Source organism: Dendrobates tinctorius, unplaced genomic scaffold (assembly GCF_039654945.1).
Source record: "Dendrobates tinctorius isolate UK_male_01 unplaced genomic scaffold, ASM3965494v1 ptg000039l, whole genome shotgun sequence".
Classification (NCBI taxonomy): domain Eukaryota; kingdom Metazoa; phylum Chordata; class Amphibia; order Anura; family Dendrobatidae; genus Dendrobates; species Dendrobates tinctorius.
Window position 1 is genome coordinate 11,266,116 of NW_027361707.1, and position 288,358 is coordinate 11,554,473.

Below are 288,358 nucleotides of genomic sequence, written 5' to 3' on the forward strand. Positions count from 1 at the left end.
ACATCTGCCAAGTTTTGCGTGCCTTCGATGACTCCACGCGGATGGCCAGTGCAGATGATGCACTAATCAGCATGACTGTCCCCCTCATCTGTCTGCTTCAAAAAACCTTACAAGCACTAAGTGAGGAGGTTTTTGAAGAGGTCGAGGATGAGCAGTCAGAAATGACATCTGCTTCTGGCAAATCTGCGCAATGTGCTTCCACACAAAGGCCCAGGCAGGGGACACTTAGTGAGGAGGATGACGAGGAGTCAATGGATGAGGAGGAACACATCTCTCCAGAGGAGGGAGGTACACAAGGCTCTAGTAGTCAGTGTGTACAGCGAGGGTGGGGTGATGCTGAGCAGGCAGAGATGCTGCCTCAAGCTGGGGACAGCGTTTCCGGTCCAGTTGGCAGTCTGCAGCACATGGTTGATTTCATGCTGCAGTGCTTGTTAAATGACCGCCGCATCGCCAACATTCTCCACACGGCTGATTATTGGGTGTACACCCTCCTAGATCCTCGCTACCGGGACAACTTACAAAGCCTCATACCACAGTTGAACCGGGAGCGAAAAATGCGGGAGTACCAAGAAACACTTGTGCAGGCCATCATGTTCTCCATTCCCCCCGCAAGTGTTGCTGGTAGTGCTTTTCAAAGCAGCCATGTGGGTAGAGGCAGTGGAGGAAGCTCTGCACAAAGAGGTAGCAGAGGCAGTGCCGCAGGACAAGGCAAGGCCAGTATGGCCCAAATGTGGAAAAGTTTTGTGGGACCGCCACAAACGGCTACACCATCACAGACGGCTCCAGTCAGCAGGAGGCAACGTTTCCGTCAGATGGTGACAGACTACTTGTCGTGCCCTGTTAGTGTTCTCCCAGACGGCTCTTCCCTGTTCAAGTATTGGGTCTCTAAGCTGGATACATGGCCAGAGCTTAGCCAGTATGCATTGGAGGTGCTGGCTTGCCCTGCTGCCAGTGTATTATCGGAACGTGTCTTTAGTGCTGCAGGTGGTGTGGTAACAGACCGTCGCACGCGACTATCCGCCGATAATGTTGACCGGCTTACTTTTCTGAAAATGAACAAGGCCTGGATCTCACCTGAATTTGCCAGTCCTCTTCCAGAATAAATAATTGGCTGGCAACAGGATCCAGGTATCCTGTTGTGTTCATGTTTCTATGACCTGAACTTTATTTCCTGGGCTACAGCAACGCCCGTTGTTGCTCAGAAGTGCTGTCCGCACAGACAAAACACTCGCTCATGTGTAAGTGGGGTTCGGTAACGTCAGCTGATCCCCTGCTGTGTGTACGGCAAACTGCTGCTGCCTCCAAATTCAAACAACGTCTTATCTTAAACTGCCTCCAAGTAGGCCTCAGCCTACAAAATGACTATCCCTGGGCTCCAACATCGTCAGTTGTTGCTCGGAAGTGCTGTCCACACAGAAAAACACACTCATTCATGTGAAAGTGGGGGTCGGTAACGTCGGCTGATCCCCTGCTGTGTGGAGGGCAAAGTGTCCTGCTCCCTCCAAAGTCAAAATACCTCAGCTTTACATCTGGCTCCTAGTAGGCCTCGGCCTGCACCCTGATTGTCCCTGGGTTCCAACAACGCTAGTTGGTGCTCGGAAGTGTTGTCCACACAGAAAAACACACTCGTTCATGTGAAAGTGGGGTTTGGTAACGTCAGCTGATCCCCTGCTGTGTGGAGGTCAAACTGCTGCTGCCTCCAAATTCAAAATACCACAGCTTTACACCTGGCTCCTAGTAGGCCTCGGCCTGCACCCTGATTGTCCCTGGGCTCCAACAACGCTAGTTGGTGCTCGGAAGTGCTGTCCACACAGAAAAACACACTTGTTCATGTGAAAGTGGGGGTCAGTAACGTCAGCTGATCCCCTGCTGTGTGGAGGGCAAAGTGGCCTGCTCCCTCCAAATTCAAACAACGTCTGATCTTAAACTGCCTCCAAGTAGGCCTCAGCCTACAAAATGACTATCCCTGGGCTCCAACATCGTCAGTTGTTGCTCGGAAGTGCTGTCCACACAGAAAAAAACACTTGTTCATGTGAAAGTGGGGGTCGGTAACGTCGGCTGATCCCCTGCTGTGTGTATGGCAAAGTGTCCTGCTCCCTCCAAAGTCAAAATACCTCAGCTTTACACCTGGCTCCTAGTAGGCCTCGGCCTGCACCATGATTGTCCCTGGGCTCCAACAACGTCAGTTGGTGCTCGGAAGTGCTGTCCACACAGAAAAACACACTCGTTCATGTGAAAGTGGGGTTCGGTAACGTCAGCTGATCCCCTGCTGTGTGGAGGGCAAACTGCTGCTGCCTCCAAATTGTAACTACTTCAGATTTAAACATTCTCTGATTTGGCCTCTGTCTCCACTCTGTCTCTAGTATTTCCCCTGACCTCCAACACCGCCAGTTCCTGCTCACAGTTGCCATCCACGCATTCCACACTTGTTCCTGTGTTCCTGGTGTTCTGTAACGTGAGCTGATCCCCCAATGTGTGTCCGGCACTGTCTCCTGCGCTGTCCACCTTCCCACTGCAAGTGGTGGGAATGTGGACAGAGCAGGAGACATTGGCAGACAAACATCAGGGGATCTGCTGACATTACAGAACACCAGTAACACAGGAACACGTGTGGATTGGGCAGACGGCTACTGTACGCATAAACTGGCGGTGTTGGTGGTCACGTGAAAACTCTGGAAACAGAGTGGAGACAGATGCCTAATTGGAGCACGTTGACAGTCTGTTGTAGCCTACAAACAATCTAAAACTACCACAAATTAGGCCTCGGCCTACACCATGATTGTCCCTGGGCTCCAACAACGCCAGTTGGTGCTCGGCAGTGTCTTTGGCATGGGTACTCCCTGTTGCCCAGCCTGGTTCCAGCACGCCTGCTGTTTCCGGGTAGTGTCAAGGTCACTATGCCACCAATCCGTTGTCCTGTCGTCTTGCGGCCGGGTTAGCCGACTCTATGGTGCCTGCAATTTAGGTGACTCCTATGTGGGCTGCGGGAACTGGCACTGAAGGCTGGATCCGTAGTGCCAATGGGACATGGACCCCCTGTAGGACTGTGGGTTTCGGTAACTGCGGCCGGCTTGTGGCCTGGCTATTTTGCTTTGAATGGGTACCTTCTGCTACCCACCCGGGTTCCAGCACTGTCTGCTGGTTCTCGCCAGAGCCTTTGGCCTAGGTGCCTCCATCTCGGTATCCGAGGTCCAGCACCGTCAGCTGTTCCTTGGTAGTGCTTTTTAGCACAGGTACCTTCTGCTTAGTAACCGTGGTCCAGCACCGTCAGTTGGTCCTCGGTAGTGCCATTGGCTCTTGTTCCTTCTGCTACCCATCCGGGCAAAGTGTCCTGCTCCCTCCAAAGTCAAAATACCTCAGCTTTACACCTGGCTCCTAGTAGGCCTCAGCCTGCACCATGATTGTCCCTGGGTTCAAACAACGCTAGTTGGTGCTCGAAAGTGCTGTCCACACAGAAAAACACACTCGTTCATGTGAAAGTGGGGGTCAGTAACTTCAGCTGATCCACTGCTGTGTGGAGGGCAAAGTGGCCTGCTCCCTCCAAATTCAAACAACGTCTGATCTTAAACTGCCTCCAAGTAGGCCTCAGCCTACAAAATGACTATCCCTGGGCTCCAACATCGTCAGTTGTTGCTCGGAAGTGCTGTCCACACAGAAAAAAACACTTGTTCATGTGAAAGTGGGGGTCGGTAACGTCGGCTGATCCCCTGCTGTGTGTATGGCAAAGTGTCCTGCTCCCTCCAAAGTCAAAATACCTCAGCTTTACACCTGGCTCCTAGTAGGCCTCGGCCTGCACCATGATTGTCCCTGGGCTCCAACAACGTCAGTTGGTGCTCGGAAGTGCTGTCCACACAGAAAAACACACTCGTTCATGTGAAAGTGGGGTTCGGTAACGTCAGCTGGTCCCCTGCTGTGTGGAGGCAAACTGCTGCTGCCTCCAAATTGTAACTACTTCAGATTTAAACATTCTCTGATTTGGCCTCTGTCTCCACTCTGTCTCTAGTATTTCCCCTGACCTCCAACACCGCCAGTTCCTGCTCACAGTTGCCGTCCACGCATTCCACACTTGTTCCTGTGTTCCTGGTGTTCTGTAATGTGAGCTGATCCCCCAATGTGTGTCCGGCACTGTCTCCTGCGCTGTCCACCTTCCCACTGCAAGTGGTGGGAATGTGGACAGAGCAGGAGACATTGGCAGACAAACATCAGGGGATCTGCTGACATTACAGAACACCAGTAACACAGGAACACGTGTGGATTGGGCAGACGGCTACTGTACGCATAAACTGGCGGTGTTGGTGGTCACGTGAAATCCTGGAAACAGAGTGGAGACAGATGCCTAATTGGAGCACGTTGACAGTCTGTTGTAGCCTACAAACAATCTAAAACTACCACCAAGTAGGCCTCGGCCTACACCATGATTGTCCCTGGGCTCCAACAACGCCAGTTGGTGCTCGGCAGTGTCTTTGGCATGGGGACTCCCTGTTGCCCAGCCTGGTTCCAGCACGCCTGCTGTTTCCGGGTAGTGTCAAGGTCACTATGCCACCAATCCGTTGTCCTGTCGTCTTGCGGCCGGGTTAGCCGACTCTATGGTGCCTGGAGTTTAGGTGACTCCTATGTGGGCTGCGGGAACTGGCACTGAAGGCTGGATCCGTAGTGCCAATGGGACATGGACCCCCTGTAGGACTGTGGGTTTCGGTAACTGCGGCCGGCTTGTGGCCTGGCTATTTTGCTTTGAATGGGTACCTTCTGCTACCCACCCGGGTTCCAGCACTGTCTGCTGGTTCTCGCCAGAGCCTTTGGCATAGGTGCCTCCATCTCGGTATCCGAAGTCCAGCACCGTCAGCTGGTCCTTGGTAGTGCTTTCTAGCACAGGTACCTCCTGCCTAGTAACCGTGGTCCAGCACCGTCAGCTGTTCCTCGGTAGTGCCATTGGCTCTTGTAGCTTTTGCTACCTATCTGGGTTCCAGCATCGTCAGCTGGTTCTCAGCAGTGTCTTTGGCATGGGTATTCCCTGTTGCCCAGCCTGTTTTCAGCACGCCTGCTGTTTCTGGGTAGTGTCAAGGTCACTATGCCACCAATCCGTTGTTCTGTCATCTTGCGGCCGGGTTAGCCGACTCTACGGTGCCTGCAGTTTAGGTGACTCCTATGTGGGCTACGGGAACTGGCACTGAAGGCTGGATCCATAGTGCCAATGGGACATGGACCCCCTGTAGGACTGTGGGTTTCGGTAACTGCGGCCGGCTTGCAGCCTGGCTACTTTGCTTTGAATGGGTACCTTCTGCTACCCACCCGGGTTCCAGCACTGTCTGCTGGTTCTCGCCAGAGCCTTTGGCCTAGGTGCCTCCATCTCGGTATCCGAAGTCCAGCACCGTCAGCTGGTCCTTGGTAGTGCTTTTTAGCACAGGTACCTTCTGCTTAGTAACCGTGGTCCAGCACCGTCAGTTGGTCCTCGGTAGTGCCATTGGCTCTTGTTCCTTGTGCTACCCATCCGGGTGCCAGCACTGTCTGCTGGTTCTCGCCACAGCCTTTGGCCTAGGTGCCTCCATCTCGGTATCCGAGGTCCAGCACCATCAGCTGGTCCTTGGTAGTGCTTTTTAGCACAGGTACCTTCTGCTTAGTAACCGTGGTCCAGCACCGTCAGTTGGTCCTCGGTAGTGCCATTGGCTCTTGTTCCTTGTGCTACCCATCCGGGTGCCAGCACTGTCTGCTGGTTCTCGCCACAGCCTTTGGCCTAGGTGCCTCCATCTCGGTATCCGAGGTCCAGGACCGTCAGCTGGTCCTTGGTAGTGCTTTTTAGCACAGGTACCTTCTGCTTAGTAACCGTGGTCCAGCACCGTCAGTTGGTCCTCGGTAGTGCCATTGGCTCTTGTTCCTTCTGCTACCCATCCGGGTGCCAGCACCGTCTGCTGGTTCTCGCCACAGCCTTTGGCCTAGGTGCCTCCATCTCGGTATCCGAGGTCCAGCACCGTCAGCTGGTCCTTGGTAGTGCTTTTTAGCACAGGTACCTTCTGCTTAGTAACCGTGGTCCAGCACCGTCAGTTGGTCCTCGGTAGTGGCATTGGCTCTTGTTCCTTGTGCTACCCATCCGGGTGCCAGCACTGTCTGCTGGTTCTCGCCACAGCCTTTGGCCTAGGTGCCTCCATCTCGGTATCCGAGGTCCAGCACCGTCAGCTGGTCCTTGGTAGTGCTTTTTAGCACAGGTACCTTCTGCTTAGTAACCGTGGTCCAGCACCGTCAGTTGGTCCTCGGTAGTGCCATTGGCTCTTGTTCCTTCTGCTACCCATCCGGGCAAAGTGTCCTGCTCCCTCAAAAGTCAAAATACCTCAGCTTTACACCTGGCTCTTAGTAGGCCTCAGCATGCACCTTGATTGTCCCTGGGTTTAAACAACGCTAGTTTGTGCTCGGAAGTGCTGTCCACACAGAAAAACACACTCGTTCATGTGAAAGTGGGGGTCAGTAACGTCAGCTGATCCACTGATGTGTGGAGGGCAAAGTGGCCTGCTCCCTCCAAATTCAAACAACGTCTGATCTTAAACTGCCTCCAAGTAGGCCTCAGCCTACAAAATGACTATCCCTGGGCTCCAACATCGTCAGTTGTTGCTCGGAAGTGCTGTCCACACAGAAAAAAACACTTGTTCATGTGAAAGTGGGGGTCGGTAACGTCGGCTGATCCCCTGCTGTGTGTATGGCAAAGTGTCCTGCTCCCTCCAAAGTCAAAATACCTCAGCTTTACACCTGGCTCCTAGTAGGCCTCGGCCTGCACCATGATTGTCCCTGGGCTCCAACAACGTCAGTTGGTGCTCGGAAGTGCTGTCCACACAGAAAAACACACTCGTTCATGTGAAAGTTGGGTTCGGTAATGTCAGCTGATCCCCTGCTGTGTGGAGGGCAAACTGCTGCTGCCTCCAAATTGTAACTACTTCAGATTTAAACATTCTCTGATTTGGCCTCTGTCTCCACTCTGTCTCTAGTATTTCCCCTGACCTCCAACACCGCCAGTTCCTGCTCACAGTTGCCGTCCACGCATTCCACACTTGTTCCTGTGTTCCTGGTGTTCTGTAACGTGAGCTGATCCCCCAATGTGTGTCCGGCACTGTCTCCTGCGCTGTCCACCTTCCCACTGCAAGTGGTGGGAATGTGGACAGAGCAGGAGACATTGGCAGACAAACATCAGGGGATCTGCTGACATTACAGAACACCAGTAACACAGGAACATGTGTGGATTGGGCAGACGGCTACTGTACGCATAAACTGGCGGTGTTGGTGGTCACGTGAAATCCTGGAAACAGAGTGGAGACAGATGCCTAATTGGAGCACGTTGACAGTCTGTTGTAGCCTACAAACAATCTAAAACTACCACCAAGTAGGCCTCGGCCTACACCATGATTGTCCCTGGGCTCCAACAACGCCAGTTAGTGCTCGGCAGTGTCTTTGGCATGGGGACTCCCTGTTGCCCAGCCTGGTTCCAGCACGCCTGCTGTTTCCGGGTAGTGTCAAGGTCACTATGCCACCAATCCGTTGTCCTGTCGTCTTGCGGCCGGGTTAGCCGACTCTATGGTGCCTGCAGTTTAGGTGACTCCTATGTGGGCTGCGGGAACTGGCACTGAAGGCTGGATCCGTAGTGCCAATGGGACATGGACCCCCTGTAGGACTGTGGGTTTCGGTAACTGCGGCCGGCTTGCGGCCTGGCTATTTTGCTTTGAATGGGTACCTTCTGCTACCCACCCGGGTTCCAGCACTGTCTGCTGGTTCTCGCCAGAGCCTTTGGCCTAGGTGCCTCCATCTCGGTATCCGAAGTCCAGCACCGTCAGCTGGTCCTTGGTAGTGCTTTCTAGCACAGGTACCTCCTGCCTAGTAACCGTGGTCCAGCACCGTCAGCTGTTCCTCGGTAGTGCCATTGGCTCTTGTAGCTTTTGCTACCTATCTGGGTTCCAGCATCGTCAGCTGGTTCTCAGCAGTGTCTTTGGCATGGGTATTCCCTGTTGCCCAGCCTGTTTTCAGCACGCCTGCTGTTTCTGGGTAGTGTCAAGGTCACTATGCCACCAATCCGTTGTCCTGTCATCTTGCGGCCGGGTTAGCCGACTCTACGGTGCCTGCAGTTTAGGTGACTCCTATGTGGGCTGCGGGAACTGGCACTGAAGGCTGGATCCGTAGTGCCAATGGGACATGGACCCCCTGTAGGACTGTGGGTTTCGGTAACTGCGGCCGGCTTGCAGCCTGGCTACTTTGCTTTGAATGGGTACCTTCTGCTACCCACCCGGGTTCCAGCACTGTCTGCTGGTTCTCGCCAGAGCCTTTGGCCTAGGTGCCTCCATCTCGGTATCCGAAGTCCAGCACCGTCAGCTGGTCCTTGGTAGTGCTTTTTAGCACAGGTACCTTCTGCTTAGTAACCGTGGTCCAGCACCGTCAGTTGGTCCTCGGTAGTGCCATTGGCTCTTGTTCCTTGTGCTACCCATCCGGGTGCCAGCACTGTCTGCTGGTTCTCGCCACAGCCTTTGGCCTAGGTGCCTCCATCTCGGTATCCGAGGTCCAGCACCGTCAGCTGGTCCTTGGTAGTGCTTTTTAGCACAGGTACCTTCTGCTTAGTAACCGTGGTCCAGCACCGTCAGTTGGTCCTCGGTAGTGCCATTGGCTCTTGTTCCTTGTGCTACCCATCCGGGTGCCAGCACTGTCTGCTGGTTCTCACCACAGCCTTTGGCCTAGGTGCCTCCATCTCGGTATCCGAGGTCCAGCACCGTCAGCTGGTCCTTGGTAGTGCTTTTTAGCACAGGTACCTTCTGCTTAGTAACCGTGGTCCAGCACCGTCAGTTGGTCCTCGGTAGTGCCATTGGCTCTTGTTCCTTCTGCTACCCATCCGGGTGCCAGCACCGTCTGCTGGTTCTCGCCACAGCCTTTGGCCTAGGTGCCTCCATCTCGGTATCCGAGGTCCAGCACCGTCAGCTGGTCCTTGGTAGTGCTTTTTAGCACAGGTACCTTCTGCTTAGTAACCGTGGTCCAGCACCGTCAGTTGGTCCTCGGTAGTGCCATTGGCTCTTGTTCCTTGTGCTACCCATCCGGGTGCCAGCACTGTCTGCTGGTTCTCACCACAGCCTTTGGCCTAGGTGCCTCCATCTCGGTATCCGAGGTCCAGCACCGTCAGCTGGTCCTTGGTAGTGCTTTTTAGCACAGGTACCTTCTGCTTAGTAACCGTGGTCCAGCACCGTCAGTTGGTCCTCGGTAGTGCCATTGGCTCTTGTTCCTTCTGCTACCCATCCGGGTGCCAGCACCGTCTGCTGGTTCTCGCCACAGCCTTTGGCCTAGGTGCCTCCATCTCGGTATCCGAGGTCCAGCACCGTCAGCTGGTCCTTGGTAGTGCTTTTTAGCACAGGTACCTTCTGCTTAGTAACCGTGGTCCAGCACCGTCAGTTGGTCCTCGGTAGTGGCATTGGCTCTTGTTCCTTCTGCTACCCATCCGGGTGCCAGCACTGTCTGCTGGTTCTCGCCACAGCCTTTGGCCTAGGTGCCTCCATCTCGTTATCCGAGGTCCAGCACCGTCAGCTGTTCCTTGTTAGTAATTTTTAGCACAGGTACCTTCTGCTTAGTAACCGTGGTCCAGCACCGTCAGTTGGTCCTCGGTAGTGCCATTGGCTCTTGTTCCTTCTGCTACCCATCCAGGTGCCAGCACTGTCTGCTGGTTCTCGCCAGTTTCTCAGCCTTCTTGTACCTTCTGCTACATTTCCAAGATCAAGCTTTTTGAAATTGTCTTTGGTAATCCTTATTGATCTCCATGACGACGACCCTGATGATGACGACCCTGAAGACCACACCAAAGAAGACCAGAAATATGACCTTAAATAATAAGACCAAGAGGACAAAGAACATGAAGACAACCACCAAGATACAGAACAAAAGACAGAAGAACAAGAAGCAGAAGAAGCAAAAGCAGAAGAACAGAAAGCAGAAGAACATTAAGCATAAGACTAAAAAGCAGCATAGAAGAAATCAAAATTATAAGCAGAAGAAGACTAAGCAGTAAATGGGGGTGAGTCCGTTCCTCCTCGTGGTGCCCCTGGAAAATGCCTGCTGCTGCAGGCCAAACTGAACGCGGACAAATCCTGTTGTAAATCTTTTGTGACAGGCAGAACGTAAGGTGTAATCTTATAACTTTTATAGATAAGTACTACAGGAATGCCTGTCACCATAAGAAAATGAAGACAAAGAAGAATAGGAAGAAGATGAAGAAATAGCATATTAAAATTAATAATAGCTGAATAAGAAGAATATGAAGAATGGAAAAAAAAATTAATGGGGAGAAGATGAAGAAGAAGAAGATGAATAAGGTGAAGAAAAAGTTGATGAAAAAAATGATACTGCTGCGGATCATGAAGGCGAAAGTGTGGGAGAAGTACAAAAGAAGGTGAAGAGCATGGCTTTCTGCCCTGGAAAAGGACCCGCGAGTGCTGGATTATCGAAACCCGCTTTTACACAACCTTAAGAGAGGTTTTCCCCAAGACAGCAGTTAGGCACACAGTGTGTATCGCAGTCCTAGACTTCCAACCTCCGACATGTCAATTCATCAACACAAAAACATTAGCAGCAGCAGTAGTGTAAGTGGAAGAAGCAATTTCTGTGAGTCCTTTGACACATTTTTTTAGACCAGCTCGTGCACCAGCACAACAGTGTCTAAGTCTGACACGTGGTGAACGGATAGAGAGGATGAATGAACTGAATATCAATACCATCAGGGAGGGTTTGGATCCTTTCACATTTTGGTCTTCAAAAATGGATAAGTGGCCTCAGCTCACCTCTCACGCCTTGGAGGATTTTATCATGCCCGGCAGCCAGCGTTCTCTCAGAATGTGTCTTCCACGCAGCTGGTGGTGTCCTGATAGATATGTGCAGCTGTCTGTCCCCTGAAAGTGTAGACTGCCTAACTTTCCTCAAGATGAACAAGTCATGGATCTCCAAGGTCTTTTGCACCCCAATCACAGATTGTACAGACTAGGCGATGTTGAAGTTTTTAGTGTGCTCCATTGATCTCAAGTAATTGCAACCTGAGGTATCTTTAGTGTGGCTTTTGTGCCTGCTGTTGCTGCTGCTGCAGATGCTAAAAAAAATTTGTGGAAATGTGAACAGTCATGGTTGGTCTACATCTGCTGGGTTGGCTGTAGTGGAAGACGTATCGGTCCCTATTATACTAATTCTACTCTTGTGAAATTAATGGCACTTCGGTGATATCAGGCCCTCATTTATTGAAAATTGAAGACTCCAGATTCTGTGTCCATCTGCTGGCTTGGCTATAGTGGAAGATGTGTCCGTCCCTATTATACTTTTTCTACTGTGGTGAAATTTATGCCACTTTGGTGGTGTCTGCCACTAATTTTTGGAAATAAGAAAACTCCTGGTTGGGCATCCATCTGCTAGACTGATTATAATGGAAGACCTGTCGGTCCCTATTATACTATTTTTACTGTGGTGAAATTGATGCCACTTTGGTGTTGCCTGCCCCTAATTTTTTGAAATGTGAACACTTCTGGTTGGGTGTCCATTTGCTAGGTTGGTTGTCATGGAAAAGATGTGCTTCCCATTATACTATTTCTACTGTGATGAAATTGGTACCACTTCGTACGTGTCTACCACTATATTTTGGAAACCCGTACACTTCAGGTTGTGTGTCCATCTGCTGGGTTGGCTGTAGTAGAAGATGTATCGGTCCCTATTATGCTATTTTTACTGTGGTAAAAATGATGCCATTTTGGTGGTGTCTGCCACTAGTTTTTGGAAATGTGAACACTCTTGGTTGTGTGTCCATCTGCTGGATTGGCTGTAGTGGAAGATGAGTTGGTCCCTATTATACTATTTCAACTGTGGTGAAATTGATGCCACTTTGTTGGTGTCTATCACTAAGTGTTTGAAATGTGAACAATCGTGACTGGTTCTCTTCATCTGCTGGTTTGGGTGTAGTAGAAGAGGTGTCAGTCTCAGTTATACTGCTTCTAGTGTGATGAAATTGATGCATTTTGGAGTTGTCTGCCACTATTTTTTGGATATGTGAACACCTCTGGTGTGGGTATCCATCTGCTGGGTTGGCTGTAGTGGAAGAGGTGTCAGTCCCTATTTTACTATTTCTATTATAGGGAAATTGATGCCACTTTGGGGGTTCTGCCACCAATTGTTTGAAATATGAACACTCTTGAGTGGATCTCTCCATCTGTTGGATTGGCTGTAGTGCAAGAGGTGTTGGTTCCTATTAAACTATTTCTACTGTGGTGAAATTGATGCCACTTTGTTGGTGTCTGCCCCTAATTTTTGGAAATGTGAACACTTCTGGTTGGGTGTCCATTTGCTAGGTTGGTTGTCATGGAAAAGATGTGCTTCCCATTATACTATTTCTACTGTGATGAAATTGGTACCACTTCGTACGTGTCTACCACTATATTTTGGAAACCCGTACACTCCAGGTTGGGTGTCCATCTGCTGGGTTGGCTGTAGTAGAAGATGTATCGGTCCCTATTATGCTATTTTTACTGTGGTAAAAATGATGCCATTTTGGTGGTGTCTGCCACTAGTTTTTGGAAATGTGAACACTCTTGGTTGTGTGTCCATCTGCTGGATTGGCTGTAGTGGAAGATGAGTTGGTCCCTATTATACTATTTCAACTGTGGTGAAATTGATGCCACTTTGTTGGTGTCTATCACTAAGTGTTTGAAATGTGAACACTCGTGACTGGCTCTCTTCATCTGCTGGTTTGGGTGTAGTAGAAGAGGTGTCAGTCTCAGTTATACTGCTTCTAGTGTGATGAAATTGATGCATTTTGGAGTTGTCTGCCACTATTTTTTGGATATGTGAACACCTCTGGTGTGGGTATCCATCTGCTGGGTTGGCTGTAGTGGAAGAGGTGTCAGTCCCTATTTTACTATTTCTATTATAGGGAAATTGATGCCACTTTGGGGGTTCTGCCACCAATTGTTTGAAATATGAACACTCTTGAGTGGATCTCTCCATCTGTTGGATTGGCTGTAGTGCAAGAGGTGTTGGTTCCTATTAAACTATTTCTACTGTGGTGAAATTGATGCCACTTTGTTGGTGTCTGCCACTAATTTTTGTAAATGTGTAGACTCCTGTATGGGTCTCCTTCATGTGTGTTGCTTATAGCAGTAGGCCTCAGAGACTGTCAGACCTCAACTCCCTTTGAGTCAACTACCCTTGCTACTATCCTTAGATTTTTCTTACAATAGTAGTCTACGAAACTATTATTTTTACCACCTGAGTGTGGCTGAGCATGAAAGCAAGTTGAGTTGTTGCATGTGGTATCAGAGCTCTTAGCACTGCGAGCCTACACTGATCCCTCACCCACCTCATCATAGTTTGAACTTTAATTCAAAGCTGTAAATGCTGGCCCAGACCCTGATACCTCATGCATGGCTGATTGCTGCCATGCCATTCTAAAATATGTGATGTCTGTGATTTGAGGCCACTTTCCTGGTGTCTGCCACTAATTTGATGCATTTTGGCAACTTTTGGGCCCATTTTAAGTTGTTGTGTATGCATTTGTTTTTGGCTTCTATTCACTTTAATGGTGTTCGGCCATGCTCGGCAAATATTCGACAAATAAATCGTCGAATATTGCAAATTCGGAGACCATAATCTGAACCGAACATTGTAATATTCGTTCATCTCTATTTACAAGTATTAATCCCAAGTCCCGACAGTACTATCTGTGTATCCACTTTTATCCTTACCTACTGTCTCTTTCTTTCATACATTATAAGCCTTCGTGGCGAGGGTCCTCTCTCCTTCCGTACAAGTCGGTCATTCAGCAAGCTTGAGTTTAATGTGCTTGCTTGTTTTTTTCCATTGTTCGTGTAAGACTCCACTGTTTTTCATATGTACAGCACCTGGCAACTCAATGCAAAACATTAAAAAACATAATAGTCTAAAAAGTTTGAGAAGGTGTAAAAATAACCCTGTCATTAGTGGTTAAGCAGTCGTCATGTTTCATGAAGACAACTCCTATACTTCAGACCCGTTTTGCATTATTTTTCCAGTTCAGTGATTCATATGGAATCTTTTAACCACCTAGTCACAACATTGTTTGCCCTTATTTATGACAGTCCACCCCATGTGCCTTACATCTCTGTTAGCAATTAGTAATCACTATTGGATTAGTAGTGAATTTGAAGGATAATAACTAGGTTAATGGACGTTGTGCTTCAAACCACAATAATGATTGTAGGTTAATAAAACACTATTAGTAGCAATTTACAGATGGAATCATTTTATGTCTTTCATAGCTTTCCTATACAAATATATATGTTTCTGGAGTAGTTGAAATATGTCGAAATTATTGTAAGCTTGTCATTAACAACATTTCTGACATTTCAAAAGCAAGAACATGATGTTAAATTAATTCCAAGAGACAAATGCTTATGTTATAATAATATTTCTTGAACAGATGATACTGAGTTTATTCCATATCGATAAACTAAAATATCGTGACTGAGATCATGGACTAGAATTTGGAAAGAAAAACTGTTTCTTGGGTATGGTAAGTTTTACAATTTAGTAAAAAAAAGGGGAAATGTAAGACTGGAATTTTTGAGTCTTCTATGGGTTTAGAATGAAGTTAAAAAGGACTTGACAATAAAAGATTACAGTTATCCAATTGGAAATGATCTATTGGTAACCTTATTCTCCTCTCTGACTTATTTCATGTTGAGTGACGTGAGATGATCTGCTTTAAAAAACAAAACATGATTTCTAGATACTTTGGCCACACTGTGGTTGTGACGTGAGTTTTAGCCTGTTGAGAGTTTAGTTAGGATATTCTTTTGAACTTGTATTGTGAAAAATGTCAGCCTTAATGAATTTCATGGAGAAATGGATAGACACATTTATGTCAATCTATCTATCTATCTATCTATCTATCTATCTATCGTGGGGCAAAAAAGTATTTAGTCAGTCAGCAATAGTGCAAGTTCCACCAATTAAAAAGATGAGAGGCGTCTGTAATTTACATCATAGGTAGACCTCAACTATGGGAGACAAACTGAGAAAAAAAAATCCAGAAAATCACATTGTCTGTTTTTTTTTTCATTTTATTTGCATATTATGGTGGAAAATAAGTATTTGGTCAGAAACAAGCAATCAAGATTTCTGGCTTTCACAGACCTGTAACTTCTTCTTTAAGAGTCTCCTCTTTCCTCCACTCATTACCTGTAGTAATGGCACCTGTTTAAACTTGTTATCAGTATAAAAAGACACCTGTGCACACCCTCAAACAGTCTGACTCCAAACTCCACTATGGTGAAGACCAAAGAGCTGTCAAAGGACACCAGAAACAAAATTGTAGCCCTGCACCAGGCTGGGAAGACTGAATCTGCAATAGCCAACCAGCTTGGAGTGAAGAAATCAACTGTGGGAGCAATAATTAGAAAATGGAAGACATACAAGACCACTGATAATCTCCCTCGATCTGGTGCTCCACGCAAAATCCCACCCCGTGGGGTCAGAATGATCACAAGAACGGTGAGCAAAAATCCCAGAACCACACGGGGGGACCTAGTGAATGAACTGCAGAGAGCTGGGACCAATGTAACAAGGCCTACCATAAGTAACACACTACGCCACCATGGACTCAGATCCTGCAGTGCCAGACGTGTCCCACTGCTTAAGCCTGTACATGTCCGGGCCCGTCTGAAGTTTGCTAGAGAGCATTTGGATGATCCAGAGGAGTTTTGGGAGAATGTCCTATGGTCTGATGAAACCAAACTGGAACTGTTTGGTAGAAACACAACTTGTCGTGTTTGGAGGAAAAAGAATACTGAGTTGCATCCATCAAACACCATAGCTACTGTAAAACATGGTGGTGGAAACATCATGCTTTGGGGCTGTTTCTCTGCAAAGGGGCCAGGACGACTGATCCGGGTACATGAAAGAATGAATGGGGCCATGTATCGTGAGATTTTGAGTGCAAACCTCCTTCCATCAGCAAGGGCATTGAAGATGAAACGTGGCTGGGTCTTTCAACATGACAATGATCCAAAGCACACCGCCAGGGCAACGAAGGAGTGGCTTCGTAAGAAGCATTTCAAGGTCCTGGAGTGGCCTAGCCAGTCTCCAGATCTCAACCCTATAGAAAACCTTTGGAGGGAGTTGAAAGTCCGTGTTGCCAAGCGAAAAGCCAAAAACATCACTGCTCTAGAGGAGATCTGCATGGAGGAATGGGCCAACATACCAACAACAGTGTGTGGCAACCTTGTGAAGACTTACAGAAAACGTTTGACCTCTGTCATTGCCAACAAAGGATATATCACAAAGTATTGAGATGAAATTTTGTTTCTGACCAAATACTTATTTTCCACCATAATATGCAAATAAAATGAAAAAAAAACAGACAATGTGATTTTCTGGATTTTTTTTTCTCAGTTTGTCTCCCATAGTTGAGGTCTACCTATGATGTAAATTACAGACGCCTCTCATCTTTTTAAGTGGTGGAACTTGCACTATTGCTGACTGACTAAATACTTTTTTGCCCCACTGTATCTATTTATCATCTGTCTATCGATTATCTATCTTTCTATTATCTATCTATCTATTATCTATCCCTCTAAAGACCAGATTAATTTGACATCTTTAGACTTTTTAAGACTATAATTGCTTTATTAGGGTTTTGCCTTAACTTTTTGGGTGATGTACATATGAAATATGAGGGTTGGAAGTTGGAGGGGTGTCTTACATGATTCGTTGGTATACATTCCTCAAAAAACTTTTTTAAAAATGGATCAGTATTATATTGCTCATCCATAGACATTTACATATTCTTGGGTAGATTTCAGTGGTATATAAGCCTCAAAAAACCTGTTTGAAAATTGATCAGTATTATATTGCTCATCCATAGGGTATTACATCTTTATGGGTGCATTTTGATGGTATCTAACAAATTGTTCAAAATGCTTTCAGTATTATATTGCTCATCCATATAGTAATACATATTCTTGGATATATTTTGTTGGTTAAAAAAAACTCCAAAAACTGGGTTAAAAATGATTCTGTATTATATTGCTCATCCACACAGTATAACTTATTATTGGGTATATTTTGTTGCTATATAGGTCTCCAAAAACTTGTCAAAAATGTGTTGGTATTATATTACTCATCCACAGAGTATAAAGTCTTCTTGGTTACATTTTGTTGCTATATTAGCCTCCAAAAACTTGTTAAAAAATTTATTGGTAATATATTGCTCATCCATAGGGTATTACATCTTCTTGGTTACAGCTCAATGCAATTTAAGCCTACAATAACATACTCAAAATTTTAGGCTGTGCGCACACATTGCAGATTTGGTGCGTTTTTGGTGCGTTTTTTTCCTGCGTGGATTTGTGACAAAATGAGGCAAAACCTGATGCCAGTAAAGTGAATGAGAAATCTAACTTGTCATGCACACATTGAGCATTTTTGACCTGCAGAAAATAATCTGCTGCATATCAATTTCCAGTGCGTTTTTGCCCTGCATTTTTCACCATTGACGTCACTCAAATCAATAAAAAATGCAGGCAAAAACGCAAGCAAAATGAGCGTTTTTCCCTTCAAAAGAGGCAGAAATTTTACTCAATGTGTGTGTGGGGAGGTTGAACTGACGAACAGGTCTGCCTGTGGAGAAAGGCAGAGGGATAGCGCAGTATAGGCTGAGATACAGAGAAAGGGGTGTCATGTGGTAGTTTGACCATTAGAGGGCAGTGGGGAGTGTAGGAGAGAGTAACTGTGTAACTGCCATGGGTCGAGGTAGCTGTCATTGGTCAAAGGTAACTGTCAGGTGATAGTGGGTGGAGCTACCAGGACTGGGATTATAAATGCTGAGGAAAGGTTCTGGAAGGTCCAGTCAGCCAGGGAAGCTCACTAGAGAGGAAGATCTGCTGTAGAGAGAAAGATGGTAAAAGCCTTCAGAGAGTAACTGACAGTGGAGACGGTCACGTCACGGGGGGTGACCCAAAAGGACAGTAGCCGCAGACAGAGACGGTCTGGGGGTACCAAGTGGATGGTGTACTTTGAAGGGTGAAACGCTGTGGTGGAAGTGCCTAGGGCAGCCTCGGTGGGAAGAGCCACAAAGGACGCCACGACGGTGAAACTAAGAAGTGAATGTACCCGGGACTGTGAGCAAGAGAACAGTGAAATTCCTGTGATGAAGTGCGGTGGTCGTCAGAGAGGCAGCCAATAAAAACGGACCTGTTGAATATAACTCCTGTCTCTGTCTCGTGTCTGTCGGCGGCAAGAAGTGGGTCACCCCCCATTCCTGTTGGATCAGCACCTCCCCTCGCCTATCTTACATGTGCACATACCTTTATCAGTAGTATATTGCTCACTCATGGAATATTTCATGGTCTGGAATACATTTTGTTGATATATAACCCTCAAAAAACTTGTTAAAAATGTATTGCTACTATGTTACTCACCCATAGACTTTATGAGACCCTCCCTTATGTCTAATACAGGGCGCATGTTAGTCCCTAATTTTTGGCAGGTCTTGTTTCCTTCATAAATTAAACTGAAACTTCCTATTTTTTAGTGAAAAAAATAATTTTGGTTTACTTAAATTATACATTTTTAAAAATTATCTTTAAAATTTGCTTTACATACAAGTCATTATGCAGGAAAAAAAGTCTTAACATTTTTTCCCGTAAAATGCAGTTTCTCATCGGTTTGGAATGTTTTATTGTCACGTCTTAAAGTGGAGTAAAAGTGTGACACCATTGTTCTCAGCAGCAAACTGAGAGTCTAAGATGATTCCTGGAGTCTTTCACATGCTGTTCTCCTTTGTCCTTCCATCCAACACTTTTCCCTTCCATTTGTTCCATTTGAACATTTTCACTGCTCCCCAGACCTCTTTGTTGGGTCAGCAGGAAAAAAAAACTTGGCTTTCCTATTGACTCACAATATACTCTTTACTCCAAACGAGCATTTGAGTATTAGGAATTGCTCAGTTCGAGCATTGAGCCCCCAAGCATTTTAGTGCTCACTCATCTCTACCAACTATCCCAGCAAGTGACATTCTGATTTTGGTAGGCACCCACAGAGAGGAGGTAGCAGCAAGCTTACAAAGCTGACAGTCCATCGAGGTATGTAGCTAGGTGACCTGATTCTCCCAACCTGGCTTCTCCAAACGTTTGCATGGGTTCAGTGACTGTCAACGGAGCAGGTCTTTAATGCTCCAGCTAAAGCTGTGGTCCCTTAAGTTGGCATCCTGTAGAGCAGTGTTTCACAAACTCCAGTCGTCACGGACCCCACGGTCATGTTATCAGGATTTCCATAGAATTGCTCAGATGGTGGAAGTATCATCAAGGCATCAGGAATTCTCTCTCCTGTGCAAGCACTATGGAAATCCTGAAAACATGACCTGTTGGGTCCGTGTGGACTGGAGTTTCAGAAACACTGCTGTAGAGTATCTTAAATCTGTATTCCTCCAGTTGGAGCCATGCTGCTTTGGCTACTGTCATGTAGAGTCTCAAATCTGTATTCCTCCGATTGCAGACATGGTTCACTGGCTGCTGTTCTGTAAAGTCTTCCTGCAGAATGATAGAGAACCTTTCCATACCCAAAGCTGTCCCCCAGGCCATTATCCACAGTTCAGGGGGAAGGTGGGATGATGTCAACTTTTATTGTTCAAATATTCAATTGATCTGCATAGTTTGTCCTTCACTGTTTGCAGGTCAACAAGCTGTATGAACTAACACAATGTGTAAACAATAATGATGAGTGAGCAGGCTCTGTAAAGCTTGTTACTCGCCCGAGTATCGCTATACTCGCGGTACACAGTGAGCGCCAAGCATTTCCGGTATTATTCAGCGGGAGCTCGGGTCCCAACCCTGCATGTTTGGTGCTCTTTAGAGAGCCAATCAACATGCAGGGATTACTGCCACACACTGTGATGCCGCAGCCATCTTTATTGTGGTATTACAGCAGTGATTCTTGGCCGTATCAGGTCTATAAGAGACCTGCTGCCTCCCTGCTCATCACAGTCACCTTCGGAATCAGACAGTCTAGGGAGAGCTGTTGCTGAGATAGGGTTAGATTTGGGGGTTTATAAGTTAGTGTGGGTATACCATCATAGAATCCACAAATCCAGCTAAACCAACAGTCCTTCTAAGGACTAATTACAGGGTATATAGATTGCAGTGCTAGGGAGACAGGGAGGTGTATGTGGCTATATACATATCAGTGTAAGAAATGCAGGCACTGTATGTAGGTATATAGATATAATTGCTTACATCAAGAGGGTCCATTCCATTACTGTCTGCTACTGCTGCCTATTACATATATTGACGGTATATACATAGCCCCAGGTATCAGTGGCTAGGAATAATTTTTTTGCATCTTAATCCTGGTTATTTTATTCCAAAGCAATCCAGAACCCATTTTTTCTCCATTTGCTTGTTGACACTACAGACTACAGCCAGATCCTTTTCATAGTACAGCATGAAAATCCAGCAATTTTAAATAGGTTTGCCCGTCCCAGCCATCACATCTGAGTGCGCAGAGAAATCTGCCATTTTTTGTGGTACTGTAGAATTTTTTTGGAGTGTCTTATACAATTTTTTTACACCATTTTGCTGCCAAAAAAATATTTAGCTGCCAAAAAAATATTTAGCTTCAGGGCAAATATTTTACACTGGGTTTTGTCTGTCACACGGACCACATATCATTGCACTCAAAATTGTGCCATTTCAGGCCTCCATAGAACTTTTTTTGTTGTGTCATAGCCTACTTATTGACACAATTTTGCTGGTCAAAAAAAAAATACAGGGCAGATATTTGAAAGTTGGCTATCTCTGTCAGACGCCTCATCTATATGTGGGCTAAAAATTGTGGCACTTAAGGGCTTCATTCACCTTTTTTTGCTGTGACTTACCCTAGTTCTATAGACTATTTTGTGGTAGAAGCAAAAAAAAATACAGGTCACATATTTAACAATGTGGTATCTCCGTCAGAGGCCTCTTCTATCTATGGGCTAAAAATTGTGGCATTTGAGGGCTCCATTCAACTGTTTTTGTTGTGTCTTACCCTATTTCTGTACACTATTTTGCTGTAAAAAAACAAACATATAGGCCACCTATTGAACAGTGTGTTATCTCTGTCAGATGCCTCATCTATCTGTTGGCTACAAAATGTGGCATTTCAGGCCTACATTCACCTTTTTTTTCTGGGTCTTACCCTAGTTCTATACACTATTTTGCGGTAAAAACAAAAAAAATACAGGCCAAATATTTAACAGTGTGGTATCTCTGTCATATGCCTCATCTATCTGTGGGCTACAAATTGTGGTATTTCAGGCCTACATTCACTTTTTTTTGCTGTGTCTTACCCTTGTTCTACACAATGTTTTGCGGTAAAAACAAAAAAAATACAGGCCAGATATTTAGCATTGTGGTATCTCCGTCAGACGCTTCTTCTATCTGTGGGCTAAAATTTGTGGCATTTGAGGGCTCCATTCAACTGTTTTTGCTGTGTCTTATCTTAGTTATTGACACCAGTTTGCTGAAAAAAAAAGCTTGTTACCTACGGGCCAGATATTTTAAACTTTCGTTTTCCAGCACACGGATCACATACTGTATAAGCTTGCTCCAAATTCAGCCATTTGTTGTGAAAGTGGAAAATATTGTAGAACATTTAAAATGGGCAAGGCGCATGACAAGGGATGGGGAAGTGGGCGTGATGGTGATGGTGCATGCAGAGGCCAAGGCTGAGGCCATGGGCAAGCTGATATTGGGCCACAACAAACACCCACATCTGCTCGCTCGACCTTCCTGTCCCAATTACTAGGGGACCGCAGCACCACACCACTATTGTAGACAGAGCAGTGTCAAAAGGTTCCAGTCACTTTTCCACCACCACCAGCACCCTGTCTTCCACATTGTCAAGTTTGAGTAGCCATGAGTCTGGCCCGCATATTACTCACCCTGATCCTCCTTCTTCCCACCATGCCGAGTGTCCAGAGACAACTGATCCCACACTTGGACACTCCGAAGAGCTGTTCACTTTTCCATTTATAGATTCGGGCCTCTCACCTGGTCTACTTGAAGCGGGACAAAATGAAATTGCATGTAGCAATGCCCGAACATTTGAGCAGTCAAAGTCACATGAAGTTGACAGTGGGAACATGTCACAAGAGGTGGACGATGATGAGACACAATTGCCAGAAAGTCAGGAGGAGGACCAGGGTGCGGAATTGGAACACGAGGTGGTGGATGATATAGTAACTTACCTAACCTGGCAGGAGGACATGCAGAGCAAGGAGAGCAGCACACAGGGGGTTGGAGGCATAGCACCCCAACAGGCAAAAAGAAGCAGTTTGGTGGCCACAGACAGAAGGCAGGCAACTGTTCCCCGTAACACCAACATGAGGGAAGTTGCCAGTCCAACTGTTAGGTCTTCCCAAGTCTGGTTGTTTTTTAAAGTCTCTGCCAATAACCCCAAACAGGCCATTTGCACCACCTTCAATGCCTACATCAACAGTGGTTGCAAAACTACCAGCTTGACCACCACCTGCATGATCAGGCACATTGCAGCAAAGCACCCAAATTTGTGGGTCGAACCCCAGGCTCCAGGAACAGTGTCTGCGGGTGACACCACTGCTTCCTCCTCTGTTGTGCATGCAAGGCAATCCCCTGTCCACGCATGCGAAGATGCCTCCTGCCCTGCACCTGTCGTTGTCCACACTCATCTAGCACCATCATCAAGCACGTCCACGTCCTTGTCCCAGTGCAGCCTTCAGTTGTCCATATCCCAGTCATTGGAACGCAAGCGGAAATATGCAGCCAACGCCCCACAGGCCGCAGTACTAAATTCACACATATCTCATCTGCTTGCGCTTGAATTGTTGCCTTTTAGGCTCGTGGAGACGGAAGCTTCCGCAACCTAATGGTGGCGGCCGTCGAAAGGTACTCGGTCCCCAGCTGCCACTATTTCGCCCATTGTGCCATCCAGGCATTACACAAACACGTGTCCCACAACATTACCCGTGCCCTCAACAATGCTGTTATTGGGATTGTCCACCTAACTACGGACACGTAGACAAGTGCTTTTGAGCAGGGATGGTACATCTCACTGACGGCACACTGGGTTAACATAGTGGAAGCCAGGACTCAGTCGGACCTTGGGATGGAATATGTCCTCCCGACGCCGAGGATTGCTGGCCCTACATCAATCAGGGTTACTCCCACAGTCTACAGCTCCTGCACCTCCTCCTCCTCTTCAGCCTCCATCTCTGAAATGAGCACATTAGTCACAAGCTGGAAGCATTGCAGCACTGCCTCAGCAAAGCAGCAATAGGCTGTGCTGAAGCTAATATGCTTAGGTGACACACTGCACAATGCTGAAGATTTGTGGACAGCTCTGAAAGAGCAGTCAGATCTGTGTATGACACCGCTGAACCTACAGTCAGGCATGGTCATGTGTGACAATGAGGCAAGGCAATCTCACATACATACCATGCCTGGCTCATGTGCTTAACCTCGTTGTTCAATGGTTTCTCAAAAGCTCCCCGGAGCTGCCAGATTTGCTTGTGAAAGTACGCCACCTGTGTGCCCATTTTAGAATGTCAGCTACAGCTTCAGCTGTCCTAGCTGTGCTTCAGCAATGTCTGCAGCTTCCGGCTCACCGATTGGTGTATGATGTCCCCACGCATTGGAATTCTACACTGCAGATGTTGGAAAGGATTTGTGAGCAGAAGAGGGCAGTTGTTGAGTACCAGCATCAACAAGGCCGTCAGTATTCAGTTCAGACTCCACACATAAGTCCTCAGGAGTGGACGTTGATGTCAGACATATGTACCATCCTACAAAACTTTGACGAATCCACCAAGATGGTGAGTGGCAATGACGACATAATTAGCATCACCATCCCACTTCTCTGCATTCTGAAAAGCTCTCTGTTCACAATGAAAGAGGATGCATTGCAGGCAGAGCATGATGAGATGGAGCAAGGAACCATACAGGAGGATTACGCACATCCCAGCTTCATGTCATCCCAACGTGGATTGGTTGACAATGAGAAAGAGGAGGAAGAACATGAGCTACTTTCATGCGCGATCGACGGTACTACAAGCACAACTGTCATACCGTCTGTTCAGCGTGGATGGCCTTAGGACAGGGGGGAAGAGGACAGCATGTTCAGTTGTCCTCTTGGTGAGGACACGAAAGTCTTGTCTGTTAGCAGTCTGGCACACATGGCTGACTTTATGTTGTGCTGCCTTTCTCATGACCCTCACATTATCAAAATTTTCGGTGACACTCATTACTGGTTGGTGACACTTCTAGACCCACGCTACAAGGAGAACTTTCAATCGATTCTTCCAGAGGCAGACATGTGTACTAAAATGGTGCAGTACCAGAGGGCCATTGTTGCGGAATTATTAAAAAATTTGAAAATTAACTAAAAAGTTCTGGGAGAGTTTTCTCAGACCCTCCCATCCCCCTGGCCCAGAGGCACGGGATACTGTCAAAAGGAATGCAAAGTTTGGGAAGATGCTGAGGGAGTACCTTGCTGACCGTACCAAAGTCCTCCGTGATTCCTCTGTGTCTTTTAATTGTTGGGAATCCAAGCTGGACACGTGGCATGAACTGGCTCTCTACGTCTTGGAGGTACTGACCTTTCCTGCCGCTAGCATTTTGTCAGAGCGTGTTTTTAGTGCCGCTGGTGGAATTATATCTGATAAGCGCATCTGCCTGTCAACTGAAAATGCTGAACAAAAATGCAAAAATGAACTAGGGTTGGATTGGCCAGACTACTCTACACCACCGAATGATAACAGCGAAACATAACCTCCAATACAGTGTCTTTTTTTTATCTTCACACCCACACATGGGTATATGCTTCCAGATATTATCTATTTGGTTGTTAGGCATCGGGTTCCTGTAACGGCTCAACAGGAATCCAGAGCCTCACATACTGCGGTCTCCCATTATCTATCGACCGCAGAGGAGATTGCTCAGCAGGGCCGGCCCGAGAGATTACGGCACCCTAGGCGAAACTATTTTGTTGCACCCCTACTATTCTTGGCAGTAGATGAAAACTTGGGATATAAATTTAGGAGCAAAATAAACCACAACAGCAATGATTAATTAACTCTCTCCTAACTCTTTAATCTTATGAGAAGTTGTATAGGACAAATATATACAAAGTAATCAATAACACAAAACAAAAACGACCATAGGTAATTAAAATTTTTGTTTCCTTGCCTTTTTTTTTTAAAAGGATGACACTAAGTCACCGAGATTAATTTGTTTAGCAACTTCAGATTCTATCGAAATTGTTGCCAACCCAACCAACCTCTCTTGCGTCATATTTGCCCTTAAATATGTTTTAATTAGCTTTAGTTTTGAGAAGCTTCTCTCTCCTGAGGCCACGGACACAGGCAGAGTCAAAAGAATTCTTAGAGCCACCACCAGGTTGGGGACACTTTCTTTCAAGTCAGATTTAAGCAAAAGTTCAAGAACGTCTTTTGGTGATGAATCTTCTGGAACACGTCTTGACATTGCCTGCAGTTCACCACATAGCTCTATGGCATCGATGTCTTTTACTTCGTTGTGTGTAAGAGACTTTTCCAGAGCTTTACACTTATCCAGAACAAATTTGCTTGGTTTTCCCTCAAGTGAACTGATGTGGTACAAAAATCCAAATTTCAATTCCATTTCTTTCAGCTGAGTGAACCGCTCATCAACTGAATTTATAGCAGTATCTAAGGCTGGTTTCACATTTGCGTTTTTTAGCGCTGGAAAAAAACGCACACCTGCGCATGCGTTTTTCCCCCTATATTTAACATGGGTGCGCATACCTGCGCGCTGGTAAGCGCATGTATGCGATTTTCATGCGCTGCGTTTTTTTGGGGTGTGCGTTGGGATTTTCCAGACGCAGCATGTTGCATTTTTTGGCCCTGCAAAAAAGCGCATGCGCACATATGCGCACGTTTTGCGCTAAAAATGGCCATTATAGCCTATGGATGCGCATATGTGCGCACTGGCATGCTCATGTATGCGTTTTTTTGCATATGCGTTTTTTTTTTTAAACCATGGAATTTAGGGGTTTGGGTTAGAGTTAGGGTTAGTTAAGGGGGTTTAGGGTTAGGGTTATGGTCAGGGTCAGGGTTAGGGTTGGGGTTTGGGTCAGGGTTAGGGTTAAGTATGGTTTTGTTAAGGATTAGGGTCATGGTTAGGGTCAGGATTAGGGTTAAGTATGTTTTGTTAAGGGTTAGGGTCAGGGTTAGGGTTAGGGTTAGGGTCAGGGTTAGGGTTAGGGTTAGGGTTAGGGTCAGGGTTAGGGTCAGGATTAGGGTTAAGTATGGTTTTGTTAAGGATTAGGGTCAGGGTTAGGGTCAGGATTAGGGTTAAGTATGGTTTTGTTAAGGGTTAGGGTCAGGGTTAGGGTTAGGGTTAGGGTTAGGGTCAGGGTTAGGGTTAGGGTTAGGGTTAGGGTTAGGGTCAGGGTTAGGGTTAAGTATGGTTTTGTTAAGGATTAGGGTCATGGTTAGGGTCAGGATTAGGGTTAAGTATGGTTTTGTTAAGGGTTAGGGTCAGGGTTAGGGTTAGGGTTAGGGTCAGGGTTAGGGTTAGGGTTAGGGTCAGGGTTAGGGTTAGTAAAGTCATGGTTTGGGTAGTGTGAGGGGCCACCTAAAAATGTTGGAAAAAAACGCAAACGCGGTAAAAACGCGCTAAAAACGCATACGAACGCATAAAAACGCTGCGTTTTTTTCATGCATGCTCATAAAAATGCTTGAAAGAAACGCAGCAGTTGTATGCTTATGTATGCGTTTTTTCAATGCGTTTTTTTGCGGGAAAAACGCGCTGCAAAAAAAAGCAAGTGTGAAACTAGCCTAAGATCGCAATGTAAAAGTTAATTTTGAAACTCTGTTTCTCATCTCTTATGGGCTCATCTTTCCCTTCATAAGAGAACTGTCTGGTTTTTTTCTTTAAACGTTTTGGCGCAGAACTTGACTCAAAATTAGCTGGTATGCCAAGCTCTTCTGCGATTTCCCTCGCATCAACTAACAGCTTCTCAAACTCTTCATCGCTTCTTAATGATTGCAGATATTTCTTTGTTTTGCCTTTTGAAAAGATTTTTTATAATTTTTTCTATTTTTTCTCTGGCGTCCCCTTTGGGTCGGCGCCCTAGGCGGACGCCTAGTTCGCCTATACGTTCTGGCAGGCCCTGTTGCTCACCAGTCCCAGCGTCCCAGATGCTCTGCCCAGTCCTGCTCTGTGGGTCTGGCAGTTGCTGCCACCTTTGGGTCAGCAATAGCAATGCAGGCTGCTCAGCAGCAAATCGCTCCAGAGGCTAAGTCCCTCCGTCGCTCTACTGGGCATGCTCACGAGATGATCTCCCATTGGAGATCGGGAGTCACATGCCCAGTGTCATGGTCACGTGTCTCTGGGCACACAGCAGTTACCGCAAGGTGAACCCATAACACACGTGACCCTGGATACACCGCCTCCAGTGGGGCGCATTTAAATAATAAAACGTGCAGGTGGATACGCCGCCTCCACCTGGCGAATTTAGGTATTACACGTTATACAATAATCAAATAATAAAGAGGGAACCTGGGTAACTTTAACAATGGTGGGCCCTGCGATAGGGAATGGGGACATGGAGACCTCCTAAGCTCCCCTGAGCCAGAGTCCCTGCACTCCTAACATTCCCTAAACAGGCTCCGCACCTGTCGCCACACGCGAACCTTAACCCCTTGCTCGCCCTGACCCTAAACCCTCACTAGGGAATGGGTCGGTGCGGAGACTAATCCCACCACTGCACTAATAACACACATGAGGAAAGAGACAATACAGGGGGAACACCACTTAGCTTTGCTCTGTTGCGTGCGCTCCTAGCAACAGAGCCCACCACCTGCGTGCATCTTCTCCTCCACCTGGATCCATCACCATAACAGGATCCTTCACCTTAGTGCAGCCTTGGAGCAGAGTCCACCACCAGTTGCTGCTGCTTAGTAACAGAGTCCCCAAGATGAGTCCAGCTTCTGCCACGAAGTTGAGCATGCTTGAGTCCAGCTCAGCAGCCAAGTCCCACATGGTGAGTGCCACTCTCCATAGTCGCCACTCCACCAGTCCATGCAGACACTTCCCCCCGACACCATCACTGCGACCCCACCACGCCATGCCAGCCCTTCGTCCAGACACCATAGCTGAAACACGTCCCCCCTGGCTAAGCTGCGCAGGACTCCTCTCCAGCTCCATCCTTCCACCAGGCTCTCAAACTCAGAGTGAACACAATCTCACAATATCACAGGCAGTGATTGCACACCCCTAGCACACCTTTATAGGGTGTCACACCTGATCCATCATTACGTGCACAAAAAACCTAAAGTGCGATACCACTAACCACCACCGGGGACAGTCAAGACACCTTGGAACTTTCCAAAGTAAAAAAAGTTCACCCAGTGCAATTTAAAACTGTCAGATCATGACAGTACCCCCTCCTTAATGAGGGGCCTCTGGACCCTCAAGACCACCCCTCATTAGGGAAACACCTGCAGCGGGGACGCCCAGACCCTGAGTTCACCCCACCCTTACCTGACACACCAGGTTTATGACAAACACACCGCTAGTATTGGCAATAAAGATCGTTTTGGAGGCACCACTCCTCTCCACAGCGCCGGCTTGGGGAACGAGTTTATGAATGTGTATGTTTGTTAAGAGCTGATCAGACTCCAAAACACATTTCCACAAGATGTTTTTTGGTGGCCACCCATACATGCTCGTTCACACACAGGTCCGGACCTGAACGTTTATTACACACATTCGTTTGTCATAAATTTGGTGAACTCATTCTGGACTCGACAACAGAGGTGTCCTCCTGTGTCACCACACTCACACCCCCGCTATTCACCAAGGGACACCACCCTCCAACCCTTTCACCATGAGGTCTGCGCCTCCAGGGTTGGTTAATGGCGAGGGTTGAGATTTGTCCCTACTCCCCCGCAGCACACCTGCTGCACACACCAGGAGGAGAAGGGGATGGGAAATGGAGGAAATATACACTCGCTGGTCGCCTCCACACAACCAGGAGGGCGGCTTCTTTGGTGGTATTGAAGATTTGGCGTAAACCCCGCGGACTATCACACCAGTCAGCTCACCACAGGGGCGTACCCCTTCACCTCGGGGAATACCAGGCAGCTCCATGGGGCACCATTCCTCCCACCTGCCTGGGTGCGCCCGCATGCATGAACCAGTCCCGCTCCCCAGCAGCGACTCTAGGGGGCTTTTAGCCAGACCGCAGCCGCCATTTTTTTTGATTTTCTGGTTAGCTGGGCAGAGGCCCCAGACCCTGATAACTGCTGCTGCAGCGGCTCTAACACACCATGCCGCTCCCCACTCACCTCAGTGAGGTCCGGCAGCAATTACTCACAGGTCTCCACATGGCCAAAGCTCGCGAGAAAAAAAAAAACTGTAGGGCCTGTGATAATGTCATGGTCACGTGTCTCTGGGCACACAGCGGTTACCGCAAGGTGAACCCATAACACACGTGACCCTGGATACACCGCCTCCAGTGGGGCGCATTTAAATAATAAAACGTGCAGGTGGCTATGCCGCCTCCACCTGGCGAATTTAGGTATTACACGTTATACAATAATCAAATAATAAAGGGGGAACCTGGGTAACTTTAACAATGGTGGGCCCTGCGATAGGGAATGGGGACATGGAGACCTCCTAAGCTCCCCTGAGCCAGAGTCCCTGCACTCCTAACATTCCCTATACAGGCTCCGCACCTGTCGCCGCAGGCGAACCTTAACCCCTTGCTCGCCCTGACCCTAAACCCTCACTAGGGAATGGGTCGGTGCGGAGACTAATCCCACCACTGCACTAATAACACACATGAGGAAAGAGACAATACAGGGGGAACACCACTTAGCTTTGCTCTGTTGCGTGCGCTCTTAGCAACAAAGCCCACCACCTGCGTGCATCTTCTCCTCCACCTGGATCCATCACCATAACAGGATCCTTCACCTTAGTGCAGCCTTAGAGCAGAGTCCACCACCAGTTGCTGCTGCTTAGTAACAGAGTCCCCAAGATGAGTCCAGCTTCTGCCACGAAGTTGAGCATGCTTGAGTCCAGCTCAGCAGCCAGGTCCCACATAGTGAGTGCCACTCTCCATAGTCGCCAGTCCACCAGTCCATGCAGACACTTCCCCCCGACACCATCACCGCGACCCCACCACGCCATGCCAGCCCTTCGTCCAGACACCATAGCTGAAACACGTCCCCCCTGGCTAAGCTGCGCAGGTCTCCTCTCCAGCTCCATCCTTCCACCAGGCTCTCAAACTCAGAGTGAACACAATCTCACAATATCACAGGCAGTGATTGCACACCCCTAGCACACCTTTATAGGGTGTTACACCTGATCCATAATTACGTGCACAAAAAACCTAAAGTGCGATACCACTAACCACCACCGGGGACAGTCAAGACACCTTGGAACTTTCCAAAGTAAAAAAAGTTCACCCAGTGCAATTTAAAACTGTCAGATCATGACACCCAGGTCCTTCTCGTGATCTGATTGGTCCATCTCAGGGATCTGGAAGCTTCCGGAATGTCCCGGCTATAAAAGGTTCGCATGGCCGCTCGGCCATGTGCTAGTACAGTCTCTAGTTGCTTACTGTGTGAATGATGATGGATGCATGAACCTGCGAATGACTCATTAAGATCCCCTCCCTCTGATATTATGAGTGTGTATAGGGACTTAGGTTTAGCGTAAGCACCAGCCAGTGGCAAGCTACTAGCCACATTAGCATCCTCCACAGTGCCAGCGTCCGACAGTGCGCCTGCTACTGGGCATTGTCGATTAGCATAAAATCCTCCTATAAAAATGTGCAATAAAAAGACTATGGTATTGTAGAATAAATTTTATTTTATTATATGAAGAATATTTTTTAAAAAATTATAAAAGCTGAATAAAGGGCACATTATTACAAAAACCCAGAAAAATAATATATATTCAGCACATATACATGTTCTGCAGATATTTCATATATTAAATATTATGTACACATAAAGGATATAATAGATAACCAGCATAAATGCAATCAGTGAAAACATCATCCAAAAAATACAAATAGTGTACAAAAAAAGTTACAAATTAAGATTAAATACTACCAATCATATATAATCATACATATATTGTGCAAATATACAAATAAAGTGCATATTCAAAAAAGTGCCAAGTGCTCAATACAAATGCTGCTTAATAGGATAAAATCCAAAACATATGAATGGTGACTGACAAACTAATCACAGCAAAGCGCTGCAGTGCTTATAAAGTGCTATTAGTGCTGAGATTACTAATGCTGCTGATTCAGGTCAAATCCAAAACATATGAATGGTGGCTGCCAGACTGAACGCAAAGCGCTGCAGTACTTATAAGGTGCTAATAGTGCTGAAGATACTAATAGTGCCACTACAGACCAACCTAGCGGTTTTACTACCCTAAAGTATATATATTGCGTGCTTTCAGTGGCAAGAAAAAACATGTATTGAAACAAACAAACAGGGTTTTTACATACCAGTGTGTGTGCCCAATTCCCTACGCACGTTTCGGCTAATTGTGTGTACGCCCCAGGAAGAAGGCAGTTTTAGGAGGAAATCCTCCACATCTCTTCTGACACTACCACTAGATGATCATCAGGGTAAACATGTTCCGTAATGCAACAGCCGCTATAGTTTTTTGCAAAGGTGTTTATGATGGTCGTAAAAGAAAATATTTACACAGTAGGCTTATGTGTACCCACTAGGAGGAAATGTTTGTCAGCCCATACACTTAGTGTAAGGGCATTACAAGTATAGGAGACCCACTCCTATAAATTTTTGAAAAAAATTTAGTAGGCCATCCTCCATGTCTCTTTCATGGGGCATTGGAGTGCCTCCAAATTTTTTGCACCCCTTGGGAGACCCACTTCCTAATAATGGGAACGTTGTTTTCAGGCGGCCCTTCTCTACGTGTCTTCAAAGGGGTTTTGTCGTGCGTGTAAATTTGGTGCATGGCAGGCCTTGCATTCAATGCATAGGCTAACAGTATGACAGTAGAAAATGAAAAAAAATGGGAATTTTGGTTTCATGTGGCTATTCAGGACGTCTGTTCCAAGTGTTATTGGGGTGCATGTAACTTTGGGGCAGGGCAGGCCAAGCATTAAATGCAAAAGGCAAGCACTATGGGAGATACACTTTCTTCTAATGGGAACAATTTTCTCATGAGGCCCTCAAGTACGTCTGTTGAAAGGGTTATTGGGGTGCGTGTTACTTTGGTGTAGGGCAGGCCTTGCATTTAATCCATAGGTAAACACTATGGGAGACCCATTTTGTTATAATGGGAACATTTTTTTATGAGGCCCTCCTATACGTCTCATCAAAGGGGTAATGGGGTGTGCCTAAATTTGGGGCAGGCCTTGCATTCAATGCATAGGCAATAACAGTATAGGAGACCCACTATTTAATAATGGGAAAAACAAAGCATAGCCAGCTGATGGCCCTTTAAGAATATTAATGCAGCCTGATGCCCTTATAAAAATAGGCTTTGTGACTTTCAGAGTCCCTCCTTCATAAATGAAACAAGATATGTCTGATGATGTGTCACACACACACCACATGGCCAGCTAAGGTTTTTAAATGTTAAAATGACATTTCCAAGTGAATGCATTTGTCTTGCTTGAAAGCAATGGTAAAGTTGAAAAACGCATCAAGAACGCTACATGCAAACATAGCCCATGTGGGGGAGGTACTTTTTTTGTGTTCTTTATTTTGCCTTACATACAAATCATTACCCTGGAAAGGATGTTCCTTAACAGATTTCCTAGGAAAATCCATTTTGGTTTTGTTTTTGTATGTTTTAGTGTGTGCCTGTAAAAGTGGCGTAGCACTCTGACAACATTGTTCAGAGCAGTGATCTAGGAGTCAGAAATGCTTCCAGAGGTCCTCCCCATGATGTTACTGTGTCATTTGAGCACTGTTCCCATCTATTTCTGATGTTTTTAGACACTAAAAGGACTCTAAAAGGACCCCCGGGGGATCGTGGCAAAAATGCTCGGTTTTCTCATAGACTTACATTGGGCTCATTGCTCGGGTTGAATACCCGAGAATTCCAGTTTGCTCGACCCAAGCAATGAGCACCTGAGCATTTTACTGCTCGCTCATCACTAGTAAACAACATTGTTCAATTACCCTGCGTCCTTGTCTTCCAAGGATATCAGCATAATAAGTTGCAACTAAATATCAATTCAAGTGTCAACGTTCAGGCTTATATAAACAATGGCTTTGGTCTTAACCTAGTGGAAAAAATGTCTGGCATAATTAAGAATAAATTCTGTGACTTCACACTAACCCAGTAGTAAAGAAAAAGAAACACACACACAAAAGTTATTCATTTGAAAATAATTCCCTTTCCCCCATTTATTAAAAAAAAATCCACACTGGTCCACTGTAATCAAAATGGAGGTCCCATGACGATCCCCTTTTTCTTTGTCCAGTGTATTGAGTCCCGTTCAGAGAGCGAAGCTCCATAGACTGGAGCAGCAGCCACTGCCGGGTCTCGCGCTGCACTCTGCGAGACCTGGCCGCTGTGACCTGAGGTGAAGCCATTAACATTTTTACCTATATTTATCTTTAAAATAAAACAAGTATTAAGTGCAAAAATGGTTTAATCATTTATATTTCTATGTGGTACATTTACTCCTGATATATACTCTTGCTTACAATTTATTAATTGTTTATATCTATGGTTTACTCTTTTTGGTAGCAAAGGAGTTGTCTCTTCTTAAATGTGTAAAATTACAAAGTGCTTGTAAAAAAAAGTGATATTGCAGTTTACATCTTATTAAAAATCATCTCAAGAACAAACAAATGTTTAATATTATAGTATAATGATTATCAGCTAAGTTTCCTGCCACTAAAGGAGCCAGTCAGAGAGGATCGTACTCATAATCAAGAAACTATCCACAAGGCACTGAAGCCAGCAGGATCCAATGATTAGCCCAGCATTAGTGCTCCTACACTCCTTCAATGCTGCAGAGAGAGCGCTACCTCATATAGCAGCAGCATAGAGTCTACATTTTGGGCCAAATGTGCAATCATGCCACTGGTCCAAACTGTTGGCTGCAAGAATACACCACCCCCCAGCAAGCAGGAAGCCGGCTGGCACAGGTGTAGGAAATGTTCAATTGAAAGGGAGGGAATCTGTCATGTTAAAAAATACTATTAATCTGCTGATTTGGGGCTAATCTGCAGATATGGTGTTAATCTGAAGGTTAACAGTGTTTTGAAACTGCTTGCACTGTGACCCCCGCTGCCAGGAATAATGAACCTTATTCCCTCTGGTAGCATTTATGTTTCAGTCATGGGAGTGGCGCCCACTTGAGTTCAGTTACTGCTCTGTGTCTAGAGAGCGACGGCTATAGCCAAGTCCCTGGCACTGACTGACAGCAGTTCATCATTAGGGTCTGCAGTTAGTCAGTGCAAGGAGTGTGATTACAGCTGCTCACTATACACAGAGCAGTGACTGAACCCGTTCTAGCGCCACTCCCATGACTGAAATTGGAATGCTACTGAGAGGAATAGTGTTAATTCCTTCCAGCAGCGGGGCTTTCAATGCAGGTAGGTTCAGAATGCTATTAATCTGCAGATTGAAATCAAACACACGGTCAAGTTTTTCTGGGCTCTTTTGTTATCATTCATATTATCCGTCTCTTTGATTTGTCATCAATTTTCCTCCTGCGGCCATGTCCAGGGAGGTTGGCTACAGTCCCATGGAGCTTACATTTCTGACTAATATGTGCAACTGTAGTTACAGGAATATCAAGCTGCTTGGAGATGGCCTTATAACTTTTACCTTTAACATGTCTGACTATAATTTTTTTTCTAATCTCCTGAGACAACTCTTTCCTTCGCTTCCTCTGGTCTATGTTGAGTGTGATACACACCATGTCACCAAACAGCACAGTGAGTATCTGTAGCCTCTATACAGGCCACTCAATGAGTCCAAAATTGACACCTGTGATGCTAATTAGTGGACACACCGTGATTTAACATGTCCCTTTTGCCACATTATTTTAAGGGGTACCATCATTTCTGTCCAGGCCTATTTCATGAGTTTTATTTTTAGAAAGAATTCTGTGGAAGCATGGCTGAAAAGCAATGTCTGACCTTCATTTGTTCATTTTCATAGATTTTTGATTTATTATTAGCTTTTGTCAGATCCAAGTTATTTCTGTCACCATTGTTGGTTTTTCTGTCATTAAACGAAGGGTACCAATAATTTTGACCACGTCTGTATCTCCTGGTGGCCAGTATTTTTTCACATTACAGCTTCCCTGTAAGTTACAGAAGGACTATTTTAATCTTGTGTTGATTTTCATTAAAGTTTTTTTTTATGGGAAGGTGAGGCGCCATTTCAACATACGCCTCCAGCAGCAAGAAAGCTCGAATTGGACCTGATAGCTCATATGCATCATGTTTATTACAACATGCCGAGAAGGGGTTATTATTACAGGTTACGTGAAAATTCTTCTAGATATTTAGCTCTAATATTTTTCCATAGCGGAATATCAATATTCAGCTTAGCTTGACAGTCCAACGTTTTAATGGGCTGACGATAGAAGAAAATAATGTTGGCCACACAAAGGTAAATATACTGTAGGTGCTCCGTGGTAGAGGAAATGTCACATAAATAGTAGGATACCACGGCACTCAAATTAGTTGTTGTGAAGTTTATTCCAAAAGGTGCAGCAATAAATCTGTACAAGAAGAGGGACCAAAGTTTTGGTTCACAGACCTTGATCATAAAATTATGTACAAACCAAGAAATTAGTATCACGTATTTATTGAAAATGATATAAACATAAGTACAGTATCTTAATTGCAAAGAAAATTACATAAAACATCACTAGCACACCATGATTGGTAAACATAAGAAACTTATTTGAAAAAAATAATATATACCGTATATATACATTATATAAAAAAGAACATTTAGAGTCTTTAAATGCTTCAAAAATCCCCCAAAAATGTATAATTGCACAATATTGAAAGATACATAAGAACACTTAAGACTCCATATATTCTCTTTTTCTATATATGGTCATAATTCTATGACTACTTTGTATCTAGTGGATTTTGTTTTATTAATTGTATATATACTTGTATGTATACGTGTAATGATGCATGCATAAAGCCACAAAGGGGGGGATGGTTGCATATAAGGTACCTTATGATAGTCACTTAATGCAAACAAATTGAAACAATAAAAAAGTGAAAAAATAAATGAAAAAAAAAAAAATGTTAACGATGAAAAAAAAGAGAAAAACAAAAAAGAGAACTAAGAGAAAAAAAGAAGAAAGGACATAAATAAAAATGAATATAAAAATAAAAAATAGCTTTAGGTATAGAAACAAATAAAAATAGAATCAGGCTGGCAGTGATCATTTTTAAAGGGTGGATTTATAAAAGTTCATATTTTTATACTAAAACCAAATTTGACGCAAAATCTGCATTTCTACCTGTAAAGGACAAAATCAACAGCAATTCAGAGGCAAATCGAAATCTTAATATACATAAAATTACCGCACATGTCAATTCAACCTAAAGCAGACATATACTTCAAGGGAACGTTCTTTGAAAAAAAAGCTTTAATCGATGCTCTACAGATGAACAAATCTTTTGAAATTTTAATTTACTGGGTTTGTTGAATTTTCTCAAAATAAATTTGCGCAAATCTCAGTACTTGAAAGCTTATAATATAAAAGGAACAAATGTTACTATAACAGGTAAGATTTCCTTATGTATCTGGCTTAAATAACTGTTCTAAAACATAATGTAAGGTGTAAAATCTACACAGTATAAAATAAAGTAACAAAAAATATGAAAACACGTAAAATATCACCGCTCAAAAAAAAAAGGTCCAATAGCCAGTCACTATTGTACTACTAACTGTAAAATAGCCTGAATTAGACAGGAAACCATCAATATTTAGGAGAGACATTAACACAAATGAATGCAAAGTATATAACACTACCATTAATTTTTATAACTAAATCTATGCATAAGTACATGTATTATAGTGTATATGTGTTAATATACTCACAAAAGTGAAGATAGGAGATGAAAGAGGTTTGATTGTGTGAGCGACGGCCTGATTGTGTGAGCAGAGGCCTGATAGTGTGAGCAAAAGCCAGATAGTATAAGCTCTGCATGAGTCATCATAAGACCTACAATACTATGTCACTGCAATGTCCAAGCTCCACCCCCTCTTCAACTCTTGATTCAACTGCTCCGCTCTTCCCTTCTTCCAGGAACTTTGCAGTGACTAGAATTTCAGGAAGGCTGAAGTTGCCGAAAAAGAAGATGGAATCAAGCATAGATGGAATTATAGACTTATTATGGAGTGTCAAGATGGAAAGCTCGAACATGAGACTACTACTCAACACAAAGAAGACAGAGAGATTGACAACTGCCACGTATGACCAGTAGACATGTGAGATGGACAGCGATGAACTAGACTTTGTAAAGGAATTTAACTTACTCTGATGAATGAACACTCAAGATGTCAACGACAACACCGGAAGTCAATTTGTAGAATAGCTATGTGCAAAATCAACAATGAAGTCACTGAAAAAGGTCTTCAAATCAAGGAATATTTCACTGGCAACAAAGACATGGCTTTTACATAGTTTGGTCTTTTTTGTGATAACTTACGGATGAGAAACCTGGACAATAAGTAAACAAAACAAAAGACGCATCAGTCCTTCTGAAATCAATACCATGGATAGCAAAAAGAACAAATAAATCAATTTTGAAACGAATCATGCCACACATGTCACTGGAAGCACCGATCACCAAGATTCGACTTGCCTACTTTGGACGCATCATACGAAAACAGCAATTATTGGAAAAGGACATCATGGTCTGAAGAAGAGAAGCATCAAGGTGAAGTGGAAGACCAGCAACTCAATGGCTTGATACTATCAATATAATGGTGGAGAAGACCCCGTTGGGTCTATCTAGAGTTGCACAAGATCGATCTTCCCACCGATCATTCATCAATATATTTGCCATGGCTCAAGATCTAGCCAAAGGTCATTGTAAAAGAAAATATTAGTCACTAAATTGAATTTATGTTTTTACCAGAAAAAAATAAGACTTGTTTAGATGGGAATTTTTTACAGTTCTATGTTCTAAAAGTATTCATGTGTTTTTTTATTTTTGGCCCCTCTTCCCAACTCGACATGGTGCAGAGCTAAACATGAATGTATTTTCTACAGTATGGTTTAATAATACGCAGACTCCTATCACAATCGTGGTTACTATGGGTGAAGGGGTTAAGTGGGCATAAAACTAAGAAAACAGTAGCACATGGAAAAAAAAATTATTTTCTTATCAGGCAAAATGAGTCTAAGGGCAAGGTCAGTGAATGCGGCAGTTTTTACTTCTGGTAGAATTTCTTTCCTAGCAAAACTCCAAAGTAAGCTGACTGTGTAAGCAGGTCTGAAATACACAACCCCCTTGTGACTGGAAGCAGTAAAGCATTCTCCACTTGTGGTTTCTTCAAATGAGCCTGCATGGAATATGTGTTTGAAAACACTGAAACTCTTTATTAATCAAGTACTTTACTTGTCATGCCAGCATAAAGTTTCATTTATGTCAGAAGTCCATTAGAAATGGTTTGGAACACTGTCACTTGCATACAGACCCTACCTAGAGGAATATTTTTGGAATTGTATATTCAATAGCTGCAGCCTATATTTGCTTAGTCTGTAAAATTGATGGATACTATGTCAGGCCTACAGGGTTGGGGGTCATATATGAAGTGCTTAAGCCCTTGCAATCCAAAAATTATGCAACTTTGCTTTTGCCATTCATTCTTAAAGCCCAACGACATACACATAAGCCATTACATCACTAGACAAAATGCCCAATGCATCATCAATGTATATGTTCCAGTTTATAGCATAAATTGGCATATTATATGTTGACTTTGGAGAATGATAATTTTTTTTTTTTTAGGAAGAAGCATGAAGTGGGTATTGAAACAGCAACGCAGCATAGTGTTTTGAGAAATAAGAGGTAATGAAATATATAACAAAATTTGCAAAGGCTGAGCAATAAACATGAGTAAAATTTAGGAAATTCACTGAAACAGGCATATTTGAACAATATGTGATTTTAGTTGTGTGAATCGCCAAAAAATGCCTGCTGCTGTTACACAAAGCAGATTGTTGCATCAGCCAGAGAAGGCTTAGATGATCTATATTGTGGGCACTCGGAATTCTCCCTGATGTCTTGCAGCAATCACATCACTTGGTATTAGAGTTGAGCGACTTTTGGTTTTTTAGGGTCGAGTTTCGTTTCGTGAAACCCGACTTTTCCAAAAGTCGGGTCGAGCAAGATCGGCCGATTATAGGGAAAAGTCGGGGTCGTCCCGAAACACGAAACCCAATGTAAGTCAATGGGGAATAAAAGTCGGCAGTGAGAGGAGGACAGGAAACACACCTACAGTGCCCATTTGAATGCCAAAAGCATCAATTCTTATTACTTAAGCTTGTCAACCTTAATTTACTTCATAATACTAGTTACGCACTGAAAAATGGGGGTTATTTGGCTAAAGTTGTGGGGGGGTAGGGCTGGCTCCAGATTTTCATGTGCCCTGGGCAAAAGAGCGCCCCTTTAACACATACCACAACTCATGATGCTCCGATACGGCAGAGAAATAGCGGTATAGTACAATGAAAAATACTTCACTTTTTACATCTCATGACGAGGCCCATCTATTTGTCCATACAGAATCATTGGTCCCATATAATGTTTGAAACAGTATATGATGAGCTCCACATAATGCTACAGTATATGTTGGTCCCCATGGATGAAGCTCCACTGTCTTATGTGCCCAAATAATGCTCCAAACATAATGGGCCCCATTTCTAATGCTCTAGTGTATAATGGGCCCTGTAAATGCTGCTCCAGTGTCTGATGTCCACCTTTGGAATGTTCCAGTGTATGGTGGGCCCCATCTATCATTCTCCAGAGTATAGTGCTCCCCAAAAATTGCTGTCCCAACATTGAAAACAATCAAATAAGTCTCCTCGCTAGGGAATCCCTGTACTAGTCTGGACTCCTCGTCGTCCCCATCTTCCATCTCACTGCACAGTATTTCAACCTTGCAAGTGCTGTGATCCTGAGCAAGCAGGGGGGGCCCACTCGTTGGCGATGGCACTGGCACAGGGCCCCTGATAGTACAGTGGTGTGTCTGATGGCGGGTGGGCCGAACCTGCACTTTCATCTGCAGCTTCCTCTTTGTCACCGTGTAAGAGGAACTGTATATGGGAAGGGTAACCTGAGTTTCATCAGGGTCAGATTCAGGCTGGGTAGCGTGCGAGGGGAATGTAGTGGTCTGGGTCAATGTACCAGCAGATTCATCGAGCAGTGGCTGGGCATCAGTGCACTTGTGTCGCCCCCAGGAGTACGGTCGCCACAGTGGCATTACCTTCCTCCTAGGGAGTGTGATATCATGCTTGGGAGCAACGAAGGATCTCTCTAGCAGGTTAACTGATTGGGCGGCGTTATTCCCACGAGTCATGACCCTCCAAACAGCGTTCATGAAGGCAAAGTGTTTGTTTTACGTGGGCAGTATGGTTGCAAAGCTGAACCTTAAAGGAATGTCCAGAAGGGCACCACCAGGAGTGGAGCCTACGGTTAAATTCGACTCCACCTGGGAAACCTCAACCATGCCAGCTACAGAAAAGATGCACACATTGCAAGCTTAATTCCGTTAACGAACGAGACTCCGTCATGCCCCGCGGTCCGAGTCCGGCTTACTAGAGGGACACGTGAGGCTCTGGCACATGAGATTGGCCAATAACTGGTGTGTCATGCCCTTACATGTCCGTGGCTGCATGTGCGCTACACTGAAAAGGCCAGCGTTTGTCGCTTACAGGTGCAGATAACCCGCTGAACAACGTTAGTGATGGGCATCTGTGATTACAATTATTACCCGCGAACGATGATTTCCCAGTAAGTGCAGGTCAACCGCAGTTCCAGAATTAGGCCTAAACGTCATTCCTGAAAAAATGAAAAACTTACGTGTGCAAACCACAGGTGCTGTAGCTTGCTTAACAGCTCGCCAGCCGTTCTCACGCCCAGTATGGATTACATGTGATTGCACAAAGGTGAGAAAGGGTACCGTATCCCCGGATAACATGTATGTATAGCATAGTGTACACATTCAAAATATATGTCTATACATCAGGAGGCAGGCTCAGACGGTGTTAGGCCCAGTATGGATTGCACGTGATTGCACAAAGGTTAGAAAGGGTACCGTATCCCCGGATAACATGTATGGATAGCGTACACATTCAAAATATATGTCTATACATCAGGAGGCAGGCTCAGACGGTGTTAGGCATAGTATGGATTGCACGTGATTGCACAAAGGTTAGAAAGGGTACCGTATCCCCGGATAACATGTATGGATAGCGTACACATTCAAAATATATGTCTATACATCAGGAGGCAGGCACAGACGGTGCTAGGCCCAGTATGGATTGCACGTGATTGCACAAAGGTTAGAAAGGGTACCGTATCCCCGGATAACATGTATGGATAGCGTACACATTCAAAATATATGTCTATACATCAGGAGGCAGGCACAGACGGTGCTAGGCCCAGTATGGACTGCACGTGATTGCACAAAGGTTAGAAAGGGTACCGTATCCCCGGATAACATGTATGGATAGCGTACACATTCAAAATATATGTCTATACATCAGGAGGCAGGCACAGACGGTGCTAGGCCCAGTATGGATTGCACGTGATTGCACAAAGGTTAGAAAGGGTACTGTATCCCCGGATAACATGTATGGATAGCGTACACATTCAAAATATATGTCTATACATCAGGAGGCAGGCTCAGACGGTGTTAGGCATAGTATGGATTGCACGTGATTGCACAAAGGTTAGAAAGGGTACCGTATCCCCGCATAACATGTATGGATAGCGTACACATTCAAAATATACGTCTATACATCAGGAGGCAGGCACAGACGGTGCTAGGCCCAGTATGGATTGCACGTGATTGCACAAAGGTTAGAAAGGGTACCGTATCCCCGGATAACATGTATGGATAGCGTACACATTCAAAATATATGTCTATACATCAGGAGGCAGGCACAGACGGTGCTAGGCCCAGTATGGATTGCACGTGATTGCACAAAGGTTAGAAAGGGTACCGTATCCCCGGATAACATGTATGGATAGCGTACACATTCAAAATATATGTCTATACATCAGGAGGCAGGCACAGACGGTGCTAGGCCCAGTATGGATTGCACGTGATTGCACAAAGGTTAGAAAGGGTACCGTGTCCCCGGATAACATGTATGGATAGCGTACACATTCAAAATATATGTCTATACATCAGGAGGCAGGCACAGACGGTGCTAGGCCCAGTATGGACTGCACGTGATTGCACAAAGGTTAGAAAGGGTACCGTATCCCCGGATAACATGTATGGATAGCGTACACATTCAAAATATATGTCTATACATCAGGAGGCAGGCACAGACGGTGCTAGGCCCAGTATGGATTGCACGTGATTGCACAAAGGTTAGAAAGGTTACCGTATCCCCGGATAACATGTATGGATAGCGTACACATTCAAAATATATGTCTATACATCAGGAGGCAGGCTCAGACGGTGTTAGGCATAGTATGGATTGCACGTGATTGCACAAAGGTTAGAAAGGGTACCGTATCCCCGCATAACATGTATGGATAGCGTACACATTCAAAATATACGTCTATACATCAGGAGGCAGGCACAGACGGTGCTAGGCCCAGTATGGATTGCACGTGATTGCACAAAGGTTAGAAAGGGTACCGTATCCCCGGATAACATGTATGGATAGCATACACATTCAAAATATATGTCTATACATCAGGAGGCAGGCACAGACGGTGCTAGGCCCAGTATGGATTGCACGTGATTGCACAAAGCTTAGAAAGGGTACCGTATCCCCGGATAACATGTATGGATAGCGTACACATTCAAAATATATGTCTATACATCAGGAGGCAGGCTCAGACGGTGTTAGGCATAGTATGGATTGCACGTGATTGCACAAAGGTTAGAAAGGGTACCGTATCCCGGGATAACATGTATGGATAGCGTACACATTCAAAATATATGTCTATACATCAGGAGGCAGGCACAGACGGTGCTAGGCCCAGTATGGATTGCACGTGATTGCACAAAGGTTAGAAAGGGTAACGTATCCCCGGATAACATGTATGGATAGCGTACACATTCAAAATATATGTCTATACATCAGGAGGCAGGCACAGACGGTGCTAGGCCCAGTATGGATTGCACGTGATTGCACAAAGCTTAGAAAGGGTACCGTATCCCCGGATAACATGTATGGATAGCGTACACATTCAAAATATATGTCTATACATCAGGAGGCAGGCTCAGACAGTGTCAGGCACAGTATGGATTTGACGGCCCAGACTACACAGCGGAGGAGCAGGGAGACGTAAAGATTGCAAATGCTGGGGCTCTGCCCAAGCAAGGGGGGCCCACTCGTGGGCGTCGGTACTGGCACTGGGCCCCTCATAGTACGGTGGTGTGTCTGACGCCGGGTGTGCACCACCACCGTCAGAGACACTTGATTGCACTATGAGGGACCCTGTGCCAGTGCCCACGCCCAAGAGTCGGCCTACCCACCTGTCCAGGGCAACGGCACTCGCACGGTGTCGTGCGCTAGGTGGTGACCCCGGCCATGGGGGGGGGAGGCAGCACAGTTAGGGAGTTTTAGAAAGTGGCATATGTTGATGTTGGACATTCAGCTGATGCAAAATGTGAAATAGGTCAAGTCCCAGGAAGAGGTGGACCAAAGCAAGCCATTTTTCTGTCACCCTATGTGTCATCAGGGGAAGGTGGGACAAAATCCTTGGAAACCCATGCGTGGTTCATTTTAATGAAGGTTAGATCATCCACATTTTGGGTTGACAGACGGGTCCTTTTTTCTGTCAGGATTGATCCTGCTGCACTGAAGACTCTTTCCGATAGCACACTTGCAGCTGGGCAAGCGAGCTCCTGTAAGGCATATTGGGCCAATTCAGGCCAGGTGTCCAGTTTAGCGGCCCAATAGTCAAAGGGGAATGACCTGTGTGGGAGAACATCGATATGGGAGGAAAAGTAGTTTGTAACCATAGTTGACAACTGCTGTCTCCTGTCACTTTCCATCGATGCAGTATTACCAGTTGTGTGAGCGGTACTTGAAAAATCAGTCCACAACATTGTCATGAAACCCCTGTCTCCAACGCCACTTCTGCTGTGTGCACCACGAACACCTCTGCCAAGCTGCCCCCGGCCCGTACGGCTCGTGTGAGAACCATCACTGCTGCTGTGTGCTGGGAATGCCTCAAGCAACCGATTTACCAGAGTTGCTTGTTTATTAGCCAATATTAGGTCAAGGTTCTCTTGTGGCATGATGTTTTGTAATTTGCCTTTATAGCGTGGATCCAGGATGCTGGCCAACCAGTAGTCGTCATCGTTCATCATTTTGGTAATGCGGGGGTCCCTTTTTAGGATCTGCAAGGCATAATCTGACATGTGGGCCAATGTTCCCGGTGTCAATGATGCACTGCGAGTGCTGGGTGGAGGAGCACTTTCTGGAAAATCCACATCCCTCCAGTCACGCACAAACCCTGTACCAGACCTTGGCACGCCAACATTTTCACTTGCCCCACGAGATGCATCCTCCTCCCCTAAGTAATCATCCCCATCAGCCTCCTCCTCCTCCTCCTCTTCTTCCTCCACCTCTTCCAGGAGAGGTCCCTGAGCAGACAATGGCTGAATGTCATCAAGGATTCCCTCCTCCGCTTCCTCCTCATCAACATTGGCTGCAGAAGCCTGCTCCTTAAGGTGCGTCAAAGTTTGCATGAGCAGACGCATAAGTGGGATGCTCATGCTTAGGATGGCGTCGTCTGCGCTTACCAGCCGTGTGCATTCCTCAAAACACTGAAGGACTTTACAGAGGTCTTTCAGCTTCGACCACTGCACACCTGTCAACTCCATGTCTGCTCTCAAAGTGCCTGGCCGTGTATCCTCCCACAAATGCATTATGGCCTGCCTCTGCTCGCACAGCCGCTCCACCATGTGCAGGCTGGAGTTCCACCTTGTTGCAATGTCGATAATGAGGCGGTGGTTGGGAAGGTGGAGCAATCGCTGCAGCTTCTGCATACGAACGGAGTGTACAGGCGACCCGTGGATGTGCGCGCACAGTCTTCGCACTTTCTGGAGCAGGGCTGTTAACTCCGGATAATTTTTGAGGAAGCACTGCACCACCAGGTTCAAGGTGTGAGCCAAGCAAGGTATGTGGCTGAGTTTTGAAAGGGCTATGGCTGCCACAAAATTACGCCCATTATCACTAACTACCTTGCCTGCCTCAAGATGTACACTGCCCAGCCATGACTCAGTTTGTCGCTGAAAGTACTCGGCCAGCACCTCGGCGGTGTGTCTGTCTCCCAAACACATCATCTGCAACACAGCCTGCTGATGCTTTCCACTAGCTGCTCGATAGGGGGACACCTCGTGTGCAACAGTGGCAGCTGCAGATGGAGTGCTAGTACAACTGCGCTCTGTGGACGAGCTTTCGCTTCTGGAGGAGGAGGAGGGTCGAACGCCTACAGCCAACTGTTTCCTATACCGTGGGCTAGGCAGCACTGTCCCACCACCGCTGTCCCCTGTGGACCCTGCATCCACCACATTAACCCAGTGCGCAGTGATGGACACGTAACGGCCCTTGCCATGCCGACTGGACCATGCATCAGTTGTGAGGTGCACCTTTCCGCTCACTGACTGCTTGAGTGCATGGACAATGCGGTCTTTCACATGATGGTGGAGGGCTGGGATGGCTTTGCAAGAGAAGAAGTGGTGACTGGGTAGGTCATAGCGTGGTACTGCATAGGCCATGAGTTTGCGGAAAGCTGCGCTTTCCACCAACTGAAAGGGCATCATCTCAAACGAGATTAGTTTGGCAATGTGGGCGTTCAAACCCAGTGTACGTGGATGAGAGACCGAGTACTTTCTTGACCTACTCATAGTGTCTGGGAGGGTGAGCTGGACTTGAGAGCTGCATATGGTGGAAGTAGCGGTGGACAGGGTGGACTGAGAGAGGGTTGATGATGGTGATGGAGTTGGTGTTCTTTCTGATGGCCTAGAATCAGTCTTTTTTTGATATAACAGTGGGATTCCCTGACTGCTGTGGCCTTGCAACAACACCTCAACATTTGCTGCTGTGCTAACCGGTGGGCTTACAGTGGGGGAAACAATGTAGCGTTGCTGACTACCTTCGTTGTGATCAGTTGCACATGAGGTTTGGTGTTGTGTCCACGCTTGCAAGTGCATGGTGGTTAAATGTCTAAGCATGCAACTGGTATGGTGGTATAGTGTGCGGGAAGGGGCACCTGAGTCTCATCAGGGTCAGAATCTGGCTCTGTACACTGCGAGGACAATGTAGTGCTCTGAGTGAATGTACCAGCAGAATCATCCATCAGCGGCTGTGCATCAGTGCACTCCATGTCAGATTCATCTTGGCCTGGGTAATTCACCATTTCACTTGATAATCCAGGCATGGTATGTGAAAACAGCTCCATGGAGTAATCAGTAGTAGGGCCTGCGTCATCCTTCAATCTTGGTTGGGGTGAAGGACACAAGGAAAGGTGTGGTTCATGAACATGAGCCTCCAATGACGACTCAGTGCTTTTACTTTTTACAACTGAAGAAGAGGAGGCGATAGAGCTGGAGGCTGAGTCAGCAATGTAAGACAAAACTTTTTCCTGATGCTCTGGCTTTAAAAGCGGTTTGCCAACTCCTAGAAAACTAAGCCTTCGAAGCCTTATGGAGCCAGACGATGACGCAGGCTCAACACCTCCTGCATTCGGTCCTATTTTGCTCTTGCCACTACCATCAGATCCACCACCAACACCATCATTAATAGCTGCCAACCCCCGCCCAATTCCACGGCCTCTTCCACCAGACTTCCTCATTTTTTGTAGAAATGTAGACAAAATCCAACAAACTATATAGTAATGTAAAACAAGGTACAAGGTGTCTATAGGACAGGGGAGATTTTGAATTTCTGCACACACTAGTGGACACTGGACACTTTTGGATTGTGTGAGGCCCACTGAATATCTGAGCGCTATGTCACAGGCTCGATGCACAGCTGTGATAAAAGTGACTAGAGGATAAGGGAGATTTTGAATTTCTGCACACACTAGTGGACACTGGACACTTTTGGATTGTGAGGCCCACTGAATATCTGAGCGCTATGTCACAGGCTCGATGGCACAGCTGTGACAAAAGTGACTAGAGGATAAGGGAGATTTTGAATTTCTGCAGACACTTGTGGACACTGGACACTTTTGGATTGTGTGAGGCCCACTGATATCTGAGCGCTATGTCACAGGCTCGATGGCACATCTGTGACAAAAGTGACTAGAGGATAAGGGAGATTTTGAATTTCTGCAGACACTTGTGGACACTGGACACTTTTGGATTGTGTGAGGCCCACTGATATCTGAGCGCTATGTCACAGGCTCGATGGCACAGCTGTGACAAAAGTGACGAGAGGATAAGGGAGATTTTGAATTTCTGCAGACACTTGTGGACACTGGTCACTTTTGGATTGTGTGAGGCCCACTGATATCTGAGCGCTATGTCACAGGCTCGATGGCACAGCTGTGACAAAAGTGACTAGAGGATAAGGGAGATTTTGAATTTCTGCAGACACTTGTGGACACTGGACACTTTTGGATTGTGTGAGGCCCACTGATATCTGAGCGCTATGTCACAGGCTCGATGGCACAGCTGTGACAAAAGTGACTAGAGGATAAGGGAGATTTTGAATTTCTGCAGACACTTGTGGACACTGGACACTTTTGGATTGTGTGAGGCCCACTGATATCTGAGCGCTATGTCACAGGCTCGATGGCACAGCTGAGACAAAAATGACTAGAGGATAAGGGAGATTTTGAATTTCTGCAGACACTTGTGGACACTGGACACTTTTGGATTGTGTGAGGCCCACTGATATCTGAGCGCTATGTCAAAGGCTCGATGGCACAGCTGTGACAAAAGTGACGAGAGGATAAGGGAGATTTTGAATTTCTGCAGACACTTGTGGACACTGGACACTTTTGGATTGTGTGAGGCCCACTGATATCTGAGCGCTATGTCACAGGCTCGATGGCACAGCTGTGACAAAAGTGACTAGAGGATAAGGGAGATTTTGAATTTCTGCACACACTAGTGGACACTGGACACTTTTGGATTGTGAGGCCCACTGAATATCTGAGCGCTATGTCACAGGCTCGATGGCACAGCTGTGACAAAAGTGACTAGAGGATAAGGGAGATTTTGAATTTCTGCAGACACTTGTGGACACTGGACACTTTTGGATTGTGTGAGGCCCACTGATATCTGAGCGCTATGTCACAGGCTCGATGACACAGCTGTGACAAAAGTGACGAGAGGATAAGGGAGATTTTGAATTTCTGCAGACACTTGTGGACACTGGACACTTTTGGATTGTGTGAGGCCCACTGATATCTGAGCGCTATGTCACAGGCTCGATGGCACAGCTGTGACAAAAGTGACGAGAGGATAAGGGAGATTTTGAATTTCTGCAGACACTTGTGGACACTGGTCACTTTTGGATTGTGTGAGGCCCACTGATATCTGAGCGCTATGTCACAGGCTCGATGGCACAGCTGTGACAAAAGTGACTAGAGTATAAGGGAGATTTTGAATTTTTGCAGACACTTGTGGACACTGGACACTTTTGGATTGTGTGAGGCCCACTGATATCTGAGCGCTATGTCACAGGCTCGATGGCACAGCTGTGACAAAAGTGACGAGAGGATAAGGGAGATTTTGAATTTCTGCAGACACTTGTGGACACTGGTCACTTTTGGATTGTGTGAGGCCCACTGATATCTGAGCGCTATGTCACAGGCTCGATGGCACAGCTGTGACAAAAGTGACTAGAGGATAAGGGAGATTTTGAATTTCTGCAGACACTTGTGGACACTGGACACTTTTGGATTGTGTGAGGCCCACTGATATCTGAGCGCTATGTCACAGGCTCGATGGCACAGCTGTGACAAAAGTGACTAGAGGATAAGGGAGATTTTGAATTTCTGCAGACACTTGTGGACACTGGACACTTTTGGATTGTGTGAGGCCCACTGATATCTGAGCGCTATGTCACAGGCTCGATGGCACAGCTGAGACAAAAATGACTAGAGGATAAGGGAGATTTTGAATTTCTGCAGACACTTGTGGACACTGGACACTTTTGGATTGTGTGAGGCCCACTGATATCTGAGCACTATGTCAAAGGCTCGATGGCACAGCTGTGACAAAAGTGACGAGAGGATAAGGGAGATTTTGAATTTCTGCAGACACTTGTGGACACTGGACACTTTTGGATTGTGTGAGGCCCACTGATATCTGAGCGCTATGTCACAGGCTCGATGGCACAGCTGTGACAAAAGTGACTAGAGGATAAGGGAGATTTTGAATTTCTGCACACACTATTGGACACTGGACACTTTTGGATTGTGAGGCCCACTGAATATCTGAGCGCTATGTCACAGGCTCGATGGCACAGCTGTGACAAAAGTAACTAGAGGATAAGGGAGATTTTGAATTTCTGCAGACACTTGTGGACACTGGACACTTTTGGATTGTGTGAGGCCCACTGATATCTGAGCGCTATGTCACAGGCTCGATGACACAGCTGTGACAAAAGTGACGAGAGGATAAGGGAGATTTTGAATTTCTGCAGACACTTGTGGACACTGGACACTTTTGGATTGTGTGAGGCCCACTGATATCTGAGCGCTATGTCACAGGCTCGATGGCACAGCTGTGACAAAGGTGACGAGAGGATAAGGGAGATTTTGAATTTCTGCAGACACTTGTGGACACTGGTCACTTTTGGATTGTGTGAGGCCCACTGATATCTGAGCGCTATGTCACAGGCTCGATGGCACAGCTGTGACAAAAGTGACTAGAGGATAAGGGAGATTTTGAATTTCTGCAGACACTTGTGGACACTGGACACTTTTGGATTGTGTGAGGCCCACTGATATCTGAGCGCTATGTCACAGGCTCGATGGCACAGCTGTGACAAAAGTGACTAGAGGATAAGGGAGATTTTGAATTTCTGCAGACACTTGTGGACACTGGACACTTTTGGATTGTGTGAGGCCCACTGATATCTGAGCGCTATGTCACAGGCTCGATGGCACAGCTGAGACAAAAATGACTAGAGGATAAGGGAGATTTTGGATTTCTGCAGACACTTGTGGACACTGGACACTTTTGGATTGTGTGAGGCCCACTGATATCTGAGCGCTATGTCAAAGGCTCGATGGCACAGCTGTGACAAAAGTGACGAGAGGATAAGGGAGATTTTGAATTTCTGCAGACACTTGTGGACACTGGACACTTTTGGATTGTGTGAGGCCCACTGATATCTGAGCGCTATGTCACAGGCTCGATGGCACAGCTGTGACAAAAGTGACTAGAGGATAAGGGAGATTTTGAATTTCTGCACACACTAGTGGACACTGGACACTTTTGGATTGTGAGGCCCACTGAATATCTGAGCGCTATGTCACAGGCTCGATGGCACAGCTGTGACAAAAGTGACTAGAGGATAAGGGAGATTTTGAATTTCTGCAGACACTTGTGGACACTGGACACTTTTGGATTGTGTGAGGCCCACTGATATCTGAGCGCTATGTCACAGGCTCGATGACACAGCTGTGACAAAAGTGACGAGAGGATAAGGGAGATTTTGAATTTCTGCAGACACTTGTGGACACTGGACACTTTTGGATTGTGTGAGGCCCACTGATATCTGAGCGCTATGTCACAGGCTCGATGGCACAGCTGTGACAAAAGTGACGAGAGGATAAGGGAGATTTTGAATTTCTGCAGACACTTGTGGACACTGGACACTTTTGTATTGTGTGAGGCCCACTGATATCTGAGCGCTATGTCACAGGCTCGATGGCACAGCTGTGACAAAAGTGACAAGAGGATAAGGGAGATTTTGAATTTCTGCAGACACTTGTGGACACTGGACACTTTTGGATTGTGTGAGGCCCACTGATATCTGAGCGCTATGTCACAGGCTCGATGACACAGCTGTGACAAAAGTGACTAGAGGATAAGGGAGATTTTGAATTTCTGCAGACACTTGTGGACACTGGACACTTTTGGATTGTGTGAGGCCCACTGATATCTGAGCGCTATGTCACAGGCTCGATGGCACAGCTGTGACAAAAGTGACGAGAGGATAAGGGAGATTTTGAATTTCTGCAGACACTTGTGGACACTGGACACTTTTGGATTGTGTGAGGCCCACTGATATCTGAGCGCTATGTCACAGGCTCGATGGCACAGCTGTGACAAAAGTGACGAGAGGATAAGGGAGATTTTGAATTTCTGCAGACACTTGTGGACACTGGACACTTTTGGATTGTGTGAGGCCCACTGATATCTGAGCGCTATGTCACAGGCTCAATGGCACAGCTGTGACAAAAGTGACGAGAGGTTAAGGGAGATTTTGAATTTCTGCAGACACTTGTGGACACTGGACACTTTTGGATTGTGTGAGGCCCACTGATATCTGAGCGCTATGTCACAGGCTCGATGGCACAGCTGTGACAAAAGTGACGAGAGGATAAGGGAGATTTTGAATTTCTGCAGACACTTGTGGACACTGGACACTTTTGGATTGTGTGAGGCCCACTGATATCTGAGCGCTATGTCACAGGCTCGATGGCACAGCTGTGACAAAAGTGACTAGAGGATAAGGGAGATTTTGAATTTCTGCAGACACTTGTGGACACTGGACACTTTTGGATTGTGTGAGGCCCACTGATATCTGAGCGCTATGTCACAGGCTCGATGGCACAGCTGTGACAAAAGTGACTAGAGGATAAGGGAGATTGGATTGCTTTTCAAAAAGCAGTTTGCAGAGCAGTGGGTAAACAGCAATGCAGTGGTCAGGAAGCCTTAGAAGGCAGCCCAACAACCAACACCACTGATACACCACAATATAGCCTCCCCTTGCACTGCACACACAGTGACTGGTGTGTTGTACAGGCAAAATCGCGAGCAGCAGAAGCAGTTTTTTTTTCTTCTTCCCTGCCTAATGCTCTCCCTACAGAATCAGCAGCAACCTCTCCCTATGCTAAGATCGGCAGAAGTAAGATGGCGGTCGGCGTGCACGCCCTTTTATACCCCCTGTGACGCCCACCAAAGCAAGCCAAACACTTGCATGCCCTTCTGAAAGATGGTGGTGACCCGTGCCTATGTCATCACGTTGCCCACAGTGTCCGTGGATCCTGATTGGCTGAAAAAGAGCGCAAAACAAACTTTTGAAACGCAACTTTGGCGCGTAAGTCGCCGACCTCGTGGCCGACCTCATCCTAGGGTCGGGTTTCGTTTCATGAAACCCGACTTTGCCAAAAGTCGGCGACTTTTGAACTTTTTCGACCCGTTTCGCTCAACTCTACTTGGTATATCTCTGCCAATAAGGAGAAATTAAACCCAAAATCGATCTTCCAGCATCAAAGTAGATTATGTAAAAACTGTGTGGCAGTCTCAGAAGTCACCATTTGCTACTCCAAATCGTTTGTGATAAAACTGTGTTTTAGTGGCAAATCAGAAGGCCAGATTTCCACTTAAAAATTGTTAGGTGCAACAGTTTTGTTCAGGCACACTATCTAAGAAAATAAATAGTGATTGTTCATATAGTGACAGTAAACTGACAGCTGTAGGTTGTGAAACAGCAGGTTACAAGAGGGGAAGGCTACTTACAATATGAGCTGGAAAAAGTGAGGTTGTGGTGGAAGGGGAAATAGGCTTGGTGTTCAACTTGCAACTGAACAAGCACCATCTGTCCTGTCCAAAAACCATTGACAACATCTGTTACTGCACAGGGCTACTCGACTCCCGTTCTATGGCAGCTGCACAGCGGTAAGCCTTTTAGATGATGCTCAGAAAGAGCATGTGTTCCAGTGGACAGCAAGCATTGCATCAAGTGACATTTCCTCCTCTCCCTCCACTTTAACATCAAACACAGTACAATACTCAGAGGTGGCACCCCAATCACCCTTGTCACCCCCACATCACAAATTTCCAAATGCCCAACTGACTGTGGGGAATCACAGATGCGCTATTTTGCAGAGATGTTGACACATTTAATTCCATGGGCATCAGAGGTCAGTTCCAAAGAATCACAGAATCCAGAGGAGGAAAGCATCTGTCATGATCCAGCGTGGATCTGACAGACTAAATGGACAAATTGAACTTTTTTCCTTTGGCTTGGTGCCAAAGTGGGTTGATTGCCCCCAGTGGCCATTAGAATTATTACACGTGGTGTTGTGCATTCTAAGTTGCCCCGGTGGTGGTTAGTGGTAGTGCACTTTAGTTTCTTTTGTTTAGTGCTGCCAAAGTGATGTGATTGCCCCCAGTGGCTATTAGAATTATTACATGTAGTGTTGTGCATTCTAAGTTGCCCCGGTGGTGGTGAGTGGTAGTGCACTTTAGTTTCTTTGGTTTAATGTGCACTTAATTACAAATCAGGTGTTAGGCTCTATAAAAGAGAGCCAGGTGTGTTCAATCACTGTTGGTGATATTGTGTGTTAGTCATTCACAAGAAAGCCTGGGTGAGGAAGGAGCTGAAAATGAGTCCTGCGCAGCCCAGCCAGAGGGGACGAGTGGCAGCTATGTGGTCTGCAAGAAGGGCTGGCATGGCATGGTAGAGTCACAGTTTATGGTGTTGGCAGGAAGTGTTTGCATGGTTTGGTGGAGTGACGACTATGGAGAGTGTTGCACTCAGCATGCGGGACTTGGTTGGTGAGAGCTGGACTCAGGCATGCTTGACTTTTTGGGCAGGAGCTGAACTCATCTTTGGGACTCTGTTACTGGACTTCTGCAATTGGTGGTGGACTCTGCTCCAAGGCTGCACTATGGTGAAGGATCCAGTCATGGTGATGGATCCGGGTGTAGGAGAAGATGCACACAGGTGGTGGGCTCTGTTGCTAGGAGCGTACGCAACAGAGCAAAGCTAAGTGGTGTTTCCCCTGTATTGTCATTTTCCCTCATGTGTGTTTTAGTGCAGTGGTGGGATTAGTTTCCGCACCAACCAATTCCCTAGTAAGGGTTTAGGTCAGGGCGAGCTAGGGTTTTTAGGTTCCTGTTGCGCGCCCAGTGCGGAACCGGCATAGGGAATGTTAGGAGTGCAGAGACACTGGCTCAAGGGAGCTCAGGAGGTCTCCACTTCCCTATTCTCTATCGCAGGGCCCACCATTGTTAATTTTACCCAGGTTCCCCCTTTGTTATTTAAATTCACCTTACTGGAGGCGGTGTTTCCAGACTACTGTATGTATAATGTGTAATACCTAAATTCGCCAGTTGGAGGCGGCGTATCCAGCTGCACGGTTTATTATTTAAATTCGCCTCACTGGAGGCGCTGTATCCAGGGTCATGGGTGTCTTATGGGTTCGCCTTGCGGTACTTGCTGCATCCAGACACACATGACCGTGACAGCATCTGCACCGATGGCCAAAATTTTTTCATGTTGGATCCAGGGCCGGACAAAAGTAGGGTCCGAGCAGAATTCAGACCATCATTATCAGTCGTTAAGCACCAAGGGTACAAGAGGTGCATGCTGAATTTCTGTGGTATCAGAGAAGGAAAATGAGGAGGGTGACTCTCAGGGTGAGGAGTGTGAGAACAGGGAGTATAACGATGAGGTTTTAGATCCCACTTGGTGTGAACCCAGAGGTACGTAGCTGAGTAGCTCAGCAGGGGAGATGGAGGAGGAGTAGGAAGACGAGGAGGTTATGTTGCTGCTTCTCACACAGACACGAAGTGATGCAACCATTGCAAGCACTGCTGTCATGATCCAGTACAGGGTTTGTTTTTAGCTGTCTTCTCTATGGACTGGTCATGTAGGGGTTAATCCCTTCTGCCTCGTTTTGGAGCTGGCTGGGCTATTCCAGTCCTCTGCAGCCTGCGGGCCAGTGTCAGCTATAGTTCATGCTTCCAGGCTAGAGCCGCTGACTCATATACCCTAGTGATCCTTCTGCCTTTGACCTCCCATATTTGTGTATGACTTGGCTTGATCTCTGGACTCCATCTCTTGTTTCCCATCTCTGATACCATGCTCCCCGACTGGCTTTGATTCTGGCTTGTACCCTGACTACATCTTACTTCTCACATTTCGGATACCTCATTCTCGGTAGGCTCTGGCTTTTTGGCTTATCTCGGTCTACATGCATTGCTGTGACCTCTGGTACTTCCTCTTTCTATTTGTTGCTGACTCTGGCTTGTCTGACCAGTCTTTCATTATCTGTGACACGTGTGTTGCTCCGTGTTACTACGTTGTGTGTGCAACCTCTCTTCCCTCACCAGCACCCCCTGATGGGAGTTATTCTGTACTGCACTGCAGCAGCATGCTACAACTGCATCCTCAGCCCCAACTATGGCTGTGGTCAGCACCGGTCACAAGTGTGCAGTTCACAGGGGCAGCAAGGGTTGCCTAGCCTGGGCCTTTTTTGAGACTGCAAAGGATGACCCAACACACGTTACCTGTCAAATTTGCAAAAAAAAACTCAGTAGAGGCAAACATTGCAATAATTTGACAATTACATGCATAAACTGGCATATGCACAAACAACATTCCTTAGTGTGGCAATCTCATTGCACTAAAATGTGTACTATTGAGCCTCACCAACCACTGGCCATCCCATAAACTCCATCAGCGGCTTCTTCCTCCTCCATCACCATGCCAAGTCTTCTCACACAGGTCTCTGGCCACAGAAACTCCACTTGTTTACCCTCTACAGTTGGAGTGAGTGAGAGCCCATCAGCTGTTACGGAAGTGGATATGAATGCTGCTTTTGTGTCAACTAGCACAACACATCTTTCTCAATCCCCCATAACATCTCTGTGGCCTACCAGTTTATTCTGTTGCCTGTACTCCACCCTCTCTCAGCACAGCAGCTAGCCCTTGGACCCGCAGTTGTGGTCACATAAAAGAATGTTTCCTCCTACACAAGCCAAAGCTAAGAGTTTGAGCTCCACCTTCCCCAATCTGTTGTCCATGGAAATGCTGCCTTTCCTTCTGGTGGATACAGACAGTTTCAGAAAGCTGATGGCCATTTCAGCCCCCTAGTACCAGTTGCCAAGTCGCCATTACTTCTCTAAGAAAGCTGTGCCTGCACTACCTCAGCTTGTTGCCGACAACATCACCCGTTCCCTGAAAAAATCTATGTCTGTCAAGGTGCATTTCAACACTGACACCTCGACGAGTAAAACTGCACAGGCGTGTTACATATCACTAACTGGGCATTGGGTGACTCTGGTGGCTGTGGGGGCAGGCAGTCAAGGGGCTGCTCCACAAGTCTTTGAATCCTCAAGACTTGCGGGACAAACCTCTGTATCTAACAGTTCCTCCACTGCTTTTGGCTCCTCCATCTCCTCTAGGGCCTCCACCTGTGTCCTCAACCTCTCCATTAATCCGACATGCATTCCAACTTTTTTCCTGATGAAGGACACAGTGTGAAAGATGCATCAGGGAGTGCATCGTACCTGAACCACCATCCACTCAGGTAACCCATTCAACCTTTCCCTACTTTATTATATCCCTTATCCCACAGGAAATCTATTCTGTCAGGCTCTATTTTTTGAGCCTTACTTGGCTGTCTCTTACACTTTGGGAACAAGTTGGTTGACACTCTAATATAAATGCTACTGCTATCCAAGGAACACATATATTATTACCCCCACAGTATATATTATATATATATATATATATACTGTATATGTATATATATATATCATTTGCCAATTGTTTCCTTGGTCTATTCAGCCTCTGCCTTTTATATTGCCATGGTGGGACACAGCATTTCCTGTTCAGGCTAGGGATACACTTGATGAATATACTTGATGGATATATCTATTGTCTGTGTTGCTCATTCAAATTGTTACATATAGCTTATCCATTACCTAGTGGTTTGGTTTTTATATAATCTTTTACTGTATAAAATTATGTTTTCTTTTTATCAATTTGTGCGGGCAACTCTTGTATATTTGGCACTACCTCTTACCTCTTTTGTTAAATAAAGGTATTTTATCTTTATATTAATTGTCCCAATTGTCCTTGTTGATCACATGTTCGGCTTTTCTTCTTTGGTCTTCACACATTCCAACAGTGCAGATAGAATCCCCCCGCCTCCATACTGCACAGCCATGGCTCACCGCAATCAGTCAGTGTTCAAATTAATATGCCTTGGAGATCACAGTCAAACAGCTCAAGAGTTGTGGGCAGCTATCCAGGCCGAGTTAGAGCAATGGCTGTCTCCACTGAACTTGGAGCCGGGGAAGGTTGTGTGCAATAACGGTGCAAACCTGGTGGCGGTCCTATGCCGAGGCAATATCACATGCATGCTTTGCATGGCTCACGTCCTCAACCTGGTGGTACAGCAATTTCTCTGCCACTATCCCAGCCTGGATACGCTGCTGCAGAAATCACTGTCGCTGAGTGTTCTCTTCCGCCGATCACAACCTACAGGTCATTGACTTGTATTGCTATAGAGATCTTTCAGCCTACCAGTTAGCCATTTGGTTTGCGATATTCTGACACAGTGGAATTCCAATATGCCCATTTTGCAGCAACTGTGGCAGCAGTGATGAGCCATAATGCAGTATGTCCTTTTGCCTGGGCCATTGCAGTATGGATGTGGTGCAAATCACGCTTGCGTAATGCGAACAGATGAAGGATCTCTGCACCCTTCTGCACAGTTTTGAAATGCCTGTTAAGATGGTTACCACTGATGATGCAGTCATCAGCATCACTATTCTGTTCATTTACATGCTGGAGCACACGTTAAATAGTCTGCATGAGGAGGTGGTGGTACCAGAGGAAGAAGTGGAAGCAGAGGAGCATGTGAAAGGGATAACAATATCTCAAATACCGGACTGTACTCACACAGGTGGGTGCCATGGGAGGGTGGCTTACAATGATCGAGGGGGAATCATGGTACCAGACAAACTGTTAGTGAAGGTGCAGGAGCTGACGAAAAAATGGAGGAGGATGAGGTGATGGACAGTCAGGAGATGAAGAGGATAATGATCCACTCTCTATTGTCTGTGGTTGGTGGGAGTGGATGGAGGAAGCAACCTTGATTGTCACCCCGCCACCAACACACCATGGACTTGGACCTCATGGAAGCGTCCGACACATGAGTGCCTTCTTGATGCCCGTATTCTTATGGTTATAAATAATGATGACTACTGGGTTGCCACTCTGTTAGGTCCATGTTACAAGAGTAAATTTAGCCAGATCCCCTGAAAAGGAATGCACACATGCTAGAGTATCAAAACACGCTTGTAAACAATCTTAAGAGTGTTTTTCCCCAAGACAGCAGTGAGATATACAGTGTGCATCGAAGTTCTAGACTTCCAACCCCAGAAACGTCAAGGTGTCATCGCCAAAACATTAGCAGCAGCAGTGTAAGTGGCATAAGCAATTTCTGTGAGTCATTTCACATTTTTTTTAGACTTGCCAGTGAACTAGCAGAACAGAGTACAAGTGTGACAAAATGTGATGACTGGAGAGGATGGTGCAGGAGTATCTGGAGCTCAATATCAGTGCCATCAGAGAGGGTTTTGACCCTTTTGCCTTTTGGACTTCAAAAATGGAAGAGTAGCCTGAGCTTGCCTGTCATGCCTTGGAGATTTTGTCGTTCCCTGCAGCCAACGTTCTCTAAGAACGTGTCTTCAGTGGACAAATGGACAAGCGCATCTGCCTGTCCTCAGGAAGTGTAGACCGCATAAATTTCATCAAAATCAACAAGTCATGGATCTTCAATGACTTTTGCACCCCAGTCATAGACTGGGCAGACTATGCGATGGTGTCGTTTTTAGTGTCATGCATTGATCTCATGTTATTGCAGTCTGTGCTATCTTAGTGGTATGTTCTCTGCCTGCTGTTGGTACTATTGCTGATGTTACAAACAATTTTTTGAAATGTGGAGACTCCAAGTTTAGTCTCCATCTGGTGGGTTGTCTGATGTGGAAGGTGTGTCAGAGGCCTATTATAATGTTTCTACTCTGTGGAAATTGATGCCACTTTAGTGGTATGTGACTTTTCTTTTCAAATGTGGAGACTCCAAGTTGGGTGTTCATCTGGTGGGTTGCCTATAGTGGAAGGTGTGTCGTAAAGACTATTACACTGTTTATATTCTGGATTAAAAACACATGTGACATGCACAATTTGAACAAGTCAGTAAGACAACGTTCACACCACCCACTAACTGAGACACAACACGAAAACAGATTTGCAAAAATACTCTACAGTAAAATATTTGACAGTAATCAGCAAGTGCTGGATAACAATACAGGGTATTTAGTCGACTAAATACCCTGTATTTGTTATCCAGTACTTACTGATTACTGTCATATATTCAGTTAGTGGGTGGTGTGAACGTTGTCTTACCGACTTGTTCACATTGTGCATGTCACATGTGTTTTTAATCCGTTTTTTCCTTGGCTAGCATGGTTTGAGAGACCCCACCCCTCTCTTGTGTGGCATGCACAAAAGAGCTGCCTTGCACCACAAGCCCATACTAAGAAGCGCCTGTCCGAATCCTGTTCATTTTAGACACTGTTCAGATGTTCAGGTTTTAAATACATTAGATAGGGACTGCTTCAATACGGGTTACCTTGACGCGGTGAAGCAGCTTGGTATACATTTTTTTGCAAAAAAAGTATCGACTAAATACCCTGTATTTGTTATCCAGCACTTGCTGATTACTGTCATATATTTTACTGCAGAGTATTTTTGCAAATCTGTTTTCATGTTGTGTCTCAGTTAGTGGGTGGTGTGAACGTTGTCTTACCGACTTGTTCACATTGTGCATGTCACATGTGTTTTTAATCCGTTTTTTCCTTGCCTAGCATCGTTTGAGAGACCCCACCCCTCTCTTGTGTGGCATGCACAAAAGAGCTGTCTTGCACCACAAGCCCATACTAAGAAGCGCCTGTCCGAATCCTGTTCATTTTAGACACTGTTCAGATGTTCAGGTTTTAAATACATTAGATACTTCAATATGGGTTAACTTGACACGGTGAAGCAGCTTGGCATACATTTTTTTTGCAAAAAAACGTATCGACTAAATACCCTGTATTTGTTATCCAGCACTTGTTGATTACTGTCATATATTTTACTGCAGAGTATTTTTGCAAATCTGTTTTTGTGTTGTGTCACTGTTTATATTATGTGGAACTTGATGTCACTTTAGTGGTTTGTTACAATTATTTTTTTAATGTGGAGACTCCAAGTTGAGTCTTCATCTGGTGGGTTGACTGTGTAAGTAGGGCTCCCAGACAGGCAGGCCTACTCTTACTTTCAGTCAACTACCTGTGTTACTTTCACTGGATTTTTCAAACAATATTATTGTATGAAACTGATGTTTGTGCCATCTGAGTGTGGCTGGAATAAAAGAAAAAAAAATTGGAGGTGTTGCATGAGGTATCAGGTCTCCCAGCTAAGAAGGCGTACACCGCTCCCTAAACCACCAGGTACTCATTGAAACTTCAATTCCAAGCTGTAAATGCAGGGACAGACCCTAATACCTCATGCATGGCCCATGCCTGACTGCTGCGCCATTATAAAATTTCTCCTGTGGGTCAAGTTATGCCACTTTTCATCTTGTCTTCCCCTAATTTGAGCCTTTTGGATAGCTTTTTGCCCCCCCAAAGGTGTTTATGCATTTGGTTTTGCCCCCCATTGAATCTAATGAGGTCCGCATATGTTCAACAAACCATTCAGCGAACCGTTTGGCCAACATAGGTCCGTTGGCGGAATCCGACCCGAACCGAACCTTGAAAGGTTTGCTCATCTCTAGTGATGACACAACTGTCATGGAGGAGGCTCAACAGTGCCTAAAAGATCTAGTGGTGATAATTTTGGTGGCAAGTTCTACATGTTGGCATCTTTGGTGTGGAAATAATTTTCGAAATTGCCAGAGGACCAATCTATTGCAGTGTGTAGGCTTTACGGTAGGAAAATCAATCATTAATTTCTCCAGCAACATATAAAATAGTATCACTTGCTCATGTGGTAAAAGCAAACTAACAAGCAAAAGGAGCAAGGCTCAAGCTTGGTCATTTTCTTCTACTGCTTTTTGTATTCTTCCATTTTTTCTGCTGCATTGTCAGTCAGTTAGCTATATGTGTGTCCAAAACACATGGTTCCAGTCTTTCATTTATGTGGAAACTCAACTGGCATATATGCAAGTTCATCACAATTGCTGTCTCATTCCATGGATTTTACTACCTTTGAAAAATCATAGTGTACACTGTTACTCAATTGAAAATACCACCTACCCATCAGTATTTCTTGAAGCAAGCCATCTCTGGGCAGCTCCTTGTAACTGACCTTATGCTGCAAGATGCACTCTACTGGGGACAGCGGCAATTATGGTCCAATGAGTCAGTGTTTTGAACTGTGGTAATGCCGTACTACAAGCAGGTCAGGTGTTTACTGGTGACTCCTCCACTCCAGGCAACAATTTTTGTACCTGTAGATTTCATGCTCACTCACTTTTTGAGAAGTGGGGACAATTGAGTTAAAAAAAGCAAAAATAAGTTTATAAAAATCCAGACATTTAACCGTGACTGTGCTTTTTTGGTCAACTGAATTAGTAATAAAAGTTAATCATAGTGTAATAAAAGATGAATGGTAAAAGAAAAAGTGGGCATTTAGCAATAAGAATGTAGGAGCCACAAGCAGAAGCAGCACCACCATTACCATTGCTGGCTTTTTAGATGTATGCCTGCCTAGGCACATTTCTTGCTCAGTCTTTATGCACCTTTGCACCTTTTCCACATAATCCTCAATGGATATCTCTCTAGCTGAAACAAGGCAGAATGTTGTATCAGATACATTGGATGACTCCTCGTCAACTACATCTGGGCACCTTGGCAAGCAGCAATGCAAGGAACATCATGGCTGCCATACAATTGGTTAAAGTAAGACATACCTGCTGACTGGTCACATCCTCAATTTGATATTGCTGCATTTTTTTAAACATATTGTGGCAGAGTCACTGAAGAAGTGATAGTGGGGAGATATGTGTCACTGCACGTAATTGTCATCTTCTTTCAGCACAATACGTGTTGCGAGGGTAAAATGAAAATTATATTTTGGGCTGGTTTTAGTGGAAATTCTTAGAGCGGGTGGGAGAATGTCCACTGTTCTCCACCTGCAGAGTCCTGACAGAATCAGTGTGATGTCGAGATCATGCGATCAGTCACATGCTGGAGAAGTCACATGGTCTGGGCTTAAATCTCTTACTTAAAAAGCTTTCAGTGTTCAATGTGTGCCTGGAGAGGAAGCACTCCAGGAAAGTGTGTGCTAAACCTAAACCGTGGACTTTGCTACCTGTGAGCGGGCTGATCTCTGCTAGGAAAAGGACTGTTTCTTTTTGTTTCGCTGTTTTGCCCAGAGGGCCTTGTTTATTTTCCCAAGCTTGGTTTATGCTGTCTTCAATAAACCAAGCATTTTCTTAAAGAGACAGTGTTCCAGTTATACCTCTGTGTCCAGCTGAGTGAGCTGCTCCATCACAAAATAAATAATTTGATCAAGGCAGTGCTCATTGATTTGAGAGTGTGGACATTTCAACTGTTCTTACATGGTGAAGAACGATCTTCAGGACTTTAAGCGACAACGAAGTATGGTAGAGCTCCGCCTGTGATGATGAACATGTCCGCTTACTAAGGCCATTCGAAGAGCCTACATTTGTATGTATGTTAGTACGGACAACTGTGACATTCGTCTCTTAATTCATTTTGAAAACTAATTGCTGCCAAAGAAGCAACAAGACACTGAAGAAATGTGCTAATTTACAAAATGATTCCATTTCCCTGGTCTATTGGGGCCCCATAGTGTTTCCCATTTTTTATGTAGGCCATGTTACTGTGTATAAACTTAACCCTGCTGCTTCACAGTATTTTATAAACTGTTTGCCTTTATACAAGTCACTAATGTGGCCACTGGCCACTCTTAAAATACTGTGTACAATTTTGGGATTCAGTGTAATAGAAGGACATAGTAGAACTAGAACTGGTGAAGAGAAAAGCAACCATGGTTATTAAGTGAATGCAGGAACAAGATAGGTTATCAAACTTGGGGTTATTCCATTTGGAAAAATGAAGGCTTAGGGCTGATCTTATTATAGTAGAAAAATATATGAACAGGTGGTACAGAGATTGTCCTAATGATTTGTAAAGGCAAAATCCTCGTCTGGAGGAAAGAAGGTTTAATCACAATCACAGACAGTGATTCTTTATTGTAAGAGGAGTATGGTTATGGAACTCTCTGCCACACTGCGTTGTAATGATTATTCACTACAAATGTTCAAGGATGGCCTGGATGCCTTTGCTGTAAAATTTTACAGATTATGGGCACTACATTCTGTGATGGAACGTTGATCGAAGGAACTAGTCTGTTGCCGTATGTGGAGGTTGGAAGGAATTTTCCCCTAATTTGGGGCATAGGCTTCTATCTCATTGAGGTTTTGCCTTCCTCTAGATCTGTTGTCCTCAACCTGTAGTTTGGGAGTCACGTGTGGCTCACATACCCATGATGCATGTCTCTTGGTTGTCTTTCAGCTTGGTATATTAGCATCAGGTCTAGCAAACTATTATGAATAGGTTTCCAGATGATGACTTTTGTGAGAAGCCCCACACAGAAGAGCAGATCTGGATGAGTATATACAAGCTTTGGTAAAGGATGTTACTGCAAGAGCCTGAAGTTGGATGTGATAATATGTTGGGAGTGCTTCATGGAAGAATACTGAAGGTAAGTAAGATGGGAACCCTTAAATTCAGATATACTGCCTCTCAGTGATTTCTGTGTGGAAGTTTTGGCTGTCATTATACCAGTAATGGGAGATCTGGGTGTCACTCCGCCTGGGGGGAGGAAGTGCAAGAGCTGGATGTCATTGCTCAGGTGGGTTCTGGATGTAGACTATGACCCTCTGTCATAGCTGAATGTGACTCTTGATATAAGAAAGGACGTGGACCACTGCTCTAGATCAACATGTTAGGTTATAAGTTGAACTCAATGGACTTATGTCTAACTTCAACCTTAAAAACTATTGTGATGGAAATATATATATATTTCATATAGATCTCACTTGCGTGTATTCTTTATATACTGATACACATATATATATATATATATATATATATATATATATATATTAGCTGAAGAGCCCGGCGCTGCCCGGGCATAGTAACTAACTGTGGTTAGTTATAGCAAATTATAATTATCCTCCATCCCATAGTCCCGTGCCCATATACCCATCTTACATATCCATGATCCCAGAGGCCCGTGCCCATATACCCGTCATACATATCCTCCATCCCATAGTCGAGTGCCCATATACCCATCACACATCCTACATCCCATAGTCCCATGCCCATATACCCATCATACATATTCTCTATCCCATAGTCCCATGCCCATATACCCATCATACATATTCGCCATCCCATAGTCGAGTGCCCATATACCCATCACACATCCTTCATCTCATAGTCCCATGCCCATATACCATCATACATATTCTCCATCCCTTAGTCACATGCCCATATACCCATCATACATATCCGCCATCCCATAGTCAAGTGCTGCCCGGGCACAGTAACTAACTGTGGTTAGTTATAACAAATTATAATTATCCACCATCCCATAGTCCCGTGCCCATATACCCATCATACATATCCACGATCCCATAGGCCCGTGCCCATATACCCATCATACATATCCTCCATCCCATAGTCCCATGCCCATATACCCATCATACATATCCGCCATCCCATAGTCCCGTGCCCATATACCCGTCATACATATCCGCCATCCCATAGTCCCGTGCCCATATACCCGTCATACATATCCTCCATCCCATAGTCCCGTGCCCATATACCCACCATCACACATCCTCCATCCCATAGTCAACCATTATGACATCATAATGAGCGGCTGGGCTTGCAACCTATGATGACATCAGCGTCGCCATGGCAACCATTATGACATCATAATGAGGGGCGGGGCTTGATACGCACACACTTTTTCCCCATTATGTAGATAGGGGCAAAATTATTTGGTGAATTGGAACGCGTGGGGTTAAAATTTTGCCTCACCACATAGCTTAGGACACTCTCGGGGTCCAGACGTGTGACTGTGCCAAATTTTGTGGCTGTAGCTGCGACGGTGCGGATGCCAGTCCCGGACATACACACATACATACACACACATATACATACATACACACACTTGAGCTTTAGATATTAGATATATATTCACAGCTATCTTGAACTTTATAAAAAATTGCTCAGAATGGCCCAGTGACCTCGTCAGCTATGCGGCTCAAACCAGCATTGTCTTGTGATATATGTGCTAGACATTGAAAAGAGGAAGTAACAGCAGATGTTGAAACTGATGTCTGGTCTTTGCTTGGTTGCAGGACAGTGGATACAGTAAATCATATATTGTTGAATCACCCTCTTGTCGGACGCTGCCATATATGTTCATGTACTCAAATAGCCAAAAGCATCAAAGTTCAGCCTTATGTTAATTGACTAACCACTCCTTTCTGTACGTAACGATAAAATCATGTATGTGCAATAAACCTCCAGAGTTTTGCTGGAATGTGATGCTGCTAACTGGTGTATAGCATCTTCATTTCCTTTGAGTGCTCAAAAGACTCTGTTCTAATTAGCACAGGCCGCAGCACACACAGGGATATATCTATCCATTCAAAATTTCCATATCACTATGAAACTATTACATTTTTTTGTAAAAATTTGCATCTTGTGGGCATTGACTGAAGTGGATTTCTCGAGTGTGACCCTGTATAGGTTTATGTTCCTGTGCTGGGCTGGTCAGATAAGGAAAAACATTTTTTTAAACAACAAATCATGGGCTTCAATGACTACAATATTTTTCAGCCATCATCATAATTTTAAGTAAATATGGCCGGTTTCACATTAGCGCTTTTTAAGCGCACGCACGGCCGGGGGTAGCTCCGCCCCCGAGCCGGCTCTCTGCCCGGCGTACCCGCCCCTTGCTTGTAGCGCCGCCTACTAGCGGACAGCGGCGCCTGCGATCGGCGCACCCTATCTTTAGCATAGGGTGCGCAGATCGTGCGCAGGCCGTGCGCTAGTTGCGCTTTGACCTGCGCTGCGCACTTTTGACGGTGCGCCGTGCGCGCCAAAATCCGAAAAGTTTGATTTTGGCGCGCACGGCGCACCGTCAAAAGTGCGCAGCGCAGGTCAAAGCGCAACTAGCGCACGGCCTGCGCACGATCTGTGCACCCTATGCTAAAGATAGGGTGCGCCGATCGCAGGCGCCACTGTCCGCTAGTAGGCGGTGCTACAAGCAAGGGGCGGGCACGCCGGGCAGAGAGCCGGCTCGGGGGCGGAGCTACCCCCGGCCGTGTGTGCGCTTAAAAAGCGCTAATGTGAAACCGGCCTATAATGAGTATTTGGGAATAAATTCAAGATTGTGTACTGTCCAGGATTGAGAGCAAAAAAGTTTGTTGTAGCATTACTTTTCATCATCATTATTTCACATAATTGCAGGGGATAATCAAACAAGGATTCAAACTCTCACTATATATTTCAGTATACCTGGATAGACACAAATTATTATTATCATTTATTTATATAGCACAATTAATTCCATGGTGCTGTATATGAGATGAGGTTACATCAAAATACAAATATCACTTACAGTAAACAATCTAACAATGACAGACAGGTACAGAGGGAAGAAGATCCTGCCCTTTCGGGCTTACATTTTACAGGACTATGGGGCAGGAGACAGTAGGTTGGGAGTTGCAGTAGCTCTGGTGGTGTTGAGGTGGCCGTGTGGTCATTACAGGTTGTAAGCTTTCTTGAAGAGATGGGTTTTCAGGTTCTGTTTGAAGGATCCATATGTGGTGGATAACGGACGTGTTGGGGCACAGAATTCCAGAGGATGGGGGATATTTGCGAGAAATCTTGGAGGCGATTGGGTGAGGAGCGAATAAGCGTGGAGGAGAGAAGGAGGTCTTGGGAGGACAGGAGATTGCATGAGGGAAGATATTGAGAGATTTTTTTGGAAATATACAGAGGAGAAAGGTTATGGATGGCTTTGTAGGTCAATGTTAGTAGTTTAAACTGGATACACTGGTAAATTGGGAGCCAGTGAAAGGGATCTGCAAAGAGGGGAAGCAGGAATGTAGTGAGGAGAGAGATTAATTAGTCAGGCAGCAGAGTTAAGGATGGACTGGAGGGGTGTGAGAGTGTTAGAAGGTAGGCCACAGAGGAAGATGTTGCAGTAGTCAAGGTGGGAGATAATGAGGGCATGCACAAGCATTGTGGTAAAGTGAGGGTTGAGGAAAGGACAGATTCTGGAAATATTCTTGAGCTGGAGGCGACAGGAGGTGGCGAGAGCTTGGATGTGCGGTTTGAAGGACAGGGCAGTATCAAGGGTTACTCCGAGGCAGCGGATTACTGGGACAGGGGAAAGTGTGATTTCATTTATTGTGATAGAAAGATCAGGTAGGGAAGGTATGCAAGATGGAGGAAAGATAATTTGTTCAGATTTGTCCACATTGAGTTTGAGGAAGCGAGAAGAGAAGAAGGAGATTATGGCTGATAGATACTCTGGGATTCTGGAGAGCAAAGTGGTGAGATCTGGGCCAGAGAGGTAGAGCTGCGTGTCATCAGCATATAGATGGTACTGGAAGCCATAGGATTTTATGAGTTGTCCCAGGTTAAGGGTATAGATTGAGAAGAGAGTGGGTCTTAGGACAGAGCCTTGAGGTACATCAACAGAAAGGTGGTGAGATGAAGAGGTAGTGTGGGAGTAGGAAACGCTAAATGTGCGGTTGGTAAGGTATGAGGAGATCCAGGATAGGGCAAGGTCTTTGACCCCAAAGGAAGAGAGGATCTGTAGTAGGAGGCAGTGGTCAACTTTGTCAAAAGCAGAGGACAGGTCTAGAAGGAGGAGTATAAAGGATTGTCTGTTAGCAACATATAAATAATGAACAATAATAATAATAATTTTATTTCTATTGCACCAACATATTCTGCAGAGGAGACTTGTACAGACAGTAAAAGACATTACAGCATAACAATAATCACATAAATCAACAAATGCCAAGAGGAATGAGGACCCTTCTCGCAAGCTTACAGTCTATGAGGAAATAGGGAAGACATGAAAGGTGGATGGCAACACTTGCTTTCATTGTTCTGACCAGCCATAATTAGTGTTGAGCATTCCGATACCGCAAGTATCGGGTATCGGCCCATATTAGCTGTATCGGAGTTCCGATACTGACTTCCGATACTTTTTTCATATCGGATACCGGAATCGGAAGTTCCCATAATACTATCAGCCCGCTCGCTTTGATTCAGCCAATGGGAATCCTCAGAAGTGTGGGCACATCCTGTTAGGCATGTAGGCATGTTAACTATTGGCATGGCTGTTGAAATGATGTCATGATGCACTATAAAAGCCACCGCCGCCGCCATTTCTGGTCACTCTGCTGTGAATTCAGTTAGGGACAGGCTGCTGTTGAAGACTGTGAGGGACAGTTAGAAATAGCGATTCTCAAAACAATATTGTGCTTTACCCAGGCTACATAAACCACCACTGTAGCTTCCTTTTCCCTAGCAGCAGTGTTCACAGCTGTCTGCAAGGGCTGTGTGAGTGCAGCTCACTCTGTGGAGTGGCTCCTTCAGCCACATTTGGTTGTAGGCCGCCCAGCGTGCCTCACTGCTGCCTCATACATATTTTTCTTTTTGAGCTGCTTATTTTTAAAAAATTCTATCTAGTGTGCTTCCATCCGTATCCAGATACGTTGGTTGCAAACACTAGTAGTAGACAGCGGAGCCTTTCGGCAGCCTTTCAGTGCTAGTGCCCACTTAGCTGCACTGTTCACGGCTGTCTGAGAGGTCTCTGACTGTGTGAGTGCAGCTCACGCTGAGTAGTGTATCCTGCAGCTACGTCTGGTTGTAGGCCGCTCAGCGTGTCACTGCCTCACACATTTTTCTTTTATTGCAGCTCATTTTTTCTCCTATTAGTGTGCATCCATCCGTATCCATATACGGTGGTTGCAAACACTCTAGGAGTACACAGCGGAGCCTCTCTGCAGCCTGTCAGTGCTAGTGCCCACTTAGCTGCACTGTTCACGGCTGTCTGAGAGGTCTCTGACTGTGTGTGAGTGCAGCTCACACTGAGTAGTGTGTCCTGCAGCTACATCTGGTTGTAGGCTGCTCAGCGTGCGTCACTGCCTCACACATATTTTTCTTTAATTGCAGCTCATTTTTTCTTCTCCTATTAGTGTGCGTCCATCCATATCCATCTACATTGGTTGGTTGCAAACACTATATAGGAGTAGATAGAGGAGACTTTTTTCTGGCTTGTGCCCTTCAGCTGCAGCCAGATTAGTATTACCCAATATTTTTGGAGCCTCATCTTTTGCATTGTAGGTTACCTGCCTGCATTGTAATAGCTCCAGAAAGTTGGTGATACTCTGACTTTCAAATCTTTGGTCACATCCTTTTAGTTTTTTTCCCCCCAAAAAAACAACAAAGTTCACCAAACACTACATTTGAAAGTTGTGTAGGCCACATTAGCTCCCATTAAAGTGTAGTCAACACACACACTTCATAAAATTTGTGTTTCTTATACCTGTAACCAGCTGTTCTTTTCTGCCTATCTTTCTCAGTCTAGCAAGATGAAGAAGGCAGGGAGTAAGGCACGTGGCCGTGGGCGTGGAGTTTCAGCAGGGAGAGGACGTGGGGATTCTGCAGGGAGAGGACGTGGGGATTCTGCAGGGAGAGGATGTGGGGATTCTGTGCCTGCTGTTGGCACCAGTGAGTAAGCATCCCCCAGTTTTAGCAGGCAACAGTCCTTTATGCGTAGCTTTGTAGGACCTCACCGTACCCCACTGCTGCGGGAGGAACAAATTGAAGCCGTTGTGGGATGGATGGCAGCTAACGCATCGACTTCAATTACTTCCACATCCTCTCAGGGCCAGAGCACCGAAGAGCAACCATCTGTCTCTTCACCACCTGCCAAAGTGCCCAGGCAGTCAGAGAGCCCTGGACAGGAGCCATCACAGTCTCTACTTCTGTTCTCGGAATCTGTTGGTTTGGAAAGAGGGGGCAAGCCAAGCAGCATTACAGAATGTGAAGAAGAGGGAGTATGCAGTGATGCGCAACTTCTTTGTCCCTCTGAATCTGAAGAGGCGGGTGGGCCAGTGCCTATGGTCAGCACACCTCAGTACGCATCAGATGATGACGAGACTCAGTTACCACTTTCTGGTGTGTACGGTGCTGGCGAGACAACCCAGGATAAGCAGATGCTTGAAGAGGGGAGTGTAGATGATGAGGTCCTTGTCCCATCATGGCGTGAGGAACAGCTGTGTCATCAGAGAGTCAAAAGAGGGAAAAATGTCAGCAACCTCAATACCACAAATATGTGGAAACATGTGCGGACCAAGCACGAGGTGGAGTTACACAGACACACTGAAGACGTAGGCCAACGTATAGCACCACCTACCACCTCTTCAGCTTATGTTGGGGCCTCTTCCTCCAGCTCACACACAGCTGGTTCGGCTTCCTCACAGTATCACCAAGGAAGAACCTCTGGCACTGTTGTCCAGAGACCCTGTGACATTCCACCCACAGCACCACATTCCAAGTCATCCTCACACTCCCAGGCCACTCGGCAGCCATCGGTAGCACAGGCATGGGAGAAAAGGCGGCCATACTCGGCAAACCATCCCCGAGCACAGGCTCTGAATGCTGGCATTGCCAAACTACTGGCCCTTGAAATGCTGTCATTCAGGCTGGTGGAGACTGACACCTTCAGGGACTTCATGGCATTGGCAGTTCCACAATAGACCATGCCCAGCCGCTTTTATTTCAGCAGGCGAGCCGTCCCTGCCCTGCAGAAACATGTGGAGGCAAACATAAAACATGCGCTACTAAACGCTGTCAGTAGCAAGGTCCACCTGAACACTGATGCGTGGACCAGTAACCATGGACAGGGACGATACCTTTCCCTCACTGCCCATTGGGTCAATGTTGTGGAGCCGGGTACAGATCTGAAGAGTGGCGCTCTACGTGTTCTGCCAACTCCACGGATTGCAGGAATCCAGTCTGTACATATTGACTCCTCCTCCTACTCAAGTTCCTCTGAAACAGCGCAGCAGGAGCCTGTTACGACCGATATGAGCACAGCCGTGGCCAAACGTCAACAGGCCGTACTGAAATTAATTTCTTTGGGGAATCGAAGCCACACAGTGCAGGAGCTCTGGAATGCCATCAAGCAGGAGAGCGACGTGTGGTTTGTGCCAGCGAATCTCCAGCCAGGCTTGGTAGTGTGTGACAATGGCCGAAATCTGGTGGCAGCTCTTGGCCTAGGCAACCTCACTCACATCCTATGTCTGGCACATGTGCTCAACTTGGTCATGCAGAGCTTTCTGAGGGACTATCCAGATCTTGATGCTCTGCTGCACAAGGTCCGCACAGAATGCACTCACTTGCGTCGTTCCAGCACGGCAAGATCGCGCCTTGCTGCTCTGCAGCGCTGATTACGCCTTCCGGAACATCGCATCATATGTGACCTACCCACCAGGTGGAATTCAATGTTATATATGTTGGAGCGGTTGTGTGAGCAGCAGGCAGCAGTCATGGAGTACCAGCTGCATCAGGCGCAAACAAGTCGCAATGTGCCCCGGTCACACATCAGCACCACTGAGTGGGCCTCTATGAATGACATCTGCCTGGTTTTGTGTGCCTTCGATGATTCCACGCGGATGGCGAGTGCAGATGATGCACTAGTCAGCATGACTGTCCCCCTTATCTGCATGCTTCAAAAAACACAGCAAGCACTAAGGGATGAGGTTTTGGAAGAGGTGGAGGATGAGGAGTCCCAAATGCCATCTGCTTCTGGACAGTCTGCGCTATGTGCTTCCTCACAAAGGCCTAGGCAGGGGACACTTTGTGAGGAGGATGAGGAGGAGTCGATGGAGGAGGAAGACATCTCTCCACAGGAGGGAGGTACACAAAGCTCTAGTCAGTATGTACAGCGAGGGTGGGTGATGCAGAGTAGGCAGGGATCACGCCTCAAGCAGAGGACAGCGGTTCTTTGGCAGTTGGGAGTCTGCAGCACATGGTTGACTGCATGCTGCAGTGCCTGAGAAACGACCGCCGCATCGCCCACATTGTCTACATGGCTGATTATTGGGTGCACACCCTCCTAGATCCTCGCTACCGGGACAACTTGCAAACCCTCATACCAACGTTGAACCGGGAGCGTAAACTGCGGGAGTACCAAGACACACTGGTGCAGTCCATCATGTTTTCCATTACACCCGACAGCAGTGGTGCTAGTGCTTTACAAAGCACCTCTGTGCGCCGAACCAGTGTAGGAAACTCGGCACAAAGAGGGAGCAGAGGCAGCGCCTCAGCACAAGGCAAGACCACTATGGCCCAAATGTGGCAAAGTTTTGTGTATCCGCCACAATTGTCTACACCATCACTGACGGCTCCAGTCAGCAGGAGGCAACGTTTCCGTCAGATGGTGACAGACTACATGTCTTGCCCTGTGAGTGTACTCCCAGATGGCTCTTCCCCCTTCAAGTTTTGGGTCTCTAAGCTGGATACATGGCCAGAGCTTAGCCAGTATGCATTGTATGTGCTGGCTTGCCCTGCTGCCAGTGTATTATCGGAATGCGTCTTTAGTGCCGCAGGTGGTGTACTAACAGACCGTCGCACACGACTTTCTTCCGATAACATCGACGGGCTTACTTTTCTGAAAATGAACAAGGCCTGGATCTCCCCAGAATTTGCCAGTCCTATTCCCGACTAAATAATTGGTTGGCAACTGTATCCAGATCTCATGTTGTGTTCATGTTTCTACCACCTGAACTATAATCCCTGGGCTTCAACACAGCCAGTTGTCGCTCAGATGTGTCGTCTGCACAGAGAAAAACACTAGCTCCTGTGTTAGTGGGGTTCAGTAACGCCAGCTGCTCCCCTGCTGTGTGGACAGCAAAGTCTCCTGCTCCATCCACATTCAAACTACTACTGATTTTTAACCCTGCTCCACTTAGGCCTCTGGCTCCACTGTCTCTAGTATTTCCCCTGGCCTCCAACCCCGCCAGTGAGAGCTCTTAAGTGGCGTCTGCATAATTCACACTTGTTCCAGTGTTACTTGGCCTCAGTCACGTCAGTTGATCCCCTGATGTGTGTCCGGCAAGGTCTCCTGCTCTGTCCACATTCCCATTACTAGTAGTGTGAATGAGGACAGAGCAGGAGACCTTGCCGGACACACATCAGGGGATCAACTGACGGGACTGAGCCCAAGTAACACAGGAACAAGTGTGGATTGTGCTAACGCCACTTCAGAGCTGTCACTGGCGGGGTTGAAGGCCAGGGGAAATAATAGAGACAGTGGAGCCGGAGGCCATAGTGGAGCATGGTTACAATCAGTAGTAGTCTACAACCTCTATAAAACGTGCAGCAAGTTGGCCTCAGCCTGCTCCACGCCTCATCCTGGGCTCCAACAACGCCAGTTGGTGTTCAGAAGTGCCGTCTTCGCAGAGAAAAACACACTAGCTCCTGTGTTAGTGGGGTTCAGTAATGCCAGCTGTTCCCCTGCTGTGTAGACGGCAAAGTCAAGTGCTGCCTCCACATGCCAACACCATCAGGCCTCAGCCTGCTCTATGCCTCATCCTGGGCTCCAACAACGCAAGTTGGTGTTCAGAAGTGCCATCTTCACAGAGAAAAACACACTTGCTACTGTGTCTGTGGGGTTCAGTAATGCCAGCTGTTCCCCTGCTGTGTAGACGGCAAAGTCTAGTGCTGCCTCCACACGCCAACACCATCAGGCCTCTGCCTGCTCCATGCCTCATCCTGGGCTCCAACAACGCCAGTTGGTGTTCAGAAGTGCCGTCTTCACAGAGAAAAACACAATTGCTACTGTGTCTATGGGGTTCACTAATGCCAGCTGTTCCCCTGCTGTGTAGACGGCAAAGTCTAGTGCTGCCTCCACATGCCAACACCATCAGACCTCAGTCTGCTCCATGCCTCATCCTGGGCTCCAACAACGCCAGTTGGTGTTCAGAAGTGCCGTCTTCACAGAGAAAAACACACTCGCTACTGTGTCTGTGGGGTTCAGTAATGCCAGCTGTTCCCCCGCTGTGTAGACGGCAAAGTCTCCTGCTGCCTCCACATGCCAACACCATCAGGCCTCAGCCTGCTCCATGCCTCATCCTGGGCTCCAACAACGCCAGTTGGTGTTCAAAAGTGCCGTCTTCGCAGAGAAAAACACACTAGCTCCTGTGTTAGTGGAGTTCAGTAATGCCAGCTGTTCCCCTGCTGTGTAGACGGCAAAGTCAAGTGCTGCCTCCACATGCCAACACCATCAGGCCTCAGCCTGCTCCATGCCTCATCCTGGGCTCTAACAACGCCAGTTGGTGTTCAGAAGTGCCATCTTCACAGAGAAAAACACACTTGCTACTGTGTCTGTGGGGTTCAGTAATGCCAGCTGTTCCCCTGCTGTGTAGATGGCAAAGTCTAGTGCTGCCTCCACATGCCAACACCATCAGGCCTCAGCCTGCTCCATGCCTCATCCTGGGCTCCAACAACGCCAGTTGGTGTTCAGAAGTGCCGTCTTCACAGAGAAAAACACAATTGCTACTGTGTCTGTGGGGTTCACTAATGCCAGCTGTTCCCCTGCTGTGTAGACGGCAAAGTCTAGTGCTGCCTCCACATGCCAACACCATCAGACCTCAGTCTGCTCCATGCCTCATCCTGGGCTCCAACAACACCAGTTGGTGTTCAGAAGTGCCGTCTTCACAGAGAAAAACACACTCGCTACTGTGTCTGTGGGGTTCAGTAATGCCAGCTGTTCCCCTGCTGTGTAGACGGCAAAGTCTCCTGCTGCCTCCACATGCCAACAACATCAGGCCTCAGCCTGCTCCATGCCTCATCCTGGGCTCCAACAATGCCAGTTGGTGTTCAGAAGTGCTGTCTTCGCAGAGAAAAACACACTTGCTCCTGTGTTAGTGGGGTTCAGTAATGCCAGCTGTTCCCCTGCTGTGTAGACGGCAAAGTCTAGTGCTGCCTCCACATGCCAACACCATCAGGCCTCAGCCTGCTCCATTCCTCATCCTGGGCTCCAACAACGCCAGTTGGTGTTCAGAAGTGCCATCTTCACAGAGAAAAACACACTAGCTCCTGTGTTGGTGGGGTTCAGTAATGCCAGCTGTTCCCCTGCTGTGTAGACGGCAAAGTATAGTGCTGCCTCCACATGCCAACACCATCAGGCCTCAGCCTGCTCCATGCCTCATCCTAGGCTCCAACAATGCCAGTTGGTGTTCAGAAGTGCCGTCTTCACAGAGAAAAACACAATCGCTACTGTGTCTGTGGGGTTCAGCAATGCCAGCTGTTCCCCTGCTGTGTAGACGGCAAAGTCTAGTGCTGCCTCCACATGCCAACACCATCAGGCCTCAGCCTGCTCCATGCCTCTTCCTTGGCTCCAACAACGCCAGTTGGTGTCCAGAAGTGCCGTCTTCACAGAGAAAAACACACTCGCTGCTGTGTCTGTGGGGTTCAGTAATGCCAGCTGTTCCCCTGCTGTGTAGACGGCAAAGTCTAGTGCTGCCTCCACATGCCAACACCATCAGGCCTCAGCCTGCTCCATTCCTCAACCTGTGCTCCAACAACGCCAGTTGGTGTTCAGAAGTGCCGTCTTCACAGATAAAAACACACTAGCTCCTGTGTTGGTGGGGTTCAGTAATGCCAGCTGTTCCCCTGCTGTGTAGACGGCAAAGTCTAGTGCTGCCTCCACATGCCAACACCATCAGGCCTCAGCCTGCTCCATGCCTCATCCTGGGCTCCAACAACGCCAGTTGGTGTTCAGAAGTGCCGTCTTCGCAGAGAAAAACACAATAGCTCATGTGTTAGTGGGGTTCAGTAATGCCAGCTGTTCCCCTGCTGTGTAGACGGCAAATTCTAGTGCTGCCTCCACATGCCGACACTATCAGGCATCAGCCTGCTCCATGCCTCATTCTGGGCTCCAACAACGCCAGTTGGTGTTCAGAAGTGCCGTCTTTGCAGAGAAAAACACACTAGCACCTGTGTTAGTGGGGTTCAGTAATGACAGCTTTTCCCCTGCTGTGTAGATGGCAAAGTCTAGTGCTGCCTCCACATGCCAACACCATCAGGCCTCAGCCTGCTCCATGCCTCATCCTGGGCTCCAACAACACCAGTTGGTGTTCAGAAGTGCCGTCTTCACAGAGAAAAACACACTTGCTACTGTGTCTGTGGGGTTCAGTAATGCCAGCTGTTCCCCTGCTGTGTAGACGGCAAAGTCTAGTGCTGCCTCCACATGCCAACACCATCAGGCCTCAGCCTGCTCCATGCCTCATCATGGGCTCCAACAACGCCAGTTGGTGTTAAGAAGTGCCGTCTTCGCAGAGAAAAACACACTAGCTCCTGTGTTAGTGGGGTTCAGTAATGCCAGCTGTTCCCCTGCTGTGTAGACGGCAAAGTCAAGTGCTGCCTCCACATGCCAACACCATCAGGCCTCAGCCTGCTCCATGCCTCATCCTGGGCTCCAACAACGCCAGTTGGTGTTCAGAAGTGCCATCTTCACAGAGAAAAACACACTTGCTACTGTGTCTGTGGGGTTCAGTAATGCCAGCTGTTCCCCTGCTGTGTAGACGGCAAAGTCTAGTGCTGCCTCCACATGCCAACACCATCAGGCCTCAGCCTGCTCCATGCCTCATCCTGGGCTCCAACAACGCCAGTTGGTGTTCAGAAGTGCCGTCTTCACAGAGAAAAACACAATTCCTACTGTGTCTGTGGGGTTCACAAATGCCAGCTGTTCCCCTGCTGTGTAGACGGCAAAGTCTAGTGCTGCCTCCACATGCCAACACTTTCAGGCCTCAGCCTGCTCCATTCCTCTTCCTGGGCTCCAACAATGCCAGTTGGTGTTCAGAAGTGCCGTCTTCACAGAGAAAAACACAATCGCTAATGTGTCTGTGGGGTTCAGTAATGCCAGCTGTTCCCCTGCTGTGTAGACGGCAAAGTCTAGTGCTGCCTCCACATGCCAACACCATCAGGCCTCAGCCTGCTCCATGCCACTTCCTTGGCTCCAACAACGCCAGTTGGTGTTCAGAAGTGCCGTCTTCACAGAGAAAAACACACTCGCTGCTGTGTCTGTGGGGTTCAGTAATGCCAGCTGTTCCCCTGCTGTGTAGATGGCAAAGTCTCCTGCTGCCTCCACATGCCAACACCATCAGGCCTCAGCCTGCTCCATGCCTCATCCTGGGCTCCAACAACGCCAGTTGGTGATCAGAAGTGCCGTCTTCGCAGAGAAAAACACACTAGCTCCTGTGTTAGTGGGGTTCAGTAATGCCAGCTGTTCCCCTGCTGTGTAGACGGCAAATTCTAGTGCTGCCTCCACATGCCAACACTATCAGGCCTCAGCCTGCTCCATGCCTCATTCTGGGCTCCAACAGCGCCAGTTGGTGTTCAGAAGTGCCGTATTTGCAGAGAAAAACACACTAGCTCCTGTGTTAGTGGGGTTCAGTAATGCCAGCTTTTCCCCTGCAGTGTAGATGGCAAAGTCTAGTGCTGCCTCCACATGCCAACACCATCAGGCCTCAGCCTGCTCCATGCCTCATCCTGGGCTCCAACAACGCCAGTTGGTGTTCAGAAGTGCCATCTTCACAGAGAAAAACACACTAGCTCCTGTGTTGGTGAGGTTCAGTAATGCCAGCTGTTCCCCTGCTGTGTAGACGGCAAAGTCTAGTGCTGCCTCCACATGCCAACACCATCAGGCCTCAGCCTGCTGCATGCCTCATCCTGGGCTCCAACAATGCCAGTTGGTGTTCAGAAGTGCCGTCTTCACAGAGAAAAACACAATCGCTATTGTGTCTGTGGGGTTCAGTAATGCCAGCTGTTCCCCTGCTGTGTAGACGGCAAAGTCTAGTGCTGCCTCCACATGCCAACACCATCAGGCCTCAGCCTGCTCCATGCCTCTTCCTTGGCTCCAACAACGCCAGTTGGTGTTCAGAAGTGCCGTCTTCACAGAGAAAAACACACTCGCTGCTGTGTCTGTGGGGTTCAGTAATGCCAGCTGCTCCCCTGCTGTGTAGACGGCAAAGTCTCCTGCTGCCTCCACATGCCAACACCATCAGGCCTCAGCCTGCTCCATGCCTCATCCTGGGCTCCAACAACACCAGTTGGTGTTCAGAAGTGCCGTCTTCACAGAGAAAAACACACTTGCTACTGTGTCTGTGGGGTTCAGTAATGCCAGCTGTTCCCCTGCTGTGTAGACGGCAAAGTCTAGTGCTGCCTCCACATGCCAACACTATCAGGCCTCAGCATGCTCCATGCCTCATCCTGGGCTCCAACAACTCCAGTTGGTGTTCAGAAGTGCCATCTTCGCAGAGAAAAACACACTAGCTCCTGTGTTAGTGGGGTTCAGAAATGCCAGCTGTTCCCCTGCTGTGTAGACGGCAAAGTCATGTGCTGCCTCCACATGCCAACACCATCAGGCCTCAGCCTGCTCCATGCCTCATCCTGGGCTCCAACAACGCCAGTTGGTGTTCAGAAGTGCCATCTTCACAGAGAAAAACACACTTGCTACTGTGTCTGTGGGGTTCAGTAATGCCAGCTGTTCCCCTGCTGTGTAGACGGCAAAGTCTAGTGCTGCCTCCACATGCCAACACCATCAGGCCTCAGCCTGCTCCATGCCTCATCCTGGGCTCCAACAACGCCAGTTGGTGTTCAGAAGTGCCGTCTTCACAGAGAAAAACACACTAGCTCCTGTGTTGGTGGGGTTCAGTAATGCCAGCTGTTCCCCTGCTGTGTAGATGGCAAAGTCTAGTGCTGCCTCCACATGCCAACACCATCAGGCCTCAGCCTGCTCCATGCCTCATATTGGGCTCCAACAATGCCAGTTGGTGTTCAGAAGTGCCGTCTTCACAGAGAAAAACACAATCGCTACTGTGTCTGTGGGGTTCAGTAATGCCAGCTGTTCCCCTGCTGTGTAGATGGCAAAGTCTAGTGCTGCCTCCACATGCCAACACCATCAGGCCTCAGCCTGCTCCATGCCACTTCCTTGGTTCCAACAACGCCAGTTGGTGTTCAGAAGTGCCGTCTTCACAGAGAAAAACACACTCGCTGCTGTGTCTGTGGGGTTCAGTAATGCCAGCTGTTCCCCTGCTGTGTAGACGGCAAAGTCTAGTGCTGCCTCCACATGCCAACACCATCAGGCCTCAGCCTGCTCCATGCCTCATCCTGGGCTCCAACAACGCCAGTTGGTGATCAGAAGTGCCGTCTTCGCAGAGAAAAACACACTAGCTCCTGTGTTAGTGTGGTTCAGTAATGCCAGCTGTTCCCCTGCTGTGTAGACGGCAAATTCTAGTGCTGCCTCCACATGCCAACACTATCAGGCCTCAGCCTGCTCCATGCCTCATTCTGGGCTACAACAGCGCCAGTTGGTGTTCAGAAGTGCCGTCTTTGCAGAGAAAAACACACTAGCTCCTGTGTTAGTGGGGTTCAGTAATGCCAGCTTTTCCCCTGCAGTGTAGATGGCAAAGTCTAGTGCTGCCTCCACATGCCAACACCATCAGGCCTCAGCCTGCTCCATGCCTCATCCTGGGCTCCAACAATGCCAGTTGGTGTTCAGAAGTGCCGTCTTCACAGAGAAAAACACAATCGCTATTTTGTCTGTGGGGTTCAGTAATGTCAGCTGTTCCCCTGCTGTGTAGAAGGCAAAGTCTAGTGCTGCCTCCACATGCCAACACCATCAGGCCTCAGCCTGCTCCATGCCTCATCCTGGGCTCCAACAACGCCAGTTGGTGTTCAGAAGTGCCATCTTCGCAGAGAAAAACACACTAGCTCCTGTGTTAGTGGGGTTCAGTAATGCCAGCTGTTCCCCTGCTGTGTAGACGGCAAAGTCAAGTGCTGCCTCCACATGCCAACACCATCAGGCCTCAGCCTGCTCCATGCCTCATCCTGGGCTCCAACAACGCCAGTTGGTGTTCAGAAGTGCCATCTTCACAGAGAAAAACACACTTGCTACTGTGTCTGTGGGGTTCAGTAATGCCAGCTGTTCCCCTGCTGTGTAGATGGCAAAGTCTAGTGCTGCCTCCACATGCCAACACCATCAGGCCTCAGCCTGCTCCATGCCTCATCCTGGGCTCCAACAACGCCAGTTGGTGTTCAGAAGTGCCGTCTTCACAGAGAAAAACACAATTGCTACTGTGTCTGTGGGGTTCACTAATGCCAGCTGTTCCCCTGCTGTGTAGACAGCAAAGTCTAGTGCTGCCTCCACATGCCAACACCATCAGGCCTCAGCCTGCTCCATTCCTCTTCCTGGGCTCCAACAATGCCAGTTGGTGTTCAGAAGTGCCGTCTTCACAGAGAAAACCACACTAGCTCCTGTGTTGGTGGGGTTCAGTAATGCCAGCTGTTCCCCTGCTGTGTAGACGGCAAAGTCTAGTGCTGCCTCCACATGCCAACACCATCAGGCCTCAGCCTGCTCCATGCCTCATATTGGGCTCCAACAATGCCAGTTGGTGTTCAGAAGTGCCGTCTTCACAGAGAAAAACACAATCGCTACTGTGTCTGTGGGGTTCAGTAATGCCAGCTGTTCCCCTGCTGTGTAGACGGCAAAGTCTAGTGCTGCCTCCACATGCCAACACCATCAGGCCTCAGCCTGCTCCATGCCACTTCCTTGGCTCCAACAACGCCAGTTGGTGTTCAGAAGTGCCGTCTTCACAGAGAAAAACACACTCGCTGCTGTGTCTGTTGGGTTCAGTAATGCCAGCTGTTCCCCTGCTGTGTAGACGGCAAAGTCTCCTGCTGCCTCCATATGTCAACACCATCAGGCCTCAGCCTGCTCCATGCCTCATCCTGGGCTCCAACAACGCCAGTTGGTGATCAGAAGTGCCGTCTTCGCAGAGAAAAACACACTAGCTCCTGTGTTAGTGGGGTTCAGTAATGCCAGCTGTTCCCCTGCTGTGTAGATGGCAAATTCTAGTGCTGCCTCCACATGCCAACACTATCAGGCCTCAGCCTGCTCCATGCCTCATTCTGGGCTCCAACAGCGCCAGTTGGTGTTCAGAAGTGCCGTCTTTGCAGAGAAAAACACACTAGCTCCTGTGTTAGTGGGGTTCAGTAATGCCAGCTTTTCCCCTGCAGTGTAGATGGCAAAGTCTAGTGCTGCCTCCACATGCCAACACCATCAGGCCTCAGCCTGCTCCATGCCTCATCCTGGGCTCCAACAATGCCAGTTGGTGTTCAGAAGTGCCATCTTCACAGAGAAAAACACAATCGCTATTGTGTCTGTGGGGTTCAGTAATGCCAGCTGTTCCCCTGCTGTGTAGACGGCAAAGTCTAGTGCTGCCTCCACATGCCAACACCATCAGGCCTCAGCCTGCTCCATGCCTCTTCCTTGGCTCCAACAACGCCAGTTGGTGTTCAGAAGTGCCGTCTTCACAGAGAAAAACACACTCGCTGCTGTGTCTGTGGGGTTCAGTAATGCCAGCTGTTCCCCTGCTGTGTAGACGGCAAAGTCTCCTGCTGCCTCCACATGCCAACACCATCAGGCCTCAGCCTGCTCCATGCCTCATCCTGGGCTCCAACAACGCCAGTTGGTGTTCAGAAGTGCCGTCTTCGCAGAGAAAAACACAATAGCTTCTGTGTTAGTGGGGTTCAGTAATGCCAGCTGTTCCCCTGCTGTGTAGATGGCAAATTCTAGTGCTGCCTCCACATGCCCACACTATCAGGCATCAGCCTGCTCCATGCCTCATTCTGTGCTCCAACAACGCCAGTTGGTGTTCAGAAGTGCCGTCTTCACAGAGAAAAACACACTTGCTACTGTGTCTGTGGGGTTCAGTAATGCCAGCTGTTCCCCTGCTGTGTAGATGGCAAAGTCTAGTGCTGCCTCCACATGCCAACACTATCAGGCCTCAGCCTGCTCCATGCCTCATCCTGGGCTCCAACAACGCCAGTTGGTGTTCAGAAGTGCCGTCTTCACACAGTAAAACACACTCACTACTGTGTCTGTGGGGTTCAGTAATGCCAGCTGTTCCCCTGCTGTGTAGAAGGCAAAGTCTCCTGCTGCCTCCACATGCCAACACCATCAGGCCTCAGCCTGCTCCATGCCTCATCCTGGGCTCCAACAACGCCAGTTGGTGTTCATAAGTGCATTCTTCGCAGAGAAAAACACACTAGCTCCTGTGCTAGTGGGGTTCAGTAATGCCAGCTGTTCCCCTGCTGTGTAGACGGCAAAGTCTAGTGCTGCCTCCACATGCCAACACCATCAGGCCTCAGCCTGCTCCATGCCTCATCCTGGGCTCCAACAATGCCAGTTGGTGTTCTGAAGTGCCGTCTTCACAGAGAAAAACTCACTCGCTACTGTGTCTGTGGGGTTCAGTAATGCCAGCTGTTCCCCTGCTGTGTAGATGGCAAAGTCTCCTGCTGCCTCCACATGCCAACACCATCAGGCCTCAGCCTGCTCCATGCCTCATCCTGGGCTCCAACAATGCCAGTTGGTGTTCAGAAGTGCCGTCTTCACAGAGAAAAACACACTAGCTCCTGTGTTAGTGGGGTTCAGTAATGCCAGCTGTTCCCCTGCTGTGTAGATGGCAAAGTCTAGTACTGCCTCCACATGCCAACACCATCAGGCCTCAGCCTGCTCCATGCCTCATCCTGGGCTCCAACAACACCAGTTGATGTTCAGAAGTGCCGTCTTCACAGAGAAAAACACACTCGCTACTGTGTCTGTGGGGTTCAGTAATGCCAGCTGTTCCCCTGCTGTGTAGACGGCAAAGTCTCCTGCTGCCTCCACATGCCAACACCATCAGGCCTCAGCCTGCTCCATGCCTCATCCTGGGCTCCAACAACACCAGTTGGTGTTCAGAAGTGCCGTCTTCGCAGAGAAACACACACTAGCTCCTGTGTTAGTGAGGTTCAGTAATGCCAGCTGTTCCCCTGCTGTGTAGACGGCAATGTCTCCTGCTCCATCCACATGCAAACTGCTACAGATTTGTAACTGTACTCAACTTAGGCCTCTGGCTCCACTGTCTCTAGTATTTCCCCTGGCCATCAACCCCGCCAGTTACAGCTCTGAAGTGGCGTCTGCACAATCCACACTTGTTCCTGAGTTACTGTGGCTCAGTTCCGTCAGTTCATCCCCTGATGTGTGTCCGGCAAGGTCTCCTGCTCTGTCCACATTCACATTACTAGTAGTGTGAATGAGGACTAAGCATGAGGGCTTGCCAGACACACATCAGGGGATCAACAGACAGGACTGAGCCACAGTTACAAAGGAACAAGTGTGGATTGTGCTGACGCCATTTCAGAGCTGGAACTGGCGGGGTTGTTGGCCAGGGAAAATACTAGAGACAGTGGAGCCGAAGGCCATAGTGGAGCACAGTGACAATCAGTAGTAGTCTACAACCTCTATAAAACCAGCTGCAAGTTGTCCTCCGCCTGCTGCCTGCTTCATCCTGGGCTACAAAACAGCCAGTTGTAGCCTGGAAGTGCCGTCCGCACAGATTGAAAAACTCGCTCCTGTGTTAGTGGGGTTCTGTAATGCCAGCTGTTCCCCTGCTGTGTGGATGGAGTTACTGTGGCTCAGTCACGTCAGTTGATCCCCTGATGTGTGCCCGGCAATGTCTCCTGCTCTGTCCCCATTCCCATTAATAGTTGTGGGAATGTGGACAGAGCAGGACACCTTGCCGGACACACATCAGGGGATCAACTGACGTGACTGAGCACCAGTAACTCAGGAACAAGTGTGGATTGTGCAGACAACACTGCAGAGCAGCAACTGGCGTGGTTGGAGGCCAGGGGAAATACTAGAGACAGAAGAGCCAGAGGCCAAAGTGGAGCACGGTTACAGTCAGTAGTTGTGTACAACCAATATAAAACTCGCTCCAAGTTGGCCTCAGCCTGCTGCATGATTGACCCCTGGGCTTCAACATCGCATGTTGCTGCTTAGAAGTGTGTTTGCCACGGGTACTCCCTCCTGCCCAGCCGGGTTCCAGCACCGTCAGCTGTTTCTCGGCAGAGCCTTTGGCCTAGGTGCCTCCTTCTTGGTATCCGAGTTCCAGCAATGTCTGCTGGTCCTTGGTAGTGCTTTGTAGCACAGGTACCTTCTGCTTAGTAACCGTGTTCCAGCACCATCAGCTGGTCCACGGTTATGCCATTGGTTGTTCCTTTTGCTGCCCCTCCGGGTTCCAGCACCGTCAGCTGGTTCTCGGCATTGTCTTTGGCACGGGTACTCCCTCCTGCCCAGCCTGGTTCCAGCATGCCTGCTGTTTCTGGGTAGTGTCAATGTCACTTTGCCACTGATACGTTGTCCTGTCGTGTTGCGGTCGGGTTAGCCGAGTCTATGGTGCCTGCAGTTTCAGTGCTTCCTATGTGGACTGCGGGTTCTGGTAACAAGGGCTGGTTCCATAGTGCCAATAGGCAAAGCACCCCCTGTAGGACTGTGGGTTTCGGTAACTGCGGCCTGCTCGCGGACGCGACACTTTGTTAATCATGGGTACCTTCTGCTACCCATCCGGGTTCCAGCAACGTCAGCTGGTTCCCTGCAGAGCCTTTGGCCTAGGTGCCTCCTTGTCGGTATCCGAGTTCCACCAACGTCTGCTGGTCCTTGGTAGTGCTTTGTAGCACAGGTACCTCCTGCTTAGTAACCATGCTCCAGCACCGTCAGCTGGTCCACGGTTGTGCCATCGGCTCTTGTTCATTCTGCTGCCACTCCGGGTTCCAGTACCATCAGCTGCTTCTCGCCAGTTCCTCAGCCTTCTTGTAACTTCTGCTACTTTTCAAAGTTCAAGCTTGTGGAAATGGTTTTTGATTCTCACTCTGGATCTCCCTGACAATGACCCTGAAGATGACGACCCTGAAGACCACACAGAAGAATACCTAAAAGATGACCCTGAAGAAGATGACCAAGAGGACAAAGAACAGGAAGACAACCACCAAGATGCAGAACAACAAGAGACAGAAGACCAAGAAGCATAAAAACCTAAAGCAGAAGAACATTAAGCATAAGACTAAAAATCTGAGCAAATGAGATTATCAAATTTATAAGCAGAAGAAGACTAAGCAGTGTATGGGGGTGAGTCCGTTCCGCCTCATGGTGCCCCTGGAAAAGGCCTGCTGCTGCAGGCCAAACTGAACGCGGACAAATCCTGTTGTAAATCTTTTGTGACAGGCTGAACGGAAGGTGTAATCTTCAAACTTTTATAGATAACTACTACAGGAATGCCTGACACAAATAAGAATATGATGAAGAAGAAGAAGAAGAAGAAGAAGAAGAAGAAGATACTGCTGCTGCTGAAGATGATGAAGGAGAAAGTGTGGGAGAAGTAAAAAAGAAGGTGAAGAGCATGGAAGTAGTGAAACATACATATCTGACAAAAAATTAAAGACTCTAAAATAGTCAATATCTTTGTAACTACGAACGTCTTTAAAAAAAAAAAAAAATTCCTGCTATTCCATTTGATTGGGCTAAACCTCTATGGCTTTAAAGTCTCCTACACCTCCCACAATACATTCTACATTATTATTAGTTGTTTTTCTTTATGTAGAATTAATCGACAGGGAAAGAAAGTGTTTTTTTTAATTCCGATATTTCTGTTCCATTGACTTGAATGGGACTTCCGGGATCGGAATCGGCGATACCTGATACTATTTTTAGATCGGCCGACCCATTCCGATACAATATTTTTCAGTATCGGGTGGTATCGCTCAACACTAGCCATAATGTGATAAATCGGATGTTCATGTAATGCTACATGAATCAGTCAGAATGTGTAAAATTACAGACACAGAGTGATAATAAATGCATTAAGCATGTGAGAACATGATAAGAGAAACCTGGTTATGGTGAAAATTTTGAATGGGCAACACAGGGATAGTTAAATAAATGTGTTGAGGTGTTAAGCCAGTCTGAAGAAATGGGTATTGGAGATTGATCGAATTATCCTGGGTAGTGCATTCCAAAGGATTTGCGCAGTACGTGAGAAGTCTTGGAGACGGAAGTGGAAGGTTCTGATTAGTGGGGATGTTAACTTCAGGTCATTAACAGAACATAGGGCACAGGTAGGGTGGTAGACTGAGATGAGGAAGGAGATGTAGAGTGATGCTGAACTGTGAAGTCCCATCGGGCGATGCCTGCTACCATGACAGTGATTGACACATTAGCCAATGATGGGACAGTAGTAGTCCCATCATCCGGCTAATGTGTTGAATGTAAAAAAAAAAAAAAAAAAAATTACGTGCTACATACATGCTACATACATACAACATGCATACTACATATATTCTACATGTAACATACATACTACATATATACTACATGCAACATGCATACTACATGCATGCTACATTCATACTACATATATACTACATGCATGCAACATACATACTACATATATACTACATGCATGCAACATACATACTACATATATACTACATGCATGCAACATACATACTACATATATACTACATGCATGCAACATACATACTACATATATACTACATGCATGCAACATACATACTACATATATACTACATGCATGCAACATACATACAACATATATACTACATGCATGCAACATGCATACTACATATATACTGCATGTAACATACATACTACATATATACTACATGCATACTACATACATGCTACATACACACTACATGCATGCTACATACATACTACATGCATGCTACATACATACTACATGCTACATACATACTACATACATACTACATATATACTACATGCATGCTACATACATACTACATGCTACATACATACTACATACATACTACATGCATGCTACATACATACTACATGCATGCTACATACATACTACATGCTACATACATACTACATACATACTACATACATACTACATGCATGCTACATACAATACATTCATACAATACATACATAGACATACAGTACATATAACATAGAGTAACATACTTACCAATACTTGTCACATTGTTCCCCGAAGCCATTGTCTTTTACGGAATAAATATTAACATAACAAACCACAAAAATACTCACCCATGATCCGAAGCAGTCCACGAGTGTGTCCCACGACGATCTTGGGTAGAGAACTGCAGCATCAGCTGATGCTGCCGCTCTCTACGGGCTGCAGGAATCCAATGACGGAAGGAAGGTATCCTTCCGCACTGTATTCCTCCGCCACTTAAAAAAAAAAGTCCCTAGTCTCACTTTATGCCATTGCTGTGTGGGATTTCCCACGCAGCAATGGCATAAAGTGAGACTAGGGACTTTTTTTTTTTAAGTGGCGGAGGAATACAGTGCGGAAGGATACCTACCTTCCGTCATTGGATTCCTGCAGCCCGTAGAGAGCGGCAGCATCAGCTGATGCTGCAGTTCTCTACCCAAGATTGTCGTGGGACACACTCGTGGACTGCTTTGGATCATGGGTGAGTATTTTTGTGGTTTGTTATGTTAATATTTATTCCGTAAAAGACAATGGCTTCGGGGAACAATGTGACAAGTATTGGTAAGTATGTTACTCTATGTTATATGTACTGTATGTCTATGTATGTATTGTATGTAGCATGCATGTAGTATGTATGTAGTATATATGTGGTATGTATGTAGCATGTAGTATGTATGTAGCATGCATGTAGTATGTATGTAGTATATATGTGGTATGTATGTAGCATGTAGTATGTATGTAGCATGCATGTAGTATGTATGTATAATATATGTGGTATGTATGTAGCATGTAGTATGTATGTAGCATGCATGTAGTATGTATGTAGTATGTATGTAGCATGCAGTATGTATGTAGCATGCATGTAGTATATATGTGGTATGTATGTAGCATGTAGCATGTATGTAGCATGCATGTAGTATATATGTAGTATATATGTAGCACGTAGTATGTATGTAGCATGCATGTAGTATATATGTAGTATGTATGTAGCATGTAGTATGTATGTAGCATGCATGTAGTATATATGTGGTATGTATGTAGCATGTATGTAGCATGCATGTAGTATATATGTGGTATGTATGTAGCATGTAGTATGTATGTAGCATGCATGTAGTATGTATGTAGTATGTATGTAGTATGTATGTGGTATGTATGTAGCATGTAGTATGTATGTAGCATGCATGTAGTATATATGTGGTATGTATGTAGCATGTAGTATGTATGTAGCATGCATGTAGTATGTATGTAGTATGTATGTAGTATGTATGTGGTATGTATGTAGCATGTAGCATGCATGTAGTATGTATGTAGTATATATGTGGTATGTATGTAGCATGTAGTATGTATGTAGCATGCATGTAGTATGTATGTAGTATATATGTGGTATGTATGTAGCATGTAGTATGTATGTAGTATGTATGTAGTATGTATGTAGCATGCAGTATGTATGTAGCATGCATGTAGTATATATGTAGTATGTATGTAGCATGTAGTATGTATGTAGCATGCATGTAGTATATATGTAGTATGTATGTAGCATGTAGTATGTATGTAGCATGCATGTAGTATATATGTGGTATGTATGTAGCATGTAGTATGTATGTAGCATGCATGTAGTATGTATGTAGTATGTATGTAGTATATATATATATATATTTTTTTTTTAAACATTTAACACATTAGCCGGATGATGGGACTACTACTGTCCAATCATTGGCTAATGTGTCAATCACTGTCATGGTAGCAGGCATCGCCCGATGGGACTTGTAGTCCCATCGGACGATGCTTGCACAGACCCCCGGACATCAGCACAGCCCCCCGGCAGGCCGGCACAGCCCCCCCGGCTAGTCTAGAAGGACACCGAGAAATACTTTCTTTGTCTCTGGCCTGAGGTCCGACTTCGTCCAATTTATCACCCAGCCGAGGGACTCCATTACGGTCGTTGCTCTGTTTCTGTCTCGAATGAGCGCTTCTTTTGATCTTGCCACCAGTAGGAAGTCGTCTAGATATGGAATGATCATGACACCTTGATCCCTCAGGTAGGCCACCATCTCCACCACCAGCTTTGTAAAGATTCTGGGAGCTGAAACTAACCCAAATGGAAGGCACTGGAACTGGAAGTGGCAGGTCCGGGCTGGCAAACTGACCGCAAACCTTAGTAGCCTCTGGGATGAGGGATGGATAGGGACCTGATAGTATGCCTTCTTTAGGTCTAGGGTGCACATGACTGCGTCCCTGTCTATTAGGAGTATTGCGGATCGGATTGATTCCATCCGGAATCTCTTGTACCTGACCCAGGCATTTAGTGGCTTCAGGTTTATGATGGTGCGGGCCTCGCCGGATGGTTTTGCGATCGAGAACAGGGAAGAGTAATGCCCTCTTCCTCTTTCCGTCAGGGGAACTGGTACTATCACTTTTGAGTTGACCATGTCCAGAAGATCTGTCCACATTGCGGAGTCCACCTGGACAACGGTGGGGGCAATATATCTGTCAGGGGGAGGAGAGTAGAGCTCTATCCTGTAGCCCTCCGCGATGGTTCTGAGGACCCACTGATTTTGGGTGATCCGGCACCAGTTTGCTGCGAAGTGGCACAGTCTCCCCCCAATACCTATGGCGTCATTGCCTCCTAGATCAGGATGTTGACGCGAACAGGGAACCCTTGTTCCTCCCACCTTGGCTGTAGGAGCTCCTATATGAGCCTCTACTGGACCTAGCCTGACCCCTGAAGTCAGTCTGTCTCCTAGAGAAGGAGCCTCTCCGAAAGGACTGGGGCCGCTTTGGTTTTTCCTCTGGGAACCCTTTATTAGTATTTCTGACTGCCTGGACCAACTCGTCCGTGTCCTCCAGTCTAAACAGGTACTTCCTGCCCTGATCCTGTCTATCCCCCGGGATCTCGCCTTCTTCCTCCTGATCTGAATCACGGAAGTCGGACGCCTCGCTAGGGCTTGCTTCCAAAAGTGGATTTGCTTCCCACCTTGGGCGCTTGCGGCTCGGCCCTGGGCTGGGGGACTGACGCCGTGCGAGGCTGGCTCTAGAGGCCTGGACTTCCTCCCATATCAATGATCTCATCTCAGAAAGGAGGAATGGTTGTTCCTCGCCTATGACCCTTGAGGTACAAGGCCCGCATAGGGTCTTGTTATAGGTGTCTGGCAGCTTTACCCTGCATACAGGGCATAGGACCGACTTGGAGGTGGCTTTAGCCGGGTCCTTCACCCCAGAAGGGGATTCTGCTGGGGTTCACATATCCTAATAATACAGGATGGGGTATCCGTCTCAGTCCTGGGCTACGGAAATGGGTATGGGGAGGGTGGTCTGCGCCATGTCCACTTACCCCTCCACCTGCCGGAGCATTTCCTTCCATCCTGCATGATCTGTGCTTCCAGAGCGATGTGGGCCTCTGGGGCGCGCGCTGGAATTCAAACCCGGCGTGAGACGTCACAGGACATGACGCGCGAACTCTCGCGATAGGCCGCCTCCATCCACTTCCTGCTCGGGCTGTGCCTGTGCCTGTTCTCCTGCTGCCGGTGCCCGCTTGGCCAGCCGCCTGCGGGGAGCCGACCCCCGCCTGCTATGGCGGACTGCTGGAGCCGAAAGGCAACCTCCCATTCCTGCGCCGACCACGCTGTCTTTCTGTCGGTGCCCGCTCGGCCAGCCGCCTACGATGCTATGGCGGTGTATCCTGGAGCCGAGAGCCTCCCACAGGGAGGAACGGCTCCCTCCAGGAGCGTCGTCCTGCTCCTGGCCTTTGGAGCAGAGGGACTCCCCCTTGGGGAGTTTCGGCCCCGGGACCTCTTGACAGGGGAAGGATTGGACTGGCCGCACGATCCCCTGAGCCCCTCCGGTAAGTTCACAGCGGTCTCTTGTGTGTCCCTCCGTGCTGGGACAGGAAAAACACTGAGGGAAAGGAGGTGGGACATGACCTTTTAACCTCTCGTGTGCTTTTCCTGTCCCTGTAAGGAGGAGGAGGAGGACGTCCTCCATGGTGCTGTCAGGTGGACGTCCTGGAAATGAGGGTTTCCTGAGTGGAATGAAAGTTCTTGACAGAGAATGAAAGGTTGTGGTCAGATAGTGGGAGAGAGGAGTTGTTAAAATCATACACTGAGCAAAACCAGGAGAAGACCGTTTTACTTTATTCTGGCTGTGTCTTTATTTACCATATAACCAGGGGTGGGATTCAAATTTTTAACAACAGGTTCTGTGTTTGTGTGTAAGAAAACCCACACCCATTTTTAAGCCACACCCATTTTTGTAAGCCACACCTATTTTAAGCCACACCCATTTACACATACCTTTTCCTCAAACATATACAAGTAGGGGCTCAGTCAAACAGTTGAAAAAAAATAAATTGGAATGAGATCAGAACAGTGCACATTCTGGCCAGTCCCCAATAGGCAGGTAAATGTCCCCAATAGGCAGCACAGGTACCCAATACGCAGGTAAATGTCCCCAATAGGCAGCATAAGTCTCCAATAGGCAGGTAAATGTCCCCAATAGGCAGCATAGGTCCCCAATAGGCAGGTAAATGTCCCCAATAGACAGCATAAGTCTCTAATAGGCAGGTAAATGGCCCCAATAGGCAGCACAGGTCCCCAATAGGCAGGTAAATGTCCCCAATAGGCAGCATAAGTCTCCAATAGGCAGGTAAATGTCCCCAATAGCCAGTACAGGTACCCAATAGGCAGCACAGGTCCCCAATAGGCAGCACAGATCCCCTATAGGCAGCACAGGTCTCCTATAGGCAGCACAGGTCCCCAATAGCCAGCACAGGTCCCCAATAGGCAGGAAAATGTCCCCAATAGGTAGCACAGGTCCCCAATAGGAAGCACAGGTCCCCAATAGGCAGCATTGGCCCTCAATAGGCAGAGTCTGTCTAGTCTGGGTGCAACCAATTGTTTAGTGCGTATAGAAAGAATGCCATACTAATTTTTCGACAGCACATACTGACCTGGTGTTGGAGTGGTACAGTACAGTACAGTAGTACACAGTGACAGGCAGGCTGTGTCTGAAGTAATAGTCCCACGGTTGACCTCACCAGGCCTCCTGGAATGGCCCCCAGCCCCAGGCCTTCACCGCATGCACCGTCCATCCGACTCCTGCTCCACTGGTCAGTGCACACACTGGCAGCACAGCACACTACCGCACTGCACGGTCCGCATTGGTGACCGGGCCGCTGGGGTGATGAAGTTGATCTGGCACAGCACAGCCAGGCAGGCCGCAGGTGGCAAACTCACACTGGGTAGCGGGCAGTTCGTGGTGACTCATCCAGCTCAAGATACCCAATAGCCACACTACACTGCCGCAGGTATCAGTGCACGGGGGCCACCGGGGTCCGGCGGGGTGTGCTCAGTCCTCAGTGCATGTATGACATATCAGTGCGTGGTATCCGGCGGGTGAGGCTAGGAAGCAGAGCAAGAGTCTTCCTCTGCTGCTCCTCCTGCAACAAAGTATCAGATTGCGGCTCTGGATCTCCCCGGATCGGGGAACTGGCTGCTTTTTTAACAACCGGTTCCACCGAACCGGGGAGAACCGGCTAGGTGTCTCATAGATGCCTCTCCATTACTAAGTGGTGGGCTTGATGTCACTGGACAATACAAAGGTGACATCAACCCCACAAATATTACCCCACTTGCCACCACTACAGGGCAAGTGGGAAGAGCCAGGCAAAACTCCAGAATTAACACATTTAATATATGTGCCTTTTATGGGTGGCTGTGGGCTGCAATTTTTAGGCTGTGGGGGTCAATATCCATGGCCCCTTACCAGCCTGAGAATTGCAGCCACCAGCTGTGTGCTTTAGCAAGTCTAGCTGTCAAAAATGGGGGGACCCCATGTCATTTTTTAAAGTATTTATTTAAATAATTAAAAAATACAGCGTGGTGACCCCCTCTATTCTTGATAATCAGCCTTGCTGAAGCTGACAGCTGAGGGTTGCAGCCCTCAGTTGTGAGTTTTGCCTGGCTGTTTATCAAAAATACAGGGGAACCCATGCCTTTTTTTTAATTATTTATTTACAGCGCAGGAGCGGCAGATGAAAACTCCCATCTGCCGCTCCTGCTCTCACTGTAATTAGTCGTAGCAGGTGTTGGATGATGGGAGCTGTAGTCCCATCTGCTAATACCAGTCACCGGAGGTAAGCTTTATACCTCTGATCACAGCAGTGCACTCATGCTGTCTTCTGACAGTGTGGAAACCGTGGCTTTCTGACCGGCAAGGATGATTTCACCACCGATCAGAAGCGGTGTTTGCATGACAAACACTGGATGTTCAGACCCCCCATTCAAGTGAATGGGGTCCAGATTCTTGTTCAGGTCGGGGTACTGTTCTGGTACCCGAACACTGAACCTTTTGTAACTGTCCGGCCGAACCTGCCAGACCCGAACATCCATGTGTCCGCCCATCTCTAGACAGGAGACATGCAGGACATATGCAGCACATGAATGAACTATATACCATTAAATATGCTTGCAAAGATGGAACTGAAGTGACATGAGACATACAGGACATATGCAACTGATGAATTAACTATATACCTGTATGAAGAGAATAGAGATGAATATTAGATTCTGCCATGATTAACTGCCAGGCACTTTGAAAAAATGTACATAAATGCCCCCCCTACATTACAGACAGTCACAAGAATGGATGGTCATCTTCAAGTTCAGTCCCATAATGCATCATGTATCATACTCATTTTGTCATGGACCACAGGCATAGGCAAGTGAATTATTAGTAAGCCCCATGAGCAGGAAATTAAATTTCTCTTGATATTTCAAGCAGCGACCGAACGATGTGCCTGATCACAAAAAAGCTAACAAAATGCCATATGTATCTCTCTATAAAAAACCCAATCACATGTCATTATAAAATAATGTTATATACAGTAATATAGAACAATCAGCCTTTATACTTTCTTCTTTTCTATTTTTTTTTGCCCAACAACTCTTCTATTTGCTTTCTAATAGTATACATACATAACTTATTTACTGCATGATTTATTACAAACCCATCCAATTTTGGGAACCTGTCATATGCTAAGAAAGAAAACCTAAGACTAACAAAATCTTGCCCTACATCCACCACAAAAAGTCATATTTTGGGACACCCCCTCATGCAGCTGCTAGTTGGACGCTTTCCACATTTTTCAGCACTGAGGATCTTATTCATATAATCCCACAAAAATCTTGGGGTTAATTTCTTAATCCAAGTAAAATGCTCCAAATAAAATAGATGGAGGCTCTAACCATAATATTCTAAATAAATAGACCTGAAAGCAATTAATTTTTAATGTAGCAGATTAAGATTTACAGCGGGCATCTGAATAGTTTAAGTATGTGTTTTAAAGGTAGATTAATGTTTCAAATATCGAATTATTATTTCTGAAAGAGTTTTAGATGAACATTATTAAAAGATATTTTGGGATTTTATTAGAGTACAATATCGGGGTTTTAAGTGAATGCAGCAATAATTCTTTAGCAGATGAAAAATACAAAATCTATTCTAGCGATATTTATTACATGTAAAGATTACACACAATTTAAGAAAAAAAATAAGTTTGTAGCCCAAGTTACTTCCCAATGTTGCTGTGTTTCATTCTCCATGGACCAAAAACTTAACCCTAGGGTGCCCCCTATCCCCGTTACTTTATATACTTGTGACTGAACGTTTAGAAAGAGCCATTAGAGGAAATATTTCCATTCAAGGGCTGTTAACAGGTAGCAAAAGTCGTAAATCTGAATTTATGCAGATGACCTGCTTATCTACACTTCCAACCCGAAAGTACCTTTCCCCAATATCTTATTGGAATTTCAGACTTTTGGAGAACTTGGCAACTACAAAGTAAACACCCATAAATCCAAGGTGCCTAACATTAACCCTTTCACCCCTGAGCCAGTTTTCATTTTTTTTTGTTTTTATTTTTTTCCTCCTATTCTTCCAAGAGCCATAACTTTTTATTTATTTTTGTCAATGAAACCGCTTGAGGGCTTGTTTTTTTGTGGCACAAGTTGTGCTTTTTAATTACATTATTGATTTTACTTCATAGTGTACTGGAGAACGGTAAAAAAAATTCCAACATGATTTTCCATTTGAGTATGAGCATGCAGACACAAAATGTGTAGTTTTTTTATTATTATTATTTAAGAGGCGATTTTTTTTTTCCGGAAATTTACATGAAAAAACAGTTTAGTTTCTTTGGCCATTTTCTGAGACCATTAGTGTTTTCATTTTCCAGGATATTGGGCTGGGTGCGGGCCCATTCTTTTTGCTTTGAGCTCACATTTTTATTGATGACATGTTGGGGTAGATAAGATGTTTTGATCACCTGTTTTTGCAATTTATTGCAATGTTGCGGCAGCTGAAAAACCTTAATTCTGGCTTTTCGATTTTTTTTCTCGTTAAGCTGTTTACTGATTTGGACGAATTTATTTTGATAGATCAGACATTTCTGAATGCAAAGATACTTTATTTAATAGTTCCCTTAGAAGACTTGAAGCTGTGATCGTCCATTGGCCTGTGCTATGTATAGCAGAATTCACAATCTCCCATGATTGCCAACCACGAGCTGACATTCACATGAGTATGATAATGACAGGCTCGAGGGTCTTCAGCAAACCTACTGCTTGGGTGGGATGACATGTTTGCGGTCGCCGCGTGTTAAATCCCGCTGTTAGTAATTGACAGCAGGATTTAACCGGTTAACAGCTGTGGGCAGAGCACCACTCTACCCATGGCTGTAAAAGGCACATGATGATGGATTAAATCAGTCATCATGTGCAGGGAAAGATGCAGGCTTAGCATGTGATCCCACATCAAAGGCAGGGACACAACATATGAGATAAATGTACGCCATATGTGTGAAGGGATTAATATTCTCAATCCAGTACTGTCTTTTCTGAGAGGCTCATTCCTTTTTAAATGGGTCTCTCAGGTTGTTATATATTGGATCTCAGCAAATCACAGATCTCTACTTCCTAAATAATGTTCCTCTACTTCAAAAAAATGAAATCAGACTTGGATATTTCCTTGTCATGGTTTGAGGGAATACTTTCACAAGGACCATTTCAGTTTTGCCCAACACCTGGTCATCTAATGGTTAGACAGAGACCTGGAGAGGCATACAAGCCACAGTGTCTTGCACCCACTGTGAAATTTGGTGGAGGATCGGTGATGATCTGGGGATGTTTCAGAAAGGCTGGAATTGGGCAGGTTGATCTTTGTGAAGGACATATGAACCAAGCCGCATACAAGGTTATCCTGGAAAACAGTTGATTCCTTCTGCTCAGGCAATGTTCCCCAACTCTGAGGACTGTTTTTTCCAGCAGGACAATGCGCCATGCCTCACAGCTAGGTCAATCAATATGTGGATGAAGGACCACCACATCAAATCCCGGTCATGGCCAGCCCATTCTCCAGACCTGAACCCCATTGAAAACCTCTGAAATGTAATCAAGAGGATGATGGATAGTCACAAGCCATCAAACAAAGAAGAACTGCTTACATTTTTGTACCAGGAGTGGCATAAGGTCACCCAAAAGCAGTGTGAAAGACTGGTGGAAAGCAGCCAAGACGCATGAAAGCTGTGATTAAGAATCATGGTTATTCCACAAAATATTGATTTCTGAACTCTTCCTGAGTTAAAACATTAGTATTGTTGTTTGTAAATGATTATGAACTTGTTTTCTTTGCATTATTTGAGGTCTGCAAGCACTGCATTTTTTATTTTGAACATTTCTCATTTTTTGAAAATACATATAAAATGTAGTGCTTGGAAATTCGGAGACCTGTTGTCAGTAGTTTATAGAATCAAAGAGCAATTTACATTTTACTCAAAAAATATATCAATAAAGAGAAAAATCAGACAAACTGAAAATTTTGCAGTGGTCTCTTAATTTTTGCCAGAGAGATATATATACAGATAAAACTATTTTAGACTTAATAGCTCTCCACTATTTACTTAGTTTTGAATATTAATATATTAGGAAATTCTTTTACTGGATATATATTTTGATCCAACTCATAAAGCTCCTAGAAAAACTTTTAAGTGTTATTCACTTAACACCACTTGTTGAATGTTCAGACAACAATTATAATGGCCTCTGAATCGTCAGTTTATTGGCTAATGTATTAACATATTCAATAGGAATTACTAGGAAACTTTAGTTAAAAAAATAAAAACTATTATTTAAGATCCTCCTTGGAATTAGTAAAAAAAAATATAGAACCATAAAAATATAAAAATAACACTTTTTTTTACAATAAAGATATTTTATTAAACTTAAGTCCCAAAATTCCAAATAAAGTGGAAATAATTGCCACTGTACAGCTGCACTGTGAAATTATAACAAAATATTTGATAATCACTGTATGGAAGTAAAAAATGGTATTATAGATACTTTTGGTAATTGTATTTTTCATTAAAAAAATAATTGTATGACTTTTCATGGAAATGTTATTACCGTTTTTACTTTTCGAAAATGCTGTGAAAAGCTGTGGCCATATGTCGATTTAAATTCTTTACTGAAAATTCTGGCCTTTTTTTACATAAGCTTCCGTAAAGGATCTAAAAATGTCAGGTAGTAAAATACATGTATAAAATATTACAAAATTAAAAATTTCCCCTAAAGCCATAAAATTACCTTGTCCTCAAAATGTTCAATTTCCCCGATGTGGTACTGCAGCAGGCACTGACTGGAATAAAGAATATCTGTGTTATCCATAGACACGCTGGATTCTCTAAAGCTAGATCTGGCTAAGAGAAGGCGATACTGGACAGGGGACACCTATATTTTCTAATGTGACATATCAAAAAACTGATTACTGCACATTTATTTATATATAATAAAGGAATCGTGTCATCAAAATATACTGCTATATGCCTAGGTAGAGGCATACACCGTATTTTGCGGATTATAAAAGGCAATGAATTCAAAGGCGCACCCCAATTTTGAGTAGGAAAAAGTTATAGTCTGCTTGTACGGTAGCTTACCTGGGAGGAGACGGCGGCGGTCGAGCGGATCCAAGGTCGTTGCTGCTGGGAGCTGCTGGCACGAGTGGGGCGATGCTTTGGGTCCCAGTCAGGTAGGAGAGGGTGCTTATCGGAGGCAGGGGTGGGGCGAGGCTGCAGGCCTCAAACTTGTAGGAAGGGGTGTTCAGCAGTGCTGGGGCTCTGCTGACATTTTCTGAAAGCCGGGAACCCCCACGCTTTCCATGTGTTTCAATGTGGTGGACTTTGGGAACATGGCTGCCAGAGGTGGCGCAAGTGCAGATTGGGATGTCAGGAGCTGAGATCTCTAGAGATAAGTGATGAGCGAGTATGCTCGTTACTCGAGATTTCCAAGCATGCTCGGGTGTTCTCCGAGTATTTTGGCCGTGCTCGGAGATTTAGTTTGTGTCGCCGCAGCTGCATGATTTGCAGCTGCTGGACTGACTGAATACATGTGTGGAATGCCTGTTTGTTAGGAAATCCCCACATGTATTCAGCCTGTCCAGCAGCTGCAAATCATGCAGCTGCTGCGGCACAAACTAAATCTCCGAGCACGCCCAAAATACTTGGAGAACACCTGAGCATGCTCGGAAATCTCGAGTAATGAGCATACTCGCTCATCACTACTAGAGGTACGTAAGGATATACTCTTAAGGTATTTCCAAAAAAAGGCTTAATGGGAATCTGTTACCAGGTTTTTGTTATCCCATCTGAGGGCAACCAAATGTAGGGGCAGAGACCCTGATTCTAGTTATGTATCACTGTCTTTACTGGATGCTCCAGGTTTGATTATAAACTGTTTTATCTAGCAGTTCTCTGAATGTTAAACTCTGTATAACACATCCCACACAACTAATTGGCAGCTTTTTAGTATACTCTGCATAGGCAGAAAGCTATAAATCAATGGTGGGTGTATGCTTACTCCAAGTAGTCCACTAGGGATAATCTCCTGCTGAAAACTTAGTGATTTATAAAAACTGCTGCAAGGAGTACAGTAAGTGATACATCACTGGAATCAGAGTTTCTTCTCTTACATTATGCTGCTTTCAGATTAGGTAGCAAAAAGCTGTTGACATATTTTCCTTTAAAGAGAAACTATCAGCTGTGTTCCAAACGATGAGTGGCTAAATTCACTTAGGAGAGAGTCCTGGGGGTCAGAGAGGTAAATCAGGCATAGGGGGTGGAAAACTGAAGAGGAGTAATCAGCTGCCAGTGCACTGACATCTCCCAGTGTACGTACAGTCTAATTTGCAAATTGATGAAAAGTGTAATTTTTCTACAACAGCACATAGGGATCAATGCAAAAAAAGGTATGTTTTTAAATGTCAGACACAAGCCTATTCAGGGCTACACATTTAGTCACTAATGTTCCTTTTAAGAGTTGTGGTCATTTCGTGGCCAAGTTTTTAAAAGGCTGTTGTAAAATGCTGACTTTAATTTGCAGCACAGGGGTAGAGAATGAAGGTATTTATAATTACTTAAGAAAAAAAGGATAATCATGGTACTATTTAAAGGGAATCTGTCACCCATTTTTAGTGATATCATTCAATTCTGTGTCACATAAGGATTCTATTAGGACTTTTGATTCCCCCTGACCCCGCACCTTTGATGCATAAATACCTTTTTTATCTTGGAACACAAAAAACTGAACTGGAGTAGACTTGAATGACATGCATGATGTAAAACCATGTTCACACTGGCCATAAAAGCAAGCAAAACCAAAGGAAAAAACAAGGTATGTATATACCCTAATGAAAATAAATAAGTAAAAATGCAAGTGCATTAAATAACATAGGGTACTTGGTAAACACTATTTTGATCAAAAAAGTACAAAGCTGTCCCACCACGGCAAGGTGTACCCATTTGAGACAGTAACTACACTAATGGTAAAACCTACCTAGTGTGAATAGTGGCAGAGTCTCTGGGTCCCAATCGGACACCCAGCTTTTTTTATCTTGGTTGAGATGTATGGAAATCGCCGTGGTCCGGTCCAATGGGCGGGGCTTATATGCTTTCTCCCCCCCTCCTCGGCTTGCTGAACGTAATCTTCATCTGTGAGCCATAGTTTTTCCGCACTTGCACATTGAAAAGGCCTCCAGCGCTTACGCAGTATGCTTTGCCCAACTGTGGGCATATGCGCCAGTATATTTCATCATGCATCCGGCATCCAGAAAGTCTTTCCTGCATGTGAAGACTTCCGGGGCATAGACCGCGCTGAAAAATACTGGTGCATGCTCAGTACACCACAGTTGGGCAAAGCATACTGCGCAAGCGATAGAGGCCTTTTCAATGCACAAGTGCGGAAAAACTACGGCTCACAGATGAAGATTATGTTCAGCAAGCCGAGGAGGGGGAAGAAAGCGAATAAGCCCCGCCCACTGGACCGGACCACGGCGATTTCCATTCATCTCAACCAAGATAAAAAAGGTATTTATGCATCAAAGGTGTGGGTTCGGGGGGAATCAAAAGTCCTAATAGAATCCTTATGTGACACAGAATTGAATGATATCTTTACACGATATCACTAAAAATGCATGACAGATTCCCTTTAAAAGTTGAAAATTTTATTAAAAAATTATATTTAACCCCTTCACCCCCAAGGGTGGTTTGCACGTTCATGACCGGGCCAATTTTTACAATTCTGACCACTGTACCTTTATGAGGTCATAACTCTCGAACACTTCCATGGATCCCGGTGATTCTGACATTGTTTTCTCGTGACATATTGTACTTCATGATAGTGGTAAAATTTCATTCAAATAACTTGCGTTTATTTGTGAGAAAAACGGAAATTTGGCGAAAATTTTGAAAATTTCGCAATTTTCCAACTTTGAATTTTTATGCCCTTAAATCACAGAGATACGGCACACAAAAAACTTGATAACTAACATTTCCCACATGTTTACTTTACATCAGCACAATTTTGGAACCAAAATTTTTTTTTGTTAGGAAGTTATAAGGGTTAAAAGTTGACCAGCGATTTCTCATTTTTACAACACCATTTTATTTTTAGGACCACATCACATTTGAAGCCACTTTGAGGGGTCTATATGATAGAAAATACCCAAAAGTGACACCATTCTAAAAACTGCACCCCTTAAGGTGCTCAAAACCACATTCAAGAAGTTTATTAACCCTTTAGGTGCGTCACAGGAATTTTTTTGAATATTTAAAAAAAAATGAACATCTAACTTTTTTTCATAAAAAAAATACTTCAGGTTCAATTTTTTTTATTTTACCAAGGGTAACAGGAGAAATTGAACTGCAAAAGTTATTGTGCAATTTGTCCTGAGTACGCAGATACCTGATATGTGGGGGGGAACGACTGTTTCGGCGCATGGCAGAGCTCAGAATGGAAGGAGCGCCGTTTGACTTCTTCAATGCAAAATTGGCTGGAATTCAGATTGGACGCCATGTCACGTTTGGAGAGTCCCTGATGTACCTAAACAGTGGAAACCCCCTACAAGTGACCCCATTTTAGAAACTAGACCCCCCAAGGAACTTATCTAGATATGTGGTGAGAACTTTGAACCCACAAGGGCTTTACAGAAGTTTATAACGTACAGCGGTACAATTAAAAAATCATATTTTTTCCACAAAAATGATCTTTTCACCCCAATTTTTATTTTCCCAAGGGTAGCAGGACCCTAAAAGTTATTGTGCAATTTGTCCTGAGTACGCTGATACCCAACATGTGGGGGTAAACCACTATTTGGGCGCATGGCAGAGCTCGGAAGGGAAGCAGCGCCATTTGACGTTTTTGGCTGGAATTGAGATCGGACACCATGTCGCGTTTGGAAAACCCCTGATGTACCAAAACAGTGGAAACCCCCCACAAATGACACCATTTTGGAAAATAGACCCCCTAAGGAACTTATCTAGATGTGTGGTGAGGACTTTGAACCCCCATGGGCTTCACAGAAGTTTATAACATAAAGCCATACAATTAAAAAATCATATTTTTTCAACAAAAATGATCTTTTCACCCTCAATTCTTATTTTTCCAAGGGTAACAGGACCCTAAAAGTTATTGTGCAATTTGTCCTGAGTACGCTGATACCCCACATGTGGGGGTAAACCACTATTTGGGCGCATGGCAGAGCTTGGAAGGGAAGCAGCGCCATTTGACGTTTTTGGCTGGAATTGAGATTGGACACCATGTCGCGTTTGGAAAACCCCTGATGTACCAAAACAGTGGAAACCCCCCACAAATGACACCATTTTGGAAACTAGACCCCCTAAGGAACTTATCTAGATGTGTGGTGAGAACTTTGAACCCCCATGGGCTTCACAGAAGTTTATAACATAAAGCCATACAATTAAAAAATCATATTTTTTCCACAAAAATGATCTTTTCACCCTCAATTCTTATTTTTCCAAGGGTAGCAGGACCCTAAAAGTTATTGTGCAATTTGTCCTGAGTACGCTGATACCCCACATGTGGGGGTAAACCACTATTTGGGCGCATGGCAGAGCTCGGAAGGGAAGCAGCGCCATTTGACGTTTTTGGCTGGAATTGAGATCGGACACCATGTCGCGTTTGGAAAACTCCTGATGTACCAAAACAGTGGAACCCCCCCACAAATGACACCATTTTGGAAACTAGACCCCCTAAGGAACTTATCTAGATGTGTGGTGAGCACTTTGACCCCCCCAGTGCGTCACAGAAGTTTACAACGCCCGGGCGTGAAAATAAAAAATTCGTATTTTTTCCACAAACATGATCTTTTAGTCACCATTTTTTTATTTTCCCAAGGGTACCAGGAGAAATTGGACCCCAAAAGTTGTTGTCCAATTTGTCCTGAGTATGCTGATACCCCATATGTGGGAGAAAACTACTGTATGGGCACAAGTCGGGGCTTGGAAGGGAAGTAGTGACGTTTTGGAATGCAGACTTTGATGGAATGGTCTGCGGGTGTCATGTTGCCTTTGGAGAGCCCCTAATGTACCTAAACAGTGGAAACCCCCCACAAATGACACCATTTTGTAAACTAGACCCCCCAAGGAACTTATCTAGATGTGTGGTGAGCACTTTGACCCCCCCAGTGCTTCACAGAAGTTTACAACGCCCGGGCGTGAAAATAAAAAATTCGTATTTTTTCCACAAACATGATCTTTTAGTCACCATTTTTTTATTTTCCCAAGGGTACCAGGAGAAATTGGACCCCAAAAGTTGTTGTCCAATTTGTCCTGAGTACGCTGACACCCCATATGTGGGAGAAAACTACTGTATGGGCACACGTCGGGGCTCGGAAGGGAAGTAGTGACGTTTTGGAATGCAGACTTTGATGGAATGGTCTGCGGGTGTCATGTTGCCTTTGGAGAGCCCCTAATGTACCTAAACAGTGGAAACCCCCCACAAATGACACCATTTTGTAAACTAGACCCCCCAAGGAACTTATCTAGATGTGTGGTGAGCACTTTGACCCCCCCAGTGCTTCACAGAAGTTTACAACGCCCGGGCGTGAAAATAAAAAATTAGTATTTTTTCCACAAACATGATCTTTTAGTCACCATTTTTTTATTTTCCCAAGGGTACCAGGAGAAATTGGACCCCAAAAGTTGTTGTCCAATTTGTCCTGAGTACGCTGACACCCCATATGTGGGAGAAAACTACTGTATGGGCACACATCGGGGCTCGGAAGGGAAGTAGTGACGTTTTGGAATGCAGACTTTGATGGAATGGTCTGCGGGTGTCATGTTGCCTTTGGAGAGCCCTTAATGTACCTAAACAGTGGAAACCCCCACAAATGACACCATTTTGTAAACTAGACCCCCCAAGGAACTTATCTAGATGTGTGGTGAGCACTTTGACCCCCCCAGTGCTTCACAGAAGTTTACAACGCCCGGGCGTGAAAATAAAAAATTCGTATTTTTTCCACAAACATGATCTTTTAGTCACCATTTTTTTATTTTCCCAAGGGTACCAGGAGAAATTGGACCCCAAAAGTTGTTGTCCAATTTGTCCTGAGTACGCTGACACCCCATATGTGGGAGAAAACTACTGTATGGACACACGTCGGGGCTCGGAAGGGAAGCAGTGACGTTTTGGAATGCAGACTTTGATGGAATGGTCTGCGGGTGTCATGTGCGTTTGGAGAGCCCCTGATGTACCTAAACTATTGAAACTCCCCACAAGTGACCCCATTTTGGACACTAGACCCCCCACGGAACTTATCTAGATGTGTGGTGAGCACTTTGAACCCCCAAGTGCTTCACAGAAGTTTATAACACTCGGATGTGAAAATAAAAAAATCATTTTTTTCCACAAAAATGATATTTTTGCCCCCAATTTTTTATTTTCCTAAGGGTAACAGGAGAAATTGGACCCCAAAAATTGTTTTGCAATTTGTCCTGAGTAGGCTGCTACCCTACATGTGGGGGTAAAACACTGTTTGGGCGCATAGCAGAGCTTGGAAGGGAAGGAGCACCATTTGACTTTTTCAACTCAGAATTGGCTGGAATTGAGATCAGACGCCATGTTGCATTTGGAGAGCCCCTGATGTGCCCAAACAGTGGAAACCCCCAATTCTAACTCCAACCCGAACCCCAACACGCCCCTAACCCTAGCCCTAACCCTAGCCCTAACCCTAGCCCTAACCCTAGCCCTAACCCTAACCCTAGCCCTAACCCTACCCCAACCCTACCCCAACACACCCCTAGCCCTAACCCTAGCTCTAACCCTAATGGAAAAATGGAAATAAATACATTTTTTTTATTTTATTATTTTTCCCTAACTAAGGGGGTGATAACGGGGGGTTTGATTTACTATTTATGGCGGTTTTTATGTTTTGCGGCTGTCGCACGCTAAAAGACGCTTTTTATTGTAAAAATAGTTTTTGCATCACCACATATTGAGAGCTATAATTTTTCCGTATTTTGACCCACCGAGTCATGTGAGGTCTTATTTTTTGCGGGACGAGTTGACGTTTTTATTGGTACCATTTTCGGGCACGTGAAATTTTTTGATCGCTTTTTATTCCGATTTTTGGGACGCAGAATGAACAAAAACCAGCGTTTCATGAATTTCTTTTGGGGGGGGTGCGTTTACACCGTTCCGCGTGCGGTAAAATTGATAAAGCGGTTTTATTCTTCGGGTCAGTACGGTTACAGCGATACCTCATTTAGGTCGTTTTTTTATGTTTTTGTCGGTTTTATGCAATGAAAACTATTTTATATAAAAAATAATTATTTTTGCATCGCTTTATTCTGCGAGTTATAACTTTTTTATTTTTTCGCTGATGATGCTGTGTGGCAGCTTGTTTTTTGCGGGACAAGATGACGTTTTCAGCGGTACCATGGATATTTATATGCGTCTTTTTGATCGCGCGTTATTGCACTTTTTGTTTGGCGGTATGATAATAAATCATTATTTTTTGCTTCGTTTTTTATTTTTATTTTTTAAGGGGTTCGCTAAAGGGGTTAACTAATGGGACAGTTTTATAGGGCAGGTCGTTACGGACGCGGCGATACCTAATATGTGTACTTTTATTGTTTTTTTTTTATTATTTTCAAAAAATGAATTTATTGGGGAATATTTTTTTTTTTTTTTACTAATTTATTTGGCGATTTTTTAAAATTTATTTTTACACTTTTTTTTAATTTTTTTTTTACTTTATTACATAGTCCCAGGTGGGACATCACTGTCCTGTGACAGATCGCTGATCTGTCACATCACAGATCACTGTGACAGATCAGCAATCTGTCACAGGCAGTGCACAAGGCTTCCTCATGCCTGCGCTTTGCAGGCACTGAGGAAGCCAGCTTCCCCAGGCCCCCGAAGGCCCCCGTCGCCATCTTGGATTCGGGGGCCTGGAGGAAAGGAGCCCCCCGCAGCAGCGCTGCACATTGCGCTGCCGTGGGGGGCTCAGGGAAGCACGGAGGGAGCCCCCTCCCTGCCGATGCTTCCCTTTAACCCCCGGTACACCGCGATCATGTTTGATCGCGGTGTGCAAGGGGTTAACGTGTCGGGGGCGGTCCGTGACCGCCCCTGACACGTAGTGCCGGGTGTCAGCTGTGATAATCAGCTGACACCCGGCCGCGATCAGCGGCGCTCACCACGTGGGCGCCGCTGATCGCGGTAGACGTACTATCCCGTCCCCGGTCATACGGGCCCGGGTACCGTGGACGGGATAGTACGTCTCATGTCAGGAAGGGGTTAAAAAGGCATGCGGACATATTTGCTAACTCAATGAAAAGATCCCACAAATAGGCTTGAAACAGCCAAAAAATTGTGTCATATATATAAATAAAGTAACTACACATATGTTATCTCACATGGGTGCAAGTCTCATACAGACAAAATAGTATCTTACATATACAACAATCATGTATTAAAGGCTATGCCAACAAATTATAAAGCTGTATTGCTTATCCAGAGGTTCTATGTTAAACACAGAGCAAAGAGAAATGCAAAAAAAATCCCAATTGGCAGCAGTTACTCAAGTAAGTATAAAGACTCCATTTACAAATTAAAAGGATAAGCATCTATTAGTTGTGTGCAAGCAGCACACCAGCCAAATCCCCAATGCGTGTTTCGCTTGAGTGGCTTCGTCAGGGGGCACAAATGAAGCTAAGCCTTCACAGAGTGGCTGCTGTGTAAACACAAGCCCTTCAAAATATTAACGGGAGGTCACTGAATGGGGAACTGATATCTAGTACAGCAAAGCTAGGACTAGGAAGATTATCAGGTCATCAAGCAAATGACCCATAGTAAAGGAAGGCAGCAACGTTGGTGTTAGGGTAGGTTCAAATGAGCTTATAAAAAAAATTGCTCAGTGTTTCATTCAGAAAAGTGGGACTTTTTTTTCTCACTTCTGTGTCATAATGTAAATATAGTGTAATGTGTTATAACACTTATGTGCTCACTTATGTGCATTGCTCCATGCGTTGTCCCTATACAATCCATTTTATACAGCAGCAGTTACTAATCATTTACAGGACCACGTACACTTTCCAATGTTACAGAATTGCAATGCATGCATCAAAACATTGCGGCTCCATTCCGTATGGTATCCAATTCTTTTCATGCACCTATAGAATTGTATGGGCCTCATCCGATATATGGAAGAAACTAGTGCATGCTGCAATTTTTTATCACTTGCAGATTCCTCTGCACTATCCCTATTGATCAATATTGGTCACTGTGCTGTCTGTTTTTATTACGGACCGAAAAATACAGTCGTGTGAACGAGCCCTCCATGTTACAACCAGTGTTTACCTAAAGAGGTGATAATTCGATTGACTAAAGATCATCAACAGAGCACAAGTTAATTATAAGCGGTAACTCATAGAATGGCAAAGTGAATTATTGTACAGTATATAATGTGCCCAAAGTCCTTACAAATATACCAGTTAAAAAAACTGCAAACCTGGAAAAACAAACAGGGAAACAATAGAAAACAAAGGAACAACAATAAGAAAAAATAAGACAGCGGTGAAATAAATAAAACTGGAGTGGTAAGAAGAGGCTAACTAACGATTCATTTTTTTTTTTATCCTGTTTTACCATCACGTTAAACAAAATTCTTCCAGGCGTATATATATGACCCAAGAATGCTCCCAGTGAGAAAAACAAGATAATCTTAGTTATGATACCTTTTTAATGGCTAACAAAAATAAAATGAATGATGTTATAAAGAAAGCTTTTGAGACTTCTTAGGTCCTTTCTTCAGGCATGGTATAAGAAAGATACAGAAGAAACACAAATATGTGCACACAGGACAAAAAAAAATAGGTAAAACAACAACAAAAAGAGGATATTTATTTATTTAGTAATTTATTTGTTTTTCCTGTGCGCATATATTTGTGTTTCTTCACACACTTTGTTATACTGTGCCTGAGGAAAGGACCAAAGAAGTCATGAAAGCTTGCTTTGTAACATCATTTATTTTATTTGTTTTAGCCATTAAAATATATCATAACTAGAAGGTTATATTGCTTTTTCCACAGATTGCAACTGGCTAACACGTTACCAAACCCCTTTTTTTCTTTTATTTGACCCAAGGTACATTGGTCTTTACTCCATTTTAGAAATATAGGCAGATGATAAACATACATTTCTTGTTCTTTTTGAGAGACAAAACCAGTTCCCTACATTTCCTTTACCCTGAGGTCAATAGAGAACAGACTCGAAAGCTGACACGAGGTGTTCACCGGTCCATGGAATCACACAGGAGAGAAGAGCAATCGATAGATAAGATTTACAGAATGTTTATCGGTTACATTTGTCCAGATGAATGTGAATGTTCTAAAAGAGTGTTATTATTTATTCAATCACTTCTTCTACAGCATACATGAATAATGCAGATACATTTTTATTTTGGAACATTTTTATTGTGCTTTATGGATGATAACAGTTTTCGGTTCAGTCACAGATCCTCAATACTTATGCCAAAAAGAGTGTAAACTAAAGGTTATGAATGCCACCTAACTCTTTTGCTGTAGCTTCTCCAAGAATATTTGTATTGTATTTTCCCTAAAATGTTTGTTATAAAATGCAATATTATTTTATTCATTGTTTAGATGCATAACATACTTTTTAATTGGATATTTTAAAGCTCCCTGCTACAGATACCGCTGTTATATAAACGTTATGTCCCGACCTACTGATCTTTCGATTCCTTCTAACAACGACCCCTTAATGTGTCCAGTGCAGATGATCACAAATGATCAGGTACAAGTGCAGCGGAGTGATTCTGCTATTGTGCAGGCTAGCCCCCAAAAAAGGAGATCACGAAAGTTATTGTGCAGGCTAGACAGAAAAAAAGGAGAGCACGAAAGGTATTGTGCAGGCTAGACAAAAAAAGGAGAGCACGAAAGGTATTGTTCAGGTTAGACAAAAAAAAAAGGAGAGCACGAAAGGTATTGTGCAGGCTAGACAAAAAAAAGGAGAGCACGAAAGGTATTGTGCAGGCTAGACAAAAAAAGGAGAGCACGAAAGGTATTGTGCAGGCTAGACAAAAAAGGAGAGCACGAAAGGTATTGTGCAGGCTAGACAAAAAAAAGGAGAGCACGAAAGGTATTGTGCAGGCTAGACAAAAAAAAAGGAGAGCACGAAAGGTATTGTACAGGCTAGACAAAAAAAGGAGAGCACGAAAGGTATTGTTCAGGCTAGACAACAAAAAAGGAGAGCACGAAAGGTATTGTGCAGGCTAGACAAAAAAAAGGAGAGCACGAAAGGTATTGTGCAGGCTAGACAAAAAAAAGGAGAGCACGAAAGGTATTGTGCAGGCTAGACAAAAAAAGGAGAGCACGAAAGGTATTGTGCAGGCTAGACAAAAAAAAGGAGAGCACGAAAGGTATTGTGCAGGCTAGTCAAAAAAAGAGGGGAAGGAAAGGTATTGTGCAGGCTAGACAAAAAAAAAGGAGAGCACGAAAGGTATTGTACAGGCTAGACAAAAAATAAAGGAGATCATAAAAGGTATTGTGCAGGCTAGTCAAAAAAAGAGGGGAAGGAAAGGTATTGTGCAGGCTAGACAAAAAAAAGGAGAGCATGAAAGGTATTGTGCAGGCTAGACAAAAAAAAAGGAGAGCACGAAAGGTATTGTACAGGCTAGACAAAAAATAAAGGAGAGCACAAAAGGTATTGTGCAGGCTAGTCAAAAAAAGAGGGGAAGGAAAGGTATTGTGCAGGCTAGACAAAAAAAAAGGAGAGCACGAAAGGTATTGTACAGGCTAGACAAAAAATAAAGGAGAGCACAAAAGGTATTGTGCAGGCTAGTCAAAAAAAGAGGGGAAGGAAAGGTATTGTGCAGGCTAGACAAAAAAAGGGGGGAAGGAAATGTATTGTGCAGGCTAGACAAAAAAAAGGAGAGCATGAAAGGTATTGTGCAGGCTAGACAAAAAAAAGGAGAGCATGAAAGGTATTGTGCAGGCTAGACAAAAAAAAGGAGAGCATGAAAGGTATTGTGCAGGCTAGCCCAGAAAAAAGGAGAGCACGAAAGGTATTGTGTAAGCTAGACAAAAAAAAGGAGAGCACGGAAGGTATTGTGCAGGCTAGCCCAGAAAAAAGGAGAGCACGGAAGGTATTGTACAGGCTAGACAAAAAATAAAGGAGAGCACAAAAGGTATTGTGCAGGCTAGTCAAAAAAAGAGGGGAAGGAAAGGTATTGTGCAGGCTAGACAAAAAAAGGGGGGAAAGAAACGTATTGTGCAGGCTAGACAGAAAAAAAGGAGAGCACGAAAGGTATTGTGCAGGCTAGACAAAAAAAGAAGAGCACGAAAGGTATTGTTCAGGCTAGACAAAAAAAAAAGGAGAGCACGAAAGGTATTGTGCAGGCTAGACAAAAAAAAGGAGAGAACGAAAGGTATTGTGCAGGCTAGACAAAAAAAAGGAGAGCACGAAAGGTATTGTGCAGGCTAGACAAAAAAGGAGAGCACGAAAGGTATTGTGCAGGCTAGACAAAAAAAAAGGAGAGCACGAAAGGTATTGTACAGGCTAGACAAAAAAAGGAGAGCACGAAAGGTATTGTTCAGGCTAGACAAAAAAAAAGGAGAGCACGAAAGGTATTGTGCAGGCTAGACAAAAAAAAGGAGAGCACGAAAGGTATTGTGCAGGATAGACAAAAAAAAGGAGAGCACGAAAGGTATTGTGCAGGCTAGACAAAAAAAAGGAGAGCACGAAAGGTATTGTGCAGGCTAGACAAAAAAAAGGAGAGCACGAAAGGTATTGTGCAGGCTAGACAAAAAAAAAGGAGAGCACGAAAGGTATTGTACAGGCTAGACAAAAAATAAAGGAGAGCACAAAAGGTATTGTGCAGGCTAGTCAAAAAAAGAGGGGAAGGAAAGGTATTGTGCAGGCTAGACAAAAAAAAAGGAGAGCACGAAAGGTATTGTACAGGCTAGACAAAAAATAAAGGAGAGCACAAAAGGTATTGTGCAGGCTGGTCAAAAAAAGAGGGGAAGGAAAGGTATTGTGCAGGCTAGACAAAAAAAGGGGGGAAGGAAAGGTATTGTGCAGGCTAGACAAAAAAAAGGAGAGCATGAAAGGTATTGTGCAGGCTAGACAAAAAAGGAGAGCATGAAAGGTATTGTGCAGGCTAGACAAAAAAAAGGAGAGCACGAAAGGTATTGTGCAGGCTAGCCCAGAAAAAAGGAGAGCACGAAAGGTATTGTGTAAGCTAGACAAAAAAAAGGAGAGCACGGAAGGTATTGTGCAGGCTAGACAAAAAAAAGGAGAGCACGAAAGGTATTGTGCAGGCTAGACAAAAAAAAGGAGAGCATGAAAGGTATTGTGCAGGCTAGACAAAAAAAAGGAGAGCATGAAAGGTATTGTGCAGGCTAGCCCAGAAAAAAGGAGAGCACGAAAGGTATTGTGTAAGCTAGACAAAAAAAAGGAGAGCACGGAAGGTATTGTGCAGGCTAGACAAAAAAAAGGAGAGCACGAAAGGTATTGTGCAGGCTAGACAAAAAAAAGGAGAGCATGAAAGGTATTGTGCAGGCTAGCCCAGAAAAAAGGAGAGCACGAAAGGTATTGAGCAGGCTAGACAAAAAAAAGAAGAGCATGATAGGTATTGTGCAGGCTAGACAAAAAAAAAGGAGAGAGTGAAAGGTATTGTGCAGGCTAGATAAAAAAAAGGAGAGCACGAAAGGTATTGTGCAGGCTAGACAAAAAAAATGGAGAGCGCGAAAGGCAGATCGCTCTCACCTGCTCTCTACTAGGTGGACATTATAATAAGGAGTCAAAACAACATCAGGGAACACGAGAACTAGTGTGTTGCAGCGATATCAGGGCATTGAAAAAAATATTTCATTTTAAAAAAAAATGCAAGGTTTTACATTATTTAAAAGAAAAAAGTAGTATTTCATCTATTGTTCTCAACTATTCCATTTACTAAAATAAAAATGTCATTCCTAATAATAAAAAAAAGCACACTAAAGAAATAAAATAATTGGAACAAACCACACGCAAGAAGAAAAATATAAAAAAATCACAATTCAATAAATAAAGCAGAAATGGAAAAGTGTAAATCAGTCGTTGCTTTTACTTCTCTCTTCCAGTTTGAAAATAAAAAATGTATATTTAAATATTTTTTTATTATATTGTAATGTATTATATTATATTGTATTGTGTTCTATTATATTGTGTTAGTTTAGACTTTTCCACAATGTCATTGTTGTAAAAAAAAAAAAAAGTGTCTGAAAAAAGCAAGACTAATGTCTGCAGCTTGTGTGTAGAGATTCGGATGGTTACAGTGTGTGATTTGCATGTTTATGTGTTCAGAGTTCTGTCACATATGTGACTTGATGCTCAAACAAGCGGATTGCTGACATTGCACGGCGTGTCATTCTCTTTGAAAGGAGCCCGTGTTACTTTAATGTGGATCTCACGAGTGCGATATCTTTCCTTTTTGCCGTTAAGTTGCTGTGTTTTTAAAGAGAAACATTTGCTCGAAACACAATTAGGAATAATCATTCTTGTTGTGCTTGTTCAGGTGTATTTTCTGAATTGCTCCATGAACCTTGCTGAAGGTACTAATGGAGTGATGACAGGAGCCGTGACACCGCGGAGCGACTCTGGCGAGATCCCACACAGAGAATAGAGAGGTGCAGTCTGGAATGTGTCTTTTATGTAGGACTGCAATCAAAAGACATACAACACCAATCTGTCTATATCTATCTATTGTCTAACTATCTGCATATCTATTTATCTGCCATCTATTTTTATTATCTATCACCATTATCTATCTATCTATCTATCTATCTATATATATATATGACTCTCTCTATCCATCTATGAAAATTAAATTATTAATTATTATCTATGTAACATCAATATTATATGTATGTATATATATATAATCAATATTTCTATTATCTATCTATCTAGCAATAAAAAAGTAGCACAATAAAATAAGCAAAAATCGGGCGCAGAGCCCCCAGGCAAAGACCGAGCCTGAATTGTAGATATCCAAAAAGTGGTGGCAGCATGCTATTCCTAGTGAAAAAGAGCTACTTTTATTTACCCCATCATTGCGATGTTTCGGTCCAAAAAGATGTGACCTTTCTCAAGCCTTGAAATCTTTTTGGATTTCTATCTATCTATCTATCTATCTATTATGTATGTATGTATCTATCTATTTTCTAATTATCTATCTATCTATCTATCTATCTATCTATCTATCTATCTATCTATCCATCTATTATCTATCTATTATGTATCTACCTATCATCTATCTATCTATCTATCTATCTATCTGTCTATCTATCTGTCTATCTATCTTACTATCTATCATCTATTTATCTATCTATCTATCTATCTATCTATTATCTATCTATCATCTATCTATCTATTATGTATCTATCTATCTATCATATATCTATTCTCTATCATCTATCTATCTTTATCTATCTATCTTACTATCTATCATCTATCAATCTATTATCTATCTATCTATCTATCTATCTATTATGTATCTATCTATCTATCTATCATCTATTATCTAATTATCTATCATCTATCTATCTATCTATTTATCATCTATCTATCTATCTATCTATCTATCTATCTATTATGTATCTATCTATCTATCATCTATTATCTAATTATCTATCATCTATCTATCTATATCTATCTGTACATCTATCATCTATCTATCTATCTATGTATCTATCTATCTATTATCTATCTTTTATTTATCTCTATATATCATTACTATGCTATACTTAAGATGACTCGTATTACTTAGATTAAATATGCTGTGAAAAGTCTAAACATTGACTGATTCTAACTACAAAAAAATACAACTACATCAAATCTCAATATATTTTATTTCAGTTACTGAATTTAACTACATTTTGTTAGGAGATTTATTTTCCGCATTATGATTAATTATTGACATACACTTTTACATTTTATTTTATTTTTTATTTTAACAACATGTACATTTGTTAAAAAGAGACCTCTTGGAAACTAACCTTACTACAGTAAAAAAAAATGAAATTTCCTTTGCTGGGAAATAGAAATAGAATTCTATTGAGATTTTCTAACCTCTGCCGAGTGCCAGCGGATGTCTTGAAAGTCAAAGATAAACGTAGAAAATTGCAGGTAACGCTAAGTCCATTAACTCCCAGTAGAATATCAACAGCGTTATCTATGATTTAATGCGCATAAACAAAAGGTCACATAAAAACGGCTTATTGGCGGCTCCTTCATAATGATTTGGCTTTAGAGCTACAGTAAAATATGTTCCGATTCATTCGCTCCTGGGTTTAATCGTTACCGAGTCTGAATTTATACCTCTCGCGCTCAGCCGGGTGTGCTGAAACTTAATCCATCATTTGGAAACACACAGTTTATGTCAACCGGAATGTTACGAATAAATCCGGTTTATTCAGTCGTAAAATAAGCTAAAAATTTACACAATCAAATAAGCAAAGAGGTAAAATAGAAAAAAACATTCTATTTGGCCAAAGTTCTAAAAAAACACCTCCATATCGGCGGAATATGAAGTTTTAACGCTATTAAATATTTATTTTGATTAATTTTTTTTATAATTTGCTGGAGACTTATGTAAAATGAGAACTTGTTGCTGCTATTTTTTATAGAAAGAGGATCTAACTGGGCAAATAATGGTTTAGGGTTTGTTTTACAATGTCAGAATCGGTTAGATTAAAAAAAAAAAATTAGGGGGTAAAATAGGTCCCGAAATAAAAGATTTAATATAAATTTATATTATAATTTAGAAAACTTTACATGTAAGTAATATTTATTGCAATAAAATGTTTCTAATTTTTAAATATGTTTAGCATGAATCTTAAAATAAAATAATTGTAAATCAAGTTTTCTGTATGAGTTAGGTTAGTGCATTTTCTTTTATTTCTTAGAGTTAACAATTTATAAAGGTATATTTTATCTACTTTTAAAGTCTTTTTCTTCCTTTTACTTTTTTAGTATTTTTTATGTTTATATGCTATATATATACGTATATATATATATTGTATAATTTATTTTCATATATACATGCCTATATATATACAGTATATATATATATATACAGAATATATACTGTGTATATATATATATATATATATATATACACTTCTTATTGTTTAATAAAATATTAGTTCATTTATTAATAGTTTTTTAAAAGCATTGTTTTTTTTCAAAACTATTTTTTTTATTTAGCTTCTAGTCTCTATTTTGCCAATCGTCTTCATTGGATAACAAATCAGATAACCCCCATTTTTCTCAACTTCTCAACTTTGTTTCTTCTGTTTTCTCTTAGGTCATGTTTCTACTGATTAAACTAAATTACAACTCAATAGAACCCGTTAAGTAAAAATTGTCATTACAGTTTATACTGTAATATGTCCAAAGCAAAAAAATTTTTCCCTAAGAAATGTTCTTGCCTTGCAAATTCACTTTGAATATGTTTTGAATCAATTACTTATGTAGTTTCCGGAAGATTCCAATGGAAATGCTCGGTTGTCTAAATGTAGCACGTGTATGCGCACAATTATGGACATTTTGTGTAAAACTGTCTCGAAGGAACACAATGTAAGCGTTAAATCATTATCAATTCTTTCCAAAGAATTGTTAATGACTTTTTTAAAAAATATTCACCAAATTGCAATTCGTAAGTCTCAAAAGTGAAATTTGCACATAACATATATTTTACTATTTCTAATTTATTGACTTAATTTAACAGTCACAATTTTAAATCCAAAACTCACATTTTTCTCCTATGAAACAAAGTCTTCCTTCTGTTCATCTAGGCAACATTTCCCCCTAGTGGCTTTATGTGATACTGACAAATAGGTTTAATTTTTGTTATTTTTTAGTTTCTATGTGCTCATACATTTTAAGTTATACCATTTATTTAGAGCAAATATGTTTTTAAATATTTAATGAAAATTACATTTTCGATCTTCATTGATTTTTCCAGGAATATTGTCAATGGACACTAACCAAACAATACAGGTAATATAAAATAAGACATTATTAGAGATTAGCAGATCTTTTGAGATTAGAATTCGCTGGCTTCACCAAATTTTTCCAAAAATCTTTACTTGCAATGAATACATTTGCACAAGTTTGAATACTGGAAAGCTTGTAATTACTCAGAAAATACACATGAAGGAGAAGAGAGAAAGAAGACCCCACCGACTATAAGACTTTACACTCTACATGAGAGAGGGGGGGATCTTTGACCATAAGAGCTTACACTTTACAGAAGATGGAGAGGTCCCAACTGATCATAAGAGCTGGCACTCTATATTACGGAGAGAGGACCCCGCAGGCCATAAGATCCAACATTCTATAGGAGAGAGAAAGGACCCCACTGACCATCAAATCTTACACACTACAGGAAAGAAAGGTTCCTACTAACCATAAGAGCTTACACAGTACAAAAGAGAAAGAGAGGACTCCGCTGATCTTAAGAGCTTACACTCTACAGGAGAGATAGAGAGAGCACCATTAACCATAAGAGCTTACACTCTACAGAAGGGAGAGAGAGGATCCCACTGGCCATAAGAGCTTACACTCTACAGGAGGGAGAGAGGATCCCACTGGCTATAAAAGCATATACTCTACAGGAAAGAGAGAGAAGATCCTACTGGCCATAGTAGCTTACACTCTGCAGGAGACAGAAAGGGAGAGAGGAACCAGCTGACCATAAAATCTTACAATCTATGCAGGAGTGCACAACATTTTTAGTCCAAGGGCCATATTGCCATATTGAACCAATTCAAGGACTGCACATTTTTTTAAAGGGGTTGTTGCATGGAAACATCACCAGGACCACCATCAGTGCATTAGTACATCACCAGAACCACATTTTGAGTATTTGAGAAGGATTTGGAGAGTTTCTGCTCTATACAATTCAGTTTAAGTTAGCATGTGTTCACGTTGATTTTTTTGAGCATAAACTGAGCAGTAAGCTCAGCTTCTGCTCCAAAAAAAATCAATGTGAACACATGCTAACTTAAACCTTGCAAGTGTTTAAAGCAGAAACTCTCCAAATCCTGGTCATAATTTCAAATCTCTAAGTTTTTAAGTTTTAACATAGACATGAAATACTTTATCTATTGCTACATGTGTTCAAGAACAGAACCACTGTTAGCACATGAGTGAAGCATTAGAATCACCATCAGTACATTAATACAGCACCAGAATCACCATCATTACATGAATTTAGCACCAGAACTACCATCAGTACATTAATTCAATGTCAGAAGAACCATTAGTACATGAATACAGTGCCAGAAGCACCATCAGTACATGAATACAGCAGAAGAAGCACAGTCAGTACATAAATGCAGCACCAGAACCACCAACAATACATGAATGCAGCACCAGAAACACCATCAGTAGATGAGTGCAACACCAGAAACACCATCAGAAAATGAATTCAGCACCTAGGAATACCATCAGTACATGAATATAGCGAAACAACCTCAATCAATTCATGAAGATAGCACCAAGATTAGTCCTGTGACCAACTGTAATGTCAAGTCAGACCCATATACATTTGTATTGCATGAACCTACAATTCCCATTATGTCCTTAACAATGGTAAGTAGATACTGGGAGTTATTGTTACCAGCCATCATCAGAATGGGGACCATACAGGAACCACAGCTAATTCATAAACAATATCACAGATAAACATATACATCCAGATATCTCCATTGATTGGAGTCATCCCTATCCATTTTGGCTACATGTAGCACAGACACCATGATGTGATTTCATGCCCAGAGCTTCTCTTTCCAGACTTTCCTTTTCTTCATCTTCAGCAGCACATCCTGACACCTTGCCCTTAAAAATAAAAGCATCATTATACTGCCCCATAAGTAAAAATATCTCCCGTGCTCTGTAACTGAACAAATAATTTCCCCTCACTGTGCTTTCTGCACAGAATTGTCACAAGTGTGTCACGTGCTCCTGGGAGATCTGGGGTTAGGCGATTATTTCGCATTGGGAATCACAGGTCTTCCATTTAGCCTTGGTGTTTTATTCCTCATATTAAATGGACTTTGTTTTGTTTGGCACAGAATATGTTAAAGTGAACCTGTCAGCAGTTTTGGCCGATATAAGATGTGGCCACTGCCTTTCAGGGCTTATCTACAGCATTCTGACCTGTCCGACCTGAAAGTTAAGAAAAATAAGTTTTATTATACTCATCCAGAGGGTGGTCTGGTCCGGTCCAATGGGTGTCACATGTCAGGGTCTGGCGCCTCTCATCTTCTCTGCCCTCCGCCTCCCATCTTCTCTTCTTACAATGCTGCCCACCTGCTTGCTTCATGGCTCCCTGGCATAGCGCTCTTGTGCAGGTGTACTTCTCTGCCCTGTTGAAAGCAAAGGAAAGTACTGAAGTGCGCAAGCATCGGGAAAGGTCAGAGAGGCCCAGCGCCTGTGCACTGCAGGAATTTGCTCTGCCATCAACAGGGCAGATAAGTACGTCTGCATATGAGCACGATGGCGGATGCCTGTGAAGAAAGTAAGTGGGCGGAATCGCAAGAAGATGGGAGGTACCAGACCCGGACCTGCAACACCCATCAGACCGGACTGTCCTACAGGTGAGTATAAAAAAACTTATTTTTCTTATCTTTCAGTTCAGATCGGGGACTTAGCACTATTATTATACAATGACCCGACCTATAAAACTGTCCCAATAGTTAACCCCTTTAGTGAACACCATTAAAAAAGGCAAAAAAATGCTTTATCATCATACCACTGAACAAAAAGTGGAATAACACGCGATCAAAAAGATGGATATAAATAAAAGTGGTACCACTGAAAACATCATCTTGTCCCGCAAAAGGCAAGCCACCAAATAGCTCCATCATCAGAAAAATAAAAATTTATAGCTCTTAGAATAAAGGGATGCAAAAATGATTATTTTTTATATAAAATAGTTTTTATTGTATAAAAGCGCCAAAACATAAAAAGAAGATATAAATGAGGTATCGCTGTCATCGTACTGACCCGAAGAATAAAACTGCTTTATCAATTTTACCACACGCAGAATGGTATAAATGCCCCCCAAGAGAAATTCATGAATTGCTGGGTTTTGTTCATTCTGCCTCCCAAAAATCGGAATAGAAAGCGATCAAAAAATGTCATGAGCCCAAAAATGGTACCAATAAAAAAGTCAACCCATCCCACAAAAAACAAGACCTCACATGACTCTGTGGGCGAAAATATGGAAAAATTATAGCTCTCAAAATGTGGTGATGGAAAAATTATTTTTTGCAATAAAAAGCATCTTTTTGTGTGTGACAGCTGCCCAACATAAAAACTCGCTCTAAAAACCCGCTATAAATAGTAAATCAAACTCCCTTTATCACCCCCTTAGTTATGGAAAAATAATAACATAAAAAAAGTTTTCATTTCAATTTTCCCATTAGGGTTGGGGCTAGGATTAGTTAATGTTAGGGTTGGGTCTAAAGTTAGGGTTGGAGCTAAAGTTAGGGTTATGGTTGGAGCTAAAGTTAGGGTTAGGGTTGGAGCTAAAGTTAGGGTTATGGTTGGAGCTAAAGTTAGGGTTAGGGTTGGAGCTAAAGTTGAGGTTAGGGTTGGGGATAAAGTTAGGATTACGATTACAGTTGGGATTAGAGTTAGGGTTGGGATTAGAGTTACGGTTGGTATTAGGGTTAGAGGTGTGTTAAGGTTAAGTTTGTGGTTAGGGTTATGGTTATAGTTAGGATTAGGGTTGTTTTGGGAGTTAGAATTGAGGGGTTTCCACTGTTTAGGCACATCAGTGTTAGGGCTGGGTTAAAGTTAGGGTTATGGTTCGAGCTAAAGTTAATGTTAGGGTTGGAGCAAAAGTTAGGGTTAGGGTTGGGGCTAAAGTTAGGGTTGGGGATAAAGTTAGGATTACGATTACAGTTGGGATTAGGATTAGGGTTGGAATTAGGGTTAGGGTTGGTATTAGGGTTAGGGGTGTGTTAAGGTTAGGTTTGTGGTTAGGGTTATGGTTAGGGTTAGGGTTGGAGTTCGAATTGGGGGGTTTCCACTGTTTAGGGACATCAGAGGCTCTCCAAATGCGACATGGTGTCTGATCTTAATTCCAGTCAATTTTACATTGAAAAGTCAAATAGCGCTCCTTCCCTTTCGAGCTCTGCCATGCGCCCAAACAGTGGTTTACCTGCATATATGGGGAATCAATGTACTCAGGACATATTGTACAACAACTTTTGGGGTCCAATTACCTCTGGTAAAATAAAACAAATTGAATCTGAATTAATTTTTTTGTGAAAAAAGTTAAATATTCATTATTTTTAAACATTCCAAAAATTCCTGTGAAGCACATGAAGGGTTAATAAACTTCTTGAATGTGATTTTGAGCATCTTGAGGGGTGCAGTTTTTAGAATGGTGTCACTTTTGGGTATTTTCTATCATATAGACCCCTCAAAGTGACTTTAAATGTGAGGTGATCCCTAAAAAAAAATTGGTTTTGTAAATTTTGTTGTAAAAATGAGAAAAAGCTGGTCAACTTTTAACCCTTATAACTTCCTAACAAAAAAAATATAGGTTCCAAAATTGTGCTAATGTAAAATAGACATGTGGGAAATGTTACTTATTAAGTACTTTGTGTGACATATCTCTGTGATTTAAGGGCATGAAAATTCAAAGTTGGAAAATTGCAAAATTTTCAAAATTTTAGACAAATTTCTGTTTTTTTTTCACAAATAAATACAATTCATATCAAAGAAATATTACCACTACCATGAAGTGCAATATGTCACAAGAAAACAAGGTCAGAATCACCAGGATCCATGGAAGTGTTCCAGAGTTATTACCACATAAAGGGACAGTGGTCAGAATTGTAAAAATTGGCCCAGTCATTAACATGCAAACCACCCTTGGGGGTAAAGGGGATGGAGAAAGGTTGAACCTACAGTCATATGTTAAAGTTTGGGCACCCCTTTTAATGTTAACCTTTTTTCTTTATAACAATTTTGTTTTTTGCACCAGCTATTTCAGTTTCATATATCTAATAACTGATGGACTCAGTTATATTTCTGGATTCAAATGAGGTTTATTGTACTAACAGAAAAAGTGCAATCTGCATTTAAACAAAATTTGACTGGTGCAAAAGTATGGGCACCCTTATCATTTTCTTGATTTGAACACTCCTAACTACTTTTTACTGACTTCCTGAAGCACTAAATTGGTTTTGTAACCTCATTGAGCTTTGAACTTCATAGCCAGGTGTATCAAATCATGAGAAAAGGTATTTAAGGTGGCCACTTGCAAGTAGTTCTTCTATTGATTCTCCTATGAAGAGTGGCATCATGGGCTCCTCAAAACAACTCTCAAATGATCTGAAAACAAAGATTATTCAACATAGCTTTTCAGGGGAAGGATACAAAAAGTTGTCTCAGAGATTTAACCTGTCAGTTTCCACTGTGAGGAACATAGTAAGGAAATGGAAGAACACAGGTACAGTTCTTGTTAAGCCCAGAAGTGGCAGGCCAAGAAAAATATCAGAAAGGCAGAGAAGAAGAATGGTGAGAACAGTCAAGGACAATCCACTGACCACCTCCAAAGACCTACAGCATCATCTTGCTGCAGATAGTGTCACTGTGCATCGGTCAACAATACAGCGCACTTTGCACAAGGACAAGCTGTATGGGAGAGTGATGCGAAAGAAGCCGTTTCTGCAAGCACGCCACAAACAGAGTCGGCTGAGGTATGCAAAAGCACATTTGGACAAGCCAGTTACATTTTGGAAGAAGGTCCTGTGGACTGATGAAACAAAGATTGAGTTGTTTGGTCATACAAAAAGGCGTTATGCATGGAGGCTAAAAAACACAGCATTCCAAGAAAAACACTTGCTACCCACAGTAAAATTTGGTGGAGGTTCCATCATGCTTTGGGGCTGTGTGGCCAATGCCGGCACAGGGAATCTTGTTAAAGTTGAGGGTCGCATGGATTCCACTCAGTATCAGCAGATTCTTGACAATAATGTGCAAGAATCAGTGACGAAGTTGAAGTTACGCAGGGGATGGATATTTCAGCAAGGCAATGATCCAAAACACCGCTCCAAATCTACTCAGGCATTCATGCAGAGGAACAATTACAATGTTCTGGAATGGCCATCCCAGTCCTCAGACCTGAATATCATTGAACATCTGTGGGATGATTTGAAGCGAGCTGTCCATGCTCGGCGACCATCAAACTTAACTGAACTGGAATTGTTTTGTAAACAGGAATGGTCACAAATACCTTCATCCAGGATCCAGGAACTCATTAATAGCTACAGGAAGTGACTAGAGGCTGTTATTTTTGCAAAAGGAGGATCTACGAAATATTAATGTCTCTTTTATGTTGAGGTGCCCATACTTTTGCACCGGTCAAATTTTGTTTAAATGCAGATTGCATATTTTCTGTTAGTACAATAAACCTCATTTGAATCCAGAAATATAACTGAGTCCATCAGTTATTAGATATATGAAACTGAAATAGCTGTTGCACAAACCAAAATTGTTATAAAGAAAAAAGGTTAACATTAATAGGGGTGCCCAAACTTTAACATATGACTGTATGTAACTATGTAATACATCTCATGATGGATAAAACCAGTCACCAGTCTCAAGATCTTTGAAAGCTTATTGTTACAAAACATACTTATGGCATTGGTTACAGACAAATTTCTAAACTACTGAAGGTTCCAGTGAGTAGAGATGGGAAAACTTGTTTGGAAAATGTATGCCAATCTCAAATTTGGCGTGAACTTAGCTCATTCGAATTCATGTTTGGATTTCGGAGAGCTTTTCCTAAAAATTGGCAAAATTTGGCCAAAGTTTTGTTAATGGCTGAGTTTACAACGGGCTCTTTCAGAAGTCAGTGATTCTGGTAGCAGCATGAGCCACAAAACATCTCGCACATGTGCACACTGATGACACAAGGATGACATCCCTGTGTCATCATCGTGACACGTACCAGTGTCTGGGAGTCAGTGGTACTGTTCGCGCTGTTCCCCGGGTGCTGAACTAAAGACAGTTCACATTACGGTCCCCCTGCACTAGCAGGGGACAATGTTAAGAGTTGTATTCAACTGTTAATAATGAGAACAGGCGAAGGCTGATGAGAGTATTCATCTGCTGCCAGCTGTGCTATAAATAAATAAATAATAAAACAATGACGTGGGGTCATTTGTGTCATTCTTTCAATTAACCCCTTAACAACCAGGGTTATTTTTGGTTTTGCAATTTCATTTTTTGCTCTCCTTCCCAGAGCCATAACTTTTTTATTTTTCCATCAATATGGCCATATGAGGGCTTGTTTTTTGTGGGACGAGTTGTACTTTTGAACGACTCCATTGCTTTTACCATGTCATGTAATACAAAACAAGAGAAAAATTACTAGTGCGGTGAAATTGCAAAAAAAGGTGCAATCCCACACTGGTTTTTTGTTTGGCTTTTTTATTAGGTTCACTAAATGATAAAACTGACCTGTCATTATGATTCTCCAGGTCATTACAAGTTCATAGACACCAAACATGTCTAGATTAGTGTTGAGCATTCCGATACCACAAGTATCGGGTATCGGCCGATACTTGCTGTATCGGAATTCCGATACCGACATCCGATATTTTTTCAATATCGGGCATCGGAATCGAAAGTTCAAAGTTGATTGACAGCCGAAATGACGTCATCATGATGCGCGGTGTGTGCGCATCATGATGCGCCGTCATTTCGGGCCTTCCGGGGGTCTCTGCCGGCCTGCCGGGGGCTGTGCCGGCCTGCCGGGGGGCTGTGTGGACTGCCCGGGGTCTGTACCTGCCTGCCGGGGGGCTGTGCCGGCCTGCCGGTGGTCTGTGCACCCTGTGGGGGTCTGTACCGGCCTGCCGGGGGGCTGTGCTGATGTCCGGGGGTCTGTGCAGGCATCGTCCGATGGGACTACAAGTCCCATCTGGCGATGCCTGCTACCATGACAGTGATTGACACATTAGCCAATGATGGGACAGTAGTAGTCCCATCATCTGGCTAATGTGTTAAATGTTTAAAAAAAAATATATATATACTACATACATACTACATGCATGCTACATACATACTACATGCATGCTACATACATACCACATATATACTACATGCATGCTACATACATACTACATACATACTACATATATACTGCATGCATGCTACATACATACTACATGCTACATACATACTGCATACATACTACATGCATGCTACATACATACTACATGCTACATACATACTACATATATACTACATGCATGCTACATACATACTACATGCTACATACATACTACATACATACTACATGCATGCATGCTGCATACATACTACATGCTACATACATACTACATACATACTACATGCATACTACATGCATGCTACATACATACTACATGCTACATACATACCACATATATACTACATACATACTACTACATGCATGCTACATACATACTACATGCTACATACATACTACATATATACTACATGCATGCTACATACATACTACATGCTACATACATACCACATATATACTACATGCTACATACATACTACATACATACTACATGCATGCTACATACATACTACATGCTACATACATACTACATATATACTACATGCATGCTACATACATACTACATGCTACATACATACCACATATATACTACATGCTACATACATACTACATACATACTACATACATACTACATACATACTACATACATACTACATGCATGCTACATACGTACTACATGCTACAAACATACCACATATATACTACATGCATGCTACATACATGCTACATGCTACATACATACTACATACATACTACATGCATGCTACATACATACTACATGCTACATACATACCACATATATACTACATACATACTACATGCATGCTACATACAATACATACATAGACATACAGTACATATAACATAGAGTAACATACTTACCAATACTTGTCACATTGTTCCCCAAAGCCATTGTCTTTTACGGAATAAATATTAACATAACAAACCACAAAAATACTCACCCATGATCCGAAGCAGTCCACGAGTGTGTCCCACGACGATCTTGGGTAGAGAACTGCAGCATCAGCTGATGCTGCCGCTCTCTACGGGCTGCATGAATCCAATGACGGAAGGTAGGTATCCTTCCGCACTGTATTCCTCCGCCACTTAAAAAAAAAAATCCCTAGGGACTTTTTTTTTTTAAGTGGCGGAGGAATACAGTGCGGAAGGATACCTACCTTCCGTCATTGGATTCCTGCAGCCCGTAGAGAGCGGCAGCATCAGCTGATGCTGCAGTTCTCTACCCAAGATCGTCGTGGGACACACTCGTGGACTGCTTCGGATCATGGGTGAGTATTTTTGTGGTTTGTTATGTTAATATTTATTCCGTAAAAGACAATGGCTTCGGGGAACAATGTGACAAGTATTGGTAAGTATGTTACTCTATGTTATATGTACTGTATGTCTATGTATGTATTGTATGAATGTATTGTATGTAGCATGCATGTAGTATGTATGTAGTATGTATGTAGCATGTAGTATGTATGTAGCATGCATGTAGTATGTATGTAGCATGCATGTAGTATGTATGTAGCATGTAGTATGTATGTAGCATGCATGTAGTATGTATGTAGTATGTATGTAGTATGTATGTAGTATGTATGTAGCATGTAGTATGTATGTAGCATGCATGTAGTATGTATGTAGTATGTATGTAGCATGCATGTAGTATGTATGTAGTATGTATGTAGCATGTAGTATGTATGTAGCATGCATGTAGTATATATGTAGTATGTATGTAGTATGTATGTAGCATGTAGTATGTATGTAGCATGCATGCAGTATGTATGTAGCATGCATGTAGTATGTATGTAGTATGTATGTAGCATGTAGTATGTATGTAGCATGCATGTAGTATGTATGTAGCATGCATGCAGTATGTATGTAGCATGCATGTAGTATATATGTAGTATGTATGTAGTATGTATGTAGCATGTAGTATGTATGATGCATATATGTAGTATGTAGTATGTATGTAGCATGTAGTATGTATGATGCATATATGTAGTATGTATGTAGTATGTATGTAGCATGTAGTATGTATGTAGTATGTATGTAGCATGTAGTATGTATGTAGCATGCATGTAGTATATATGTACTATGTATGTAGCATGTAGTATGTATGTAGCATGCATGTAGCATGTATGTAGTATGTATGTAGCATGTAGTATGTATGTAGCATGCATGTAGTATATATGTAGTATGTATGTAGTATTTTTTTTTACATTTAACACATTAGCCGGATGATGGGACTACTACTGTCCCATCATTGGCTAATGTGTCAATCACTGTCATGGTAGCAGGCATCGCCCGATGGGACTTGTAGTCCCATCGGACGATGCCTGCACAGACCCCCGCAGCCTGCACAGCCCCCCGGCAGGCCGGTACAGACCCCCACAGGGTGCACAGACCCCGGGCAGTCCGCACAGCCCACAGGCAGGCCGGCACAGACCCCCGGCAGGCCGGCAGAGACCCCCGGAAGGCCCGTACAGACCCCCAAGAGGCTGTACAAGGGCAGGAAAGGGTTTTTCCAATTCCGATACCGGAAGTCTCATAGACTTGAATGGGACTTCCGGTATCGGCATCGGCGATACCGATACTTTTTTTAAAGATCGGCCGATCCATTCCGATCCGATATTTTGAAGTATCGGACGGTATCGCTCAACTCTAGTCTAGATTCTTTTTTATCTAAGTGGTGAAAAAAAATTCCAAAGTTTGTAAAGAAAAAAAAGTCGCCATTTTCCGAGACCCATAGCGTCTCCTTTTTTCAGGACGTGGAGCTGGGTGAGGGCTTATTTTTTGTATGTCGATCTGACGTTTTTAATGATATCATGTTGGTGCAGATATGATCTTTTGATCGCCCGTTATTGCATTTTATTTCAATGTTGCAGTGACCAAAAAAAATGTAATTCTGGCGTTTTGATTTTTTTTCTTGCTACATTGTTTAACAATTGGATTAATTATTTTTATATATTGATAGATTGGGCGATTCTGAACTTGACGATGCCAAATATGTGCATATTTGATTTTTTTTAATTTTATTTTGAGTGGGGTGAAAGAGGGATGATTTGAACTTTTATCTTTTTTATTTTTTAAATATTTTTAAAAACATTTTTAATTTTACTTTTTGCTTGCTTCAATAGTCTCCATGGGAGACTTGAAGCTGAACTTGTCTGATTGCCTCTGCTACATAGAACAGGCTTGCAGCCCTGCTTAATCCAGTAATGACAACCACTGGGGTCTTCTTCTGACCCTGGGTTGTCATGCCAACCCATCTTCGACCCGCGGTCATGTGACATGGGTGTCTATGGGAGGAGGTAATGACGCACTTCCTGTGCGTGCATGTTAAATGCCGCTGTAAAAGTTTGTTTTCTGTTGTATCAAATACTTATTTCATGCCATAAAATTCAAATTAATTATGTAAAAATCATACAATGTAATTTTCTGGATTTTCTTATTTTTTTTTTCTCCTTTGACTTCTCCAAACCAACCACCAACCGCCAGAAACCCCTGCACTCCAACTCTGGCCTCTTGTGGCTGCCCTCTAATGGCCAGATCATATATTACATAACAAATCTCCAACAATACAGTAAACTGTGATTAACCCTAAGGCCGGCGTCACATTAGAGCGGAATATGGATGAGTGCTATGCAAGAAAAAAATCGCATAGCACTCGGACCAATGTTAATCTATGGGACAACTCCCATCACCGTTCATTTTCTCAGCCATATGACTTGCGAGAAATACGCACCAGTGTCCTTTGAAAAGCCAGCAATTCATGTGCGATGTACAGTAAAATCACACTGACAGCTTACAATAGAATAGATAGAATAGATATATACACATAGTATTGGTGTATATACTGTGTATATATATATATATATATATACATATATATATATATATATATACACTGCTCAAAAAAAATAAAGGGAACACTCAAATAACACATCCTTGATCTAAATGAATGAGATATTCTCATTCAATACTTTATTCTGTACAAAGTTGAATGTGCTGTCAACATAATCACACAAAAATCATCAATGGAAATCAAATTTTGAACCAATGAAGATGCCTGGATTTGGAGAGACCTCAAAGTGAAAGTGGAAACAAGTCAAAATGAAAATCATAGCAAGACAAAATTAAAGTGAAAACAAGTATTGTGTGTGGTCTCCACGTGCCTGTATGACCTCCCTACAATGCCTGGGCATGCTCCTGATGAGGTTGCGGATGTTCTCCTGAGGGATCTCCTCCCAGATTTGGACTAAAGCTTCTGTCAACTCCTGGACAGTCTGTGGTGCAACGTGACATTGGTGGATGGAGCGAGACATGCTGTCCCAGATGTGCTCAATCGGATTCAGGTTTGGGGAACGGGCAGGCCAGTCCATAGCCTCAATGCCTTCATCTTGCAGGAACTGCTGACACACTCCAGCCACATGAGGTCTGGCATTGTCCTCCATTAGGAGGAACCCAGGGCAAACCACACCAGCATATGGTCTCACAAGAGGTCTGAGGATCTCATCTCGGTACCTAAAGTCAGGCTACCTCTGGTGAGCACTTGGAGGGCTGTGTGGCCCTCCAAAGAAATGCCACCCCACACCATTACTGACCCACTGCCAAACCCGTCATGCTGAAGGATGTTGCAGGCAGCAGGTTCAAACTCAGCACATGTGACAGACGTGACAGAGTCTGGAAACACCATGGAGAGCGATCTGCTGCCTGCAACATCCTTCAGCATGACCGGTTTGGCAGGGGGTCACTAATGGTGTGGGGTGGCATTTCTTTGGCATTCATGTGGGATGTCAAGTGTTCATCCCCACAGGTTTGAACAGGGAAGGGGGATATTTGAGGCAAGGAGCCCTGTTACAGCTAGGGGGTGCTGTATGTTCTCCCCAGGATATGCACAAAGGCATATTGAGGCTATGGGAATGCATTGCGGTCACATCCGTAGCTGGGATTGCATTGCGGTCACGGGCATAGCTGGGATTTCAATGGTGAAGCAGTGACTGATGTCACAGGTAGGAGTCACTGTGTAGTCTTCCCAGGATATGCACGGAGGTGTATGAAAGCCATAGGTGTGCATAGCAGTCACGGGTGCAGCTGTGACTGCAATGCAGATTGTCCAAGGGGGATGTAGGGATAACCTGCTCTGGATGTTGTGTGTGAAGCAGAATGCAGGATAGTAGTTTGTGCAGTCTGTTCCATTCCAGACCCAGGTGTTCCATGTGGCTGCATGCCACATGATTCTGAGATAAAAGCCCTACAGGAAAGAGTTCGTAGGTCTTAGTGAGGTTCTTTGGAGTCTTAGGTGTGTCAGGGCCAGAGTGAGGCTTCTCAACCCACAGCATACACACAATTAAATACAAACACATGGGCCATGCACACCGTGAACAAGTTTGTAGGACAGTGTTGTTCACACCACCAAAAGACTGAAACATAGAAAAGCACAGTAAAACAAATGTATAAAAATACTGTTATAAAGAAGTAACAGTAAACAGCAAGTGCTAGTAAAAGTGAGTATTTGGTTGATGTTTTTTGCAAGAAATGTATACTATGCCGCTCTACCAAACATCAAGGTAACCCATATCAGAGCAGTCCCTAACTGATGTATTTAAAATCCTGGTCATATGTATAGTACCTATATGAGCAGGATTCAGACAGGTAATGTCCGATGAGGACATGCTGCAGAGGATGGCCTTTTATGTGCATGGCCCACAAGAGAGGGGTGGAAAACCTCCCTAATCTTGCAAAAACAAGAAACCAATTAAATACAAACACATGGGCCATGTACACAGTGAACAAGTCTGTAGGACAGTGTTCACACCACCAAAAGACTCTTTATAACAGAGTATTTTTATACATTTGTTTAACTGTGCTTTTCTATATTTCAGTCCACAGCATACACAGTAGTGCTGCCACCCACGGTGAATGGTATCGGAAGTGGATGTCTTGTGCCCGGAGGTGAACCGGAGGTAAATAGTATTGTGCCCGAAGAAAGACTGGCGTGAGTAACGGCTGCAGACAGATGGATATGGTGCCCAGCTGCAATTTGGAGTATATCAAGAGCTGTGTACAGCTGTGTGCGTGAGTAAAGAGACTAAAGGAGGCTGTGAGAGACATTGGCACGGCATGCAGCTGCCCATGGAAACTGGATAAGGTGAAGTCCGGCATGTTTAGGGACTGTGATTCAAAGCCGTGCACTATGTAGTGTGAATTGAACACTGATAACACTGTGTTACCAAGGTTTTGACCCTCGGACAATTTTGAGTTTTCCTGATAGATTTTTTCATGCTTATTTCAGAAATGAGTTCAGATTTTTCCTATCACGTAAGGTTTTTGAGAAATGATACTAAGCATAATAATCTGTTATAATTCTAAAAACTCATATATGAACTTTTTCTGAAACAGTATATTCTGAATTTTCCACTGAAATAACATAAATCGTTGATCTACACATATGCAAGCACATATTATGTGAATTCCGAATCATTCGGCTGACCGTATACAAAGCATACCACATCTCCTGGGCAGGGGAGGAATCAAAAGACAATACTGAAATACTTAGGCTGGTTTCACATTTGCGGTTGTGTCCGCAGCGTTTCATCTGCATACATTCGCATGCGTCACGCATACCTATCTTTAACATGGTGTATGCAGGGACCTGCGTTTGCATGTGTTCAACTGTTTATTTATGGCTGCGTCGTTTCTCGGTATGTGGCCAGGCGCTGTGAACACATCACGTTGCATTTTTTGTGGCGTCAAATATCCGCGGTTATCCGCATGCGGATGACTGCAGATGAAGTGCGTAAAAAAAACTGTCTACAAAAATGCAAGGGTACTCAACAACATGAGTACACTTTGCATTTGCGTACGCAAGCGTACACCAGAATTTACATAAGACATGCCCATAAGGCGTGGCTTGTGACCAGGAAATTCCAGTGGAAAAAGCATTGTCCTATCGAACGCAATCGCAAACGCATTAGCATGCGTTTGCATACGTTTTTCCATACGTTTGCAGCTGCGGACGATACACCGCAAATGTGAAACCAGCCTTAGAGCATGGCTGATTGGATCACGACCTTCAATGCCGTTCGCTGTCCCAATGATATGGAGAGACCAGAGAGATCATGTAACAGATTGCTACATCTGCCTTAAAAATGTAATAGGATATTCAGCAAAAAACAAGAAATCAATAGATTATCCTAATCTTCCTTCAGCCATTAGACTAGTGCTTTGAACAATTCGTGGACAACATGCTCACAGCATATCATTTCATGAAATGAAAAAATGCATTTTCTACATTCTCACTTGGACTTTTTTCCAGCCAATCTTGGTGCCGTTAGCGATGAACATTTGAACATTGAAGATTTCACCAAGACAATGCGCTGATGGAGACAAGGTACCAGGGAAAGTGGAGTACGTCAATGCTGGCAGACTAATGCTGGAATCTTATTCGAGAAGCATCTGACACGGATTATAAACGAAAGTCGTCTGCAAAACACTTTTGAACAATTGCTTTTGCTTCTGACATCGATGGACATCATAATGTAGACTATAAACTGTTGTTTCTTAAAAATCTTACGTGATACAGACTTTTGGAGCACATATCCATGTTCAACATATCAAAATCTATAAGATGCAATAACATTTTCTCAGGGGACAAGAACTTCCCTGAAATTTGTTGCGCAGTGTTATATACAATGAAGTTACTGTATATACAATTGGGTGGTTTGGAAGCTTTCTGTGTGAAGATAACACATTAAAGAGACTTTTATGCTTGAACTTTGTGGGTCACTGCCTCATCACTGCGTACGGTGCTACCGCTGCCTTACATAGCTTAGAGAGGGACCATGGTTATCCACCCCCTGGCTAAAAACATCTGCCCCCAGCCACCCCAGAAAAGGCGCATCTGTAAGATTTGCCAATTCTGTCACTTAGGAAGCGGGGTAACCCGATCGCAGGGCAGTGCAAAGGAAAGGGAGAAGCATGATAGGTTTTCTTCTTTATTAAGTTCCACTACGCGTTTCAACGAATAACCTCCGTCTTCATCAGGTGCCAAGTACAGGAAGGGGGGGAAAGGGAGCATAAAAAGGGCTGACAGTCAATCACAATTAAGGTGCAATCATTAGGGACACTTGAGTAGGAGGTATAATTAAAATAAAAGGAGGAAAAGAGCAATTAAAATAGAGGCACCCAACAGGAGCAGCATCGGATTACTATTACCAGCGTCCTGAGACCTGTCAGCCTGGCGCTCCATATATCTGTCTCACTCTGACTATTTCATTAATTCTGTCACTTAGTCTCTCTCTTCCCACTGTCCTGTAGCGGTGGCGTATGGGGTAATAAGGGGTTTATGTCACCTTTGTATTGTAAGACATTTGGGGGTTGTTTTGCTGCCTCTGGCACTGAGTGCCTTGATTGTGTGGAAGGCATCATGAATTCTGAAGATAGATTACCAAAGGATTTTTAGTCACAATTTAGTGCCCAGTGTCAATGTTGGGTTTGCATCCTAGGTCATGGGTTTTCCAGCAGGACAATAACCACAAATATACTACAGGAAGCACCAAGAAATGGATGGAAGCAAAGAGCTGGAGAAAAATGAATCCAGATCTAAATCCCCTTTTGAGAGATCTTAAAATTGCTGTTGGGAGAAGTCACCTTCAAATATGAGAAACCTGGAGCAGTTTGGAAAAAGAAGAGTGGCCCATAACTCCAGTTGTAAAGTGTAAGAAGCTTGTCAATGGTTATAGGAAGTGATTGCAGCTATTTATTCCACAGGGTGTGCAACCAGATATTACGTTTCGTCTGTCCCATCTATGGAGTTTTGCATGAAATTAAGTCCAGTTTGCCGTTTTTCTGTTTTTTTTCTGTTGTTCCAGTACACACAAAGGAAATAAATATACAGTATGTATAATAAAACATGAGTAATTGCAAACATTTTGTGGGAGAAATACTTAATTTTCTGGAACAATTTCAAGGGAGCTATCACTTTCGACCATGACTGTTTATCTGAAGGCATTAGGGTAACCACTTTATATCAGGAAAGTCTCCTGGTATGAGGATTGTGTCTCTTTTCTATGTTCTTGCAGCTTCTTTTTATTAATAAATAGTAAAAGGTATGTTTATTTTCCAACTCTCACTAATGTTTATTACATGATTTGTTACACCATGAAAATTGTAATAGATGCAATACTATTACTGAGGTAATTATGTATTTTGTCTGTATAATGCATTGATTTGTCATACTTGGTCTGTTTATTTGAAGAAGAGGGCTTATCCCTTGAAACTCTCTATATATTCCTAACACTTCACAAGAAGCTAGTGCCCAGACTTTTTATTTTTACTTTTTCCAGTACTAGCTATAAATGCTATCTTTTGACAGTTAGTGTGTACAAGGTGTACGGAGCAGAGCAGCATATGTACAAGGTGCACGGAGCAGAGCTGCATGTGTACAAGGTGCACGGAGCAGAGCCGTGTGTGTACAAGGTGCACGTAGCAGAGCCATGTGTGTACAAGGTGCACGGAGCAGTGCCATGTGTGTACAAGGTGTACGGAGCAGTGCTGCGCATGTACAAAGTGTACGGAGTGGAGCCATGTGTGTACAAGGTGTACGGAGCAGAGCCATGTGTGTACACGGTGTACGGAGCAGAGCCAGGTGTGTACAAGGTGTGCGGAGCGGAGCTGCATGTGTACGAGGTATACAGAGCGGAGCCAGATGTGTACAAGGTGTGCGGAGTGGAGCCGTGTGTGTATGAGGTATACGGAGCGGAGCCAGGTGTGAAGAAGGTGTGTGGAGCGGAGCTGCGTGTGTACAAGGTGTACGGAGCAGAGCCACGTTTGTGCAAGGTGCACAGAGCAGAGTGGTGTGTGTACAAGGTGCAAGGAGCAGAGCCGCATGTGTACAAGGTGTACAGAGCGGAGCCGTGTGTGTATAGGGGGTGCGGAGCAGAGCCGTGTGTATAGGGGGTATCAGGTGCAGTAATAGGGACACATGCGGCAGCAGCAGCTCAGCATTGGGGTATCAGGTGCAGTAATAGGGACACATATGGCAGCAGTGGCTCAGCAATGGAGTATCAGGTGCAGTAGTAGGGACACATATGGCAGCAGCAGCTCAGCATTGGGGTATCAGGTGTAGTAATAGGGACGCATACAGCAGTAGCGGCTCAGTATTGGGGTATCAGGTGCAGTAGTAGGGACACATACGGCAGTAGCAGCTCAGCATTGGGGTATCAAGTGCAGTAATAGGGACACATGCGACAGCAGCGGCCCAGCATTGGGGTATCAAGTGCAGTAATAGGGACACATACGGCAGCAGCGGCTCAGCATTGGGGTATCAGGTGCAGTAATAGGGACACATATGGCAGCAGTGGCTCAGCATTGGAGTATCAGGTGCAGTAATAGGGACACATATGGCAGCAGTGGCTCAGCATTGGGATATCAGGTGTAGTAATAGGGACGCATACAGCAGTAGCGGCTCAGTATTGGGGTATCAGGTGCAGTAATAGGGACACATACGGCAGCAGCAGCTCAGCATTGGGGTATCAAGTGCAGTAATAGGGACACATGCGACAGCAGCGGCCCAGCATTGGGGTATCAAGTGCAGTAATAGGGATACATATGGCAGCTGCAGCTCAGCATTGGGGTATCAGGTGTAGTAATAGGGACACATATGGCAGCAGTGGCTCAGCATTGGAGTATCAAGTGCAGTAATAGGGACACATATGGCAGCAGCGGCTCAGCATTGGGATATCAAGTGTAGTAATAGGGACACATACGGCAGTGGCGGCTCAGCATTGAGGTATCAGGTGTAGTAATGGGGGCACATATAGCAGTAGCGGCTCAGTATTGGGGTATCAGGTGCAGTAATAGGGACACATACGGCAGCAGCGGCTCAGCGTTGGGGTATCAAGTGCAGTAATAGGAACACATGCGGCAGCAGCGGCTCAGCATTGGGGTATCAAGTGCAGTAATAGGGACACATACGGCAGCTGCGGCTCAGCATTGGGGTATCAGGTGTAGTAATAGGGACACATATGGCAGCAGCGGCTCAGCATTGGAGCATCAAGTGCAGTAATAGGAACACATTTGGCACCAGCGGCTCAGCATTGGAGTATCAAGTGCAGTAATACGGACACATACGGCAGCAGCGGCTCAGCATTGGAGTATCAAGTGCAGTAATAGGGACACATACGGCAGCGGCGGCGGCTCAGCATTGGAGTATCAAGTGCAGTAATAGGGACACATACGGCAGCGGCGGCGGCTCAGCATTGGAGTATCAAGTGCAGTAATAGGGACACATACGGCAGCAGCGGCTCAGCATTGGGTATCAGCAGGATGAAGGGTTTGTGCAGGTTGGAGATAGATGGTGATGGGGCTGGAATATGAGAAGTGAAACGTGTTTTTCTTGTATTCTCTGTAGCCGAGTCCTGGCTGGAGGAGTTGTCATGTCCATCTGGGCCAGATGGAAAAGACGTGAAAAGTGAACGATTCCATCAGAAAGATCGTCAGCAGTAAGTCACCAACTATAACTGTGCAGTAATCACATATGTTTTGTAGGACTGGTATTTACCACTGATCATATGGCAGTAATATCAATATTGGTCTTTATGTAGGGATTATTTTCAGTAACAGCGCAGTCATCTCCTACATCCACTATTAGGGGGCGTCACCGAGTTGTAATCAAAGTTACCTAGTTAGGGGCCCACTCAGAAGTTTCACCCCCCTGAACCAAAACCCTAGCTACACCTCTGATAGAAAGAGAATAGCTATAGATAGATAGAGAGATAGATATAACTGATGGTTAGATAAAAATATACCTAATAGATAGATAGATGATAGATAAATAAATAGATAGCTATATAGATAGGAAGAGAGATAGAAAAATCATGTCAACATATTTGACACAGTAAAGATGGCCAACGTTGGTAACTCATTCCACAAACAGCAAAAGACAGTATAATTCAATGACTATTGAAAGCAAACGGGCAACATTTTTAATTAAACCCAATTACAAAAATGATTTTAGCCCCAATTGCACTCATTTAAGTAAGAAAAAAAAATTGTCCCCAAAGGCAAACAACCCCTTTAACCCCTTTATGACCGGAGCTTTTTTCCGTTTTGGGTTTTTTGCTACCCTTCTCAGAACCATAACTTTTTTATTTTTCTGTCAATATGGCCATGTGCGGGATGAGTTGTACTTTCAAACGACACCATTGGGTTTTTACCATTTCATTGCACACCGAGCTGCTGTTTTTAATGATAGAATTTTGGTGCACATGTGATCTTTTGATCACCCGTTATTGCACTTTAATGCAACGTCACAACGACCAAAAAAAGAAATTGTGGTGTTTTTACTTTTTTTCTCGCTACACTATTTAGCGATCAGATTAATCCTTTTTTTTATTGATAGATCGGGCGATTCTGATCTCAGCATTACCAAATATGTGTATGTTTGATTCATTTTATTTTGAATGGGGCGAAAGGGGGTGATTTGAACTTTTATTTTTTTTCATATATTTTTAACCCCTTCATGACCAAACCTATTTTGACCTTAATGACCAGGCCATTTTTTGCAATTCTGACCAGTGTCCCTTTATGAGGTAATAACTCTGGAACGCTTCAACGCATCCTAGCGATTCCAAGATTGTTTATTCGTGACATATTGGGCTTCATGTTAGTGGTAAATTTAGGTCGATAATTTTTGCGTTTCTTTGTGAAAAAAATGGAAATTTGGCAAAAATTGTGAAAATTTCGCTATTTTCAAATTTTGAATTTTTATTCTGTTAAACCAGAGGGTTATATGACATAAAATAGTTAATAAATAACATTTCCCACATGTCTACTTTACATCAGCACAATTTTGGAAGCAAAATTTTTTTTTGTTAGGAAGTTATAAGGGTTAAAATTTGACAAAACCTTTTTTTTAGGGACCACCTGACATTTAAGATAATCCGTTAATCGTTCCACCATGGGGAAATTCAGAGCATTACAGCAGCAAGGCAGGAACAAGTACAGATACAGATGCATAAAGGCATTACATTGACAGTAGGTAGCTACATATACGAAAAAAAAAAAAAAAGTAACCGGACTGTCACAACTTTGGATCTATCAGTTCTCTGTTTGGGTCGTTCTCCGTTTTGGACAGTGCTGGTTATACAGCCTAACTGCAGCAGGAAGGAAGGACTTTCGATAGCGCTCCCTCTCACATTTAGGATGAAGTAGCCGGTCACTGACAGTACTGCACATCTTTGTCACAGTCTCATGCATGGGATGTGAATCATTCTGCACCATGTAGCTCACCTTGGCCAGTATCCTCCTGTCGCCTACTTCCTGAACTGGGTCAAGGGGGCATCCCAGGACAGAGCTGGCCCTTCTAATCAGTTTGTCCAGCCTATTCCTGTCCCTGGTTGATATGCCACTACCCCAGCACGCCACACCAAAGAAGATGACTGATGCCACAACAGAGTTGAAGAAGGATGCGAGGAGCGCCCCTCTAACTCCGAAGGCTCTCAGCCTTCTGAGCAGATAAAGCCTGCTTTGGCCCTTCCTGTACACTGCATCCAAGTGATGGGCCCAGTCAAGCTTATTATTGAGGATCACACCAAGGTACTTATAGGTGTCGACTATCTCAATGTCATTTCCCTGAATGTTCACCACTACTGGTGGATTTTTGCCCTTGCGAAAGTCCACCACCAATTCCTTGGTCTTCCCGGGATTAATCCTAAGGTGGTTCCTCTGACACCACTCCACAAAAGCTTTGTTAGTATCTCTGTACTCTCTTTCATCTCCTCCTGTGATGAGGCCTACTATTGCAGTCATCAGAATACTTCTGCAAGTAGCAGCTAGATGAGTTGCACCTAAAATCCGCAGTGTACAGTGTGAAGAGAAAAGGGGCAAGAACTGTACCATGAGGTGCCCCTGTATTGCAGATCACTGTGTCTGACACACTGTCCCGAACCTTTACAAACTGAGGTCGGTTCGTGAGGTAGTTAAGGATCCAGGTGGAGAGTTGGAGGTCCACACCAACAAGGCCCAGCTTGTCTCTCAGTAGACCTGGCTGTATGGTGTTAAAAGCACTAGAGAAATCGAAGAACATTATTCTCAAAGTGTTCCCAGGTTTCTCCAGGTGAGAGAGAGTCCTATCTAGAAGGTGGATAATGGCATCATCCACACCAATGCCTGGCCTGTAGGCAAACTGGAGAGGGTCCATATCCGAGCTCACTAGAGGATGGAGACGTGTGAGAACCAATCTCTCTAATACCTTCATCAGGTGTGATGTCAATGCTACAGGTCTATAGTCATTAAGGTCTTTCGGATAAGGTTTCTTCGGAACTGGTACCACACACGATAATTTCCACAGTTGTGGTACTATACCCATTCTCAGGCTCATATTGAACAGATATGTAATGATCTCACTCAGCTGGTGCCCGCAGGTTTTGATTAGCCTTGCACTGATGCCATCAGGAACTGCAGCCTTCAAAACTTTGATCTTATTCAGTTCTTTTGCAACCTGGGTACTTGTGAAGAACAGACCCTGGCTCAGTTGACAAGTTGCAGCAGGGGGTGAGGTTATTGTAGCAGAGAGGTGTGAATGATATGCAGGGGCAGGAGCAGCCAGTGTGTGATTAAATCTGTTAAAGAATAGATTAAGTTTATTAAGCCCCTCTTTATCTACAACCATCCTGGAGACAGTCTGTCTATGCCCAGATATAGACTTTAGACCCTCCCAGACTTCATGGATCCTTTTCTGTGACAAATTCAGTTCAATCCTTCTCTTATAATTAGCCTTTCCCTGCCTGATTAGATACTTCAGATCCTTCTGAACCTCTCTCAGCCTGCCCTTCTCACCTGATCTGAAGGCCAACTTCTTCTCTTTGAGAAGAGCCTTTATTCCGGGGCTGATCCATGGTTTGTTGTTAGAGAAGCACCTCACTACTTTTGTGGGTACCGTGTTGGAAGTCACTTTGAGGGGTCTATATGGCAGAAAATACCCAAAAGTGACACCTTTCTAAAAACTGCTCCCATCAAGCTACTCAAAACTATGTTCAAGAAGATTATTAACCCTTCAGGTGCTTCACAGGAACTAAAGCAACGTGGAAGGAAAAAATGTACATTTTAATTTTTCCAACAAAAATTTTCTTTTAGCATCAATTTTTTCATTTTGACATGGGCAACAGGATAAAATGGATCCTAAAATTTGTAGGGAAATTTCTCCTGAGTACACCGATACCTCATATGTGGTCATAAACCACTGTTTGGGCGCACGGTAGGGCCCGGAAGGGAAGGAGCGCCATTTGCCTTTTTGAATGGAAAATTAGCTCCAATCGTTAGCGGACACCATGTCGCGTTTGGTGAGCTCCAGTGAGCCTAAACATTGGATCTCCCCCACAAGTGACCCCATTTTGGAAACTAGACCTCCGAAGGAACTTATCTAGATGTGTAGTGAGCACTTTGAACCCCCAAGTGCTTCACAGAAGTTTATAACGCAGAGCAGTGAAAAAAAATAAATATTTTTTTTCCTCAAAAAATGATTTTTAGCCCACTATTTTTTATTTTCACAAGGGTAACAGGATAAATTAGGCCCAAAAAGTTGTTGTCCAGTTTGTCCTGAGTACGCTGGTACCCCATATGTGGGGGAGGACCACTGTTTGGGCACATGTCATGGCTCAGAAGGGAAGTAGTGACATTTTGAAATGCCGACATGATGGAATGGTCTGCGGGCATTATGTTACGTTTGCAGAGCCCCTGATGTACCTAAACAGTGGAAACCCCCCACAAGTAACCCCTTTTTGGAAACTAGACCACCCAAGGAACTAATCTAGATGTGTGGTGAGCACTTTGAACCCCCAAGTGCTTCGCAGAAGTTTATAACGCAGAGCCGTGAAAATAAAAAAATATTTTCTTTTTCCTCAAAAAATTATTTTTAGCCCACTATTTTTTATTATCACAAGGGTAACAGGATAAATTAGACCCCTAAAACTGTTGTCCAGTTTGTCCTGAGTACGCTGGTACCCCATATGTGGGGGGACCACTGTTTGCGCACACATTGGGGCTCGGAAGGGAAGTAGTGACGTTTTGAAATGCCGACTTGATAGGATGGCCTGCGGGCATTATGTTACGTTTGCAGAGCCCCTGATGTACCTAAACAGTGGAAATCCCCCACAAGTGACCCCATTTTGGAACACAGACCACCCAAGGAACTAATCTAGATGTGTGGTGAGCACTTTCAACCCCCAAGTGCTTCACAGAAGTTTATAACGCAAAGCCGTGAAAATCAAAAATAATTTTTTTTCAACAAAAATATTTTTTTTAGTCTCCAATTTTTTATTTTCCCAAGGGTAACAGGAGAAATTAGACCCCCAAAGATGTTGTCCAATTTTTCCGGAGTATGCTGATACCTCATATATGGGGGTGAACCACTGTTTGGGCACACATCGAGGCTCGGAATGGAGGGAGCGCTGTTTGACATTTTGAACGCAAAATTGTCTGGAATAAATGGTGGCGCATGTCGCGTTTGGAGACCCCCTGATGTGCTTAAACAGTGGAAACCCCTCAATTCTATCTCCAAGCCTTACTACAACACACCCCTAACCACAGCCCTAACCCCAACACACCCCTAACCCTAATCCCAACCCTAATTATAACCCTAACCACAACCCTAACCCCAACACACCCCTAACCCTAATCCCAACTCTAACCCTAATCTTAACCCTAATTACAACCCTAACCCTAATTACAGCCCTAACCCTAATTCCAACCATACCCCTAATTCCAACCCTAACCCTAATTCCAACCCTAACCCTATTTCTAACCCTAACCCTAATTCTGACCCTAACCGTAACCCTATTTCTAACCCTAACCCTATTTCTAACCCTAACCCTAATTCTAACCCTAGCCCTAACCCTAGCCCTAGCCCTAACCCTAATGGAAAAATAAAAAAAATATTTTCTTTATTTTATTATATGTCCCTACATATGGTGATAATGGGCGTCGTGATTTACTTTTTTTTATTTTGATCACTGTGAGACTTTATCACAGTGATCAAAATAAATGAATGAATCTGCAGCGTTGCAGATTGGAGCGGGCGCACTGCACATGCGCCCGCCATTTTCCAAGATGGCAGCACCCATCATTGGAGACGGTGGGACCCCGGGATGGCCAGGGGGACGTCGGAGCACCGTGGAGGGTGAGGGGGGGATCGGAAGGCGGGGGGAGCGAAGGGAAGGGGAGGGGGGCAGATTATGACGGCAGCTGCCGATCGGTGCCGTCAATCAGTGGCAGCAGCAGATCGGCGCCTCCAGTCGGTGGGGGGGGCTGATCGGATTCTCCAACCATGGCAGATGCTATTGCAGCATCTGCCATGGCTGAATTGTAATATTTCACCAAATTTCATTGGTGAAATATTACAATCGCTCTGATTGGCTGTTTCACTTTTTACAGCCAATCAGAGTGATCGTAGGCACGTGGGGGCTAAGCCACACCCCCTGGGGTTAACTTTGAAGGGTTCTCTGTGTGCGTGTCGGGTGACCTTTCAATGACCCGGTCACCCGACCCACAGGGGGGCTTTAAAGTCATGACGCCACATAGGCGCCACTGGTCATAATGGCACCGGTTTTCATGATGCCTATGTGGCGTCATTAGTCGGGATGGGGTTAAAAACATTTTTTTTTACTTTTGGCATGCTTCAATAGTCTCCATGGGATACTAGAAGCTGCCATAGCCCGATCGGCTCTGCTACATACAGGCGATGATTAGATCGCCTCTATATAGCAAAATTACTCATTTGCCATGAGCGCTGACCACCAGGTGGTGCTCACAGCATGCCAGCACTGAAAAACATAGAGGTCTCCAAGAGACCTTTGGTTGTCATACCAATGAACCAGTGACCCGCGATCACGTGACAGGGTCACCGATGGGCGGGTTTCAAGCCCGATTGCTGGAAGCGTGAGTTAAATGTCACTGTCAGCATTTGACAGTGGCATTTAACAGGTTAATAGTCCCGGGTGGATCACCAGCGGATCCCACATCAAAGGGAGGGAGTCCGACATCGGCGTACTACTACGTCTGATGTCAGAAAGGGGTTAACTTTATGTACAAAATGAAAATGAAACAGCAATCTGGAATTATTTTTTCACATGAAAAGGTTAAAGGGCTTGTTTACTAGTAGGACAACCTCATCTTCACCTGTGTAAAATAATAACAGTTTCTCTGCTGGGGTGCTGTTACAGTTATGTTGGTGACTATTTTTGCCAAGGATCACATGATAATGTTATGTCACATGGACCCTGAAGCCAATCATCAGCCACTTCACTGTCATCTCCTTCAGATGTATCTTACATCTGTTGGAAATCAAAGTGCAGCCTCAGCCTCTCACTTCTTCTACTTGTCAGTTTAATCCAAAGTGAGTGAGAGTGAAGCAGCAACTGATTGGCTGCGGAGCTCGTGTGTTCCAGGAGAGCAGACACCGACATCGCTGGAATGGCACCTGCATCAGAATTGAGTATAGCTATTATTATTTTACATGGGGGAAATATGATGATTGAGAATTGGACGTACTACTAGTGGACCACCCCATTAATGTCCTGTAGTTTATATGCAATGTTATGAATGGGTCACCGAGGAGGATAACAGGCCCAGGCTAAGCCACAGAACACCAGAGAGGTTGGAAACTAAGCAGATTGCAGACCCCTGATCCTGTCTACACAACTAGCAGTAGCCGTGGAGCACACGTACTATGATCCTAGATGCCTCGGCACAGCCGGAGAGCTAACTAAGCCTAAAGCAAGAAAGGGGAAATCTATACTACCCTGGAGCAGACCCCAATGGAACAGATAGCCCCCAAACATATATTGTCGGTGAGACAATATGAAAACACAAACGCAGGCAGAAAAATAGACTGAGCAAACGATGGGGCCCACACTGACTAGACAGGACAGGAAAGAAAAGACACTGTCTGCAATCACGCAAAAAACCCTGCAAAAAGTCCAACACGTCTGATGCACAAAAAACACTGAAGTTGCACGACTTCGCCCCCCACTATATCAGCACTCTGGCATATTCTGAAAGCAAAGCAAAAAGAGACCAATATAACAGGGGACAAAACAAACTGGCACAAGCAGTAACATATGGGTGGTGATTCAGCACAGCCCCAGCCGGAGCTGGCTGACCTGCACAAAGCTGAGATAGACAAAGCAAGATCAAATGCAAACAGAATAGCAAATGAACCACGTATCTGAACCATGCAGGGAAAGAGCAGGAGACATCAGACCTCAGAAGGAACAGGAAGAAAATCACCAGCAGGGATAGAGGGAGACAGCTGTCTTAAATCCCAATCAGAAACCCCAGATCTCCAATCGTCTTCCTCATTATCAGGTGGCCAGCCTCTGTCAATCAGAGCAGCTCCAATACATCCAGTAACCACCAGAGGGAGCCCAGAAAGAGAACTTGCAACCCCTCTGTCAATCTGACCAGCTCCACTACCTTCAGTAAAGCCAGAGAGAGAATTCACAACAATGCAATATACTTATTTTCTTTGGGGTCAATATCTAATACTGTTCATTTATCCTCTATATATGGCACACTATTTAATTTATTTCTTATACTTTTTTTTACATTTTGGTGAAGATTTGTAGGGTGTTTAATGGCAGCTCTAAATATATTTTGTAGAGTTGGATAAATCAGTCTTTGGTTCCAGGGGAAGAAGCTGTACTTCATTATTTCTGAGGGAATGTAATAATTTGAGACATTTTTTCTGTTGATTAACTTACATTTATTGTACAGTAGCTGAAATAAAGCACACACAACCTACACGGACAATAACATAGCAAAGTGTTTCTTGAATTTGATTGTCCCCATGCAACAGCCCTGGTATTGGTATGGGGCCATTCCGTTCACTGTTATCCACCCCCACGCAGTGTCCACAGCCGATAGAATAACCACAGACAACAGGTCTCAGGGATTACAGCTGCTTTACTTCAGCAGAGCGGGGAGAAATAACATGGAGTAATGGTAACAGTTCACGTGGGGAATCCACGCCAGTACAGTTCAGGATTGGATTCTGACACAGAATTGTGGTTCTGGAGCTTTAAGAACCTGTACTAGAGAGGAGCAGAACTTGCAGGTAATTATAAGAAGTTCAAAGTCTCTTGGTAGCATAAAGGCAGAAGAGGGAATATATGGCAATATGTACAGACCTGAAATCCCGTATTCATTTTCTCAGCTGGTCACGGTACGTACAGAAATATACTTGAAGTAAATAATTTGCGGTGAGGCGGGGGACCCTCAATTTCCTCAACACGCAGAGCAATAGATTCTTCTGTACACATTTAGTGCGACCTAGTGCTGGAGAAGCACGCCTTAAACCGGACAGCAGGGATTCAGGGTTAAAACAAAGGTTAAAGGTCTTCAGCCATCTTGGCTGTAGACGTCAGAGGAAGATCCAAGGCATTAGGCCTGGCTGTAAGTCTTGAGATGAAGAGAAAGATGAACCTCCAGGCTTGGAGCCTGGAAGGAGTCGGGAGACCCCTCACATGAGGTCTGCTCTGGGTCACATCTTGAACCAGACTCCTCAGGGAACTTTCCAGAACCCTGTCTTGTCTCCACAGAGACTGGTGGTAGCTCTTCTCATTGAGCCTTGGTGACAGGGTCACTGACCAATAGGATAACTCTCAATTCTTGTGTCAGACTTCACATTGTAAGAATAATATAAATCATGAATATATGAGATTAGTGAGTAATGGATTCATTTAAACCATATAACAGTAAAAGGATAACTTAGGGGTGAGTTGAGGTGTACAAAAGCTACTCATGGTCCAGGGTTACTTAAAGGGAAATACCCAATCTGGACCGGGTCACTGCACCCATAATATATGAATACATCAAAATAAGACATCTAGTTCTATTTCTTCTATGTCATTTAACTAAAAATGCAGGTTGTAATAAAGATATCCTACAAAAAATCATAACCTTTTCTACCTATCAAGGGCTGGATATTAGTGATGAGCGAGTATACTCGGTTTCCCTGAGCATGCTTGGGTGGTCTCCGAGTATTTTGGCGTGAGTGGAGATTTAGTTTTTGTCACCTCAGCTGCATGACTTGTGGGTGCTAGACAGCCTAAATACAGGTGGGAATTCCCTAACAAACAGACAAGCCCCACTTGTATTCAGGCTGTCTAGCAGCCACAAATCATGCAGCTGAGGCGACAAAAACTAAACCTCCGAGCCCGTCAAAATATTCGGAAACCACCCAAGCATGCTCGGGGAAACCCGAGTAACGAGTATACTCGCTCATCACTACTGGATATCTATTACCGTATATATATTCAACATACATTATATATTTAGAGATTTCACCCTCTTTTCTTGTCTTCATACTATATTCCCAATTAGTCATCATGACTCATGAGTAAACAGATTTGATGCAAATCGGATTCAAGTTGAAATTAAGGAAATTTGCTATAAGCAATTTGAAATTCAAATTTTGTGAATTGCCCTGAAAAAAGGCCCAGGAACATTCTTAGATGAAGCAAAAATGGTGATGCCACAGAGCCTGAAAGGGGTTGGATACAGTCCTTGGAGACCTCAGAGTGTTACTTTCAGCTTTTCATGGTGATTTGAACCTTTGCAGTACTTGTGATTTACAATCAATCAATTAGCTGTGAATCCAATTTTTGAGAAAAAAGTTAGTTGAAGTTGGCAGATTTTAATTTCAAAAGATTATTTCATGTCTAGTCTCAATTATATGACGCATCAACAGTATAAATAGAAACGCTTAGTGATGAGTGAACGTGCTCGGATAACATCTTATTTCAGCGCGCTCGGGTGTTTTTCAAACATCTGGGAGTGCTCTCATATATTATGTTCCAGTCTCTGCGGCTGCATGATTTGTGGCTGCTAGACAGCCTGAACACATGTGGGGATTAGTGATCAGTGAATTTGTTTGGAAAACGATTGCCAAGCATAAAGTCGGCATGAATATGGCACATTCGGATTCGTTTTAATGCATACTGGCGGTCATTAAGGGGTTAAGTAGAATTTTTAAATAGCTTGAACATAATCTACCATAGGATAAATTTAGGATGTGATAGTAACAAGGACAATAGACTCATACAGACGTGCCTTATAAAGAAACCGTCAGTGAGCGGTACGCTTCACACAATGATTTATTCCTTACACAATAATTGTACACAGTGTGCTATGTAAAGCAGGGAAAAAATATATATACAGAAAACTATATTTGTGCAGATTGGAAAAGTTTAAGCATGATAGCAGTATGGTCAGACTGGAAAACCGATAGAGGTTTATTATTTCAGTGGTTGTTTAAGATATCATCAGACCATGTGGAATTTTCATTCCTTAAGGTCCTTTATACTGAATCCTATAAATTGCGGCTGATTCCAGTAGTCTTGGCAGTATATAATGCTCATGTATACATTAACCTCACCTTCTTTGTAAATGTGTTAAACACGGAAATCTAAAGGAAAGTAAATGTTTAGAAGTTAGTTCTTTTTCATTGCTACCTACTAGACACACTGCAATTGAATATTATAGACGATGGGGTAGAGGGAACTGTTTCGGGAAGACCACCTGTCAAAGCCCAAGAAACGTTCCCTGTTCTCTTATTGTTAGCTTAAGGCCACGTTCACACGTTCAGTGTTTGGACAGTATTTTACATCAGTATTTGCAAGTCAAAACCAGGAGAGGAACAATCAGAAGAAAAGTATAATAGAAACACGTCACCACTTCTGTACTTATCACCCACTCCTGAATTTGGCTTACAAATGCTGATGTAAAATACTGATCAAATACTTGAATGTGGCCTAAGACATATGAACCACAGTATTTCCTTCTATCCAAGAGAATGGCTGAACCAATAATAGAGTAAGATAGATGAAAAGTTAAAGGCAATCTGTCATCACGTTTTTTCTATGTAAACTGAGAGCAGCATAATTTAGCGAAAGTGACACTGATTCCAGCAATGTGTCACTTACTAGTCTGTTTGATGCAGTTTTGATAATATCTCTGTTTTATCTGCTGTAGGTCTACCAGTTCTCTGAATGCTGAGCTCTGTATAACCCCACCCACATCACTGATTGGCTGCTTTTTGTGAACACTGGGAATAGGCAGAAATCTGCCAATCAGTGGTTTTGGCATGGTCATAATCTCCTGCTGATAAAAGTGATTTTATCAATACTTAGCAAACATCCCAGTAAGTGACACATCACTGGAATCAGGTTCTCTGTCTCTGCATCATGCTGCTCTCAGATTAGCTGTCAAAATACTAGTAACAGATTCCATATAAACCCTTAAAAACCACCAACACACATTAAAACAACAGCCTCTAAAAGGCCTTATTTCCTTATCGCCGTTTAATAATGGCGATCCAGAATAAGGGTAGAATGTCCAGCTTAGTCCCAAAATCTTCAGGGTATCTGCTACCAGGGTAGCTGAAACCCTGGAGAACATGATTAGGTCTGGATTTTCCGATCCTTGATAATGTGATTGCTGTTAATCAATGAAAAACAGCGATCACACAAAAATAAAATGTGTATCTGTCTTAAAAATAATTTCTCTCCCTTCTGACATGATATACATGTCAGAGGAGAGAGAAATGATGTCCCCAATTCCCCCCAGTACTTATGCCATCCCCTGACCTGTCCTGCTCCATCCCCCAGCCCTCTGCCTGCTCTTCCTAAAAAATAAATGGTTGCAGCATGCGCAGTGATCGCCCGCCAAGATCTGACAGCTGGCACCAGGCAATAGCAGGGAGTTTTACTATTGGAATTTTCCTATTGGTTCCTTTTGATCACTGTTATAGACCATATCACAAACAAAAAAGAAATTTATATTAAATGGAAAGAGGGAGGCATATCTAAAGAAGAAGATAGTGCTGTCTACAGGGGATGGAGGGGGCAAAAGTTAGAAGAGCTAAAGCCAGTAATGAAGTAAGGCTTGCAAGGGAGACCAAAAGCAATAAAAAAGGATTTTTGGGGTAAGTCAAAAGCAAGGGAAAAGTCAAAGGTGCTATAGGATTTTTACAGGATGAAAATGTCAAGTGGTCAAAATTGATGTTGGAATGCCAAACTTTTAAATTCCTATTTTGCATCTGTGTTTTCTAAGAAAGCAAATGCAACATCAACTGATCTTCACTGTGCTATCAAAGAAACAAAACAATCCACACTATTCATAAACAGAGAGATGGTGAAGGAACACTTAGCTAATTTACATAAATTTGAATCTCCTGGTTTAGATTAATTACATCCTAGAGCACTGAAAGAGATATCAGAGAATATTTCAGAACCACTAACAAGAATCTTGAACCGTCCTGGAGAACAGAAGTAGTCCCAGAAGATTTGAGAAAGTCAAATGTTGTCCCTATATTGTGAAAAGGAAAGAAGATGGAGCCAGGAAATTACATGCCAGTGAGTCTTACTTCTATACTAGGAAAGATCTTTGAACTAATTATTGAACAGCAAGTATGTAAGTACTTGGATAAGATTACAGTAATTAACCAGAGCCAGCATGCGTTTGTAGCAAACAAGTCATGCCAGACTAATCTAATTTCCTTTTGTGATGGAATCACTGACTGGGTGGATCAGGGAAATGTGGTAGAAATAGTATATCTCATCTACAGCAAAGCATTTGATACAATATCTCATGCTTTCCTAATTGGAAAAAAGGCCAAGTATGGGACTGACAAGTGTCATGATCCAGTGTTGGATCTGGCGGTATTAAATGCATTAAGTGAACTTTTTTTCCTTTGGTTCCAAAGTGTGTCGTGATTGCCCCCGGTGGCCATTAGAATCATCACGTGGTGTCGTTCATTCTAAGTTGCCCGGTGGTGGGGAATGGTATCGCACTTTAGGTTAACGTCCACTTAATTATGGATCAGGTGTGACACCCTATAAAGGTGTGCTCAGGGTGTTCACTCACGGCCTGTGATATTGTGAGTTTGTTCTCACTTTGAGTTTGAGAGCCTGGAGGAAGGATGGAGCTGGTGAGGAGTCCTGCGCAGCTTAGCCAGGGGGGACGTGTTGCAGCTATGGTGTCTGGACGAATGGCTCGCATGGCGTGGTGGAGTCGCAGTGATGGTGTCAGCGGGAAGTGTCTGCATGGGCTGGTGGAGTGGCTACTATGGAGAGTGGCACTCACCATGTGGGACTTGGTTGCTGAGCAGGACTCAAACATGCTTGACTTCGTGGCAGAAGCTGAACACTTCCTTGGGACTCTGGTTCTAAGCAGCTGCAACTGGTGGTGGACTCTGCTCCAAGGCTGCACTAAGGCGAAGGATCCTGTTATGGTGATGGATCCGGGTGGAGGAGAAGACGCACGCAGGTGGTGGGCTCTGTTGCTTGGACCGCACGCAGCAGAGCAAAGCTAAGTGGTGTTTCCCCTGTATTGTCTCTTTCCTCATGTGTGTTATTAGTGCAGTGGTGGGATTAGTTTCCGCACCGACCTATTCCCTAGGGAGGGTTTAGGGTCAGGGTGAGCAAGGGCGTTAAGGTACGCGTGCGGCGACAGGTGCGGAGCCTGTTTAGGGAATGTAAGGAGTGCAGGGACACTGGCTCAGGGGAGCTTAGGAGGTCTCCATGTCCCCATTCCCTATCGCAGGGCCCACCATTGTTAAAGTTTCCCAGGTTCCCCCTTTATCATTTGATTTATTGTATAACGTGTAATACCTAAATTCGCCAGGTGGAGGCGGCGTATCCACCTGCACGTTTTATTATTTAAATGCGCCCCACTGGAGGCGGTGTATCCAGGGTCACGTGTGTTATGGGTCCGCCTTGCGGTATCATCTGCGTCCTGACACACGTTACCATGACAACAAGGCTATGGTTAGGTGTATTCATAACCGGCTCAGTGATAGTGCTCAAAGAGTGATGATGAATGGTTGCAACTCCAATTGAAAGAGTGCTTCAAGTGGAGTACCACAAGGCTCTGTACTGGCTCCAGGGTTGTTCATAATTTTTATAAATGATCTAGATAAGGGAACTGGAGGCAAGCTAATCATGTTTGCAGACTATGCAAAACTAGTAAGGATAGCTAACAATAGAGAAGACAGAGATTCAGATGGCACTGGAAAAGCTACAAGAATGGACAGAGACTCATAGCACGATATTTAACAGGAAGAAATGAAAGAGCTAAGGACTAAGCAACAATGCATGTTAAAAAGACTTGGGTATACTAAAAGATCACCGACTGCACATGAGTCAACAGCGTGATGCAGCAGCTAAAAACGGGAAACCCAGTTCTAGGATGTATTAAGAGAAGCATAGATTCTAGATCACATGAAGTAGTTACACCCATCTAATGCTCCTTGGTCAGGCTTCATCTGGATTACTATGTCCGATACTGGGCACCACATTTTAGAAAAGACATTGAAAATCTGGAGCATGTTCAGAGACAAGATACGAGGATGGTGAGAGGACTGCAAAGTATGTCCTATGAGGAACAGTTGAAGGATCTGGGAATGTTTAGCTTGCAAAAAAGAAGGCTAAAAGGAGACTTAATAGCCATCTACAAATAGCTGAAAGAATGTCACAATGTAGATGGATCATCCTTATTCTCATTTGCACATGGAAACATGAGAATGAAAGTGAAAGGGCAAAAAAACCAGATTAGGCTAGTTTCACACTTGCTTTTTTTTGCAGCGCGTTTTTCCCGCAAAAAAACGCATTGAAAAAACGCATACATAAGCATACAACTGCTGCGTTTTTTTCAAGCATTTTTATGAGCATGCATGAAAAAAACGCAGCGTTTTTATGCGTTTGTATGCGTTTTTAGTGCGTTTTTACCGCGTTTGCGTTTTTTTCCAACATTTTTAGGTGGCCCCTCACACTACCCAAACCATGACTTTACTAACCCTAACCCTGACCCTAACCCTAACCCTAACCCTGACCCTAACCCTAACCCTAACCCTGACCCTAACCCTTAACCAAATCATACTTAACCCTAACCCAAACCCTAAACCCTAACTAACCCTAACCCTAACCCTAACCCTGACCCTAACCCTAACCCTAACCCTGACCCTAACCCTAACCCTAACCCTAACCCTAACCCTGACCCTAACCCTAACCCTAACCCTAACCCTGACCCTAACCCTAACCCTAACCCTGACCCTAACCCTTAACAAAACCATACTTAACCCTAACCCTGACCCTAACCCTAACCCTAACCCTGACCCTAACCCTAACCCTAACCCTGACCCTAACCCTTAACAAAACCATACTTAACCCTAATCCTGACCCTAACCCTGACCCTAATCCTTAACAAAACCATACTTAACCCTAACCCTGACCCTAACCCTAACCCTGACCCTAACCCTAACCCTAACCCTGACCCTAACCCTAACCCTAACCCTAACCCTGACCCTAACCCTTAACAAAACCATACTTAACCCTAATCCTGACCCTAACCCTGACCCTAACCCTTAACAAAACCATACTTAACCCTAACCCTGACCCTAACCCTAACCCTGACCCCAACCCTAACCCTAACCCTGACCCTAACCCTAACCCTAACCCTAACCCTGACCCTAACCCTTAACAAAACCATACTTAACCCTAATCCTGACCCTAACCCTGACCCTAACCCTTAACCAAACCATACTTAACCCTAACCCTGACCCAAACCCCAACCCTAACCCTGACCCTGACCCTAACCCTAACCCTAAACCCCCTTAACTAACCCTAACTCTAACCCAAACCCCTAAATTCCATGGTTAAAAAAAAAAACGCATATGCAAAAAAACGCATACATGAGCATGCCAGTGCGCACATATGCGCATCCATAGGCTATAATGGCCATTTTTAGCGCAAAACGTGCGCATATGTGCGCATGCGCTTTTTTGCAGGGCCAAAAAATGCAACATGCTGCGTCTGGAAAATACCAACGCACACCCCAAAAAAACGCAGCGCATGAAAATCGCATACATGCGCTTACAAGCGCGCAGGTATGCGCACCCATGTTAAATATAGGGGAAAAAACGCATGCGCAGGTATGCGTTTTTTTCCAGCGCTAAAAAACGCAAATGTGAAACCAGCCTTAGATATTAGAAAAAACTTTTTGACAGTGAGCATGATTAATGAGCGGAACAGGCTGCCGCAAGAGGTGGTGAGCTCTCCTTCAATGGATGTCTTCAAACACAGGCTGGACAGACATCTGTTTGAGATGGTTTAGTGAATCTGGCATGGAGCAGGGGGTTGGACACGATGATCCTGTAGGTCCCTTCCAACTCTAACATTCTAACATTCTATGATTCTATGATATCACAGTGATCCAAAGCAAATAGTTAGTAAATCATCCCTCCCCTGTGTCATCCCTTTAGGGAGAATATTTTTATAATTGTCATTTTTATCATTCTTTGCCGTCAGATTTAGGGTTATAGTTGGGATAATGGTTAGGGATGTTTTTTTTTCAAAAGTAAAAAAAATGATGACATATGACAGCTAGTGTTGAGTGCAAGTACTCGCTACTTGAGTTTGCATCAGTTGTTGCTTATACACCGAATATCGCATGCAATCCCTGCATGCTTTTTTGACTGTCTAAACAGCCACAAAACATGAGGGGCTGGCACTTGAGTGACATTCTCTGTGCACACCCGAGCGTCCGATGCAAACTCAAGTATTGAGCACTTGCGCTCAATACTAGGGAGAACCCGAACAGTAAGATTCAGGATTCGTACAAAACACCTACTGTTTCAGCACAGACCCCAAACATGGACTTCACCAGGCAGTCCATGTTACTGTACCCCAAATACTGGGTGTTTCTTGCACTGTCATCTGCATGACAGCGCAAAAAACACCTGTGGCTCTGATCGGCGGTAAGATTATTACCATCGGTCAGAGTGCTACAGCTCACATGCTGTTAGATGACTGCATGAACCCGCAGTTGTGTCTGGAGGTTAAAAGCTTACCTCCGGTCACAGAGGCATTGTTTGATAGGAGCATTACTCCCATCAACCTATGCCTGCTGTCGCTGATAACAGTGAGAGAAGCTGGCGGCGGATGGGAGTATTTATCAGCCGACGCCTGCGCTATAAAGAAATAAAGAAATTCAAAACATGACATGGGTTCTCCTGTATTTTTGATAATCAGTCAGGCAAAACTGACAACTGCAAGTTGCTCAGCTGTAAGCTTTAACATGGCTGGTTATTAAGAAAAGAGAGGTCTCCCAAACATGATTTTTTTATTAAAATAAACAGAATAAAAAATTGGCATGGATTCCCACCATATTTGAAAAACAGCCAAGCTAAAGCAGACAGCTGGGGGCTGGTATTCTCAGGCTGGTAAGGGGCCATGGACATTGACCCCCCACAGCCTAAAAAGAGCAGCCCAAAGTCGCAGCAGAAATAGTGCATAAATTAGATGTGTCAATTCTGGTGTTATGCCCAGAATTATATTTAGGAGACACCAAGTCTGTAATTGCCATTTTCAAGGTGCACTGGAAGACCGGTCACAAAAAGAAGTGGGCCCCTGTGCAAGAACAAAACATGGGCCTTTTTCAATTTAATAGCTCATAATTCCACCTGCTTTGGAGTTATCTATGGCTTGTGCTCCTTGGGCACTTTGCTGGATAAATATATTGAGGGGAACAGTGTATGATGTTGAAAGGAAAAGGTAAATTAAGCTCTTCTCCCACCGTCGATTTTCCATTTTTCATTTCCTCCCCTTCTACCAAGAGCCATAACTTTTTATTTTTCCATCAATATAGCCGTATGAGGGTTTGTTTCGTAGGGAATGAGATGTACTTTTGAATTGCACCATTGATTTTACCTCATAGTGTACTGCGATGAAATTGCAAAAACTTGCAATTCCAAAATAGTTTTTTTGGTTTTTTTTATCTACCATGCTCAATATATGGTAAGACTGACCTGGCAATATGATTCCTCAGGTCAGTACGAGTACACAGATATCAAACATGTATACATTCTTTTTTGGTTTAGTGGTGAAAAAAATTAAAAATTGGTTGGAAAAAATGTTTTTGCATTTATTGCCATTTTCTGAGACCCACAGCGTTTCATGAACTGGGGCTGGGTGATGGCTTATTTTCTGCATGCACCCTGTGCCATTTTGAGGTAGATGCGATGTTTTGATTGCCCTTTATTGCCTTTCATTGAAATGTTGTAGGCATGAAAAAAAAACTTACGGTAATTCTGGCATCTTGATTTTTTTTTCTCGTCACGCCATTTACTGATCTGATTGATTTATTTTATATTTTGATAGATTGGACATTTCTGAAGTCAGCAATATCAAATATATGTGTATATATTTTTTATTTGTCTTTTTTTGAATGAGGCAAATAGGGGTGATTTAAACTTTTGTGTTTTTTAATTTTTTTTTAAACTGTTTTTTTTTTTTGCTTTTACTTTATTTAATAGTCCCATTAGGAGACTTGAAGCTGCAATTATCCTTTCGCCTGTGCTTTAGCCTTGCCCAGCCCGACACAGCGCTCTAAACAGTGTGGAGTCCCCCACACAACCCTCCAAACAGTATGATTTCCCCCACACAGCCCTCCACACACTATAATGGACCCTACACAAACCTCCACACTGTATAATAGCCCACAAAAGGTATAATGGCCCCCACTAGCCCTTGAAACAGTATAATTGCTCCCCTCATGGACCACCAAACAGTTGTAGTGCGGTGGTGTTCCCAACCATGCAGTTATGAGACAGTGACCCAGGAAAAGTTCAACTCAAAAGTCTTTGTCCAGAAACTCACAACTTAAAGGCAAATGGTATCCTCTGGGTCGCAGCTGGGGCATTAAAACAGTCCATCTCCGAAGCTGTTGCTGTGGGAGACTGCAACATCGTGTCACGTTGAGGGGCACCAGGCATTTTGCTTTACTGGGCTCTGTGTTCATCTCACACAAGCCGCATGTTGCAGAGGCACCTGCTCTGCAGCTTGCACACAAAACACCGACACACTCAATCCTTTGCTGCAAGGTTTTTAAATGGAATCTGTGGCCATGAGCCACTTGTAAGACCCTGCAGGAGGGAGTGAACTGCCCCACTGCTATCCTGTAGTTTACTCCAAAAATAAAAGCACATGCCGGGTTTCTTAAATCTGACTTGGCTAAATAGCTTAACCAAGTCAAATCTTACTTTTATTCTGCAATGCACTCCAGTGGACTCAATAATTTTCTATGCGCATCCTGGGGGATGCATACTGTCCCTCGCATATAATTCCACTCATTGCCTTTCACAGTATTGTTGCCCCCACACAGCCCTCCAAATAGTATGATGGCCCCCACACAATCCCCAAACAGCATAATTGCATCAATACAGCCCTCCAAACAGACTAATGGCCACCCACACAGCCCAGCAAATAGTAAAATGACCCCCACAAAGCCCTCCAAACAGTATAATTGACTCCCACACAGCTCTTCAATCAGTATAATTGGTGACCAACATAGCTCTCTAAATAGTATAATTGGCCCCATACAGAAAAACAACAAAAGTATGCTGACCCCCCCAAATAATATGATACAGCCCCAAATAGCTCTCCAAATAGTATAATGGGTTTCACATAGCCCCCAAACAATATATTTGACCCCAATGCAACCCTCCAAACAGTATAATTGGCACACACAGCCCTAAAAACAGAATTGTACCCACACAGCCTTCCAAACAGTATAATTGGCACGCACAGCCCTACAAACAGTATGATGGAGTGCAAAATAGCCCTACAAATAGTATGAAGGTCCCTTACATAGCACATTGCCCTCCAAATAGTATGATGGACCATACAAAGTACTCACTGATTAAAAAAAAAATAATGCTCAACTCTCTCCAATCCCCCGCTGCTCCGGTCTCTGCAGCATGTGGATTGATAGCTCTCAATTGACCGACTCAGCGGTGGCGATGTAGTGGCATCATTGCGTCGGCTGTGCTTAGAGAATGATGTTGAAGGGAGCTGATAGTTCTCTGTTTCATCATTGCTTTCATCTGCATCTGCATTCAAGATGCGGATAAAGTTGAAAGTGTGATGGCGGGAGGGCCTGGTAGGCAGGTACTGGCACCGGGACACCCAGTTTACGGACCCCAAAGCAGTTGCGTGGTCTGCCACTATTAGCAGTACACTACTGGTCCCTGCACAGTCCCCTCGCACTATATGATGGTGCCCCCATAGCCACCCCACAAAGTTTGATGGCCCACCACAGCCTTTCCCACATAGCTCACAGCCCACCGTAGAGTATGATGGTTTCCCCATGGCCCCCATACTGTATGATGAAACACCGCAGGCACCCCACACAGTATCATGATCCCTGACAGCTCCAATACATATTGATGGTTCCCTCACAACCCACTATATAGTATAATGGTCCCCCACAGCCCACAAAAAATTAAAAAACTTATAGTCACCTAATCCAGACACCTCAACCGCCAATGACTTTGTTTCCTCTTCTACTTTGTCTCACAGTGGACACTGGTGATGCCTGCTGGAATAAGTGATGGAGCACAGAGCAGTTGGCTCTGTGCTCCATCACGACTGTTAACAGTTTTGGTGTCCGGTTAACAGTGAAGTAAACAATGTGGCCCATGGCCCTGGTTGTGGGGGACATAGAGTTGACTTTCCAGTGAAGGAAGAGGCTCAAGTAAAGTAGAGTCCTAGTACTGCCCATTTCTAAAGCACTTTTTTGCCTAGTTTGATCGAAACCACGGTATGTAATATTTAATAAATTACTATACCCTCACATCCATCAGATCTGTCTTGTTTTACTTTTAATGATTTTCCTATAAATCAAAGTATTTTTCTTTATTTCAGAATGATGAATGAGACAAAGTAAAAACCACCACAGAAAATGAAGTAGATTCCAGCTATACATAATAAAATAGATCAAACGCTTGTAAGTGGGTAATACTTTCCTATTTTACAAATTTCAGATATGTTCATCTAGATTCAGGGCTGTATGACTATAGATCATCCCACAGTCTATGTTATTCTATGAAAAAATACTTATAATATGACATTCCTATACATTAAATAACGGATCATATTCTCTAGCCATTATTCTAATATTTTCCTATCCGAATATGGAATTTCTGTTATTTTTGGACTTTTCTAAATGGGGTGCATATTAAAGCTTTAACTTACTGGAAATCATTTTGCCTTAGACAAATTTACAGGGATAATTTTGTTATTGCAGGTGTTTGCACTTGGGTAGCCATTAGGTACGGTTCTAAATGTTCCATTACATTGGTACATCACTGACCCCGCACACTGTAATTATTCAGTGGTCGGAGGGAGTAGAAAAGTCATTGCTTGTTATGGCTTTGGTGAAATGAAATGTTTCATTATGGCAAGTGATTTGTCACTATGTAAAACAGCGTTACATAGTTAGGTACTACATAAATCCATCAAAATCAGCCTTTTGCTAAGCTTCAAGAAGTTAATCCTGAGCAAAGCAAATAGAAATCCCAAAATGAAGTCACTGCCAATTTGTCTCATAAGGGAAACGAAATTCTTCCTGGCTATAATGTAGCTGTTGTGTTTTGGCTTGAATTGGACATTGGAAAACTGTCTTCTGATAAAAGGAATTCAAAAGGTCTCTTCAAATGACACAGTTTGGCTGACAAGGTCAACTTAAGTCCTATTGGTATTTTGTGATGTTTTACGGCAAACACGCCAGAGTCATGCACCGGTAGACTATATATGTACACCCTTGCATTTTGATTTCATTTGGCTAGAGACTCAAATTTCGCATTGAAAAAAAAAATTCATACAATATTGTGACTTGTTGGCAAAACTCTTGGAAGACTGCACCAAACACCATAACCACTGGACACATATAGCTTAAAGGGGTTTTCCATCAATCCAGTTCTACCCCTCCTCCACTTACTGTTGATAAAAATACAAATATTAGCATTGCAAAAAATTAACCCCGTTCCAGCACTTCTGCTCCACCATTGCTCCCGGTCTGTGCTGACTGGCTGCAGTACTGACAACTAGAGTGCATGTGACTGCTGCAGCCAATCACTGAGCTCAGCAGTCTTGTGATAGCTATGTCTGTATCACCCCTGAGACCAGTAATGGTGTTCTGAACTCCCTTGCTCGGATTTCTGAGCCGAAGCTCCCTCTGCTCCCTCTGGTGGTTACTGAGAGTAGTGGAGCTGGCCAGGTGGATGGAGGTTCTCCACCTGACGATGATAATTGGGAACCTGGGATTACTGGCTGGCAGCATATAATGGATCTAGCTGCTCTTGAAGGTTGCTGGTGATTTTTCTTCCTTGTGCATTTGGAATTCTTTTGTCCCCTGCCTGATCTGCATGGTTCAGTTAAGTGATTCTTTTGCTAATCCTTTGCATCTAATCTGGTTGTGTCTTTTTTTTTTCTTTCTGCTCTGTTGCTAGGGTTCAGCGTGCTCCACTGGGGGCTGCGCTGGGCCCTGCTTCATATGTCACAGCTTGTTCAGTCCCCTGTTATGTTAGTATCTTTTTGCTTTGCTTCCAGTTTATACCAGAGTGCTGATCTAGTGGGGGTGAGGTCGGTCGTGTGACCTCAGGTTTTTTGTATATCAGAAGTGTTGGACTTTTTTAGGGTTTTGTGCGTGATTGCAGACAGTATCTTTTCTGTCTTATCCTGTCTAGACAGCTTGGGCCCCACCATTTGCTCAGTCTGTTTTCTGCCTGTGTTTGTGTCTCATCTTGTCTCACCGACAATATATGTTTGGGGGCTGTCTATTCCTTTGAAGATCTGCTCCGGGGCAGTTTAGATTTCACCTTTCTGTCTTTTGGCTTAGTTACTTCTCCGGCTGTGACGAAGCTCCTAGGGCATCGTAGGAGTGCTCCACGGCTACTGCTAGTTGGGTTGATAGGATCAGGGGTCTGCAATCCACTTAGTTACCAACCTCTCTGGTCTTCTGGTGGCTTAGCCTGTTCCTGCTATCCTCCTTGATGACCCATTCATAACAGATGGCCTGTGGTAGTCACATGCTCTATAGTCATATCACCGTAGCAGCAGCCTATTAACAAAGACAAGAGCAGGGGCAGAAGGTCGGTGCTAGAGAAGTGCATTGGTAAACCATGCTAATTTTATTATTTTTATCTACAGCAAGCAGATGAGGTCAAATCATATATGATGGCAAACACTTTTAATTTTCTTTTGTTAAAGTATCTACATTTTTTCAAAAAAATCCATCTTATTCATTTTTTTAAAGGTCATCTTATGCAGTACATCTTGAGATGTGTTTGACCAAGAGTAATGGTAAGAAAGGACACATGCTATATGTGTGATATTAGTAACTGAAAAATTCCAGTGGCAGATTCACTAGATTTTTGGGATGTAAGTAATTGGGGGCAGAATCCTTTCTCTTTCTGAACCTGTCTGCAACTTAAAGGCATTGCCCAGTCTCAAACTGCAAGTGTCTGTGTGAATGCAGATCTGTGAACCCTCACATTGTGTGCTGTGAGGATGCTCCGGTGCATATGCATTCTCCCGGCCACATTTCGATTAGATGGCGGTGACGTCGCTAAATGCAAGTATATTGAGTGAGGCCAGACATGTCTTGTCAGAATGTGATGGGTAGAATGCATATCACATAGTTATGGTCTGCTACCGGAGCGCCATAGAGTGAATGCAGACTTGTAGATTAAGACAAGACAACTAGTGATGAGCGAGTATGCTCGTTACTCGAGTTTTCCGAGCATGCTACAATTTGTAGCTGCTAGACATCCTGAATACATGTGGGGATTGCCTGTTTGTTAGGAAATCCCCACATGAATTCAGGCTGTCTAGCAGCCGCAAATCACACAGCTGCGGCGATGCAAGCTAAATCGTTGGGCACGCCCAAAATACTCAGAGAACACCCGAGCATGCTCGGAAAACTCGAGTAACGAGCATACTCACTTATCACTAAAGAACAACACCTAAGTGCACTCATGTTTATTACACTGGTTTGTCATTTTTACTATCTCATATCATGCACTTCAATAATATCATGGAAAACGTGGTGCTTTTATAGAAATGTAAGAATAATAATAGTTATTACCATAATTATTACTGACATCTGCAGTTGGCACCAGATAAGTGTATTTATTGCCACCGCCTAAAAGAAAAGCATTAGTGTATGGTTTATGCAGTACAACATAAAATTGACATATCCTCCCCAATTCATCATCTGAAGTTCTAATCACTGGAATTAGGCGATGTTACACAACCATAATCCAGCAATGCGTTGCCATTTTCCAGTATGCCTTGAGAAAGCGCTTTGTGTGCGAAACTCCTGTAGGCAACCTGCTAACTACTATCACTATATAACGTCTGACTGTTTTATAAATGCATTAAATAAGCATCTTCACTGATTTAAATACATTGTGGTAAGTATTTATGCATACCTTGTGCAAAAAGTCAGAAAAATCTATTACATTATGATTTAAAAAGTCCTTACTTTAGAGGATTGACACTTTAGAAACTTATTTTTCAAGTAAATGCATGCAAAAAAGCAACATGATGTAATTTGAAAAAGAAAAAGAAACCATTTGTTATCTACAGCCACTATGCATCACTGTAGACTGTTGTTGAGGGAGGGCTAAATTAACCCTTCACGGTTGATCCAGTGATTTCCAAATTAATCCACAGGGCGTTGCTAGCAACTGGGAATGACCACACGGAGATGGGGGTCTCTGTACTGGAGGATCAAGACAGATCACTAGTCCCTTTTATTTTAGTCACTTCTTTTATAATATTTTGCTTAATTATGCAAAGTTCTCAACTACCAATAGCATCATTTCACTTTATAAGTAGTGTTGAGCATTCCGATACCGCAAGTATCGGGTATCGGCCGATATTAGCTGTATCGGAATTCCGATACTTAGTTCCGATACTTTTTTCATATCGAATACCGGAATCGGAAGTTCCCATAATGCTAGGAGCCCGCTCGATTTGATTCAGCCAATGGGGATCCTCAGAAGTGTGGGCACATCCTGTTAGGCATGTAGGCATGTTAACTACTGGCATGGCTGTGATTGGCTGCTGAAATGATGTCATGATGCACTATAAAAACCGCAGCAGCCGCCATTTCGGGTTCACTCTGCTGTGAATTCAGTTAGGGACAGGCTGCTGTTGAAGACTGTGAGGGACAGTTAGAAATAGCGATTATCAAACATATCTATTGCTCTACCCAGGCTACATAATCCACCACTGTAGCATTTTTTTAGCCCAGCAGCGCTGTTTTAATAGCTGTCTGCAAGGGCTGTGTGAGTGCAGACCCACGCTGTGTAGTGTGTCCTGCAGGCACGTCTGCTTGTAGGCTGCCCAGCGTGTGTCTCTGCCTCATACACATTTTTCTTTTATTGCTGCTTTTTTTTTCTCCTGTATAGTGTGCTTCCATACGTATCCATAAACGTTGGTTGCAAACACTAAAGGAGTGGACAGTGGAGCCTTTCAGCAGCCTTTCAGTGCTATAGCCCATTTCTCTGCACTGTTTTTGGCTGTCTGATAGGTCTCTCTGTGTGTGAGTGCAGCTCACGTTGCAGTGTGTTCTACAGCCACCGCCGGTTGTAGTCTGCTCAGCGTGCGTCACTGCCTCATACATAGTCCTTTTTTTGCAGCTAATTTGTCCAGATTTTTGCTCCTATATTAGTGTGCTTCCATCCGCATCCATTGTCATTGGTTGGTTGCAAACACTATATAGGATTAGATAGAGGAGCCTTTTTGCTGGCTTGTGCCCTTCAGGGCCAGCCAGACTAGTATCACCCTATTTTTTGGAGCCTCATCAATTGCATTGTAGGTTAGCTTCCTGCATTGTAATCGCTCCAAAAAGTTTGTAATACTATAGCTTTCAAACTTTGGTCACATCCTTTTATTTTTCCCCCCCAAAAAAAAAAAGGAAATAAAGTTCACCAAACACTCCACTTTAGAGTTGTGTAGGCCACATTAGATCATATTAAAGTGTAGTACACACACTCTTAGCAAAATTAGTGTTTCTTATACTGGTTAGCAGGTGTTCAGGAATAAGAACACTAAGCCCCCCCTTTTTTACTTTTCTGCCTATCTTTATCAGTCTACCAAGATGAAGAAGGCAGGGAGTAAGGCACGTGGTCGTGGCCGTGGAGTTTCAGCAGGGAGAGGACGGGGGGATTCAGCAGGGAGAGGACGTGGGGATTCGGTGTCTGCTGCAGCCACCAGTGACCCGGCATCCCCCACTTTTACCAGGCAACAGTCCTTCATGAGCAGCTTTGTAGGACCTCGCCGTACCCCACTGCTGTGTGACGAACAAATTGAAGCCGTTGTCGGATGGATGGCAGCTAACGCATCCACTTCAATGACTTCCGCATCCTCTCAGGGCCAGAGCACTGAAGAGCAACCATCTGTCTCTTCACCACCTGCCAAATTGCCCAGGCAGTCTGAGAGCCCTGGACAGGAGCCATCTCAATCTTTACTTCTGTTCTCAGAATCTGTTGGTTTGGAAAGAGGTGGCTGTTATGAATGAGTCACCGTAGGAGGCAAAAACAGAAATGCTAGCTAAGTCCTGAAAACCAGAGAAGTTGGCAACTATCAGATTGCAGACCCCTGAACCTATCAACACAAATAGCAGTAGCCGTGGGGGGTTCCTACGATGACCTAGACCCCTCGATCACAGCCGGAGAGATACATAGGCCTAAAGAAGGAAAGGGGAAATCTAACTGCCCCGGAGCAGACCCCAAAGCAATAGGCAGCCCCCCACATATAATGACGGTGAAGCAAGATGAAAACACTTACACAGACAGAAAGACAGGCTGAGCAAAGACGGGGCCCAAAATCTGTTGACTTGGAAAGAGGTGGCCAGCCAAGCAGCATTCTAGAGCGTGAAGAAGAGGGAGTATGCAGTGATGTGCAACTGCTTTGTCTCTCTGAATCTGAAGAGGCGGGTGGGCCAGTGCCTATTGTCAGCACACCTCAGTACTCATCTGATGATGATGAGACTCAGTTGCCAATTTCTGGTGCGTACGGTGCTGGTGAGACAACCCAGGACCAGCCGGTGCTTGAAGAGGGGAGTGGAGATGATGAGGTCCTTGACCCATCATGGCGTCAGCCACAGGAAGGTGGTGGGAGCAGCTCTGAGGAAGAGATTCCCCGAACGGCCAAAAGAGGAGGGAGAGGGCGGGGGCAGACTTGGTTGCCTGTAGCCTCCACTTTGGCACCCGTGAGGAGCAATCCTCTTCCAAAACACAAAACGGGCGCTCCCAGGACTTGCAGTGTGTGGTCTTTTTTTGACACAGTTGCAGATGACATTTGCTTTGTCAAATGCAAGCTGTGTCATCAGAAAGTTAAACGAGGGAAAAATGTGAGCAACCTCAATACCACAAATATGTGGAAACATGTGCGTTCCAAGCATGAGGTGGAGTTACACAGACACATTGAAGATGTAGGCCAACCTTCAGCAGCACCTACCACCTCTTCAGCTCGTGTTGGGGCCTCTTCCTCCAGCTCACACACAGCTGGTTCGGCTTCCTCACTGGAACGCCACGGAAGAACCTCTGCCACTGTTGTCCAGAGACCCAGTGAAATTCCACCCACTGAACCACGTTCTCAGTCATCAGCACACTCCCAGGCCACTCACCAGCAATCGGTAGCACAGGCATGGGAGAAAAAGCGGCCATACTCGGCAAACCATCCCCGAGCACTGGCTCTGAATGCCAGCATTGCCAAACTACTGGCCCTTGAGATGCTGTCATTCAGGCTGGTGGAGACTGACACCTTCCGGAACTTGATGTCATTGGCAGTTCCACAATACAATGTGCCCAGCCGCTTTTATTTCAGCAGGCAAGTCGTCCCTGCCCTGCAAAAGCATGTGGAGGGAAAAATTAAAAATGCGCTACTAAACGCCGTCAGTAGCAAGGACCACCTGACCACCGATGCATGGACCAGTAGCCATGGACAGGGACGATACCTTTCCCTCACTGCTAGAGTTGAGCGACTTTTGGTTTTTTAGGGTCGAGTTTCGTTTCGTGAAACCCGACTTTTCCAAAAGTCGGGTCGAGCAAGATCGTCCGATTATAGGTAAAAGTCGGGGTCGTCCCGAAACACGAAACCCAATGTAAGTCAATGGGGAATAAAAGTCGGCAGTGAGAGGAGGACAGGAAACACACCTACAGTGCCCATTTGAATGCCAAAAGCATCAATTCTTCTTACTTAAGCTTGTCAACCTTAATTAACTTCATAATACAAGTTACGCACTGAAAAATGAGGGTTATTTGGCTAAAGTTGTGGGGGGGAGGGCTGGCTGCAGGTTTTCATGTGCCCTGGGCGAAAGAGCGCCCCTTTAACACATACCACAACTCATCATGCTCCGATAATGTAAAATACTTCACTTTTTACATCTCATGACGAGGCCCATCTATTTCTCCATACAGAATCATTGGTCCCATATAATGTTTGAAACAGTATATGATGAGCTCCACTTAATGCTACAGTATATGTTGGTCCCCATGGATGAAGCTCCACTGTCTTATGGGCCCAAATAATGCTCCAAACATAATGGGCCCCATTTCTAATGCTCTAGTGTATAATGGGCCCTGTAAATGCTGCTCCAGTGTCTGATGTCCACCTTTGGAATGTTCCAGTGTATGGTGGGCCCCATCTATCATTCTCCAGAGTATAGTGCTCCCCAAAAATTGCTGTCCCAACATTGAAAACAATCAAATAAGTCTCCTCGCTAGGGAATCCCTGTACTTGTCTGGACTCCTCGTCGTCCCCATCTTCCATCTCACTGCACAGTATTTCAACTTTGCAAGTGCTGTGATCCTGAGCAAGCAGGGGGGGCCCACTCGTTGGCGACGACACTGGCACAGGGCCCCTGATAGTACGGTGGTGTGTCTGATGGCGGGTGGGCCGAACCTGCACTTTCATCTGCAGCTTCCTCTTTGTCACCGTGTAAGATGGAACTGTATATGGGAAGGGTAACCTGAGTTTCATCAGGGTCAGATTCAGGTCGTGTAGCGTGCGAGGGGAACGTAGTGGTCTGGGTCAATGTACCAGCAGATTCATCGGGCAGTGGCTGGGCATCAGTGCACTTGTGTCGCCCCCAGGAGTACGGTCACCACAGTGGCATTACCTTCTTCCTAGGGAGTGTGATGTCATGCTTGGGAGCAACGAACGATCTTTCTAGCAGGTTAACTGATTGGGCGGCGTTATTCCCACGTGTCATGACCCTCCAAACAGCGTTCATGAAGGCAAAGTGTTTGTTTTACGTGGGCAGTATGGTTGCAAAGCTGAACCTTAAAGGAATGTCCAGAAGGGCACCACCAGGAGTGGAGCCTACAGTTAAATTCGACTCCACCTGGGAAACCTCAACCATGCCAGCTACAGAACAGATGCACACATTGCAAGCTTAATTCCGTTAACGAACGAGACTCCGTCATGCCCCGCGGTCCGAGTCCGGCTTAGTAGAGGGACACATGAGGCTCTGGCACATGAGATTGGCCAATAACTGGTGTGTCATGCCCTTACATGTCCGTGGCTGCATGTGCGCTACACTGAAAAGGCCAGCGTTTGTCGCTTACAGGTGCAGATAACCCGCTGAACAACGTTAGTGATGGGGATCACTGATTACAATTATTACCCGCGAACAATGATTTCCCAGTAAGTGCAGGTCAACCACAGTTCCGGAATTAGGCCTAACCGTCATTCCTGAAAAAATTAAAAACTTACGTGTGCAAACCACAGGTGCTGTAACTTGCTTAACAGCTCGCCAGCCGTTCTCACGCCCAGTATGGATTACACGTGATTGCACAAAGGTGAGAAAGGGTACCGTGTCCCCAGATAACATGTATGGATAGCGTACACATTCAAAATATATGTCTATACATCAGGAGGCAGGCTCAGAAGGTGTTAGGCCCAGTATGGAATGCACGTGATTGCACAAAGGTTAGAAAGGGTACCGTATCCCCGGATAACATGTATGGATAGCGTACACATTCAAAATATATGTCTATACATCAGGAGGCAGGCTCAGACGGTGTTAGGCCCAGTATGGATTGCACGTGATTGCACAAAGGTTAGAAAGGGTACCGTATCCCCGGATAACATGTATGGATAGCGTACACATTCAAAATATATGTCTATACATCAGGAGGCAGGCTCAGACGGTGTTAGGCCCAGTATGGATTGCACATGATTGCACAAAGGTTAGAAAGGGTACCGTATCCCCGGATAACATGTATGGATAGCGTACACATTCAAAATATATGTCTATACATCAGGAGGCAGGCTCAGACGGTGTTAGGCCCAGTATGGATTGCACGTGATTGCACAAAGGTTAGAAAGGGTACCGTATCCCCGGATAACATGTATGGATAGCGTACACATTCAAAATATAAGTCTATACATCAGGAGGCAGGCTCAGACGGTCTTAGGCCCAGTATGGATTGCACGTGATTGCACAAAGGTTAGAAAGGGTACCGTATTCCCGGATAACATGTATGGATAGCGTACACATTCAAAATATATATCTATACATCAAGAGGCAGGCTCAGACGGTGTTAGGCCCAGGATGGATTGCACGTGATTGCACAAAGGTTAGAAAGGGTACCGTATCCCCAGATAACATGTATGGATAGCGTACACATTCAAAATATATGTCTATACCTCAGGAGGCAGGCTCAGACGGTGTTAGGCCCAGTATGGATCGCACGTGATTGCACAAAGGTTAGAAAGGGTACCGTATCCCCGGATAACATGTATGTATAGCATACACATTCAAAATATATGTCTATACATCAGGAGGCAGGCTCAGACGGTGTTAGGCCCAGTATGGATTGCACGTGATTACACAAAGGTTAGAAAGGGTACCGTATCCCCGGATAACATGTATGGATAGCGTACACATTCAAAATATATGTCTATACATCAGGAGGCAGGCTCAGACGGTGTTAGGCCCAGTATGGATTGCACGTGATTGCACAAAGGTTAGAAAGGGTACCGTATCCCCGGATAACATGTATGGATAGCGTACACATTCAAAATATATGTCTATACATCAGGAGGCAGGCTCAGACGGTGTTAGGCCCAGTATGGATTGCACGTGATTGCACAAAGGTTAGAAAGGGTACCGTATCCCCGGATAACATGTATGGATAGCGTACACATTCAAAATATATGTCTATACATCAGGAGGCAGGCTCAGACGGTGTTAGGCCCAGTATGGATTGCACGTGATTGCACAAAGGTTAGAAAGGGTACCGTATCCCCGGATAACATGTATGGATAGCGTGCACATTCAAAATATATGTCTATACATCAGGAGGCAGGCTCAGACGGTGTTAGGCCCAGTATGGATTGCACGTGATTGCACAAAGGTTAGAAAGGGTACCGTATCCCCGGATAACATGTATGGATAGCGTACACATTCAAAATATATGTCTATACATCAGGAGGCAGGCTCAGACGGTGTTAGGCCCAGTATGGATTGCACGTGATTGCACAAAGGTTAGAAAGGGTACAGTATCCCCGGATAACATGTATGGATAGCGTACACATTCAAAATATATGTCTATACATCAGGAGGCAGGCTCAGATGGTGTTAGGCCCAGTATGTATTGCACGTGATTGCACAAAGGTTAGAAAGGGTACAGTATCCCCGGATAACATGTATGGATAGCGTACACATTCAAAATATATGTCTATACATCAGGATGCAGGCTCAGACGGTGTCAGGCACAGTATGGATTTGACGGCCCAGACTACACAGCGGAGGAGCAGGGAGAGGTAAAGATTGCAAATGCTGGGGCCCTGCCCAAGCAAGGGGGCCCCACTCGTGGGCGTCGGTACTGGCACTGGGCCCCTCATAGTACGGCGGTGTGTCTGACGGCGGGTGTGCACCACCACCGTCAGAGACACTTGATTGCACTATGAAGGACCCTGTGCCAGTGCCCGCGCCCAAGAGTCGGCCTACCCACCTGTCCAGGGCAACGGCACTCGCACGGTGTCGTGCGCTAGGTGGTGACCCCGGCCATGGGGGGGGAGGCAGCACAGTTAGGGAGTTTTAGAAAGTGGCATATGTTGATGTTGGACATTCAGCTGATGCAAAAGGTGAAATAGGTCAAGTCCCAGGAAGAGGTGGACCAAAGCAAGCCATTTTTCTGTCACCCTATGTGTCATCAGGGGAAGGTGGGACAAAATCCTTGGAAACCCATGCGTGGTTCATTTTAATGAAGGTTAGATCATCCACATTTTGGGTTGACAGACGGGTCCTTTTTTCTGTCAGGATTGATCCAGCTGCACTGAAGACTCTTTCCGATAGCACACTTGCAGCTGGGCAAGCGAGCTCCTGTAAGGCATATTGTGCCAATTCAGGCCAGGTGTCCAGTTTAGCGGCCCAATAGTCAAAGGGGAATGACCTGTGTGGGAGAACATCGATATGGGAGGAAAAGTAGTTTGTAACCATAGTTGACATCTGCTGTCTCCTGTCACTTTCCATTGATGCAGTATTACCAGTTGTGTGAGCGGTACTTGAAAAATCAGTCCACAACATTGTCATGAAACCCCTGTCTCCAACGCCACTTCTGCTGTGTGCACCACGAACACCTCTGCCAAGCTGCCCCCGGCCCGTACGGCTCGTGTGAGAACCATCACCGCTGCTGTGTGCTGGGAATGCCTCAAGCAACCGATTTACCAGAGTTGCTTGTTTATTAGCCAATATTAGGTCAAGGTTCTCCTGTGGCATGATGTTTTGTAATTTGCCTTTATAGCGTGGATCCAGGATGCTGGCCAACCAGTAGTCGTCATCGTTCATCATTTTGGCAATGCGGGGGTCCATTTTTAGGATCTGCAAGGCATAATCTGACATGTGGGCCAATGTTCCCGGTGTCAATGATGCACTGCGAGTGCTGGTTGGAGGAGCACTTTCTGGCAAATCCACATCCCTCCAGTCACACACAAACCCTGTACCAGACCTTGCCACGCCAACATTTTCACTTGCCCCACGAGATGCATCCTCCTCCCCTAAGTAATCATCCCCATCATCCTCCTCCTCCTCCTCCTCTTCTTCCTCCACCTCATCCAGGAGAGGTCCCTGAGCAGACAATGGCTGAATGTCATCAAGGATCCCCTCCTCCTCTTCCTCCTCATCAACATTGGCTGCAGAAGCCTGCTCCTTAAGGTGCGTCAAAGTTTGCATGAGCAGACGCATAAGTGGGATGCTCATGCTTAGGATGGCGTCGTCTGCACTTACCAGCCGTGTGCATTCCTCAAAACACTGAAGGACTTTGCAGAGGTCTTTCAGCTTCGACCAATGCACACCGGTCAACTCCATGTCTGCTCTCAAAGTGCCTGGCCGTGTATCCTCCCACAAATGCATTATGGCCTGCCTCTGCTCGCACAGCCGCTCCACCATGTGCAGGGTGGAGTTCCACCTTGTTGCAATGTCGATAATGAGGCGGTGGTTGGGAAGGTGGAGCAATCGCTGCAGCTTCTGCATACGAACGGAGTGTACAGGCGACCGGCGGATGTGCGCGCACAGTCTTCGCACCTTCTGGAGCAGGGCTGTTAACTCCGGATAATTTTTGAGGAAGCACTGCACCACCAGGTTCAAGGTGTGAGCCAAGCAAGGTATGTGGCTGAGTTTTGAAAGGGCTATGGCTGCCACAAAATTACGCCCGTTATCACTAACTACCTTGCCTGCCTCAAGATGTACACTGCCCAGCCATGACTCAGTTTGTCGCTGAAAGTACTCGGCCAGCATCTCGGCGGTGTGTCTGTCACCCAAACACATCATCTGCAACACAGCCTGCTGACGCTTTCCACAAGCTGCTCGATAGGGGGACACCTCGTGTGCAACAGTGGCAGCTGCAGATGGAGTGCTCGTACGACTGCGCTCTGTGGACGAGCTTTCGCTTCTGGAGGAGGAGGAGGAGGAGGGTCGAACGACTACAGCCAACTGTTTCCTATACCGTGGGCTAGGCAGCACTGTCCCACCACCGCTGTCCCCTATGGACCCTGCATCCACCACATTAACCCAGTGCGCAGTGATGGACACGTAAAGGCCCTGGCCATGCCGACTGGACCATGCATCAGTTGTGAGGTGCACCTTTCCGCTCACTGACTGCTTGAGTGCATGGACAATGCGGTCTTTTACATGATAGTGGAGGGCTGGGATGGCTTTGCGAGAGAAGAAGTGGCGACTGGGTAGGTCATAGCGTGGCCTTGCAACGACACCTCAACATTTGCTGCTGTGCTAACCGGTGGGCTTACAGTGGGGGAAACAATGTAGCGTTGCTGACTACGTTCGTTGTGATCAGTTGCACATGTGGCACTTGAGGTTTGGTGTTGTGTCCACGCTTGCAAGTGCATGCTGGTTAAATGTCTAAGCATGCAACTGGTATTCAAATTTTTCAGATTTTTCCCTCGGCTAAAGGTCTTTGCGCACTTCTTACAGATAACCTTGGCCTGATCATGAGGATTTTGTTCAAAAAAGTGCCACACTGCACTCTTCCTACTTTGGCAGACATTTTGCGGCCTAGCACACTGTGATCTTTTGACCCTCTGGACAAGCTGTCCAGCAACTCTTTTGATGTTTGGAACCTGTCTTTGGAGTGCTCCGGGCCTGCCAGATAACAGCTGTTGCGATGTCGATGTCTGCTGTGGATGCTCCTCATCTGAGCTATTGGAAGCAGCACCCTCTTCCCCCAATGGATACCAATCTGGGTCAACAACTGGGTCATCCATCACCTCCTCTTCTATGTCATGTGCACCTTCCTCTGTGTCACCGTGTATGGTGGTATAGTGTGCGGGTAGGGGCACCTGAGTCTCATCAGGGTCAGAATCTGGCTCTGTACACTGCGAGGACAATGTAGTGCTCTGAGTGAATGTACCAGCAGAATCATCCATCAGCGGCTGTGCATCAGTGCACTCCATGTCAGATTCATCTTGGCCTGGGTAATTCACCATTTCACTTGATAATCCAGGCATGGTATGTGAAAACAGCTCCATGGAGTAATCAGTAGTATGGCCTGCGTCATCCTTCAATCTTGGTTGGGGTGAAGGACACAAGGAAAGGTGTGGTTCATGAACATGAGCCTCCAATGACGACTCAGTGCTTTTACTTTTTACAACTAAAGAAGAGGAGGCGATAGAGCTGGAGGCTGAGTCAGCAATGTAAGACAAAACTTTTTCCTGATGCTCTGGCTTTAAAAGCGGTTTGCCAACTCCTAGAAAACTAAGCGTTCGAGGCCTTATGTAGCCAGACGATGACGCAGGCTCAACACCTCCTGCATTCGGTCCTATCAGATCCACCACCAACACCATCATTACCAGCTGCCAACCCCCGCCCAATTCCACGGCCTCTTCCACCAGCCTTCCTCATTTTTGGTAGAAATGTAGACAAAATCCAACAAACTATATAGTAATGTAAAACAAGGTACAAGGTGTCTATAAGGACAGGGGAGATTTTTAATTTCTGCACACACTTGTGGACACTGGACACTTTTGGATTGTGTGAGGCCCACTGAATATCTGAGCGCTCTGTCACAGGTTCGATGGCACAGCTGTGACCAAAGTGACGAGAGGATAAGGGAGATTTTGAATTTCTGCACACACTTGTGGACACTGGACACTTTTGGATTGTGTGAGGCCCACTGATATCTGAGCGCTATGTGACAGGCTCGATGGCACAGCTGTGACAAAAGTGACGAGAGGATAAGGGAGATTTTGAATTTCTGCCGACACTTGTGGACACTGGACACTTTTGGATTGTGTGAGGCCCACTGATATCTGAGCGCTATGTCACAGGCTCGATGGCACAGCTGTGACAAAAGTGACTAGAGGATAAGGGAGATTTTGAATTTCAGCAGTCACTTGTGGACACTGGACACTTTTGGATTGTGTGAGGCCCAATGAATATCTGAGCGCTATGTGACAGGCTCGATGGCACAGCTGTGACAAAAGTGACGAGAGGATAAGGGAGATTTTGAATTTCTGCAGACACTTGTGGACACTGGACACTTTTGGATTGTGTGAGGCCCACTGATATCTGAGCGCTATGTCACAGGCTCGATGGCACAGCTGTGACAAAAGTGACTAGAGGATAAGGGAGATTTTGAATTTCAGCAGTCACTTGTGGACACTGGACACTTTTGGATTGTGTGAGGCCCAATGAATATCTGAGCGCTATGTGACAGGCTCGATGGCACAGCTGTGACCAAAGTGACGAGAGGATAAGGGAGATTTTGAATTTCTGCACACACTTGTGGACACTGGACAGTGGACACTTTTGGATTGTGTGAGGCCCACTGATATCTGAGCGCTATGTGACAGGCTCGATGGCACAGCTGTGACAAAAGTGACTAGAGGATAAGGGAGATTTTGAATTTCAGCAGACACTTGTGGACACTGGACACTTTTGGATTGTGTGAGGCCCAATGAATATCTGAGCGCTATGTGACAGGCTCGATGGCACAGCTGTGACAAAAGTGACGAGAGGATAAGGGAGATTTTGAATTTCTGCAGACACTTGTGGACACTGGACACTTTTGGATTGTGTGAAGCCCACTGATATCTGAGCACTATGTCACAGGCTCGATGGCACAGCTGTGACAAAATTGACTAGAGGATAAGGGAGATTTTGAATTTCAGCAGTCACTTGTGGACACTGGACACTTTTGGATTGTGTGAGGCCCAATGAATATCTGAGCGCTATGTGACAGGCTCGATGGCACAGCTGTGACAAAAGTGACGAGAGGATAAGGGAGATTTTGAATTTCTGCAGACACTTGTGGACACTGGACACTTTTGGATTGTGTGAGGCCCACTGATATCTGAGCGCTATGTCACAGGCTCGATGGCACAGCTGTGACAAAAGTGACTAGAGGATAAGGGAGATTTTGAATTTCAGCAGTCACTTGTGGACACTGGACACTTTTGGATTGTGTGAGGCCCAATGAATATCTGAGCGCTATGTGACAGGCTCGATGGCACAGCTGTGACCAAAGTGACGAGAGGATAAGGGAGATTTTGAATTTCTGCACACACTTGTGGACACTGGACAGTGGACACTTTTGGATTGTGTGAGGCCCACTGATATCTGAGCGCTATGTGACAGGCTCGATGGCACAGCTGTGACAAAAGTGACTAGAGGATAAGGGAGATTTTGAATTTCAGCAGACACTTGTGGACACTGGACACTTTTGGATTGTGTGAGGCCCAATGAATATCTGAGCGCTATGTGACAGGCTCGATGGCACAGCTGTGACAAAAGTGACGAGAGGATAAGGGAGATTTTGAATTTCTGCAGACACTTGTGGACACTGGACACTTTTGGATTGTGTGAAGCCCACTGATATCTGAGCACTATGTCACAGGCTCGATGGCACAGCTGTGACAAAATTGACTAGAGGATAAGGGAGATTTTGAATTTCAGCAGTCACTTGTGGACACTGGACACTTTTGGATTGTGTGAGGCCCAATGAATATCTGAGCGCTATGTGACAGGCTCGATGGCACAGCTGTGACAAAAGTGACGAGAGGATAAGGGAGATTTTGAATTTCTGCAGACACTTGTGGACACTGGACACTTTTGGATTGTGTGAGGCCCACTGATATCTGAGCGCTATGTCACAGGCTCGATGGCACAGCTGTGACAAAAGTGACTAGAGGATAAGGGAGATTTTGAATTTCAGCAGTCACTTGTGGACACTGGACACTTTTGGATTGTGTGAGGCCCAATGAATATCTGAGCGCTATGTGACAGGCTCGATGGCACAGCTGTGACCAAAGTGACGAGAGGATAAGGGAGATTTTGAATTTCTGCACACACTTGTGGACACTGGACAGTGGACACTTTTGGATTGTGTGAGGCCCACTGATATCTGAGCGCTATGTGACAGGCTCGATGGCACAGCTGTGACAAAAGTGACTAGAGGATAAGGGAGATTTTGAATTTCAGCAGACACTTGTGGACACTGGACACTTTTGGATTGTGTGAGGCCCAATGAATATCTGAGCGCTATGTGACAGGCTCGATGGCACAGCTGTGACAAAAGTGACGAGAGGATAAGGGAGATTTTGAATTTCTGCAGACACTTGTGGACACTGGACACTTTTGGATTGTGTGAAGCCCACTGATATCTGAGCACTATGTCACAGGCTCGATGGCACAGCTGTGACAAAATTGACTAGAGGATAAGGGAGATTTTGAATTTCAGCAGTCACTTGTGGACACTGGACACTTTTGGATTGTGTGAGGCCCAATGAATATCTGAGCGCTATGTGACAGGCTCGATGGCACAGCTGTGACAAAAGTGACGAGAGGATAAGGGAGATTTTGAATTTCAGCAGACACTTGTGGACACTGGACACTTTTGGATTGTGTGAGGCCCACTGATATCTGAGCGCTATGTCACAGGCTCGATGGCACAGCTGTGACAAAAGTGACGCGAGGATAAGGGAGATTTTGAATTTCTGCAGACACTTGTGGACACTGGACACTTATGGATTGTGTGAGGCCCACTGAATATCACAGCGCTATGTCACAGGCAGAAATTGGCTAGTGTATCACAAACTACAAGGTGTATGTAGAATTGGGCAGAATAGGAATCTCCCTAGAGTGCAGGTCTGTAAGAACGGAACATGTCCTCATTTTATTCTCACAGAGTGACACACTGATAGCTTCACTGTGGCTGTGATAACAGCCGTTACACGGTACTGTGTGAGGAGCGTACACCGCTGTATGGTGTGAAAAAATGCATGCTCAGTACCTCAGCAGGACAAAAAAAAAAATTGGGATTGCTTTTAAAAAAGCAGTTTGCGGAGCAGTGGGTAAACAGCAATGCAGGAATGTCAGGAAGCCTTAGAAGGCAGCCCAACAACCAACACCACTGATACACCACTATATAGCCTCCCCTTGCACTGCACACACAGTGACTGATGTGTTGTACAGGCAAAATCGCTAGCAGCAGAAGCAGTTTTTTTTTCTTCTCAGCAGGACAAAAAAAAAATTGGGATTGCTTTTAAAAAAGCAGTTTGCGGAGCAGTGGGTAAACAGCAATGCAGGAATGTCAGGAGGCCTTAGAAGGCAGCCCAACAACCAACACCACTGATACACCACTATATAGCCTCCCCTTGCACTGCACACACAGTGACTGATGTGTTGTACAGGCAAAGTCGCTAGCAGCAGAAGCAGTTTTTTTTTCTTCTCAGCAGGACAAAAAAAAAAATTGGGATTGCTTTTAAAAAAGCAGTTTGCGGAGCAGTGGGTAAACAGCAATGCAGGAATGTCAGGAAGCCTTAGAAGGCAGCCCAACAACCAACACCACTGATACACCACTATATAGCCTCCCCTTGCACTGCACACACAGTGACTGGTGTGTTGTACAGGCACAATCGCTAGCAGCAGAAGCAGTTTTTGGTGTCTTCTTCCCTGCCTAACGCTCTCCCTACAGAATCAGCAGCAGCAGCAGCTCTCCCTATTCTGAGATCAGCATGAGTAACATGGCGGTCGGCGTGCACTCCCTTTTATACCCCCTGTGACGCCCCCCAAAGCAAGCCAATCACTTGCATGCCCTTCTGAAAGATGGTGGTGACCCGTGCCTATGTCATCACGTTGCCCACAGTGTCCGTGGATCCTGATTGGCTGAAAAAGAGCGCAAAACAAACTTTTAAAACGCGACTTTGGCGCGTAAGTCGCCGACCTCGTGGCCGACCTCATCCTAGGGTCGGGTTTCGTTTCATGAAATCCGACTTTGCCAAAAGTCGGCGACTTTTGAAATTTTTCGACCCGTTTCTCTCAACTCTACTCACTGCCCATTGGGTCAATGTTGTGGAGCCGGGTACAGATCTGGAGAGTGGCTCTGTACGTATTCTGCCAACTCCAAGGATTGCAGTAATGCAGTCTGTACATATTGAGTCCTCCTCCTACTCTAGTTCCTCGGAATCAGCACTGCATGAGCCTGTTAGGCCAGATATGAGCACAGGTGTGGCCAAACGTCAACAGGCCGTCCTTAAATTAATTTCTTTGGGGAATCGGAGCCACACAGCACAGGAGCTCTGGAATGCCATCAAGCAGGAGAGCGATATGTGGTTTGTGCAAGCGAATCTCCAGCCAGGTTTGGTAGTGAGTGACAATGGCCGAAATCTAGTGGCAGTTCTGGGCCTAGGCAACCTCACTCACATACCATGTCTGGCACACGTGCTCAATTTGGTCGTGCAGAGCTTTCTGAGGGACTATCCGGATCTTGATGCACTGCTGCACAAGGTTCGCCTAGAGTGTGCTCACTTGCGGCGTTCCAGCATGGCAAGATCGCGCATTGCATCTCTGCAACGCCGATTCCGCCTGCCAGAACATCGCATCATATGTGACCTCCCCATCAGGTGGAATTCAACATTACATATGTTGGAGCGGTTGTGTGAGCAGCAGGCAGCAGTAATGGAGTACCAGCTGCATCAGGCGCAAACAAGTCGCACTGTGCGCCGGACACACTTCACCACCACTGAGTGGGCCACTATGAGGGACATCTGCCAAGTTTTGCGTGCCTTCGATGACTCCACGCGGATGGCCAGTGCAGATGATGCACTAGTCAGCATGACTGTCCCCTTATCTGTCTGCTTCAAAAAACCTTACAAGCACTAAGTGAGGAGGTTTTTGAAGAGGTCGAGGATGAGGAGTCAGAAATGCCATCTGCTTCTGGCAAGTCTGCGCAACGTGCTTCCACACAAAGGCCTAGGCAGGGGACACTTAGTGAGGAAGATGACGAGGAGTCAATGGAGGAGGAGGAACACATCTCTCCAGAGGAGGGAGGTACACAAGGCTCTAGTAGTCAGTGTGTGCAGCGAGGGTGGGGTGATGCTGAGCAGGCTGAGATGCTGCCTCAAGCTGGGGACAGCGTTTCCGGTCCAGTTGGCAGTCTGCAGCACATGGTTGATTTCATGCTGCAGTGCTTGTTAAATGACCGCCGCATCGCCAACATTCTCCACATGGCTGATTATTGGGTGTACACCCTCCTAGATCCTCGCTACCGGGACAACTTACAAAGCCTCATACCACAGTTGAACCGGGAGCGTAAAATGCGGGAGTACCAAGAAACACTTGTGCAGGCCATCATGTTCTCCATTCCCCCCGCAAGTGTTGCTGGTAGTGCTTTTCAAAGCAGCCATGTGGGTAGAGGCAGTGGAGGAAGCTCTGCACAAAGAGGTAGCAGAGGCAGTGCCGCAGGACAAGGCAAGGCCAGTATGGCCCAAATGTGGAAAAGTTTTGTGGGACCGCCACAAACGGCTACACCATCACAGACGGCTCCAGTCAGCAGGAGGCAACGTTTCCGTCAGATGGTGACAGACTACTTGTCTTGCCCTGTTAGTGTACTCCCAGACGGCTCTTCCCCATTCAAGTATTGGGTCTCTAAGCTGGATACATGGCCAGAGCTTAGCCAGTATGCATTGGAGGTGCTGGCTTGCCCTGCTGCCAGTGTATTATCAGAACGTGTCTTTAGTGCTGCAGGTGGTGTGGTAACAGACCGTCGCACGCGACTATCCGCCGATAATGTTGACCGGCTTACTTTTGTGAAAATGAACAAGGCCTGGATCTCACCTGAATTTGCCAGTCCTCTTCCAGAATAAATAATTGCCTGGCAACAGGATCCAGGTCTCCTGTTGTGTTCATGTTTCTATGACCTGAACTTTATTTCCTGGGCTACAGCAACGCCCGTTGTTGCTCAGAAGTGTTGTCCACACAGACAAAACACTCGCTCATGTGTAAGTGGGGTCTGGAAACGTCAGCTGATCCCCTGCTGTGTGTATGGCAAAGTGTCCTGCTCCCTCCAAACTCAAAGTACCTCAGATTTACACCTGGCTCCAAGTAGGCCTCGGCCTACTACCTGATTTTCCCTGGTCTCCGACAACGCCAGTTGGTGCTCAGAAGTGCTGTCCACACAGAAAAAACACTTGTTCATGTGTAAGTGGGGTTCGGTAACGTCTGCTGATCCCCTGCTGTGTGTACGGCAAACTCTCCTGCTGCCTACAACTTCTGACTACCTCTGATTTAATATGTTCTCTGATTTGCCCTCTGTCTCCACTCTGTTTTGAGTATTTCCTTTGGCCTACAACACCGCCTGTTTCTGCTCTCAAGTGCCGTCTGCACAATCAACACTTGTTCCTGTGTTACCTGGGTCCTGTAACATCTGCTCACCTCCAGAGGTGAGTCCGGCAATGTCTCCTGCTTTGTCTACATTCCCACTACTTGTAGTGGAAAAGTGGACAGAGCAGGAGACATTGCCTGACTCACCTCTAGGGAGAAGCTGCTGTTACAGAACCCCAGTAACACAGAAATAAGTGTTGGTTGTGCAGACGACATTTCAGAGCAGCAACTGGCGTGGTTGGAAGCCAGGGGAAATACACGAAACAGAGTGAAGACAGAGGCCTAATTGGAGTACATTGACAGTTAGTAGTAGTGTAGAAACAATCTAAAACTGCCACCAAGTAGGCCTCAGCCTACTACCTGATTTTCCCTGGGCTCCGACACCGCCAGTTTCTGCTCACAGTTGCCGTCCACGCATTCCACACTTGTTCCTGTGTTCCTGGTGTTCTGTTACGTGAGCTGATCCCCCAATGTGTATCCAGCACTGTCTCCTGCGCTGTCCACCTTCCCACTACAAGTGGTGGGAATGTGGACAGAGCAGGAGACATTGACAGACACACATCAGGGGATCTGCTGACATTACAGAACCCCAGTAACACAGGAACACGTGTGGATTGGGCAGACGGCTACTGTACGCATAAACTTGCGGTGTTGGTGGTCAGGTGAAATCCTGGAAACAGAGTGGAGACAGATGCCTAACTGGAGCACGTTGACAGTCTGTTGTAGCCTACAAACGATATAAAAATACCACCAAGTAGGCCTCGGCCTACACCATGATTGTCCCTGGGCTCCAACACCGCCAGTTGGTGCTCGGAAGTGCTGTCCACACAGAAAAAAACACTTGTTCATGTGAAAGTGGGGTTCGGTAACGTCAGCTGATCCCCTGCTGTGTGTATGGCAAAGTGTCCTGCTCCCTCCAAAGTCAAAATACCTCCGATTTACACCTGGCTCCTAGTAGGCCTCAGCCTCCACCATGATGGTCCCTGGGCTCCAACAACGCCAGTTGGTGCTCAGAAGTGCTGTCCACACAGAAAAAAACACTTGTTCATGTGAAAGTGGGGGTCACTAACGTCAGCTGATCCCCTGCTGTGTGGAGGGTAAACTGCTGCTGCCTCCAAATTGTAACTACTTCTGATTTAAACATTCTCTGATTTGGCCTCTGTCTCCACTCTGTCTCTAGTATTTCCCCTGACCTCCAACACCGCTACAAGTGGTGGGAATGTGGACAGAGCAGGAGACATTGCCAGACACACATCAGGGGATCTGCTGACATTACAGAACCCCAGTAACACAGGAACACATGTGGATTGGGCAGACGGCTACTGTACGCATAAACTGGCGGTGTTGGTGGTCAGGTGAAATCCTGGAAACAGAGTGGAGACAGATGCCTAATTGGAGCACGTTGACAGTCTGTTGTAGTCTACAGCCTATATAATACTGCCACCAAGTAGGCCTCGGCCTACACCATGATTGTCCCTGGGCTCCAACATCACCAGTTGCTGCTCAGAAGTTTTGTTGGCACGGGTACTCCATGTTGCCCAGCCTGTTTTCAGCATGCCAGCTGTTTCCGGGTAGTGTCAAGGTCACTTTGCCACCAATCCGTTGTCCTGTCGTCTTACGGCCGGGTTAGCCGACTCTACGGTGCCTGCAGTTTAGGTGACTCCTATGTGGACTGCGGGATCTGGCACTGAAGGCTGGATCCGTAGTGCCAATGGGACATGGACCCCCTGTAGGACTGTGGGTTTCGGTAACTGCGGCTGGCTACTTTGCTTTGGATGGGTACCTTCTGCTACCCATCCGGGTGCCAGCACTGTCAGCTGGTTCTCGCCAGAGCCTTTGGCCTAGGTGCCTCCATCTCGGTATCCGAAGTCCAGCACCGTCAGCTGGTCCTTGGTAGTGCTTTTTAGCACAGGTACCTTCTGCTTAGTAACCGTGGTCCAGCACCGTCAGTTGGTCCTCGGTAGTGCCATTGGCTCTTGTTCCTTCTGCTACCCATCCGGGTGCCAGCACTGTCAGCTGGTTCTCGCCAGAGCCTTTGGCCTAGGTGCCTCCATCTCGGTATCCGAGGTCCAGCAACGTCAGCAGGTCCTTGGTAGTGCTTTCTAGCACAGGTACCTCCTGCCTAGTAACCGTGGTCCAGCACGTCAGCTGTTCCTCAGTAGTGCCTTGGCTCTTGTAGCTTTTGCTACCCATCTGGGTTCCAGCACCGTCAGCTGGTTCTCGGCAGTGTCTTTGGCACGGGTACTCCCTGTTGCCCAGCCTGTTTTCAGCACGCCAGCTGTTTCCGGGTAGTGTCAAGGTCACTTTGCCACCAATCCGTTGTCCTGTCGTCTTGCGGCCAGGATAGCCGACTCTATGGTGCCTGCAGTTTAGGTGACTCCTATGTGGTCTACGGGATCTGGCACTGAAGGCTGGATCCGTAGTGCCAATGGGACATGGACCCCCTGTAAGACTGTGGGTTTCGGTAACTGCGGCCGGCTTGCGGCCTGGCTACTTTGCTTTGGATGGGTACCTTCTGCTACCCATCCGGGTGCCAGCACTGTCAGCTGGTTTTCGCCAGAGCCTTTGGCCTAGGTGCCTCCATCTCGGTATCCGAGGTCCAGCAACGTCAGCTGGTCCTTGGTAGTGGTTTCTAGCACAGGTACCTCCTGCCTAGTAACCGGGGTCCAGCACCGTCAGCTGTTCCTCAGTAGTGCCATTCGCTCTTGTTCCTTCTGCTGCCACAACGGGTTCTAGTACTGTCAGCTGGTTCTCGCCAGTTTCTCAGCCTTCTTGTACCTTCTGCTACATTTCCAAGATCAAGCTTTTTGAAATTGTCTTTGGTAATCCTTATTGATCTCCATGACGACGACCCTGATGATGACGACCTTGAAGACCACACCAAAGAAGACCAGAAATATGACCCTAAATAATATGACCAAGAGGACAAAGAACATGAAGACAACCACCAAGATACAGAACAAAAGACAGAAGAACAAGAAGCAGAAGAAGCAAAAGCAGAAGAACAGAAAGCAGAAGAACATTAAGCATAAGACTAAAAATCAGCATAGAAGATATCAAAATTATAAGCAGAAGAAGACTAAGCAGTAAATGGGGGTGAGTCCGTTCCTCCTTGTGGTGCCCCTGGAAAATGCCTGCTGCTGCAGGCCAAACTGAACGTGGACAAATCCTGTTGTAAATCTTTTGCGACAGGCAGAACGTAAGGTGTAATCTTATAACTTTTATAGATAAGTACTACAGGAATGCCTGTCACCATAAGAAAATGAAGAAAAAGAAGAATAGGAAGAAGATGAAGAAATAGCATATGAAAATTAATAATAGCTGAATAAGAAGAATATGAAGAATGGAAAAAAATTAAATTAATGGGAAGAAGGTGAAGAAGAAGAAGATGAATAAGGTGAAGAAAAAGTTGATGAAAAAAATGCTACTGCTGCGGATCATGAAGGAGAAAGTGTGGGAGAAGTACAAAAGAAGGTGAAGAGCATGGAAGTTGTGAAACATACATATCTGACAAAATATAAAAAAGTTAACAGTCAATATCTTTTTAACTCCAAACGTCTTGAAAGAAAAAATTGGAATTAATGCTATGCCATGTGATTTGAATAAACCACTATGCCTTTAATGTCTCCTCCACCTCCCACAATACATTCTACATGATTCTTATTTGTTTTCAATTATGTAGAATTAGCCAACAAGGAAATAAAGGGCTTTTTTTAATTCCGATACCGGAAGTCCCATTGACTTGAATGGGACTTCCGGTATCGGAATCGGCGATACCCGATATTTTTTTCGTATCGGACGATACCATCCGATACGATATTTTTGGGTATCGAACGGTATCGCTCAACACTATTTATAAGCCAACAATATTGCAAGAAAACCGGAAACTGCATATATGTCCATATCCAAATAGCATAGAAAGTAGTATAATGGCATATTCTTCAGAGTTCTACACCCCCGGTTCCCTTATCTTGCACCTGATGGGAACAGTCTGGTTTCATGACAGCCTGAACTTTTTCATCCTAATTACAAAAATTTATCTTACAGCAACAAAAATGGAGAAACGAAACCTTCAGAGAATGGAGAAAATTAAACTTCAGCTATGATTTTAGTTTTAACCCTTCACACTGTAGACACTGAAGAATAAGTTAATATTGAATTTGTCAGTGTTCTAAAAATATTTTTACCACGTGGTTGGTTACAGTGCTGCAAGTAAAATGTATTGAAGGTTTTCAATTCAAACATTAGGATATGTGCACACAATTTCTTTTTCAGGTAGGAACGTTCCATAAAACGCTGTAAAAATTGTTTAAATACTAAAAAGAATGAGCAGATGTATTACATTGTAAAATAAAGTTGCTGTTCATCTGTATAATCTTTGAGTTTCTTTTAACTGATTCGAGTTTCCAAAGATGTTAAATGGTTAAAAGAAGTGATTGGTCCATTCTTCATGTGTCTTCCATATGGAAGCCTCTCATTAAATTATAGAACAACTAAAAAAAACCACCAGTGGCAAAGATATCTCAAAAAATGACCAAAGAGATTTTGGAAAAAAATGCCTCAGGGAAAATAAGTCGTCATTTTCAAAAGCGTTTTCTACTTGGAAAACTCGTCGGGAATGAATGCATCTAAAAGACATTGTGTGCACATACATACCCTAAAGCTTCATGGAAAGCTAAAGCAAATCCAATGAAAGGGCCAACATCCTAGTATAAATATAGTGTAAAAATATACACTCTGACTATTAACAGACAAATGCAGTATAATCTAAAATAAAAAACATTGCCATGAAATACTGTAGTAAGTAGATAAATGGTAAAATGTGCAAAAAAAACCCCATAGAGTTCTTAGAGTAAATGTTTTTGATAAAAAAAATCATTAAACGCCATCCCACTTTCAGAAGGTGTAGCCAATCAGGATGGTCCATATCTCTAATTTCTCACCTTGTTATGTGCTATCAACCCTAAAAGTAGATGAGAGCAGACAAAGTCCTGTGCATGACTGTTTTTAACACCTTCTGGGGAAAGCTGAATAAATAAGAAAGCTGAATAAATAAGGTGCACAACCCATTTATTAATGTGCACCTTATTTATTTAGCTTTCCAAGGGCAGGTGTTAAATACAGTTTAAGCAGGTGTGGACAAAATGCTGCAAAGTAAGAGTGATTTCAGTGTTAATAGCTTATTTTTATAAATTAACAGAATGGAAAGTGCATGAACAAAAATTAAATCTAAATCACATCAATATTTTGTGTCACTGGCCTTTGCCTTCAAAACAGCATCAATTCTTCTAGATAGACTTGTTCAGTGTGAAGAGGCATTCAGCAGGAAGTTTGCTCCAAACATCTTGGAGAACCACAGATCTTCTGTTTATATAGATTTATACAAATCCTTCTTTCTCTTCATGTGATCACAGCCAGACTGGATGATGATGAGATCAGGGCTCTGAGGGGGCCGGTTCATCACTTCTAGGACTCTGTATTCTTCTTTTTGCTGATGAATGACATTGGCTGGATGTTTGGGGTCATTGTCCTTCTGCAGAATAAATTAGAAACCAATCAGAGTCTCCTTGATGGTAATGTATGATGGATATGTATCTGCCTGTATTTCTCAGCATTAAAGACAACATCCTGGCCGTATTCCCAACTTCATATCCTGAAATGTAGCTCCTAGCTCCCATTTTTCTGAGCCATATTGGGCCATCAAAAGGTTTAAAAAAAAAAATGTATCCTCACTTCACTGCTCACAATCCTTCTCTACTCACCACTATTTGTTCGGACCTTGACGCATTTTCTGATCCCTGATGCTAGTGGTAGAATGCTTAGACCTCAAGTACTGAGCTTCCGATTTTTGACTTTCATGCCACCTGGAAGGCTTCTGTGATGTTATATGATGTCATTATGTCAACCCTCGTGGGCGCTTTGACAGCCAGGAGTCTGGCACAATGTGAAAGAACTGGGAATTCCATCTCAAGTGGTAGGAGATCAAAAGATGCGGCAAATACCGGGCAGGTGGTGAGTAGCAGAGGTACTGGAGGAATCGAACAGTGAGATGAGTATAAGTATTTTTTCTTATTTTTTATATATTACATTTAATATACTCTGTGGTCTTAACAAACCTCAAAGCAAAATAAGGGACATTAAATTTGTCAAGATTAACTTCTCTGCAAATTGAATTTCCTGGGAAAATCCATGCGAATAGGCAAATGCAAATTTTGTTTGATCTGCTTATTTCTACAGTACCTGTGATATGAATCAGACTTCTCAAACTCAAATTTCTAGTAGAGTTTAGGTGTTACGGTATGTGTGTATGTATTAGAGGGTCGTTAAAGGGTCGACATTGACTTTTAGGATTGCTACTTCCAATAAGTGGCACTAGAGTTCTAGTCGTCTTCCTCTCTGAAGAGACAATTTGCATAATTAGTATATTTCCCAGAGGAGCATTGCGACTTTAAGTCTCCTCATCTCGACATGCGTAGCATGTCATTCCTCGCAACGAGAAATGATACTTCTTGGATATCGGTCAGACGCCTCTCTCACAGCCAAACCAGATCTCACACTTTGCACTGACAAGGGGCAGTACCCAGAAACACAGTGTCTGCAAATTGAGATTCTGGCTTGGCTTTTATCCTAAGTCATGTAACAAGGCTCGTTAAAGGGTCGACATTGACTTTTAGGATTGCTACTTCCAATAAGTGGCACTATAGTTCTAGTCCTCTTCCTCTCTGAAGAGACAATTTGCATAATTAGCATATATATTACAGATGATGAAATTTCTTCAAGATGGCATGAATTCTCCTTTGTTTAAGAAAAAAACTGAAAAAAACATTTTTCTAAAATCTAAAGGGCCAGGATGTGATTCTAAAATTATTCAAAATTAATACTCACCCAACTTTCATCCGTCTTCTTTAGCCCAATTACCAATGTGGTCCATCTTTGGTGTCTTACGCCATTCAAATTCTTTGATATTCCCTAGCACTGACAAGGCCTAAATAGCGCAGGAGACACTGAAGACACCAGGCACCAGAAGATACTAAAGATGGCACAATGAAGAGTACATCGGTGTCTAGACCGAAGATGTCCAGATTGGAACAAGGTGTCTGAAGGGACAAAAAAGCTAGAGGAGTAATTTTTTGCAATAATTTTTACATATGATTATTATACAGTGGGTTCGGAAAGTATTCAGACCCCTTTACATTTTTCACTCTTTGTTTCATTGCAGCCATTTGGTAAATGCAAAAAAGTTCATTTTTTTTCTCATTAATGTACACTCTGCACCCCATCTTGACTGAAAAAAACAGAAATGTAGAAATTTTTGCAAATTTATTAAAAACGAAAAACTGAAATATCACATGCTCATAAGTATTCACACCCTTTGATCAGAGACTCATATTTAAGTCACATGCTATCTATTTCCTTGTGATCTTACTTGAGATGGTTCTACTCCTTCATTGGAGTACAGCTATGTTAATTAAACTGATTAGACTTGATTTGTAAAGGCACACACCTGTCTATATAAGACCTCTCAGCTCACAGTGCATGTCAGACCAAATGAGAATCATGAGGTCACGGGAACTGGCATAGGAGCTCAGAGACAGAATTGTGGCAAGGCACACATCTGGCCAAGGTTACAAAAGAATTTCTGCAGTACTCAAGGTTCCTAAGAGCACTGTGGCCTCCACAATCCTTAAATGGAAGAAGTTTGGGACCACCAGAAGTCTTTCTAGACTGGACTGTCCAGCCAAACGGAGCAATTGTTGAGAAGAGCCTTGGTGAGAGAGGTAAAGAAGAACCCCAAGATCACTGTGGCTGAGCTCCACAGATGAAGTAGGGAGATGGGAGAAAGTTCCACAAAGTCAACTATCACTGCAACCCTCCACCAGTCAGGCTTTTATGCCAGAGTGGCCCAACAGAAGCCTCTCCTCAGTGCTAGACATATGAAAGTCCGCATAAAGTTTGCTAAAAAAAACACATGAATGACTCCAAGACTATTAGAAATAAGATTCTCTGGTCTGATGAGATGAAAATAGAACTTTTTTGTGATAATTCTAAGCGGTATGTGTGGAGAAAACCAGGCATTGCTCATCACCTGCTCAATACAATCCCAACAGTGAAACATGGTGGTGGCAGCATCATGCTATGTGGGTGTTTTTCAGCTGCAGGGACAGGACGACTGGTTGCAATTGAAGGAAACATAAATGCGGCCAAGTACAGAAATATCCTGGATGAAAACCTCTTCGAGTGCTCTGGACCTCAGACTTGGCTGAAGGTTCACCTTCCAACAAGACAATGACCCTAAGCACACAGCTAAAATAACAAAAGAGTAGCTTCAGAACAACTCTGTGACCATTCTTGACTGGCCCATCCAGAGCCCTGACCTAAACCCAATTGAGCATCTCTGGAGAGACAAGAAAATGGCTGTCCACCACGTTCACCATCCAACCTGACGGAACTGGAGGATCTGCAGGGAAGAATGGCAGAGGATCCCCAAATCCAGGTGTGGAAAACTTTTTGCATCATTCCCAAGAAGACTAATGGCTGTAGTAGCTCAAGTGCTTCTACTCAATACTGAGCAAAGGGTCTGAATACTCTTGACTTGATATGAGCGACTTTGCCTTTTTTCGGGTCGAGTCGTGTTTCATGAAACGAATTCGGCCAACTATAGGGAAAAGTCAGGGTCTGACTGAAACACGAAACCCAATGCAAGTTAATGGGGAAGCAAAGTCGGCAGGGAGTGGAGGACAGTAAACACACCTACAGTGCCCATTTCAATGCCAACGACATCAATTCTTATTACTTAAGCTTGTCAACCTTAATTTACTTTATACTAATAGCTACGCATTGAAAACTGGGGGTTATTTGGCTAAAGTTGTGGGGGGATAGGGCTGGCACCAGGTTTCCGTGTGCCTTGGGCCAAAGAGTGTCAGTGCGCCCTATTAACACATACCACAATTCATAATGCTCCGATACGGCACAGAAATATAGGTATAGTACAATGAAAAATACTTCACTGCCTACATGACATGACTGATATCTATTTAAAATTCTACAATAGCTCAAAAAACGGACAGTATATTACTCCATACAGTATTATGGCCACCACCTTGTGCGCTATACAGAATAATGAGCCCCATACATTTCTCCATACAGAATAATTGGTCCAATATAATGTTCCATACAGTATATGATGAGCTCCACATAATGCTACAGTATATGTTGGTCCCCATGGATGATGCTCCACTGTCTTATGGGCCCAACTAATGCTCCATATATAATGGGCCCCATTTCTAATGCTCCAGTGTATAATGGGCCCCGTAAATGCTGCTCCAGTGTCTGATGTCCCCCATTTGGAATGCTCCAGTTTATGATGGGCCAAATGGATGATGCTCCAGTGTATGATGGGCCCCATATATCATTCTCCAGTGTATATTGCTCCCCAAAAAATGCTCCCAACATTTAAAAAAATTAAATACCTCTCCTCGCTGGGCACTGCTCTACTCTGGACTCCTCAGCATTGCCATCTTTAAGCTCTCTGCGCTTGTACTGTTTCGGTAAAGGGCATATAGACGTGATGTCATCGTGCTCTCTAACCTGAATATCACTGTCAGGAAAGACGGAAGACGTCACCGCGGTGGAGCAGGGAGAGGTAAGTATTGCAAGTGCTGTGGCCCTGAGCAAGCATGGGGGGCCCACTCGTGGGCGACGGCACTGGCACAGGGCCCCTCATAGTACGACGGTATGTCTGACGGCGAGTGGGCCCTCCCACCGGCAGAGACACTTTTGCGTACTATGAGGGGCCCTGTGCCACTGCTGTCGCCCATGAGTAGGACCCCCCCACCTGCTCAGGGAACCGGCACTTTCATCTGCACCTTCCTCTGTGTCACCGTGTAAGGTGGTATAGTATGCGGGAAGGGGCACCTGAGTTTCATCAGTGTCACATTCTGGTTCTGTAGAGTGTGAGGGGAATGTAGTGCTGTGGGTCAATGTACCAGCAGAATCATCTAGCAGTGGCTGTGCATCAGTGCATTGTGGGCTACCGCATCCTTCACTTTTAGTGGGGGAGAAGGAGACAATGAAAGGGGTAGTTCCTGACCAGAAGCCTGCACTGATGACTCAGTGCTTGCATTTTTTTAAACTTCAGAAGAGGAGGCGATAGAGCTGGAGGCTTTTTTGGCAATGTAAGGCAAAACCAGCTCCTGATGCTCCGGCTTTAAAAGCAGTTTACCTACTCCCAGAAAAGGGAACCTTAAAGGCTTTCGACGCAGGCTCAACACCTCCTGCCTTAGCTGGTATTGTGCTTTTGGCACTACCAGCAGATGCACCACCACCACCATCAGTACCAGCTGGCCCCCCACACCCACGCCACGGCCTCTTCCACCATACTTAATAATTTTTGTGAAAATGGACTCAAAATACCAGCAGAAATATGGTACTGTTTCAGAAGCGGACAGCTCTATACAGTCTAGGAATAATTGTAAATCTCCATATATAATTCATGAGTCAGACACAGACGGTCACAGGCTCAGTATGGATTAGACAATAATATAAAAATTTGCAAAAGGGTGCAGTATCACTAGATACTAGATAAATATAGTATAGTTTAAACATACTGAATCTCCGTATACATTTCAGGAGGCAAACACAGATGCTCTCAGGCCCAGTATGGATCCGACAACAATATTGAAAGTTGAGAAAGGATACTATGGCGCCCCTGAGGGTACGGTCACCACAGAGGTACTGCACCTCATCCAAAGGTGTGGTATCCCACCCTCAGGTAAGGAGGGATCACCACTCAGGACTCCTAACCCTGCACTCAACACACACACTAGTTAGTGAGTGCTTTCTGGGTGTACTCAGCAGGAGGATGGCCTCATTCCACACTGATTAGGAAAGGGTGTTGGGGGTTAGTGTGGAAGGTAGGTACAGTGGGTGGAGCTTAGGTAGTGGAGTGATTGTGGGTATCCAATCAGAGAGAGCAAGGTGACAGTTGGTGGGTGGAGCTAGTCTGTGGTAAATGGATCTTTCTAGAGAGTTGTCAGTTGATGACAGGACAGAGTAAGAGCAGGATCGCTGTGAGAGGGCTGAGGGTCAGAGAAGAGAGAAAAATCTTGCCCAAGCTCCTAGACTTGAAGGAAGGGGTCCTTGGGACACGGGAAGTGCAATAAGCCACCTGTGAAGCCCATTTCTGGAGAAGCAAGGGCCAGGCCTCGTTGGGGAAGGTGGCTCCTGAAGGTAGTGGAGAAATACAGGGCTCAGCTAGAAAGACGGAGGCTGAGGTAGCTTTAAGTGCCTCAGTCGCAGCCGCATTCAATACTCAAAAAGGCAGCAGTTGAAATAAAGGACCACGGAGCCTGACCCACGGAGCCCGGTGTGATCCATGGCTGCCGGCTTGGGACACTGTTTGCGAAGGCACACAGCAGGAAGGAAGGGAGAGATCAGTGCAGAGACATGGCCTAGAAAGGATACACAAGGAGGAGTCTTGAACAGGTGTTCCTGATCTACCTTGCAGTTTGCCGGATGACACAGTACAAAGCGGGTCATCTTGTGCACAAAACTTTTGAGGAAAAACTCAGAAACCCAACTGTGTCCTTGTTGTCTCTTACAATGCGCCTGCTACACACGCTACACTCACCATCACCGTCAATGGCTCACAAACACCATCGCAACTGCCCTGGGATACAGCTCTGCCCGTGGAGAGCTTCATCATCTTGGCTGCTTTAACACCGGCCCAGAGGATCTGCATTGCAGCGTCGGCTACCCTAGCCGAGTACCTCGGGTGGCGTCACGATCCCCTTTTTCCCCTCATCTGAACTGTCATCTTCTTTATTGGACACCCGGGGCTACGGACTGGGTTCCAATCACCACCGTGACATACTTACCCCTTAAAAGAGCCTGAAAGGGCCGGTACTGAGTAACCCCCCGGGCCTGCATGGCGTTTTATTTTAACACCAGATAACAGGGATATATTGTATAGTTTCAACATTATAAATCTGCGTATATATTTGAGGAGGCAGACACAGACGCTTTCATGACCAGTATGGATTCGACAACAATCTAAAAAGTAGAAAAAGGGTACAGTATCACCAGATACAAGGTATATATAGTATAGTTTCAACATTCAAAATCTCCGTATTTATTTCAGGAGGCAGACACAGATGCTCTGAGGCCCAGTATGGAGTACACAACAATATAAAAAGCAGTAAAAAGGGAATGGATCCCAAGCGTACTGCTGTATACAGTGTTGGGGTCATTTGGCGATCTACATATATATTTCAGGAGTAACACACAGCCTCTCACAGGCTCAGTATGGATCACACCATAATATAAAAAGAAGATCCGCAAGAAATTTTCACACATGTGGGCCAATGTTCCAGGTGTCAATGATGCACTTTGAGTGGTGGGTGGAGGATGATTTTTGGGCACAAAGGGTACTGGATCAACAGATACAAGGTATATATAGTATACTTAAAATAGAAAAATCTCCGTATGTATTTCAGGAGGCAGACACATATGCTCACAGGCTCAGTATTAGACAATAATCTAAAAAGTTGAAAAAGGGTACAGTATCACCAGTTACAAGGTATATATAGTATAGTTTAAACATTCTAAATCTCCGTAGACATTTCAAGAGGCAGACACAGACGCTCTCAGTCCCAGTATGCATTAGCCAAGAATATAAAAAGTATAAAAAGGTTACTGTATCACCAGATACAAGTTATATATAGTATAGTTTAAACATTATAAATCTCCTTATTTATTTCAGGAGGCAGATGCTCTCAGGGTCAGTATGGATTACGCAATATAAAAAGCAGTAATAGGGTAATGGATCAGAAGCGTACAGCTGTATACAGTGTAGGGGTCATTGTAAATCTCAGTATATATTTCCAGAGTCAGAAACAGACTCTCACTGGCTCAGTATGAATTAGACCACTATATAAAAAGCAGTAAGGTATCACAAGCGTACAGCTGTATACAGTGTTGGGGCAATCTTAAATCTGCAAACATATTTCTGGAATTACAGACAGACGTTCACAGGCTCAGTATGGATTACACCAGAATCTAAATAGCAAAAAAGGGTACTGTATCATTAGCGTACAGCTTTTTCCAGTGTTGGTCAAATTTTACATCTTGGGATCTATTTCTGGAGTCACCCTCACACGCTCACTCACTATGGATTTGACCATAATACAAAATGTCGATCAAAGGTACTGTATCACAAGATAGGAGATGTATATAGTGTAGGGTAAACTTTTTATCTACTTATATATTGAAGGACTAAACCACACACGCTCACTCACTATGGATTATACCGTACTTTAAAATTTACAACAAAGGTACTGTATCATCAGATACCAGGTGTATATAGTATAAGTGAAAATGTAAATCGCCCTATATATTTCCGGAGTCACATACAGATAGTCAGCATGTATTTCTCCGTGATATCAGCTGGGATACGGTACTGTGTGAGGAGCGTACAGCTGTATACGGTGTGGGAAATAATGAACGTTCATTCACTGTGCAGAAAAAAAGAATACAAGTATTATTACTGTGTAAAAAGCTGTCTGCACAGCAATGTACACACAGCAATACTGCTATAAGGCAGGCTAATAATCAGCACTGCTGCACACAAGAAAATCCTCCCCTGTGACTGCACACTAACTGTACCCAATAATTGCGTTCAGCACAGGCACATAAGAACTTCTGTTTACAGGAGCAGGTCGCGGGGATCATCGGTGGAAGCAGCGGGTCGGCCGCTGGTGTCTCTTCCCGTGCGAGGCGGTGGTCAAGGGCCACGGATCGTTTATCCCCCGATGCAAATTCCAGGACCCAGCGCTGGCGACGGAGCCCCTTCCAGGGACATTCCGGGTCGGGTGCCTACTGGTAAGCGTGCGGGCATCCATGAGCCGGGCTGGGTCCAGTGGTGGCTGCAAGTCCTTCTCCCCGAGCAGAGCAGGATGCAGGGCCTGCACTCACCGGGTCAGCGATGAACAATGAGGTCACGACAGGCCATCATGGGGCGGCAGTGGGAGTTACCAGGTGGGGGGGTCGTCAGGCAGCAGCCCCGTCACCCGAGGCTGTCAGCTATGCCCAGTACCTCGGGCACCCTGACCGGAACAATGGCGGTGGATCAGCATGGACGGTGCATCAGGCAGTCGGTGGGGGTTGTGGGGGGTGGGTGTCCGCAGGCGGAAGCCCCCATGGCTGTGCAGCCCGCTTGCCTCAGCGGGGGCCGGAGAAGCAAACAGCCCTGAATGGAGTTCCCCGAGAGGGCGGCGGTGTCGGAAAAGCCTGTTTCACAAGGTGGCGGACCTCTGGGGACAGAGGGTCTGAGGGGAAGCTCCGGAGTCGACACACAGCGGGATACGGGATTGGCGGCTGATAGAGTCACAGCATCATCGGAGCCAGGTGAGTATGGCTCCATGTCTTGTCCTCATCTCTAGTGAGGTCCCCTGCATTCGGGAGTGGGTTGGGGGGCCGGTCGGTGGCGTTGGGTCAGGGAGTTGTGGACCAAGTTCCTTAATTGATTGGGGGGCTGGGGGAGATGTTGACTTCCATGCGGGATTTGTTGTCGCGGATGGAGGGATATGGAGCGCCCCCGGCGCATTTAGACACTTGGGTGGGGTCGCAGGAGTGAGGGACCAGTTTGTCGGGGGCGGTTACCGGGGTGTCTCAGTTGGCCGTGCTGACCCTGTGTCTGTTTCGGTTCAGACTGAGAAGGAAAAGGAATGTCGGATCAATGTAGATGACAGGGCGCATGGGGAGGTATATGTATGCTTTGAGGGCCCACTTGGTGCTCATCGTAAGAAGGAGGTGCGGGAAAAGATATAGAAGGACGAATATGTTGCAATTTTGTCACTGCTTCCTTTGGAAAAGTTGAACTTGGACAAAGGGAAGATGGATGATAGCCAAAAAGAGGAGGAAAAACGGAAATGGCGATTGATTCTGCACAGATTATCTAATTGGCTACAGGCATTCGATATTTTGGCTAGCGTGGTTGGACAGAAGGCGCCTGAGAATTGTTCTCCTCTTTTTTGTTTTTTGGATTCGATGGGGGAGGCTTATAGGTTGTAGGGGGTTCAGGTTTGGCTCCGTTATGACAAACAGTTTAGGCATAGGAAGGCGGTTCGTCCGGCCATTCGGTGGGAAAAGAAAAACATACGTCTGTGGTTGAAGGTTATGACGCCGACTAAGTTTGGCCATTCCTTTCCTGGGGGTGCCGGGGGTGCCGTTTCGTCAAATGCATAAAGCAGTGGACAAGGGGCAAGGGGGTCAGTCGGGGCAAGGGGGTCAGTCGGAGCAATTGGTCAGCCAGAAGCAGGGTCTCTGCTGGCAATTTAATGATGGCCAGTGTAAATTTGGGGCTACATTGATGCAAATTCAAGCACCTTTGATCCCGGTGCAAAGGAACCTCGCATGGTGCTTCCAGATGCTTTAGGAAGCAGAAAGGAGAAGCAGAGTGAGAGTGCTAATTCAAAAGGGGGTAAATGCCATTGAAACTGGCCGCGATGGTCCCTTATGTAAGTAGGTTTCCGGATGGGGTTAAGTCGGAACTGTTGTTGTCCATTTTCAGTGACGGGTTTAAAATTCTCGCCCCTCCGTTTGAGATACCACGGGTGATTAACAATCTGAGGTCAGCTGACCAATATGCTGAGGTGGTGTCGTAACAGTTGGGGAAGGACGTTAAGTTGGGAAGGATGTCTGTACAGTTTAGGGATCCTCCGTTTGAGGATTTGGTAGTCTCGCCCCTGAGTGTAGTGTCTAAGAAACAGCAGCATAAGTTCAGGCTCATTCATCGTCTGTCTTTCCCTCGTGGTAGGTCGGTGACAGATGAAATTGACCCGGAAGTGTGCTCTTTGTTTTATAAGTCATTTGAGGAGGCGGAAAAGTTTGTCCGGAAATGTTGGGAGGGGGCACTTTTGCCTAAAACGGATATTGAGTCGGCATTTACTGTATGTTGATCCATGTTCATCCGGATAGTGTTAAGTTGTTGGTGTGTTACTGGGGTGGTGTTTTTTGGGTTGATAGGTGTTTGACAATGGGTTGATTGGTGTCTTGTGCGTTTTTTGAGGCATTCAATTCTTTTCTCGAATAGGTTGTCTGTGAAGTATCAGTTTTTGATTCCTTGATTCATTACCTGGATGATTGTTTGTGTATCGGTCGGACTAATTCTGGTTGTTGGGGGAGGTTACTTAGAGCATTGGAATGGGTGGTGGAGCGTTTTGTTGTACCGCTTGCTCCCGGTAAAACAGAGGGACCTTGTACGTGCCTATCGTTTTTGTGAATCGTGATTGATTCATTAAAATGTGAGTTCCATTTGATGGAGGATAAGGTAAAGGCGTTGTGGGATGAGGTGTCTCAGGCAGGACGGTTGAAGAAATTGTCGTTGACATAGGTGCAGTCACTACTTGTGAATTTGACTTTTGCTTGTCACATTATTACAATGTGTCGGGTCTTTTCTCGGTGATTGGCGAGTGCTACGGCAGGGCTGCAGGCTGCGCATCATTTTGTTCGGCTTTACAGTGAACATAAGGCTGATTTGTAATTGTGGGACTATTTTTTGGAGCAATACAATGGACGTTTTTGGCTCATGGAGGAGGCAGTTGTAAATGATGACATGGAGTTGTTCACAGATGCGTGTGATGGAGTGTGCTTTGTGTCATATTTTAGGGGCCTGTGGTGCGCTGCTGCGTGGCCTAAGGAGTGGTTTCAGCTGGGCCTTGTTAGGAATATTGCTTGGTTGGATATTTTGCCTATACTGGTGGCTGTGAACCTATGGAAGGAGGAGTTTCGGGACAGAAGGATCCGTTTTAATTGTGACAACATTGGAGTTGTGTGTTCCATTAACAGCTTGACGGCGTCCTCTCCTCCAGTGATTCGAGTCCTGCGGCAGTTAATTTTGACTTGTTTATCGCTTAATGCTCATGTGACGGCTTCACAAGTGGCAGGTATTAGGAATTCCATTGCTGATTCTTGATCTCGATCACAGTGGTAGCATTTTCGATAATTGTCCCCGGATGCGGAAGAAGCAGGTTTCTTTCAGTCCAGCCGGGCTTTGAAAGATGGTCTCAGGGCTGCAGAACCTTTCATACGGGCATCTCTGTCTTCTATTACTTGGTCGATCTATCAGTCAGTATGGATTTAACCGTAATACTAAATGTTGGAAAAAGGTACTGTATCAGCAGATCCCAGGTGTTTCCAGTCTAGGGGTAATTGTAAATCTCCATCTATATTTCAGGATTCAGACAAAGACAATCACAGGCTCAGTATGGATTACACAAGAATATAAAAACTTGAAAAGGGTGATGTTTTACAAGTGTTCAGCTGCATACAGTGTTGGGGTCATTTTAAATCTCAATGTATTTTACCAGAGTAAGACACAATCTCTCACAGGCTCAGTATGGATTACACCAGAATAAAAAATGAGAAAAAGGGAAATGTATTCGAAACATACACCAGTATACAGTGTTGGAGTACTTTGAAATCTTCGTATATATTTCAGTGTCAGTCAGCCAGTCCAGACTCTACGCTAGAAGCTAGATGGATAAAAGTACAGACGGAAAATCGAGTGATTTCAGAAATGTTGGAATTACTAATCACGGGAAAACCTCCCGGGAGAATTCGCACAGGCGATGCTGACCCTCAATAACTTTTACTGTGGATACAGCTAAAATGCAAATTAGTGAAGAAAGGGTTGCTGTATCGCAGTAGCATCTATCCCATCACCCCTACTCGTCTCCATCAAATTGTGATCACAGGGAGAGCTGTAGACATGATCCTCACTGCCTATCATGATCTGTCAGGTAACTTTGGAGTGCAAAAGACACAAGTTTCAGGCCGTAGGGGATTCTATTGGATTGCCATGAGAGGAGACATTGAAAAATGGTGGCAGGAATGTCACACGTCTGTGAGTATGAAAACTGTGAACTTACTGACCAAGTTATTTTAACAACTTGTCTTGTTTCTCTATTATGCGCCTGTTTACCTATAACAAAATTTGCATTTTTTAGATGGATCTGGACTCTGTTTTCCTCTTGTGTTTCATTAATATCTAGTATATATACAGTGTATATATATATATATATATATATATATATATATATATATATATATATAAACTAAACATATTTGCCATAGATTTAATGAAGTACTAACCTTTGGCAGACAATATCTTACAAATAGGGCCTCTGAGTCACTGAGTTTCTGCTTTCAATACCCATTTAATCATTCTTTTTACAAGAACCCAGTTCAATCCGAGTTTCCTATTCATTTGATGATTAGAATGTTACAAATCAGGGAAAGCTGTAAAACAAGTTGAGCTCTCCAACTCAATTACTACTCGAATGTATACAAAACTGTTGTTAATATATTTATATGAGAGCTAAAAAAAATAAATCCAGCCATTGCAGTCAGGGTGATGGCCACCAAGTCCACCATGCAGAACCTGAGTCATCGTTACCTTGCTACATAGGAATATTTTACTAGACAACAATATGGTTCTCCTGGGGAAAAGGAAAGTATGTAATATTTGCACAGCTGAAAACAAGATGAAACATCACAGACCCCTCACACACTCAATTAGGTCCTAAAGTGCTTGTAGCAGAGCGCTGGACACATAAACAGGTTGTGGAAAGTTTTTTATTGTAATGAATACATCTACAAATATTATCATTTAGCTGCTTCTAATATTTATTGGCAGAGTAACACTTGCTGGAGTGATGGTCTACATATGATAATGTATATACACGTGTGGCATGCATCAAATACTGGAATGTACTAATGGGTACCACAATGTAAACTATTAAAATGTTACAATAATATATGGACCAGGCTGGTATATTGGTAACTAATATGAGTTATCCAGGATTAGTAAAAAAAAAATATGGTTTCTTCAAGAAACAGCACCACCTTTGTCCATGGGCTTTGTCTGGTGTTGCAGCTTTTTCCCATTTACTAAATATTTGCTAAAAATTAAAACTTCTGCACATGACTATATTGGCTTCCTACAAGATCAAGGGTTGTGTGGAGTTATACAGACTCCATACAGTATATATGTCTATGAATATGTGATGGAAAAATGGCGTTGTGTTGTATCAGTGAAATCTAAAACCGTATTGACTCCATATCCTGCAATGTACGCCCAGATTAAACTGTACAATGTAATGTATACACAGGCTAAAAGGTTTCTTTACCCAACATTTAGGAACGTTGTCACTTTCTGCTCTTTTCTATGAAATACTTTTGTGCATTAGAGCATATGTCATTTTATTTGGCCCCCGAGGTCCAGATGCAAAAATACCACTGTCCATAGAGGTCACTGCCAGCACTTAGCAGAGGGGGAGGCACAAGAACACCTAAACACTGATCTGTTCAGCTAGTTACAAGTGGTGACACAGCTCTGACAGCCCTACCCAGGCACCCTGGTCACCCTTTAACATAGGAAACTCATTACTAAAAGGTTGGCTACTACCGTATATACTCATGTATAAGTCGACCCGAGTGTAAGCCGAGGCACCTAATTTTGCTACGAAAAACTGGGAAAGCGTATTGACTCGAGTATAAGCTTGGTATGCATTGTCCCCGCATCCCCATCCTGGTATGCATGGCCTCCTCATCCCTGTCCTTATATGCATGGCTCCTTATCCACATCTTTGTATGCATGGCTCCTTATCCCCGTCCTTGTCTGCTTGGCTCCTCACACCTATCCTTGTATGTGTCAGGATCCTGACAGTGCCGGCGTACAGCCTCCGCTGAGCAGGGACTCACCCGCACTGTAGGGACCCCTGGGGACAAGAACAGCCAGGAAGTACAGATGCACAGGACCTGAATGCAGAAGTTTAGCAAGCCGGCACAGGACCTACGGGCGGGGCTTAGCGTCCTGCTTTCAGAGAAGGTAGAAAACTCAGAGTCGGGCAAAACGGAGGTCATAGACAGTACGAGCAAACGAGGTACAGGAGGGATAAACAGACGGGAGGTCAGACAAAGCCAAAAGTCATACACAAGAGGGTGGTGCGGTACCAAAGGGATGAGCAGAGAGCAGTCGAGTCACAAGCAGAGAGTCATACACGAGAGGGCGGTGCGGTACAAGAGGGGCAGGCAGAACTCGTAACAGGGACAGAACCGGATCACAACCAAACAAGCAACAGGTTATCAGGCACAAGGCACACGTATATAAGAGGTCAACTAACTCAGCCGAGGGCAGGAGTATAACTGACACCGGACCTAGATCCAGTGAGCATTAAATAGCCGACCTCTGCCAGAGAGAGGCAGAAACAATTAACCCCCTGTCTGACCAGGACGGGCCAAAGCGATACCCCGTCCTGGATCATGACAGTATGCATGGCTCCTTATCCCCATCCTTGTCTGCATGGCTCCTCATCCCTTTCCTTGTATACATAATTTCTGATCCCTATCCTTGTATGCATGGCTCCTCATCCCTATCCTTGTATACATAGTTTCTCATCCCTATCCTTGTATGCATGCCCCCCCCATGAGAAAAACATAAAATAAAACTTACCTTCCTTGTGTTATGAGTGGCGGAAGACACTAAATAAAAAATAAATAAAGTGCTTTCGCCACTCGGGGTCCACCATGCGGTGGATGGAATAGCCGCTGCTAAAAGAGGCAGAGCACTAAGGCGGTAATGTGCACAGGGTTTTAGCTGCACCCAGTGCACTGAAGCAGACTCTGTTATATGCACAGAGCTGCAAACAAAAGCATAAATAGTGCTGAGTCTGTACAGGGTCACAGACTTCCAGCGATGCAGATATGGTATTAAAGGTCACATAAGTAGCCTTTAACACCAGGACTACTCCTTCTAGACCTACCGTAAAAATAGGATGCGGAACGTCGCAACTGCGAATGCCCGACAGGCAGAGAAAACACCGCTATGCTGCAAGCGCGATGCAGGACACTAGCTGCTGGCAAAGATGAAGCTTGAGCGTGCTGGCGCTAATACTGGCTGATGCCTAAACACTCAAACAGACGTATTATCAGAGGGAAGGGGTTCTTAATAAGTCAGTCACCAGTCCAAGCATCCATCACCATACATACAGCAGCCGTATGAAAATACTAGCGCATGGCGGAACGGCCATGCACACTTTTTATAGCGTATGGGACCTGCCGGAAATCTCCAGGTCTCCAAAAGGAGCCAATAGGTTCCGGAGCAGGACCTGAGCACCTGAATCCTGAACTCGAATGGGAGCTCGTCCCATGAGCATGCTCAAAAGATGGCACAAAGGACTTAGCCTCTGGAGATAAATGTGAGAATCTGGATTTCTGCATAGGCATGGTAGAAACCAGATTCCTAGCACCTTGTGCACCCTTGCAGCATCTTGTTCCAGCTTCCATCAGCTCCTGCAGCCAGCTGATCACGTGTCCAAACTCAATAAGGTAATGATTATTCACCTCTCTCCACTCAGACGGGATACATGATCGCCCAGCCACAGGAGCTGCTCGCACCGGAACAAGATGCTGCGAGGGCGCACAAGTGTAAGAAGGTGGCATGGGGTGGTAGTCCCAGCCGAGTCAACTAAGCCACAGTCAGTGTACACCCCGGCACCTTGCACAGAAAATAGGCAGAACAGACACAATTCCAGGCATAACTTGCAATCCAACAGGGAGAACGATTTTGATAACCGAGATGAATAAAGTACAAAAAGTACAAACACTGGCTTCTTGCTTTCTTCCTAGCTTCGTCCATGGCCGTACCCACAACAGCCATGGCGAACGAAAGAGGAGATAGTACTTACGCCGGAATCTGAACATGAAGTCCCTTTGGTGGGGCATTCACATAGTCCTATTGCTCGTTGTGCTGCCCAAAGGTCTGGGGCAGCAGCATTTACCTCTCCTGGGGTCCAGGCAACAGTCTTTACCCCTCCTGGGGTCCAGGTCACAGTTTTTACCCCTCTTGGGGTCGAGCAAGGCTTCCAACCGCAGCTGAGCATCTGCCCTGGGCAAATGTGCCCGGGTTCTGATCAGGAAGCAGGAGCTTACTGTTCCCTAGAGGCTGCTGGCTCAGCCCACAAAGTTAACCCTTGATATCCCTAACTCTACAACAGTACACACAATGGGGGAATACAGGAACATTACACAGGACATGACAAACACAGCACAATAATACATAATACAGTGCAATACAACAGTAACATATTTCATAGTAAACCTATCATGTACCATCCGGGTACCACACAGGCGAGAAAGGGAGAGGGGTAGCAATGAAGTTCTCCGCCACCTCCTTACACAGAGAAGGTAAGTAGGAGGTTTTTTTTCTCTACAGCTGCTGGAAGTCAGTGACTGCGGCTGTAACTGTGCGTGCTATAAGAGAAATGAATATTCATTGCCAGTGCAGTGAATATTCATTTCTCTTTAGCAGTGGGCACAGTTACACCCACAGCTGCCGACTCCTGTCTCCTGTGATCTGCTTCTTTGCCGCTCCCCCTCCCCCACCGGCTTCTGGGATAATGACTCATGTAAAAGCCGGGTATTTTCAGCACAAATAAAGTGCTGAAAAACTCGGCTTATACACGAGTATAGGTATTTAACCTGGTCCAGAGAAAGTGATATAGTTCCTAAATGTTGAGCACAGGAACCTAGAGACCTGTGCATACAGTACACTGTAGAGTATACTCTGAGTGTGCACTGTTGCATATGGAATAAATAAGGTGTGGAAAAAATGTTACCCAGTAAGAATGCTTTAAAAGAATAGAATTTTTGAGTGTATTGTTTTTAACATTTAACAATATGTAAAAGTGAATGTGAATGAACAACAGAAAAATCAAGATCAAACCAAATTTTTTTTAAATTGTGCTATGAAAAAAGGTATAGGAATTACCGTATATACTTGTTAAATATTAATAATCTGTTAATTTCTTATAAAACTCAGTTCTGTACATTGCTTTAACTGACACGACATAGGCTATTTTTAAGCTTGGCTCATGGTAAATGTCAAACTCCATATATACCAGGATCACGTGCTTTAAGAGACGTATATAATTCATAGCTAACTGTAGAGGTCGCTGGATCCTCCCCTCACCATCATGAGACCCAGACGCAAGATGTCATCTCTGCCTCTTCACAGACATAACTGAACAGCTGGTATGTTAATCCAACCCCCCCTCCAGAGAAGCTACGCACTACAGGACACATGCCTTTTCAGAGTTCCAGGAAAGAAGGTGACAAGCTTTTGCATTGAACTAATGGACAATCTCTCTTTCACCTATTTTTATATTTTTCTGTAATAATCTTTTCTTTGATGGAAGAATCCAAATAAACCACTATATTTTTATCTTGTAACTAGTCCTGAGTATTTTACAGGATAAGCATTATTTTACATTGGAGAGCCAGCCAGATCTGAATTTTTGTACTTTTTTTGCGGATTTCCCTCAACTTGCCCAAAAGGGGGATTGGACTTTGCTAATGTCAGTCATATGTGCAAGTTATCAGGAACTCCACTATTCACAAGAATCAGACAGAATCTAGAAGTGACGACTAAGAATTGCCAGATGGATTGAGAAGTACTACAAGTGCCAAAGTGCCAGACGTGCTGAAGCCAGACGTGTGAAGACTGGAGCCCAGCGTTGTCCATCAAAGGAACAAGCTGAGACATTTCAAGGTAAGAGAAATGGATGTCATTAATTCTTATGCTAAGCAGAGTAAATTGAAATTTAAGTCTGTAGACAAGTCTAATCCAGAAATATTATGGCTTAGATTATATGCAGAGTGCGAAATGGCGAATCAGAAGTTAGATTCTAAATTTTTCAATAGAGAAAGAGAAAGATTAAAAAATATTCTACAGATGGTAGATATATTTCATAGATCTGTGTCAGAGAAATCAAAAAATGATGTTGAGATTGACTGTAATCAAGTGTCTGTAGCAGCCATTCAAGGTGACCTTGCAGACGTGGAACAAGATGGAGAAGTAGGAGGAGACTTCAGAACTGACGTAGAGGACGTACAAGGGAAAGACGTACCACTAAAAATAGATCACTCAGAGGCCCAAATCCGAAGGAAAGTAAGAAAAAATTTGCTAAAAATATGCAAAATCATTCCTGCATACGATAACAAAATCCATGTTTGTAGAAACTGAGGTTTTTGAAAGTTGTGTTGATAAATTTGATTTATCTAATGAGGAGAAGAATCAGTTGTTCAAAATGTGGATCCCTGTAAACTTTGCTAGGAGATTATCTTTAAAGTTATCTGGTGAAAAACATGATAATTTATCTGATAAGGACAGATTAAACATTCTCATTTTTTGTTCAAATGAAAATCCAGATATTGATATTCTTCAAAAATTAAGGATTGGTCGGAAGGAATGTACTTTTACGTTCATGTCCATATATGAACGTCTGTACAAAATGCTGAGTGAGAATGTCAAAACACCGTCCCTCATAAGGAGTTTTGTAAGCAAATTTTGGTTTTTAAATCCTGCATCTCGTGTTATTGCGTCACAAAAAGATTCTTTATTGGAATGTGCGCAATCCCTTGATTTTGCCAGAAAACACGAGAATCGTGAAAGGAAAGTAAATCGTGCTAATTTTGTGAGGACAGGCAGAGTAAAATCTTATCAGAAGCCTGTAGTAGCAAAGCCTTCTAAAATGAGTTTTTCCCAAAATCAAATCTATGAAGAACGAAGAAAATCACATGTTTGTTATAAGCCATATGGAATGATGCAAAGGATCACCGAAAAGACACAGATTGAGTTAAGAAAAATGATGAGTTCTGATTTCCTTTCTGTAAAAAAGATGGCCGAATGTGACAGACAGAAGCAGGTGGTGAGTGACATCATGGCCTGTAAACTGAATACTCTGCTCCAAGAATCTATCAGCTTCAAAATGGCAAGAACCTTTCAGGATATTTTTTGCAGAGAAATAAGTATGGGTGTAGGAATTGGCTAGGAAAAAAGTAATATATATTGTGTAACAGTGTTATACAATTAGTGAGTTACATGTAATTATTATATAGAGTATAATCCTGTAGTTTTATGGTTTGTGGATAGATACATATTCATACAGTATATACAGTATATAGTGTTTGTAGAAGTAATCTACTTCAGTAATAATATTTAGAATTATGAATATGATATTAACCTTATCTTTTATGTTTCCTTAGAATTTTCATTTCAAAGCAGGACTTAATCGGAAAAATTCTTTTACTAGGATTTATGCCTTTATTTACACAGGAAGTTGCAATAATTGCATGATTTAATATTTAACACTTAAAAGGAAATAACTAACTGCATTTTAAATGTGTTCTGTGTGTATGCCTTTACCGCATGGCTTGAATGACAACCACAGCATGTGGAATTTGAACCTTGTTCTAATAATAAGTATACCAGTAACCAGTATACTACGTCCCTGTTCTTTAGGAAAAGAATTTTAAGGGGGTCTCAACTTTTGCAAACCAATGGAATTTTTTTTCCAGGCCTAAATGTCAAGTATAGCTATACATATATTTATGTCATGTGTATTTGGGGAATATGCAAAGAAATATTAAGACTAAATTTAAATAGTTTACAATGCATTGTTAATTTTGGGTTAAAATACGTGTATTCATCACACCTTCGTATGTGAGGTATTTGGTTTAAACTTAAATATGTGACACAGTCTGAGTGATAGTGACTGAGTGTATGAGCAGCTGCTGAGCGAGTAATGTGATACGTTTGATGTGTGTGAGGCCTCAGGATTCTGAATGAGAGAGAAAAAAAAAAAAAACAAAAGCTTATCTTTAGGAGAAATATGCAGATCAGTTAAATTATTAGAATATTAAGATATATAATGAAATATTATCTATACAGCATATATTTCTATATTTCTATAGTAATTATTATTTCTTGATTTAGTTAATTGTAGATAAGTGCAACCGCACATCAAAATGGTTTATGAAGAAAATCTACATTTAAATTAATTTTTCCAAAGGATAATTTTATGATATTCAAATTAATTTTAATGGTCACACATCTTCAGACAAATAATGGTATAAGCAAGTATAAATTCACATAATTTATAAATTAATTATTTTTCATTTTGGTTTTGATAAATGAATTATTTTATGAAACAATATTTTTGGTATTAAGAGGGAAAATATGTTTTTGATCCTGACTACATCATCACATTTGATTAATACCTCTTCTTCACACATTTTAATAAAGAACAAATATAAATAAGGTTCAATGGTATAAGTATTGGGTATAATAATAAGCATTATAAAGAGTCAGTTCTTTACACTAAGAGGAATATTATATGCAAAGTTGCATAATTTGAATATTTTGGTAACACAAGTTTATGACAATTATGAAATAATCCGGATCATGGAAATATTAAGGGTATATGTTACTGAAGACATAACTACTCTGCATCAACATAAAGGCCTTATTCTTATTTTTATTTTTATTCTTATTCTTATTTTTAATTTTCAATTTTTTAATCTATTTTTATTTTAATTCTTAAAATTTATTTTTTCTTTCATCAATATTTAGTAAAGTAATATCTACTGAGAATATTGCTTCATTAAATATAGCAATTATATGGTTCTATTACAAAGGAAAATGTTTCACTTCTGAGTTATATGCAACAATTCTTTTATTCATTCATTCGCTCACTCATATATTCTTATTTTGGTTCATGGCTATGCATTCCTACATACTATTAGTATAATAAATATATTCCTTATTAATAAAGATGAAAACACTGGTTACATAAAACACAGTGACACCTATGGGTTGAAAAAGGTAATTACACCTATGACATAAAAAAATGTTCTATCACATGAAAAAAATATGGATAATAATGTATTATCACTTATTATTGGTTTATTATTTCAATCATTGAAATCCATATATGGTACAAATTCTGATAATGATTATATGGATATTACTGATTGCTATGGTACGCTGTGATATAGGATAGGAAAATTACCAGATGTGGTATAGACTAGGGAATGAAGACTTCAAGCAAGATACTGAAATTACGTTAATAAAGACTTTTCATATTTCTAAACTTTATTGATTCTTACCAGTTGCAAGAAGAAGAATGCCGCTATCCAGAAGTCCCAGAAGGTAACAAAGCTATGATTACTGAGTAAGACAGTGTTAATTACAAGTGCAGTATCCACCACTGACAGTCACAAGTGCAGTATCCACCACTGACAGTCACAAGTGCAGTATCCACCACTGACAGTCACAAGTGCAGTATCCACCACTGACAGTCAATTAAAGTGTCTAACCTGACAACCAGAGGACGATGCTCCTATGATGCTGAGATGAACTGTATTATCACGTTCTTACCAAGTTCCAGAGGTTTCCAATCACCTGAAAATCTTCGATGAAGGCTGGTGAACAATAAGGTAATTGTCAGGAAGCTACAACCCTGACATGTGTCCTGTGCAATAGGACAAGGACTGGTTATGGTGCTATGTTTAGCAAGGAAGAGCCATTTTAATCCTTGCTTTGCTGACCAAATACATCACACCTGTTCAAAGACCAGTACCGATGGAGGATTCCAGAATATCCAAGGCGAGCCAATGTAAGCCCAGGTTTTTAAAGGTGACACTACACAGATATTAAAGCTACATTTCATCTATAGACTTTGTTTCTTATCAACATTTGAATTTATGGACTTTGATTTTATACACTACAAGATTTCTACAACATCTATATGCTATAGAAAAACTGTGTTTTTAAAAGAACCAAGAAGAAGACAGAAGACATCAAAATGAAGACCAGATGACATCAGATGATGATGACTGGACCGGAGATGCTTCAATTTAGACTTAGGGAAGTATAATTATACATATTTTATATGAATATTGTTCACGGCTTACCATAACATGAATTCACCTCAATTATGTCATTGAGTACTTATAACGGTAATCTGATATTATTATTATTATTGATATTAAATTATTTTGTCAAAGAAGAAGAAAAGAAGAAAGAAGATCTTGTTATATTTTGAGGGTTCCAATTAATGTCTGTCTCCCTCAAAAGGGGAATTGTTAAATATTAATAATCCGTTAATTTCTTATAAAACTCAGTTCTGTACATTGCTTTAGCTGACACGACATAGGCTATTTTTAAGCTTGGCTCATGGTAAATGTCAAACTCCATATATACCAGGATCATGTGCTTTAAGAGACGTATATAATTCATAGCTAACTGTAGAGGTCGCTGGATCCTCCCCTCACCATCATGAGACCCAGACGCAAGATGTCATCTCTGCCTCTTCACAGACATAACTGAACAGCTGGTATGTTAATCCAACCCCCTCTCCAGAGAAGCTACGCACTACAGGACACATGTCTTTTCAGAGTTCCAGGAAAGAAGGTGACAAGCTTTTGCAATGAACTAATGGACAATCTCTCTTTCACCTATTTTTATATTTTTCTGTAATAATCTTTTCTTTGATGGAAGAATCCAAATAAACCACTATATTTTTATCTGGTAACTAGTCCTGAGTATTTTACAGGATAAGCATTATTTTACAATACTCGAATATAAGCCGAGATTTTCAGCCCATTTTTTTGGCCTGAAAGTCCCCCTCTCGGCTTATACTCGAGTCATTTAAGCCTGGGAGTGGCGAGGGAGGGGGGTGTCAGTTCATACTTACCCCCTCCTGACGCGTCTCTGCAGCCCCCCGCTTCTCCAAGGTCTCCCTTCCTTCAGCGGTCACATAGTACCGCTCATTAAACTCATGAATATGTGCATATTCAGGAGTTTAATGAGCAGTACCACGTGACTGCTGAAGGCAGGAAGGGAGACCGTGGGAGAACGGGGCTGCAGAGACCGCGCAATGACGGGGTAAGTATAGGATATATGTCCCCGGTCCATTGCTGCTTGCTGCTGTCTGATGTGTCCTCTGTCAGTGACATTCAGACAGCAGAGGGCGCGATGACGTGGTTAGTGCGCGCCGTGCCCTCTGCTGCCTGAATGTCACTGACAGATGACATGGCAGATATCGGTGAGCAGCGATGGACCCAGGACAGGTGAATATCTCATGTGCCGGGTCCTGAGCCAGCAGCGACATCGGCACCTGGCCCCCAGCGATGGAGAGGTGAGTATGTCATTTTTTTTATTTTTATTTGCAGCAGCAGCGGCAGCATATGGGGGCATAATATATGGAACATCTTATGGGGGCAGCATATGGCTGCATAATATATGGAGCAGCATATGGGGGCAGCATATGGGGGCATGATATATGGAGCATCTTATGGGGGCATAATCTATAGAGCATCTTATGGGGCCATAACCTTTATGGAGCAGCATATGGGGCATATTATTCTAGGGAGCATCTTATGGGGCCATTATTAACCTTTGTGCAGCATTATATGGGGTGTATTTTGTATGAAGCATATTATGGGGCCATCATGAACTGTATGGAGCATTATATGAGGCTCCTGATTCGATATGGCTATTCAAAAACATTTATCCTGCTGATGTCTCAATTAATTTTTCTTTATTGGTATCTATTTTTATTTTTGAAATTTACCAGTAGCTGCTGCATTTTCCACCCTAGGCTTATACTCGAGTCAATAAGTTTTCCCAGTTTTTTGTGGCAAAATTTGGGGGGTCGGCTTATACTTGGGTTGGCTTATACTCGAGTATATACGGTATGTATATTAATTTTATTAAGCAACGATAAAGCAACTGTGAAATGCGCGTCGGGTGCCTAGTGGGTGAATGCCTATAATATCTATACCTATACCATATACCTTATGCCTGATGCACTTTGATATCAAATACATAGGGATTTTTAGACCCTTTTAATAGTGATTTGGTTACTTATCTGTGCACTCAGCTATTTGCAATACTGCATTGTATGACCTATATAATTGTGTGATATATGTTCCTCTCTCTTTGATACATTTCTTGAATAGATCTATATTATAAGTGGACTGATGATTTTGGACACTCAGTTTACATTTTAGCTATCATATTATTGTATTTCCTACAACTGATGCATCTCTGTACTTTTAGGGTACCCCCAATTGTTTGGATTTTCTCACCCGCTGGGCTGTTCTATGTGTCTGTATGTGTTGGAATTTTTTTACTTTTTCTATGTATTTTTGTATTTAATAAAATTAATATATAATTCCTATACCTTTTGTCCTAGCACAATTTTCGTTTTGTCGCTGCTGTCATTGTGATTGGTGCATTATGGGACACATTACCCCAATCGGCATCAGTTCTTCTCTCCTGTACATTTGCACACAGTTTTTGAATGAGCTCAACAGGAAGGTTGTTCCAAACATTTTGGAGGACTAACCACAGATCTTCTGTGAATGTCACTTATGCAAATCTTTTTGAGTCTTCATTTAATTCCAGACCAGAATCGATGATGTTGAGATCAGGGCTTCCTCAAAAGAGCTTAAAGAAGCATTCCCATCAGCGTTTCTATCATCTTAATATACTGCAGTTGTAAGGAGGTGGCGGGGAACTTCACGTGCCATCTCTCTCGGGCGCTGCTCACACAGTCATCTGCGGCATCTCATGGCTTATTAATATAAGTATGGTTTTCTAATGTTATGATTTAATATTTAATGTTTACATATTGTGATGTTATGTACTGTTTGTAGGATAAGGCTAGAGTGGGAACTTATGTAGTATAGGACAGTAGTGGGGTAGAATAGAGGGGGATATGTTAGAGGTAGGAAACAGCGAAGAATAGAAGAGAATAGGAAATAGGCAGGAAAGGGGTAACTAGATGGAAAGAACTTGTAGTTGGGTTGCTTCTGGTTGGCGTCTGACGCCCAGGCAGCCTGCCCGCATTCAGGATGTGTGAGCAGTGAGAGAGCAGATGATTATAGCCATGGAGATAAAGCTGTTGTAGCAGTAAGGGGCATCGAACAGTGCAGACAGACACCAGCTCGATTGGACCATCCCCACTCATAATCCGGGGTCTATGACCAGGGCGGGAGCCGCAGTGGAGGCATTTCTGGCACCTCTTCCCACTGGAGCCTGACAAGGGGCTGATAAGGAGCTGGTGACGGGAAAGAACAGGAGGGACATGGACTGTCCAAAAGATACAGCCAGGATTGCTGGGCAGACAAAACTGCTATAAAGAACAGGATCTGTCCAGATGACAGGGAAAGAAAGGAACATGACTCTGTACGTGATGTGTGCTGGCAAAGTAAAGACTGTTTTAATGTTAAGTAAAGTTACACTGTCGAACAAGAGCATGGAGTACAGAGTGATTTATGGGACTCATGCATCAGAGGCTGAAGTAACAGGGACTCCAGCAGCTGAAGTGAGTACAGTATTGCATGCTGAGCTGACAGGACTTGTTGTTTCATCTGTGAAGCTCCAGGGTGTGGGAACAGTACAGTCTGTTGCCAAGACTACCTCCCTGGCCGCCTTACAGAATCATCATAATATACAGCACTGTGTACTTACAATTACTCATTTTGCCTTTTCACTCAGCTAATTCTTCTCTTTTCTCTGCTCTGTAGAAAAAGGAAGTCTCTTGTCCCTGCATCTATCATTCCCTTCAACTCCTCACCCAGCTGCTCCACTCCCCCCTGCCAAAGACATTTACAGTGACTTACGAGTCATGCAGGGAAAAATTGATCTCCTGTTGCTATGTAGAGCTTAGAAGGATTCAACTAGTCAGTTTTTAATTATGTGATGTCATAGACCTAATGGAAAAGAGAAAAATTTACTGGATATAAGGGCAAAATAAGCAATTGTAAGTACAAAGTGCTAAATAATATGATGACTGCAATATATTAGGAGAAATTTTTTTTTGATGGGAGTACTTCTTTAAAATGTACATCTTGAAACCCCATTCTGTATTGAAACATTTGCCTGGGACAGGTCATGTTGATACATTATTACTATCTTGTATATTTTTGCTGTGCGCTGTTTTACCATGGTGTATGATGTGTGATATGAAAATGTTTTCCACAACCTCACCTTTGTAACAGAATTTGCAAGTTCCTAAACCAGTTTTATCCCAACTAGACAGCTGTTTCTGTTCCAGTTAATGACTGTGTTTCAACCTATATTTGAAGATGATTAGGGTATAATTGGTTACTCATACATCTGACTATAATTTTCTAATATTGATTTGATTTAGATTTATATTTTCTTTATTAATCCCTTGGTGACAAAGCTAATTTTGACCGTAATGGCGAGGTCAAATTTTTAAAATCTGACCAGTGTCAATTTATGTGGTAATAACTCTGAAATGCTTAAATAGATCCCAGTGATTCTGAGATTGTTTTTCTAGTGACATATTGTACTTGATGATAGTGGTAAAATTAGTTCTATATGACTTGAATCTATTTGTGAAAATACTGGATATATGGTGAAAATTTAGAAAATTTTGCAATTTTCAAACTTAACTCTTATTCCCGTAAATCAGAGAGTTATGTCACTCAAAATAGTTAATAAGTAACATTTCCCACATGTCTACTTTACATGAGCATGATTATTTAAACATTTTTTTTTGACCAGCAATTTCTAATTTTTCCATCAAAATTTGCAAAACCATTTTTTAAGGGACCATATCGCATTTGAGGTGACTTTTGGTGGCTTATATGACAAAATATACCCAAAAGTGACACCATTCTAAAAACTGAACCCATCAAATTCCTCAAAACCACATTCAAAAAGCAACGTAGAAGGAAAAATGAACATTTTACTTTTTTTCACAAAAAATTTATTTTAGCCCCAATTTTTTTTTTATTTTCACAAGGATAACAGGAGAAGATGAACCAAAAAATTTGTTGTGAAATTTTTACTGGGCATGCCAATATGCAGTATGTGGGGGAAAACCATTGTTTTGGTGCATGGCAGGACTCAGAATGGAAGGAACACCGTTTGACTTTTTGAAAGAAAAAATAGCTGGAATCAACAGAGGATGCCTTGTCACGCTTGGAGAGCCCTTGATGTGAATAAACAGTGGAAACTCCCCATGAATGACCCCAATTTAGAAACTGAGCCCCGCAAGGATTTTATCGATATGTATAGTGGGCATTTTTAATCTACAGGCTCTACACAGAATTTCATTTTTCATTTAATTTTTTCCACAAAAATTTGGAATTTTAACAATGGATAATAGGTGAAAACGGATCCCATAATTTTTTTCGCAAATCGCTATTTCATATATGGTGAAAAAAATTCTGTTTGGGCACATATCAGGGCTAGGAAAAGAAAGAGGGCTATGTGTCTGGAAAAGATTGTGAATGCAGCAATTAAAAAACCACCAGTGACCTCATTTTGAAAACTACACCCCTCAAAGAATTCATCTAGTGGTGCACTGAGCATTTTAATCTAAAGGTGACTTTTGGACCACACAATTTTTTAAGCAATTTCTCCTAAATTTGTCAGTACCCCATACGTAGTTGAACACTGCTGTTGGAGCACATGGCAGGGATCGGATGGGAAGAACGCTACTTGGCTTATATCTTGTGGGCCATGCACATATAAAGTCGTCTTACACAGCGTGTCCACATCAGACATTACCTTTCTGAATCCTGCTCATATAGGTACTGTTCATATGGTCAGGTTTTAAATACATTGGTTAGGAACTGCTCTGATGGGTATACCATGACGTTTGGTAGAGCGGCTTGGTATACATTTTTTGCAAAAAGAGTATCAACTAAATACCCTGTTTTGTTAACATCTTTTTACTAGCACTTGCTGTTTTTTGTTAGATATATTTTTTTACAGCAGAGTATTTTTTCACATTTGTTGTACTGTGTTTCTCTATGTTTCAGTTTCTTGGTGGTGTGAACACTGTCTTACCAACTTGTTCACTGTATGTGCATGGCCCATGCGTTTGTATTCAATTGGCTTTTAGAAAGCAGATTTCATTTGAATAGATTGTGGGCTTCATTAGCTGAAACCCTAAGGTGCCAGAACAGCAGAAAACTCCCAGGTGACCCCATATTGGAAAGTGCACTACCTAAGGAATTCATCTAGGGATGCAATGAGTATTTTGAACCCATAGGTGCCTCACATAATTTTTTAACATTGAAATGTGAAAATATGACATTCTAGTTGAAAAAATGTGATTTTTTTATTTGCTGCAAATTTGGCAATTTGGCAGGAACACAAAGGTTAATAGGTGAGACAGAACCCCATAATTATTGCGCAATTTCTCCCAAATGCGGTGATGTCCCACATGTTGTTAGAAACTACTGGCTGACCACACGTCAGGGCTGAGAAGGAAGGAGCACTATTTGGCTTTTGTAGCACAGACTTTGATAGAATAGTTTACAGGTGACAATTGTGGAGTCTTGAAGGTGCCAGAACAGCAGAAAAACACCAACCGTGGCCCCATTGTAGAAATTGCACCTCTTAATTAATTCATTTACAGCTGCAGTCACTATTTTGTAACACCACGCTATGCTTTATTCTGGAGAATTGTAAATATTCTAGTTTAGTGCCCATACAATGTGCCACCATAAAGTATAGAGCCCCCATATATTGTAGAACCCCCATACACTGTGACCAGCTTGTGCTTCTGGAGACACGCACCCCGTAAATTGTTAACTGCACTCTCCTCGCTACAATAATGCCAAATATGTGGCTGCTTACAGTGGTTTAGAAAAAGTGGGGCTCAGAAGGAGGGGGTCATTTGGATTTGGGAGTGCAGAATGCACTGGATTTTATTTGATGGGGTGGGTGAAAGCCATGTGACTTTTCCAGAGACTTTGTTCTCGCAGGAACATGGGATTCCCCCATAGTTCCAGTGACAGATGATGGACCTGAGTGGGACTGGTTTTGTGCAGGATAAATTAGGGTTTTCATTGGTAAAGGTAACATTTTGGGGTACATAATATTTTTCGATCGCTTCCAGTATAAGGCTGGATCACATTCTTGTGCTCTACACTGAGTACTTACGTCAGGTTTTTCGCGTAAATCCTACAAAAATGTGATTCAGATGAAACCCCCCAACAGAACCACACACCATAATGAGGCCGATGAAGACACTTTTGGAGTCTGACTTAGCGCCTTCTCCGGTGGTCTCCATCTTTTTAGATGTGCACAGATCTGTGGTCGACCATACTTGTGAACTAAAAATACGTCTAAAATGATGTGACAACACCAGAACAGAGACCAGTCAAAAGCGACTCCATCTGCCTCTTAAATGAACAAATAGCAGTTTAAGATTAGTTCTTTTTTTATTTTTGCATGGGTCACCATGCGGTATAAGTAATAAAGCGGATTTATTCTTAGGGTCAGTGCGATTTCAGTGATACTAGATTTATTTAGAATTTTTTATATTTTGCTGCTATCAAACAGTAAAATGGCTTTTTTAAAAAAAAAAAAGTAGTTTTTTTCGTTGCCATATTCTGAGAGCTGTAACTTTTTAATTTTTTGGTAAATAGAGCTGCATTAGGCCTTATTTTTTACGGGACTAGTTGCAGATTTTTTGGTACCATTTTGGGGCACATAATATTTTTTGCTTTTTACGGTACTTGGATTTTTCAAACACAGAATGAACAAAAACTAGGAATTCAGTTATTGTTTTTATTTTTTATTTTATGTTCCCTATGCAGTAATTGTGATAAGACCCATTTGCTCGTTGGGTCAGTAAAATTACAACAATCCCAGATTTATTTTTTAATAAAACCACTGAACAACCGCCGTTAAATGGTGTACCGGTGGTTGTTAAGGGGATAACTTTGCTTTTTTATAATTGTTACAAAAATACTGTACTATTAATGTCTATAATATTGAAACCATTCTTAATTTACAGAATATTTTTACACCTGCCTAATATGTTTGTACTACTGCATATCTAACAGTGGCCATGTAAGGAGAATACCCAGACCAGGCCTACCTACTCCGTGACGGATCCAGAACTGTCAGGGCTGTCACCCAGGTTTCATGGGGGAAAGCTTAAGGCCCTGGACCAACCTCTGCACCTAGGAGTAGGGGGTGTGGCTAATATAAAAGGGCCACAGTGCACGGTAAATCAGTTAGTTGCCGCGGGGACGTGCAACGCGTAGGAGGGCATTGTCAGGGATTCTGCGGAAAAGCCAACTGCCAGAGCAGGCCTGAACCAGCAGAAGCTAAAAGCTGCTAACAGATACTGCTGACAACCACGTGCCTGGTACCCGCTGACTTCGATGACCGTGAGTGACAGGACACCCAGTCAGGACATAAGCGCGTGCACACACTGACGGGAGAATTGGGACACCCGCTGTTAGGGATTTCCCTTTGTACCTGAATCGAGTTACTCGTTGTTCCTGTACGCTGACAGGGGGAAAGACTGTGCTCTGTTCGGCTTGTCATTTTCTGACACACCGATCACCGACCGGACCACGAGGAATCACCGTCACCACCAGGAGCAAAGATGTCATCTTTTCCAGGACTACATTGGACCACGAGGAATCACCTCCATAACAGACCCCTTACGTGCCACTGCTTTAGAGCCAATGTTCACATCCTGAACTAACCGCATTCTGAAGTTGTCGGACTGATAAGTTTGCTATTCTTGAACTTCCTACCCTATTCTTCACACCCGTTTCCCCTGAGTTACGTACCCTGTGTTCCTTTATACTGTTTTCAATGTTTTCTCCCTGTGAGGAGTATACCTGTTAATTTAAACCCCACGTTAACGCTTCCTCTGCCTCCGACCCGTTACTGCATCTTGCAACCTGCTCACAGCCTCATAATGGCTGTGATATATATTACACTCTAAAGGGGTATTGCAAAAGAATTTCATAATAATGAATAGAACTTGTCTTGGAAGAAATTGAAGTCCATAATGAAAATCACAGACGGCTAAAAGTATATCTTTATACATAAAAAATAATGGGATTGTTTTTTATTTACAATAGAAACTATTGAAATTGTAAATGCATATTTAAAAAAATATGGTAACAATAAAAGGGAACCATAAAAACATTTGCATGGAAATATTCATACTTTGTACTTTCAGGTGACTTTTCAGACAACATTGTCCTGTGAGTGCATTTCATTAATTTTGGCTGTTATGACTCTTATCTCACATTTTCCCCCAGTTTTTCCGTGCAGGCTTAACCTCTAATTTTAAAGTCATTCTGGGCAGGTGAGTAGAGACTGGACGCTTCAATGTCTCCCATACACATCACAGCACAGAAAGATTTCTCATATTCATTGCTTAGATAGCAAACAGATAGAAGAATGAGCAGCATGGATGAAATTATAAAACAGTACTGAGCAGTGTAGATGTGAATAAAGCTCTGGAGCTAGGTAAAAGACTTGTTAGAAAGCTCATTGAAATCTTTCTTTGTCACCCTCGGCTTGTTTTTTCATTCTGCTTGTGTTATGGAAATATATATGTATTTCATATAGATCTCACTTGCCTGCTATAGGCTATACACTCATGTACTCTGCTATAGGCTATATACTGCTATATACTCAGATATACTGCACACAGATGCATATTCACAGTTAGAACCTTGTAAAATGACCTACTGCCCCCCCATGAGAGAGTCTGGGGAGCAGATGGTATCTTATGATAGCATTGTCTTGTGATATTTGTCCCAGACATAGAAAGAGGAAGTTTAGGCCAGATGTGCCAGCCGATACTAGAACATGCTGACACTGTAGAAACAATAGGCTGTAAATTATATATTGCTAGAATCAGCTTTTTGGTAAACTCTTCCATATATGTTCATGTATTCAAACTGACCAATTACACTAGAAGGTCAGCCTTTATGTTAATGAGTAGCCACTCCTTTTCTGTACAACTGATAAAACCAAGTATATTCAATAAAACTTGCAGAGTTTTGCTGGGAGGTATTGCTGCCACCCAAGTCTGGCGTCTTTCCTTCTTTGAGCGCTCAGTAAGACTCTGTCTAATTTGGGCAGGCCACAGTACGCACAGGGGTTAAATTACCCAACTATAAATTTCCACATCAATTTGGTGCCCAACGTGGGGCTTTGGACGAAACACACGGGGACCCAGCTGATCGGAAAGACGGGGGTGCCGTTACGGGCCTGGCACACGGGACGGAGGCTGCAGCTCCATAAGTAAGGTAAGAAAATTCTGTCATCTTGCCTGAATGTCCCGTGTCCAGCCCGGGTCCGTACCCCTAGCCGGTCAGGTGTGGTCACCACCGTATCCCAGGTAAAGTGTAAAAAGTCCACCCTTATCCAAACCCTGGTATAAGCTAAGTGTCTACTGTGGTTCTGTGTGTCTCAGATCCGGTTGTGAGAGTCAGTGGAAAATTGTGACAGACTTGTGTGTTTATGGTTGATGATAGACCGATAACGGGGCAGTTTGACCCACTCAGATAGGTCCTCACAAATACACCTGGACACAGTGGGAGGACAGGTGAAGCCTTGCCCAGGTACAGGTGGTGGGGGCCTTACAGAGATATCACGAGGCAAATCTCACATCAAGCTATAACAACAAACACCCGTGCACAGGAAGGGACAACAGCGCCCACGCCAGGCCACGCGGTGGTGTTAGCTTAGGGGAGATATTGCAAGCCAAACCACTTGACAGGTTGCCACCAACACACCGGGTCACAGGGAAGGACAGGAGAAGCCGGCCCAGGCATCAGGTGGTGGCAACATAGTGGGAGTTATCACATTACTGATACTGACGAGCCAGCCAGGATGTCCGGTACAGCGTGTTAACATTCCCGGGTCACCAGCGCAGTGCACCCAGTGTGGTTGGCAGTTATCGGTTACCAGCAGCTGTTTCACATACGCGTCACAAAACAAGGGCTTTCGATCTCTCTCCCCGGACGTCTCTGTGTTTGCCACCCCGTGATGTGCCGTTTGCTTTCCATGTAGACCCGGGACTGGAAAGTCTTAAGTCTTTTTGCATTTCCTCTTTTTGCCTTTTTTTCATATTGTTACATTTTTGTTTTACACTCTGCTGTTTGCATAAGTTTATCTTGCATTTTTTTTGGTAGTGGACTTTGCCTGCAGGATTTAAAAGGTTTGGGAAAGCTGGGTGCGAATAGCTCTGAGTCTGTGGGCACTTCACCCATCACCCCCCCCGGCATCTCCATCACCCCTCCCTCCCATTACATTGTTCTTAGATTTTGCACAGACGCAGGCAGAGAAAGAGGAAGTTACGTGCCTGCATTCTGAATTAAGATTACTTTTTAGATTTTTATTTTTGTTTTTGCAACGTTTTACCAAGGTTTAACAACTTTTGTGTTTTTTTCTTTCTGCTTTTTTCCCTCCATTTTTCCATATATTTGTTTTTTGGTTTTTCTGAGTGGCTTCTTTTTCAAAGTTTATATACGTTTTGACCTTATCAACTTTTTGGTTTATTATCCTTTTAAAATCTTTAAAAATGTTTTCTTTTTTTCCTTTTCTTTTATCTCTTTTAATTTTTCTTCCAAGTTTTTCTTCCATGGTTTTTGTGACAGGTTTAGTTTTCACTTCTTTCTTTCAGTTTTGTTATAAAGAGAATTTTTACCTGCGTTGGGTTATTCACTAAATATTCCTGTTTGTTCTCTTTTAAGCAGGTCAAAAGGGATTGCAAAGTGTTTAAAGTGTTAATCACCTTTTTTCAGTTTCAAAACAGACATAATACATGTTGTTTTTTTTTCCTTAAGCTGACATGATGTATTGAAAGAAAAGGGAAGTAGCTAGTAATTGCAGTCTGCATTTCTTAAAGTGACAGAGCATTTAACGCCGCAGACGGTGATAGCAGATAGTGTGAACAAGAAAGGATTGTTTTTTTTATTTTTACGTGTAGGGAAAGTGTTTCCAGCGGCATACCAATCTGAGCCGGCTGAGAAGGACTACAGGTCCAAAAATGCCCTCTGTAACGGACAATAAGGGGAAGCCATCAGCTCCCCCTCCCATCTCCACTCTTCCCTCAATCTCAGCTATTCTCACAACCTCCTCCCCTCTTCATCTATTCCTCCTCCTATACCTCGTCCTCCCTCATCATCTCGACCTCTCCCTCCTCTATCTTCTTCACCTCCGCCTATCTCTCCTCCTATCCCTCATCCCCCTCCTCCATCTCTTCCTCCTCTTTGTCTTCGCCATCCCCTCCTCTTCAGTCTCCTCCCCACTCTCCTTCACTATCTCTCACTTCTCCTCCTATTCCAAACCTCTCCTCCACCCTTCCCCCTCTTCCTTTTTCTCACCCATCTCTCAGTTCATCGTCACCTGCTGACCTAGTGCCAGATCCAGACAGTGAAGTGTCCCTAGTTCCATGGGGGACTCTCTCTAAAGAGACAGTTATGACACCGGGAGTAGAAAGTGAATCACTCCCCACACATGACAACACAGGAGCCCTCCCGATACAACAGATAGCAGAAGGGAGGTGTGGGCCGTCTGACACTGCACTTGCTGAGACTGGAGATCCTATGTGCCAAACGGAGCTGCAGTCTCAGAAGGGGGAGTGCCACACAAACACAGAAAGACAATCACACAATGGTACAGTTCCTCCTCTGATGAAAATGAAGGAGGGACAGACATGCTACCTAGCTCAAGGAGGAACTCACAGACACCAAGTAGGCAGGGGCAGATAGAGCCAGAACTCTTACACTATGTGCCCTTCACCCCTAGCCCTCCGTCAGGCGCAATATAGATTCTCCTCAGTTCATGCGCAATGTGCCTGACAAGCACAGGTCAGAAAACCACCTATAGTAGCTACATATTTCAATTTCAGGACTATAGAAGACTACTTCTATAGTCCTGAAATTGAAATATGTAGCTACTATAGGTGGTTTTCTGACCTGTGCTTGTCAGGCACATTGCGCATTGCGCATTGCGCAAAGAGATTACACCAAATCAGATGCAAAAAAAAACATTTATTAACCATAAACTTATTAAAACTAAAAGTACCACTTTTCGGTAGTACCGCCAAATAGGCTCCAGTTATCTTTACTTAACTATTGCTTAAATATAAAATTATGGAAAAAAACTTAAAGGATATTGCACTTAGATGTTACTTAATTATTTTCTACTCATCTTCAGTGGTTTCAATTGCAGCAGAAGCAGCACAGGTACACATAAAAAAGCAAGGCTGGCAGACGAAAGTTGCATGGGAAAGGCAGATTGATTCTTTACATATTTTGCAGTCATATTTAGAAAGCCTTCTGAAACCAGATACAAATGAGCAGGTAGTACAACTGCGTCTTTTAGAAGGTGGTAGAGTCGGTGTTTGTTCTGGAACGTCCTTGGGACGTCCTTTGTATTTTTATCTTTGCCCAAATAATAAGCTAGATCTGTGTCTGTTTCCTCTGTATCAGTGTCATCACCATCCTGCTCTGTTCCAGAATCAGTGTTACATTCTGCTACCTCATCTTCAGATGAAATGTCACTAGATTCCTCTAAATCCTCAGTTACTGCTGGTTCTTCCTCATCATCTTCTAACAAAAAAATCTTCATTTCTTCTAAATGAAGGGGTTTAGATGAATCATACTGTTTTCTGGCCATTGCAGCAGAAAATCTGAAGCAAGAGAGATAGAGTATGTGTTAGGGCGCAATGTGCCTTAGAAGCCACCCTCCTTTTGTCTAAGAAAACAGTACTTATGTACACTAACTTAGCATTAATCCTTCATAAAACAAGCTAAATACACAATCGTGATGAATAAAAAAAGAAAATACTAACCTTTCAATTTGTGTTGAAATCAGGCGCAATGTGCCTGAGAAGCCAAAGTGTTGATATCTGCTCACTAGAAGGTCTGCTGAGTCACTGTGATATCAGGTTTCACAGAGCCTGTAGAGTCAGGAGATAACTAGGAGGGGTGGGGTTTTCTGATAAGTGGGCAAGGAGAGAGAAGTGAAACTAATTACTGTGTGCCTGTCAGATCTATTGCGCCTGACGGAGGGCTAGTCAGGTGTTCAGTATTCTAAAAAACCTGCCAGACCCAGATATGGACCCCATGCCATTTTACCGAAGAATGCAGCAGAGCCAGCAGACATATGCTGCAACCTGTAGTGATCTCTGGTCCATAATGGAGATTAAAGCAGGTGAAACACTCTGGCCAATCATGAAGGAACACTTCAAGCTTCCATCAGAATTAGATGTGCATTCCTGGGAATCAGGATCAAAGCTAATTGAACAGCTTAGAGAGTGGGCCAACGCCAGAAAAGCACTCAGCCTGCATAACATGAGCCAAGCGGAGACAGAGTCTGTAGACGAGTTTCATGGCAGAGTGAGGCAAGTATTCCAAATTTTAGGCTTCACTATTCATGATCAGATACACGGACAGATGTTGGCACAGGCCTTTGTGCATGGACTAAGAGAACCAATCAAGAAACTACTGATAGTGGCCAGACCTGAGTACAGGACAATAGCAATAGATGTCCTGCTTACAGTAGCCAGAAGAATTGAGTCCCTCCCAGGAGTACGGAGGACAGGCCCTCCCGTGATGGCCACTGACGTGGAGGAGCAACTATCACACAGAGTTAGGAGATCTGGCAGGTGTTTCAAACCTTCTAAACCCTGCAGGCAAAGTCCACTACCAAAAAAAATGCAAGATAAACTTATGCAAACAGCATTGTGTAAAACAAAAATGTAACAATATGAAAAAAAGGCAAAAAGAGGAAATGCAAAAAGACTTTAGACTTTCCAGTCCCGGGTCTACATGGAAAGCAAACGGCACATCACGGGGTGGCAAACACAGAGACGTCCGGGGAGAGAGATCAAAAGCCCTTGTTTTGTGACGCGTATGTGAAACAGCTGCTGGTAACCGATAACTGCCAACCACACTGGGTGCACTGCGCTGGTGACCCGGGAATGTTAACACGCTGTACCGGACGTCCTGGCTGGCTCGTCAGTATCAGTAATGTGATAACTCCCACTATGTTGCCACCACCTGATGCCTGGGCCAGCTTCTCCTGTCCTTCCCTGTGACCAGGTGTGTTGGTGGCAACCTGTCAAGTGGTTTGGCTCGCAATATCTCCCCTAGGAGGAGCAACTATCACACAGAGTTAGGAGAGCTGGCAGGTGTTTCAACTGTGGCAACTTTGGCCATTTCCGGAACCAGTGCACAGCACCCCGGCAACCAAGGTCTTCCCACAGAGGAGTAGGCCAAGAAAAAAACGCAGAAGACAATGAAGAACCCTGTCCATAGGACAGAGGCAAGCCAGGTCCGCCAGACGTCACGCCCCTGACATGTGAAACCCCATCAGCGGACCCAATACCTCAAATCACTGGGGGCTTTCATATCCTTCCTTGTGGACACTGGTGCAGTCAGAAGTGAAAATCCCAGACCCCACCAGTCTATCAGAACACTCTGTGTCTTGTATGGGGATTTAAGGCCAAGACAGATGTTCCCCAGCTTGCAAGCCCCTGAGCATGTGGACACAGCCAAGACACTCCATCCTGTTCCAGTTTACGGTGGAGACCTGCCCACCCCACCTGATGAGCGCAGACCTGCTGCAGGAACTGAAGGTGACCAAAGTGTCCCATGAAGATGTTACCTTGACCTCTTCTCCACCTCAGACCCAAGAAGAATCAATCATGCTGGTGGCCCTACAAGAGCCAAGTCTACAACCCCGGACGCTCCGAAGGCCCAGCATCCGTAGCTCATCACCCAGAGCTAAACTGCCTCTAACCAACTGGAGGTCTAAGTGGAACTGCTGTTCAAAAAACAGCATAAGAAAACTCTCAACCCAGAGAGACCACACCCGCTTCGTGAAATGGCTGCACTGCTTCCGGCTCCAGCGCCAGAGGATCATCTTGGACAAGATTCTGAAGGGGCTCCCTGAGGTCAATCCAGGCCCTGGACCAGAAGACAGCCCCTTAGCTCCTCCAATTGGTTAACAAGATGCTGACCTGAGATCAAGCTGGGTGAAAGGAACTGCTGCTGACTGGTGAAGAAGGCGCCCCGGCAAAAAAGACCCCCTGTGAGAGCAAGAAAAGCTCAGCTGAAGGTCACCTCTGACGCAGAGGACCTCAGCAAATGGCTGGTTCCCTGCCAGCCCTGTGCCAGGAGATGGGAGTCACCTATGGCACTGTGAAGAGCAAGGCCAGCTTGAGCCGCCTCACCCACGGGAATCATCATGCGGTCCCAGCTTCTCTCGATCAAAAGGAAGACTGTGAAAGGAGAACCAGACCAGATTGAATGGAGGATAACCTGAGGACGGTGAGCGAAGAAACCGTGTTTGAAACCCCAGTTGTGCCAGATCTGCACACCCTGCTGACAAACGTGTCAGTCACAGCAACGGTGCTCACGGCAATGGATCTGCCCGAAGTTTCCCTCAATGTTCCCCCTCACCTGGACGACCAGTTCCTGAAAGCGCACAAGGGGGGTGCGGAACAAATGGACAGTAAGGCCCAAGAGGGCCCGGAACAGCCTTTCACAGCTTGCCAGAGCATTGCCCTCCGTCCCCACCAACTGGATTGCGGAGCATGCAGAAGTCATCGACACCGCTACCCGCACAGCGTTTTCCATGTCTCCTCTACTCTGCCTGGCAGAGTAGCAAAGTAAGTTCTGCAAAACAGAGTCCAGTGGTGTCAAAAGCAAGTTCCTAAAGACACTGTATCGCCCACTGGACGAAACACTTGACAGATGACCGGAGGACCGCGGAGGAGAAGGTGGCTCCCTCAACAACTCCGAAGATGCAGTCCTTCCTTAGTCTAGTCTCGTACTGCAGAACTTGGATCCCTGGTGCTCCAGGCTTAATGCAGCCTCTGTACAATTGCATCAACGCATTGCAACCCTAATCTCGTACAGGAAACTGAAAGACTTCATAGTCTCTGCGCCAACTCTAGGCCTCCCTGACTACGAGAAGCCATCCCGTCCTGACCAAAATGGAAAAAGAAGGACCAAGATGGAGAAGGTCATGCTACTGGCCAGGCTTAAAACAGACCCATGGAGGAAAACCAGAGGCCTCTAGACTACCTCTCAGCTGGCCTGGATCCAGTTGCAAGGGGGGGGCCCTCCTGTATGAAAGCAATACCCGCAGCACACGCCCTCCTGACAAGGCTGCTCTCCACCACTCTTCAGTGCTCTCAGCCGTTACCTGTCTCTACTCCCACTCCCAAGTGGGGATGCGGATACGGACCCTCAGATGAAAAATCTGCAAGATACCGTACATGGCTCCAGCCTTGCAAATGATGAAGGAAAGTTCCACACGGGATGTGCAGCGACCAGCAATCAAGACATTCTATGGTCCAGAAGGTTGTCAGCCCAAGAGCCCAAGAAACGGAGCTGATAGAGCTGACGAAAGACCTGCCAGATTGCGAAGAACGAAAACTTCCAGGTACTCGCATGACATGGCACCTGACTTCGGACCCATCTGGGCTGCAAGAAACTTCATCACAGTAAGCGGATCGACCGTGAAGCACCATGGAGCCATCAGAGACCTGCTGGACGCTCTTCAACTACTAAAAGTGGTGGCAGTGCTGAAGGCCAAGGCACACGGAAAACTGAACACAGTAGAGACACGGGGCATCAACAGCAGACGTGGCAGCCAAAGAAGCAGCCAGAGGAAGACAATATGGAAAATGGGAGAGGTCGTAGAGCCGGACGGCTACTACATGACGACTGAAGACGAGAAAACCTGGCAAACAGAAGTCAATGGGAAAACCGTTGAAGATGCCATCTCTGAATTGGACAGAAGTGTTGCCTCCTCCTCCACCAGCCAACAAGCTGAGTCACTTCCAGGACGAAGACTCTGACGTGGATATGAATTCTGAGGCAGAAGAATGGTGCCTACCTTTCCAGAAAGGACGTATTTGATGGAGAACATTCCAGAAGACTGTCCTTCACCACCCTCTCGTGGGGAAGTTTCTTCTCCAGCACAGTCCTACGGACAGCAGTCCACGGCAACACTTACCCCATCCCTTCCCCTAAGACGAGCTGCATGAGTCCGAAGGCATCCCAAGGCTACAACAGTTTGGCCTTCCCCCTCATCCCCGGAGAATACCGGCTGGACCTGTACCAGTGCAAAGAGTCCCAAGTCCTCCTCTGACACAGTCTAACCCGAGTCTTCATACAGAGGGAGGCGCGGACAGAGACGAAACCTCAGCTAAAATCCCACCATCAGCTCAGAGAATGTCAATTACCACAACCCAGTCACTAAACCTCACAAGATGACTTCCTAAAACCTGTACAAGAAGTAACAGGATCAGACTCGGAAGGAGGAGAAGAATAGCTGGATGCTGAAGGCCAAAAGCACTGGGCTCCAAGAACCCGTCTACCTCAAAACGTCTACCTCAAGACAGACCCAGCCTATCTCAAAGTGTGTATCCTATGGTGGTTCAATGGGCACATGGCCCCCACACAGAATTGAAGGCACAGATGAATGACCTGATAGGACTCAACTCACACCTAAACAGCGAAGATTCCCAGCAGCTGTTCGGCCACCGACAAATTTAACATCGGACAAGCGGGAAAAGTTCCCCCACATCGTCTGGCCTGAAGATTTCCCAGTAAGGAACCAGTTGGCGAAGACTACTGCAAAGAAGCTATTCTCAAAAATAGTGTGCAGATATGGGGTTTCCAGAAGCAATAGCAAGTGATCAGGGACCCGCATACACAGCAAACCTAACACAAGAGACCTGATCAGCAGTAGGGTCAGACTTAGGCCTACACAGCTACTCACCATCCCACACCATAGACTAGGTGGGACACTTAAGAGCAGCATGCTAAAAAATTTGCCCAAGAGACAGACAAACCCTGGCATTAGACACTCCCGTAGGCTCAGGAAAAAGAGCTGTCACCAATATGAGACTTTATTTGTGTCCAAACCCATTTTAGGGGTATTTTTCGCTTAGCAGTTGACTATGCAATATGATACTTTGTCTGCATGTGTAAATGAATTTATCAAAAATTTTGCTAATGTCCATTCTCGAGTTTCTCTCCTTCATTGCCAGGTCCAGATTCGGTGCCTGGTATACACGTCCTGAAGTCAGGAGACTGAGTGTGGGTGGAGAAAGTCCACAAAGAGAAGCACTCAATCCCAGATTCGATGACCCTTCTCCAAGTGCTGACGCCACCGACCTGGAGGGAAACCCCACCTGGATCCACGCATCGCATTGCAGGAAAAGGCCTTCATACCAGAAGATACACCTGAGCTGGAATGATGCTGTGGATGACCTCCCTGACTGAATAAATTACCTACCTGACGGACAATACACATGCACTGACTGCATAGACTGCTAACTAAGAGACTTTTGATTACATTACCCCACACCCCCTTTAGGGACAGATCTCCTGACCACCCATTAGCAAAAGTCTGTACAGAGGAGGATGTATGCACTAGGCATATGTCAGTCCACTGGCAGCATAAAAGAGTTGCAGCGCTTTGGGCCAGGAGCAGGGTTTTAGGGCAAGTGATATCTAAGGGGGGATTGTTATGGAAATATATATGTATTTCATATAGATCTCACTTGCCTGCTATAGGCTATACACTCATGTACTCTGCTATAGGCTATATACTGCTATAGACTCAGATATACTGCACACAGATGCATATTCACAGTTAGAACCTTGTAAAATGACCTACTGCCCCCCCATGAGAGAGTCTGGGGAGCAGATGGTATCTTATAGTAGCATTGTCTTGTGATATTTGTCCCAGACATAGAAAGAGGAAGTTTAGGCCAGATGTGCCAGCCGATACCAGAACATGCTGACACTGTAGAAACAATAGGCTGTAAATTATATATTGCTAGAATCAGCTTTTTGGTAAACTCTTCCATATATGTTCATGTATTCAAAGTGACCAATTACACTAGAAGGTCAGCCTTTATGTTAATGAGTAGCCACTCCTTTCCTGTACAACTGATAAAACCAAGTATATTCAATAAAACTTGCAGAGTTTTGCTGGGAGGTATTGCTGCCACCCAAGTCTGGCGTCTTTCCTTCTTTGAGCGCTCAGTAAGACTCTGTCTAATTTGGGCAGGCCACAGTACGCACAGGGGTAAATTTACCCAACTATAAATTTCCACATCACTTGTCACTTCTTTCTCCTTTCTTCTTCATAAAGTATAATTGTTGTAACCTGATACCTCACTGTGCTGGTCATCTGTCTTCTCTAGAGCTGTTTACAGACTGTGTGATGAGTTCAAGAGGCAGGGTGAGGGTAGTGGTTCATATGGGGGAAAGGAAGCAGAACACTCTCATAATATATTATACCATTTAATATATTTACTTATTTTGATTTTCACAAAATTTCTTGAAAGTTCTGTTCTCATTTAGTCCTGGAGGTATCACTCCCTAACACCCATTATCTTAATAAAGGGGCATTGCTCCTTCATGGCAAAGCAATGCAACTGTTATGTCCTCACTGAATAAGGCAGACTTTATTGCAGTTATACAGTTCAGCTAAACTGCTATACCGGGGTTCAATAAGGAGATTGTGATTGATTCTGTGCTTTTATTGAACTTGATATATCGATGCGGTGAAACCACAATACAAGCATAATATATATACAGTCAGTCAGCACAGGGTACATCAGGAATGCATATTAAGCATAGTACATTATCAATGAACATTTGTACACTAATAGCTGACCAAGGGCAGGACTAATTAAACCAGGCTAATATAGGACAGGAATTAGCTACAGAAAGCATGAATACATACCAGCAGTGCAATCACAAGGGGAGAAGAGATAAGAGATGCTTCCTGTATGCAGGCTGAAGGAAAATGGAGAAACTGGAGGGAAACTACCATAATCCTTTGCAAAAGCTACCATAATGCACTACAAAAGCTTACCATAATGCACTGCAAAGGAGGGAAAGATTCAGGCATCAAAGTGAAAGTAAAACAACACAATAAGACTGTGGTTATGACTCTGGTCACTAGAAAATTAAATTAAATTAGATGTCGGAGACAGAACAGCAACAAACAAGATTTTTGTTACAAAGTTCCTGAAAAAGGGAAAGATAAACCGCATTACGTTATATATATTATATATACACATATATATATATACACACACACACACACACACATATACTACTTGATAATGACATGTCACCACTATGAAGGAAATTTTGTGGAATTCTGAAAATTACAGCACCAGTAGGATCACACAAAATGACATGTTAATCATGCTATCAATGAGAATATTAACAGGAGGAATGTTCTGCCTCACTGAATACACTTGAGCAGATCACCAAGATCCGCTGTTGGCAGCTACTTTTGCAATTGCCAACTAATGATTTCTCAGATGTGATCAATGGGAGACATATCCCTAATAAGTTGAGGGCTATGATAGTATATTTAAGCCATGAAGATTGCTCATGGAAGCATGACTTATTATTATTATGACTTATTAATATTTCACTCTAATTTCCAACATAATTTTCATATATTACATATATGTAATATAATAAATAACTTAATATTTCAGTTAAAGAATTTAATAAAAAAAATATACATACTTTAAGAACAGGTCTGTGATCTATAGAGGTTCCTAATAGATTAGTAGTCCTACTAGTTATAGCCACTTCCTAATGGTAGTTGACAAATTCTATAATTATTAGTAGAACACATAGTTGTACACATATAAATTTAAAACACAGCAACTTTTGAAAAGCAATCGCATTGCCTCTATCTAGGCTTTCTCACAAGGAGGTTAAAGTATAAAAAGGTATAAAAAAAATTAAAAATTTGAATCATCAAGCTGGAATTTTTGATGAAAGACCTAAGATGGCAGCACATGAACTGGGGAACTGGTTTAAAGCAGCTTTTCGTTGTGTCACTCATTTCTAAATATTACTATTTTGTTATATTTCAAGGGACCAGATACCCTCAACAACAGTGTTTCAGTTCGGCCAATATAGTTTTACCAAGGTGTCTGTGTATTCTTTACAATATTATCCCATGGTTTTTTTTAGATTTTACAGGATCAACCAAAGCAGACAATGGGGCAACAATTGCTTTCCAAGATACATCATGCGTGATACTAGTCTGTTATGAGGAAGCAGACCAAGGGGACCTGAGATCCCCTAGCAGGATCAATGGTTTTAACAATTGAAATAAGTAGCCAAAACATAAAATTTGATTTCCAGTCTAGCATTTATCAAGGGTTACTATTGTTATTATTATTATTATTATTATTATTATAGGCCTTCAACTCGAATTTGAGCCATGGTGACTTGATGGATGATTGATCTTGTGCAAGCCTACATAGATCTACCAGGGTCTTCTCCACCATTTTATAGATTGTATAAAGCCATCAGGTTGCTGGTTTTATTCTTTGCATTGTTCCTTCTATTCTTCCAACAATTATGTCCTTCTCCAGTGATTGTTCTCCTTTTATGACATGTTCAAAGTAGGCAAGTTGTAGCATGGTGATCCTTGCTTTGAGTGACATGTCTGGCTTGATTTTTTCCCAGATTTATTTGTTTGTTCTTCTTGCCATCCTTGGTATTGATAGCATCTTTCTCCAGCACCACATTTCCAAGGTGTTGATTCTTCTTCTGTCTTGTTTCTTTATTGTCCATGTTTCACATCCATATGTTACTACAGAAAAGACCAGACAATGCATGAGCTGTGTCTTTGTCGCCAGTGAAATGTTGCTTGATTTGAAGACTTTGTCCAGTGACTTCATTGTTAATTTGCCAATAGCTATTCTCCTATTGACTTCCAGTGTTATCACTGTATCTTGACTGATCATTGATCCAAGCAGGTTGACGTCCTTTACAACTTCCAGTTCATTGACGCCCATCTCAAATGTGTGCTGATTATACCTGGTAGTATTCAATATCTTTGTCTTCTTTGTATTGAGTAGGAGTCCCATGTTCAAGCTTTCCATCATGAGTCTCCATAATAAGTATTTCATTCCATCTACGCTTGTTGCTATCAATATTTTATCATCTTCGTATTTAAGATTGCTGATAACTCGTCCAACAATTTTGATTCCTTCATCTTTTTTGGCAAATCCAGCCTTACCGAAAACAGTTTCTGCATATAAATTGAAGATAAATGGTGACAGGATAGAGCCTTGTCTGATGCCTCACTCTACTTTGAATCATGCCAAGTCCTGTTAGCACTGTTGCTTCTTGATGTAAAGGTTCCTAATGAGGCTGATCAGATAGCTTGGCACACCCATATTCTTCATGGTATTCCAAAGTTTATGGTGATCAACACCTCTTTGCTGTAGTCGATGAAGTAAAAATAGATCTCCTTGCTGTATTACTTGACCTTTCCATTATCCATCTAATGTTAGCACATATTGTACAGCTCATGTTCCTTTGCTTTTTCTGAATTCTGTTTGTTGCTCTGGCAGCTGTTTGTAAAAGTAAGGCTGTAGCCATATTTGTAGGATCTTCAGTAGTATTTTGCTGGCATGAAGTAAGAACGCAATAATGAGATATTTTCCACAATTGATAGCATCTCCTTTCTTTGGAATAGGAATAAACACGGATCTTGTCCAGTCCTTGAGCCATTTACCAGTAATTCATATCTGTTGACACATGCATGTGACATCAACTGCTGCCTTAGAACACTTTATTAGCTCTATTGGACTATTGTCATATCCAGGCTCTTTGTTTTTTGACAGATGCTTTATCACAGCAATGACTTTGCCTTTCAAAATGTCCTGCTCGCTATTATTTCCAGTTTCAGTTTCTTCCTGTATCACTGACTCATTCTTGAAGAGGTGCACCGTGTATTATTTCCATCTTTCCTTGATCTGTTCTGGCTCTATTAGTTTGCTCCCATTGGTGTCTTTCAACATTTCCACTTAGTAGAAACGCTCATATAACCTATTTGATCTTTTGGTATGCCTTCCTGGTCTTGGCCTTCAGATGTTCGCTTTCTATCTCTGTACATATATTTTGTTAATAATTACAAAAAACATGAAGTCCAAAAAGACACTTAAAATATCATAAATTTCATCCAAAATACCAGTGCCTGAAAATAGTACCACACCTTTGTTAAATGCATCATATCACTTGTATAGGGATACTACTAGTTGAAATATTTCAGTGGAGAAAACCCCTGCTGTCACCCAAGGAAGCCCACGTGAAAGACACATTGGGGCTGGTGACCTGCTTGTCCACGTGGGGAATATGGGTAAGACCCAATGTTTGTTTTACTGGAAATGTCTGGATTGAGTCGATATTAGCTCGCTAATTTCAAGTAAGACGAGTCCTGTTCTGTCCATTTCACTTTGATGCTGTTGAGTTTGCCTTGGTTCATGGATTGCTCATTCCAAGTTCCGAAATTTATGATATCTCTGCAGATTTTGATTTTCCCTTTTGACCAAACAAGATCAGCACCAAGACATTCTTGGGGTTTTGATCCTGGCCCATCATGAGCAATGGTCATACTCCAGTCAACCATTGGCTCTTCCCCAGTAGCTTGTTGAGTGCCTAGGTGTGCATCTTACAGCATTATATCAAATTCCATAAGTTGTGCCCACCATCAACATTTTTTGGCATAATACGGAAGTAGATTGACAGGCCTTTCCTTCACACAGTAATGTAGCTCCCATGAAGGAGCCACATTGAATCAGAGTTGGATGATGTCAATGCCTCATCACGCAACGTCCTGCTGCCCGGTTACTAGGGTTATCTAGGGTTGCATCTTAAGACAATACACATATTTAGCCATTTCCTTTTGACGGTCCTGCTATTTTTTTCTACCATCCTAATTTTTTTTTATGTATCCCTTTGTAAATTCCAAACCAAACAGAAAAAATATGTTCACGTCATTCTAAATATTTTTTTTACATCTGTGAAATAAAACAAACACAAAAAAATTAAGGGAAAAAAAACCACTTTGTTATAGATGAACTTAATGATTGTACAAGATGTTCAACTTCTGGAAATAGACTCATTTAGCACACAGAATTTCCAATGGTGTATCATCTATTTTTTTTTACATTTTTACAGATGGTAGCATCCCTCCCTCTTTGGGTCAAGTCACTTTAAAAATAGATAATATATTAGACCTCATGAGTCTCTTCGGAAAGACTAAACAGTAACAACAGGGAATGTCATTGTTTTGGTTTTCTTTACGAGTCTTTATGTACTCAGCTGCATGTCAGCCATGCATTCACTCTGGGACCCAGCTTCTGCTAAATTCCTGTTCCAGCTCACTTACAAACCTTTATGCATTATAAGACCAATGCCACACAGGTTTAGGAAACACTCACACAGCTGGGCTAAACATTCCCATTTTTCTGTTCCAGAAAGTGGCTGACAGGTCTTAATCTCAAGTACGTGGTAAGTGTTGGGATGAAATGGCTAATGTCAAACAACATGTGTGGAAGAGTAAGACAAAGCTGGCATATAAATGCAAACTGTGGAGTGATGCCGAGGCGGTCCATTAAATACGTACAGGATCCTACACCATGTATACTTTTGCTACATTAACATACAGTGTGTGTTTTTGACCCAGCACAAATAGCTAAGATATTAACAAGTCGAAAACACATATTATGTTACAAATTGAATGTTCCTTATTATGCCCTAGGGTCTCTCCAGATGTCAGTCCATAATAAACACAGGATGTAAAAAATATAATACCTCAGCGCTTACCTGTTCCGTAGCCGCCCTAGTCCATAATTTGGTTCTTGGCTCTATTTGTCCTCTTTTTTTCTCCTTTATCTGGTATACCATGTCCTCTTTGGCCACCTTCACTATACGTTGGAGTTTCTGGTGTTGAGTAGGCTACTGTTGCCATAGGCCTAGCCAGCGCCTTAGGTGATGCAGGTCATGATATCAACGGCCTACATGGCACTGAAGGCCCCAGGACTGAGTGAAGATGGACAAAGAGGACCTCGTGTGTCTGAGGAAGGAGGAAAGAAGTTGTCAAATGGAGCAAAACACAAATGATGGACTGTGAAACCACAAATTTTAGAAAAAAAAATCAGAATCTCCTGAATCCAAATTTTCCTGCAAAATGTCAGTTATCATTAAATTGTAAAAGGTTGATAAAATGTATAAAAAAAATGAATACTGAAGTTGTAGCTCACTTATCCCGTTGCTGCCACAGCCCACGATCTGGTCATCTTATTGATTAGGTCTTTTTTGTTTCTCTTTCCTCCACCTTGAGGCATCCTACTCAGCTATTGTTACTGGAGCAGTGGACCACATGATGGACTGTGGCACACTGATCAGCAGGCCCGATCTTGTTATAGCCCATGGAGTGGTAAGTCCAAGCCTGTAGAAGCATTTCCTGGCCAAGAATACACAGCACACCAGCACCACTGGCATGAGCATTATTCCGAGACAGTATACTACATCAGCCAGTATTTACCAGAAGACTAAACACGAAGATGTTTCACTTTTTTTCTAGAGCTCTATATAAATATGCAAAAAAAAAGTGAAGTCACATTTAATTTCGATTCCCTAAGCTTTTTATACCATAGTTATGATAAGGTCAATTTTATTACTTAAAGGTAATGTGCAAGTGATGATTCTTTTGTTGCCTTCTGCATATTTCTGTGGACATCATATCAACTGCCAGTCAAATCAGTTTCCAAAGTCTAGGTAAGATATAAATTATGTGCTTGCCTAGATACTCCGAGTGTTAGTTCTTTACACAGACTGACTAAGAATGATGAGGGTATGACGATCACTAACAGATCTCTTTGTCCCCAAAAATATCTACTGGGTATGAGTTAACGTGCTCAGTGATAGTTATCACTCGAGTATCACGCTGCTCAGATCTACTCGTTACTTGGGGAGTAATAGGTGATGCTCTATGTAAAACTCGAATCCCAGCCCCATATTTTTGGCCATTTTTGGCACCTGTAGCACAGCCAATAAGCATGCGGGAATTGCGTGAACGTCACTGTAATGCCGTAGCCATCTTGGTTATGCATTACTGTGATTGGCTGGCCATGTGATGTAATCAGGGGATGTAAAAGAACAGGGGCCACCCAGTTCATCACACTGATGCCATTGCACAGCTCTGTGACACTTTGCATTGAAAAAAGAGAGTGCTTGTCAAGGCCTGTGTGTGCACAGTGTAACGAATCAGAAGCTTGCAGTGTTGATACTAGTGCTGAACCTGAACCATCATACTTCTCAGGGCTCAACATTTGTTTTGCTGTTTGTATTACATACAATTTAGCCTAGGGAGGGAAAGAGAGTCACAGGAGCAGGGAGAGTGACAGAATCCAGTCTGTAGACAGGGATTAGGGCTGTGCAGTCCACGCAAATATGTAGCTGCAGTTTATTTGGAAGTGGGAAACATGGAATATATTTTGATCCATCACGCATGATTAGTATGATCAAGTATTATGAGATTTGTGTAACTTTTTTGTTTTATTTCCCTGGGTTAAATTTCTTACCTATATACTATTCTGTGTTCTGGATATATTGTATATATAGTATATACAGTGGGGCAAAAAAGTATTTAGTCAGTCAGCAATAGTGCAAGTTCCACCACTTAAAAAGATGAGAGGCGTCTGTAATTTACATCATAGGTAGACCTCAACTATGGGAGACAAACTGAGAAAAAAAAATCCAGAAAATCACATTGTCTGTTTTTTTTTCATTTTATTTGCATATTATGGTGGAAAATAAGTATTTGGTCAGAAACAAGCAAACAAGATTTCTGTCTCTCACAGACCTGTAACTTCTTCTTTAAGAGTCTCCTCTTTCCTCCACTCATTACCTGTAGTAATGGCACCTGTTTAAACTTGTTATCAGTATAAAAAGACACCTGTGCACACCCTCAAACAGTCGGACTCCAAACTCCACTATGGTGAAGACCAAAGAGCTGTCAAAGGACACCAGAAACAAAATTGTAGCCCTGCACCAGGCTGGGAAGACTGAATCTGCAATAGCCAACCAGCTTGGAGTGAAGAAATCAACTGTGGGAGCAATAATTAGAAAATGGAAGACATACAAGACCACTGATAATCTCCCTCGATCTGGTGCTCCACGCAAAATCCCACCCTGTGGGGTCAGAATGATCACAAGAACGGTGAGCAAAAATCCCAGAACCACGCGGGGGGACCTAGTGAATGAACTGCAGAGAGCTGGGACCAATGTAACAAGGCCTACCATAAGTAACACACTACGCCACCATGGACTCAGATCCTGCAGTGCCAGACGTGTCCCACTGCTTAAGCCTGTACATGTCCGGGCCCATCTGAAGTTTGCTAGAGAGCATTTGGATGATCCAGAGGAGTTTTGGGAGAATGTCCTATGGTCTGATGAAACCAAACTGGAACTGTTTGGTAGAAACACAACTTGTCGTGTTTGGAGGAAAAAGAATACTGAGTTGCATCCATCAAACACCATACCTACTGTAAAGCATGGTGGTGGAAACATCATGCTTTGGGGCTGTTTCTCTGCAAAGGGGCCAGGACGACTGATCCGGGTACATGAAAGAATGAATGGGACCATGTATCGTGAGATTTTGAGTGCAAACCTCCTTCCATCAGCAAGGGCATTGAAGATGAAACGTGGCTGGGTCTTTCAACATGACAATGATCCAAAGCACACCACCAGGGCAACGAAGGAGTGGCTTCGTAAGAAGCATTTCAAGGTCCTGGAGTGGCCTATCCAGTCTCCAGATCTCAACCCTATAGAAAACCTTTGGAGAGAGTTGAAAGTCCGTGTTGCCAAGCGAAAAGCCAAAAACATCACTGCTCTAGAGGAGATCTGCATGGAGGAATGGGCCAACATACCAACAACAGTGTGTGGCAACCTTGTGAAGACTTACAGAAAACGTTTGACCTCTGTCATTGCCAACAAAGGATATTTCACAAAGTATTGAGATAAAATTTTGTTTCTGACCAAATACTTATTTTCCACCATAATATGCAAATAAAATGAAAAAAAAACAGACAATGTGATTTTCTGGATTTTTTTTTCTCAGTATGTCTCCCATAGTTGAGATCTACCTATGATGTAAATTACAGACGCCTCTCATCTTTTTAAGTGGTGGAACTTGCACTATTGCTGACTGACTAAATACTTTTTTGCCCCACTGTATATATATATATATATATATATATATCACTCCAAGAAGGCAATTAAACATTTTGCAGGCTTAACCCCTTCCCAACATGTGCCTTACATATACTGCTTTACGGGAGCTGCGTTCCTGCAAACCACAGTATAGGTACAGTGCAGCGATCACGCTGCCTCACGCTGAGCACCGTTGCGATCAGGTGTGGGTGTCAGCTCTGTGTGAGACACCCTTCAGCAACGCCCTCGATCAGTGCTAGCACCGATCGGGGGCGTTTAACCTCTCTGATGCCGCTTTCAGTAGTGTCAGCGACATCGAGAAGATCTAACACAGGGAGGGGGCACCCTGAATGCTCCCATCAGAACAACGCAATGCGATCGCATTGTTCTGATGGTTTCCATGGAGACCCCAGGCCCTAAGATGGCCGCGGGGTCCTTAACCCCTTTTCGACATCAGGCGTAATAGTACGCCCACATCGGACTCCCTCCCTTTGATGTGTGCTGCAGCGGTGAGCCCACATCTTTCCCAGGACATGTCAGCTGTTTTGAACAGCTGATATATGCCTGGAATAGCAGCGGGTGGAATCGCGATCCACCCACGGGTATTAACCCGTTAAACACCGCTGTCAAACGCTGACAGCGGCATTTAACTCGTGCTTCAAGAGACCTAGCAATTACAAATGCATAAGTATACAGTAAAGGAAGGGGAAGTGGAAGTGCTGATGCCGAGGACGTGGGGCCGGCGCAACTATGCCTGTTGCTGGAGTACATAAAACAAGCCCATTCATGACACATAGCTTACTGTCCCACTTTGCAGGAAACCACGGTACACCACTTCTGAATCTAGAACAGTGCAAACAGGTGGTTGGTTAAATTGCAGATAGCGCTTCCAGCAGGCTTGGTAGCACCACAGAGTCTTCCACACGGTCCAGTCTTAAAAGCGTAAAGTCTGGATCACTTAATCCTCACACTGATCCTACCTCCTCCCTCCATGTTGAGTCCCAGGAGACTAATATCCCACACTAGGACACTCCGAGGAGCTCTTTACAACATTTCTTGATTGTGGCCTCTCAACTTGCAGGCTCCAAGACTGACGGGAGGACATGCTGTTTAGTGATGCACAAAACTTACAGCACCACAGCACAATCAGATAATAGTGTGGAGCTGCAATTTTGGGATAAGGGAGGAAGATGACGATGAGACACAGTTGCCACTAAGTCTTGTTGTTAAGTCACAAAGTAAGGAGGACCAGGGTGCAGAGGTGGAAGACAAAGTGGTGGATGACGATGTCACTGAACTAACCTGGGAAGCTGGCATGCATAGCGGGGCCAAAAGCGATGAGGGGGGAAAGATCGTCAGCACCAAAACAAACAGAAAGAGCTAGTGGGGTGATCAGAGGGAGAAGGAGGGAAACTGTTCTGCAGAGCACTGACACTCTTGCATTTCTACAACAAAGAGTTAGGTGTTCCCCACTTTGGGACTTTTTTAAAAAGAGTTCTGAGACTTACAAAATGGCCATTTGCAACCTGTGCCACGCCAAGACCGCCAGCATGATCAGGCACATGTCATCCAAGCATCCGACTTGGTGGGACAAGCACCTGAGTCCCTTGTGGCTAAGGATGCTACATTTCCCTGACTGCAAATTGGTTAACCATTGTGGAGGCTGGGACCGAATCACACCATGGCACAGCGCATGTGCTCCCGACGTTGAGGATTGCTGGCCCTACTTTTGTCAGGCTTTCCGCCACCTCCTACAGCAGTTCCTGCACCCTTCCTGCTCCTCTTTATCCTCTATCTGCAATGTTCTATCTCAGAGCATGTCGTCCATATCAGCCAAAAGCTGAAAGCTCTGCAGCACTGCCTAAGTGAAGTGGCAACAGGCTCTCCTGAAGCTAATTTGTATAGGAGACATATTGCACACCGAGGAAGAGTTGTTTAAAGGAATAACAGACCATTCAGATCTGAGGTTTTTGCTGCTGAACTTCCAATCAGTGATGAACTCTGGTGACCTCACTTATGGTAGCTTAGCGCTACATACTGCAGGAGTGATTACCTGTCAGTTCGTCACCGGCTGACAGGTAGAGCAGTTGCATCAGCTGATGTGACTGCTCTATAAGTGATACAACTTGTTGTGGGACGGTAGGGGTTACAGTGGATAGGTGAGGGATATGGTGGCTTATTATGTTTTCTCTTTTCCAGATAACATGGGCATCAGGGATTAGGCATTAAGGTGAGTATGCGGTGTTTTTTAATTTTTTATTTTTTACAGATGACAAAGGCTTCAGTGATTAAGTGTAAGGTTTCTTTTTATTTCAATATTTATTTTAAGTTTTTTTCTTTCCTTTGAGCACAAGCGCTGGCTAATGACTACGCCTATCAGCCACTGCCGTTATAAGTGACAGCAAGCGTAGGCTGATGGGACAAAAACAACATACCTTCACATAAAAAGGAAGGGAGAATGAGTGTATATTTCAAAAATCATTTTTTTAAACATAGAAATATAAATAGATTAAAGGATGCCTCACATCAAGCAAAGACTTGGCAACACAAACACCTGCCTCAAGTTGTAAGAAAGGTTATTACACTAGAAAAAAGATAAACTTAAATGATTCCATATACTCATATATTTGAAAAAAAGGCTTTAAAATTAGCCTACAATATTTCATAAATTGAATAAATAAATGTCAGTATATGTTACTTATATGCCTTCTCATTCATTATGCATGCTAGATAGTGATGAGCAAACATGCTCGCCACTTCTCGGTATTCGCCCGAGTATCACTGTACTTGGTGTACTCGGCGAGCACCGAGCATTTCCGGGATTACTCGGCTGGAACTCGGGTCTACACCAAGCATTTTTGGAGGACTTTAGAGACCCAATCACGCTGCAGGGATTGTCTGCCAGGCTATAAAACGCCGCAGCCATCTTTGTTGTTTTCGTGCAGTGATTGGCTGGCCACACAGCATCATCAGGGGTATAAGAGACCAGACGCCGCCCTGCTCGGCGCATTCAGCTCTGGATTGAGAGAGTGTAGGGAGAGCGGCTGCCTTGATAGGGTCAGAATTGGGGATTTCTTAGTTAGTGTGGGGTCTACCATCCTAAATACTGACATCCAGCTAAACCAACAGTCCTTCTAAGGACTAATTCCGGAGTATGTAGGTTCCAGTGTTAAGCAGGCAGGGTAGTGTACGTAACGCTATACACATCAGTGCAGGGCCTACAGGCACTGTATGTGTGTATATAGATCATTCATACATCAAGAGGGTCCATTCCCTTCCTGTGTTCTGGTGCCGCTGCTGCTACCTGTGGGGTATATTAGGTGTTTATAGCTAACCCCAGGTGTAATTGGAATGCAGGCCCCACATTTTTTGGTGTGGCATCTCCGTACCAGCTCATATCTGTGTGTGCTGAAAGTTTGGCCAGTTTACAGCTGTTTTCTTTTTTTGGGCTGGCTGTCACTTTTGATTAAATACAGCAGTATTAACCCCCCCAAAAAATACAGGCCACACATTTATTGTAGTGGTATCTCCGTGGCAGCTCATATCTGTGTGTGCTCAAAGTTTTGCCAGTTTACGGCGGTTTTTTTTTAATTTTCCTGGGTGAAACTGTGCTTATATACAGCACTATGTTGCATTATTTTAAAAAAACAGGTCACAGTTTTCAGTCTCTGCCATGCCTCATACATCCGTTTGCCAAAAATTGAGGCATTGTAGGCCTAAATTCCCTTTTTTGGGCAGTCTGTCACTCGTGTTATATCCAACAGTCTTTTGCATCCACCAAAAAGCAAAGAAACATATTTTACAGTGTGAAGAAAAAAAAAATTGATCCAGCTTGAGACGGAGGCGGCTGCAATTTTACAAAGCTTTATTGGACAACTTAAAAATATGTTGGTTCTTTAAAAATCTCTTATAGCAAACACCAAGCACACCAGTGAGGAGGATCAATGCGTTTCAACTAAAAAAATGTCTTAGTCATGAGCTTTTTTTTAGTTGAAACGCGTTGATCCTCCTCACTGGTGTGCTTGGTGTTTGCTATAAGAGATTTTTAAAGAACCAACATATTTTATGTTGTCCAATAAAGCTTTGTAAAATTGCAGCCGCCTCCGTCTCAAGCTAGATCAATTTTTTTTTTCCTCTTGCTCCTAATTGATGTGGATGCTCACCACAGTCCATGCTGGGCGTTGGCAGGCTCGGGGATTGCATTGCAGATGGGTAAGCTGACTACACTTTCTTTACTTATATTTTACAGTGTGGTATATCTGTAACACGCCTCATATGGCTGAGTGGTTAACCCCTTAAGCCCCAAGGGTGGTTTGCACGTTAATGACCAGGCCAATTTTTACAATTTTGACCACTGTCCCTTTATGAGGTAATAACTCTGAAACGCTTCCATGGATCCTGGTGATTCTGACACTGTTTTCTCGTGACATATTGTACTTCATGTTAGTGGTAAAATTTCATTCAAATAACTTGCGTTTATTTGTGAAAAAAACGGAAATTTGGCGAAAATTTTGAAAATTTTGCAATTTTTCAACTTTGAATTTTTATGCCCTTAAATCACAGAGATATATCACACAAAAAACTCAATAAGTAACATTTCCCACATGTTTACTCTACATCAGCACAATTTTGAAACCAAAATTTTTTTTTGTTAGGAAGTTATAAGGGTTAAAAGTTGACCAGCGATTTCTCATTTTTGCAACACCATTTTATTTTTATGGACCACATCACATTTGAAGCCACTTTGAGGGGTCTATATGATAGAAAATACCCAAAAGTGACACCATTCTAAAAACTGCACCCCTTAAGGTGCTCAAAACCACATTCAAGAAGTTTATTAACCCTTTAGGTGCGTCACAGGAATTTTTTGAATATTTAAAAAAAAATGAACATTTAACTTTTTTTCACTAAAAAAATACTTCAGGTTCAATTTTTTTTAATTTACCAAGGGTAACAGGAGAAATTGGACTGCAAAAATTATTGTGCAATTTGTCCTGAGTATGCCAATACCTGATATGTGGGGGGGAACCACTGTTTCGGCGCATGGCAGACCTCAGCAGGGAAAGAGCGCCATTTGACTTTTTCAATGCAAAATTGGCTGGAATTCAGATCGGACGCCATGTCGTGTTTGGAGAGCCCCTGATGTACCTAAACAGTGGAAACCCCCCCAAGTGACCCCATTTTGGAAACTAGACCCCCCAAGGAACTTATCTAGATATGTGGTGGGAACTTTGAACCCACAAGGGCTTCACAGAAGTTTACAACGTACAGCGGTACAATTAAAAAATCATATTTTTTCCACAAAAATGATCTTTTCACCCCCAATTTTTATTTTTCCAAGGGTAATAGGTCCCTAAAAGTTATTGTGCAATTTGTCCTGAGTACACTGATACCCCATATGTGGGTGTAAATGACTATTTGTGCGCATGGCAGAGCTCGGAAGGGAAGCAGCGCCATTTGACGTTTTTGGCTGGAATTGAGATCGGACACCATGTCGCGTTTGGAAAGCCCCTGATGTACCAAAACAGTAGAAACCCCCCACAAATGACACCATTTTGGAAACTAGACCCCCCAAGGAATTATCTAGATGTGTGGTGAGAACTTTGAACCCACAAGGGCTTCACAGAAGTTTATAACATACAGCCGTACAATTAAAAAATCATATTTTTTCCACAAAAATGATCTTTTCACCCTCAATTCTTTTTTTTCCAAGGGTAACAGGACCCTAAAAGATATTGTGCAATTTGTCCTGAGTGTGCTGATACCCCACATGTGGGGGTTAACCACTATTTGGGCGCATGGCAGAGCTCGGAAGGGAAGCAGCGCCATTTGACGTTTTTGGCTGGAATTGAGATCGGACACCATGTCGCGTTTGGAAAGCCCCTGATGTACCAAAACAGTAGAAACCCCCCATAAATAACACCATTTTGGAAACTAGACCCCCCAAGGAACTTATCTAGATGTGTGGTGAGCACTTTGAACCCCCCAGTGCTTCACAGAAGTTTATAACGCCCGTGCGTGAAAATACAAATATCGTATTTTTTCCACAAACATGATCTTTTAGTCACCAATTTTTTCATTTTCCCAAGGGTACAAGGAGAAATTGGACCCCAGAAGTTGTTGTCCAATTTGTCCTGAGTACGCTGATACCTCATATGTGGAAGAAAACTCCTGTATGGACACACGTCGGGGCTCGGAAGGGAAGTAGTGACGTTTTGGAATGCAGACTTTGATGGAATGGTCTGCGGGTGTCATGTTGCTTTTGGAGAGCCCCTGATGTACCTAAACAGTGGAAACCCCCCACAAGTGACCCCTTTTTGGAAACTAGACCCCCTAAGGAACTTATCTAGATGTGTGGTGAGCACTTTGAACCCCCAAGTGCTTCACAGAAGTTTATAACGACCGGGCGTGAAAATAAAAATATCGTATTTTTTCCACAAACATCATCTTTTAGTACCCATTTTTTTTTATTTTCCCAAGGGTAACAGGATAAATTGGACCCCAAAAGTTGTTGTCCAATTTGTCCTGAGTACGCTGACACCCCATATGTGGGAGAAAACTACTGTATGTGCACACGTCGGGGCTCGGAAGGGAAGTATTGACGTTTTGGAATGCAGACTTTGATGGAATGTTCTGCGGGTGTCATGTTGCCTTTGGAGAGCCCCTAATGTACCTAAACAGTGGAAACCCCCCACAAATGACCCCATTTTGGAAACTAGACCCCCTAAGGAACTTATCTAGATGTGTGGTGAGAACTTTGAACCCCCAAGGGCTTCACAGAAGTATATAATGCCCAGGCATGAAAATGAAAAAATCATATTTTTTCCACAAACATGATCAATTAGTCTCCAATTTTTTTATCTTCCCAAGGGTAACAGGAGAAATTGGACCCCAAAAGTTGTTGTCCAATTTGTCCTGAGTACGCTGATACTTCATATGTGGGAGAAAACTAATGTATGGGCACACGTCGGGGCTCGGAAGGGAAGTAGTGATGTTTTGGAATGCAGACTTTGATGGATTGGTCTGCGGGTGTCATGTGCGTTTGGAGAGCCCCTGATGTACCTAAACTATTGAAACTCCCCACAAGTGACCCCATTTTGGAAACTAGACCCCCCACGGAAATTATCTAGATGTGTGGTGAGCACTTTGAACCCCCAAGTGCTTCACAGAAGTTTATAACGCCTGGGCGTGAAAATAAAAAAATCATTTTTTTCCACAAAAATGATATTTTTTCCCCCAATTTTTTATTTTCCTAAGGGTAACAGGAGAAATTGGACCCCAAAAGTTGTTTTGCAATTTGTCCTGAGTATGCTGATACCCTATATGTGGGGGTAAAACACTGTTTGGGCGCATGGCAGAGCTTGGAAGGGAAGGAGCACCATTTGACTTTTTCAACGCAGAATTGGCTGGAATTGAGATCAGACACCATGTTGCATTTGGAGAGCACCTGATGTGCCCAAACAGTGGAAACCCCCCAATTATAACTCCAACCCTAACCCCAACACACCCCTAACCCTAATCTGAGCCCTAACCCTAGCCCTAACCCTAGCCCTAACCCTAACCCTATCCCTAACCCTAACCCTAGCCCTAACCCTAACCCTAACCCTAATGGGAAAATGGAAATAAATACTTTTTTTAATTTTATTATTTTTCCCTAACTAAGGGGGTGAATAACGGGGGGTTTGATTTACTATTTATGGCGGTTTTTATTTTTGGTGGCTGTCGCACGCTAAAAGACGCTTTTTATTGTAAAAATAGTTTTTGCATCACCACATATTGAGAGCTATAATTTTTCCGTATTTTGACCCACCGAGTCATGTGAGGTCATATTCTTTGCGGGACGAGTTGACGTTTTGACGAGTACCATTTTTGGGCACGTGACATTGTTTGATCGCTTTTTATTCCGATTTTTGGGACGCAGAATGAACAAAAACCAGCGTTTCATGAATTTCTTTTGGGGGGTTGCGTTTACACCGATCCGCGTGCGGTAAAATTGATAAAGCGCTTTTATTCTTCGCGTCGGTACGGTTACAGCGATACCTCATTTAGGTCGTTTTTTTATGTTTTGTCGGTTTTTGCAATGAAAACAATTTTATATAAAAAATAATTATTTTTGCATCGCTTTATTCTGCGAGCTATAACTTTTTTATTTTTTTGCGGATGATGCTGTATGGTGGCTTGTTTTTTGCGGGACAAGATGACGTTTTCAGCGGTACCATGGATATTTATATGCGTCTTTTTGATCGCGCGTTATTGCACTTTTTGTTCGGTGGTATGATAATAAATCATTATTTTTTGCTTCGTTTTTTATTTTTATTTTTTAAGGGGTTCGCTAAAGGGGTTAACTAATGGGACAGTTTTATAGGGCGGGTCGTTACGGACGTGGCAATACCAAATATGTGTACTTTTATTGTTTTTTTTTTTATTTTCAAAAAATGAATTTATTGGGGAATATTTTTTTTTTCTTTTTACTAATTTATTTAGCGATTTTTTTAAAATTATTTTTACACTTTTTTTTATTTTTTTTTTACTTTATTACATAGTCCCAGGTGGGACATCACTGTCCTGTGACAGATCGCTGATCTGTCACATCACAGATCACTGTGACAGATCAGCAATCTGTCACTGGCAGTTCTGCAGACTTCCTCATGCCTACGCTTTGCAGGCAGTGAGGAAGTCAGCTCTCTACAGGCCCCCGAAGGCCCCCGTCGCCATCTTGGATCCGGGGGCCTGTAGGGAAAGAGTCCCCCGCAGCAGCGCTGCACATTGCGCTGCCGTGGGGGGCTCAGGGAAGCACGGAGGGAGCCCCCTCCCTGCCGATGCTTCCCTTTAACTCCCGGTACACCGCGATCATGTTTGATCGCGGTGTACAAGGGGTTAACGTGTCGGGGGCGGTCCGTGACCGCCCCTGACACATTGTGCCGGGTGTCAGCTGTGATAATCAGCTGACACCCGGCCGCGATCAGCGGCGCTCACCACGTGGGCGCCGCTGATCGCATTAGATGTACTATCCCGTCCTTGGGAATTAAGTCCCAGGGCACATGGACGGGATAGTACGTCTAATGGCAGAAAGGGGTTAAAATTTGTGCATTTTAAGCCGGTACTCCAGTGATTTCCTGTCTGGTACTCAAGTTATATACAGCACTATGTTGCATTATTTAAAAAAACAGGACACATTTTTGAGTAGGGTCTATCTCTGACACGCCTCATACATCCATGTGCCCCAAATTGAGGAATTTTAGGCCTAAATTCCCTTTTTTGGGCAGTATGTTACTCTCGCTATATTCACGCTGTGCCTGGGTTGACAAACATTTCCCCATGGGGGGTACATTTTTTAAAAATATACTATGGGCATCATTGACACCCTTGCCAAAAATTGGACTGCCTGTAGCAGCACAGGACACGTTTACCCTGGTGATTTAGTGGCGGAGAATGATTAGACATAATGATAAATCATACTGAAATCAAACAAATAAATAAAAAATGTGAATCAACCTATGAAAGAAAAAAACAAAAGGGAGGGGAAAACACAGGTTCATAGATATGAAGCTAGAATGTGTCCAACGAGATATGTTTGTCCCTAGCAACAGCTCAGGGATATAAATTAAAATATAATATAATAGCATTTCAAGATTTTTCTATTGGAGAGTTATACACTAGGTCCTAAGAGGATGGTCCAGACATAGGAAAAATGGTAAATATAAGAATAAATGGGAAGAATATACGTACATCTCATTTTTATGACAGTTCCCCCCTGGGGAAGTAACATTTGTTTTGGTTTCAAATTAGTAACGGCATCATAAAAACACTTTTGTGCGACTTTTGATGATGATGAGGATGAGGATAAGGAGGAGGATAACACCAAACAGATGAAATCATGAAGTGGATACTAGAGTTGAGCGAAACAGGTCGGTCAAATTCATAAGTTACCAACTTTCGCTGAAGTCGGGTTTTCATGAAACGAAACCCGACCATAGCGTGAGGTCGGCCACGAGGTCGGCGACCAGAGCGCCAAAGTCGCATTTCAAATGATACTTCCAGCGCCCTTTTTCAGCCAATGATGGAGGACACACACTGTGGGCAAAGTGATGACATGGGCATCGGTCACCACCATCTTTGAGAAGGGCATGCAAGTGATTGGCTTGCTTTGTGTGGCGTCACAGGGGCTATAAAAGGGTGTGCACACCAACCGCTATCTTACTTCTGCCGATATTAGCATTAGGGAGAGCTGCAGCTGCTGATTCTGAATAAGGGAGAGAGGCAGGGAAGAAGAACAAAAAAACTGCTTCTGCTGTTAGCGATTTCCAATGTACAACACAACAGTTTGTGTGCAGGTACAGGGGAGGCTATATTTTTTGTGCATCAGCTCTGTTGGTTATTAGGCTGCCTTATAAGGCTCCCTGATAGCTGCATTGCTGTTTGTACAATGCTGTGCAAACTGCTTTTTTAAAAGCAAAAATACTTTTCTTCCTCTTTTCTGCAAAGTTACCAAGCGTTCATTTTTCCACACTTTTGTGTGCAGCAGTCCTGCTTATTAGGCTGCCTGCTGCCATACTTGGACTGAGAGCATCATTGTCAGCCTCTTAAAATCTCTACGGAGATTCAAATTCTCCCCAATACTATATACACCTTGTACTTTGTCATACACCAGCCAATTTCAGCCTGTTAAATTGAGGTGTAATCTATAGTGGGCCTGAGATAATAGTTCAGCCTCCTAAAATCTCTAGGGAGCTTCCAATTCTCCCCAATACCATATACACCTTGTACCTTGTTTTACAGTACCATATAGCTGGTGGTATTTTAGGTACATTTTTCTAAAAATGAGGAAGTATGGTGGAAGAGGCCGTGGAAGTGGGTGGGGGTTGCCAGCTGGTACTGATGGTAGTGGGGGTGGTGGTGCATCTGCTGGTAGTGGCAAAAGCACAATAGCACCTAAGGCAGGAGGTGTTGAGCCTGCGTCATCGCCTGGCTCCACTAGGCCTCGAAGGTTCCCTTTTCTGGGAGTAGGTAAACTGCTTTTAAAGCCGGAGCTTCAGGAACAAGTTTTGGCTTACATTGCTGACACAGCCTCCAGCTCTCTCGCCTCCTCTTCTGAAGTTTCAAAAAAATTAAAGCACTGAGTCATCAGTGGAGGCTCCTGGTCAGGAACAACACCTTTCCTTGTGTCCTTCACCCCTACCAAAAGTGAAGGATGTGGCAGGCCACACTACAGATTACTCCATGGAGTTCTTTTCACATACCATGCCTGGGTTATCAAGTCAAATCGTGAATTCCCCAGTCCAAGATGAATCGGACATGGAGTGCACTGCACAGCCACTGCTAGATTTTTCTGCTGGTATATTCACTCAGCACTACATTGTCCTCGCAGTGTACTGAGCCAGAATCTGACCCTGATGAAACTCAGGTGCCCCTTACCGCATACTATACCACCTTATACGGTGACACAGAGGAAGCTGCACATGAAATTGAGGAGGAGGTGATGGATGACCCAGTTGTTGACCCAGATTGGCATCCATTGGGGGAAGAGGGTGCCGCTGCCAATAGCTCAGAAGAGGAGGAGGATGATCCGCAGCAGGCATCGACATCGCAACAGCTGTTATCAGGCAGGCCCGTAACAGTCCAAAAACAGTTTACAAAAACCCAAAGAGTTGCAGGACAGCTTGGCCAGACGGTCAAACTAGCACAGCGTGCAAGGCCTCAAAATGCCTTCCATAGTAGGAAGAGTGCAGTGTGGCACTTTTTTGAACAAAATCCTAATGATCAGGCAAAGGTTATCTGTAAGAAGTGCGCAAAGACCTTTAGCCGAGGGAAAAATCTGAGAAATTTGAATACCAGTTGCATGCTTAGACATTTAACCACCCTGCACTTGCAAGCGTGGACGGACTACCAAACCTCACATACCACATGTGCACCTGCTCCGAATGAAGGTAATCAGCAACGCTACATCGGTTCTCCCAATGTAAGCCCACCGGTTAGCACACCACCAGCAGCAAATGTTGAGGTGTCGTCGCAAGGCCAAAGCAGTCAGGGAATCACAAGGTTATTGTTACGAAAGACTGAATCTAGGCCATCAGCAAGACCACCAACACCATTGCCATCACCAACCCTCTCTCAGTCTGCCATGTCCACTGCTGGTTCCACCATATGCAGCTCTCAAGTCCAGCTCACCCTACCAGAGACTCTCAGTAGGACAAGAAAGTACTAATCCTCTCATCCGCATACACAGTGTTTGAACGCCCACATTGCCAAACTAATCTCGTTAGAGATAATGCCCTACCGGTTGGTTGAAAGCGAAGCTTTCCGCGAGATCATGGCCTACGCAGTACCACGCTATGACCTACCAGTCAGCACTTCTTTTCTCGAAAAGCCATCCCAGCCCTCCACCTGCATGTGAAAGACCGCATTGTCCATGCACTCAAGCAATCAGTGAGTGGAAAGGTGCACCTCACAACAGATGCATGGTCCAGTAGGCATGGCCAGGGCCGTTACGTGTCCATCACTGCACACTGGGGTAATGTGGTGGATGCAGGGTCCACAGGGGACAGCGGCGGTGGGACAGTGCTGCCTAGCCCACGGTATAGGAAACAGTTGGCTGTAGGCGTTCGACCCTCCTCCTCCAGAAGTGAAAGCTCATCCACAGAGCGCAGTCGCACGAGCACTCTATCCACAGCTGCCAGTGTTGCACACGAGGTGTCCCACTATCGAACAGCTAGTGGTAAGCGTCAGCAGGCTGTGTTGAAGATGATGTGTTTGGGCGACAACAGACACACTGCGGAGGTACTGGCCGACTACTTGCAGCGACAAACTGAGTCATGGCTGGGCAGTCTAAATCTTGAGGCAGGCAAGGTAGTTAGTGATAACGGCCGGGATTTTGTGGCAGCCATAGCCCTTTCAAAACTCAGACACATACCTTGCCTGGCTCACACCTTGAACCTGGTGGTGCAGTGCTTCCTCAATAATTATCTGGAGTTAACAGCCCTGCTCCATAAGGTGCGAAGACTGTGCTCGCAAATACGCCGGTCGCCCGTACATTCCAGTCGTATGCAGAAGCTGCAGCGATTGCTCCACCTTCCCAAGCACCACCTAATTATCGACGTTGCAATAAGGTGGAACTCCACCCTGCACATGGTTCAGAGGCTGTGCGAACAGAGGCAGGCTGTAATGCATTTGTGGGAGGATACATGGGCAGGCAGTTTGAGGGCAGACATGGAGTTGTCTGGCGTGCAGTGGTCGAAGCTGAAAGACCTCTGTAAAGTCCTTCAGTGTTTTGAGGAATGCACATGGCTGGTAAGCGCAGACGACGCCATCATAAGCATGAGCATCCCACTTATGCGTCTGCTCATGCAAACTTTGATGCACATTAAGGAGCAGGCATCTGCAGCCGAGGAGGAAGAGGAGGAGGGAAGCCTTGATGTCAGTCAGCCATTGTCTGCTCAGGGAACTCTCCTGGATGAGGTGGAGGAAGAAGAGGAAGAGGAGGAGGAGGATGATGGGGATGATTATTTAGGGGAGGAGGATGCTTCTCAGGGGGCAAGAGAAAATGTTGGCGTGGTAAGGTCAGGTACAGGGTTTGTGCATCACTGGAGCTATGTTGATTTGGCAGAAAGTGCTCCTCCACCCAGCACTCGCAGTGCATCATTGACACCTGGAACATTTGCCCACAAGTGTGATTATGCCTTACAGATCCTAAAAAGGGACCCCCACATTGCCAAAATGATGAACAATGGCGACTACTGGTTGGCCAGCATCCTGGATCCACGCTATAAAGGCAAATTCCAAAACATCATGCCACAGGAGAACCTAGAACTAATACTGGCTAACAAACAAGCAACTCTAGTAAACCGTTTGTTTGAGACATTCCCAGCACACAGCGGCGGTGATGGTTCTCCCACGAGCCGTAGGGGTCAACATGGAAGAGGTGTTCGTGGTGCACACAGCCGAAGTGGCGTTGGACACAGGGGTTTCATGACCATGTTGTGGACTGATTTTTCAAGTACCGCTCACACGACTGGTAATACTGCATCGACTGAAAGTGACAGGAGACAGCAGTTGTCAACTATGGTTACAAACTACTTCTCCTCCCATATCGATGTTCTCCCTCACAGGTCATTCCCCTTTGACTATTGGGCCTGTAAACTGGACAACTGGCCTGAATTGGCACAATATGCCTTACAGGAGCTCGCTTGCCCTGCTGCTAGTGTGCTATCCGAAAGAGTCTTCAGTAGTGTTGAGCATTCCGATACCGCAAGTATCGGGTATCGGCCGATACTTGCTGTATCGGAATTCCGATACCGACAGCCGATATTTTTTCAATATTGGGCATCGGCATCGGAATCGGAAGTTCAAAGTTGATTGACAGCCGAAATGACGTCATCATGATGCGCGGTGTGTGCGCATCATGATGCGCCGTCATTTCGGGCCTTCCGGGGGTCTCTGCCGGCCTGCCGGGGGGCTGTGCCGGCCTGCCGGGGGGCTGTGTGGACTGCCCGGGGTCTGTACCGGAATTTCCCACACAGCTTTTACCATAAAGTGAGACTAGGGACTTTTTTTTTTTTAAGTGGCGGAGGAATACAGTGCGGAAGGATACCTACCTTCCGTCATTGGATTCCTGCAACACGTAGAGAGCGGCGGCATCAGCTGATGCTTCAGTTCTCTACCCAAGATCGTCATGGGACACACTCGTGGACTGCTTCGGATCATGGGTGAGTATTTTTGTGGTTTGTTATGTTAATATTTATTCCGTAAAAGACAATGGCTTCGGGGAACAATGTGACAAGTATTGGTAAGTATGTTACTCTATGTTATATGTACTGTATGTCTATGTATGTATTGTATGAATGTATTGTATGTAGCATGCATGTAGTATGTATGTAGCATACATGTAGCATGTAGTATGTATGTAGCATGCATGTAGTATATATGTAGTATGTATGTAGTATATATGTAGCATGTAGTATGTATGTAGCATGCATGTAGTATGTATGTAGTATGTATGTAGCATGTAGTATGTATGTAGCATGCATGTAGTATGTATGTAGTATGTATGTAGCATGCATGAAGTATGTATGTAGTATGTATGTAGCATGTAGTATGTATGTAGCATGCATGTAGTATGTATGTAGCATGTATGTAGCATGCATGTAGTATATATGTAGTATGTAGTATGTAGCATGCATGTAGTATATATGTAGCATGTAGTATGTATGTAGCATGCATGTAGTATATATGTAGTATGTATGTAGTATGTATGTAGCACGCATGTAGTATATATGTACTATGTATGTAGCATGCTGTATGTATGTAGCATGCATGTAGTATGTATGTAGTATGTATGTAGCATTTTTTTTTTTTTTTTTTTTACATTTAACACATTAGCCGGATGATGGGACTACTACTGTCCCATCATTGGCTAATGTGTCAATCACTGTCATGGTAGCAGGCATCGCCCGATGGGACTTGTAGTCCCATCGGACGATGCCTGCACGGACCCCCGGACATCAGCGCAGCCCCCCGGCAGGCCGGCACAGCCCCCCGGCAGGCCGGTACAGACCCCCACAGGGTGCACAGCCCCCCGGCAGGCTGGCACAGCCCCCCGGCATGCCGGTACATACCCCGGGCAGTCCGCACAGCCCACCGGCAGGCCGGCACAGCCCCCCGGCAGGCCGGCAGAGACCCCCGGAAGGCCCGTACAGACCCCCGAGAGGCTGTACAAGGGCAGGAAAGGGTTTTTCCAATTCCGATACCGGAAGTCTCATAGACTTGAATGGGACTTCCGGTATCGGCATTGGCGATACCGATACTTTTTTTAAAGATCGGCCGATCCATTCCGATCCGATATTTTGAAGTATCGGACAGTATCGCTCAACTCTAGTCTTCAGTGCTGCTTGATCAATCCTGACATAAAAAAGGACCCGTCTGTCGACCCAAAATGTTGATGATCTAACCTTCATTAAAATGAACCATGCATGGGTTTCAAAGGATTTTGTCCCATCTTCCCCTGCTGACACGTAGGTTGCCAGAAGAATGGCTCGCTTTTGTCCTCCTCTTCCTCGGACTTTTCCAATTCCTCCATTTTCAGCTGCTGAATGTCCAACATCAACATATGCCATTTTTTCAACCTCCCTAACTGGGCTGCCTCCCCCCTAGGGCCGGGGTCACCACCTGGCGCACGCACCCAAGCGACTGCCGTTGCCCTGGACAGGTGAGTGGGCCCACTCTTGGCCAACGGCACTGGCACAGGGTCCCTCATAGTACAATCAAGTGTCTCTGATGGTGGGGTTGCACACCCGCCGTCACACACACCGGCGTACTATGAGGGGCCCTGTGCCAGTGCCGCCGCCCACGAGTGGGCCCCCCTGCTTGCTCAGGGCCCCAGCACTTGCAATACTTACCTCCCCCTGCTCCACCGCTGTGTAGTCTGGGCTGGGACTTCCAATACAAATTTGGTGAACTGATAGATGATGGTTAAGACGTAGCTATGCCCTGTCCTGCTGGGCTCTATCTTCAGATGATCAATGGTTTCCATTTGTTATGAACGTCGACTCACAATGAGATGCAGTGGTGGTTTATCATCAGCTTTCACGGTTTTCCTACTCACAGATGTGTGACATTCCTGCCCACATTTTTAAATGTGTCCTCTCATGCCAATCAACTAGAATCGCCTACGGCCTGTGGCTTCTGTTTTTTGCACTCCAAAGTTACCTGACAGATCATGATAGGCAGTGAGGACAATGTCTACATCTCTCCCTGTGATCACAATTTGATGGAGATGAGTAACGGTGATGGGATCAATGGTACTGCGATACAGCAAACCTTTCTTCACAAGAACTGTTTTCGCTGTCTCCACAGACTAAGTAATTGAGGGTCTGCATCGCCTCTGAGAATTCTCCTAGGAGTTTTTCCTGTCTTACTGAGACTGAAATATATATGAAGATTGAAAAATACCCCAGCAGTGTATACTGGTGTACGCTTCGAATACATTACCCTTTTTCTACTTTTTACATTCTTGTCTAATCCATACTGAGGCTGTGAGTGTCTTTGTCGGACTCCTGATATATACACATAGATTTTTAATGTGTAAACTATGCTATATATACCTGTTATCCGGTGATACTGTACCCTTTCTCAACTTTCTACAATCTTGTCGAATCCATACTGGGCCTGAGACCATCTGAGTCTGCCTCCTGATATATAGACATAGATTTTTAATGTGTAAACTATGCTACATATATACCTGTTATCCGGTGATACTGTACCCTTTCTCAACTTTCTACAATCTAATCGAATCCATACTTGGCCTGAGACCATCTGAGTCTGCCCCCTGATATATAGACATAGATTTTTAATGAGTAAACTATGCTACATATATACCTGTTATCCGGTGATACTGTACCCTTTTTCAACTTTATACAATCTTGTCGAATCCATACTGGGCCTGAGACCGTCTGAGTCTGCCTCCTGAATACAAATTTCAAAAACTGACCGTCACATCCAAGCATAAGCATAGTGTGAACAGGTGCTTAACCTAGAGTCACCAACTCATATACATTCAAGCAAAAAAGGAAGCACACTGTAGCGCCAAACCATGCAAACATGAAAAATGAATAATGAATTGCACTACTGCATTAGAAGTATGAAAAATTGAGAAAGTTTAGCGCATAAAATGGCCAAGTTATGTGTACCTGGAAGCCACGTTAAGGCATTTCTCGTTTTCCAGGTCCCTATTCTATGCCAATCCTCTCTAAGACTGTAGTCTCGATCTGAATGGGAGCCTATGAAAAATCCTCTGTTAGGACTGAAGTCTATATCTCTGTGGAGGGGAAATGGCTGCAGGCGTTTTTAATCAAACCAGGGCCATTGCCCCCCCACAGAGATGGCCATTTTATGCGCTAAACTTTCTGAATTTTTCATACTTCTAATGCAGTAATGCAATTCATTATTCATTTTTCATGTTTGCATGGTTTGGCGCTACAGTGTGCTTCCTTTTTTCCTTGAATGTATATGAGTTGGTGACTCTAGGTTAAGCACCTGTTCACACTATGCTTATGCTTGGATGTGACGGTCAGTTTTTGAAATTTGTATTCATTTACCTTCTGACTGAGCAGTCCACCTGTTAGCTGCAGGTTTTTTTAATCAAACCAGGGCCATTTCCCCTCCACAGAGATATAGACTTCAGTCCTAACAGAGGATTTTTCATAGGCTCCCATTCAGATGGAGACTACAGTCTTAGTGAAGATTGGCATAGAATAGAGACCTGGAAAACGAGAAATGCCTTAACGTGGCTTCCAGGTACACATAACTTGGCCATTTTATGCGCTAAACTTTCTCAATTTTTCATACTTCTACTTTAATGCAGTAATGCAATTCATTATTCATTTTTCATGTTTGCATGGTTTGGCGCTACAGTGTGCTTCCTTTTTTGCTTGAGTCTGCCTCCTGATTAGAGATGAGCGGTGTTCGAGTCAACCTGTACGCCAAGTTCAAATTCGAGCTGTTTTGGGCGGTGTTCGAGCCGTTCATCGAACTCGAACACTTTGCTTAAAATTCGGCTGTTCGAGGTTCCGTTCGAGAATGGTTCGTTCACCAAAAGCTTAACTTTATTTTCACATTAATAATGGTTTTCAATGTTAATAGACAGTTTCATGGCATAGTAGCATTGTCTGGTAGCCAGCGGGGTAGTGCACTTGTCAAGGAGCTACACCGTGTGTGTTTCTAATAATTTTTTACTGCATCTTGTCTAGAAAATCCTTTTGGGCCTTGTAGCACTGTCTGCTACTCAGCAGAGGAGCCCACCCGTGAACCTAGCTATGCCACCTGTTTATGAAAGAACCAGTTTTTGACTGCATTTAGCCCAGTTAATACTTTGGGCCTAGTAACTGTGTCTGCTACTCAGCAGAGGAGCCCACCCGTGAACCAAGCTGTGCTGCCTGTTTATGTAAGAACCATTTTTTAACTCCATTTAGCCCAGTGAATACTTTGGGCCTAGTACCTGTGTCTACTGCTCAGCAGAGGAGCCCACCCGTGAAACTAGCTATGCCGCCTGTTTATGTAAGCACTGTCTGCTACTCAGCAGAGTTGCCCACCCGTGAACCAAGCTATGCCGCCTGTTTATGTAAGAACTGCGTGCTACTCAGCAGAGGAGCCCAGTGTCATGATACCAGTGCTGGGTGACCGGCACTTATGGGGTTAATGTTTTGATCTCAGTGCAGACTCTTACCTGCACATCTGGGACCTATTATGGTGGCCTCTCATTGGTTCTGGGAAAGCTTCTTATAGCCTCAGGAAGCTCCCATCCCCCGTCAGTTATACTTTCGCCCTTGGCATAGTGTGGTGACCCCTGAGTGTGCTTGTGCTGTGTTCTGGTTGCTTGATTCTCTGTGTACGATTCGGTCTGTTCTCTGGATATTGCTTTAGATTCTGCTTGGTACCTTCTATGTCTGTTTGGTTTTGACTTGTGCTTTGCCCTGGCTATCCGTTCTGTCTCATCCCTGGTACTTTACTGATATCTCTGTGCATGACCTCCGTTTTGCCTGACTCTGAGTATTTCTGTATAGTGTCCTGCCATCTCTGAAAGCAGGATGCTAAGACCCGCCCCCTTGCAGTCACATGACTGTAGGTCCTGTGACTGCTTGCTAAACTTCAGTGTCCACAGGTCCTGTGCATCTGTACTGTCCGGCTGTACCTGACCCCAGGCCCCACTACAGTATGGGTGAGTCTCTGCTCAGAGGAGGCTGCACGCCGGCACTGACAGGATCCTGACATTATAACTGACCTTTAAGTTTTTGGGGGTTTTTTGTGCAGAGAGTTATGGATCCCACACAGTCTCTGGCAGACCAGATGAAAAGTCTGAGTCAGATGTTTCAGGGTTTATCTCTGGAGCAGCAAGCTCTGGCTCGTTCTCAGCAGCAGGTTTCTGAGACAGTGCAAGGGGCTTTATCTGCTGGGTCTCCAGGGGCTGGGGCGAGGGATGTTGTTCTGGTGTCCCCGGAACCACCTGTTAAACTGCCTGACTTTTTTTCTGGGAACAAAATGGAGTTCAGGGTCTTCATAGAGGGGTGCAAACTTTTTTTTAGTTTGAGACCACGTTCCTCTTGGGATGAAAACCAGAAGGTAGGGGTCATTATGCCGTTATTTAGAGGGTCCCCGCAAGCTTGGGCTTTCTCCCTTCCTCCCACTGCCCCTGAGAGAGTGTCTGTGAATGCATTCTTTGAGGCCCTCAGGCACATTTATGATGAGCCTGACCGAGTGCGATTGGCAGAGGACATGGTGATGAGCATCTGTCAGGGGAAACACTCGGCTGAGTGGTTTTGTACTGAATTCCACCGCTGGGCCACAGAGGTCTCTTGGGACGATGCCGCACTCCGAGGACTCTTTCGTAGAGGCTTGTCCAAGCGGCTGCAGGATGCCTTGGCATTACATCCCCACCTAACTCTCTCGAGGATGCCATGACCCAGGCCGTCCGGATGGACCACAGGCTGCGGGCCAGAAGGGTGATGCAGGTGGAGACTCCATTGTTCCCCAGTGGAAAAGGGACTGCCCCTGAGCTCATGGATGTAGGCACCCTCTCCCTGAAGGATACGGAGAGGAAACGCCGGAAGGACAAGCAGTTATGCTTTTACTGCGGTAAAGCGGGACATTGGAAAAGGGAGTGTCCTGATTGCCCGTTTTCGACCCGGTCAGCGGGAAACGACTAGGTCTGGGTAGTCAACGAGGAGACCACTCAGACCCTCAGGTACCCTTTTCCTCGCTTTCTAAAGTGTTACTTCATGTGGAACTGTTTGTGGACAGTAGTTCTTTTCCTTCTACAGCATTCGTGGACTGCGGATCATCGATTAATCTCATTGACTCCCAATTGGTCACACACTGCAAGATAGGGACAGATAGGCTCAAGGTTCCGATCAAGGTGGTGGCCATTGACTCCTCTCCCCTCACTAAGGAGGGAATTCTCTTTATGTCTGACTTGTTTTCGCTCAGAGTGGGCGCTACTCATGTGGAAAACCTAAGTTATTTTGTTCTGGACAATCTACCTGCAGGGTTGGTCTTGGGCATGCCCTGGTTGCAACGCCATAACCCAGTTATTAACTGGAAAACGGGGGAGATTGTTCAATGGGGGTTTAGCGATTTTAAGTTATGTGATAAATCTGCACTGCTGGTTGAACCTGTTAAATCTGTGTCTGTATCATCTGTCGAGCTGGAAGGTATTCCGGAATGCCTGAAGGACTTCGAAGATGTATTCTCTGAAAGTAAGGCCGAGACGTTACCGCCACATAGAGCTGACTAAGCCTAAAGCAAGAAAGGGGAAATCTAAACTGCCAAGGAGCAGACCCCAAAGGAATAGATAGCCCCCAAACATATATTGTCGGTGAGAAAAGATGAAAACACAAACACAGGCAGGAAAATAGACTGAGCAAATGATGGGGCCCTCACTGACTAGACAGGACAGGAAAGGAAATACACTGTCTGCAATCACGCAAAAACCCTGCAAAAAGTCCAACACGTCTGATGTAAAAAACTCTGACGTCACACGACTTCGCCCCCCACTATATCAGCATTCTGAAAGCAGAGCAAGAAGAGATAGACAAAACTAGATCAAATGCAAACAGAATAGAAAATATACCACTTAGCTGAACATGCAGGGACAGTGCTGGAGAAATCAGACCTCATGAGGAACAGGAAGCAAATCACCAGCAGGGATAGAGGGAGTCGGCTGTCTTAAATACAAATCTGAAACCCCAGATCTCCAATCATCATCATCATTATCAGGTGGCAAGTCTCTGTCAATCAGATCAGCTCCATTACCTCCAGTAATCACCAGAGGGAGCCCAGAAAGAGAACTTGCAACCCCTCTGTCAATCTGACCAGCTCCACTACCTTCAGTAATAACCAGAGGGAGGCCAGAAAGCGAATTCACAACGGAGCACCGTTTGACTTTTTCAACGCAGAATAATAATAATAATAAATTTTATTTCTATAGAGCCGACATATTCCGCAGCACTTTACATTTCAGAGGGGATTTGTACAGACAATAGACATTACAGCATAACAATAATCACATACAGCATAGATTATAACAAATTCCAAGAGGAATGAGGGCCCTGCTCGCAAGCTTACAGTCTATGAGGAAAGAGGTAGACACGAAAGGTGGGTGGTAACAGTTGCCCTGATTGTATGGACCAGCCATAATGTTAAGTGTGTAACAGTACAGACGCAGAGTGCTAATGGATGCATAAAGCATGTGGGAACATGATGCGAGGAACATGGTTATGGTAAAACTTTTGGCTGTGCCACCCAGGGATAGATTAGGTTAATGTGTTGAGGCGATAAGCCAGTCTGAATAAATGCGTTTTCAGGACACGCTTAAAATTGTGGAGATTGGGGACTAATCATATTGACCTGGGAAGTGCATTCCAAAGAATTGGCGCAGCACGTGTAAAGTCTTGGAGACGGGAGTGGGAGGTTCTGACTAATGAGGATGCTAACCTCAGGTCATCAGCAGAGCGAAGGGCGCGGGTTGGGTGGTATACTGAAACAAGGGAGGAGATGTAGGGTGGTGCTGAGCCATGACGAGCTTTGTGGGTGAGGGTAATAAGTTTATACTGAATTCTGGAGTGGATGGGTAGCCAGTGTAATGACTGGCACAAGGTAGAGGCATCGGTGTAACGATTGGTGAGGAATATGATCCTGGCTGCAGCATTCAAGACAGATGGGAGAAGGGAGAGTTTGGTAAGAGGGAGACCGATTAGAAGAGAGTTACAATAGTCAAGACGAGAATGAATAAGAGAAACAGTAAGAGTTTTTGCAGAGTCAAAAGTAAGAAAAGGTCGAATTCTAGAGATGTTTTTGAGGTGCAGATGACAAGAGCGAGTCAGTGATCGAATGTGGGGGGCGAAAGGAAGCTCGGAGTCAAGTATGACCCCAAGACAGCGGGCATGTTGCTGGGGAGTAATAGTGGAACCACACACAGAAATGGCAATGTCGGGTATAGGTACATTTGTAGAGGGAGGAAACACAAGGAGTTCAGTCTTTGACTGGTTCAGTTTCAGATATAGTGAGGACATGATGTTGGACACAGCGTTTAGACAATTGCCTGTGTTTTCTAGAAAGGCTGGCGTGATGTCAGGAGAAGAAGCGTATAATTGGGTGTCATCAGCATAGAGATGGTACTGGAAACCAAATCTACTGATTGTTTGACCCATAGGGGCAGTGTACAAGGAGAAGAGGAGGGGGCCTAGAACCAATCCTTGAGGAACCCCAACAGTAAGGGGAAGGTGAGAGAAGAAGGAGCCAGCAAAAGATACAGTAAAGGAGCGGTCAGAGAGATAGGAAGAGAACCAGGAGAGAACGGTGTCCTTGAGGCCAATGGAACGGAGCATAGTAAGGAGGAGCTGATGATCCACAGTGTCGAATTCTGCAGAGAGATCCAAGAGAATTAGCATCGAGCAATGACCATTTGATTTAGCTGTTAGTAGATCATTAGAGACTTTAGTGAGAGCAGTTTCAGTAGAGTGTAAAGAGCGGAAACCAGATTGGAGAGGGTCGAGAAGAGAGTTATCAAAGAGATAGCGGGTAAGACGGGAGTGGACCAGGCGTTCCAGGAGTTTAGAGATGAAGGGAAGATTAGAGACAGGTCTATAGTTAGTGGCAAAGTTTTGGTCGAGGGATGGTTTTTTAAGTAGTGGATGTATAATGGCATGCTTAAATGATGAGGGAAAGATACCAGAAGAGAGAGAGAGGTTAAATATTTTAGTTAGGTGAGGGGTGACAGCAGGGGGAAAGGGACTGGAGGAGATGTGATTGAAATGGGTCACTGGTGCAAGTGGTTGGGCGAGAAGATGCAAGGAGCCTGCTTACTTCTTCTTCTGTGACTGGTTCAAAATCAGAGCGTGAGCTAGATGCAGTGGGGGAGGGAGGACAGTGCATGGTATGAGGTGATTGGGAGATAATTTCCTGTTGAATCTGGTCTATTTTTTCTTTGAAGTAATTGGCCAGATCGTCAGCTCGGAGCTCCGTGGTTGGGGCTTGTACTCTTGGGTTGAGTAGAGAATGAAAAGTGTCAAAGAGACGTTTCATGTTATTGGACAGTGAGGTGATGAGGGTGTTGAAATAGGTTTGTTTGGAGAGGTGAAGGGCAGTGTTGTATGTTCAAAGCATAAACTTATAATGGATGAAATCTTCGTGTAGATTGGATTTTCTCCAAAGACGTTCGGCGCACCTGGAGCAACGCTGCAGGAAACGTGTTTGCAGGGTATGCCAGGGTTGTCGCCATCTGTGTTGTGGTGTTCTAATTATAGGGAGTGCAAATTCATCCAGGGTGTTTCATTGAAATGCTTCAATGCAGAATAAGGACATGAGAGGGAGGAGATAGGGGCCAATGAAGACTGCAAGTTCTTCATAAGTTTCTGGGTGTTAATGGCCTGTTTGTTTCTATAAATATGGACAGTGGGGGTGACCTGAGCAGCCTGGCAGTTCTTGACAGAGAATGAAAGAAGATTGTGGTCAGAGAGAGGGAGAGGGGAGTTTGCAAAATCATCCACTGTACAAAGCCGAGAGAAGACCAAGTCGAGGGAGTTTCCGTCTTCATGCATTGGAGAATTAGTAAGCTGCGAAAGGCCAAACGAGGAGGTTAGAGATGAAAGGTGAGTAGCAGATGGGGAGAGGGGAAGAGCAATGGGGATGTTGAAATCTCCCATGATGAGGGTAGGGATGTCACAGGAGAGAAAATGTGGAAGCCAAGTGGCAAAATGATCCAGGAACTGATGGGAGGGGCCGGGAGGACAGTACACCACCGCCACTCGCATGGAGAAGGAGGTGTAGAGTCTGATGGCATGGACCTCAAAAGAAAGGAAGACTAGTGAGGGTAGTTGAGAATTGGCTGTAATTAAGATCAGAGGCCATGTTGTGTTTGGAGAGCCCCTGATGTACCTGAACAGTGGAAACTCCCCAATTCTAACTCCAACCCTAACCCCAACACACCCCTAACCCTTCTCTCAGCCCTAACCATAGCCATAATGGGAAAAATAGAAATAAATAATATTTTTTTATTTTATTATCTTTTCCTAACTAAGGGGTTGATAAAGGGGGTTTGACTTACTATTTATGCCGGGTTTTTATGTTTGGCCGCTGTCACACGCTAAAAGATGCTTTTTATTGTAAAAATAGTCTTTGCATCAGCACATTTTGAGAGCTATAATTTTTCCATATTTTGACCCACAGAGTCATTTGAGGTCATATTTTTTTGCGGGATGAGTTGACATTTTTATTGGTACCATTTTCGGGCACGTGACATTGTTTGATCACTTTTTATTCCGATTTTTGGGACGCAGAATGAACAAAAACCAGTATTTCATGAATTTCTTTTGGGGGGGCTTTATACCATTCCACGTGTGGTAAAATTGATAAATCGGTTTTATTCTTTGGGTCAGTACGATTACAGCAATACCTCATTTATATCTTTTTTTGTTTTTGACCTTTTATACAATAAAAACAATTTTATATAAAAAATAATTATTTTTGCATCGCTTTATTCAGTGAGCTATAACTTTTTTATTTTTTTGCTGATGATGCTGTATGGCAGCTCGTTTTTTGCGGGACAAGATGACGTTTTCAGGGGTACCATTTTTTCATATCTGTATTTTTGATCGCGTGTTATTGCACTTTTTGTTCGGCAGTATGATGATAAAGCATTGTTTTTTGCCTTGTTTTTTTTAAGGGGTTCACAAAAGGGGTTAACTAGAGGAACAGTTTTATAGGGCAGGTCGTTACGGACGCGGCAATACTAAATATGTGTATTTTTATTGTTTTTTATTTACAAAAATAGAATTTATTTGTTTTTTTTATTCATTTAGGATTTTTAAAAAAAATTATTTTTACACATTTTTGTTTAACTTTATTATCCAAATGTGGGACATTACTGTAAAGTGTCAGATCGCTGATCTGACAATTTGAAGTGCACTGTGTCAGATCAGCAATCTGACAGGCACTGCAAAGGCTTTCTCAGTGCCTGCTCTCAGCTGGCACTGACAAAGCCGCCTCCCTGCAGCCCCCCCGGATCCAATATGGCCACAGGGGCCTTCGGGGAGGAGGCCCTCAGAACAGCGCCATCGCATCGCGCTGCTCCGAGGGGCTCAAGGAAGCATGCAGGGAGCCTCCTTCCTGCGCGATTCTTCCCTGTGCTCCTGGTACACTGCGATCATGTTTGATCGCAGTGTGCCAGTGTGCCAGGGGTTAATGTGCCAGGGGCGGACAGTGACTGCCCCTGGCACATAGTACCGGGTGTCAGCTGTGTTAATCAGCTGACGCACGGCCGCCATCACCGGCGCTCTCCACGTGAGCGCCACTGATCGCCTGTGACATACTATTCTGTCCATGGGACTTAAGTCCCAGGTCATATGGACGGAATATTATGTCCAATGTAAGGAAGGGGTTAAGCACGGCAAGGATGGATGAAGCTGTAGCTGACTTTCTAAAATGGGTACGCAGAGCATTGTACTTTTCCTAGCAGGTCTGGCAGCTCCGTGTCACTTTTCAGAAAACATTGACCAATGAGGTTAAGCGCATGAGCCAGGCATGGCACATGTGTGAGCAGCCTCACCACAGAGCAGCCACCAGGTTTCAGCCATTGTCACACGCAACCATGCCTAACTGTGGGATCAGCGATGTCAGCCACAGATCTGCCTGCTCTTTCAGAGCTGTCCACAACTCTTCATCATTGTGCGATTTGTCACCTAAGCATATTATCTTCAGCGTAGCCTGTAGCCGCTTTGATGAGGCAGTGCTGCCGTGCTTCAAGCTTGTGACTGATGTGCTACTTTTGGAGATGGAGGCTGAAGAGGAAGCGAAGGAGGAGGAGGAGGTGCAGGAGCTGTAGACTTTTGAGGGCAAACCAGATTGATGTAGGGCCCGTAATACTCGGGGTTGGGAGGATGTGAATCATACCAAGGTAGGAGTGGGTCCTGGCTTCCACTATGTTAACCCAGTGTGCCCTCAGTGAGATGTACCATCCCTGACCACAAGCACTTGTCCACATGTTTGTGGTTAGGTGGAATTTCCAAGTAACAGCATTGTGGAGGGCACGGGTAATGTTGTGGGATACATGCCGTGTAATGCCTGTAAACCATTGCCTCCTCTCTCCTGTGAAGAATTATAATTAATGGTTGCCTTGAGTAAGATTTCCCCAGGATTCCAAAACGAAGTCTAGCTTCCTTTGTATCGCCTTCATATACTGAGTGGCGGGCATGCAACAATAACCCTCAAAAATTTATTCAAAATTTATAGGTAATATATTGCTCATCCATAGTGTATTACAAATTCTGTGGTATATAACCCTCAAAAAACTTGGTAAAAAATTTATTGGCATTTTATTTCTCACTCATAGACTATTCCGTGGTCTGCAGTGCATTTTCTTGGTATATAACCCTCAAAAGCACATAGCCTTCATAGGTCTAGGTGTACCAATACATGACAAATTGCTTCCTTCATAAATTAAACTGAAATTTCCAATTATTTTAATACAAAAAAAAATCAATTTTGTTTTACTCAAATTTTAATTCTTTTCAAATCCCTTTAAAATGTTGCCTTATATACAAGTCATTTATCAGGAAAAAAAATGTTTCTTAACATTTTTTTCCTGTAAAATACAATTTCTCATCAATTTGGAATGTTTTACTGTCACTCCTTAAAGTGGAGTAAAAGTGTGACACCATTGTTCTCAGCAGCGATCTGGGAGTCACAGATGCTTCCAGGAGTCTTCCCCATGCTGTTCTCCTTCCATCTAGCATTTTCCCCATCTATATGAATATTTTCACTGCCCTCAAGACCTTTTTGTAGGGTCTGCTGAAAAAAAAGCTTGGCTTTCCCATTGACTCCCATTATAGTTGTTACTCGAAACAAGCGGTCTGTTTGATGAAGGATGCTGTTTTTTTCACTTTGTGACTGTCATTTGTTTGCTTATGTTGAGCAGTTTATGAAGGTCCAATAAAATTGCCTAGACATTTTCCAGTCACTAGGCATTAAGGACACTGCTCTTTCCTGGTTCTCCTCCTATCTTTCCGACCGCTCCTTCAGTGTTCTGTTTTCTGGCTCCACTTCATCTCCTCTTCCTCTCACTGTTGGGGTACCTCAGGGCTCAGTCCTTGGCCCCCTTCTCTTCTCTCTCTATACAGCCCCAATTGGACAGACCATCAGCAGATTTGGCTTTCAGTACCATCTTTATGCTGATGACACACAACTGTACACATCATCCCCTGACCTTACCTCCGCTGTACTACAGAACGCCACTGACTGTCTGTCTGCAGTCTCCAACATCATGTCTGCTCTCTATCTGAAACTCAACCTCTCCAAAACTGAACTTCTTCTGCTCCCACCATCTACTAACCTCCCTAAATCTGACATTTCCCTCTCTGTGGGTGGCACCATAATAACACCCCGACAGCAGGTGCGCTGTCTGGGTGTTATGTTCGACTCCGATCTCTCCTTCACCTCCCATATACAATCTCTTGCCCGCTCATGCCGCTTACACCTAAAGAACATCTCTAGAATCCGCCCTTTTCTCACCATGGAAACAACAAAAACTCTCACTGTCGCCCTGATCCACTCCCGCCTAGACTACTGTAATGCTCTATTAATTGGCCTCCCTCTCACTCGACTCTCCCCTCTCCAGTCTATCCTTAATGCAGCAGCCAGGGTTGTCCATCTGGCTAATCGTTTCTCAGACGCGTCCGCTCTTCGCCAGTCGTTACACTGGCTGCCAATTCATTACAGGGTACAATTCAAAGTACTTGTTCTCACCCACAAAGCTCTCCACAGTGCGGCACCCCCTTACATCTCCTCCCTCATTTCTGTCTATCGGCCTAACCGACCGCTGCGCTCTGCAAATGACTTTCGACTAACCTCTGCCCTAATCCGTACCTCCCACTCCCGACTCCAAGACTTCTCCCGTGCTGCGCCAATCCTCTGGAATGCTCTACCCCAAAATATTAGGACCATCCACAATTTGCATAGTTTTAGGCGCTCGCTCAAAACACATTTGTTCAGAGCGGCCTATCACATTCAGTAATCAAAGTCATGTTTGTGTGTGTGTAGCCCATTCACTATCTCCATCTAACCCCCACCCCCTGAAGATGGCTGGACCGTCATTGTAAATACATCATTGTAAATACAAACCTGTGCTTTGTATCCCCCCCACCTCATTGTAGATTGTAAGCTCCATGAGCAGGGTCGTCTTATTTCGCTTTAATTATTGTATTGTTAACGTTGTTACTTATGACTGTTGTGTTTGAAACTGTTCAACTGTAAAGCGCTGCGGAATATGTTGGCGCTATATAAATAAAGATTATTATTATTATTATTATTAATGAAACCGCTTCTTGTGCCTACCTCAACTGCAGAGAGTGAGTACAAAACCCTACAATATACCGTATTTTTCGGGTTATAAGATGCACTTTTTTCGCTCAAATTTTGGGGGAAAATGGGTGTGTGTCTTATAATGCGGATATACCCTACCGGTACCATTGCTGCAGGCTGGGATGAGGGGGTGTCCGAACAGTGCTACGGATGCCCTACGGTGCTGCGGGGGTGTCCGACGCTGCGGGGGTAATCAGCACTGAAATCTCATCTCCCGAGATCTTGGTGCCGAGATCTCCATTTGCACATGCACCACCCCCCAGTGGCCATTTTCCTGGAGTCCACCGCATAGGAAACCATGGAACTGCGGGGGGCTCTGACCTTTCACAAAATGTCGGCAGAGTCCCCCAGCCCCGGAGACGCCCCCACTGCACCGGAGACACCCACAGCAGCACCAGACACCCCCTCAGCAACACTGGACACCCGCAGCAGCACTGGACACCCCCAGTAGCACTGAACACCCGCAGCAGCACGCCACACATCGGAACACCCCCTCATCCCAGTCTGCGATCTGCAGCATCACCCCACTCCTGCCTCCTCCAGCAATGACCCTGTGACCCCGCTTCTCCGCAGCGACCACCCTCAGTGAGCAGTAAGGCGCATGGATTCTAAGAAGCATCACCATTTTATAAAAAAAAAATTTCTTCCTATTTTTTTCCACAAAATTTGGGGTGCGTCTTATAATCTGAAAAATATGGTATATTTAATTATACTGTATTTGTATATACAGTGGGGAAAAAAAGTATTTAGTCAGTCAGCAATAGTGCAAGTTCCACCACTTAAAAAGATGAGAGGCATCTGTAATTTACATCATAGGTAGACCTCAACTATGGGAGACAAACTGAGAAAAAAAAATCCAGAAAATCACATTGTCAGTTTTTTTTCATTTTATTTGCATATTATGGTGGAAAATAAGTATTTGGTCAGAAACAAAATTTCATCTCAATACTTTGTGATATATCCTTTGTTGGCAATGACAGAGGTCAAACGTTTTCTGTAAGTCTTCACAAGGTTGCCACACACTGTTGTTGGTATGTTGGCCCATTCCTCCATGCAGATCTCCTCTAGAGCAGTGATGTTTTTGGCTTTTCGCTTGGCAACACGGACTTTCAACTCCCTCCAAAGGTTTTCTATAGGGTTGAGATCTGGAGACTGGCTAGGCCACTCCAGGACCTTGAAATGCTTCTTACGAAGCCACTCCTTCGTTGCCCTGGCGGTGTGCTTTGGATCATTGTCATGTTGAAAGACCCAGCCGCGTTTCATCTTCAATGCCCTTGCTGATGGAAGGAGGTTTGCACTCAAAATCTCACGATACATGGCCCCATTCATTCTTTCATGTACCCGGATCAGTCGTCCTGGCCCCTTTGCAGAGAAACAGCCCCAAAGCATGATGTTTCCACCACCATGCTTTACAGTAGGTATGGTGTTTGATGGATGCAACTCAGTATTCTTTTTCCTCCAAACACGACAAGTTGTGTTTCTACCAAACAGTTCCAGTTCGGTTTCATCAGACCATAGGACATTCTCCCAAAACTCATCTGGATCATCCAAATGCTCTCTAGCAAACTTCAGACGGGCCCGGACATGTACAGGCTTAAGCAGTGGGACACGTCTGGCACTGCAGGATCTGAGTCTATGGTGGCGTAGTGTGTTACTTATGGTAGGCCTTGTTACATTGGTCCCAGCTCTCTGCAGTTCATTCACTAGGTCCCCCCGCGTGGTTCTGGGATTTTTGCTCACCGTTCTTGTGATCATTCTGACCCCACGGGGTGGGATTTTGCATGGAGCACCAGATCGAGGGAGATTATCAGTGGTCTTGTATGTCTTCCATTTTCTAATTATTGCTCCCACAGTTGATTTCTTCACTCCAAGCTGGTTGGCTATTGCAGATTCAGTCTTCCCAGCCTGGTGCAGGGCTACAATTTTGTTTCTGGTGTCCTTTGACAGCTCTTTGGTCTTCACCATAGTGGAGTTTGGAGTCAGACTGTTTGAGGGTGTGCACAGGTGTCTTTTTATACTGATAACAAGTTTAAACAGGTGCCATTACTACAGGTAATGAGTGGAGGAAAGAGGAGACTCTTAAAGAAGAAGTTACAGGTCTGTGAGAGCCAGAAATCTTGATTGCTTGTTTCTGACCAAATACTTATTTTCCACCATAATATGCAAATAAAATGAAAAAAAAACAGACAATGTGATTTTCTGGATTTTTTTTTCTCAGTTTGTCTCCCATAGTTGAGGTCTACCTATTATGTAAATTACAGACGCCTCTCATCTTTTTAAGTGGTGGAACTTGCACTATTGCTGACTGACTAAATACTTTTTTCCCCACTGTATATATATATATATATATATATATATATATATTCTCAGATTTCAGTCATTCTCTGCATGACTGCAGAGTTACTGCAAACTTGTAGCTTAAGACCGAACAACCCCTTCAAATGCGATATTGGTGACTACCTAGCCTGCCATCCATTTCTATAGTGAGATTCCGCTGACATTACTTTGGTTCTGTTTTTGTTATGTGATGTAAATACCGTTATGTATAATACCCAAAATGACAAAAAAAATTCAAGGAGTGATTCCTCTATTGGCTGTAATAGAACTTTACCAAAATAGAAGCTGTCTACATGAATCAGATGTTATTCTAAAACCTCTATATAATGCTCAACATTGATTGCAACTTTCATGTGTGAGCTGCCCATGCCATAGGCACTAATGCTGACCCATAACATCAGATATGCAAAACTGTGCTCTGATCACATGTTGGATGGTCTCTCTCCTTTCCTCCTCACAAGGTGTCCGTGGTTTCCAAAAAGAATTTCACATTTTGATTTAGCTGACCACAGAACAGTTTTTCATTTTGCCTCAGTCCATAGTAAATGAGCTTTGTCCCAGAGAGGACATCAGAGTTTTTAGATTGTGTTAATCTATGACTTTGGCTTCTTCTTTGCATGATAGCCCCGTATCTTGCATTTGTAGATTGCACAGTGAAGTGTGTTCACAGACACTGATTTCTGGAAGTATTCCTGAGTCCTGATTACTGCCTGTTTTAATGCAGTGCCACTGGAGGTCTCATAAATCTAAAATCTGACCATCAGCCTTGTCCTTTGTGCACATAAATTTCCCCAGAATCTATGAATCTTATGATATTATGTGCTGTACATGATTTGATATTCAAAGTATTTGCCATTTTACACTTACATTGACGAACATTTTATGAAATTGTTCCACAATTTTTAAATGTAGCTGTTACAGATTGGTGATCTCTGACCATCTTTGCTTCTGAGACACTCTACCTCTCTAACATACTCTCTTCATAGACAGGTGACTTAGTTGAAAATTGATGCTCCAGCTGTATTTCCTTAGTGCCACTTACTTTTCGAGCTTTATATTAACCCTGTCCCAACCTTTTTTTATATGTCATGCTGTCATCAATTTCTAAATGAGTTGATTTTTTTCAAACAAAATGGAAAAATGTCCAACGTAAACCTTCTGATCTGTGTCCTGTCGTGAATCATTTCATCAGATATGCAAAACTGTGCTCTGATCAGAAGTTGTATGGTCTCTATCCTCTCCTCCTCACAAGGTGTCACAAGGAAATATAACATCAAGTATTCTTCACTGTCCTATTAAGGGAATAGAAGAATCCAGGATATCTATAAGCAGAAATATAGTGAGGAGGAAACACTTAGCTGACCTAAATGAATTCAAGTCTCCAGGTCCAGATGAATTACACCCCAGAGTATTGAAGGAGATATCAGAAGAAATTTTTGAACCGCTCTCCATAATCTTTGAAAATTCATGGAGAACAAGAGAAGTCTCAGAAGACTGGAGAAGAGCAAATGTTGTTTCTATCTTCAAAAAGGGGAAGAAGGTGGACCCAGGCAGCTATAGGCTGGTGAGTCTGACTTCTATACCAGGAAAGATCTTTGAACAAATTATTAAACAACATGTATGTCAGTACCTGGATAAGAATGAAGTGATTAAACAGAGTCAGCATGGGTTTGTAACTAATAAGTCATGTCAGACTAACTTAATTTCCTTCAGTGACAGAATCACTGATTGGGTGGATCAGGGAAATGCTGTAGATATAGTATATCTTGACTTCAGCAAAGCATCTGACAAAGTATCTCACACAATCCTTATTGAAAAATGGCTAAGTATGGAATGGACAAGGCAACTGTTAGGTGGATTCATAACTGGCTTAGTGATCAGACCCAAAGAGTGGTCGTAAATGGCTGCACATCCAGTTGGAAAAATGTCTCAAGTGGGGTACCACAGGGCTCTGTCCTGGGCCCTGTATTGTTCATCATCTTTATCAACAATTTAGATGAAGGAATTGAGGGTAAACTGATTAAATTTGCTGATGACACAAAGCTAGGAGGGATAGCTAATACTAGAGAAGAGAGAGAGAAGATTCAAAATGATATAAATAAACTGGAGCAGTGGGCAGCAACTAACAGAATGGTTTATAACAGGGGAAAAAGTACTATTTCTGGGTAATAAAAATGAAAAAACATATACAGAATGGGAGGAATAGGGCTAAGCAACAGCACATGTGAAAAAGACTTGGGTATACTAATAGATCACAGACTGAATATGAGTCAACAGTGTGATGCAGCAGCAAAAAAGGCAAATGCAATTCTAGGATGTATTAACAGAATCATACAGTCTAGATCACATGAAGTCATTATTGCCCTCTACTCCTCTTTGGTCAGACCTCATCTGGAATACGGTGTCCAGTTTTGGGCACCACATTTTAAAAAAGACATCAACAAACTGGAGCAAGTTCAGAAAAAGAGTGACCAGAATGGTGACCAGTCTGCAAACCCTGTCTTATGAGGAAAGGTTGCAGGATTTTGGAATGTTTAGCCTGCAAAAGAGAAGACTGAGAGGAGACTTAATAACTGTCTACAAATATCTCAAGGGCTGTCACATTGCAGAAGGATCATCTTTATTCTCCTTTGCATAAGGAAAGACTAGAAGCAATGGGATGAAACTGAATGGGAGGAGACACAGATTAGATATTAGAAAAAACTTTTTGACAGTTAGAGTGATCAATGAGTGGAACAGGCTGCCACGAGAGGTGGTGAGTTCTCCTTCAATAGAAGTCTTCAAACAGAGGCTGGACAGATATCTGTCTGGGATGATTTAGCGAATCCTGCTTTGAGCAGGGGGTTGGACCAGATGGCTCAGGAGGTCCCTTCCAACTCTACGATTCTATGATTCTATGAAATATGTCTATAAGAGAATTGCAGATCATTGCATTCTTTGTTTCTGTACATTTTACACTGCATTCTAATAATTTTGGAATTGGGGTTGTACATTCATATAAAATAGGAATGACTTATTTTCTGCACTTACCTTCAGGCATTAATGTAATCCTTCCTGTGCAATAGGAGAAAATCCTTTAGCTTAGCAATGTTGTTGATCTAAACAGGAAAAAGAAACAGAAAATATGAGGAATAGGGAACGCGGACAATTTATACAGCCCTGAACATGTGACCAGGAGCAGGTAAACTGGGCATTTGCCATTTGCCCAGGGCACCCACTCTCCCAGGTGCCCCCAGTGAGTGACATACCACTGACTGTGACAAGCTATGTGTCTGCTATGGGGCCTGTGCATCAGGGGAGCCCAGTGGCAATGTTGGCTCCAGGCACCACCCACCCGATATCGCACATTCGACTGTATGCCGATACAGTTGAAAGCAATGATGGAGGAAGGAAGTCATCTGTTCTCTCCTCCATCATTCTTCCTCAGAGTCGGACATCTTAACTAGTGGGCTCGATGGCATAACTTCATCGCACCACACTGTGACGTTCAGTGGAGCAACTGAAGAGACGTGCTGTGGAGACCGGAGCAGTGAGGGCACGGGGAGAGGTGAATTTTGTTTTTTTTTTAAATCAGTGAGTACGTTGTGGTGGCCATAATACTGGAGGACTTTAGGATGTGCATTATACTATATGTACTATATGGAGGACTCTGGGGGCTGCATTATGCTGTATGAAGGACTATGGGGGCTGCATTATACTCTATGGTGGACCATGGGGTACATTATACTGTATGGGGGACTATGGGGACTTCAGTATAATCTATTGAGGAATATTGGATGCATTATACTGTATGGAGAACTGTGGGAATGCATTATACTATATGAAGGACTATGGGGCACAGGATTATATTCTAATACTCTTATACTCTATGTGAGACTATAGTATTCATTATTATACTGTATGGAGGACTATGGGTAGTGCATTATACTCTATGGAGGACTATGGGATGCATTATACTGTATGGAAAACTATGGGGAGTGCATTATACTGTATGGAGAACTATGTGGAGAGCATTGTACTGTATGGAGGACTATAGGGGCTGCATTGTACTATATGGAGAACTATGAGGTGCATTATAGTGTATAGCAGACTATGGGTTTACATTATTCTCTATGGAAACTATGGAAAGTGTATTAGTGTATTATACTATATTTAGAGGACTATGGTGTGCATTACAGTATATGGAGGAATATGATGTGCATTATTAGAATATGGAGGAGTATGTGGAGTGCATAATACTGTATGGTGGTCTATGTGGGATGCGTTATACTTTATGGAGGACTTTGTGTGGTGCATTTTTCTATATGGTGGACTATGGGGTGTGTATTATACTCTATAGAGGAGTATGAGCTGTGCATTATACTATATGGAGGACTATGAGATGTGCATTATACTTTATGAAGGACTATGGGGGCTGAATTATACTCTTTGTAGAACTATGGAGAGTGCATTATACTATATGGAGGACTATGGGTGCATTATACTATATGGAAGACTATGGGATGTGTATTATACTATATGAAGGACTATGGGTGGTTCATTATACTATGTGAAGGACTATGTGGCCCATTATACTAAATGAATAAAATGCTGCTTATTCATGAGTAATTGAATTGTTTATGCCAGCAGCACATCGCCTGATGAAAACTGCAGATGTGGTGCTGATAACATGACAATGTATGGGGACAGAATGATTTATTAGTGATCATTCTGTCTATATCATCCTTCCTTAGCTAGTGTAACAAGGCAGGGAAAAAAGTGCCGAACGACTTCAATCGACTGAATCGTATAATGGCCTGAATTCAGCCTATTTAAATAGAATCAAAATGTTTCTGTGTGATGGTGCAATATATTGGCATTTGGGTCCCCACTTTAAACTTTTCCCCAGGGATCCACTTTGTCTAAAACCAGCCCTGCCAGTGATTAATAACCATCATCCTCCATTATCTTTGGAAGGGTGGATCAGTTACAGGCCAGCGCTACCCAGGTTTGGTGGCTCTGCCAGTTTCTCATAGAAGATGAAGATCAGACCATTACCTTACATGTCTGCTAATGGAGGATCCTGAAAACTCAACTAAAATATTATTCCAAATATTATTCAAGAAGACCGAAAGCTCTTACTGGTGTCTAGTAAGTACCGGATTTTTTGCTTTATAACATGCTCCGGATTATAAGACGCACCCCAAATTTTGAGGAGAAAAATAAGAAAAAAATATTTTTTAATAAAATGGTGGTGCTTCTTATAATCCATGCATCTTATAGCTTACCAGGGGTGGTGGCTCCAGTGAAGCGGGTCCCAGAGTCGCTGCTGGAGGAGGCAGGAGTGGGGTGATGCTGCAGGTACAGATGAGGGGGGCTCCTATGTGCGGCGTGCTGCTGCGGGTGTTTTGTGCTCCTGCAGAGTCGGAATCCAGTCCACCGCACAGGGAACCGTGGAAGTGCCAGGGCTCTGGCCTCTCACAAATTGTCGGCAGAGCCACATAGCACTGCTGAGCACCGGAGACACCCGCAGCACCGGCCAGCAACCGCCTGGCACCCGGAGACACCCCCTCATCCCAGCCTGCGGCCTACACCAACGTTACCGGTAATGCATGCACGCATTGTAAGACGCACCCCCATTTTCCCCCCCAAATATGGGTGGAAAAAGTGCATCTTACAAAGCGAAAAATACGGTAATTGGTGAAACAATCTGAACTAATAAGGCCAAGTATAGAGTCAGGATGGTTTCCATTACAGACAATAAAAGGGTTCTCAGGTGAAAATAAGTTATCACCTACCCACTGATTGGTGAGGGTCCAAGCATTGTGACCCGCACTGATCAGCAGAACAGAGAACTTCGTAAGAGTGTTTCAGCAGCACACCCGGTCAACCGCCAATCCACTCAATCCCTATGGGGCTGACAAGGTCTACACTTGACTATTTCGGGCAGCTACATAGAGAATGAATAGAGCGGTGGTCAAGCAAACTGTACTCCCGGGGTCCAGCAATGAGGTTCTTCCACGGCTCCCAGTGTTCTTCATTGTCTGCAGCACTCATGTCATGTTGGCAGTGCTGCAGCCAATTGGCAGCGGCATTACCAGAGTCTGATTTTCTGCACTTTTCGATGTGATTTCAGCACTGCAGACAATAAGAGACACCAGGATCACTGAAAGACTCAGCACTGGACCCAAGAAGGGAGAGTAAAGCGCAGTCAGTTGTTGGATTCTTTTTTTTTGAATACATAAACTGCAGCTAGAGGATGGAAGATTTCCCGAAACCAGAAAATCCCTTTAAAGAAACAATAGGGCAACCAAAGAAAAGTAGAGGCAGTTATATTCAGTTTAGACAATGCTCTCTGACCAAATCTAGCAAAGCCTAAACATGGTAGGAAACTATCGGTGATGTATACAGCGGCTGCTTATGTATCATATGGTCAACAGATATGCAGCATTTGGATGTTGCAAGAGGGTTCTCATTCACAGACAGCAAACAACATTGCTTAAAAATACTAAGGCGTTACAAAGATTGGAAACTCTTCACATATGCATCCAATAAGCTTTACCTAAAATGGGAATTCTTTAAATTGCGATTTGAGCAATTGTCATTAATATCTTCACTATAAGGAGTGTCTTGCAAACATGAAATTTGGCCACTAGATGTCATCAGAGCATAAAACATATGGTGAACCCTGCTGGATTTATACATGAAGCCCCAAAACCTTAATTAGATTTCCTTGTCTTACCTTAAGGAAGCGTCACCCCACCCACCCTGAGCACCAATGTCCTGCTGTAATATCACTTACATATTGTGCTCTTGTCTCAGTAATTTATTTGTAAAAATGCCTGATGTAGGAACCCCTGTGCTCCGAAAGCTGCAAACACAATTCTTCAGGCTAGGCAATAAACGTATCAGTCCTAGAATACTTTTTTTGGACATAAAAGTATGCACATTGATTTTTGGGGGGCTAACAAGGTGCCACAATATAATTTTTTTATTGTACGTAAAGGTAAAAGGATTAACAGTGTTTGGATACAGTCCTAGAAGCCCTCAGAGTCTTTCATGCGTCTTTTTAGAGGTTTTTGTACTATTGCGATTCACAAACAATTAATTCACTGTCAATCACATTTTTTTGGGGGGGAAACACTTTCTGAACCGGGCAAATTCGATTTTCTAAATATTTGACCACCTCTCGTGGCCACTCACTCCCATTGTGTGTTGTGTTGAGATAGATTCGGGCAGAAATAGGGAAGATGTCTGCAAAATAAGTAGCTACTTTCCATGTTTTGCGTTGCTGCCTAGCAGAAAGTACAGTCCGAAGGCCCCGAACACATTGAACTACAGTGATACAAATGTGTTGATTTCGGCAGGACCAGCTGACCATTTAATGTGCCTTGAGGCCTCTTGACTCTCCTTCAAGATGTGAGGAATCAGGGTCTCTGCCCCTACATCATGTTGCCCTCAGATTAAATAACAAAACCCTTCTGACAGATTCCCATTAAGAGGGAGTCCAAGTGTTTAACCCCCTAATGGCCTCTTACACGCATTAAAACAGCAGCCATCAAGGGACTTTATTCCCTCATTGCCCTTTTAATACAGTGATTGGAAATAAGGGCATAGCGCCCCCCAGTGTCTGAACTTTTCTGGGGTTCAGCTACTGGGAGTAGCTGAGACCCTGGAGAACACGAACAGGGTCGTTTTTTCTGGTCAACAAATAACAGCGACCGCGTAAAAAAAAAAACCTGTGTGTGCTATGAGAAACAATCATCTCTTTCTGACATGATGTACATGTCAGAAGAGAGAGAAGTGAGATCCCTATGCTTTCCCCCCGGTACCTCCTCTATCCCCCAGTCCATCCAGCTCCATCCCCGGCCCTCTGAAACTCCTGAAAAAAAATGGTGAGATCTGCCAACCTGCACCCAGCAACAGCAGGGATTTTTCTTATTCGTTCATTTTTATCGCTGTGATAGGCCCTAGGGTTTGGAGTTAGGCTAAGGTTAGCACTGGGGTTAGGATTTAAAAAAAAAAAAATGATGCTGACTAGTGTTGAGCACTAGTGTTTGCTACTCGAGTTTGCATCTAGAGCGCTCAAGCAACTGTGATACTTAGTGGATTCTCAAGCACCCGATGCAAACTGGAATGGCGAACACTAATGACAACATATTCAATATGACACCTAATGTTATCAAATTCTGTATAGTAACTTTTGGCTAAAAATACTCCCTTTACCACTGGATTAAATTTTTTAAGAGTATAGTTTCCAAAATAGTGTCACTTGTGAGGGGTTTCCACTGTTTAGGTACATTAGGGGGATCTCCAAATGTGGCATGGCATCCACTCTCGATTCCATCCATTTTTGCATTCAACAAGTCAAATGGTGGTCTTTCCCTTCCAAGCCATGCCATGCGCTCAAACAGTAGTTTTCCCCCACGTATGGGGTATCAGCATGCTCACAAGAAATTGCACAACAAATTGTATGGTCCATTTTCTCCTGCTACCCTTGCCAACGTAAAAATTTTTTGGGCTAAAGCAAAATTTTCATGAAAAAAGGAAAATGTTTCATTTTTCCTTCCACATTCCATTAGATCCTGTGAAGAACATGAAGGGTTAATAAACTTCTCGAATGTGGTTTTGAGGACTTTGAGAGATGCCGTTTTTAGAATGGTTCCACTTTTGGGGTATTTTCTGTCATATAGGCCTCTCAAATACACTTCAATTGTGATGTTGTCCTTAAAAAAATGGTTTTGTAAATTTTGCTGGAAAACTGAGAAATCGCTGGTCAACTTTTGATTCTTATAACTTCCTAAAAAAATGTTATTTATTAGTTATTTCGAGTTGTATAACTATCTGAGTTAAGGGCATAACCAATCAAAGTTTCAAAATGTTCAAAGTTTTTTGTAAAATTTTCAATACTTTCATAAATATACGCAAATAACATCGACCATAATTTTCCACTATTGTGAAGTACAATATGTGACGAAAAAATTGTTCTTAGAATTATTGGGATCCGTTGACGTGTTCCACAGTTATTGCCACATAAATTGACAGTGTTCAGATTTAAAAACACCCTGAACATATTTAATCTCCTTATATAGCACCATCATATTCCGCAGCGCTGTACATACATTTCAATCTAGATTCTGTATCAGTATGTCTTTGTAATGTTGGAGGAAACCGAAGAACCTGGAGTAAACACACGCAAACACGGGGAGAACATTCAAACTCCCTACAGATATTGTCCTTGGTGGGATTTGACCACAGCACAGCAAAACAACAGTGCTAACCACTGAGTCGCCATCCTGTCCCGTGAAGCATCTGCTTGTGTTCCGACGGCTGGCATGAAAACTTTTGATGCCATTGATGACATTACTACATTTAGTTTGGCAGTGACTTTCGGAGGAGACAAAAACATGGATCTAATGTTTCCATAATAATATTTGCGATAAATCCACATAAACCATGTTTCCTGCTGCAGTGAGCCTCAATTATGCAAACTAATAAAAAAAAATACAGCTCTTGCAAAAATTAAGAGACCACTGCAAAATTTTCAGTTTCTCTGATTTTTCTCTTTTTTTTTCTATTTTTGAGTAAAATGTAAATTGCTCTTTTATTCTATAAACTACTGACAACATGTCTTCGAATTTCCAAGCAATAAATTTTGTATTTATTTTCAGAAAATGAGAAATGGTCAAAATAATGAAAAAATGCAGTGCTTGCAGACCTCAAATAATGCTAAGAAAACAAGTTCATAATCATTTAGAAACAACAATACTAATGTTTTAACTCAGGAAGAGTTCAGAAATCAATATTTTGTGGAATAACCATGATTTTTAATCTCAGCTTTCATGCGTCTTGGCATGCTCTCCACCAGTCTTTCACACTGCTTCTGGGTGACCTTATGCCACTCCTGGTGCAAAAATGTAAGCTGTTCTTCTTTGTTTGATGACTTGTGACTATTCATCTTCCTCTTGATTACATTCCAGAAGTTTTCAATGGGGTTCAGGTCTGGAGATTGGTCAGCTCATGACGGGGATTTGATGTGGTGGTTCTTCATCCACAAAATTATTGACCTAGCTGTGTGGCATGGCGCATTGTCCTGCTGGAAAAATCAGTCCTCAGAGTTGGGGAGCATTGCCTGAGCAGAAGAAATCAACTGTTTTTCCAAGATAACCTTGTATGTGACTTGATTCATACGTCCTTCGCAAAGATTAACCTGCCCAATTCCAGCCTTGCTGAAGCATCTCCAGATCGTCACCGATCCTCCACCAAATTTCACAGTGGGTGCAAGACACTGTGGCTTGTACGCCTCTCCAGGTCTCCATCTAAACATTAGATGACCAGGTGTTGGGCAAAGACTCACCAGAGAAGATTACCTTACTCCACTCCTCTATGGCCCAATTGTTATGGTCTTTGGTAAACTTTATCCTGGCTCTCCTTTGCTTCTTATTGATGAAAGGCTTTTTCTAGCTTTACATGACTTGAGCCCTGCCTCTAGGAGCCTGTTACGAACAGTTTTTGCGTTTAGGTTTGCTACTTCCAATAGGTGGCGATAGAGTTCCAGTCATCTTCTCTGAAGAGACAATTTGCATTACAAGATCTGTATGAGCTGCGAATAATTCTATTGCAGGATCACTAGAGGTCAGTATTTATCTATTTGTACACCAGTGACATTCCTCAAATTTAGAAACACTTTGAAGATATGGTTTACCGAATATCTAGAGATGCTAGAGATGGGGTGCACCTTACGAAGACTGGAAAGCAGGTATTTGGAAGTCGCCTTGCTACACTTGTAAGGAGAGCTTTAAACTAGAACAACGTGGGAAGGGAAGCAAAAGACCAGAAAAAGCCATACACCTGACAAATGCTATTGAGAACTTTGCTATTAGAAGTGGAAAGGAAGAACAAAGACGAAAGAATCTAATTAATAAAAATATTGGAGAAAGAGAAACCAATCACAAACTAAAATGTTTCTATACTAATGCACAAAGCATGGGCAACAAACAAGGAGAATTGGAACTACTAACACAAGAAAAGAAATATGATGTCATTGGAATCACTGAAACTTGGTGGGACAATACACATGATTGGAATACAAGACTAGAAGGATACAACTTATTTGCAAGAAACAGACTTGATAAACGAGGAGGGGGTGTCGCATTGTATGTTAGAAACACGTATATCTGCACAGAGATTGAAGCTTCAGAGACTGGGAGTTCTGTGGAAACTGTTTGGGTAAGAATACAAGGACAGAACAATGGAAAGGACACCATTGTAGGCATTTACTACAGGCCGCCTGTGCAAGCTGAAGATATGGATGAACTCTTTATGTATCAAATGGCCAAGTTCTCCAAAAAATATGACATAGTTGTCATGGGAGATTTCAACTATCCAGACATTTGTTGGGAATCTCTCTCAGGCAAAACTAACAGGTCAAGGAAATTCTTATCCTCTCTTGCTGACAACTTTATCTTCCAAAAGGTAAGGGAGAAAACAAGGAGAACTGCTACCTTGGATCTAATTCTTATAAACAGGGAGGAAATGGTTGAGGAGGTAAAAGTGGCTGGGACCCTAGGAGGTAGCGACCATGCTATTTTAGAATTTTGGATAACTAGAGGCGGAAGACCTGTGAAGACTCAGACGTCAAGGTTAGATTTCAGAAAGGCAGATTTTAAGGGATTCAGAAAGAGAATTGGAGGGATCCAATGGCTGGATATCCTTAAAGACAAAAATGTCCAGGAAGGATGGGAAATCTTGAAAAATGAAATTCTCAAAGCACAGTTGTTAACAATTCCGAAAAGAGGGAAGAATAGGAAGCATTTAAGGAAACCAGGATGGATGAACACAGAACTTAAGCACATGCTAAAAAGGAAGAAAAAAATGTTTATAAAATGGAAAGAGGGAGGCATATCTAAAGAAGAATATAATGCTGTCTGCAGAACCTGCAGGGCACAAATCAGATTACTAAAGCTGAAAATGAATTGAGGCTTGCAAGAGATGTCAAAAGCAATAATAAAGGATTTTGGGGATATGTGAAAAGTAAAAGAAAAGTCAAAGATGCTATAGGATTTTTACAGGATGAAAATGATGAAATGGTAAGACAGGATGTTGAGAAGGCTGAACTTTTAAATTCCTATTTTGCATCTGTTTTCTCTCAGAAAGGAAATGTAACATCAACTGTTATTCACTGTCCTATTAAGGGAATAGAAGAATCCAGGATATCTATAAACAGAAAGATAGTGAGGAAACACTTAGCTAACCTAAATGAATTCAAGTCTCCAGGTCCAGATGAATTACACCCCAGAGTACTGAAGGAGATAGCAGAAGAAATTTTTGAACCCCTCTCCATAATCTGAAAATTCTTGGAGAACAGGAGAAGTGCCAGAAGACTGGAGAAGAGCAAATGTTGTTCCTATCTTCAAAAAGGGGAAGAAGGTGGACCCAGGCAACTATAGGCCGGTGAGTCTGACTTCTATACCAGGAAAGATCTTTGAACAAATTATTAAACAACATGTATGTCAATACCTGGATAAGAATGAAGTGATTAAGCAGAGTCAGCATGGGTTTGTAACTAATAAGTCATGTCAACTAACTTAATTTCCTTCTATGACGGAATCACTGATTGGGTGGATCAAGGAAATGCTGTAGATATAGTATATCTTGACTTCAGCAAAGCATTTGACAAAGTATCTCATACAATCCTTATTGAAAAAATGACTAAGTATGGAATGGACAAGGCAACTGTTAGGTGGATTCATAACTGGCTTAGTGATCGGACCCAAAGAGTGGTCGTAAATGGCTGCACATCCAGTTGGAAGAATGTCTCAAGTGGGGTACCACAGGGCTCTGTCCTGGGCCCTGTATTGTTCAACATCTTTATCAACGATTTAGATGAAGGAATTGAGGGTAAACTGATTAAATTTGCTGATGACACAAAGCTAGGAGGGATAGCTAATACTAGAGAAGAGAGAGAGAGGATTCAAAAAGATTTAAATAAACTGGAGAAGTGGGCAGCAACTAACAGAATGGTTTTTAACAGGGAGAAATGCAAAGTACTACATCTGGGCAATAAAAATGAAAAAAGCATATATAGAATGGGAGGAATAGGGCTAAGTGACAGCACATGTGAAAAAGACTTGGGTATACTAATAGATCACAGACTGAATATGAGTCAACAGTGTGATGCAGCAGCAAAAAAGGCAAATGCAATTCTAGGATGTATTAACAGAAGCATACAGTCTAGATCACGTGAAGTCATTATTTCCCTCTACTCCTCTTTGGTCAGACCTCATCTGGAATATTGTGTCCAGTTTTGGGCACCACATTTTAAAAAAGACATCAACAAACTGGAGCAAGTTCAGAAAAGAGCGACCAGAATGGTGACCGGTCTGCAAACCCTGTCTTATGAGGAAAGGTTGCAGGATTTGGGAATGTTTAGTTTGCAAAAGAGAAGACTGAGAGGAGACTTAATAGCTGTCTACAAATATCTAAAGGGCTGTCACATTGTAGAAGGATCAACTTTATTCTCATTTGCACAAGGAAAGACTAGAAGCAATGGGATGAAACTGAATGGGAGGAGACACAGATTAGATATTAGAAAAAACTTTTTGACAGTTAGAGTGATCAATGAGTGGAACAGGCTGCCACGAGAAGTGGTGAGTTCTCCTTCAATGGAAGTCTTCAAACAGAGGCTGGACAGACATCTGACTGGGATGATTTAGCAAATCCTGCTTTGAGCAGGGGGTTGGACCAGATGGCCCAGAAGGTCCCTTCCAACTCTACGATTCTATGATTCTATGATTCTATAAAGTATCTCTATATTTCACCAAAAAATGATAACAAGTATCCAAAACACCACTAAAAAGAAAATACTACAGATACAGATAAAATGGTACATTTTTATTAGACAAAATACATATTGAAAATTTAAAAAGAACCATGAATAAAAAATACCCGATGCATGTACGAGGAATCAAAAAAATAGAGGGAGTAATCAAGTCGACATGGTTGGTGAAGTGGAACAAAATCAGGCTATAGGCATTAATATGGCAGTACAAGAGAGTCCATGTGGCCAGAGGTATATACATTAAAAATCAAGTGCATATAACAATGACAAATTTTAAGCCAACCAAATGGAAAAAGGTGCAATGTATAGCTTACCCATAATGCAGTAAACTGCCTGTCCACGACATCACAAGCGCCCCAACGCGCGTTTCACGGATGTGCTTTCTCAAGGGAAATACCTATAGCCTGATTTGGTTCTGCTTCATGACCCATGTCGACTTTATTGCTTCCTCTATTTTCTCATTATTTTTTAGTGGTGTTTTTAGATACTTGTTATCCTTTTTGGTAATATATGATTATTAAGCACCCGTTTACTTTCTTTTGGTTACTATGATGGGGATACTGATTTGTACTAAAGCCCCTTTATATTTATATGTTTTTGGATATTTTTCTAATCATCTCTATATTGTATGTGTATGTATATAACCTATATCTGTTTTCTAGAACTTTATCGACACATATGGGATGGTAGTATTGATGTAGAAGACAAACTAAAAATAACCATTTAAGGATTTGTATCACAACTAGAAATGAGTGAGAGGAAGAGAGAGACTTGTTGGGGGTACTCTGCTTCCTTTGGCAGCCCCCTGGCCCTTGACACAACCATTTTACAGCACCAAAAGTTTGGGTCTTCATTAACTTTATTGGGTTTGGGTTCAAGTTAGAGTAGAGTTCTGGTACCAGAAACAAACTTTGGTTTACAGTTCGGTCGAACCTGATGAACCAGAATTTCAATGTATTATAATTAGGGATGAGCAAATAGCTTCAGATAACTCCTTATTTAAATAGCTATAGCGCTTACCGAATAGCTGCATCAGGATCCTGGAAACCTGGAGCGCTCCTGATAATCAGCTGATCAGCGCTGCAGCTGCATGTGTCACTTATGTGTGACAGTCACAACGCAAGAATGGATAACCTGTTTGTTGGGCGCTCCTTGGACAATCATTTTCATGTGCAATATGTTTTTTAAGTCTGATTAAAAAGACCATAGGACATAGGAATAAAAATACAGTTCTTTAACCCCATTTTAACCCCTTTCCGATGTTTGGCATAAAAGTTTGACCATGTCGGAATCCCTCCCTTTGATGTTGGCTCCGGCAGTGAGCCCACATCTTTCCCGGCACATGTCAGCTGTTTTGAACAGCTGACATGTGCCTCTAACAGCTGCGGGTGGAATCGTGATCGACTTGTGGTTGTTAACCTGTTAAATGCCGCTGTCAAATGCTGACAGCGGCATTTAGCATGCACTTCTGGCAATCGTGCCAGAAATCCGCCCATTGGTGACAACCGTCACGTGATCGTGGGTCACTGATGGGTTGGCATGACAACCGGCTGTCTCCAGCAGACCTCTATGGTTGTCATAGATGGATTGCTATGAGCACCGCCCGGCAATCGCAACCCCCGGGGTCAGTAAAACCGACCTGAATCATGTTCTCTGAGATCTCGGCTACCCCCAGGCAACCAAGACGCTGAAACAATTCCAACGCTGGTGGCGCTATAACCTTAAACATCAGCACCGTTAAAAAGCGGCGCTGTGGTTTAACTACCCTTAACTGCTGCCGTTAAAAGGCGTATCAGTGGTCATTAAGGGGTTAAATGAAACTCTCATCATTCTCCCCTGCTCGCGCCAATCACCGGCAGAGCAGGGGAGAATGATGAGAGCCATATTCAGCACACGATGCCGGGGAACAGCGTTTACATGTGTGCCACAAGGATTACACACACAGACACTGACATCTCCGGTACTAGAAATATTAGGACATGTGAAAGAGGCCTTATAGCGGGTTTTTATGTTTGGCAGCTGTCACACGCTAAAAGACACTTTTTATTGCAAAAGATGGTTTTCGCATCACCATATTTTGAGAACTACAATTTTTCTACATTTTAACCCACAGAGTCATACAAGGTTTTTCTTGTGGGACGAGTTGATGTTTTTATAGGTACCATTTTCAGGTACATGCCATTTTTTGATCGCTTTTTATTATGCTTTGTGGGACGCAGAATGAGCAAAAACCAGCATTTATACTGTTCTTCGTGTGTTAAAATTGATAAATTGATAAAGCAGTTTTATTCTTCGGGTCAGTACAATTACAGCGATGCCTCATTTATATCTTTTTTATGTTTTGGCGCTTTTATACAATACAAACTATTTTATATAAAAAATAATTATTTTTGCATTGCTTTATTCTGAGAGCTATTACTTTTTTATTTTTTCCGGTGATGGAGCTGAATGGGGGCTCTTTTTTGGCAGGACAAAATGTCATTTTCATCGGTACCATGTTTGTTTATAGCCGTTTTTTTGATCGCGTGTTATTCCACTTTTTGTTTGGTGGTATGATGATAAAGCATTGTTCTTTTGCCTTGTTTTTTTATGGTGCTCACTAAAGGAGTTAAATAGTGGGACAGTTTTATAGGGCGGGTTGTTATGGACGCGGCGATACCAAATATGTGTGCTTTTATTGTTTAGATTTTTTTTCATTCAAATATTTATTTATTGATATAATAAACATTGATTTTTATTATTATTTTTATTTTTTTATTAAATATTTTTACAATTATTTAATTTTTTTAATTTCATTCTTACTTTTACACTTAGTCTCACTATGAGGCACTCATTTTTTGCAGGCTGATCGCTTATATGGCATGCAGATGAAGCAGCATCTGCATGCTATAGAAGTTGCCAGCGTTGCACTTACTGCACACTGACCTGAGAGACTTCCTGATCATGCACTGCGCATGACAGCAAGTTTCTCAGCTCTATTAACCAGGATGATGTCTTGATGACATCGGGTTACCATAGTAGCAATTGGTATGCCGCGTCACCTCCGCGAGGTCTCCTATCCAAAGGCAGCCCCTCTAGCGGCACTGGAAGGCTGCAATCTTGTTTGATCACAGTGTTCCAGGGTTAAAGTTCTGGGAATGGTCTATGACCACTCCTGTCAATTAGTGCCAGGTGTCAGCTGTGAGAATCAGCTGACACCTGGCCGCCAATCGGCCATGCTCCCCCTCCCCAATCGCCATGATATACTATCCCATCCAAGGGAAGTAAAGCCCAGGTCACAAGGATGGGATAGTTCATCTGATGGCAGAAAGGGGTTTAAATTCTATGTGTGGGGGAGGGAAATAGAAACATTCTGCTGCAAGTTATCTTGAAACACCAGTTACCGTTCTCAATAGAACATTATAGGCACCAAATATCATTTACCATCTCCTTAATGGCAAAATCTGTATTCACAGAAGAATTGAGAATGTTGAGAATGAACGACCAGTTCAGGAGAAGAAAGAAGTGGATACGATAAATTACAAAGTTTCTAATTTTCACGGGTACAATTTACTTTATTTATGGAAAAGCAAACAATAAAACCACAATTATTTTTTAATAAGAGACAGAGGTTCCTGTGACCTCTTCTGTAGCAGGACAGGTGACTATCTGATATTCTGCTGACATGGGAAATACCCTTTAATCGATCTAAGTACAGGGTTGTGAAACTCAAGAACTCATGTATGACCTGCATCATAAAAAAACAATGTTTATAGTATTTTTATTATTTATCCTGTAGATTTTTTTCTTTCAGAGACTAGAATTTTACAAATGTAAACCTCTCTCACCCACCAGATGGGGCTGTGAAGTCTTGGACTTGGCAACTGTCCTCAGACAAATCCTGGCAGATGAGGGGATTTTGTAGCTTATTTCAAAACCCCTATTTGTTATAATGATGGTCGGACCGTACATAACAAGCACTTTTTACCCATTGTGTGCCTCTTATTTCTTTATAGGTCGTAAAGCTTGTGAGCAGGACCCTCAATCCTCCTGTGACTGTTGAACTACAGTGGGGCAAAAAAGTATTTAGTCAGTCAGCAATAGTGCAAGTTCCACCACTTAAAAAGATGAGAGGCGTCTATAATTTACATCATAGGTAGACCTCAACTATGGGAGACAAACTGAGAAAAAAAAATCCAGAAAATCACATTGTCTGTTTTTTTTTTCCTTTTATTTCCATATTATGGTGGAAAATAAGTATTTGGTCAGAAACAAGCAATCAAGATTTCTGGCTCTCACAGACCTGTAACTTCTTCTTTAAGAGTCTCCTCTTTCCTCCACTCATTACCTGTAGTAATGGCACCTGTTTAAACTTGTTATCAGTATAAAAAGACACCTGTGCACACCCTCAAACAGTCTGACTCCAAACTCCACTATGGTGAAAACCAAAGAGCTGTCAAAGGACACCAGAAACAAAATTGTAGCCCTGCACCAGGCTGGGAAGACTGAATCTGCAATAGCCAACCAGCTTGGAGTGAAGAAATCAACTGTGGGAGCAATAATTAGAAAATGGAAGACATACAAGACCACTGATAATCTCCCTCGATCTGGTGCTCCACGCAAAATCCCACCCCGTGGGGTCAGAATGATCACAAGAACGGTGAGCAAAAATCCCAGAACCACGCGGGGGGACCTAGTGAATGAACTGCAGAGAGCTGGGACCAATGTAACAAGGCCTACCATAAGTAACACACTACGCCACCATGGACTCAGATCCTGCAGTGCCAGACGTGTCCCACTGCTTAAGCCTGTACATGTCCGGGCCCGTCTGAAGTTTGCTAGAGAGCATTTGGATGATCCAGAGGAGTTTTGGGAGAATGTCCTATGGTCTGATGAAGCCAAACTGGAACTGTTTGGTAGAAACACAACTTGCCGTGTTTGGAGGAAAAAGAATACTGAGTTGCATCCATCAAACACCATACCTACTGTAAAGCATGGTGGTGGAAACATCATGCTTTGGGGCTATTTCTCTGGCCAGGACGACTGATCCGGGTACATGAAAGAATGAATGGGGCCATGTATCGTGAGATTTTGAGTGCAAACCTCCTTCCATCAGCAAGGGCATTGATGATGAAATGTGGCTGGGTCTTTCAACATGACAATGATCCAAAGCACACCGCCAGGGCAACGAAGGAGTGGCTTCGTAAGAAGCATTTCAAGGTCCTGGAGTGGCCTAGCCAGTCTCCAGATCTCAACCCTATAGAAAACCTTTGGAGGGAGTTGAAAGTCCATGTTGCCAAGCGAAAAGCCAAAAACATCACTGCTCTAGAGGAGATCTGCATGGAGGAATGGGCCAACATACCAACAACAGTGTGTGGCAACCTTGTGAAGACTTACAGAAAACGTTTGACCTCTGTCATTGCCAACAAAGGATATATCACAAAGTATTGAGATGAAATTTTGTTTCTGACCAAATACTTATTTTCCACCATAATATGCAAATAAAATGAAAAAAAAAACAATGTGATTATCTGGATTTTTTTTTCTCAGTTTGTCTCCCATAGTTGAGGTCTACCTATGATGTAAATTACAGACACCTCTCATCTTTTTAAGTGGTGGAACTTGCACTATTGCTGACTGACTAAATACTTTTTTGCCCCACTGTATGTGTTACTTTCTATTGTTATGGTCTGTATATGGCCCTGCTTAATTGTAAAGTGCTGGCAAAAATGTTGGCACTGTATGAATAAAATTATTATCATTATTATATAGGCAAATGGGAACTAAATTCATGGACATTCTTCGAAAACTATGTTCAGTGTTCACAGTAAAATCTCAGCCTAAAACATACCTCCCATCGTGTACATACAGCATGCTAGAGAATACTTTAAAAACTTCATTTTGGAGGAATACAAAAAAAAGGAAAAGAAATGACGCCATGGTATTGGCTGTCCCGGCAGAAGAGGGGTTGCTGCCTCACTTTTCTTATGGCCACTTTGGTTTGTAGTAGTCAATTCCAGGTTTCTCAGATAACCCGGCAAACTCCTCTGACATCATCAGCCTTAGGCCTGTTTCACACCTCCGTTTTTTGACGTCAGTTAAAATCCGCCAATTTTAGAAAAAACATCCGCCAAAAAAGGGCCGGATCCTTTTTCCCCATAGACTTACATTAGCGGCGGATCTTGACTGACGATCGTCTGTCCCATCTGTTATTTGGTGGATCCGTCAAAATTTTAGCGTTTCCTGGGCGGATGGGACGGACTCTGCAACGTTTTTTCAGAGTGACTGTCCGCTAATTTCTATTGCGCATGCCCTGCAGATTCGCTGGAGCAGGGCTTTTAACTCCTGAATGGCGTTCCGGAACAGCCGTGCAAAGAGAAAATTTTCTCTCTCTCTCTCCTGGCCACGGTTCCTTTAAATTTCCCCTCCAGTGGATCCGTACACAACACGGATCCAGTAGCATCTGTTTATCCATTGACGGAGGCGGATCCGTTTTTAACTGCTCTGGCGGATTTGCCTCCCGTCAAAATAACAGAAATGTGAAACAGGCCTTAGACGTTTTAAGGCTGGCTCTGGCAAAGGTTAGGTGATTGGTTACTGAGTAGCATTTTCAACAATTTTTTCAAGTTTGTCAGGGGTTTGCTTCTGCTTTATTTGGTCCATCTCCAACCAGATGTATGTCATCTTCCCAGCTTCTACTGACTTCCAAGCTGTAACCACAGATATATCCAAGCTTAGTTCAATTTGATTAGGTAATGTCTATAACTACCTCTCAGCAAGTTATGAATAGTGTTGAGCATACCGATACCACAAGTATGAGTTCCGATACTTTTAGCATATCGAATACCGGAATCGGAAGTTCCCATAATGCTATGAGTCAGTTTGATTTGATTCAGCCAAAGACAATCCTCAGAAGTGTGGGCACATCCTGTTAGGTATGTAGGCATGTTAAGTAATGGCATGGCTGTGATAGGCTGCTGAAATGATGTCATGATGCACTATAAAAGCCGCCGCCGCCATTTCGGGTTCACTCTGCTGTGAATTCTGTTAGGGACAGGCTGCTGTTCAAGACTCTGATGGACAGTTAGAGATAGCGATTTTCAAAATCATATTGTGCTTTACCCAGGCTACATAATAAACCACTGTAGCTTTCTTTTGTCTTGCAACAGTATTCACAGCTGTCTGCAAGGTCTGTGTAAGTGCAGCTCATGCTGTGTAGTGTGTCCTGCAGCCACGTCTGGTTGTAGGCCGCTCAGCGTGTGTCACTGCCTCATACATATTTTTCTTTTTTTGCTGCTCATTTTTAATTCTCCTATTAGTGTGCATCCATCCGTATCCATCTACATTGGCTGGTTGCAAACACTATAGGAGTAGACAGCGGAGCCTTTCTGCAGCCTTTCAGTGCTAGTGCCCAGTTTTCTGCACTGTTCACGGCTGTCTGAGAGGTCTCTGTGTGTGAGTGCAGCTCACGCTGTTGTGTGTCCTGCAGCTACGTCTGGTTGTAGGCTGCTCAGCGTGCGTCACATATTTTTCTTTTATTGCAGCTCATTTTTCATTCTCCTATTAGTGTGCATCCATCCATATCCATATACGTTGGTTGCAAACACTATAGGAGTAGAAAGCAGAGCCTTTCTGCAGCCTTTCAGTGCTAGTGCCCACTTATCTGCACTGGTCACGGCTGTCTGAGAGGTCTCTGTGTGTGAGTGCAGCTCACGCTGTAGTGTGTCCTACAGCTATGTCTGGTTGTAGGCCGCTCAGCGTGCATCACTGCCTCATACATATTTTTGTTTTATTGCAGCTCATTTTTCATTCTCCTATTAGTGTGCATCCATCCA